The following is a 256,259-nucleotide window of genomic DNA, read 5'->3' on the forward strand; positions in this document are numbered from 1 at the left end:
GTTTCTGTGTTTCTCTTTGGCATTTTTTTTTCTTTTTGTCCTCCTCAGGACCCCTTTTATAACAGCCATTGGCACCTGTTGAGGTCCAATTCTAGGCAAAAAAAAAACGGTTCTCCCTCCGTTTGGAGCCCGGTCCCCGCCGCCCCGGTGCAGGGAGATCACCCATACAGCGCGCAGGGACCCCCTCCCCTTTCATTACATTAAAACGGGTAGACCAGGGTGTTTTCTACAAATGTCTTCTAAATCAGTAGTTCTCACTGTTTCGTGCCAAGGACCCCCCAAAATGATATGTATTTGGCTGCAGACCCCCCATCTCAGTTTTTTTGGGTGCCAGGGACCCCTCCAGAAGAGAGGGTTTGGGTTAAAAAAATACTTTCAAGATTTTTCATTTTTTCCCCTCTAAAATAGCAGATGTACAAGCTTGCAGTGCAACACGAAGTGACGCGCTGTGAGCTTGTAGATCTGCTACTTTTGTAGATCTGCTTTTTGGTAGATTTTTGTAGATCTTGTAGATCTGCTATTTTTCAATAGCCAACGCTAAAATATAAAATTACACGGGTGCTTTCCAGGTTTCAGTGGTTAATTAAATGAAAACAGGTACAACAGAGTTAAAGAGGTTAATTTGGTATGTCAGTTATCTCCATATATAGAGTTATATAGAGGAGAGATTATACTGTATAGCATCAGTCCAGTGGTGGAAAAATTACTCAAATATTTTACTTAAGTAAAAGTATCAATATTGCAATGTGGAAGTACTTTGTTACAAGTACAGTTTTGACACTGACTCCCAAAGTCTGGACTTTTTGTTGTGATCACCAAAACTCTGTCTTAGATTAAAGGAAAAATGTGTATGTAAAAATATTACAAGACTGACATATAAATGTCATTTACATGGTGGCTACCAATATAAAAAGGTGTGCGTGAGTGCGTGTCTGTCTGTCTGTCTGTCTGTCTGTCTGTCTGTCTGTCTGTGTTACCCTTGAAATCTGTACTGGCTTTGACTAAAAGGTCAAAGTCTTCCCTGCGGAGCTTTGCAGCTGAAAATTCTCACAAAGAGAATGGAACGCTCCGCCATTCAAACTGTCACCCGGTCAACCGTCTGACCGTTTTTTATACCATGTGCGGATGAGTCACTTCACAGGATTCCATCTGCAGTTAAAGAATGCCCCTATCCCAGGGCACGTGCGCACATGAAAGGGGGTTTTCAGCCCCTTGCTGCCCTTTTTACCCGTCTGTAAAAAGTGCCCTCTCCCTCTCCAGACCATGCATGCAGCGTTTACCTCGGTGAAAGAAATGCACAATGCCGCCTTTCCATGGCCGTACCTGAAGGCAGCGTTCAAGAGAATTGCCTTTTCAAAACTATCCTGAACTTGAATGCAGCATATCATGTTGAAATAATCGCCCGTTCTGTTGAAACCCATGCATGCCCTATCTCCGGTAAAGGCTTGATTATATCACTTGAGCGCAGTGTTGGGATAGTTACTAAAACATAGTAACATATTACTTATTACATATTACTTGTTTAAAAAGTAATGTAGTTACTTTACTTATTACTCCCTGCCAAAAGTACTTAGTTACTTATTACTTTAGTTACTTTTTTTTTCTCGCCCCCAGTAATTGCATCCTTTCTCCCCAAAAGTCTGACTTTGCATTTTCAACATTAGTAGTTGTTTTTTTTCTCTTTTCTGCAGCCTACATTGTAAAATCCTCATTGTACACTCATTTGAATTATATAAACACTAAGACTTTTACTGTGTATTAATTCATAACTTACAGACTAAATGAAAACCATTTGACGACTATGAATTGAATACTAAGGACCTCAATGGAAACAAGTATTTTAAATGTATTTAAAGGGCAAGACCACTTTGGTAGAGGTTTGGGTTGTGTATTTACCTTGCCATGGTGTAACTCCAAAGGTGGACAACAAATCAAAAATAATTGCTCCATTGCAAAATATTCTCCTCATTGACTTACATTGTACGGTGAAACAGCTCTCAAAGTCACTATTTTAGCACATAAACAAACACAAACAAAGCTGATTCAGAGCATATAGAACATCACCAAACCCAGTACTGATTTTTTTTATTTATAAAAATGTCAACTTCCTGTTGATTTTACTATTTGAAGAACTGGATCCGGATTATATATATATATAGAAAATAGCCGACCTACAAGCTTACGGCGTGTCTTCATCGGTTAACAAGTCGCTTATAATAAGCAGACATGGCAACACTGTTTGATCCGGTTTAAGGGCGGCCCGCCCTTCTGCAGCTGATAATAATTCACACAGACAAGTGCGCAACGTTTCCGTATCCGCTCTAGACCGGATCAGCAAGCAGCCTGCATAGCAACTCGATCCCAACCAGTCTACCATATATCAATGGACCAAAAACAACACAGGATCAAATAAACACACTCAAACCCAGAGTACCACCGAGGCTCGTGAAAAAAAGTAATAAGTTACTTTTTGAAAAAAAGTAAAGGTAATATTATTACTCAAAACGTGAAAGTAATTAGTTACGTTACTAGTTACTGGGAAAAGGTAATAATATTACTTTAAGTTACATATTACTTTAGTTACTTCCCAACACTGCTTGAGCGTGTCTGCGCCCCGAACTTAGACGATCTACACAAGCTGACGTACAGAGAGAGATGTATTTGAGAGAGAGACAGACAGGAGAAGGATGTCTAATGGAATACAACCACCTGACATAAGTCTAATCATTGTGTGTATTCCTTTATACCAAGTGATCATGGTACAAAGTTTCATTACAAACAGAGCAAATACCTTTAAACACATTTGTGGGAACAATACTGCTATTTGTGCGCAATTTCAATCTGCTGCTATTCGTCCCCAAAGTGAATACAACACATTGAACACATTGCTGCCACTCGATTCTAAAATACTTTGAACCACTTTGTCTCCGTTTCTCTCAATGTTCTATTCCAGTGGTTTTCAACCTTTTTCATGCCAAGGACCCCTAAATTTATATGCATTTGGTGGGACCCCCCCCCCCCCCCATCTGAAAATGTTGTGCCAGGGACCCCCAGAAGCAAAGATTTGAGTTAAAATATTCGCTTTAAAAATATTTATATATTCAAAGATATGCATTTTTCAAAAATAGCAGATCTACAAGCTCACAGCGCGGCACTCGGTGCCGCGCTGTGAGCTTGTATATCTGCTATTTTTGAATAGCCAAAGCTAAGTGGTTAAAAATGATAGTGACACTATGTTAACTACTTTTGCTAGGGACCCCCTGGTACCCCCTCAAGGACCACTGGTGGTCCCCGGACCACTGGTTGAGAACCACTGATGGTATTCTATTGGGATGAAATGATTCGGTCTTTCTGCGTTTTATTAGTACTTTTTCAAAAGGTTCAAATCATATTTAATAAAGCTTTGTTTCTTTGTTCTATGAAAAGCATTTTTTTTTACTTTTGATACTGAAGTACCTTAAAGGGCAAGACCACTTTGGTAGAGGTTTGGGTTGTGTAGTTACCTTGCCATGATGTAACTCCAAAGGTAGTCTGGGAGGCATTGCCTCGGAGTTTGGACGGCGGGGGCGCGGCCACTGCGTTGTGATTCAAATCAACAGCCAATGAAGAAAAGGGGGCGGGATCCACATGCAGTGGGTGTTGCATCTAAATAGGATCGACGGGAAGCAATTTCCCCTTGAGAAATTTCGGCCGCCATTGTTGTGTACTGCTGTTTGCCTCTCGTCGGACTTTTTAGACGAGTTGCACAGCTCTCAGACCGGTAAGAGGCGTGTCCGCTCAGATTCAGAGCGTAAATAACATCCCGCCCACAAATCCCAGGGCTCTGGCCCAGAAGTTCCTCGCCGAGCCGGCGAAAACTTCTGGAAACTCAGATTACTCCAAAGGTGGGCAAGAAATCAAAAATAATTGCTCCATTGATTAGAAATTGATCATTCAAAATATGCTCCTCATTGACTTACATTGTACGGTAAAACAGCTCTCAAAGTCACTCTTTTAGCACAAAAACGAACGCAAACAAAGTTGATTCAGACAATATAGAACATCACCAAACCCAGTACTGTTTTTTTTTTTTAATAAAAATGTCAACTTCCTGTTGATTTTGCCATTTTTAATAAGTATAAAACCCGGACTGGATCGGCGGATCCGGATCCAGATCTTCAAATAGTAAAATTTGATTTCGCTATGAGCTTCTCTCTCTCTTCAATCTATTCCGTTTCCATGTCTCTCTCTATTCACTGGCCCCGTATTATCGCTGCTTGCAGCTATATTTTAGGTTTATTTTTGTTTTAATGTTAAAGCTCTTCTTTTGGTCTCCAGGAGCCCGTTTCCCTTCAGCTATAATGTGGGAATAAAGGACTTGTTTTGGGAGGCGAGAGTCAGGCATGCGGATAACACACACACACACACACGCACACACGCACACACACACACACACACACACACACACACACACACACACACACAGTACACACACACACACACACACACACACACACACACACACACACACACACACACACACACACACACACACACACAGTACACACACACACACACACACACACACACACACACACACACACACACACACACACACACACACACACACACACACACACACAGTACACACACACACACACACACACACACACACACACACACACACACACACACACACACACACACACACACACACACACACACACACACACACACACACGTTGCAACCACACACACACACACACACACACACACACACACACACACACACACACACACACACACACACGCAGTCTCTCACCATACTTCCATATATGGACCACTTGGTTCAGCGCTCCGTACTCCACGCTCCAGTAGCCAACCAGCTCTGAGTGGGCGGTTCTGAGATGAATCTTCTCATTGGTCGGCTTGATGAAGGAGGCGTTCTTCTCTGGTGCGGAACTCATAGAAGGTTCCTTGTTGCAGCTGGGACCCGGTTGAGAAGCACACCCGAGACTGTCGCTAAGCAGAGAATACAAAGGACAGAATACTTTAAAAAAAAAATCATTTTGCCTTTATTGATGGCATGTGTATTGTGTTATTCTCACCCTGAATAAGTTAAACATCTATTTTGGAAATGGCATTATGTCAAATAACTTCAGAGTGGGACTCTTTTATCCTTTAATTAGGAACAGCATGCTTCATTATTAAAGTCAAATGGACAGCAAGCAAACCATCATTTGATGTAATTAACATATTAAATACTAGTTTTTAATATTATGTTCTCATATTTCTATTTTATGTTCATTTCTATGGTGGTCAAAGTTGTGATACAGCCATTTGATTTATGGACTGAATAAAAACACAACATATATTAAAGTAGAGTGAAACCCTAACAGAATAAAACCCTTAAATTAAAGCCTAATTGCATAAAATGATACCAATTGTAGGCCTACAAGCGTGTTTTAATCAATACAGACCTACCTGATTAATAATTAAAACAGTTATTAATTTAAAGGCTAATTGCATCACTGCAGGGATTTTAAACGTGTCACCTGACTTCCGCATTGCAAAATAAATCATTCTACAACAGTGGCGTGCACAGACATTTTGAGGGGCAGGTGCTCAAGTAAATTATACTTTTTTTTTGTTGACTTGGTCTGCTCTTTTTTCCCTCTACACATATACCTCTTTGCCAAAAAATAGCCGATCTACAAGCCCACAACGCCTCGCAGCGCAAGGCGTTGTGGGCTTGTAGATCTGCTGTTTTTTGCTAAAGTTCTCCTCAGAAAAGGGATGCTAGGTTTCGAGTGGTTATGGTAAAAAGAAAAATCATATCACATAAAGAATCGGCGGACCCCCTGTAGTAACTCTGAGGACCCCCTAGGGGTCCCGGACCCCCTGTTGAAGACCCCTGCTGTAAACTGAAAAAAACAACAACTTTTTTTTCCTTTTTTTTCAAAAGGGCACTTCTGGTCAAGAGGGCAAAGGGCAGGTGCTCTAGCACCACCTAGAGTCTATCTGTGCACGTCCCTGTTCTACAACATACTGCAGCGAAGAGAAAAATATAACAGTTTGTATGTTCACATGATGAAGGATTATTCTGCTATATACTCGGGTCTCCAGCAGCCTAAAACAGTTGTAGAGAGATCTTCCAGGTAACTGATTAATACCATGTTTCCCATAGTGACTGGACTCTGTCAATTTTAAACTAATATTCTTCCTATGTGCTGCTGTATCACTGCACCATGTGAACTCTGCATGTCCTCCATGTCCAAAGGTCTGTGTTCATACTATCTGACACAGACACACACAGAGATAGTCTAACACAATTATCTTTTATATGTGTCTGCTTTGTTACACTGAATGTGTAGCTGTAATGGTTCATTATAAGCTACTATAATGCACAACCAAGAAGTGGTGTAAAGTAACTAAGTACATTTACTCAAGTACTGTACTACACAATTTTGAGGTACTTTTACTTTACTGGAGTATTTCCAATTTTCAGTACTTTTACTTCTACTCATTACATCTCAGAGGCAAATATTGTATTTTTCCTCCAGTACAATTATTTGAATACTTTAGTTGCTAGTTACTTTGTAGATTTTAATTATTATTACAAAACATGCATTAACCACTTCAGCCCTATTTAATGTTTGGCTATTTGAAAATATTTTAATAAATGTTATACTTATGCGCATAGTGGTGGAATGAACTTCCCACTGATGTCAGGACAGCAGAGTCACTGCCCATCTTTCGCCGCAGGCTGAAAACCCACCTCTTCAGGAAACACTACCCTTCCTCTTTGCCTGGCCTACTTGTTGTTAACTAGTTGTACGAATGCTTGTTTTATTGTTGAATTGTTTATTGGATCTTGTTTAGTCAATACAATTATTTGTTTTTAGCTCCTGCTCATTTGACTACTTTGTCTCATCTGTTTAAGGAAATAGGTAGCTGATATATTGCACTTTTACCTTAGCGCTAGGTATGCTCTTGGTTGCTTGTTATTGCAGAAAATGCACTTATAACCTCTGGTGATTAGTAGCTTTCGTTCCCTACCTTTGTTGATTGCACTTATTGTAAGTCGCTTTGGATAAAAGCGTCTGCTAAATGACTGTAATGTAATGTAATGTAATAGACATTCTGCACAATGAGTATTTTTTTTACTTTCGGCACTTTTAAGTATATGTTGATACTTTTGTACTTTTACTCAAGTACATTTTAATTAACTGACTTTCACTTGTTACAGAGTATTTCTACATTGCAGTATTGATACTTTTACTTAAGAAATGTAGTACTTTTTCCACCACTGCAACCAAGCCATGCCAATATGTTCAGCTAATAGTTGATTGACATGGAATGCAGAACTCCAGCAAGTTATAGAATAAAGCATGAATCAATAGAAGTCTGTGTTGATGGTGGAGTTTGAAGACATAGTAATCAGTTTATATAGTGTTAGTTAGCAGTGCAGCACATATTTCAGCTACTATAATGCAAACTCTAAAACATTACTTTTATAATAATAATACACATTTAGTAAAACTCACCAGCACGTTGCCTGTTGTTTTTGCACAAAAACTCTCCACTATCCTGGCTGTTCTAACACACGTGTTTCTTAGTGAGAACATTGTGGTCAAATAATAATAATAATAATACTAATACTACAATAAAAAGAAGCCGAGGAACACTGTCTGTCTGTCTGTCTGTCTGTCTGTCTGTCTGTCTGTCTGTCTGTCTGTCTGTCTGTCTGTCTGTCTGTCTGTCTGTCTCTCTGACAAGCAGTCAAATGAACTTGGGAAAGAAAAAAACAAAACAAATCTAAACCGTTACGTCAGTCAAACGTAGCCCTGAAACCCTGAAATATGTCATATCATGACAGTCATGGATGAACTTCAACCTGGTCTTTACACTTTCTCCCCTTTTGACCCGTACATCTACATAAACGTTCATATTTCAAATATAAAGTGCTGACCCCATGGCCACAAATGTTACAGTTATGTATGGCTTCTTAGAAGTACCCGTATTTTCCATATTATTCAATGAAAAGCATTTTAATCCGATTGGTGGCCATTTTCTTCATTCCGCTTTCAACGACGCGACCCTATCGGTTGGGAGGTGTATTGCACTCTGATACACTATAACTCTATGAGAAAATGGCCACCGATCGGATTAAAATACCTTTTATTGAACAATACGGACGATACAGGTACTTCTAAGAACCCGTACATAATTATAACATCCGTGGCCATGAGGTAATTCCTTTAAAGTTGAAATTTGAACGTTTATGTAGATGTACGGACTGTAAATTGAAAAATTGAAAAACTTGCAAGCTGGCCCTTGGATGTTTTCATATTTTCTAATTTGGCCCCCTTTGAAAAAAGTTTGGACACCACTGTTTTACAGTTTATGAAAAATATTCATTTCAGATTGTATTATTGTTATATTAACGATGGAAGTCATTCCTGTTTTTGTTAATACAATAAAATAAACGTTCTTCCTTCAAAAACGTGTGGGAAAAAAAAACAACCTCACGTTAGCCTTACGTCATTACGTTGTCAACCCTCAACACGTCATATCCGACCAGGAAACAAGATGGCGGCCCCCTGCAGCGCGTGTGTTTGTTGACATTCTTCTCAATGTTTAACTCAGACAGATTAACACAGTGTTAATTTAAGATGTACTCTTTATTATAAACATTATGTTCACTTTAATACGAGCTCCGCTTGTGGAGCAGCTCTCCTCACTGAGACGCTGTGTGTCTGCCTGGTCTCTGACCCACACACACAGCACACAGCCTCCCCGGCCTCCTGCCTCTGTCCCCGGGCACACTGTCCTCCATTAGGCCGCTCTGGGAGGAGGCTGGAGGAGGAGGACCGGGGGCTCCAGGAGGTGCTACACCACCGTCCGCAGAGCTGTGGACAAGAACAGGAGGTACTGTGTGGGCAATGAACCCAAACATGATGATATCTACAAGCTCCCTGGCTTCTGTGCTGCTTCTCACTGTTCTTGTGGATTTCACCTTGTGTTGTTTACATCAGTGGTTCTCAACATAATTTTTTTTTTTTTGGGGGGGGGGGGGGGGGTCCCCTCATGATGTTGGGGGGTCCCCAGATGACAGTGAAGTGACAATTTAAGGACTTTTAAGACCGTTTTAATACCTAAAAAAAGCAACGACAAAAGTAATCAATAAACTAGTATAAAACATTGGCCAAATTGACAAATAATATAAGAAAGAGACAAAAATTGTGAGAATAGCCGATCTACAAGCTCTGTGAGCTCGTAGATCGGCTGTTTGCACAATATTTATCTGTGGAACGGAGTCAAAGAAAATGGGGGGTCCCCAGTTCAAATATGTTTATTTTGGGGGGTCGTGGCCTGAAAAGGTTGAGAACCATTGATTTACATCATGGATTCTACCGTAAGTCAGGGCTGCCAACATTGTACTGTCAGAATCCAGGAGATTTTGGGGGGGTGTGGCCACTAGCCAGCCCCCAAAAAGCACCCTCACACAACCCACACACCAATACATAACATTGCATTGTCAACATTGCAAAAATAATCATTTTACACTTTCACTGGAAAGGGTTTACAACAAAGCTTACAGTGTTTGTTATTAACTGTTCCACAGAAGTAACAGACTCTGACTGCATTACAATGATCAACAGTAACAAAATATTTAGACTGTAAGAATCAAGGAGTTATTTTTGTTGGCAGAAAACTAAACGTTTTAACAGAGTAGAAGATGTTATTTCATGTGTTTTGGTGACTGAAGCAATAAGACCCATCTTTAATAATAACCATTCATTACTTAAAAGTTAACATCTCTGTATGATGGCATACAAGTCCAGGAGAAATGACAATCCAGGATATTGTCAGGAGACGTGGTTGAAATCCAGGAGACTCCTGTCCTGCAGGATACAGGAGTGTTGGAAGCCCTGCCGTAAATTCTGCGTCAGTCTGTGCCGTTTCTTTGTGTACATAATCTTCTGTCACACTGTCTAGCCACCCTTGTTTTTTCCCCACTCAGTTCTATTATATTCTTTCTTTCCTTTAGACAGTAGTAGCAGTAGACGGTAGTACTCTGTAGTCGCGTTAATCCATGCTTGCTTGTTGTGTTTTGAATGGAGGGAGAAAGCAAAGCCTCCCTCCAGGTCACATTGAGACGCATTCATCGTAATGGAGACACACTTTTGAAAGTAATAGTGATGCTGAGTTGAGGTCATGTCTTGCAGCCCTAACAGCTACACCTCCATGGTGGACCCACAGAGAGAGGAGCAGTTTGTGTTCCTGGACTATGTGGAGGAGGAGGAACATCTGGCTCGACCCAACCCCACCCCCACCATGGCCCCCCAACCAGGACAGGTGGGAAAAGTGTGTTTATCTGAGAAGTCAAGTCATCTTTTATTCATATTTAACCCATTGAGACCTGAAGCCGATTCTACATGTCTCCTAAATCTCAACAGTTTTCTGAAAAACGTATGTTTCTATATATCAGTGGTGCTCAATCTTTTTCATGTCAAGGACCACCCAAAATTATATATATATTTGGCCACGGACCCCCATCAAAATATTTTGTTCCAGGGACCCCCCCAGAAGCAAAGATTTGAGTTAAAAATGTTCGCTTTAAAAATATATATATATTCAAAGATTTGCACACATTTTCACGATTTTTCAAAAATAGCAGATCTACAAGCTTGTAGCGTGGCACTCGGTGCCGCGCTATGAGCTTGTAGATCTGCTATTTTTGAATAGCCCAAAGTGTAAAATAATGCTTTTTAGCTCAAATCTAAAAATGACACAGATCCAGGTCTTAATGGGTTAAAAACAACAGCCGTTAACCTAAAGTGCTGTCCAATCAAGGATGACCAGCAGCAACATGACAGCCATATAAAAGCAACATTAGAAACAAGTAACTCACAGTCAAGTAGATACAACCAAAAACAAAAAAAAGAGTTAAAAACACATTAAACTTCATGTAGTGGAAGGACAGAGTGGACACAAGCCATGGAGCGTCCTCACACAGAACTAAAAGCGAGGGAGAGGAGGTGGGTCCATAGACTTGATTTAATAACGTCTATAATAGTGGGTCATGACTTAATGTGGGACGGGAGACTATTCCAGACAGAGTTTGGGGGGCAGCTACAGAGGAAGCCCAGCGGTCACCCTCTTGTTTAAGCGACTGAGAGGAGCTGTTGAGATGATTACTATTTACAATGACAATGTAGGCATTTAGTAAACGCTCTTAATCCAGAGCGATTTACAGTAAACACATACATCAAATGCAGAGAGACAGTGTTGTGCCACAGTAATCTAGGATCATAGGTAAACCAAGAACCTAGCATCTGTCTAAACATTATAATATAAAATATATATATATATATATAATATATATGGTATGTACATTGAAACTATACAAACTATAGGATGCCAGGTCAACAAATTAACCTATAATCTGTCTAAATAACATGCTATAAAAATGACATTTTAACCTTCGCAAGGACATCAAGGCTAGGGCTACGGTCTACGGTGAAGTCTGAACTCTGAAGAGGTGAGTCTTCAGACGGCGATGATCAGTTCAGTTCAGTTTCAGTTTATTTCCAGCTTTTTGGACAATACATAAGGAACTGCTTTAGTGCAGTAAAACACAGTACAGGCAGTTTACAAGTGTCCTTGATGCTGGAAAAGGGGAAGGGAGAAGCATAGTGCTTATCGAGCCCTACCCCTGGCTCAGTTTACATATAGAAAATTAGACAATCATAGTGATGATAGTAGTAGATAATATAATAGATAACATAATAAAAAAGAAAAAGAGTCAATGTTTTGACACTCCTAGATAGGAAATGTAAACATTTCAGTGTTTAACACTCATCAGAATCATCATCAATAGAAAATCACGAATAATGATGATGATGACCTGAGTGCCCCCTGGGGGCAGAATATGGAGTTAGCAGAGCAGCGACGTACTGAGGAGCTAATCCATTTAGGGCTTTAAAAAACTAAAAGTAGAATTTTTAAATTTCTATATTTCAGTAGTAGCCAGCTCAGATTGACTAGAACAAGGAGTTAATGTGTTGACTTTTCTTTGTCCCAGGTAACGTTAGCAGAGAAGCATCGCAGGACTCTGCAGCAGCAGCTCAAGTCTCTCAGATCAGAGACGGAGGAGCAGGTGAAACCCGACCCGTCAGCCATCGAGTTCGCCGACACCGACTTCCCTCTGGACGAAGACCTGGTGAAGACCGCCAAGAAGAGGTACGCACTAGAACTGCAGACTCACTCCCAATCTTCTGCCGTAATCTGAAGACTCACCTCTTCAGACTCCACCACCTCAGCCCCGTAGCACTTGTCCTAGCCTTGACGACCATGCAGGATTATGCAAAGGCTAAAATGTTACTTAGATAGCATGTTATGTAGACCACTGGTTCTCAAAGTGGGGTCCGGGGACCCCCAGGGGTACTTGAGGGGGTTCCAGGGGGTCCCCAGCTAAATGATGGACAGGAACCAAATGGACCCTTATGGGTCTGTAGCTCTGAGAGTGTACAAATGGAACCAAATGGACCCTAACGGGTCCATTTGGTTCCATTTGTACACTCTCAGAGTTAAATTAACATTGATTATACAATATCAATTGGGGTCCCAGAGGTATAAATGCCATTAAATGGGGGTCTGTAGCCCTAATGCATGTTAAACTGGGAGTCCTTGAAATTAAAATGGTTGAGAATCACTGCTAGAGAACCCTAAAAACCTTCTCTTATTGGGGTCCCTGGCATATCTTTTCAAATGGGGGTCCGTGGGGTAATAAGCGTCAATTTGGGGGTCCTTGACATGAAAAAGTTTGAGAACCACTGATGTAGACAGGTGGTCATTGTTGACCTGGCATCATATAGTGTGTATAGTTTCAATGTAAAGGCTGATGATAGGTTCTTGGTTTACGTATTGTGGGGAACTGATCAAAGCCAAACACAAAATGCAGGGTACAAGCCCACTTAAGGGTATTTATTTGACACCTTTTCAGATATATGACCCGCAGGCCCTTGGTATTACTTTTCATGTAACTTCAAATAATAAAGTCCAACTCAAAATTCACCCCGCGTCGGGGTATTTTCATGCATCACAATGTCTCTTTGTTTGGATCCGTGCGCCACAGCGTCATCGCTCAGTATCCATGCATTGTGCTCAGGTATGTGTGATTAACTCCCACAGGTTGCCTAGGAGTAAACAGAGAGCGTCCTTTAACACTACAATTCATAAACATTCAGTAATGTGCAGGAATAGTGGAGAATTGCCTTACCGCCTGTAGCACCCGTCCATTCACCAGGAGAGCCAATGCCAGACTGAGACAGAGTAGCCACTTTTGTAGATTGGTGCCACACCTAACCTGTCGTCGCAGCTGCGCTCAGTTGGGGCTGATTCATGATGGTGAGTGGCAGGTAACGCCCTTCTATGACGCTGCCCAGGCTGGTGCGCTCCCTGCGAGGTCTCCCTCTGTCTCTGTCCCATGGCCTCTCCCTGGTGTGGTGCTTACCTGACAGGCGGCATTGTGGCGATACTCCACATATCCCCCCCCTAAGCCCGCCGCTTGGTCCGGGGGCTTCCAGCTCCTCTACTTCATACATGCGGGACAGGGCGTCTGCGTGTGGAATGTCCTTCCCGGGCCGGTGCTCCACCTTGAAACAATAGTCTTGTAGCTCCAGGAACCACCGCGTCACTCTGGCGTTCCGGTCCTTGTTGGTGGCCATCCATTTTAGGGGTGCATGATCTGTAATGAGGGTAAAGGTACGGCCCCACAGGTAATAACGTAGGTGGTGAATAGCCCATTTCACCGCTAAACACTCTTTTTCTACTGTTGCATAATTTTTCTCATGGTCTAGTAACTTTCTGCTCACGTAGGTAATTGGATGCTCCTCGCCATCAAATACCTGTGCGAGGACCGCCCCCAACCCGGTGCCCGACGCGTCTGTGTGGAGGACGAAGGGCCGGCTGAAGTCGGGGGCTTTTAACACTGGCTCCTCACAGAGCGCGCTCTTCAAGGTCTGGAACGCGGCCTCCGTCTCGGCCGTCCAGACAATGTGGTTGGGGCGCTTTTGACATGTCAGATCATACAGTGGGGCTGCAATAGTAGAGTAGTTTTTTACAAATTTTTGATAATAAGCCATGAGGCCAAGGAATGATTTTACTTGCTTTTTTGTCCTGGGCTGGGGCCATTCCCGAATCCGCTCCACTTTACGCGTCTGGGGCCGCACACACCCTCGTCCGATCGTGAAACCCAAGTAGTCGGTCTCCGTCAGGCCGATGCGGCACTTTTTGGCGTTGGCCGTCAGCCCGGCTCGTCTGAGCGCCCCGAGGATGGCGTGGAGGTGCTGCAGATGGAGGCTCCAGCTCGGGCTGTGGATCACGATGTCGTCCAGGTAAGCGGCAGCGTAGTCTCGGTGGGGGCGGAGTACACGGTCCATCAGCCGTTGGAAAGTGGCGGGCGCGCCATGGACTCCGAACGGCAGCACCGTGTATTGGAACAGCCCGTCGGGCGTGGAGAACGCTGTCTTCGCCTTGGCCCGGTCCGTCAGCGGCACCTGCCAGTAGCCCTTGGTCAGGTCCAGCGTGCTGACGAACCGGGCCGGGCCCAGGCGCTCGATCAGTTCATCCACTCGGGGCATCGGGTATGCGTCAAAGGCGGAGACGTCATTCAATTTTCGAAAGTCATTACAGAAGCGCAGCGTCCCGTCTGGCTTCGGCACTATCACGATCAGGCTGGACCATGGACTGTAGGACTCCTCGATAACTCCCAACTCTAGCATCTTGGCCACCTCTTCTTTAATGGCAATTCGTCTGGCTTCAGGGATTCGATACGGCCGCTGGCGCACTATTTTCCCAGGGTCCGTGCGTATATCGTGCCTGATGAGCGTGGTTCGGCCGGGGAGTTCGGAGAAGATGTCCCGGTTCCGCCCCAGCAGGTCCTTGATGTCCTGTGTCTGGGCTGGGACGAGGTCTTCTCCTATGGGCACCGGGGGCAACGTCTGCGCGGGCACGGTGGTCATCAGCGCGGGCAGCGGTAGTCGGGGGGCTGAGATCCACTTCTTCAAGATGTTGACATGGTAGATTTGGTAGCCTTTTCGTCTGCCGGGCTGGCTCACCCCCTCACATTTCTTTCCGTCGATGGCGGCCACGTTCCGGCGCGCCATGTCCAGATTCGGGTCGGTCCACTGCGCCGTGGCGAACCCCCCAGCCCGGGGTGGTTCGAGAGCTTCGACGCCGGGGAATTCGGCGAAGGGGTCCGCAACATCAGCGGGGCCCGCGGCCCCCTGGCTTGACGTGGCCTGTGTGCCCTCCACCTCCCGTCTCTGGTCTTTTCCTCTCCTCTCATCTCTCTCGTCTCTCTCGTCTCTCTCGTCTCTCTCACCTCTCTCGTCTCTCTCGTCTCTCTCATCTCTCTCGTCTCTCTCATCTCTCGCGTCTCTCTCGTCTCCCCCATCCCCTGCCGGGGAGCTGTCACTCAGGCCGGCCGGCGTGGCGGCGCGGAACGCGGGGCAGGCGTGGAGCGCGCCTGGAGGCGCCGGGCGCGGGGCGCGTCGGCGACGGTGGCGGGCTGTGCCGCGTAGTAGGCCGGGGTCCCAGTACCGGGCGAAAAGGACGCAGTCGGCGCCGATCAGCAGTGGCACGGGCAGGTTGGGCACGACCCCGGCTGGCACCACTGCGTCCCCCCGGGGCGTCTGGACGCGGAGCTGTGTCACCGGATAGTGACGCACATCGCCATGGACACAGGTTACTGGAACGGTGGTGGAGCTGAGCTTTCCGGCCAGGTCTGCTCGTACGAGAGTCACCGCGCTGCCGGAATCGAGCAGGGCGTGCGTGTCGGTTCGGCCTATCTTCACGGGCAGGCGCGTCTGGCGGTGAGGGCTGGTACCGGTGTGCAGACAGGGCCGCGCGCTGTCGGAGCTGGCTGCTGTCCCCATGGAAACGTCGCGCTCTCTCTCGGGACACGACCAGGATATGTGGTCCGCCTGTCCACATACATAGCAGCGGCGTTGATGTGGGCCTCGGGTGGGCCCTTCGGCCACCGCGGCCTCGGTCCGGGCGGCAGGTGGGTTCGGTGGCGTCGATCTTCGACGGTCGCGGCCGGGCTTCTCCTCTCCAGGGCCCTTGGCGGCTTCGGTGCGCGTGGTCCTCATCATGTCCACGCTCACTTGGTGGTTCTCCAAGAGGGCCACGAGTGCCTCCAGTGAACTCGGACTCACTTGGGAGGCGTATCTGCGGGCGTCAGGCGGCAACGAACGTATGCATCGGTCGATCACTAAGCGGTCGATGATAGGTGGATCTCCCCCGGTGGTAAGCCAGCTATGGGCGCTGCGCAGTAGAGCCGCCACCTGCGGTCGGGGTGGAAAGGCCGAGTTGTAGGCCCAGCTGTGGTAGCGCTGCGCTCGAGCTGGGAGGCTGTAGCCCTGGGTGGCGAGGATGGCGTCCTTCAGTTTCCTGTAATCTCTGGCATCGGCGAGGGTTAAGTCCCGGCACACACGCTGGGCCTCGCCGGTGAGGAATGGGGCCAAGAGTGAGGCCCAGTCTCCGACTGGCCACCTCTCTCGGGCTGCGGTGCGCTCAAACACCTCCAGGTACGCTTCAATATCATCTTCTGGTGTCAATTTAGTGAGTACTTCTCTAGGGGCGCGTGTGCTAGCCACATCACGGCTAATTCTGTCAATTAATTTTTGTACCGCTGTCTGCAAATCTGTTTGGCTCCTCAACAGGGCCGTAAGTGCGTTGGCCTGCTCCATGTTTTTTTTTTTTTTTTTTTTGGGTTTGGCGTGGATCAGAATACCCGTATTCTCCACCAAATGTGGGGAACTGATCAAAGCCAAACACAAAATGCAGGGTACAAGCCCACTTAAGGGTATTTATTTGACACCTTTTCAGATATATGACCTGCAGGCCCTTGGTATTACTTTTCATGTAACTTCAAATAATAAAGTCCAACTCAAAATTCACCCCGCGTCGGGGTATTTTCATGCATCACAATGTCTCTTTGTTTGGATCCGTGCGCCACAGCGTCATCGCTCAGTATCCATGCATTGTGCTCAGGTATGTGTGATTAACTCCCACAGGTTGCCTAGGAGTAAACAGAGAGCGTCCTTTAACACTACAATTCATAAACATTCAGTAATGTGCAGGAATAGTGGAGAATTGCCTTACCGCCTGTAGCACCCGTCCATTCACCAGGAGAGCCAATGCCAGACTGAGACAGAGTAGCCACTTTTGTAGATTGGTGCCACACCTAACCTGTCGTCGCAGCTGCGCTCAGTTGGGGCTGATTCATGATGGTGAGTGGCAGGTAACGCCCTTCTATGACGCTGCCCAGGCTGGTGCGCTCCCTGCGAGGTCTCCCTCTGTCTCTGTCCCATGGCCTCTCCCTGGTGTGGTGCTTACCTGACAGGCGGCATTGTGGCGATACTCCACAGTATGTATTAGTTATTATTAGATTATTGGTTTACTTATGTGTTACTTTATTATTAGATTACTATTACTGTAAACTGTACAGCGAGGATGCTAGGACGCTATCATGGACAACCACTGAAAATCCCCTTCACTTGGAGATTGTGGGAAGGTTTTAGCTGCAGGGTTAATGATAGATTCATCTTCAACCTATCCACACGTTTCCTAGGGCGTTGTGGGCGTCACTTCCTGTCGATTTGATCAGGTATCTAGGGATTAAAGCGAAAACAAGCACTTCCAAACTCTGACCCCTAAAAATAATCACCTGCACGGAATGTATTGACAGAAAGCAGCTCATAATAATGTTTACGGTGGATTTTTATGAAACAAAAACGTTGCAGATAGAAAGAGGATAATTCAAGCTTTCCGTACAGCTGCTATGTTGGTGAGTTTAACGTTGTTTAATACAATCAGAAAGGACTTTTCTGTTTGGATGTATGGGCCGTCAAGGCCAGAAAGTATTTTTTTTTACCACTCAGTAGGCGTTCCAAAACTTGATTGTTGACCACAAAGCAACACATAGGCCCATACAAGGACAGTTTTTCCTGTACCCAGTTCTTTGTGATGGCTCTTTTTACTTGCTGCCAATCTTATCTTCTCTTAACCCATTTAGACCGGGAAAGAATCTGTGTCATTTTTAGATTTCTTTGGCTATTCAAAAATAACAGATATACAAGCTGTTATGCTATTTTGTTCTGCTATTTTTTTTAAATCATGAAAATGTGTGCAAATCTTTGAATATATATATTTTTAAAGCAAACATTTGTAACTCAAATCTTTGCTTCTGGGAAATTTTACATATGTCTTCTAAATCCTAACAGTTTTCTGAAAAACGTATGTTTCTATATCAGTGGTTCTCAAACTCCTCCAGGTCATGGACCACCCAAAATGATATGTATTTGGGCACGGACCCCCATCTCAAAATATGTTGTTCCAGGGACCCCCACCGAGGCACAGATCGGGAGTTAAAAATGTTCGTCTTAAAACGCATATTCAAAGTTTTGCACAAAGTTTCCACGATAAAAAAAGAAAATAGCAGATCTACAAGCTCATAGCGTGGCACTTGGTGCCGCACTACGAGCTTGTAGATCTGCTATTTTTGAATAGCCAAAGAAATAAAAAAAAATGACACAGATCCTTCTTAACACTTGGGGTGCCAGAGTTATATTAAAAAAGTGTACGTTGAGTGCCTGGAGTGCACGGTGATTCCCTCATTACACACATAGTAATCTGAGTTCCCAGAAGTTTTCGCCAGCTCTGGCGAGGAACTTCTGGGCCACAGCCCTGGTATTTGTGGGCGGGATGTACGTCACGCTCTGAATCTGAGCGGACACGCCTCTTACCGGTCTGAGAGCTGTGCAACTCGTCTAAAAAGTCCGACGAGAGGCAAACAGCAGTACACAACAATGGCGGCCGAAATTTCTCAAGGGGAAATTGCTTCCCGTCGATCCTATTTAGATGCATCACCCACTGCATGTGGATCCCGCCCCCTTTTCTTCATTGGCTGTTGATTTGAATCACAACGCAGTGGCCGCGCCCCTGCTGTCCAAGCTCCGACGCTAACCCTCCCAGACTACACACATAGAGGTCTCGTACAATCGGGGGAAAAAAATTAAAAACATTCGGTAATCCGTTCCATAGTTGCAGCCAGTTGAAAATAGTCAAAAATACATTGTAAAAAAAAAAAGTACACAGGAGCCGAGATACAGGCTTTTGAAGTCATAAGTTAACCAGGAAGTGGATTAAAGTCTAAATCTTCGAAGAATCATATCTCCTGGTGCTGTGAAGAAAAAAAAAACATTTTTGTTTCAAAAAACGTATATAAACGGTTTTGGCACTCGACATCAGTTTTTCAAAAGAAGTATATATCCGGTTTTGGCACCCAATGTGTTAAATGTTAAAATGACAGAGATGTGTTCCTGGTCTTAATGGGTTATAATAAGGAGGAAGAACGTGAAGGCCAGAGGAGAGCAGAAGGTGTTCGGCACGCCGGACCTGGACGAGCCGGCCAGCTCTACGTGCTGCTCGGGCTGCGGCGCCGTGCTCCACTGCAGTGACCAGCACACGGCCGGGTACATGCCCTCAGAGAAGTTCAAGCCCCTGGCCCAGGAGGAGGAGGGCGGCGGCCTGAGGAACGCCGTGTGCCAACGCTGCTACCTCCTCACCCACCACAAGAAGGCGCTGGAGGTCAAGATGTCTAAAGAGGACTACAGGTTAGAGTTGTTTTTGTGGTGTAAAGTAACAAAGTACATTTACTTCTGTACTTTAGGTACAATTTTGAGGTATTTTTTACTTTACTGGAGTATTTCCAGTTTTCAGTATTTTTACTTCTACTCCACTACATCTCAGAGGAATATATTGTACTTTTACTCCACTACAATTATTTGAAAACTTTAGTTACTAGTTACTTTTTAGACTTTGATTATTATCGCAAAACACACATTAACCACTTCAGCTCTATACAGGCCATTTGAAAATGGCCGATCTACCAGCTCACAATCGTGACACATTGTGAGCTTGTAGATCTGCCAGTTTCAAATGATTGTTTTATACATCTAGACCCCCCCCCCCCCCTCGAGAACCAGTGTCCCAGATTTGTTCAACGCATTCAATCCGGGAACGGATTTAGATTTTTAGCTATAGCCTATAACCATTATTTTATACTTTGGCTATTAAAAAATAGCAGATATACAAGCTCATAGTTGTAGAAAAAAAATCTTATATATATAATATATTTGAATCTGTGAATATATATATATACTTTTTTAAACTACATTTTTTACTCAAATCTTTGCTTCTGGGGTTAACACATTGCCTGCCAGAGTTTTTTCAGATTTTTAGCTGTTGCCTGCCAGGGTTTTGCCATGTTTTTGGTACCTGTTCGCGTAGCCACAGATTTTTTTCCTCCAGTATGATTGATCCCCAGATGGTTTCTAATCACAGATGAGATTCAGGTGTGGTTTCACAAATGTCAACGAGGTCATTTTGACCTCGTTGACATGTTTGGTTGATGTTTCAATATAGCTCAAAAGCAGTAGTTTTAAACCAAAAAACAAAGTGAATTGTTTGTCCGTTTGAATTTTAACATTGAAGTGAATGGAGCAGCAAATCTTCGAACATTTTTAGCTCCTAATCTGTTCATAATTCGACAAGGGTTGAAATTATAAAAAAATGCAAAAAAAAAAAAAAAATTTTTTTGATAATTAAAAAATTAAAAGACGTATATATACGTCTTTGGCAGCTAATGTGTTAAGGTACAGGGACACCTGGAACAAAACTCTTTCTTGTCAGTACACAAAGATTTTCACCCAAAAAAAAAAAAAAAAAGGCAGATCTACAGTACAAGCTCGCAGCGCTATGAGCTTGTATATCTGCTACTTTTGAACAGCCAAAGTATAAAAATATTGGCTTAAATTACACACTGGTATCGGTTCGTTACACGGTAGTTATGGGTATCGTCAGAATCGGTATCGCAGGAAGGCAAAAATGTTAAAGAGGTGGTGCCATGGTTTTGCACTTTTTCTGTTTTTCATGTGTCTATGAGGTTGATAGAACTTCATTAAGCCCCCTGGTGGTGGTTTTATGGTGTTTTATGTCTTCTCTGACTATTTTGAGTTTCTTCCTGGAGGCTGAAACCTTAAGGGTCAAACGTGCCAATAGAAAAACAGCGCTTTAGTGACACAGTGAAAACATACCCTCCCCCTCATTATCATAACACAACAGGTGTGGGCATGAGGAGGAGGAGGGACTAGGACAGGTGGGTGGTGCTAAGGTGGTGGAGGAGGTGCTAAGGTGAGAACCAGGTATACTTAATGAACTGGAGGCGTGTCCACATAAAAACATAATTTTAACAATTTCTGTATACTTTTTTGAAAAAAATCTTCCTCCTATTATAACCATAATACCTGATGATCATGTTTTAGGGGGAGGGAAATCACGGCACCCCCGTCTTTAATCGGTACGTCTCTATAACTGCAGGAACGTGGTCAGTGGGATCAAGTCCCACAAAGCTCTGGTCCTGTTGATCGTGGACCTCCTGGACCTCCCGGACTCCGTGGTGCCGGACCCGCTGGGCCTGGTGGGCCGGAACAAACACGTGGTGGTCCTGGGCAACAAGGTGGACCTGCTGCCCGCCGACGCCCCCAACTACCTGCAGAGGATCCGCCGCCAGCTGACCCAGTACTGCAGCCAGGCCGGGCTGGGAGACAACGTGAAAGGTATGGATTCAACATGAGGATATTTAACACATTAACACATTCACCGCCAGAGTTTATTCATAAGGTACTCACCCACTGCCAGCGATTTGAGTTTTATAGCTTTTTGAACCGTTCACAAACATTTTATATCCATTAAAATCCGCCATCGGATGGTGTTTATAAACAGCAACGACGGACGTACGAGCCCTCATAATGTTTAGGCTTTTCTTTCTTTTTCTTCTTCTGTGGTATCAGTGGCTAAAACAGGCTGCAAACGTCATATCCATTTTGGCTGTGACGTGATTTCCGGCCTTCCCCACCGGCCATCTTAGATTAGCTGAGCCTCCGATCGGCTATCAGATCGTTTTTAAACACAAAGAGGATAACCGTTCGTCGATCAAAGAAAAGAAAATACAACCGGAGCTTACCATTCGTTTTTTAAACCGTGTGAAAACCATGATCTTTAGCCAAAACCAGGGAAAAAACGTTTTTTCAAGATAAAAAACGAACCGGAAACGGTTGTCGGAAATTTTCTCATAGGATGGGTCGGAAGCGTCATGGGGGGAAAAAAAAATCAAGGATGGTACCAAAAAACATTTTTTCCACATAAAATAAAAAAGACGATCCCGAGATATCTCGGTATCCGCGGGTAACGGGTGGATTTAATGTCCCGAGATATCTCGGGATTGGCAGTAAATGTGTTAAGAATCGCCTCAGGTCTTAATGGATTATTCCATGTGCCCCGCCCCCGCCTTCCCCTCCCTTTTTCTTTTTTTTTAAAGACGTCCACCTGATCAGCGCCAAGACGGGCTACGGCGTGGAGGACCTGATCTCCAGCCTGCAGAGGTCCTGGAAGTACCAGGGGGACGTGTTCCTGGTGGGCACGGCCAACGCAGGGAAGTCCACCCTGTTCAACACGCTGCTGGACTCTGACTACTGCAAAACTAAAGGCTCTGAGGTCATCCACAAGGCCACCATCTCACCCTGGCCTGGTGAGAGAGAGAGAGAGAGAGAGAGACACAGACACAGACACACACACACACACACACACACACACACACACACACACACACACACACACACACACACACACAGACACACACACACACACACACACACACACACACACACACACACACACACACACACACACACACACACACACACACACACACACAGACACACACACACACACACACAGACACACACACACACAGACACACACAGACACACACACACACACACACAGACACACACACACACACACACACACACACACACACAGACACACACAGACACACACACACACACAGACACACACACACACACACACACACAGACACACACACACACACACACACACACACACACACACACACACACACACACACACACACACAGACACACACACACACACACACACACACACACACAGACACACACACACACACACACACACACACACACACACACACACACACAGACACACAGACACACACACACAGACACAGACACAGACACAGACACACAGACACAGACATGCACACGCACACAGTGGTGGAAAGTACATTTACTTAAGTAACATTTTGAGGTATTTGTACTTTACTTGAGTATTTCCAATCACCAAAACTTTTACTTCTACTCCACTGCATCTCAGAGACAAATAGTGTACTTTTACTCCACTACAATTATTTGAAAACTTTAGTTACTAGTTACTTTTCAGATATAAATGATTACATAATGAAACCTACATTAACCACTTTAGCCCTATTTTATACCTAGGCTATTTGAAAATAGACGATCTACAAGCTCACAACGCGTCGCATCGCAAATAACTCTGTCACCGTTGCTCTGATCAGCGCAAATATAGGACTGGATTTGAAGGTGGCCTGAAAATCTAATGCAAACATTGCTTTCCCTTCTCTGTGTTGACCAGGAACCACCCTGAACCTGCTGAAGTTCCCCATCATCAACCCCACTCCATACCGGATGTTCAGGAGACAGGAGAGGCTGCAGACGGCCTCCTCACAGACAGAGGGCGACCTCTCCCCCGAAGAGCTGAAGAGGCTGCAGCACTTCAGCAAACAGGGATACTTAGTGGGTAAGAGAGAGAGAGAGAGAGAGAGAAGCTGAATTCCATTCCCCAAAACTCGGTCACTCGCTCACTCTCCTCGCTTCCTCCACTCGCGCCTAAGCCCCGCCCCTGCGAGGAGCCGAGGATTATTTGAGAGGACGAGTGGTCGAGCGGTTTCCCTCAAAGGATCGGACTGCACTCAGCAGCGTCATTTCAAAGCGACGGCAAATTCCGCGATCACTTATGACATCTCACACAGCTAGACCAGAGCCGTGGATGAAAATATACATGCATAGAATAATATGCAGGTATAGAATTATACAGAATATAAGAATAGACAATTCCTCAATGTGGATGAATGGCCACATCGTTATCTTTATAGTTAACATTGTTGTGCAAGGCCATTTATTCCTGAAATAGTGAATGAAGCGCCAGGATGAGCAAACTTACATTTATGAATTTAATCCTGACCTGTCCCTCTTTTTGCTCGTACAGTCCCCAGAACCCCAGTACAAAAATGTACTCCATGAAGTGTAGATGTGTGTCAAAAAGGAAACGTCGCAGCCGAGGGGCGCGCAGAACGGTGGATGCATATTTATAGCAGGAACAGCTTCACATTTAACTATAGCCATACTCATTCAATTCTGAACCGATTCTTAAAATGTAAAATTCTCTATTTAGCTGTGAAGGGTCTTCTTTCATGTGTATCAGTCATGATTGTTTCACCAACAAACAATATTAAATATCGGCGGGTCCTTCTTCTCCATCGCGCTGTTCGCGCACCTCCCGTTTTCTTTTCTTTTTCTTCGTCCCAGAAGTTAAAAATGTTAACATAATCTTTGTCTCAGTCATTTATAGTAGTCCGTGTACTGCATTGAGGCATGCACGAATAGAAACAGCTTTTGAGACAGAAAGTGTGCACAATATATTACAATGTATAATTGTATTATGCTTTATATCATTCAACAACGCAATAAAGCCAGTGGCTTGTTGCGGTCTTTTCAGTTACTTTACACTGTGTGTGTGTGTGTGTGTGTGTGTGTGTGTGTGTGTGTGTGTGTGTGTGTGTGTGAGATGCGCAACGAGTGAGCGGCGGCGGCGAGGGGGGGGGGGGGGGGTGCGGCCGGTGTTTTCGGCACATGTGGAGGAGGAGGACCATGTAAACGTCACGGGAGAAGGGGAAAAAAACAAAAAAAAGTGTACACGTGATGCGGAAGTCTGCCGCGGAGGAGCTGTTGAGAGTGGTCGAGCATACACTTCATGTACACTCGCTCAATGCGGAAGTGGAGAGCCTCCTCGCCGACTCCACTCGACTCCACTCGCCCCCTCCAAGAAGCACATGAACAATTGGACCGCGACTACTTCCGGTTCGAAGTCGGAGTGACCGAGTGGGAGTGAGCGAGTGGCCGAGATTTTCGGTATTGGAATTTGGCTAGAGAGAGATAGAGAGGGAGAATGTCATCATCTCCATCTGAATGTCCTCATCAGAAAAGTCACATAACGGCCCAGCTAATATATTGGTGGGGCCAGTATTAATTTTAGACAGCAAATATGTATTTAGTTATAGTCATAGTCTTTTGAATAAAATCCATTTAGCTTTAGTCATATTTTTGTCATGACAAAAATATGATTTTTGAAATAATTTGAAAGCGAGGTTTTAGTTTTAGTTGACTAAATATCATACGATTTTAGTAAACTAAAACTACAGTTGAGTTAGTCGACTGAACTGTATTTTGACGGGCCGTGATGGCATAATAATGACTTATTTCAGGGTCCCCACGGTCATGAAATTCCTGGAAATATTTTGAAATAAAAAAAAAAAAAATCCAGTACTGGAAAAGGTTTGAAATTGATCAAACATCATCAAAGGTCCTGGAATTTATCAAGGGTCCTGGAAAAATATTTGGCTATGCATTGTTTTTGGCTATTGATTTTGCTAAAACAAAACATTTTCATAAACATGAATGATATTACACGAAATATGTAACATAAGTAGTTTTTCGCCGAACGGGCTGTGTGACGGCAGCCTAATGTATGTCTCAAACTTTATTTTTGCTACACTGCCTATCTTTGGGCATTCTACATAGGAGTAAGAGACACATTATTGCGCCGAATGATTGTTATATGGGCCTGGAAATTGGGCTAAATATTCTGGAAAGGTTTTGGAAAAGTTTTGGAAATTCATTGCTAAAAATGTGTGGGGACCCTGTTATTTATACATGCCTGCATGCCGCTTGTAGATCAACCCCACTCCATACGGGATGTTCAGGAGACAGGAGAGGCTGCAGACGGCAAGCTCGCTTGTAGATCGGCTATTTTCCGAAGCATAAAATGACTTGTCTTTTAGTTCTACTGGATCTCTTCTCCACTAGTCCCTCACTAACATTTTAGTCTAGCTTGTTTTTTTCTTTTTGTTGATGAAATTGTCAATATATTTAGTCATAGTTTTAGTCATCATACTGAAGCTTAGTTTTTATTTAGTTTAGCTGATGAAATTAGCACTGGGGCTCTACAGATTATGATCAAACTGAGAGAGGGAGAGAGTGTGATGGTGTAGCTATCTATTCAGTAGGGTTGTAACGGTACATAAAATGTTCAGTCTGGTACGTAGAGTGTTGGAGAAGAGTAGTGCTTGTTTTTCTTACATCAACGTCCTTAATAGTGAACAGTGAAAGCCTCTACGATGCTTTTCTTTTAACCCATTAAGACCTGAGGCGATTCTTAAAAATGTTTTCTAAATCTAAAAGAGTTTTAAAAAATATATATACTATGAAATAAATATTTTCAAGATTTTTCAAAAATAGCAGATCTACAAGCTCGTAGCGCGGCACTCGGTGCCGCGCTATGAGCTCGTATATCTGCTATTTTTTAATAGCCAAAGAAATCTAAAGTGACACTGATGCGTTCCCGGTCTTGATGGGTTAACCCACTTTTAAGGAAAGTGCAATGGAAAAGTTCAGCTCTTTAATAATGTTGTTTATGTTCTAGTTTCTATTATTTTATGTATTGAGGAACTTGGGTTTGCAGCGGTACCGGTATACATATATTTTTCACTGCACCATACCATTAAAAAAAGAAGGAACAAATCATGGCTTCAAAACCGGGATACCGAACGTGTAGTGGTGTTGTTGTGAATGGGTATAGTGCGTTGGTTCTCAAATTGGGGTCCGGGGACCCCCAGGGGTCCTTGAGGAAGTTCCAAGGGGTCCCCAGCTAAATGATGGATAGTTAGGAACCAAATGGACCCTTATGGGTCTGTAACTCTGAGAGTCAAATGGACCTAACGGATCCATTTGGTTCCATTTGTACACTCTCAGAGTTAAATTAATATTGATTTTACAATATAAATTGGGGTCCCAGAGATATAAATGGGGGTCCGCAGCCTAATGCATGTCAAACTGGGGGTCTTTGAAATTAAAATGGTTGAGAATCACTGCTAGAGCCGTAAAAATCTTCTCTTATGGGGGTTCCTGCCTGGCATATCTTTTCAAATGGGGGTCCGTGGGCCAATAAGTGTCAAGTTGGGGGTCCTTGACATGAAAAAGTTTGAGAACCACTGGTATAGTGCACCAGCTTAATATTTTGCTATGGAAACTCTGTATTTTAGTTCATTCGGTACGTTTCGGTTCGGTACGGTACGGGCCATTTGGTTCGGCATTGTTACCAGGGCTCCAGACTAACCCTTTTCACCACCGCCCCAAAATACTATTTTAACCGTCCCAAAGTGAAACGGTCCCAGTTTTTTTTTTTTTTTTCTGTCCTCTTAGGACATGTTTGCATGTTTGCAACTAAAGTTGTGCCTGAGGAGGATGATCAGTACTGCCGCCCTGTGGTAACTTTGATTAATCGTTATATAAACATGTCTATGTCTCGTGCAGCGGTCTGCTCTCGTGCCATGAGTTTGTGCACCGTTTGAGCAGTGGCTCAAAAAAATCTTACCCCAGTCTGCGTCCCAGCGGACATACATTTTCGTCCCAAATACATATTTTTGCCTCCCCAGGACGTCAAAATTCCCTTAGTCTCGAACCCTGATTGTTACACCCCTACTAAAAAAAAACGTGTAAAGCACATGCCAGTATTGTGTTGTTGAGCGTGTGTGTGTGTGTGTGTAGGTCGTGTAGGCAGGACGTTTCGGGTGCAGGCTGACCGGAGCAGACGGCTCATAGAGTTTGACCCAGACAGTCTGGCCTACAGCGAGGAGGACAGTGGAGAGGACAGCAGACCAGGTCAGTCCCCGGCCTATAACACCCTGTTAAATACTTTATGAATTATGACAACATAATAACACGCCTGGTTGGTCACATGCAGCGCTGTGTATGTGTGTGTGTGTGTGTGTGTACTGTACTATAGCCCTCATTAACCTCTGTCTGCTGAAACTTTGGTGTCATTTTGACGATAAACACATTTGTTCATGGAAGCCCCGAGCTTGTATCCAATATAAAATAACACTTGCTATTTGCAGTGGTAGTGTTTTCAATTGATGCTAGAGACACGACCATGCAGACCCACCTTGGTCATTTGTTCTTTTGTACTACTTAGTACTTAGGCTTGTTTTTTACTTGACCACATGTTTTAATTTAGATAGCATGTTATTTAATATACATATAGGTTCATTGTTTACCAAGTATCCTGTAGTTTCAATGTACAGATTATTATTTTGATAGTATATTGTTTAGCCTGATGCTAGCTTCTTGGTTTACCTGTGATCCTATAGTTTACTGCAGGGGTCTTCAACACGGGGTCCGGGACCCCTAGGGGGTCCTCAGAGCTACTATAGGGGGTCCGCCAAATCTTTGTGTGATAGGATTTCGTTTTTATACTCTAACCTAGAATACACTTTGAAACCTAGAATTCCTTTTCTGAGGGGAACATTAGCCGAAAATAGCAGATCTACAAGCTCTCAACGCCTCGCGCTGCGAGGCGTTGAGAGCTTGTAGATACAGATCTGTAGATCTGTATTGTCAGGTTCCAGTGGTTTATTGTAGTTTGTATTGTCAGGTTCCAGTGGTTTATTGTAGTTTGTATTGTCAGGTTCCAGTGGTTTATTAATAAACTTTAATAATAAACTTTATTTATATAGCACTTTTCAAAAACAGGTTTACAAAGTGCTTAACAATACAAATACAATACATTTATAGGGAATATAAAAACAATTCAGTGATGGAAAATTTACAAACAAAGGAACCATACAAAAATAATAACATCAAAAATAAGACTGAAAGCAGAGAAATAGCTGACTAATTCCTTCTAGGTAAAGGCCGTTCTAAAGTAATGGGTTTTTAAAAGGTTTTTAAAGGTGGGCACCGAAGTGGCCTGTCTAATATGCAGGGGGAGTTGGTTCCACAGAAATGGAGCCCTCGCAGCAAATGCCCTGTCACCTTCTGTCACAAGGTTTGTCTGGGGGGGGGTCTAATAAAAGTTTGTGTGCAGATCTGAGATTGCGGGTGGGTTTGTGGGGAGACAGGAGGTCAAAAATATAAATAGGAGCAAGTCCGTTCAGAGCTTTAAAAACGAACAATACAATTTTAAAATCAATTCTGAACGCCACTGGTAGCCAGTGCAGTGAAGCAAGAACCGGGGTGATGTGGTCATATCTCCTGGTTCTAGTAAGAACTCTAGCTGCTGTGTTCTGAATTAGTTGGAGGCGATTGATTGACTTTTTGGGGAGTCCAGAAAAAAGTGAATTACAGTAGTCCAAGTGGTTAGTGACAAAGGCGTGAATAAGGGTTTGTGCATCGCTGAATGAGATAAATGATCTGATTTTTGAAATATTCCTAATTTGGAAGATGGCTGTTTTTGAAATGTTAGAAAAATGCTTTGTGAAGTTTAGGTCTGAGTCAAATAGGACATTGTAGTTTGTATTGTCAGGTTCCAGTGGTTTATTGTAGTTTGTATCGTCAGGTTCCAGTGGTTTATTGTAGTTTGTATCGTCAGGTTCCAGTGGTTTATTGTAGTTTGTATTGTCAGGTTCCAGTGGTTTATTGTTGTTTGTATTGTCAGGTTCCAGTGGTTTATTGTTGTTTGTATTGTCAGGTTCCAGTGGTTTATTGTAGTTTGTATCGTCAGGTTCCAGTGGTTTATTGTAGTTTGTATTGTCAGGTTCCAGTGGTTTATTGTAGTTTGTATCGTCAGGTTCCAGTGGTTTATTGTTGTTTGTATTGTCAGGTTCCAGTGGTTTATTGTAGTTTGTATCGTCAGGTTCCAGTGGTTTATTGTTGTTTCTATTGTCAGGTTCCAGTGGTTTATTGTAGTTTGTATCGTCAGGTTCCAGTGGTTTATTGTAGTTTGTATCGTCAGGTTCCAGTGGTTTATTGTTGTTTCTATTGTCAGGTTCCAGTGGTTTATTGTTGTTTCTATTGTCAGGTTCCAGTGATTTATTGTAGTTTGTATTGTCAGGTTCCAGTGGTTTATTGTTGTTTCTATTGTCAGGTTCCAGTGGTTTATTGTAGTTTGTATTGTCAGGTTCCAGTGGTTTATTGTAGTTTGTATTGTCAGGTTCCAGTGCTCCGGTGGTGGAGTTCACTCACAACGAGCTGAAAGACGCTCACTGGCTGTACGACACACCTGGAATCATGAAGGAACTAGACTGAGAGAACGAGAGCAATCCATGGTCTCGAAGGGCGGATCCAAACCCAGGCGCCCGGAGCAGGCGCGTCCTCCGATTGCTTCACCAATCTATGTCCCCGCCCCCCCCCCCCTCCCCCCTCCCCCCCCCCCCGGTCTGTGCACGGAGCAGGCTGACGTCACCAAATTTAGAGCGACGCCCCTCTGCACTCTGAATGGTTAGGAGATAACAAGCTTCAAAGACCATCGTTCCTGCATCGTTCCCCCAGACTTTTTTCTTTTGTAACAAAAAAAATGGCTGGGTTTCCGAGGCTATGAAGGAACAGGATGTGAGTTCAATCAACTTTAATCTATAATCCATCACATTCAATGAATATGGAGAGATGATGTCACAATAAAACCTTCACACAGGCCTGAATAGGAACTGAATAAGAGGCCAAGCAAAAATAACAATATAGAGTGAAACAGAGTCTGTACACACAACACTTCATGTAGTCTGTTGAGTAGGTTTTCATTTCATAGTAGACAGAGATAACATGAATCTTTGTCTGTGGTCTGACTGTTTCTCTGTCTGTCTGCCTGTCTGTCTGTCTTTCTGTCCGTGTGTCTGTGTGTCTGTCTGTCTGTCTGTCTGTCTGTCTGTGTGTGTGTCTGTCTGTCTGTCTGTCTGTCTGTCTGTGTGTCTCAGCTGCTCAGCTTGTTGACAGAGGAGGAGGTGAAGATGGTCGTGGCCACTAAGGCCATCGTTCCCAGGACTTTTGTCTTGAAGCCTGGGATGACTCTGTTCCTGGGAGCTGTGGGGAGGATCGACTACTTAAAGGTCTGTCTGTCTGTCTGTCTGTCTCTTTGCCTCCAGGGCTTTTAACCTGAATTGAACAAGGGAAGGTTTACTGACTAAATAAAGACCGTAGTAATACTCTCTTCTTAATATAAAACTACTCGGTACGGGTAGACAAGTATAGGTAATTGTGGGAGTACTTATAGGACTACTCAATAGAAGCAAAGGAAACCAAAGTGCTGCTTGTGGGTTGTGGTGAAGGCAGACCAGGGAACCCTGTTGAAGACCTAAGTGTGGAAAAAACGCATCGGTCAGCTGCTGCCTTGCTCATCTGCTCAAATAAATCCTTTTTTGTTTCACCTTAACCCATTAAGACCGGGAACTGTGTCATTTTTAGATTTGAGCTAAACAGCATTATTTTACACTTTGGGCTATTCAAAAATAGCAGATCTACAAGCTCGTAGCGTAGATCTGCTATTTTTGAAAAATCGTGAAAATTAGTGCAAATCTTTGAATATATATATTTTTAAAGCGAACATTTTTAACTCAAATCTTTGCTTCTCGGGGGGGTCCCTGGAACAACATATTTTGATGGGGGTCCGTGGCCAAATACATATCATTTTGGGGGTCCTTGACATGAAAAAGATTGAGCACCACTGATATAGAAACATACGTTTTTTCACAAAACTGTTGAGATTTAGGAGACATGTAGAATCGGCATCAGGTCTCAATGGGTGAAGCCGGAGTGCCTCAGTCATTTTTCCCTAGTCTGCCTCAGTCACCACAAGCAGCACTGTGGTTTCCTTTGCTTCTATTACTCTCAGAACTACTTGTGTTGCAGCCTACTAGTCTGTACTTGTGTTCTATATCTACTCGGGTAGAACTACTCTGCAGTTGTAAAGCTCAGCTTACTCCAGTACTTGTAGACCTTTATGGACTAGTTGGACTACTAATTACTTCAGTTTACTGTTTAAGGCAGGGGTTCCCAACCTTTCTGTTACCACGGACCAGCTGACCGTTCAAAAACCTTTCGCAGACCGACATGGTGCCCGGTGCTTGGACCCGGTTCGGTGCCGGGACCGTTTAGTCAACGAGGGGGGGGGGGCAAAGTTGACTGACGGTCAATGACACATCACTGGCTGCTATTTTTATATTATTATATATATTATATTATATACATAATGTATACATAATGTTATATCATTTACCTAAATGGCGATATATCAACAAGGACAGGATGATTAAAAAAAGGATATGTGTCTTATCAGAAATTACTTTGGACAGGTGGAAAACATTAGTTAAATTCTAACTCTATGGTTAAACTTGCAGAGTGACGCATTACTTTACCTGAGTTACATCTTCTGATAGATGTACTTGAATGTTGACATGAAATAATAATCCTGTTTAGTGTTTAATTAGTCTTGCGTCGCGTGGCCAGACTGTTGCCTCCCACAATTTTCAAATGTCTCCGGTCATACAGTCTGGGACTCGGAAGCTGTGATCATGATTAGAATATAAACCGGATATGAAGCCTCCTCAGTCCTCCCCACTTCCGTTTAGTTTTTACAGTCGCGCAAATTTATCCTAATATAAATACAAATCATCTAAGTGTATTTAGCTTGCTGTTTAGCAAAAATGGAAATTAAAAAGTAAAATGTAAATATATTTTCGTGAACGGAAGTGCCAGCTTCCTCTCTCGGATTTGGGGAGTTGTAGTTCCAGACTCTATATAGCATTCAGAGATTGTGGAATAGTTGTCTGGCTACGCGAGACTAATGTTTAATTAGCGCGGTCGATCATCATCGTGACAAAATTGGCTATAGCTTGTAGTCGCACGGCGCATGTCAACACATGTTGAAACAAAGGCAAAGATAAAGATAGCAAGGATTCAACAGTGATGTCACTACAGGAACGGACAAAGCTGTTTATAAGCCTCAGTGACATCACTAACTAATCCTTGGTATCTTCATGTGACCGACTCAACCTTTTTCTCTGCTCTGTGGAAAATCCTGGCGACACAAGGTTATAGATTCACGACGGGGAAAACTTGGACTTCCCGGCCGCGGACCGGTGGTTGGGAACCCCTGGTTTAAGGGACATCAGCTGAATCCCAGTGATGATAAAGGACTGACTGACTGACTGCTGACTGTGAGGTTCAATTCATAAAGGTCTCACATGTAATTTTATTACCTGTGTAGGCCCTATAAAGAGAAGAATGCATTCGCCATCTGTTTTGAATAAGGGGTGTCATGTTTTGCAATTAATTAAGCTTATCTAGACTATTTCTGTTATTAAGGTTTTGTGATTTGGCTCAGACTGTGCAGGGCAGAGGCGTCTAATCTCTGAGTTAGGGTAACCGCATACCCTCGGATTAAAACTATTTCTTAATTCCATTTAAAGATGTGTTTACACTATTTTTTAGGACTATGGGGTAGATGCTGAAAGGATACAGTTTTGGAACCAAGTTAGCATATCCACAGTTCTGATGTTCACACCTCCAATTTGGAAGACAATTAGCTCCCTGTTGATGGTCCAAATGTTGATGGCTCTTGGTATCAATGTGCCTTCATTGATATTCTCATTAACTCAACAATGAGATCTCCCCCTCAACTCTGTGGTTGATGTAGGTGATCAACTCCATTGTTTAGGTTAGTAAGAATATGTGGATAGTTTCAGTTCTGTTGGGCAGTTTAGAAGTTTATACCCTCTGGATATTTTGTGCTAAGTCTTGTAATCCATTCTTTTTCATGGAATCTTCTCTGTCCAATTGTCCAGCGGTCATTGTATTCCAGGCCGCATACTTTTATAGTATCAATCCCATGTGTCATAAAGTGTTGAACAATTAATAAATGGGTATCTTTTTCATTATTAATGTTGTATCTATGTTGGCTTATTCTATTTGCTATGGAGTTGCTTGTCTCTCCTACATACTGTAATCCACACACTTGGCAAGTAATCAGATAAACACAATTTCTGGTGTTGTATGTGATGTTCTGTCTTAGGCTAATAATGTTTTTGTTTGTCCTGTTTTTAACCGATTTGTTTCGGGCTAAAGTAGTTAGGCCTTGCCCGTGCTATTTGGTTCCATGGTCTCAATTTGATGTGGATCAAGTAGTCAAACTGACTGACTGACTGACTGACTGACTGACTGACTGACTGACTGACTGACTGACTGACTGACTGGGACAGAGTCAGAGTGTTGATTTTAATGGGACTCACGTGTCTCTACAGGGTGAGAAGTCGTGTTGGTTGAGTGTTGTTGCTTCCAACATGCTTCCAGTTCACATCACCAGCCTGGAGAGAGCTGACGATGTTTACCTCAAACACAGCGGACACAGTCTGCTGGGGGTGAGAACTCTACATAAGAAACCTCCTAATATCTCCATATTTAAACTGTTTGTGTTCCCCCCCCCCCCCCGTAAATTAACGCCCTACTTCAGGAGATTTCAACGTTTTTCAGGCCAAGGACCCCCTAGCTGAGAGAGAGATGAAGCAGGGACCACCTCTATATTGTATAAAATTGTGTTTCAGACTAAACTTCTCCCTCTACACCTATACCTCTTTGGCAAAAATAGCAGATCTACAAGCTCACAACGCCTCGCAGCGCGAGGCGTTGTGAGCTTGTAGATCGGCTATTTTTTGGCTAAAGTTCTCCTCAGAGTAGAGATGCTACAGTAGGGTTCAAGTGGTTCATGTAAATCATATCACACAAACATTTGGCGGCCCCCCTCTAGTAACTCTGCCCCCTGTTGAAGACCCCTGCCCTGCTTGATCATAATACAGCGTCACACAAAAGCATCAACAGTAGCAGATCTGCAAGCTCGAAACATTGGCGCGAAGTGACGTGTTTTGAGCTTGTAGATCTGCTACTTTTAATGCTTTTGAATTTGAATCCTGAAAAGTAACAGTTTTTGGACATAATTTATGGTGTTTTTAACATCTAGCATGTATTAGCAGCACTTATCAAATGAAATCTTTCTGTTTAATAATCTCTGACCTGTAGTTAGAAACCGTCCCTGAGCAAGGCACTGCCTCCCTACACACGTTCTAACAAAAGCATTGCATGTCTTGTCTTGAATTGAAACAACATCTCTGACATTGCGGATCCCTGATAACTTTGTTTCACTTAAAGTCTGAATTAAGTGTGTTTGTTGTGTGTTGGTGGGGGTTTTAAGGCTTGTTTTTCTTGACCACAATGTTTCTTTTAGATGGCATGTTATTTAAACAGATGCTAAGTTAATAGTTTACCTGGTATCCTATAGTTTGTACAGATTATTTTGATAGTATATTGTTTAGACTGATGATGATCCTATAGTTTACTGAGACACTACATTGTCTCTGTGCATTCTATGTGTGTGTTTACCTTGCTTAAGTCACTCTGGATAGGAGCGCCACCTAAATGCCTAAATCGTTAAGTGTGTGTGTGTGTGTGTGTGTGTGTGTGTGTGTGTGTGTGTGTGTGTGTGTGTGTGTGTGTGTGTGTAGGTGCCGATGGGAGGCGAGGAACGAATGAAGGACTTTCCTCCTCTGGTGTGGGAGGAGTTCACACTGGAGGGACAGGGTCACCTGACTGCCAGCGCTGACCTCACACTGTCCTCCGCAGGTCACACACATGTTAAATACTGTTTATACATGAGCTGTTACACTGATGAGACCATTCAGATGATAGAAACACCTGAACCAGTGTCTTAATGGTGTTATGAATTCAGATGAAACTTTTCCCTGATTCCTTTTATACATGTCAACAGGTTTTTAAAGTTTCAAAAGGCCACCAGATGGTGACGAAGTCAGAAAAACTATATTCAGATTCAGTTTTATTGTGACTTAGAGGCACTCCGGTACAGAGTACTAACAGACAGGTGACAATCTTCAGCTGAGAAGCTCCAGCTAAAATATATTTAAATAAAAAGAGAAAACATAAAATCACACAATTGTAACCACACAATGTGGTTCTGACACTCCGCTGACACTCTTTGCACCTTAATCTCGTGGACAATGCGCTGATCTTCTCTTTGATACTGTACGCCTTATGCACCTTAATGTCAAATATCATGTATAGTGTATACCTGCTGCTATGTTCATGCACCTTATGTCTAACCTCATGTACTGTGTCGGACGGAGATATGCTTTGACGTATATATACTGTATACGTATGCTGTATGTACTGTAGATATCTTTTGCTGATTTGTCTTTCATTCCCCCCTTGCTCCCCCTCTTCTCTTTCTCCTTTCTGGAAACAACAAAAACACTGTTTTACACCTGTCAACCATAGACTGTAAAAAATGAATGGACAAAGCCACTCCCCTGCTTTCTACAGACCGAAAATGAAGCCGATAGTTCAGGAACGTGTATCCTCCCATCTTTAATATATACAGTTGGCCACGCCGGAACTCAAACGCTATCGGTTGAGACCAGACATGTGACCAGGGAACCGGAAAACAACCCCCAAAGAATGCTATTGGTTGGGTAGCTTGTCAATCAAGAGCGGGGCGGGGAATGAATGCTATTGGTTGTGTAGATTGTCAATCAAATCATCCCGCCCCTCCTGGAGCATAGCCTACTTTATCGTCAATTTTAGAATAAATGGGACCATAGTTTAGCAAAACGCATATCCTGATGATTGAAAGGAGACTTTAAACTAGCGACTGGAAGCATATAGAATTTATGACCATTTTTATTACGGTAAGAAAATGTAGTCTAAAGTTTGTCAAAAAACCCATTCACTTGCGTTAAAATAAATTCTTTCTGACACCGCAGGTCGGCGCAGGGTAAAACAGTGCCACACTCTGGCCATTCATAAGCTTCCGTGTCGGTCTCATCATAAATATCCAAGCCTTGCCCCTTGCTGTCAACCTGTGATGTGTCAATGAAGATGATTTCTGATGTCCTCCCTGCAGGCTGGGTTGCAGTGACCGGGGTGGAAGGGGACCAGATGCTGCTCAGGGCCCACCGTCCCCAGGGGACCAGCCTGGGCCTGAGGACCCCTCCTCTGCTCCCCCACATCGTCAACGTGAAGGGGGAGCGCGTCAGGAAGTCCGCGGCCTACAAGACCACCAAGCCCCCCGCGCTGGTGGACTCCACCATGTCCCACAAGGGGGCGCAAAGACTGAACGTCCAGCAGAAGAAGAAGAAGAAGAAGAAAAGTCAGAAGTGAGTAGAGTTGTGAGTAGAGTTGGGATCCGGAAACCTGAAGGAACCGAAGGAACCAACATTTGAGGAACCAGAATCGGTTCCATCACATTTTGGTTTCCGGGAACCGTTTTTTTTGTATCTACACTGTCAGAGCTGGTTATGTGGACTTCACTTCAGCAATTATAAGACCAGTGGTTCTCACACTTTTTAATTTCAACGACCAACCAAATGGACCCGTGAGGTTCTTTGGTTCTACATGTAAAGGTTGGCCGATGGCTCAAGGCTCCAAGAATTAGACAACCGTCGAAGAATGCATTTTGCTGTTTTTTATTTACCAAAACTCTCCAACACCAACGTTCTTGTGCAATAATATACATTGCAGGGCTGTCCAAAAATAGCCAAATGAAAATAGTACTTTCAAGAAACGTACACAGGCAAAAGGCCAAAAGAACAGAAACCTAGGTAACTGCTATATGGGCTACACCCTTCTATGAACGGCCCCAGCAGCTCTCTTCCGCTGGCTGTTCTGTAGCCCGCCCAAAAGCTAACTTTTGCTTTCCATTTACTTTCACTACTACGTGACCCTGTCGGTTGGGAGGTGTACTGCACTCTGATATATTATAACTCTGTGAGAAAATGGGCACCGATCGGATTAATATGCTTGTTATTGAGTCTACGGGTACTTCTGCGGGCCCGAACATAATTGTAACATCCGTGGCCATGGGGTAAGCACTTGACGGCCGTCACTCATCCATGACGGTCGTGACAGACGACCGTCGTGTCGTGTGATCCATGGCTAGTCTTTTGACCACCATTGATTATGGAAACTTTAATGCCTGTTTTCACATGTTGGATAGGTTTATTGTTTGCTTTAGCCATAACGTCGATCAATCACCCACTTAAATACATTTCGGCAATGGTACCTACCTTAAACATGATTTCTGCTGCATGACTGCACGACCGACCAGGTCCAGCGACACGCGTACATGTACATCCAGCCGTCTCAATATCACCATCCTCCGGTACCAACACCCACGGACTGTGTGCGTCGTTATTAATGCACAGGCTCGGTTCAACACTTGCCTTAAAATAACAAAGCCATCCAGTTGATGGAGTAGCACAACACCAACTTTTTTGCTGTGGAGATACTGATATCCCATTGCACATTTCAGAGCGTCCTGTCGGTTACCATCCACTGCCGTTGATTCGGTTAAGTTGAATAACATTTTGGCGAATGTTACATTAGGCCATTTCCTCATATCGTCCTCCCAAGTCTGTACTGTAGACGGGTGTGGGATCGTCACAACTCCGTCATTTGTCAGCTGAGTGGATGAATGTTGCCATTTCAGTTTCATTGTTAATTATCAGTTACAAAGTAAAACAAACACATCTGATCGAGTAAAATGAGAATCGGCCGTGACGACAACAGGAAAACACAGACATTGACGCTCCTGGGCGTTTCAAGCTGTGCTTCTTTTTTGATCCTCCAGGCTGTGTCTGAGAACCCCGTAAATTACGAGCCGGCGTTGAATCGTAACTACATGAGAAGTCCATATTTCAGCAAAGATATTTGTGCTTAATAACGCAGAGCACTTCAATGGCTGATAGGATGGAACAGTGCGGGCATCACGCTGTGTGTGAGCGCTATGGACGTGATGATATTGTCACTGTCGGGCACAAACCTCCCATCTCCTTCATCTTTTTTATTTTCTTTAATAAAATAGTGCTATTGAACGTCTGTGTGTGGGTTTTATATTGAACCAATGAAAAGTATGTAAAAGCGCTTCTGACTAAACCTCCCAACTCCATTGGATCCTCAAATGTTTTTTTCCCTGTCTGACTTCTTCATTCTATTCAATGATGGACAAAACAACTATCTCCACATTAAGGGTCAAAAACCTCCCAACTCCACTTGAGCTGTATTTGGGTAAAGTAATGATAATATAAGGACACATTCAAGTAAATATGACAATGTATAAAGTCACCATACCAACTTTGATGAGGCAGTATTGTGTTGTTTTAAAAGTGTTTTTTTCCTTCTTCTTTTTTTTCATTTCCTGAAAAGTTAATATTTTGGACATAGTTGGTTTCTGCCCGACAGCAGAGATATCCAAAGTGCTCCTCAGCTCAAAAGGGGTTCTCTGTGGACACGGCCCCTTAGAATAGACAAAAGAAAAACAATGTTGTAAAGTAACTATTTGACTATCCGGACTGCGTAAATTCACGTGAGAACTAACGTTCTCACCAAGACAACTTGAGAAGTGGCCTCGTGTCAACAAGACCACACGGAGTCGACATATAGTACTTAAGCCTCTGGAAATGCAAACATGCTGTCAGCATAGACCATAGAAGTAGTGATGTTTATTACTGCCACACCGTCGCCACCTACTGTCCACGTCTCTCCATATTCTAACTTGTTGTTTTCTTTTCGTAAATGAATGCCCTACTTGATCATACTACAGCGTGACACAAAAGCAGCAGATCTGCTAGCTTGAAAAAACGCGACACGTTTTGAGCTTGTAGATCTACTGCTTTTGCTATTTTTGAATTTGAATCCTGAAAGGTTTTTATATTGTTTATTTCCACCATACAAACAATATGTATATCTAGTGTACAGCTTTCAATGCCATTATTAAAACATTTCTGATCACTTGAGATTGTTCACCTGAAAGAATGGATTTGGGATGAAATGATCCAGTCTATCTGCCTTTAATTCAAGTACTTTTTCAAAACGTTCAAATCATAGTTGAATCACTTGGTTGAAGGGGTAGCAGGCCTTTCCCCATAATTGTACAGTTTTTAACCATAATATATTTAAAGGTAGATAGGATGTCATGCTACATATAAGACAATTAAGTTAAACTTAAAGGTAGGGTAAGGGATTTTCTTGTGTTAAATAGCTCTATATTCTGATGCATGTTGCTTTAGAGTGTTTGTTCAGTAACAGCAGTCTCCCATGTCTCTCCAGCTCTTTATTAATCAGAAAATGCATTTTCAGGCCGGGATACCAATCAGGATAGAGAACTCAGTCAGGATACAGATTAAAGTGAAATTGGAAGTGATGACACAAAGAAATGAGCGGACAAAACTGGATTACTATCAAAATGAAGCTGATAAATGGGTACTCTCTCCTGATTGGCTGAAATGTTGTCAACTACTTAAAAGTGTATTTTCTGTTTATTAAAGAGCTGGAGAGACATGGAGACCCCTGTTATTGAACAAACTATGGGAATATAGTGCTTTAACCTTTTAACAAAAAAACAATTTACCCTACCTTTAATAAAGCTTTGTACTATGAAAAGCATTTACGGTAATATTCTTTTTTTTAAACTTTAGATTCTGGAGTACATTAACACCAGATACTACATTTAATGTAGTATGTACTTAAGACGCCACTTAGAAAAAAAACACCAGGGTTCTGGAGTTTGCCAAGCTTTATTTAAAACATGTACAGTGGACAGTGTGATACAAAGTGTTTTGTGTTGTGAAACAAATATGTTTATCGGTTAAAGTACATCAGTAAAAACAACCCTACATTAGTCAGTGGTTCTTTTAATCTATCTTTTTTTGTTACTACTTTACAAACAATGGCAGGTACAAGCTGTTAATCAAGCTAAATGTGTAACAATGGTTAACTTACAACTCTTGTTTGAAAAGTGACATTGATTTTAAATGACGGTGCCCATTGTCTTCCTTTAGATTCAATCAAGACTCAAAGATCAAAGCTGACAAGATGACATTAAAATAACTGAGTGGACATTATTACGGCGGTTTTAATTATTACAGCGGTTTGCACGATTAGGTTCCCCCCCTCACACACTGTAGCAGACGACTGCCCTTTAAGTCATTATGTTTGGGGTGATGATCGGCCTTTCATCCGACAATTTAGTTGTTAATTAGCGATCCTCTCCACATGGACACATGTATTTAAGTGAAATGAAAGTTCTCATGCACTTATAGCATGAACCCATACATTTACAAACACACCAAACAGTTTAAATTCACAACAACACCCTCTTCTAGACACCTGAGAGCCCTTCTGTGCCGTGGTGTAAAGGAGGAGGGGGGAGACGGGGTATAATAACAGCGTTGCTTCCATGTGGATCTTCATGTGGCTAGTCTATGACATCAGTCATTTATGACATCAGTCATCTATGACATCAGTCATTTATGACATATCGTCACTGTGGGGCATAAACCTCTTATCTCCATATTCTAACGTTTTGTGTTTTTCCTTAAAGGGCAACACCACTTTGGTAGAGGTTTGGGTTGTGTAGTTACCTTGCCATGATGTAACTCCAAAGGTGGACAAGAAATAAAAAATAATCGCTCCATTGATTAGAAATTGATAATTCAAAATATGCTCCTCATTTACTTACATTGTACGGTAAAACAGCTCTCAAAGTCACTCTTTTAGCACAGAAACGAACACAAACAAAGTTGATTCAGACAATATAGAACATCACCAAACCCAGTACTGTTTGTTTTTTTAAATAAAAATGTCAACTTCCTGTTGATTTTGCCATTTTTAATAAGTAGAAAACCTGGACTGGATCGGCGGATCCGGATCCGGATCTTCAAATAGTAAAATCAACAGGAAGTTGACATTTTTATTGAAAAAACAAACAGTACTGGGTTTGGTGATGTTCTATATTGTCTGAATCAGCTATGTTTGGGTTCATTTATGTGCTAAAAGAGTGATTTTGAGAGCTGTTTTACCGTACAATGTAAGTCAATGAGGAGCATATTTTGAATTATCAATTTCTAATCAATGGAGCAATTATTTTTGATTTCTTGTCCACCTTTGGAGTTACATCATGGCAAGGTAACTAAACAACCCAAACCTCTACCAAAGTGGTGTTGCCCTTTAAATGAACGCCCTACTTGATCATACTACAGCATCACACAAAGGCATCAAAAGAAGCAGATCCACGAAAAACAAATGTGAGTTTGTAGATCTGCTACATTTGGCTATTTTTCAATTTGCATCCTGAAAAGTAACAGTTGTGGACATTATGAGGTTTCCCACCCGACAGAGACGACATACAGTATGTAAACCAGACCGTCGGGCCTGATAATGGCATCATGTCACGTCTGTACATTTCTGTTGTCCTGTTGATAATCTCTCAAGACCATACGTGGGCAACTTTGATGACGGAGAGGGCCACTATATTTCCACACTCACTCCAGAGGGCCACACTGCATATTGCCATTCTATGTCACACAAAAGTAGCAAAAATAGCCGATCTACAAGCTCAAAGCGCGACGCGTTTTGAGCTTGTAGATCTGCTATTTTTGCTACTTTTCAATTGGAATCCAGAATTAATTTTTGCTATTTTTCAATTGGAATTCTGAAAAGTAACATTTTTATTTAATTTCAAATGCATTTAGTTATACTTATGTTCATTTTATGAACTTAAATACAAATATATTGGACATAAAAAAGACAATAGAATTTTAGTACTAGTCATTAAGCTACTAATATAGACTGAAGTAATGAAAGCGGGTCATGTTTGCATGTTAGGAATTGTAAACAGCTGAAATCAATAATATATCAGTGTTCTGATATTAACCTGCGGGCCGCATTAAGTGAAGGTGGGGGGCCGCATGTGGCCCCTGGGCCGCCAGTTGCCATGTATGCTCAGGACAGATTCAGAGCTCCGCAGCTGAATCTGTCGGCAACTACCGTTACGGGTAGAGTATTTTTCTTTTTAAAACAATATATTTATTGGCATTTTCAATTAGATAACATAACAACAACAATAGTATAGTCTATTAACAAATTATGCAGATTTTGTGTAGCCTGGGATCCAGCCTGCTTCGCTACGTTCGGCGGACTTTTATTTCTCTCTTCGCTACTCAGTCTGGAATGCCTCCTATCTCCAAGGGAGGCGGGACATGCCAAACGTCTCGAATCGTGCCGTGGCTTCTGATTGGTCTGTGGTGCGGGGCGCGACAAAAAAAACAGTGTGATCGTTGTGATTCGTCATTCGTTTGAACAACATCCAATCAGCAACGACGTTGCCTAACGTAACAGATGTAGTTCCAGTGTAGTTCTGCAAAACGAGTCAATGGGGTGCATTCCAGACTGAGTAGCGAAGAGAGAAATAAAAGTCCGCCGAACGTAGCGAAGCAGGCTGGATCCCAGGCTAGATTTTGTGTGTGTGTGCATGCATGCGTGCATGTGTATCTGTCCTTCACGTATCTCGAGAACCGTCTGACCGATTGACTTCAAACTCAGTACATGCATCGCTGAGTCCCAAGCAGGCCTGGAACTTTGTCATTTTTTAAATTTTTTAAAAGATATTTTTTGGGGCCTTTTATGCCTTTATTTGGACAGGACACTAGGCTGACAGGAAATGGGGAGAGAGATGGGGGGGAGACATACAGCAAAGGTCGTCGGGAACGGGAGCCGAACCCGCGACACGCTGTCAAGCTGGATTACCAGCTTATGTGGTATGCGCCTGGACCGCTAGGCCAGCGGACGCCCCGGAACTTTGTCATTTTGACAAATGCCATGCAGGGCGGGAAGGCCATCAAACAAAACAATGATTTTTAATTGACAAAAATGAAAAATGTAATTTAAATTTAACTTAATATATTTACAAATTATATATATTTTTTCAAATATTCACACATGCTCAACCCAGAATTAGAGTCACTGGATTCATTTGAAGATTTGTATGCTGTATGGGGTAAGAATTCAAAAGACACTGGTGTTTAACCCATTAAGACCTGAGACTGTGTAATTTTTAGATTTGAGCTAAAAAGCATTATTTTACACTTTGGGCTATTCAAAAATAGCAGATCAACAAGCTCGTAGCGCGGCACCGAGTGCCGCGCTACGAGCTTGTAGATCTGCTATTTTTGAAAAATCGTGAAAATGTGTGCAAATCTTTGAATATATATATTTTTAAAGCGAACATTTTTAACTCAAATCTTTACTTCTGGGGGGTCCCTGGAACAAAATATTTTGATGGGGGTCTGCGGCCAAATACATGACAATTTGTTCTTTGATCTGTGCCCATGTGACACAACAGATATAGCTAAACTGCCACATAGATGTTTGATTTATGTTAAAGTCAAAGACCATTTATTTGTGTTATTTATTTCAGACCACATATACAGTAACACCTATTATCACCCCCTGAAACTCCTGTATGCTGGACTCATTTCATTTACTAAATAACCCTGTGGTATAAAGGACTCTCTGACAGGAATCATTTACATAGATAGCATACCAACCCATAATTAAGAGGTTGCACTTAAAAAGTTGCATTTTATTTTCTTAGTTTTTTAAGTCGTGGTAAAATCTTCATCCCACATCAAGTACATTAACAGTAAAAGACACAAGTACAAAGTACATACAGAGAGAGAGAGATTTATTGACATTTAGTTCAAACTCAGGACAGATACTGGTACACTGGTCAACGTTAAATTCGCAGTTTTTTCCCTTAAATGTATAAAATAAAGAATAAATGCATGCTTTGGAAAATGGTCATGAATAATTTTAACATGCACACGATCATTATCAGACCTAGTACCCTTCAGCTTCTTGTTTATGACTGGCTAGTGGCTATCACAGGTTTTCTAGCATTTGTAGAAATAGTGGGCCTTAAATGTAATTGAAAAATTATATATGTATTTTCCCCCACATTTGTAAACAAATATTAAGAATAAAATGGTGCCCAGTGTTCTCAGGGGCTCAGTGTTCCAGTTATCCTTCCTTTTTGTTTTGTTTTACTTGTGTCTATTAAGCACCATGTTTGCATTGCAGACAGTGTACAACATGAGCAGAGAGAGAAAAAATTATACATTATACTTTTTTTTTTTAAAGTAAACAAAAAACAATCGAAAAAAGACCATGAACATTAATAGCCATGCTTAGGCAAGTGCTTTTGGGGATCCATAATAAAGTAAAAACATTGTAAATTAAATATGGAAATACATGTCCCCCCCCCCTTTTTTTTTATTCCTCCCTTCTGTAAAGTTATTTTTTTTTCCTACACATTGTTTGGGGCTTTTTTCCTTTTTTTCCCCTTCCCACCCTTCCCAAGGTCTGTCCACCGGTAAGCACAACATGGTAATAGTACTGATATGTTTGGTAATAATATCCACAGTACCCTCAAGTCAGTGACATTGAAAAATGACAGTTGAAAAAAAAAAAAAACATACTGACAGACATTTTAGAACAAAAAAAAAAAAACAGCAAAAACAAACCCTGGCTACATTTTACATGAATAATAAGAAACAAAATAAATGAAGATAAACATAGACATGGTAAGGCTTTCTGAGAGGTTGTTTATGCATTTATTTCCTTTTTGTCCTCCTCCACCCCTTTTCTAACAACTATTGGCACCTGTTGCTAGGCAGAAAAAAAAACTTTTCTAACAACTATTGGCACCTGTTGCTAGGCAGAAAAAAAAAACTTTTCTAACAACTATTGGCACCTGTTGCTAGACAGAAAAAAAAAAACGGGTCTCCCTCCGCCAGGAGCCCGGTCCCCGCCGGCCCGGTGCAGGGACATCACCCATACAGCGCTCAGGGACCCCCTCCCCTTTCATTAAATAAAAACAGGTAGACCAGGGTTTTCTACAAATGTCTTCTAAATCAGTAGTTCTCAAACTGTTCCAGGGACCCCCCCCCCACTTAAAAAAGTGTTTAACACAAACCCTGTTTTTTCTAAAATAGCAGATGTACAAGATCGCAGCGCTGTGAGCTTGTACATCTGCTATTTTTTGTAGATCTGTAGATCTCCTTTTTTGTAGAATTTTTGTCGATTGTTTTTGTAGATTGTAGATTTTTGTAGATCTGCTATTTTTCAATAGCCAACGCTTAGATATAAAATGACACGGATTCTTTCCCGGTTGTAATGGGTTGAAGTGGTTAATTAAATGAAAACAGGTGCACCAGGGTTGAAGAGGTTAATGTGAGATGTTTCTCAGAGGTGCACCTGTCCTGAAAACGGAATTATTAACCATCAAATCTCTTAAAGCAGACTTGAGGGCTGTTTGCAGTGACGATCTCGTCCATCCAGGAAACCATCGCCTTGAGGTTGGTGTACATAGAAGGACCTCCCCTCCAACCAGCAAGGTAGTTACCATACAGCGTCCAGGAGGCATCGTTGTTCTCACACATCAGGGGTGCTCCATAGTCACCCTGAAACAAGAAGCAGTTGTGTTTTTCAATGTGTGTTATTATGTGTAAATATCATGTGATGTGTGTTATTATGTGTAAATATCATGTGATGTGTGTTATTATGTGTAAATATCATGTGATGTGTGTTATTATGTGTAAATATCATGTGATGTTTTCATCTCTGTGTCACTCACCCAGGGATGGGACTTAGAGCGTCCAGTACAGAACGTAGTGCTGGTGATCCATTTGTCGGCGCTGCCGGGGTCAGCATCTGCAGGCCAGTCACGTCTGCACTGATCATTGCTGATGATAGTGACAGAAGTCTCCTGGAGCTTGGGTTGGCCATCTGGGGAAAAACACACAGGATTCAAAGTTGAGGACTTTGTACAGTCATTTATAAATACAGTGGAAAATTGTAATCCATTACAAAATACATATTTAACCACTTTTTAACCCCTATTTTTGGCATGTCGTTATAGGAAAAAATACGTATTTATTTATTGTTCACACATTTTCGAAAATAGTGATCCACAAGCTCACAACATGCTGTGATGTGAGCTTGTAGAGATTATGAATTGCCAGTGAAGTCTCTAAGCAGAAGTACAGGAAGTCCCGCCCTAAAGCCCAAGGAAGTTACGTTAATGCTGTGCAGATCTGTCCCAGGAAATGAATACTGTGCTGTGATTGGTCAATGAAAGAGCGCTTCCAGGGGAAGTACATACAACGTAAGTCCCGCCCCATTATCAGTACATGCTGATAACGTGACCAATCAAATTCCTTGTTGACCTGTATGAATGTGTGTTTATGTTGTTTCCTTACCGCGCCACTGCCATCCAGTGAACTTGCACGTCTTGCCAACAGGGGGGAAGGCACCAGCCTCAGGGACACACACAGGCTTAACATACTTGTTAATCTTCACAGGTTGCCACAGTTTGACCAACTCCATGCCATACTGAGGAAAGTTGGATCCAGTCGCTTTGGGGTGCCTGAAGACCTATCAGAGAAATGACAGACACATGTTTAGATTAACCATATAAGCCCTGTTTCCATAAAAGAAAAAAATTAAAAGCTCAGATTGTAGATCTATTTTCAAAGGAGCTGTTAATCTGTCTAGAGAGATTAGTGTGAACATAGTGTTAGTTATGTAATATGTTCTCACACATGTTTGATGTTCATACTGTACCTTTTCAACCCAGATCTTCTGTCGAGTGGTTTCAGTGGTAGAGGTACGGTCGTGAGCTCCCAGCAGCACATGGTCAAAGCGTGGACTGGAGAAGACAACAGAAACAAATGATTATTTCACTTTAATGTTGAAAGAGATGAAGAGACAGAGTGTGTGATTATAAACTGTGTTTACTTATATATATGTCATGGATATGTATGTTTGTATTACCTGGTCGATAAGCCGGTGGTCGCAACAAGATACGGATTAATCAGTACACCATTACCAAGAAATCCGTATCTATCATTCTGAAAGATAAAAGGTAAAGTGTGAATCAAAGGCAGACATATTGTGAGCTTGTAGTTCGGCTCTTTTTGTCGTGTGACACCGTCGTACAATGGAGCATGAATGAAGCACTTCTCCAAGATATGACCTTGTTCTATTAGCTCAGTGGTTCTCAAAGAGGGGTCCCTGAAGGGGTTCCAGGGGGTCCCCAGCCAAATGCGTTACTATAGTATGTGTCACTTCCTAGTGTCCTTGAGCACGACACTGAACCCCTAACTGTTAGGGAGGGGTTCAGTGTCTTGCTCAAGGACACCCCAAAACTCAGCCAGGAGGAGCTGGGGATTGAACCGGGAACCTTCTGAATCCAAGACGACCGCTGCACCTCCTGAGCCACTGCTGACCTGTTGCATAATGTATATTTATATGTATATGTATATTCATATGTATAATGTATATTTACATAGATAGCCACCATCCAGGGCCAGGAATGTGGAACAGCCTCTTCACCGTTGACGATTAAAGGTAGAACTGCAGGCCGAGTCCCACACTTATCTCTCATCTCTACACATGATAAAACACACCAGGACAGCTCTAAATACATACAATTAAATAGCTTACATTTAATGAGACACACGCACACGCACACACACACACACACACACACACACAGAGCATGCTTCAATGGACATTAAAACATGAACACACCTTCAATGGCAGAGCTGATGAACTTCTTGCTGGATGTCCAGTAGACGGTGGGCGTGTCTGGAACGCCACACACTTCAGGACTCCTAACCATGAAACCCGCCATAAGCCAATCACGGCCTTGTTTCACCATGATGGAACCTCCTCTGTCGGCCTGATGAGACACAAGTAAGCATATTGTTCACTATCCAGCGCTCAGTTTCTGTTAAAGCACGCTGTCAAATATTTACAATGTAAAGTCTTTACAATTTATTTTATTTTTCTACATCTAATTTATTTCCAGCTATTAGCTTGGAATCCCCATCGATGATGTCGTTGGCAGGCAGGCACTGAGCTGTCTACATTAAGATTTGAATGGGATTTGAATGTCATTCTTACTACGCATGCGTCCTGGCCTCCTGTCACGTTTTCCGCACAGATCATGTTGTCATCCAGCCTGCCGCTCCAGATCCGGTTACAACGGTCATGGTCAGTTACCTTAACACTCACTCCTTGCAGAGCTCTGGGGAATGGTAGCGGTTCTATAGATACAAACAAACAAACAAACAAACAAACAGAATCATTATTAGTGTGAGTATAAGGTTCTGAATGCAAGATTAACAACTTAAACCCTGCGTCCCTATTTTGGGCATGTTATCGATCCCCAGGGTGTCATTTTGGGGGTCCCCGTGCTTACCTTCTCCGATGTGGCCCCAGCCGTAGACCATGGCGTCCGTACCAGTGGGAAACACACTGCCGTCGTCTGCCAGGCAAGCAGGTTGGATGTCCTCGGTGAAGTCGACGGGTGAGTCCATTTTCAGCAGAGCTTGGTCGTTACCCCACCGTCCGCTATAGGAAGATCAGAATAATCCAATATTAGTTATTAACCCATTGATACCTGGAACGCATCTGTGTCACTTTAGATGTCTTTGGCTATTCAAAAATAGCATATATACAAGCTCATAGCGCGGCACCGAGTGCCGCGCTATGAGCTTGTAGATCTGCTATTTTTGAAAAATCTTGGGAAAAAAAAAAATAAGATTTTTTTTTCCAAAAACTGTTATGATTTTGTTTGTTTTTAAGAATCGCCTCAGGTCTTAATGGGTGAATAATAACACTAGAATAATCAACGTTGATTTTGGTGTCAGTCATGGACATCCTTACATTGGAGAGCACTTTTGGTTGATCCTGAAATCAATAACGCCTCTCTGCACGCCTCCTGCCTGATCCAGGTTGGTCCGTCCAAGCTGGACTCTCAAGGTCATTGGGTCGATGTTTCTGGAGGAGAGAAATATCCCATTTAGTCATGCTATATTCCTTTGGTTTCGTATTGTTGACTGTTGAAGTTCTCAAAGATGCCTCTCTCTCCCCCCCCCTCTCTCTCCCTTCCCTCTCCCTATATCCCTCTCTCTCTCTCCGCCCCCTCTCTCTCTCTCTGTGCCGCTCGCTCACAAAAAATCGTGCATGTGCACAGAATGACAGGCTAACGACACAAACACAGGGAGGAGGACCCTGAGCCCCCCGATCTCTCAGGGGAGAATCGCCCCCTGGTGTAATAATATGAATTAACTTACTTTAGGCATTGTTTGGGAAGGTAGACATGTTCAGCGTCCACGAGAGTCGCGCTGCAGATGTGTTCAGATTCTCGTTGAATGCTGACAGCAGACGGAAGTTTAGCTGGAGTTCCTCCGAGAATCTGTGAGTCAGGTTCCTGGTGGGTGGGTACACCTGCCATCGCCGCACACACTGGAACAGGGAACAGAGAAATAATAAGACCTACAGTATAGGCTAGGCTATACAAAACATGGCATCTAAAAAAATAATTAGCCTAAAAATAATTAGCAAAAAGAAACAACATTATGAAATGTGTCTTACTGCAGAGAGCAATGATCAGAATGATGTAAGGACGGCACCACCATTTGAACTGGAGGCTTATGTCAGCCATCGTGGCACAGAGGCCGGCAGAGATCTGAAATAAGAAGGACACTTTGATCACAGCAGCGCCAGAACGAAACCTTTGACCTTCATGGAATAAAACATAAAACACAAGACCACGTTTTAGTAATCAAACCTGATTCAAGACTCGCTCTGATGGTATCCAAGCAGGAAGTAGATTCAGATGCTCCTTGGCAGTCTATAGGGGAGGGAGATTCACTGGAAGAACTAATCCGTGGAAAGGATACCTGGGATCTGGTTACTGCTTCTCTCTGAAGAAGTGGTTGAGGTCTCGAGTATCGCCGTTGGACTAGAACGAACTGATGAATTGTGTTGTCTTATATAATATACCCTTGTCTGTACGGTGCTCGTGTCATCAGGGTGATGTCAGTCATATCCATATATGGAGCCCCCGATATCAGTCATGCCCAGAAGATAGGGTCTGTGATGTCAGGCTTGGATGTTTCGGTTAGCTCCATATATGGGGCTCCCAGTGGTGGAAAATAACTAAGTACATTTACTCAAGTACTGTACTTAAGTACAATTTTGAGGTATTTGTACTTTACTTGAGTATTTCCAATTTCCAATACTTTTACTTCTACTCCACTACATCTCAGAGGCAAATATTGTACTTTTACTCCACTACAATTACTTGAAAACTTTAGTTACTAGTTACTTTTCAGATATAAATGATTACATTATAAAACATACATTAACCACTTTAGCCCTGTTTTATACCTAGGCTATTTGAAAATAGCAGATCTACAAGCTCTCAACGCGTCGCATTGCGACGCGTTGTGAGCTTGTAGATCTGCTATTTTCAAATATTTAGTACTTTTACTTTTGGTACTTTAAGTACATTTTGATGCCAATACTTTTGTACTTTTACTGAAGTACATTTTTAATTCTGGACTTTTACTTGTAACAGAGTATTTTTATATTGCAGTATTGGTACTTTTACTTAAGTAAAGAATTTGAGTACTTTTTCCACCACTGATGGGGCTCCAGGAGGGGGTCTATGATGTCAGAGCTTGGTGTGTCAGTTTATCTCCATATATACAACAACGTCGATATGTCGTAGATGACTGACGTCATAGACTAGCCAGATGAAGATCCACATGGAAGCAACGCTGGAATTTTATGCCCATATTTGGAGATCCCTGATGTCGTACATATATGCCTATATATGGGCATATTGGTTGGAGAGATAGATCGGGGCTGAGGCGACGATCGGCTTCTCAATTCTTACCTTTTTCTGTATCGTATCAAAAAACAAGAAAGATAGCCCCGGTATTCTACAGATGTCTGTATAGTTCTGATGGTCTGGAAAAAAGTAATGGATGGGTTGAAACAACCTTTTAAAGCAGTTTTGTTCCTGATCATTCCTGATCAGTAACGTCAACATGGAGGTACATTCCTGATTATGTTTAGCCCGTCTGCTCCACTCAAAGCCAGGCAGAACTAAAAAGAAAGTTTCAATGTTGTTGGGTGCCTCGGGGCTAAAGCACCCAGTAGAAATGACGAGCACCCATCACAAACTAATCACAAAAAAAATGTAAATAAAAAAAACGACATCTGCACTTCATGAAGTATTTTTTGTACCAAATTAACCGCATTAAAGTAACAAAAAAAACACAAAAAGGTAACAAACCCGGCCGCGTTGCGCACGGACATAAATCGGCGCCCCTGGGCATGAGACCAAACTGAGGGGGTGGGCACGGAGGCCATGGCCATCTGCTTTTTTTTCACTCGTTTTTAGAAAATGTTTTTATGTTCTACATATTGCCACAGCTGGCTCTCGGCCTTGACACATATTGGGGAGGAGACCAGGGTAAAAGGTAAAGCAAGATGTGTTTTTTAAATAAGGCCTAATGACAAACAACTAAGGGAAAGGCGAACAGAACATATTACGGATCCTATGAGGTGTGTAGTCAGTAAATCAGTGGTGTAGGTGTGCATGTGTGGAGCATAGTGTGGTGGTGCGAAGTGTGTGGATGGAAAGTAACAGACATAATAATCATAAGGGAATGGGGTGGAGACAGCAGGTTTGTTCTCCTCTGGATCTCAACAGAGACTGGCCTGGCAGGGCTTTCATAGCCTCCTGGAGGCATCGGACCCAGGTGTTCTCCAATGAGCCATCGGCGCAGGAGGCCCCACCCTGCTCACCTATAGGGCAAGAGTTAAATGGCAAGGCATGAACACCCTCTACCACCCAGACTAGACCAGACTAAATTTTGGGGCGTCACAATTTCAATATAGCATTGCATTGATCTTAAAAAGATTTGAGACTCTTAAGGATCGGAACGGGAGAGGACTAGGGTTTCGCCCACGACTTGCGGAGGGACTCCAGGGTGGCGGGCGTAAGGGGAATAAGGTCCTTTGGCGCCCGCGTCGTCCTAGCTCCGCCGATGCCGTCAAGAAGGGAGGCCTGTTGTGGGGCCCTTTCTTCCGGACGGGGCCACACCACGACTGAGCGTACCGTCGCTCGATGAAGCAGCTCGTGTAGGCTAGCGTCGTCGAGCTCCAGGCCAGGCTCCACCGAGGAGTTTTGCCTCATGGTGGACGGCCTTTGTGTGGGTGGCAGGGAGGCCCTTTCGTAGGAGGGGGGACTGACGGCGTCGTCGTCCTCCGCCGGGGAGTCAAGTGAGATGTGGTCGTCCTCGTCTCCTTCCCCCATGGCCTCGTCCTCGAGGTTTTCGTAGACGTGGTCCTCCAGTTTCACATCGTGGGAATTGTTTGGGTGGGAAGGGGTTTGTGAAAGAAATATTGATTTGTTGATCTGTTTGTTTATTTATTTTGTTTGTTAGGGAAAGAGATAGAGACAGAAGTCTATTTAAAGCATTGAGAGTATTATTTATTTACCATGTGATTTGTCAATGATTGATTTTGTGGCTTAATTATATAAAGTAATTCAGTTAAAAACCTGCTGATCCTGTTGTTTTTCCTTTAGTTAATGGTTATCCTTTCAAAGTAAAAGACCAATTGTTACAGTTTTAGTTAACTTTTATACTGGAAATCTACATTATCAAATCCAAACGGATACAGGTCCTAAACCATGAGGGCACCTCAATGTTAAATTCACAGTTTCTTCCCAAATGTTAAAAGAATATATAATACAAAATAAATGTGTGCTTTGGAAAATGGTTTGAAGTATTTGTATGATTTGAACATGCTGGGTAGATCATTATCAGACCTAAACTTCAATTTCTTGTTTATCCGCAAAATGACTGGATGAATTTTGTAGCAATGTGTAGCATTAGTAGAAATATTGGGCCTTACATGTCATTTGAAATTGATTCGGCCCCTCATTTATAAAATATAAATGTAAAATCAAATATGAAATAGAAAATAAATAAATGTAAAAAAGTATGTGTCCCTTTTATGCCCATATATGGAGATCTCTGTATCTGTCAGTCCATGTACCTTATATACCCATATATGGAGATTGGAGATCCCTGATGTCATCAGTATATACCCATATATTGTCATGCCCATATATGGGCATATAGGTTAGATCGTCAGTTCTGGACAACTGGATATCCATAATGCCTATATATGGACATTTCGGGGGCGTGGCAGCTAAACAGAATATCAAATATCTAAATACTAAATACAAGCAACTTAAAAACTGTCTGTGGTTTCACAAAAGCCAGAGTAGACGGTAAAATGACCCAAAACATGTTTGAAAGTGAAATATATATTTGTCACAGTAACTGTATTTTTATCTATAGGCCTACATGTCGTACATTCAATGTAAAATTCAAATTAGTTTTATTGCACAAAAGTAAACTCAGAGTAATGTAATATTTTGCCTTTCAAAAGACCAGAATTCTACAAGTATGTCGTACATTTACCATTTATAATGAGATAAAGTTGCATTAGTTGCATTTACTGTAAATTCAACAACAAAACAATTCTTAACGTACAGCACCCTATTATGCCAAATTAAAGTAAACACAATTAGAATGATGTATAGTGAAACTATCTAAACTAAACTTAAAATGGCATTTCACTTTAAAACACTTTTGTCTGACATTCACTTCCTCATTTTTATCTGCTGGTCAGATCTAAAAATGAGTAACTGAATATGGGCTCAATGTGAACATAGTCAAACAGAACGTACTAGTGTGGCATATATTTGTCATTAAGAATGGGGAATTAGGTGAGAGCGTTGCTCAGTAAATTCATAACATCCCTGTTAAATGCCTTCTACCATTCTGAGGTCCAATAAGATCCATAAATACTGAAGGTAATAAGGAATTGAATACATATTTTAGGATGTTTTAGTAGGTCTCTCTCTAGCAGAGCTGTATTGTATGTGTATGTGACATCCTGAATCTTTGAACCTTGACAGGACAACAGTGAAGCAGGTACACATTGTGATAACATTATATTATACAAATAGATAATAATATTCTAGATAGAGTTACTGTTACCAAATTTCTTGGAGTAATTATAGATGAAAAACTCACCTGGAAAAATCATATAGCACTCATTTCTAATAAAATAGGTAAGAATATTGGAGTCATCAGAAGAATTTTTAGGCAGTATCGGCAGCTTTTCCGATACAAGTATCGGTACAACTCTGCTTACAATTTGACAGGGAGGCAATGCCATAACCAGACTATGTCTTGTTATTGTAAAAGTACAATGTGCGTGCGTGTGTCCGAGGCAGCAGAGGACACCTACATAATCATTTAAGTCAAGTGGTTTATTTTTAAACCACTTGCTTTTTGTGGATAATGGTTATTATGACTATCATGCTGTTGTCAAGTCATTCCTGATTGGAAACCATTTGGGTCAACTGCTGTTGTTTTTAACCCATTAAGACCTGGAACTGTGTCATTTTTTGATTTGAGCTAAAAAGCATTATTTTACACTTTCGGCTATTCAAAAATAGCAGATATACAAGCTCATAGCGCGGCACCGAGTGCCGCGCTATGAGCTTGTAGATCTGCTATTTTTGAAAAATCGTGAAATGTGTGCAAATCTTTGAATATATATTTTTTTAACTCAAATCTTTGCTTCTGGGGGGTCCCTGGAACAACATATTTTGATGGGGGTCCGCAGCCAAATACATATCATTTTGGGGGTCCTTGACATGAAAAAGATTGAGCACCACTGATATAGAAACATACATTTTTCAGAATAATGTTGAGATTTAGGAGACATGTAGAATCGGCTTCAGGTCTCAATGGGTGAAACAGATGTACACATTTTGACTGACCTGACCAAGGCCTCCTTCAGCCTGCCGTTCTGGTACATGGTAGCTGGAGGCCGCGCCGTCTGTACCTGAGGGACAGCATGATGAGAGGAACCCCGGTAGAGGTGGGAGAGAAAGACACACACAGGGAGATAGGGTTGATGGGGTGCACATAACTTTTTAGGTCTGGTACTCAGAAGAGCACCTGGAGATGTGAGTTGGTGCGCATGGTCTCTTCCCGTTTTGTCCCGTTTTTGGGGGGGGGGGGGGGGGGGGGGGGGGGCGAGAAAAAAAGGACGCTCTGTTCGTAAATTCCGCCGATTTTCGCCGTTTTTTTTTCTCACGCTGTTAGGTAAAGCCCCCAAGGTTGGTGGCCTGTGCTGCTGCGCTGATTTTATCCGCCAGATTGGGACGTTCACGGCATATTTTGCACCATTACGGTGCGTTCGTCATCGGTGACGAGTGTCTCTAACAGCCGCTGCTGGCTGCGTGCACGCAGCGAGGCAATGCGAGGCGATGCAAGGCGATGCGAGGCGACGCGAGTCATACAATCACCCCAAGTACATGGGGCCGACGGGTGCTTTAGAGTGATTGTGTGAGTGTGGCTTCAGGAAGTAAATTCCTAGCCTCGATCTCCAAGCTTTTATTTTTTATTTTTGCTAAAAAATAAAAGCTTGGAAATTCCTGTCCCAGCTGTTGGTGTGCAAAAGCGCCTCGCGTCGTCTGATGTGGTGCGCATTTTTTATTTTGGGTGCGCATGCGCACCTGCGCACCAGTTATGTGCACCCCTGTTGATAGAGAGAGTGGCGTAGAGAGAGGAGTCAGAGAGAGAGAAAGAATGAGAGAAACAGCAAGGAACCATTGGGACAGAGAGACAGGGGTGGATGGGAGAGAAAGAGAGACAGATACAAACCATTGAGAAACACGTGTACATAGATTTTTGAGCAGCGATTATCAACCTTTATCATTTTGAGGACCCCCAGTTTGTTTTGCATGAGGTCACATGGACCCCCATTTCATACGATTCTCATCTCTGGGAGCCCAATCTACATGGCAAGGCATCAGTCTAGAGTGTGTAAATGGAACCAAATGGACCACTACGGGTCCATTTGGTTCCCGCTATAGACTCTGAGTTAAAGACCCATTAAGGGTCGATTTGGTTCCTAGCAATCAATCAAGCTGGGGACCCCCTGGAACCCCCCCCCAAGGACCCCTTCAAGTTCCTCAGTCTGGTCCTACAGGCCACTACATTTGGTGGCCAAGTATATTTAAGGAGATTGGAATGGAATTGCTTGCAGAGGGGCTCACTGAATCTAGCAATAATGTTGACATAACAAGTGTGATTAGCAAGAGAGGAATGTTTGTGGCAAGTGTAATGTAAAAAGCTCACATTGGATACGGAAGGATCCACACACCAACACAGTTCTTCCTCAGACACTTTCTCTCTTTTACTTACATTGGGCGTATAGAAACAAAGATCATTTCAAAGTACAAAAATATACCTGTGTGACATTTTAGGTTAGCCAGGACTGTATGGATGAGGCTATAAGGCTCCATGTTGATAAGCGACAGAACTCGCCTTCAGGATTTGGGTCTTGGGGTGAACAAATCTCCAACACACCAAGGTCTGGTTTCTTTATAAAAAAAACTGAAACGCCTCCTCGTCAACTTCAGTGTTCAAGTCATCATAGACTTTTAAGTCTGAGGTACTAGGAATTTCAAATTTCTTGGCAACTGAAGACAAAACAAGATTGCACAAGCTTATTGATACATCTGTTGTGCAATTGATTTAATTTGTATTAATGTGTCATAAAAATGGATTAAAATAGCCACAGAAAATGCAATCATATGAGGAAGATTGACAGCCCTACTGAAGACATTGAATCACTCTATCCTAAATAAAATGGATTGTGCCTTCACTGCCTTGTACTGTACACCCAGCACGTTGTTGCATATGGCAGTGGTTCTCAATTTTTCATGTCAAGGACCCCCCAAATTGACAATTAGCCCACAGACCCCCATTTGAAAAGATATGCCAGGGACCCCCATAATAAGAAGACTTTTACGGCTCTAGCAGTGATTCTCAACCATTTTAATATCAAGGACCCCCATTTAATGGCATGTCTATCTCTGGGACCCCAATTTATATTGTAAAATCAATGTTAAGACCAGTGGCGTACCCACCATAGAGGCAGGGCAGGCGGCCACCTGCCCAACTAAAATCTCGCCACCCCTAGAAAATAAAGTAAAAGACCGTCGGGCCATTAACCCGCCTCCGAGCTCGTCCATTCACGCGGGCAGGCAGCCAATCACTACCGTTCAGCAGAGCGACCCTCGCCTATAGTGATGCAAATGTATGCCTTTGTCTTCATGGGGTGCCAGGAGTGCCAGGAGTGGGGGTCTGGGCCATCACCTGTACTCACCTGGCATAAAAAGTACACACAGAAGTACAATGACAAACTCTCGCCTAAATAGTCTGTGTCTCCTAGCGTTTGAGAGAGATTTAACTGAAGGTCTGAACTATGATTCAGTTATAGATATTTTCAAGTGCAGCAAGCCCCGTCATCTCATGTTGTAGACATCACTACATGCTTGAACACTATTTGATGTTGCTATTATTGTTGCTGTTGTAATCGCAATGTTGAAATTAGTCAATCATTTGCGCAGAACATCATGTTCACCTTTTCTGTAATGCTGTTTTTTTAGCCGCTAGCTGAAAGCGCGGCTCTACAGACAGCACTACTACCACTCAACAGATTTCCGACATGTATTCGACACTTTTTTTGCTATTGGCTGTCCTGGCTGTCCTTCACTACTTCACAGCCAATGGGGAGACACTACTTTAAAGCCAATGGACGGCCGTCCTAGCCAATGGACGGCCGTCGTTTGCAGCACCCGCCTCCCCTCGCGGCGCAGGCACGCGGGGCAGTTGTCCTCCCACCCCCCCTTACCTCTGACTGCAAAGGTCTAATAGCGGCCAAACAACGGATGCACGCTTATACAGTACTTGAGTAAATGTACTTAGTTACTTAGAACATTTATTTTTCGCCGACTTCACATCGCCCGTCCCCGCAGGGGGGTCTTAACAGACGAACATACTGTTGAGGCTCCGAAAAACTCAACGAGCCACAACTCACTATCTCTCGCCCCTAAACACGGTCGCCCCTAATCGCAACGGTCTGGGGTGAGCGACCAGTGCCGTTCTGCCTCGCCCCTAAACACGGTCGCCCCGGATCGCAAAGAACGGTCTGGAGTGAGTGATCTGCTCTGCCCTTCAGTGCATATTTGCATGCACATAATGATATTGTTGTTGTGGTTAAGTTGAAATAAGTTGCACAAGTTGTAACAATAGTGCTGTATCCTTACTTTGTTGCAGTAATCAATTCATTACAATATACGTACAATGACTGACAGAATATATATACATATATATATATATATATATACACATATACATATAAATACATATATATATATATATATATATATATATATATATATATATATATATATATATATATATATATATATATATATAAATACATATTCCAAATATTATTTAACTTTTTCTTTTCAAGATCTTTTTGAAAATAGCCGATCTACAAGCTCAAAAAGCGTTGTGAATGCAACACTTTGCGAGCATGTAGATCTGCTATTTTCAAATAACCAATGTAGTAGTCTGTGCTACTGCTCGTATGTATGTATGTACTGTATGTATGTATGTATGTATGTATGTATGTATGTATGTATGTATGTATGTATGTATGTATGTATGTATGTATGTATGTATGTATGTATGTATGTATGTATGTATGTGTATATATATATGTATGTGTATATATATATATATATATTCCAAATATTCTTTAACTTTTTCTTTTCAAGATCTTTTTGAAAATAGCCGATCTACAAGCTCAAAAAGCGTTGTGAATGCAACACTTTGCGCGCATGTAGATATGCTATTTTCAAATAGCCAATGTACTAGTCTGTGCTACTGCTCATGTAGCCTAGTCGCTTCTTTTGGCTTTGTTTTCATAGAACTGACTGCTTATTTCACTCATGCAAGAGAGCCTAGTCAGCCTACGTGACACATAACATCACACTTTTGCGGATTCCCCTGTATTGCACGTTTAGATGGAGAAGCGAGGCTGCGCCATTTTCACCCTGAAAGGTGGTTTCACTTAGGATTAGAGTTGCACTTAACTTTCATAGCCTAAGCATAAGTAGGCTAGGCTAACTATTTTTGTTGCTGATACAAATTTAATTTACTTCTACTCAACTACATCTCAGAGGCAAATATTGTACATTACATTATAAAACATACATTTAACACTTTAGCCCTATTTTACACCTACAAGTATAATACCTACTTGCAGATCTGCTATTTTCAAACATTTTAGTACTTTCACTTTTGGAACTTTACGTACATTTTGATACCAATACTATTGTACTTTCACACAAGTACATTGCGACACACACGCGCGCGCGCGCACACACACACACACACACACACACACACACACACACACACACACACACACACACACACACACACACACACACACACACACACACACACACACACACACACACACACACACATCCTTTATATTGGTAGCCAACCGATGAACCTCTCTGTCGAGTTATTTTGGTTGCATTGGAATGGCTGAGATTTCATTTTAAAGACCACTTTTACATTTTGTGCTGCAGATTGGGGCAAAAAAAGCCTGCCGCTAGCGGCTATATTATGACTTTAGTCATTTCTTGTTTTAGAATAAAAATACATACATTGAATATACACTTATTATTGTTTTTATTAACGTTTTTCAGTTTTGTAGTCAGTGTAGTGTTGTTGTTAACTTGTTCCCCCGAGTACCCCCCCCTTAGTACCCCCCCCCCCCCTCTTCGAAGGGGGGGGGATCTCGCCTGCCCTAAATGTAATTCCTGGGAACGCCACAGGTTAAGACAGTGTAACAATGGAACCAAATGGACCCCAATCATTTGTACAACATCAATGGCATAGGGCGTGCTGTGGAACAATGTTTCACTCACCACACTCCAGAAATGATGTAAAAGACAGTGGTCCCTCAAAGCAGATGTATTTCTGCCGGTCAAGCTGTTTCACACGTACAGCATGCATGCTTTGATGGAGAAAACATAATAATGTTACTAAGACGATATATAGGGTACAACAACTCATGCAGTATGAGTGTTACAATTAGAAACTATTACAAAAGCACTATCTACAGGCAGGCTATCTAGCAGTGGTGTAAAGTAACAAAGTACATTTACTTAAGGGCCCCTGAGGATAGCCTCCGTCGGGCAGACGGCGTCTGTCATCCCGGTGGTGCTCTTCTTCCATGCGTCTCCAGTACATGTCCTCTTCATAACGCCTGGAAAGTTTCAGCAGTTTGGGGAAGAAAAAAAAAAACAGTGACCTGGGAGTTCAGCATATTAGACATGGAGAATGTCCACTGATGAACCGCAGTGGTTCTCAAACTTTTTCGTGCCAAGGACCCCCAAATAGACACTTATTAGCCCGCGGACCCCCATTTGAAAAGATAAGCCAGGGACCCCCATAATAGAAAATTTGTACGCCTCTCTAGGTATGGACCCGTTATGGTTCCATTTGTACACTCTCAGAGTTACAGACCCATAAGGGTCCATTTGGTCCCTGTCCATCATTTAGCTGGGGACCCCCTGGAACCCCTCAAGTACCCCTGGGGGTCCCCGGACCCCACTTTGAGAACCAATGACTTAAACCCTATATACTTAGTCGACTGGGATCACCCAGCGGTCTATACTTGGTTCCCTCCCGTTTTCCCCTCTACATCAAATCTCCGTGGAAAATACATCTGCACTATTTTCGGCAGATGTTTTCCCCAGAATGGAGACGCAAGTTAAAAAAACAAAAAAAAACATCAGCTGGTCATCAAAGACCTCATCGTACCTCATTTCCATTCTCCAGCGCTCCTCTTCCTCTCTCCTCCTCCAGAACTCTTCTTTCTGCATCTGCTTCCTCGTCTTCTCCTCCTGAATCTTACGGGCACGGATGCTAGGCTTCACCTCCACCTGAAGGTCAGGGTTCACCTTTTTCTAAAAGACCAGGCGAAGAGGAAATGTCAGGACAGATGACGGCATGATCAACTTATGACTTATTGTTTAACCATTCAAAATAGTTCAGTCTAGTGTCCTGGGTCATGTAGATTACTCGCTTCGGTCTAAAAACCTGTCATGCTAAAAATAACGTTGTCCCAGCTAAAACATGACTTGAAGATCAGTTCTTATCAGCAAGCGACATCAGCCAAAGATAATACATTAGGCATAATAACACTTGTGCCTGCACCTATGAAAATGTACCAACCTTGTACTGCAGTCGATGCCTCCTTCCCTTCAGATGCATCTCCTTCGCGTTGGGATGGTTGAAACTGCATTCACACAGCTTGCAGTGGAAGCGGATGACTTTGCCTTCATCGTTGCGGACCTAAGGAGATGGGTAACACAAAATGTTCAATTCCCTCTATAGCAGTGGGTTTTAACTTGAACTCTTATAGGATCCAACAGCATGGCTCCAATGTGGAGTTAATTCTGTGTAGCGTGCATGCAAAGTTTGGCACTGATCGGTCCTGTGGTTTGTGACATACAGACCCTCTCATAGACAGGTAGGGTATGGCCGAGCAACGCCGTAAAAATACAATTGTACGGCAGACTCAGAGCCAGTCTTCATTTTAACTCTTTTATACTTGTGTTTGATGGAGTGCAAATTAATATAGAACGATTACATCCCCACATCCACAGCACTGGCCTTCCCCTCTGGTTCATGGCCAGTGGGGTTTGTTAAACAAAAAACAGCTGTCTCCCTATTTGGGCTGCTGCAGTTGTGCACACTTTTTTGCCTTACTAAAAAAGAGGACAATTTAACAATATCATTTATACTCACAAAACACTGATCTACAAGCTAACAATGTGTCGTGATGCGACGTGTTACGTGTTAGCATGTAGATCAGTTATTTTTGGCAAGCAACACCCAAGTGAACTGTCAGAATACCTCTTCAACGTAGTCGTGTCCAACAGGCTGCACGTCGTTCTGCAGTGCAGCCAGCGCCGCCGCAGACAGCCAATCAGAGACATCGTTCTTGATCTCTGGGGCAGCCATGGAGGGTGTGGCGTTGGCTTGGATATCTCCGCCGCCTTCATCTCATCCGCTTTCGCCGTGGTCTGCAGTTTGTTTCCTCCTGCAAGGGGAGAAGGGGGAGGTAGGGTTCTTTAGTCTCAGACCATTGCTATTGGGCACAAACCCTCTTCCAATATTTCATAAATTGCCTATTTAGTGGCGAAAATAGGCGATGCAAGGTGTTGTGAGTTTGCAGATGGCATTGGATGACGTGAACAGCCAACAAATACGATAAAACCCGAAATCGTGTCTACTAATGACTTCATCCTTACTGCTCCAAAAGACCACAGCTAGAGAAGTTATTATTTGTAGCAGGGCCTTATTTTTTCAATCAAAAGTAAGAATTTGCAAATCAAAATTTTGATCATGCAAAAACAAACAAAACATCACTATTAACACACAATCCCATTCAAAGATTCTTAGTATTGGTTTAGTTAAAACTGTGACATTCCATTTTACATTTTACTGAGGAGTCACTAGTCCACAGATGCTTTGACTAATGCAGTGGTTCTCAAACTTTTTCATGTCAAGGACCCCCAAATTGACACTTATTAGCCCGCGGACCCCCATTTGAATAGATATGCCAGGGACCCCCATAAGAGAAGATTTTTACGGCTCTATAGCAGTGATTCTCAATCATTTTAATTTCAAGGACCCCCAGTTTGACATGCATTAGGCTACGGACCCCCATTTAATGACATTTCTATGGGACCCCAATTCATATTGTAAAATCAATGTTAATCTAACTCTGAGAGTGTACAAATGGAACCAAATGCAATAAATCACAATCATTAAAAAAAAAAGGAAAACAATGACCGTTTCCATTTGCAAGGGCCAGGAGTGAACTATTGGCCATTTGACTGCATGGTTAAACTAGGTTATACACTTGTTATTCTACAAGGCACAGAACTTCAAGAAATGTCAGGTTTGGAAACGCACGCCTGGTCGCCGTCCATCACTACACAAGTTGGCAGAGACTTATCCAGACATTGGCAGGCATGTAGCCTTTGAGTGCAAAGCACGCTCTGTGAAACCAGCTTCACTCTTTATTAGTGATGAGTGTTTGAACCACTTTCAACCTGGTGTCCCTATTTTGGGCACGTCATTATAGGTGCAAATTGTCAACAACAAAAAATGTTTCATTTTTAAAGTGAAAATGGAAGTCGTTTTCTTTATTCATTGTGTGATAAGTACATATAGGGGTTCAATGACTTAAACCCTATATACCGTAATTTTCGCACTATAAGCCGCACCTGAATATAAGCCGCAGCAGCTAAATTGAATGATTTGTACATATATAAGCCGCACTGGACTATAAGCCACGGGTGTAAAATCCCTAGATTTAGGAGGTCCCCTAGTGGCCGTTAGCTATACAAATCCAAAGATAAGCCGCACCGTTATATAAGCCGCAGGGTCGAAAAATGGGAAAAAGGTTGCGGCTTATAGTCCGAAATTTACTGTACTTAGATGGGTGTGCAAGGGGTCTGTAATTGGCCCCGTCCGTTTCTATCACTCATCAATCTCTGCCGATCTACAAGCTCACACAATGCCTCGTGGCGTGTAGTGAGCCGATTTTTGTTTTCACTGAATGTTTGCCTATTACGACAAGCCCCCGAATAGGGACGCTAGGATTCATGTGGTTGAACTGGTTAAATGCAGAGCTATACTAATCAAACAGGAATACAGCAAACACACAGTACAGAGCATAATGGCAACAAGGTGAAGAATGAAGTCATTGTCAAATACCGCCAGGAGAGTTTGTTGTAAAAAGCAGCTGTCCTCCAAACCCTTTTCTAAATCAGTGGTTCTCAAACTATTTAATGTCAAGGACCCCCAAAATGATCAGTGTTGGGCAAGTTACTTTACTTTAAGTAATATATTACTATTACTTATTACCTTCCTTTTAAAGTAATACATTTCGTTACATATTACTGTCTGAGCAAGTGAGCAACAGTAATATATTAATATTACATATTACTTTTTAGTCACTTTTTTTTTTAAAAGCTAAAATTGAACAATTAAATAATCTAGATTTTGTATTATCATTATTAGCCCACAAATTATTTTTGGAAATTGGGACACAGAGATGGCAGATGGGCAGGCATTTAAATTATAATATATGATTATAAATGACATTAATGAATCAATTTACTTACTTAAATTAATCAATTCATAAATAGACATATATCTTCTATAATGTAGCCTATAATGACATGACAAGACAAGCCTCTTTCTATACTTTTTTTTAAATTAAAGTCCACAGAACAAGGACAAGGCATGAGCAGCATAGAATGCAAATGAAGTTTAAAGTGCTTTCTTCAATATGCCTTGAAAAAGAGGTAAATTTCGGTCATATGCATGGAGTTCGGTCACATGGAAAGTAGAAAGACCTAGACATTTGCTATAGGACATGCTAAATAAGTAATGAACAAACACATCATGCTGTATGTTCTGTAATAATAATCCAAATCTACAAAGTAACTTGTAAAACTAAAGTTTTCTAATAATTGTAGTGGAGTAAAAGTATAATATTTGCGTCTGAGATGTAGTAGAGTAGAAGTAAAAGTACTGACATTTGGAAATGCTCCAATAAAGTATTAAACATACCTAAACATTGTACTTAAGTACAGTACTTGAGTAAAAGTACTTAGTTACTTTCCAGTTTCCACCATGATCCACGTCTTGCCTGCAAATGAGCCATGTGCTTCTATGAGAACGTATACACGCACCAGGTCGTCTGTTACGACCGTCATGGATGAACTTCAACCTGGTGTTTGCACTTGCTCACCTTTTGCTCCATAAATCAACATAAACGTTCAGATTTCAAATATAAAGTGCTGACCCCATGGCCACGGATGTTACAATTGTGTACGGGCCCTCAGAAGTACCCGTATCTTCCGTATTGTTCAATAAAACGCATTTTAATCAGATTGGTGGCCATTTTCTCATAGAGTTATAATGTATCAGAGTGCAATACAGCTCCCAACCGATAGGGTCACGTAGTTGAAAGCATATGGAGAAAATACGGGGGAAATGGCCACCAATCGGATTAAAATGCTGTTTATTTAACAATTCAGAATATTCGGGTACTCTTGAGGGAACGTACATAATTGTAACATCCGTGGCCATGAGGTCAGCACTTTATATGTGAAATATGAATGTTTATGTAGATGTACGGACAAAAAGAGAGAAGGTTTAAATACCAGGTTTAAGTTCATCCATGACGGACGGTCACGATATCTGACAGTCATGTTTCAGGCTATAAACTCATGCATGATCTTACCTTATCGGTTTTAACAGGGATTTTGCCGACACGCTTTCTAAAAGCTGGCGACTCCACTGTTGACAGCGGCTTCATGTCTTCCACAATATACTCCGCTACCAGTCTCCTCACTTCTTTGGGTTCAAGCCGTTCAGTACGGGCTGGTCTGGTGAAATCAAGTTTTTGTTGCTTAAGATTGCTGCTCGTGCCAGCGTCATCTGCTTTTCTTTTCCAAGTTAGTTTGAGTTTGGTATTAGGGTGCACTTTTTCCAGGTGTTTTTTCAGGTTGCTTGTGCTTTTCTTTGCCGTAGAGAGCTCCCTCGTCTTCCTCCCTGGCACTGCACAGCATAGATTACATTTGACTGAAATGTTCTTCTCGTCCTTTTCTCTTACAAATTAAAAATAGTGTGAATATATCATTATCCACGCAGAAAACGAAACGCCCGGATCGCTCCCCAAAAGCGGCTCATTTTCCTCAATCTCCTCCTCATTTTCCTCAATCTCCTCCTTATTGTCCTCAACTAATATCTCATTCTCAGCCTCTGCCATTGGGGCCCGTACCACGAAACCTGGATTAGGGATAAACCGGGTTTAACCCGGGTTTAATCGGCTATCCTGGTTTAAATTATCCAGGAAGCGGTTTCACGAAAGCTGAGTTAGCTTGGCAGATTAACTTAGCCAGTAAACCTGGATATGTTTATCCATGATCCAGTTTCACGAAAGAAAATTGAAGCAATCCTGCCTTAGGTACCATGGCAATTTAGCTGTGAAGTTAGCCTGGTCCGGACCAGGCTAACAGCCAAGCTTTATTAATCCAGTGCCTTGTTCTTCAGTTTTTTGTGAAATAGCTGTTAGTCCAATGACTCCAATCGTAAACCAATGAGTTTTTCCACACTTATTCAATTGTTATGCGAAAATCGAAGATCTACAAGCTCGGAAAAAAATTGTCTTATGGCGGCCGGGGGTCCACGGGGGGCCCGTGGCGGCCGGGGGACCACGGGGGTCCCCATGGTGGCCGGGGGTCCACGGGGGTCCCCGTGGCGGCCGGGGGTCCACGGGGGTCCCCATGGTGGCCGGGGGTCCACGGGGGTCCCCGTGGCGGCCGGGGGTCCACGGGGGTCCGGGAGTACACGGGGGGCCGGGTACTCCCGAACCCCCGTTGACCCCCGGCCCCGTGTACCCCTGGACCCCCGTTGACCCCCGTTGACCGGGGACCCCCGGCCGCCAAAAGGGAAGCTTTTCACTTGTAGATCTTCGATTTTAGAAATTAAAAATTAGAAAATTATTCTAAGTGTTTATAATTATAATTCCAATATTCACATAAACTCCTCATGTTTAAGCCTAACTGAATTATATATTTATTATTGACTTGTCACTTGTATATAAATTAGTTGCATATTTTTGGACAACTTTTGCATTTAATTTGCTAATTCGCTTTCTCTGGATCTATATTTATTGCGGCCGTGTTTCCTTTCTTGCTTATTATACATTTTAATTCCTTGTATGATTCCATGAGATGCTGCAGTGCTGCTGTTCAGCCACAGAGAAGAACGCCACTCTGGTTTTGGGCTCCATGATTGGTCAAGTTCAAGGACTCTGCTATCGACTTTCATGGTCTTTTATAGCAATAGGTGAACTCAAATTCAGCCTGGTTTAACGATCCTGGCTTGACAAAGTCACTCCTTCTCAGCCCGGCTTGGCGTTCGTGGAACTGAATAAACCAGGCTGAACAGCGCAGGCTTGTCAAACCTGGATTTTCCTTTTAAACCAGGATAATTTAATTCCGCTTTCGTGGAATAGACCCCTGGTGTCAATGTTGTTGTTGTTTGTTGTGGTGTGCTGGACTGGTGCATCACATTCACAATCGCAAAGCGCGCCGACAGGAAATAATAATGGATCGAACGGGTCAGTGGGTTTTGTAGTTTTCCGGGAATGTAGGCTGCGGCTTTGTGGGTGGATACAAAAAACACATTCACTGGTGGGTAACTGTTATATAGTCACTGGGAATAACCACACGGGTGTTGCACAATAATCCTTTTTACTTCAAACTCCAGCATCAAACAATAACAACACATTCCGCTGGTAGCTGGCAATTCAACTGAGACATCGCATCCGGGTCCTGAACTACGTCATACACCAAGACAGCCCCCAGCCCCCCAGACAGTGTGTGCATGCCCCCTGCTGGACTGGCTGCTTTCCCAAACTAGCAGTATTAATAGTAACTTCACTATATCACATTTCCTCCCCTTTAAGTAAACAGCCAGCAGTATCACCCACTTAACACATTGCAACCAGAAAACAATATTTTTCAAAAAAATCAGCCACTGTGAAAACACAAACATTTCCCTTTTCTCTCTCTTTTTTTTTTTTTTTTAACACAATGCAGAAAAGTGTCCTTTACTTGCAAACAAAAAAGAAAGGCCTAAACTAGGAAGGAACGTCCTTCCAGTGAGATCAGAGCGCATTGTTGCTCTATTTCTGGAACGAATCTCACTCTAAGTAACAAAGTCTTTGAGGTGCTCGGGCACACGCCTCTCCCGCCCCGACCGTCTCACCGTTGTCACTGCAGGGTGGTCTGATGGGACCGGAATCTCCGGCTCCAGCTCCGGCTGAGTGTCTCTCGGTTCACAGCGCCGCCACTAGTGTCCTCTGACTCCCCTGCTTCCGCCTCTGGCATCCCGCTGGGCACAGCGTCCATCAGCCTGGCACGGACCTGATCCACATGCCTCTTTATGATTTGGCCATTTCCAAAAATGACCGTATAGGACACGGGGCCTGATGAGCTATGGATGACGGCAGGGATCCACTTAGGACCATAGGAGTAGTTCTTGATGTACACTTTATCTCCAGGCGCAAAACATCTCAGTCTCTTGGTTGTGTCATGGCACTCTTTCTGTTTCTGCTGCTTTCGCTGCACTTTTGCCGTTACATCTGGCATGAGCAGGTCAAATTGAGAACGGGGCCTCCTGGCCATCATTAACTCCGCTGGTGACACACCGGTTGTGGCATGCGGTGTGATGCGGTAGCTGAATAGGAACCTTGAAACTCTGGTTTGTATAGTCCCTTCTGTGATCTTCTTCATTCCGTTTTTAAAAGTCTGGACGGCCCTCTCGGCCAGCCCATTAGTGGATGGGTGAAACGGGGCTGACCTCACATGCTGAATGCCATTGTTCCTCATGAATGCCTCGAACTCTTCGCTCGTGAAACAACTGCCATTATCCGAAACGCACATTTTTGGTAAGCCAAAAATACTGAAACTCTGGCGCAGCTTCTCTATGGTGGCTTGGGACGTGGATGTTTTCATGGGGTAGACGTCCATCCACTTTGAGTGAGCATCCACTATCACCAGGAACATTGCTCCTAAAAAAGGCCCTGCATAGTCTATGTGGATTCTCGACCACGGTGACTCAGGCCACTCCCAGGGATGTAGCGGTGCACTGGGTGGTGACTTCTGGTGTTTTTGACACTCCTCACACACCCTCACTTCATTCTCCACATCCTGGTCCATGCCAGGCCACCATACATATGATCTCGCCAGGCTTTTCATCCTAGACATGCCTGAGTGGGACTGGTGCAGTAACTTCAGTATCTTAAAGGACGACTTCACCACTTTTCAACATATCTTCATATAATAGGTCCTCACTAATGCTCATGATAAAATTATATATTTTTTTCCTACTTGGTCTGTGTCTCATAGGAGGGCTGTGGACAGTCCAGAAACCCGTCTACCAGTGACATCATCGTTAGGCAGGATTTTATTTTCCAAAAAGATTACCATTTTTTTATTCTGATTTTTATTAAGGCGAGAACAATGGGATCTATTATTGCATTGCAACTTTTCAGGAATACAAAGCCTGCCGTTTCTATTAGCTTGGATTCCCCATCGATGATGTCACTGGTAGACGGGTTTTTGAACTGTCTACAGCCCTCCTCTGAGACACAGACTGATTAGGAAAAAATTGTATCATTTTATCATGAGCATTAGTGAGGACCTATTATATGAAGATATGTTGAAAAGTGGTGAAGTCGTCCTTTAACCCTTCCCTTTGCGGGAATAATCACCCTGGCTCCCCAGACAGTGTGTGCATGCCCCCTGCTGGACTGGCTGCTTTCCCAAACTAGCAGTATTAATAGTAACTTCACTATATCACAGTAACGCACTAAGTAACGTAGTTACGTAGTGTCATCTTACTACTATATTACAGCTTCTCCTTGTAGTAATGTGTCATATTACCCGTTACCGCATTTCGGTAATATATTACGTAACGACGTTACGTTACTAACGCACGTTACCCAACACTGTTGGACTGGGCTGGACTACTATATATTTGTATTACAAGAGAAAAAGAAAAATCAAGATTAGTTCAGAATGGTGAGAAGATGTTTGTCATACAGTAGATTGAACTTATTTCTGAATGTAGAACTGTGTTCCTCTAACCTATAATGTGTCATTGAGTATTGCTATATTTCTCTCAGGGTTACATTTAAGATCAATTTAAAATGTAATATGTATAACCTTTTTTAAGTGTTTTATTTGATCTTTATTTAACTTGAACAAAGTACAGAAAACTCCATACCCCATACATCATCAACACAATAACCATTTTTTGTCCAAGAAGGGACAGAGAGAAGCAAAAGCTGCTGGCAGCAGCAAAATAATTATAATCAAATAATACCTGGCAGTGAATGTGTTAAGAGGTTACACTTAACCTTAGTTTTAGTTTTTTATGTCATGGTGAAATCTTCATCCCACATCAAGTACATTAACAGTAAAAAAGACACAAGTACAAAGTACGTACTGTAGTGTAAAGAGAGAGAGATTTATTGACATTCATTTCAAACTCACCACAGATACTGGTACACTGGACAACGTTAAATTGGCTGTTCCTTAAATGTATAAAACAAATAAAGAATACACGTATGCTTTGATAATTTTAACATGCACGGTACATCATTATCAGACCTAGTACCCTTCAACTTCTTGTTTATGACTGGCTAGTGGCTATCACAGGTTTTGTAGCATCTGTAGAAATATTGGGCCTTAAATGTAACTAAGAAAGTATTTTTCCCCACATTTGTAAACAAATGTTAAAAATAAAATGGTGCCCAGTGTTCTCAGGGGCCCAATGTTCCAGTTACCCTTCCTTTAAAAAAAAAACTTGTTTATTGAGCACCATGTTTGCATTGCAGACAGTGTACAACATGAGCAGATTGAAAACATATTTATATATATTTTTGTTTTGAGTGAACAAGAAACAGACCATGTACATTGTAAATAACATTTAGAAATACGTCCCCCCCCCCCTTTTTTTCTACTTTTTATTTTAATTCCTCCCTTTTGTACAGTCTTTTTCTTTTTAATACATTAGTTTTTTCATGTTTTTTTTTTTCTTTTTTTCCCCTTCTCCTTCCCACCCTTCCCAAGGTCTGTCCACCCGTAGGCACAGAATGGTAATAGTACTGATATTTTTGCCAATAATACCCACAGTGCCCTTAAGTCAGTGACATTGGAAAATGACATTTGAAAAGAAAACAACATGCTGACAGATATTTTAGAACAAAAAAAAAAAACCCTGACTACGTTTTACATGAATAAAAAGAAACAAAATGAATTAGGACATGGCATTTTTTTTCTTTTTGTCCTCCTCTACCCCTTTTCTAACAACCATTGCCACCTGTTGAGGTCCAATTCTAGGCAGAAAAAAAAAACGGGTCTCCCTCCGCCAGGAGCCCGGTCCCCGCCAGACAAATGTCTCCTAAATCAGTAGTTCTCACTGTTTCGTGCCAAGGACCCCCCAAAATGTTATGTATTGATTGATTGATTGATTGATTGATTGATTGGATGATATGACCCCCCATCTCAAAATGTTTTGTGCCAGGGACCCCCCCAGAAGAGAGGGTTTGGGTAAAAAGTTTTTTTTCTTTTTTTCTTTCTAAAATAACAGATGTACAAGCTTGCAGTGCAACACAAAGTGACACGCTGTGAGCTTGTAGATCTGCTACTTTTGTAGATCTGCTATTTTTCAATAGCCAACGGATGCTTTCCCGGTTTCAGTGGTTAATTAAATGAAAACAGGTGCACCAGGGTTGAAGAGGTTAATGTGAGATGTTTCTCAGAGGTGCACCTGTCCTGCAAACTGAAATATTAACCATCAAGTCTCTTAAAGCAGACTTGAGGGCGGCCTGGGTTTTCACTGACGATTTTGTTAATCCAGGGAACCATCGCCGTCACGTTGAAGTTCAAAGAAGGATGCCAACCCAAACTTATGACACCATAGAGCGTCCAGGAGCTGTCGTCATTATCGCACATCAGGGGTCCTCCCCTGTCCCAGGCAATGGGTTGGAGCTCAGAGCCTGCAGTACAGAACGTAGTGCTGGTGATCCATCCGTCGGGGTCAGAACCGGCAGGCCAGTCACGTCTGCACTGATCATTTGTGATGATATTTGCAGAAGTCTCATGGAGCAGGTCAGAGTCGCATGGTGGTGGTCCATCCCATGTGTTCATCCCCCATCCAGTGATCTTGCACGTCTTGCCAACAGGGGGGGAGTCTTCAGCCTCAGGAAGACACACAGGTTTAACGTTCTTGTTAAACGTCGCAGGGCTGGACAGTTTGGCCAACATCACCGCATGCTGAGGAAAGTTGGAGTTGGTGTAGTTGGGGTGCCTGAAGACCTCTTCAATCCTGATCCGCTGAGTGTCTTTGGTGGTAGATAGACTGTGAACTCCTAAATCCACATAGCCTCCTGGTCTGGCCTCGTGGTTAGTCGCAACAATATACTGATTAATCAGTGCACCACCCCCACAAAAGCTTCCATCGGCTTCCCTGATAGCCACCATCCAGGGCCAGGAATGTGGAGCAGCCTCTTTACCGTTGATGATACGTCCAACTGCACGGTTGTCTCGAGTCCCACAATCTTCTTCTCTCATCTCTTCAATGGCAGAGGTGATGAACTTCTTGCTGGATGTCCAGTAAACGGTGGGCCTGTCTGGAACGCCACAAACTTCAGGACCCCGAATGACAAATCCTGCCATTACCCAATCATTGTCATGTTGGATCATGAGCGGACCACCACTGTCCCCATTGCATGCGTCCTGGCCTCCTATCATGTTTCCTGCACAGATCATGTCGTCATCTACCTGATCCCAGATCTTCTTACACTCTTTATGGTCAGTTACCGTAACGTTGACTGCTTGAAGAGCTCTGGGCTCTGGCAGTGGGTCTTCTCCGACGCGACCCCAACCGTAGAGGATAGCTTTCGTACCAGTCGGAAACACACTGCCGTCGTCTGCCAGGCAAACGGGTTGGATGTCTTCAGTGAAGTCGACGGGTGAGTCCATTTTCAGCAGAGCGTTGTCGTGACGCCACCGCTCTCGAGCCCATTTTGGGTTGATCCTGAAATCAATAACGCGTCTCCTCACACCAACACCGCTCTCATCTAGGCGGGTCCGTCCAAATTGGACTCTCAATGTCCTTGGGTTGATGTTGTTGAGGCATTGTGCAGGAAGGTAAACATGCTGGCTGTCCACGATATTTCCATTGCATCTATGAGATTTACTTCCTCCACGGACAATCTGAACGCTGACAGCAGACGGAAGCTTCGCTGGCTTTCCTCCAATAATGTATTCGTCAGGTTGGTCATGGGTAGTTACATCTTCTGCCGGCGCAAACCAAATTGGCAAACCAACGATGGTGATAACCAGGATGATCAGAAGGATGCCAGCAGCCAGGAAGTAATAAGGACGGCGCCACCATTTGAACTGGGCTTCTGCAGTACACACACCTCCATTGTCATCCTTATGTTGGTCTTCATTGAGTGGTTCTAAGCTTATATCAGCCATCCTGGCACAGAGGCCAGCAGAGATCTGATTCAAGACTTCCTGTGTATCCAAGCAGGAAGTAAACCGAGATGGCAGTCTAGGGAGTAGGAGAATCAGTGAAGAACGAATCCTTGGAAGGGCTATAGCTTTCTGGGATCTGTGCTGCTTTCTCTCTTACAGGTTGCTGTCTCAGGTATCCGATTCAACAAGACCACAAACTAGTTGATTGTGTTGTCTTATATACCCTTGGCTTGTGGTGCTAGTGTCATCAGGGTGATGTCAGTCATATCCATATATGGAGCCGCCGATATCAGTCATGCCCGAAGATAGGGTCTGTGATGTCGGGCTTGGATGTTTCGGTTAGCTCCATATATGGGGCTCCAGGAGGGGGTCTATAATGTCTGAGCTTGGTATGTCAGTTTATCTCCATATATACAACAACACATGGAAGCAACACTGGCATTTTATGCCCATATTTGGAGATCCCTGATTTCATAAATATATGCCTATATATGGGCATATTGGTTGGAGATTTCTGCCCGACAGCGACGATATGTCATAGATGACTGACGTCATAGACTAGCCAGATGAAGATCCACATGTAAGCAACGCTGTAATTATATATAATAATAAATATAATATATATATATATATATATATATAACCTGTCTGCTCCACTCAAAGCCAGGCAGAACTAAAAAGAAAGTTTCAATGTTGTTGGGTGCCTCTGGGCTAAAGCACCCAGTAGAAATGACGAGCACCCATCACAAACTCATCACAAAAAAAATTAAAAGAAAAAAACTCTGACATTTTTTTGTACCAAATTAACCGCTTTAAAGTAACAACAAAAAACACAAAAAGGTAACAAAGCCAGCCGCGCATGCGTTGTGCACCCAATAGCACGGACATAAATCGGCGCCCCTGGGCATGTTAGGGATGGTGAGTGTGACCCAAGTGCACAGCAAGGAGGAGGCAAAATGGAGGATTAAAGCCCACCCGGGCGAGTTTATTAACAATAAGCTCAACAACAACGGGGGGGAAGAGGGGTGTAGGCTCCGATGGCTGCTCCAACTCAGCTCGGGATCCCAGGAAACTGGAGAGGAGAGGAGAAGCAGGGTCAGAAATAAATTCACGAGTATCCAAACGGATACAGGTCCTAAACCATGAGGGCACCTCAATGTTAAATTCACAGTTTCTTCCCAAATGTTAAAATAATATATAATACAAAATAAATGTGTGCTTTGGAAAATGGTTTGAAGTATTTGTATGATTTGAACATACTGGGTAGATCATTATCAGACCTAAACTTCAATTTCTTGTTTATCCGCAACATGACTGGATGAATTTTGTAGCAATTTGTATCATTAGTAGAAATATTGGGCCTTACATGTCATTTGAAATTGATTTGGCCCCTCATTTATAAAATATAAATGTAAAATCAAATATGAAATAGAAAAAAAATAAATGTAAAAAGTATGTGTCCCTTTTATGCCCATATATGGAGATCTCTGTATCTGTCAGTCCATTTACCTTTTATACCCATATATGGAGATTGGAGATCCCTGATGTCATCAGTATATACCCATATATTGTCATGCCCATATACGGGCATATAAGTTAGATCGGCAGTTCTGGACAACTGGATATCCATAATGCCTATATCTGGATATTTCAGGGGCGTGGCAGCTAAAATTAATATCACATATCTAAGTTGCATTAGTTGCGTTTACTGTAAATTCAACCACCAAACAATTCTTAATGTATAGCACCCTATTATGCCAAATTAAAGTCAATTAGAATGATGTATAGTGAAACTATCTAAACTAAACTTAAAAGGGCATTTCACTTTAAAACATGACCTACTAAAACAAGATTTTTTAGTAGGTCTCTCTCTAGCAGCTGTATGTGACATCCTGAATCTCTGAACCTTGACAGGACAACAGTGGCGCAGGTACACATTGTGATAACATACCTAGAGTCTAGTGAAATCTAATGTATATTACAGGTGTTCCTTCAGAATCCTCTGCACCACACCACTGGTCACCTTGACTCTGTGCTTTGTGGTGTTTAAAACATGATGACAGCTGAATGGATGTTCTCCTTTACAGAAGAATCTTCATACTGTTGTGTCATCTCTAGTTATAGACCAGAGCCCACGCTTACGTCCCAAGTTCCATGACGATGTCATGTTACCTGGACCTAAACAGACAGACAGACAGAAAGATAAAGAAAGTAAGAAAGAATCAAACAAACAAACAAAAAGATTAACCACTTTCAACCTGGCAGACAAGTTAAGAACAAGTTCCTATTTACAACTGTGGCCTGGGCAAAAGGCAAAGCCTCTTGGTAGAGATGGGCATAGGAGCTAAAATAAATCAAAGAAAATAACATTCAGGTCAAAATACAGTACAAACAAAGCAATATAAAAAAATACAATAATCGCAGTAAGAAGAAGAGAAACAACTAGAAAGCCGCACTGATTTAGATATTCCGCAACAGTCAGTAAAGCAGAATTGTGGCCGCAATTTTAATATTATGAATTAATATGCAGAGTCATTTCTGTCAAGTCTAGATCCCATACCACCAAGGGAAGGCACAATATAATTGGCTAGTTCTGGTTGTCACCGGAGACAGAGGTAGGCTTTTCTGTGTGAGATCTCTAGCTCCACAGTTTATTTATTCATTTAACATGACCTGCCCCTGACCTGACAAAACATACATTAACCACTTATAGTTGGAGTAAATTATCTATATCAATTTTAACCAAAAGATATCACCTACGCACTTATAAGCTCTTATTTTGTACTTCGGCCCTTCGAAAAGTTAAAATATAGGCTTTTTACTTGTAACAGAAAAGAAAGTTTCAATGTTGTTGGGTGCCTCGGGGCTAAAGCACCCAGTAGAAATGACGAGCAAACGCATCACAAAAAAATAAAAATAAAAAAACTCCGACATCTGCACTTCATGAAGTACATTTTTTCATGAAGTTTCAAGTTTTTATTTGAAAACATCATAGCATAACAATATGAATTATGATGTTTCTGACAGTAAAATAATTGAATAAAACAAGAGGACCGCTCTATTAAATACTAAAACTAAAACTAATCATCAATCAGACATCAAACAACAATAAAAATGTCTCTATTTCTTATGATAAAGTGTGTAGGCTCTTGGGAGGAAAGTCATCTGGTGCCTTTGCGTGTTACTCACAGGTTGTGTGAGTGTCCTGCCATTCCTTAAGTTGTAGCGACTTGTATTTGCAGACAGCCTCTGAATCATTGGACTGGTCCCTTCAGTCAGCATTCGGTTGAATTCTCTTAGGGTGGCCTCCTCTCTCCTGGTCTCCAGAGTAGGGAAGGAATTAGTTGGTATCCCGATGATGCGGCAGCACCTTCTCTGTAGACATTCCAGATCCTGGATCAGGTATTTTGGAAGGCCGCCCCAGACAGGTGAAGCATATTCCAACACTGGTCTGATGAAGGTCACGTATACCTGGTTCAGCACATCTGGAGGGAGCTGCGCTCGTTTGGCCACACTCAGATAATGGACCCTTGGTTGAGCCTTCTTTAACATGAACTGAACTTGTGCGTCCCATTTCAGGTCAGAGGAGAGCTGTATTCCAAGGAGCTTGAATGTGTCCACCCTTTCTATTGCCTGGTTGTTCAAAACAATAGGAGGAGGTGTTGGTCTATTTTGAGGCTCCCTGAGACTGATAACCATGTCCTTTGTTTTTCCAGCATTGGCAGCTAGGCAGTAGGTCTGACCCCAGGCTGTAACTGCATCAACAGCTGCTTGCATCTGTCCTGGAAGGGAGCCCATGAGATGTTCAGTGAGAGTCAAATCATCTGCATATTTAATTGGCTCAACACTAGTTGGCAACAGGTGGTCGAGAGAGTTCATACAGAGAACAAAGAGGAGAGGGGATAGTACCCCACCTTGAGGGACGCCAGCTAAAACTGCCTGCGGTTTAGAAAAATGGTTTCCCATTTGACTGTTTGCCTCCTATCCTCTAAATAACTCTGCACTGTTAGCCAAATGTTTTTCGATGCACCAAGCATTTTCAGTGAATGAAGAAGATGACCATGGTTGATTGTGTCAAACGCACGAGTAAAGTCAATGTATGTGACGTGCACATCATATTTTGGCTTTCCATCAACAGCATCATGCCAGCTTTGCAGAATGTGCAGTAAGGCTGACACAGTAGATCTGTTCTTCATGAACCCATGCTGTGAAGCAAGTATAGACGTTTCAGTTTCTTGCAGAAGTTGGTTCTTCAGGATGCCCTCGAACACTTTACCAACACAACTCAAAAGAGAGATCTGCCTGTAGTCCTGTGGGAACCTTGGTTTACTGCATTTAGGAACTGCACAGACTAAAGAGTCTTACCACTGGGTAGGGAAATGTCCTTCTTTGAGACAAGCATTAAAAAGATGAGTAAGCACTGGGGCAAGCTCTTCATTAAAGGTTGTAAGAATCCAGGCAGGGATGCCGTCTTTTCCAGCTGCCTTTTTCCCATCGACTCTACGAAGAAGAGTCTTCACCTGCCCGATGCTATAAGTGACAGTTGTGCTTGGTAGGTTGCTGCCATCATCAACCAGGAGGGGGCGAGGTGTAATATTCTCCCACACAGAGGAGAAGTGGAGACTCAGAGTTTCACATTCCTCCCCGGTCTTTGTGTGTTCCACATGGGATTCTGCAGCGCCCATCAGCTTTTTGATGGACTTGAACCAGTTGCCACTGTCATCGTTCCTCAGATGAGAAACTTCATCCTCATAATACCTCCTCTTTGCATTCTAGATCAAATAGGCCACTTTGGAGCGTAGCCTCTTGAACTCAGTTTTATCCTCAGATTTAAAGGCTCTTTGTCTATCAACTATAAGTTGCTTTATTTGTGATGTCATCCATGGCTTATCCACCGATGTAATTGTACTCCTTTTAATAGGCAGCACTGTATCGAGGATAGGATTGAAAACATCATAAAATATATCAACCTTTTTTTGAGCCAGAGGTGCCTCATAGACTGGACCATAATCAGTGGTGTTCAAGTGAAGGCCTAGCAGCCTCTTGCTTTCTATGGTGCAGCGCCTGCAAAAAACTGGGCTTACTGGTACGTGGGGCCATTGTCCAGCTGTCAGGAGTATAGCTTTTGCCCTGTTGTTTGGTCAAGTGCTTCTGAGAAACATATAAAGAAACTTCAAATAGCTCAGAATAGAGCAGCACGATTAGTTCTTCATTGTTCTTTTCGTGCCAATGTAAGAAAGATGCATAAACAATTATCGTGGTTAACAATTGAGGTTAAATTAAAATAGTCTTTTGTTATTCATGCATAATGTTACTTGGAACAACACACCATACTTCTTTCATGAACAGGTACTATATTCAGGTTTCTGTCATGGACATTTCACTCGTCAAGTGAGCTCAGGTCATCTGGTAGTGCCAAGCCACAACTTAAATAGTATGACGAGAACTGTTCATTATAGAGGTTTTTCAGCTTGGAATATGCTCCCCATAAATGCTAAACAAACCAGAAGTAGATTTTCTTTTAAAAAGTTACTTAAACATAAATTGAGTCCTATATAGTTGTAACTTGTGTTTTTCACAATTTTTGTACAGTAACATTTGTTTTCTGTGTATTTTGCGAACAATCTGTATTGTGACTTGATTGGTTATTGTTGTCTCTGTTTCATATGTAGAGTGACTTATTTTGCTGATAATTATACTTTGTCTGTTTTTTTCTAGTTATATTGCACATTTTTAACTATTGTCTGTTTTTATTGTATACATGTTATGTATGTGAGGACCCCAGGAAGAGTAGCAACCACTTTGTGGAAGCTAATGGGGATCCTAATAAAGAATAAAGAATAAAGAATAAAGCTTGGTGGTCAGAACCACCCACTGGGGGTAAATGAACTGGGTCTGAGTACAGGTAAACAGAACAGAACATATTACGGATCCTATGAGGTGTGTAGTCAGTAAATCAGTGGTGTAGGTGTGCATGTGTGGAGCATAGTGTGGTGGTGCGAAGTCAGTGTGGATGGAGAGTAACAGACATAATAATCATAAGGGAATGGGGGTAGAGCTGGTGGAGACAGCAGGTTTGTTCTCCTCTGGATCTCAACAGAGACTGGCCTGGCAGGGCTTTCATAGCCTCCTGGAGGCATCGGACCCAGGTGTTCTCCAATGAGCCATCAGCGCAGGAGGCCCCACCCTGCTCACCTATAGGGCAAGAGTTAAATGGCAAGGCTTGAACACCCTCTACCACCCAGACTAGACCAGACTAAATTGTGGGGCGTCACAATTTCAATATAGCATTGCATTGATCTTAAAAAGATTTGAGACTCTTGAGGACCGGAATGGGAGAGGAGTAAGGTTTCGCCCACGACTTGCGGAGGGACTCCAGGGTGGCGGGCGGAAGGGGAATAAGGTCCTTGGACCTTTGGCGCCCGCGTCGTCCTAGCTCCGCCGACGCCGTCAAGAAGGGAGGCCTGTTGTGGGGCCCTTTCTTCCGGACGGGGCCACACCACGACTGAGCGTACCGTCGCTCGATGAAGCAGCTCGTGTAGGCTAGTGTCGTCGAGCTCCAGGCCAGGCTCCAGCGAGGAGTTTTGCCTCATGGTGGATGGCCTTTGTGTGGGTGGCAGGGAGGCCCTTTCGTAGGAGGGGGGAATGACGTCGTCGTCGTCCCCCGCCGGGGAGTCAAGTGAGATGTGGTCGTCCTCGTCTCCTTCCTCCATGGCCGTTCGTAGACGTGGTCCTCCAGTTTCAGATCGCGGGAATTGTTTGGGTGGGAAGTGGCTTGTGAAAGAAATATTGATTTGTTGATTTGTTCGTTTATTTCTTTTGTTTGTTAGGGAAAGAGATAGAGACAGAAGTCTATTTAAAGCCTGGAGTGTATTATTTATTTACCATGTGATTTGTCAAAGATTGATTTTGTGGCTTAATTATATAAAGTAATTCAGTTAACACATCGGGTGCCAAACGCGGTCTGAACCGTGTGTTTACCTAGTGGCGGTTCCGAAGCTTCGTGCCGTTCACGGTCTGAACCGTGATTTCGGTGTTTTTCTTTTTTTTTTCGTTTTTCTCCGCGCGGGCGGCGCTAGAGCAGCTCTGGGAGCTCCCATTGTAATCCTGCGAAGGAAGTGCCAGATCGCTCACCGGAAACACTTTTTTTCCCCCCATCCGCTTCCTGTCTATTTCCTACTTTGAAACGCCTATATCTCCGAATCTGTTTCCTGTGGTGAAAACCGGTCATGCGCGATGCGCGATGCGCGATTCCCCCCCCGTTGTAACTCGCCAGGGTAATGTTATGGTTCCAGCCTGTAGCCAGGCTCATGGCAGAACATGAATCGATGCTTTTTTTTGCGTGGATTTGCTCGTCGCGCACGCGGAAGGTTTAAACAGTAAAGCGCAGTCAATGGGGAGAATGCTGGCACCCACGGTAAGTTGTTATGAAAAAATGCTGGCACCCGATGTGTTAAAAACCTGCTGATCCTGTTGTTTTTCCTTAGTTAATGGTTATCCTTTCAAAGTAAAAGGCCAATTGTTACAGGTTTAGCTAACTTTTATGCTTGAAATCTTGAATTATGAAATCAAAACGGATACAGGTCCTAAACCATGAGGGCACCTCAATGTTAGATTCACAGTTTCTTCCCAAATGTTAAAATAATATATAATACAAAATAAATGTGTGCTTTGGAAAATGGTTTGAAGTATTTGTATGCTTTGAACATACTGGGTAGATCATTATCAGACCTAAACTTCAATTTCTTGTTTATCCCCAAAATGTCGAATGATGAATTTTGTAGCGATTTGTATCATTAGTAGAAATATTGGGCCTTACATGTCATTTGAAATTGATTCGGCCCCTCATTTATAACATATAAATGTAAAATCAAATATGAAATAGAAAAAAATAAATGTAAAAAGTATGTGTCCCTTTTATGCCCATATATGGAGATCTCTGTATCTGTCAGTCCATGTACCTTTCATACCCATATATGGAGATTGGAGATCCCTGATGTCATCAGTATATACCCATATATTGTCATGCCCATATACGGGCATATAAGTTAGATCGGCAGTTCTGGACAACTGGATATCCATAATGCCTATATATGGACATCTCGGGGGCGTGGCAGCTAAAATTAACATCAAATATCTAAATACTAAATACAAGCAACTTAAAAACTGTCTGGGGTTTTCACAAAAGACAGAGTAGACGGTAAAATGACCCAAAACATGTTTGAAAGTGAAATATCTATTTGTCACAGTAACTGTATTTTTATCTATAGGCCATAGAACAACATACTGACAGACATTTTAGAACAAAAAAAAAACCCTGACTACGTTTTACATGAATAAAAAGAAACAAAATCAATTAAGACAGACATAAAAATGGTCAGGCTTTCTGAGAGGCTGTTTCTGTGTTTCTCTTTGGCATTTTTTTTTCTTTTTGTCCTCCTCAGGACCCCTTTTATAACAGCCATTGGCACCTGTTGAGGTCCAATTCTAGGCAAAAAAAAACGGTTCTCCCTCCGTTTGGAGCCCGGTCCCCGCCGCCCCGGTGCAGGGAGATCACCCATACAGCGCGCAGGGACCCCCTCCCCTTTCATTACATTAAAACGGGTAGACCAGGGTGTTTTCTACAAATGTCTTCTAAATCAGTAGTTCTCACTGTTTCGTGCCAAGGACCCCCCAAAATGATATGTATTTGGCTGCAGACCCCCCATCTCAGTTTTTTTGGGTGCCAGGGACCCCTCCAGAAGAGAGGGTTTGGGTTAAAAAAATACTTTCAAGATTTTTCATTTTTTCCCCTCTAAAATAGCAGATGTACAAGCTTGCAGTGCAACACGAAGTGACGCGCTGTGAGCTTGTAGATCTGCTACTTTTGTAGATCTGCTTTTTGGTAGATTTTTGTAGATCTTGTAGATCTGCTATTTTTCAATAGCCAACGCTAAAATATAAAATTACACGGGTGCTTTCCAGGTTTCAGTGGTTAATTAAATGAAAACAGGTACAACAGAGTTAAAGAGGTTAATTTGGTATGTCAGTTATCTCCATATATAGAGTTATATAGAGGAGAGATTATACTTTATAGCATCAGTCCAGTGGTGGAAAAATTACTCAAATATTTTACTTAAGTAAAAGTATCAATATTGCAATGTGGAAGTACTTTGTTACAAGTACAGTTTTGACACTGACTCCCAAAGTCTGGACTTTTTGTTGTGATCACCAAAACTCTGTCTTAGATTAAAGGAAAAATGTGTATGTAAAAATATTACAAGACTGACATATAAATGTAATTTACATGGTGGCTACCAATATAAAAAGGTGTGCGTGAGTGCGTGTCTGTCTGTCTGTCTGTCTGTCTGTCTGTCTGTCTGTCTGTGTTACCCTTGAAATCTGTACTGGCTTTGACTAAAAGGTCAAAGTGTTCCCTGCGGAGCTTTGCAGCTGAAAATTCTCACAAAGAGAATGGAACGCTCCGCCATTCAAACTGTCACCCGGTCAACCGTCTGACCGTTTTTTATACCATGTGCGGATGAGTCACTTCACAGGATTCCATCTGCAGTTAAAGAATGCCCCTATCCCAGGGCACGTGCGCACATGAAAGGGGGTTTTCAGCCCCTTGCTGCCCTTTTTACCCGTCTGTAAAAAGTGCCCTCTCCCTCTCCAGACCATGCATGCAGCGTTTACCTCGGTGAAAGAAATGCACAATGCCGCCTTTCCATGGCCGTACCTGAAGGCAGCGTTCAAGAGAATTGCCTTTTCAAAACTATCCTGAACTTGAATGCAGCATATCATGTTGAAATAATCGCCCGTTCTGTTGAAACCCATGCATGCCCTATCTCCGGTAAAGGCTTGATTATATCACTTGAGCGCAGTGTTGGGATAGTTACTAAAACATAGTAACATATTACTTATTACATATTACTTGTTTAAAAAGTAATGTAGTTACTTTACTTATTACTCCCTGCCAAAAGTACTTAGTTACTTATTACTTTAGTTACTTTTTTTTTCTCGCCCCCAGTAATTGCATCCTTTCTCCCCAAAAGTCTGACTTTGCATTTTCAACATTAGTAGTTGTTTTTTTTCTCTTTTCTGCAGCCTACATTGTAAAATCCTCATTGTACACTCATTTGAATTATATAAACACTAAGACTTTTACTGTGTATTAATTCATAACTTACAGACTAAATGAAAACCATTTGACGACTATGAATTGAATACTAAGGACCTCAATGGAAACAAGTATTTTAAATGTATTTAAAGGGCAAGACCACTTTGGTAGAGGTTTGGGTTGTGTATTTACCTTGCCATGGTGTAACTCCAAAGGTGGACAACAAATCAAAAATAATTGCTCCATTGCAAAATATTCTCCTCATTGACTTACATTGTACGGTGAAACAGCTCTCAAAGTCACTATTTTAGCACATAAACAAACACAAACAAAGCTGATTCAGAGCATATAGAACATCACCAAACCCAGTACTGATTTTTTTTATTTATAAAAATGTCAACTTCCTGTTGATTTTACTATTTGAAGAACTGGATCCGGATTATATATATATATAGAAAATAGCCGACCTACAAGCTTACGGCGTGTCTTCATCGGTTAACAAGTCGCTTATAATAAGCAGACATGGCAACACTGTTTGATCCGGTTTAAGGGCGGCCCGCCCTTCTGCAGCTGATAATAATTCACACAGACAAGTGCGCAACGTTTCCGTATCCGCTCTAGACCGGATCAGCAAGCAGCCTGCATAGCAACTCGATCCCAACCAGTCTACCATATATCAATGGACCAAAAACAACACAGGATCAAATAAACACACTCAAACCCAGAGTACCACCGAGGCTCGTGAAAAAAAGTAATAAGTTACTTTTTGAAAAAAAGTAAAGGTAATATTATTACTCAAAACGTGAAAGTAATTAGTTACGTTACTAGTTACTGGGAAAAGGTAATAATATTACTTTAAGTTACATATTACTTTAGTTACTTCCCAACACTGCTTGAGCGTGTCTGCGCCCCGAACTTAGACGATCTACACAAGCTGACGTACAGAGAGAGATGTATTTGAGAGAGAGACAGACAGGAGAAGGATGTCTAATGGAATACAACCACCTGACATAAGTCTAATCATTGTGTGTATTCCTTTATACCAAGTGATCATGGTACAAAGTTTCATTACAAACAGAGCAAATACCTTTAAACACATTTGTGGGAACAATACTGCTATTTGTGCGCAATTTCAATCTGCTGCTATTCGTCCCCAAAGTGAATACAACACATTGAACACATTGCTGCCACTCGATTCTAAAATACTTTGAACCACTTTGTCTCCGTTTCTCTCAATGTTCTATTCCAGTGGTTTTCAACCTTTTTCATGCCAAGGACCCCTAAATTTATATGCATTTGGTGGGACCCCCCCCCCCCCCCCCATCTGAAAATGTTGTGCCAGGGACCCCCAGAAGCAAAGATTTGAGTTAAAATATTCGCTTTAAAAATATTTATATATTCAAAGATATGCATTTTTCAAAAATAGCAGATCTACAAGCTCACAGCGCGGCACTCGGTGCCGCGCTGTGAGCTTGTATATCTGCTATTTTTGAATAGCCAAAGCTAAGTGGTTAAAAATGATAGTGACACTATGTTAACTACTTTTGCTAGGGACCCCCTGGTACCCCCTCAAGGACCACTGGTGGTCCCCGGACCACTGGTTGAGAACCACTGATGGTATTCTATTGGGATGAAATGATTCGGTCTTTCTGCGTTTTATTAGTACTTTTTCAAAAGGTTCAAATCATATTTAATAAAGCTTTGTTTCTTTGTTCTATGAAAAGCATTTTTTTTTACTTTTGATACTGAAGTACCTTAAAGGGCAAGACCACTTTGGTAGAGGTTTGGGTTGTGTAGTTACCTTGCCATGATGTAACTCCAAAGGTAGTCTGGGAGGCATTGCCTCGGAGTTTGGACGGCGGGGGCGCGGCCACTGCGTTGTGATTCAAATCAACAGCCAATGAAGAAAAGGGGGCGGGATCCACATGCAGTGGGTGTTGCATCTAAATAGGATCGACGGGAAGCAATTTCCCCTTGAGAAATTTCGGCCGCCATTGTTGTGTACTGCTGTTTGCCTCTCGTCGGACTTTTTAGACGAGTTGCACAGCTCTCAGACCGGTAAGAGGCGTGTCCGCTCAGATTCAGAGCGTAAATAACATCCCGCCCACAAATCCCAGGGCTCTGGCCCAGAAGTTCCTCGCCGAGCCGGCGAAAACTTCTGGAAACTCAGATTACTCCAAAGGTGGGCAAGAAATCAAAAATAATTGCTCCATTGATTAGAAATTGATCATTCAAAATATGCTCCTCATTGACTTACATTGTACGGTAAAACAGCTCTCAAAGTCACTCTTTTAGCACAAAAACGAACGCAAACAAAGTTGATTCAGACAATATAGAACATCACCAAACCCAGTACTGTTTTTTTTTTTTAATAAAAATGTCAACTTCCTGTTGATTTTGCCATTTTTAATAAGTATAAAACCCGGACTGGATCGGCGGATCCGGATCCAGATCTTCAAATAGTAAAATTTGATTTCGCTATGAGCTTCTCTCTCTCTTCAATCTATTCCGTTTCCATGTCTCTCTCTATTCACTGGCCCCGTATTATCGCTGCTTGCAGCTATATTTTAGGTTTATTTTTGTTTTAATGTTAAAGCTCTTCTTTTGGTCTCCAGGAGCCCGTTTCCCTTCAGCTATAATGTGGGAATAAAGGACTTGTTTTGGGAGGCGAGAGTCAGGCATGCGGATAACACACACACACACACACGCACACACGCACACACACACACACACACACACACACACACACACACACACACACAGTACACACACACACACACACACACACACACACACACACACACACACACACACACACACACACACACACACACAGTACACACACACACACACACACACACACACACACACACACACACACACACACACACACACACACACACACACACACACACAGTACACACACACACACACACACACACACACACACACACACACACACACACACACACACACACACACACACACACACACACACACACACACACACACACACACACACACACACACACACACACACGTTGCAACCACACACACACACACACACACACACACACACACACACACACACACACACACACACACACACACACACGCAGTCTCTCACCATACTTCCATATATGGACCACTTGGTTCAGCGCTCCGTACTCCACGCTCCAGTAGCCAACCAGCTCTGAGTGGGCGGTTCTGAGATGAATCTTCTCATTGGTCGGCTTGATGAAGGAGGCGTTCTTCTCTGGTGCGGAACTCATAGAAGGTTCCTTGTTGCAGCTGGGACCCGGTTGAGAAGCACACCCGAGACTGTCGCTAAGCAGAGAATACAAAGGACAGAATACTTTAAAAAAAAAATCATTTTGCCTTTATTGATGGCATGTGTATTGTGTTATTCTCACCCTGAATAAGTTAAACATCTATTTTGGAAATGGCATTATGTCAAATAACTTCAGAGTGGGACTCTTTTATCCTTTAATTAGGAACAGCATGCTTCATTATTAAAGTCAAATGGACAGCAAGCAAACCATCATTTGATGTAATTAACATATTAAATACTAGTTTTTAATATTATGTTCTCATATTTCTATTTTATGTTCATTTCTATGGTGGTCAAAGTTGTGATACAGCCATTTGATTTATGGACTGAATAAAAACACAACATATATTAAAGTAGAGTGAAACCCTAACAGAATAAAACCCTTAAATTAAAGCCTAATTGCATAAAATGATACCAATTGTAGGCCTACAAGCGTGTTTTAATCAATACAGACCTACCTGATTAATAATTAAAACAGTTATTAATTTAAAGGCTAATTGCATCACTGCAGGGATTTTAAACGTGTCACCTGACTTCCGCATTGCAAAATAAATCATTCTACAACAGTGGCGTGCACAGACATTTTGAGGGGCAGGTGCTCAAGTAAATTATACTTTTTTTTTGTTGACTTGGTCTGCTCTTTTTTCCCTCTACACATATACCTCTTTGCCAAAAAATAGCCGATCTACAAGCCCACAACGCCTCGCAGCGCAAGGCGTTGTGGGCTTGTAGATCTGCTGTTTTTTGCTAAAGTTCTCCTCAGAAAAGGGATGCTAGGTTTCGAGTGGTTATGGTAAAAAGAAAAATCATATCACATAAAGAATCGGCGGACCCCCTGTAGTAACTCTGAGGACCCCCTAGGGGTCCCGGACCCCCTGTTGAAGACCCCTGCTGTAAACTGAAAAAAACAACAACTTTTTTTTCCTTTTTTTTCAAAAGGGCACTTCTGGTCAAGAGGGCAAAGGGCAGGTGCTCTAGCACCACCTAGAGTCTATCTGTGCACGTCCCTGTTCTACAACATACTGCAGCAAAGAGAAAAATATAACAGTTTGTATGTTCACATGATGAAGGATTATTCTGCTATATACTCGGGTCTCCAGCAGCCTAAAACAGTTGTAGAGAGATCTTCCAGGTAACTGATTAATACCATGTTTCCCATAGTGACTGGACTCTGTCAATTTTAAACTAATATTCTTCCTATGTGCTGCTGTATCACTGCACCATGTGAACTCTGCATGTCCTCCATGTCCAAAGGTCTGTGTTCATACTATCTGACACAGACACACACAGAGATAGTCTAACACAATTATCTTTTATATGTGTCTGCTTTGTTACACTGAATGTGTAGCTGTAATGGTTCATTATAAGCTACTATAATGCACAACCAAGAAGTGGTGTAAAGTAACTAAGTACATTTACTCAAGTACTGTACTACACAATTTTGAGGTACTTTTACTTTACTGGAGTATTTCCAATTTTCAGTACTTTTACTTCTACTCATTACATCTCAGAGGCAAATATTGTATTTTTCCTCCAGTACAATTATTTGAATACTTTAGTTGCTAGTTACTTTGTAGATTTTAATTATTATTACAAAACATGCATTAACCACTTCAGCCCTATTTAATGTTTGGCTATTTGAAAATATTTTAATAAATGTTATACTTATGCGCATAGTGGTGGAATGAACTTCCCACTGATGTCAGGACAGCAGAGTCACTGCCCATCTTTCGCCGCAGGCTGAAAACCCACCTCTTCAGGAAACACTACCCTTCCTCTTTGCCTGGCCTACTTGTTGTTAACTAGTTGTACGAATGCTTGTTTTATTGTTGAATTGTTTATTGGATCTTGTTTAGTCAATACAATTATTTGTTTTTAGCTCCTGCTCATTTGACTACTTTGTCTCATCTGTTTAAGGAAATAGGTAGCTGATATATTGCACTTTTACCTTAGCGCTAGGTATGCTCTTGGTTGCTTGTTATTGCAGAAAATGCACTTATAACCTCTGGTGATTAGTAGCTTTCGTTCCCTACCTTTGTTGATTGCACTTATTGTAAGTCGCTTTGGATAAAAGCGTCTGCTAAATGACTGTAATGTAATGTAATGTAATAGACATTCTGCACAATGAGTATTTTTTTTACTTTCGGCACTTTTAAGTATATGTTGATACTTTTGTACTTTTACTCAAGTACATTTTAATTAACTGACTTTCACTTGTTACAGAGTATTTCTACATTGCAGTATTGATACTTTTACTTAAGAAATGTAGTACTTTTTCCACCACTGCAACCAAGCCATGCCAATATGTTCAGCTAATAGTTGATTGACATGGAATGCAGAACTCCAGCAAGTTATAGAATAAAGCATGAATCAATAGAAGTCTGTGTTGATGGTGGAGTTTGAAGACATAGTAATCAGTTTATATAGTGTTAGTTAGCAGTGCAGCACATATTTCAGCTACTATAATGCAAACTCTAAAACATTACTTTTATAATAATAATACACATTTAGTAAAACTCACCAGCACGTTGCCTGTTGTTTTTGCACAAAAACTCTCCACTATCCTGGCTGTTCTAACACACGTGTTTCTTAGTGAGAACATTGTGGTCAAATAATAATAATAATAATACTAATACTACAATAAAAAGAAGCCGAGGAACACTGTCTGTCTGTCTGTCTGTCTGTCTGTCTGTCTGTCTGTCTGTCTGTCTGTCTGTCTGTCTGTCTGTCTGTCTGTCTGTCTGTCTCTCTGACAAGCAGTCAAATGAACTTGGGAAAGAAAAAAACAAAACAAATCTAAACCGTTACGTCAGTCAAACGTAGCCCTGAAACCCTGAAATATGTCATATCATGACAGTCATGGATGAACTTCAACCTGGTCTTTACACTTTCTCCCCTTTTGACCCGTACATCTACATAAACGTTCATATTTCAAATATAAAGTGCTGACCCCATGGCCACAAATGTTACAGTTATGTATGGCTTCTTAGAAGTACCCGTATTTTCCATATTATTCAATGAAAAGCATTTTAATCCGATTGGTGGCCATTTTCTTCATTCCGCTTTCAACGACGCGACCCTATCGGTTGGGAGGTGTATTGCACTCTGATACACTATAACTCTATGAGAAAATGGCCACCGATCGGATTAAAATACCTTTTATTGAACAATACGGACGATACAGGTACTTCTAAGAACCCGTACATAATTATAACATCCGTGGCCATGAGGTAATTCCTTTAAAGTTGAAATTTGAACGTTTATGTAGATGTACGGACTGTAAATTGAAAAATTGAAAAACTTGCAAGCTGGCCCTTGGATGTTTTCATATTTTCTAATTTGGCCCCCTTTGAAAAAAGTTTGGACACCACTGTTTTACAGTTTATGAAAAATATTCATTTCAGATTGTATTATTGTTATATTAACGATGGAAGTCATTCCTGTTTTTGTTAATACAATAAAATAAACGTTCTTCCTTCAAAAACGTGTGGGAAAAAAAAACAACCTCACGTTAGCCTTACGTCATTACGTTGTCAACCCTCAACACGTCATATCCGACCAGGAAACAAGATGGCGGCCCCCTGCAGCGCGTGTGTTTGTTGACATTCTTCTCAATGTTTAACTCAGACAGATTAACACAGTGTTAATTTAAGATGTACTCTTTATTATAAACATTATGTTCACTTTAATACGAGCTCCGCTTGTGGAGCAGCTCTCCTCACTGAGACGCTGTGTGTCTGCCTGGTCTCTGACCCACACACACAGCACACAGCCTCCCCGGCCTCCTGCCTCTGTCCCCGGGCACACTGTCCTCCATTAGGCCGCTCTGGGAGGAGGCTGGAGGAGGAGGACCGGGGGCTCCAGGAGGTGCTACACCACCGTCCGCAGAGCTGTGGACAAGAACAGGAGGTACTGTGTGGGCAATGAACCCAAACATGATGATATCTACAAGCTCCCTGGCTTCTGTGCTGCTTCTCACTGTTCTTGTGGATTTCACCTTGTGTTGTTTACATCAGTGGTTCTCAACATAATTTTTTTTTTTTTTGGGGGGGGGGGGGGGTCCCCTCATGATGTTGGGGGGTCCCCAGATGACAGTGAAGTGACAATTTAAGGACTTTTAAGACCGTTTTAATACCTAAAAAAAGCAACGACAAAAGTAATCAATAAACTAGTATAAAACATTGGCCAAATTGACAAATAATATAAGAAAGAGACAAAAATTGTGAGAATAGCCGATCTACAAGCTCTGTGAGCTCGTAGATCGGCTGTTTGCACAATATTTATCTGTGGAACGGAGTCAAAGAAAATGGGGGGTCCCCAGTTCAAATATGTTTATTTTGGGGGGTCGTGGCCTGAAAAGGTTGAGAACCATTGATTTACATCATGGATTCTACCGTAAGTCAGGGCTGCCAACATTGTACTGTCAGAATCCAGGAGATTTTGGGGGGGTGTGGCCACTAGCCAGCCCCCAAAAAGCACCCTCACACAACCCACACACCAATACATAACATTGCATTGTCAACATTGCAAAAATAATCATTTTACACTTTCACTGGAAAGGGTTTACAACAAAGCTTACAGTGTTTGTTATTAACTGTTCCACAGAAGTAACAGACTCTGACTGCATTACAATGATCAACAGTAACAAAATATTTAGACTGTAAGAATCAAGGAGTTATTTTTGTTGGCAGAAAACTAAACGTTTTAACAGAGTAGAAGATGTTATTTCATGTGTTTTGGTGACTGAAGCAATAAGACCCATCTTTAATAATAACCATTCATTACTTAAAAGTTAACATCTCTGTATGATGGCATACAAGTCCAGGAGAAATGACAATCCAGGATATTGTCAGGAGACGTGGTTGAAATCCAGGAGACTCCTGTCCTGCAGGATACAGGAGTGTTGGAAGCCCTGCCGTAAATTCTGCGTCAGTCTGTGCCGTTTCTTTGTGTACATAATCTTCTGTCACACTGTCTAGCCACCCTTGTTTTTTCCCCACTCAGTTCTATTATATTCTTTCTTTCCTTTAGACAGTAGTAGCAGTAGACGGTAGTACTCTGTAGTCGCGTTAATCCATGCTTGCTTGTTGTGTTTTGAATGGAGGGAGAAAGCAAAGCCTCCCTCCATGTCACATTGAGACGCATTCATCGTAATGGAGACACACTTTTGAAAGTAATAGTGATGCTGAGTTGAGGTCATGTCTTGCAGCCCTAACAGCTACACCTCCATGGTGGACCCACAGAGAGAGGAGCAGTTTGTGTTCCTGGACTATGTGGAGGAGGAGGAACATCTGGCTCGACCCAACCCCACCCCCACCATGGCCCCCCAACCAGGACAGGTGGGAAAAGTGTGTTTATCTGAGAAGTCAAGTCATCTTTTATTCATATTTAACCCATTGAGACCTGAAGCCGATTCTACATGTCTCCTAAATCTCAACAGTTTTCTGAAAAACGTATGTTTCTATATATCAGTGGTGCTCAATCTTTTTCATGTCAAGGACCACCCAAAATTATATATATATTTGGCCACGGACCCCCATCAAAATATTTTGTTCCAGGGACCCCCCCAGAAGCAAAGATTTGAGTTAAAAATGTTCGCTTTAAAAATATATATATATTCAAAGATTTGCACACATTTTCACGATTTTTCAAAAATAGCAGATCTACAAGCTCGTAGCGTGGCACTCGGTGCCGCGCTATGAGCTTGTAGATCTGCTATTTTTGAATAGCCCAAAGTGTAAAATAATGCTTTTTAGCTCAAATCTAAAAATGACACAGATCCAGGTCTTAATGGGTTAAAAACAACAGCCGTTAACCTAAAGTGCTGTCCAATCAAGGATGACCAGCAGCAACATGACAGCCATATAAAAGCAACATTAGAAACAAGTAACTCACAGTCAAGTAGATACAACCAAAAACAAAAAAAAGAGTTAAAAACACATTAAACTTCATGTAGTGGAAGGACAGAGTGGACACAAGCCATGGAGCGTCCTCACACAGAACTAAAAGCGAGGGAGAGGAGGTGGGTCCATAGACTTGATTTAATAACGTCTATAATAGTGGGTCATGACTTAATGTGGGACGGGAGACTATTCCAGACAGAGTTTGGGGGGCAGCTACAGAGGAAGCCCAGCGGTCACCCTCTTGTTTAAGCGACTGAGAGGAGCTGTTGAGATGATTACTATTTACAATGACAATGTAGGCATTTAGTAAACGCTCTTAATCCAGAGCGATTTACAGTAAACACATACATCAAATGCAGAGAGACAGTGTTGTGCCACAGTAATCTAGGATCATAGGTAAACCAAGAACCTAGCATCTGTCTAAACATTATAATATAAAATATATATATATATATATAATATATATGGTATGTACATTGAAACTATACAAACTATAGGATGCCAGGTCAACAAATTAACCTATAATCTGTCTAAATAACATGCTATAAAAATGACATTTTAACCTTCGCAAGGACATCAAGGCTAGGGCTACGGTCTACGGTGAAGTCTGAACTCTGAAGAGGTGAGTCTTCAGACGGCGATGATCAGTTCAGTTCAGTTTCAGTTTATTTCCAGCTTTTTGGACAATACATAAGGAACTGCTTTAGTGCAGTAAAACACAGTACAGGCAGTTTACAAGTGTCCTTGATGCTGGAAAAGGGGAAGGGAGAAGCATAGTGCTTATCGAGCCCTACCCCTGGCTCAGTTTACATATAGAAAATTAGACAATCATAGTGATGATAGTAGTAGATAATATAATAGATAACATAATAAAAAAGAAAAAGAGTCAATGTTTTGACACTCCTAGATAGGAAATGTAAACATTTCAGTGTTTAACACTCATCAGAATCATCATCAATAGAAAATCACGAATAATGATGATGATGACCTGAGTGCCCCCTGGGGGCAGAATATGGAGTTAGCAGAGCAGCGACGTACTGAGGAGCTAATCCATTTAGGGCTTTAAAAAACTAAAAGTAGAATTTTTAAATTTCTATATTTCAGTAGTAGCCAGCTCAGATTGACTAGAACAAGGAGTTAATGTGTTGACTTTTCTTTGTCCCAGGTAACGTTAGCAGAGAAGCATCGCAGGACTCTGCAGCAGCAGCTCAAGTCTCTCAGATCAGAGACGGAGGAGCAGGTGAAACCCGACCCGTCAGCCATCGAGTTCGCCGACACCGACTTCCCTCTGGACGAAGACCTGGTGAAGACCGCCAAGAAGAGGTACGCACTAGAACTGCAGACTCACTCCCAATCTTCTGCCGTAATCTGAAGACTCACCTCTTCAGACTCCACCACCTCAGCCCCGTAGCACTTGTCCTAGCCTTGACGACCATGCAGGATTATGCAAAGGCTAAAATGTTACTTAGATAGCATGTTATGTAGACCACTGGTTCTCAAAGTGGGGTCCGGGGACCCCCAGGGGTACTTGAGGGGGTTCCAGGGGGTCCCCAGCTAAATGATGGACAGGAACCAAATGGACCCTTATGGGTCTGTAGCTCTGAGAGTGTACAAATGGAACCAAATGGACCCTAACGGGTCCATTTGGTTCCATTTGTACACTCTCAGAGTTAAATTAACATTGATTATACAATATCAATTGGGGTCCCAGAGGTATAAATGCCATTAAATGGGGGTCTGTAGCCCTAATGCATGTTAAACTGGGAGTCCTTGAAATTAAAATGGTTGAGAATCACTGCTAGAGAACCCTAAAAACCTTCTCTTATTGGGGTCCCTGGCATATCTTTTCAAATGGGGGTCCGTGGGGTAATAAGCGTCAATTTGGGGGTCCTTGACATGAAAAAGTTTGAGAACCACTGATGTAGACAGGTGGTCATTGTTGACCTGGCATCATATAGTGTGTATAGTTTCAATGTAAAGGCTGATGATAGGTTCTTGGTTTACGTATTGTGGGGAACTGATCAAAGCCAAACACAAAATGCAGGGTACAAGCCCACTTAAGGGTATTTATTTGACACCTTTTCAGATATATGACCCGCAGGCCCTTGGTATTACTTTTCATGTAACTTCAAATAATAAAGTCCAACTCAAAATTCACCCCGCGTCGGGGTATTTTCATGCATCACAATGTCTCTTTGTTTGGATCCGTGCGCCACAGCGTCATCGCTCAGTATCCATGCATTGTGCTCAGGTATGTGTGATTAACTCCCACAGGTTGCCTAGGAGTAAACAGAGAGCGTCCTTTAACACTACAATTCATAAACATTCAGTAATGTGCAGGAATAGTGGAGAATTGCCTTACCGCCTGTAGCACCCGTCCATTCACCAGGAGAGCCAATGCCAGACTGAGACAGAGTAGCCACTTTTGTAGATTGGTGCCACACCTAACCTGTCGTCGCAGCTGCGCTCAGTTGGGGCTGATTCATGATGGTGAGTGGCAGGTAACGCCCTTCTATGACGCTGCCCAGGCTGGTGCGCTCCCTGCGAGGTCTCCCTCTGTCTCTGTCCCATGGCCTCTCCCTGGTGTGGTGCTTACCTGACAGGCGGCATTGTGGCGATACTCCACATATCCCCCCCCTAAGCCCGCCGCTTGGTCCGGGGGCTTCCAGCTCCTCTACTTCATACATGCGGGACAGGGCGTCTGCGTGTGGAATGTCCTTCCCGGGCCGGTGCTCCACCTTGAAACAATAGTCTTGTAGCTCCAGGAACCACCGCGTCACTCTGGCGTTCCGGTCCTTGTTGGTGGCCATCCATTTTAGGGGTGCATGATCTGTAATGAGGGTAAAGGTACGGCCCCACAGGTAATAACGTAGGTGGTGAATAGCCCATTTCACCGCTAAACACTCTTTTTCTACTGTTGCATAATTTTTCTCATGGTCTAGTAACTTTCTGCTCACGTAGGTAATTGGATGCTCCTCGCCATCAAATACCTGTGCGAGGACCGCCCCCAACCCGGTGCCCGACGCGTCTGTGTGGAGGACGAAGGGCCGGCTGAAGTCGGGGGCTTTTAACACTGGCTCCTCACAGAGCGCGCTCTTCAAGGTCTGGAACGCGGCCTCCGTCTCGGCCGTCCAGACAATGTGGTTGGGGCGCTTTTGACATGTCAGATCATACAGTGGGGCTGCAATAGTAGAGTAGTTTTTTACAAATTTTTGATAATAAGCCATGAGGCCAAGGAATGATTTTACTTGCTTTTTTGTCCTGGGCTGGGGCCATTCCCGAATCCGCTCCACTTTACGCGTCTGGGGCCGCACACACCCTCGTCCGATCGTGAAACCCAAGTAGTCGGTCTCCGTCAGGCCGATGCGGCACTTTTTGGCGTTGGCCGTCAGCCCGGCTCGTCTGAGCGCCCCGAGGATGGCGTGGAGGTGCTGCAGATGGAGGCTCCAGCTCGGGCTGTGGATCACGATGTCGTCCAGGTAAGCGGCAGCGTAGTCTCGGTGGGGGCGGAGTACACGGTCCATCAGCCGTTGGAAAGTGGCGGGCGCGCCATGGACTCCGAACGGCAGCACCGTGTATTGGAACAGCCCGTCGGGCGTGGAGAACGCTGTCTTCGCCTTGGCCCGGTCCGTCAGCGGCACCTGCCAGTAGCCCTTGGTCAGGTCCAGCGTGCTGACGAACCGGGCCGGGCCCAGGCGCTCGATCAGTTCATCCACTCGGGGCATCGGGTATGCGTCAAAGGCGGAGACGTCATTCAATTTTCGAAAGTCATTACAGAAGCGCAGCGTCCCGTCTGGCTTCGGCACTATCACGATCAGGCTGGACCATGGACTGTAGGACTCCTCGATAACTCCCAACTCTAGCATCTTGGCCACCTCTTCTTTAATGGCAATTCGTCTGGCTTCAGGGATTCGATACGGCCGCTGGCGCACTATTTTCCCAGGGTCCGTGCGTATATCGTGCCTGATGAGCGTGGTTCGGCCGGGGAGTTCGGAGAAGATGTCCCGGTTCCGCCCCAGCAGGTCCTTGATGTCCTGTGTCTGGGCTGGGACGAGGTCTTCTCCTATGGGCACCGGGGGCAACGTCTGCGCGGGCACGGTGGTCATCAGCGCGGGCAGCGGTAGTCGGGGGGCTGAGATCCACTTCTTCAAGATGTTGACATGGTAGATTTGGTAGCCTTTTCGTCTGCCGGGCTGGCTCACCCCCTCACATTTCTTTCCGTCGATGGCGGCCACGTTCCGGCGCGCCATGTCCAGATTCGGGTCGGTCCACTGCGCCGTGGCGAACCCCCCAGCCCGGGGTGGTTCGAGAGCTTCGACGCCGGGGAATTCGGCGAAGGGGTCCGCAACATCAGCGGGGCCCGCGGCCCCCTGGCTTGACGTGGCCTGTGTGCCCTCCACCTCCCGTCTCTGGTCTTTTCCTCTCCTCTCATCTCTCTCGTCTCTCTCGTCTCTCTCGTCTCTCTCATCTCTCGCGTCTCTCTCGTCTCCCCCATCCCCTGCCGGGGAGCTGTCACTCAGGCCGGCCGGCGTGGCGGCGCGGAACGCGGGGCAGGCGTGGAGCGCGCCTGGAGGCGCCGGGCGCGGGGCGCGTCGGCGACGGTGGCGGGCTGTGCCGCGTAGTAGGCCGGGGTCCCAGTACCGGGCGAAGAGGACGCAGTCGGCGCCGATCAGCAGTGGCACGGGCAGGTTGGGCACGACCCCGGCTGGCACCACTGCGTCCCCCCGGGGCGTCTGGACGCGGAGCTGTGTCACCGGATAGTGACGCACATTGCCATGGACACAGGTTACTGGAACGGTGGTGGAGCTGAGCTTTCCGGCCAGGTCTGCTCGTACGAGAGTCACCGCGCTGCCGGAATCGAGCAGGGCGTGCGTGTCGGTTCGGCCTATCTTCACGGGCAGGCGCGTCTGGCGGTGAGGGCTGGTACCGGTGTGCAGACAGGGCCGCGCGCTGTCGGAGCTGGCTGCTGTCCCCATGGAAACGTCGCGCTCTCTCTCGGGACACGACCAGGATATGTGGTCCGCCTGTCCACATACATAGCAGCGGCGTTGATGTGGGCCTCGGGTGGGCCCTTCGGCCACCGCGGCCTCGGTCCGGGCGGCAGGTGGGTTCGGTGGCGTCGATCTTCGACGGTCGCGGCCGGGCTTCTCCTCTCCAGGGCCCTTGGCGGCTTCGGTGCGCGTGGTCCTCATCATGTCCACGCTCACTTGGTGGTTCTCCAAGAGGGCCACGAGTGCCTCCAGTGAACTCGGACTCACTTGGGAGGCGTATCTGCGGGCGTCAGGCGGCAACGAACGTATGCATCGGTCGATCACTAAGCGGTCGATGATAGGTGGATCTCCCCCGGTGGTAAGCCAGCTATGGGCGCTGCGCAGTAGAGCCGCCACCTGCGGTCGGGGTGGAAAGGCCGAGTTGTAGGCCCAGCTGTGGTAGCGCTGCGCTCGAGCTGGGAGGCTGTAGCCCTGGGTGGCGAGGATGGCGTCCTTCAGTTTCCTGTAATCTCTGGCATCGGCGAGGGTTAAGTCCCGGCACACACGCTGGGCCTCGCCGGTGAGGAATGGGGCCAAGAGTGAGGCCCAGTCTCCGACTGGCCACCTCTCTCGGGCTGCGGTGCGCTCAAACACCTCCAGGTACGCTTCAATATCATCTTCTGGTGTCAATTTAGTGAGTACTTCTCTAGGGGCGCGTGTGCTAGCCACATCACGGCTAATTCTGTCAATTAATTTTTGTACCGCTGTCTGCAAATCTGTTTGGCTCCTCAACAGGGCCGTAAGTGCGTTGGCCTGCTCCATGTTTTTTTTTTTTTTTTTTTTGGGTTTGGCGTGGATCAGAATACCCGTATTCTCCACCAAATGTGGGGAACTGATCAAAGCCAAACACAAAATGCAGGGTACAAGCCCACTTAAGGGTATTTATTTGACACCTTTTCAGATATATGACCTGCAGGCCCTTGGTATTACTTTTCATGTAACTTCAAATAATAAAGTCCAACTCAAAATTCACCCCGCGTCGGGGTATTTTCATGCATCACAATGTCTCTTTGTTTGGATCCGTGCGCCACAGCGTCATCGCTCAGTATCCATGCATTGTGCTCAGGTATGTGTGATTAACTCCCACAGGTTGCCTAGGAGTAAACAGAGAGCGTCCTTTAACACTACAATTCATAAACATTCAGTAATGTGCAGGAATAGTGGAGAATTGCCTTACCGCCTGTAGCACCCGTCCATTCACCAGGAGAGCCAATGCCAGACTGAGACAGAGTAGCCACTTTTGTAGATTGGTGCCACACCTAACCTGTCGTCGCAGCTGCGCTCAGTTGGGGCTGATTCATGATGGTGAGTGGCAGGTAACGCCCTTCTATGACGCTGCCCAGGCTGGTGCGCTCCCTGCGAGGTCTCCCTCTGTCTCTGTCCCATGGCCTCTCCCTGGTGTGGTGCTTACCTGACAGGCGGCATTGTGGCGATACTCCACAGTATGTATTAGTTATTATTAGATTATTGGTTTACTTATGTGTTACTTTATTATTAGATTACTATTACTGTAAACTGTACAGCGAGGATGCTAGGACGCTATCATGGACAACCACTGAAAATCCCCTTCACTTGGAGATTGTGGGAAGGTTTTAGCTGCAGGGTTAATGATAGATTCATCTTCAACCTATCCACACGTTTCCTAGGGCGTTGTGGGCGTCACTTCCTGTCGATTTGATCAGGTATCTAGGGATTAAAGCGAAAACAAGCACTTCCAAACTCTGACCCCTAAAAATAATCACCTGCACGGAATGTATTGACAGAAAGCAGCTCATAATAATGTTTACGGTGGATTTTTATGAAACAAAAACGTTGCAGATAGAAAGAGGATAATTCAAGCTTTCCGTACAGCTGCTATGTTGGTGAGTTTAACGTTGTTTAATACAATCAGAAAGGACTTTTCTGTTTGGATGTATGGGCCGTCAAGGCCAGAAAGTATTTTTTTTTACCACTCAGTAGGCGTTCCAAAACTTGATTGTTGACCACAAAGCAACACATAGGCCCATACACAGTTTTTCCTGTACCCAGTTCTTTGTGATGGCTCTTTTTACTTGCTGCCAATCTTATCTTCTCTTAACCCATTTAGACCGGGAAAGAATCTGTGTCATTTTTAGATTTCTTTGGCTATTCAAAAATAACAGATATACAAGCTGTTATGCTATTTTGTTCTGCTATTTTTTTTAAATCATGAAAATGTGTGCAAATCTTTGAATATATATATTTTTAAAGCAAACATTTGTAACTCAAATCTTTGCTTCTGGGAAATTTTACATATGTCTTCTAAATCCTAACAGTTTTCTGAAAAACGTATGTTTCTATATCAGTGGTTCTCAAACTCCTCCAGGTCATGGACCACCCAAAATGATATGTATTTGGGCACGGACCCCCATCTCAAAATATGTTGTTCCAGGGACCCCCACCGAGGCACAGATCGGGAGTTAAAAATGTTCGTCTTAAAACGCATATTCAAAGTTTTGCACAAAGTTTCCACGATAAAAAAAGAAAATAGCAGATCTACAAGCTCATAGCGTGGCACTTGGTGCCGCACTACGAGCTTGTAGATCTGCTATTTTTGAATAGCCAAAGAAATAAAAAAAAATGACACAGATCCTTCTTAACACTTGGGGTGCCAGAGTTATATTAAAAAAGTGTACGTTGAGTGCCTGGAGTGCACGGTGATTCCCTCATTACACACATAGTAATCTGAGTTCCCAGAAGTTTTCGCCAGCTCTGGCGAGGAACTTCTGGGCCACAGCCCTGGTATTTGTGGGCGGGATGTACGTCACGCTCTGAATCTGAGCGGACACGCCTCTTACCGGTCTGAGAGCTGTGCAACTCGTCTAAAAAGTCCGACGAGAGGCAAACAGCAGTACACAACAATGGCGGCCGAAATTTCTCAAGGGGAAATTGCTTCCCGTCGATCCTATTTAGATGCATCACCCACTGCATGTGGATCCCGCCCCCTTTTCTTCATTGGCTGTTGATTTGAATCACAACGCAGTGGCCGCGCCCCTGCTGTCCAAGCTCCGACGCTAACCCTCCCAGACTACACACATAGAGGTCTCGTACAATCGGGGGAAAAAAATTAAAAACATTCGGTAATCCGTTCCATAGTTGCAGCCAGTTGAAAATAGTCAAAAATACATTGTAAAAAAAAAAAGTACACAGGAGCCGAGATACAGGCTTTTGAAGTCATAAGTTAACCAGGAAGTGGATTAAAGTCTAAATCTTCGAAGAATCATATCTCCTGGTGCTGTGAAGAAAAAAAAAACATTTTTGTTTCAAAAAACGTATATAAACGGTTTTGGCACTCGACATCAGTTTTTCAAAAGAAGTATATATCCGGTTTTGGCACCCAATGTGTTAAATGTTAAAATGACAGAGATGTGTTCCTGGTCTTAATGGGTTATAATAAGGAGGAAGAACGTGAAGGCCAGAGGAGAGCAGAAGGTGTTCGGCACGCCGGACCTGGACGAGCCGGCCAGCTCTACGTGCTGCTCGGGCTGCGGCGCCGTGCTCCACTGCAGTGACCAGCACACGGCCGGGTACATGCCCTCAGAGAAGTTCAAGCCCCTGGCCCAGGAGGAGGAGGGCGGCGGCCTGAGGAACGCCGTGTGCCAACGCTGCTACCTCCTCACCCACCACAAGAAGGCGCTGGAGGTCAAGATGTCTAAAGAGGACTACAGGTTAGAGTTGTTTTTGTGGTGTAAAGTAACAAAGTACATTTACTTCTGTACTTTAGGTACAATTTTGAGGTATTTTTTACTTTACTGGAGTATTTCCAGTTTTCAGTATTTTTACTTCTACTCCACTACATCTCAGAGGAATATATTGTACTTTTACTCCACTACAATTATTTGAAAACTTTAGTTACTAGTTACTTTTTAGACTTTGATTATTATCGCAAAACACACATTAACCACTTCAGCTCTATACAGGCCATTTGAAAATGGCCGATCTACCAGCTCACAATCGTGACACATTGTGAGCTTGTAGATCTGCCAGTTTCAAATGATTGTTTTATACATCTAGACCCCCCCCCCCCCCTCGAGAACCAGTGTCCCAGATTTGTTCAACGCATTCAATCCGGGAACGGATTTAGATTTTTAGCTATAGCCTATAACCATTATTTTATACTTTGGCTATTAACTCATTCCCTGCCTAGAACGACTAAAACGACTTCTGTCCATAAGCCATGCCTGCCTAGAACGACTAAAACGACTTTTTAAAAAATAAAAAAAATAAAAAATATTTCTTTTTTTTTTTTTTTTTTTTTTTAGTTTTTTTTTTTTTTTTTTTGACCCAAAGACCAAGGAGATATGATTTTTCGAAGATATAGACTCCCATCCACTTCCTTGTTAACTTAAAACTTAAAAATTCTGTATCTCGGCTCCTGAGTACTTTTTTTTTTTCAATGAAAAATATGGCAGTGTTCAAACGCGCCAGAAATAATTCTGGCAGTGAATGAGTTAAAAAATAGCAGATATACAAGCTCATAGTTGTAGAAAAAAAATCTTATATATATAATATATTTGAATCTGTGAATATATATATATACTTTTTTAAACTACATTTTTTACTCAAATCTTTGCTTCTGGGGTTAACACATTGCCTGCCAGAGTTTTTTCAGATTTTTAGCTGTTGCCTGCCAGGGTTTTGCCATGTTTTTGGTACCTGTTCGCGTAGCCACAGATTTTTTTCCTCCAGTATGATTGATCCCCAGATGGTTTCTAATCACAGATGAGATTCAGGTGTGGTTTCACAAATGTCAACGAGGTCATTTTGACCTCGTTGACATGTTTGGTTGATGTTTCAATATAGCTCAAAAGCAGTAGTTTTAAACCAAAAAACAAAGTGAATTGTTTGTCCGTTTGAATTTTAACATTGAAGTGAATGGAGCAGCAAATCTTCGAACATTTTTAGCTCCTAATCTGTTCATAATTCGACAAGGGTTGAAATTATAAAAAAATGCAAAAAAAAAAAAAAAATTTTTTTGATAATTAAAAAATTAAAAGACGTATATATACGTCTTTGGCAGCTAATGTGTTAAGGTACAGGGACACCTGGAACAAAACTCTTTCTTGTCAGTACACAAAGATTTTCACCCAAAAAAAAAAAAAAAAAGGCAGATCTACAGTACAAGCTCGCAGCGCTATGAGCTTGTATATCTGCTACTTTTGAACAGCCAAAGTATAAAAATATTGGCTTAAATTACACACTGGTATCGGTTCGTTACACGGTAGTTATGGGTATCGTCAGAATCGGTATCGCAGGAAGGCAAAAATGTTAAAGAGGTGGTGCCATGGTTTTGCACTTTTTCTGTTTTTCATGTGTCTATGAGGTTGATAGAACTTCATTAAGCCCCCTGGTGGTGGTTTTATGGTGTTTTATGTCTTCTCTGACTATTTTGAGTTTCTTCCTGGAGGCTGAAACCTTAAGGGTCAAACGTGCCAATAGAAAAACAGCGCTTTAGTGACACAGTGAAAACATACCCTCCCCCTCATTATCATAACACAACAGGTGTGGGCATGAGGAGGAGGAGGGACTAGGACAGGTGGGTGGTGCTAAGGTGGTGGAGGAGGTGCTAAGGTGAGAACCAGGTATACTTAATGAACTGGAGGCGTGTCCACATAAAAACATAATTTTAACAATTTCTGTATACTTTTTTGAAAAAAATCTTCCTCCTATTATAACCATAATACCTGATGATCATGTTTTAGGGGGAGGGAAATCACGGCACCCCCGTCTTTAATCGGTACGTCTCTATAACTGCAGGAACGTGGTCAGTGGGATCAAGTCCCACAAAGCTCTGGTCCTGTTGATCGTGGACCTCCTGGACCTCCCGGACTCCGTGGTGCCGGACCCGCTGGGCCTGGTGGGCCGGAACAAACACGTGGTGGTCCTGGGCAACAAGGTGGACCTGCTGCCCGCCGACGCCCCCAACTACCTGCAGAGGATCCGCCGCCAGCTGACCCAGTACTGCAGCCAGGCCGGGCTGGGAGACAACGTGAAAGGTATGGATTCAACATGAGGATATTTAACACATTAACACATTCACCGCCAGAGTTTATTCATAAGGTACTCACCCACTGCCAGCGATTTGAGTTTTATAGCTTTTTGAACCGTTCACAAACATTTTATATCCATTAAAATCCGCCATCGGATGGTGTTTATAAACAGCAACGACGGACGTACGAGCCCTCATAATGTTTAGGCTTTTCTTTCTTTTTCTTCTTCTGTGGTATCAGTGGCTAAAACAGGCTGCAAACGTCATATCCATTTTGGCTGTGACGTGATTTCCGGCCTTCCCCACCGGCCATCTTAGATTAGCTGAGCCTCCGATCGGCTATCAGATCGTTTTTAAACACAAAGAGGATAACCGTTCGTCGATCAAAGAAAAGAAAATACAACCGGAGCTTACCATTCGTTTTTTAAACCGTGTGAAAACCATGATCTTTAGCCAAAACCAGGGAAAAAACGTTTTTTCAAGATAAAAAACGAACCGGAAACGGTTGTCGGAAATTTTCTCATAGGATGGGTCGGAAGCGTCATGGGGGGAAAAAAAAATCAAGGATGGTACCAAAAAACATTTTTTCCACATAAAATAAAAAAGACGATCCCGAGATATCTCGGTATCCGCGGGTAACGGGTGGATTTAATGTCCCGAGATATCTCGGGATTGGCAGTAAATGTGTTAAGAATCGCCTCAGGTCTTAATGGATTATTCCATGTGCCCCGCCCCCGCCTTCCCCTCCCTTTTTCTTTTTTTTTAAAGACGTCCACCTGATCAGCGCCAAGACGGGCTACGGCGTGGAGGACCTGATCTCCAGCCTGCAGAGGTCCTGGAAGTACCAGGGGGACGTGTTCCTGGTGGGCACGGCCAACGCAGGGAAGTCCACCCTGTTCAACACGCTGCTGGACTCTGACTACTGCAAAACTAAAGGCTCTGAGGTCATCCACAAGGCCACCATCTCACCCTGGCCTGGTGAGAGAGAGAGAGAGAGAGAGAGACACAGACACAGACACACACACACACACACACACACACACACACACACACACACACACACACACACACACAGACACACACACACACACACACACACACACACACACACACACACACACACACACACACACACACACAGACACACACAGACACACACACACACACACAGACACACACACACACAGACACACACAGACACACACACACACACACACACACAGACACACACACACACACACACACACACACACACAGACACACACAGACACACACACACACAGACACACACACACACACACACACACACACAGACACACACACACACACACACACACACACACACACACACACACACACACACACACAGACACACACACACACACACACACACACACACAGACACACACACACACACACACACACACACACACACACACACACACACACACACACACACACACACACACACACACAGACACACAGACACACACACACAGACACAGACACAGACACAGACACACAGACACAGACATGCACACGCACACAGTGGTGGAAAGTACATTTACTTAAGTAACATTTTGAGGTATTTGTACTTTACTTGAGTATTTCCAATCACCAAAACTTTTACTTCTACTCCACTGCATCTCAGAGACAAATAGTGTACTTTTACTCCACTACAATTATTTGAAAACTTTAGTTACTAGTTACTTTTCAGATATAAATGATTACATAATGAAACCTACATTAACCACTTTAGCCCTATTTTATACCTAGGCTATTTGAAAATAGACGATCTACAAGCTCACAACGCGTCGCATCGCAAATAACTCTGTCACCGTTGCTCTGATCAGCGCAAATATAGGACTGGATTTGAAGGTGGCCTGAAAATCTAATGCAAACATTGCTTTCCCTTCTCTGTGTTGACCAGGAACCACCCTGAACCTGCTGAAGTTCCCCATCATCAACCCCACTCCATACCGGATGTTCAGGAGACAGGAGAGGCTGCAGACGGCCTCCTCACAGACAGAGGGCGACCTCTCCCCCGAAGAGCTGAAGAGGCTGCAGCACTTCAGCAAACAGGGATACTTAGTGGGTAAGAGAGAGAGAGAGAGAGAGAGAAGCTGAATTCCATTCCCCAAAACTCGGTCACTCGCTCACTCTCCTCGCTTCCTCCACTCGCGCCTAAGCCCCGCCCCTGCGAGGAGCCGAGGATTATTTGAGAGGACGAGTGGTCGAGCGGTTTCCCTCAAAGGATCGGACTGCACTCAGCAGCGTCATTTCAAAGCGACGGCAAATTCCGCGATCACTTATGACATCTCACACAGCTAGACCAGAGCCGTGGATGAAAATATACATGCATAGAATAATATGCAGGTATAGAATTATACAGAATATAAGAATAGACAATTCCTCAATGTGGATGAATGGCCACATCGTTATCTTTATAGTTAACATTGTTGTGCAAGGCCATTTATTCCTGAAATAGTGAATGAAGCGCCAGGATGAGCAAACTTACATTTATGAATTTAATCCTGACCTGTCCCTCTTTTTGCTCGTACAGTCCCCAGAACCCCAGTACAAAAATGTACTCCATGAAGTGTAGATGTGTGTCAAAAAGGAAACGTCGCAGCCGAGGGGCGCGCAGAACGGTGGATGCATATTTATAGCAGGAACAGCTTCACATTTAACTATAGCCATACTCATTCAATTCTGAACCGATTCTTAAAATGTAAAATTCTCTATTTAGCTGTGAAGGGTCTTCTTTCATGTGTATCAGTCATGATTGTTTCACCAACAAACAATATTAAATATCGGCGGGTCCTTCTTCTCCATCGCGCTGTTCGCGCACCTCCCGTTTTCTTTTCTTTTTCTTCGTCCCAGAAGTTAAAAATGTTAACATAATCTTTGTCTCAGTCATTTATAGTAGTCCGTGTACTGCATTGAGGCATGCACGAATAGAAACAGCTTTTGAGACAGAAAGTGTGCACAATATATTACAATGTATAATTGTATTATGCTTTATATCATTCAACAACGCAATAAAGCCAGTGGCTTGTTGCGGTCTTTTCAGTTACTTTACACTGTGTGTGTGTGTGTGTGTGTGTGTGTGTGTGTGTGTGTGTGTGTGTGTGTGTGTGAGATGCGCAACGAGTGAGCGGCGGCGGCGAGGGGGGGGGGGGGGTGCGGCCGGTGTTTTCGGCACATGTGGAGGAGGAGGACCATGTAAACGTCACGGGAGAAGGGGAAAAAAACAAAAAAAAGTGTACACGTGATGCGGAAGTCTGCCGCGGAGGAGCTGTTGAGAGTGGTCGAGCATACACTTCATGTACACTCGCTCAATGCGGAAGTGGAGAGCCTCCTCGCCGACTCCACTCGACTCCACTCGCCCCCTCCAAGAAGCACATGAACAATTGGACCGCGACTACTTCCGGTTCGAAGTCGGAGTGACCGAGTGGGAGTGAGCGAGTGGCCGAGATTTTCGGTATTGGAATTTGGCTAGAGAGAGATAGAGAGGGAGAATGTCATCATCTCCATCTGAATGTCCTCATCAGAAAAGTCACATAACGGCCCAGCTAATATATTGGTGGGGCCAGTATTAATTTTAGACAGCAAATATGTATTTAGTTATAGTCATAGTCTTTTGAATAAAATCCATTTAGCTTTAGTCATATTTTTGTCATGACAAAAATATGATTTTTGAAATAATTTGAAAGCGAGGTTTTAGTTTTAGTTGACTAAATATCATACGATTTTAGTAAACTAAAACTACAGTTGAGTTAGTCGACTGAACTGTATTTTGACGGGCCGTGATGGCATAATAATGACTTATTTCAGGGTCCCCACGGTCATGAAATTCCTGGAAATATTTTGAAATAAAAAAAAAAAAAATCCAGTACTGGAAAAGGTTTGAAATTGATCAAACATCATCAAAGGTCCTGGAATTTATCAAGGGTCCTGGAAAAATATTTGGCTATGCATTGTTTTTGGCTATTGATTTTGCTAAAACAAAACATTTTCATAAACATGAATGATATTACACGAAATATGTAACATAAGTAGTTTTTCGCCGAACGGGCTGTGTGACGGCAGCCTAATGTATGTCTCAAACTTTATTTTTGCTACACTGCCTATCTTTGGGCATTCTACATAGGAGTAAGAGACACATTATTGCGCCGAATGATTGTTATATGGGCCTGGAAATTGGGCTAAATATTCTGGAAAGGTTTTGGAAAAGTTTTGGAAATTCATTGCTAAAAATGTGTGGGGACCCTGTTATTTATACATGCCTGCATGCCGCTTGTAGATCAACCCCACTCCATACGGGATGTTCAGGAGACAGGAGAGGCTGCAGACGGCAAGCTCGCTTGTAGATCGGCTATTTTCCGAAGCATAAAATGACTTGTCTTTTAGTTCTACTGGATCTCTTCTCCACTAGTCCCTCACTAACATTTTAGTCTAGCTTGTTTTTTTCTTTTTGTTGATGAAATTGTCAATATATTTAGTCATAGTTTTAGTCATCATACTGAAGCTTAGTTTTTATTTAGTTTAGCTGATGAAATTAGCACTGGGGCTCTACAGATTATGATCAAACTGAGAGAGGGAGAGAGTGTGATGGTGTAGCTATCTATTCAGTAGGGTTGTAACGGTACATAAAATGTTCAGTCTGGTACGTAGAGTGTTGGAGAAGAGTAGCGCTTGTTTTTCTTACATCAACGTCCTTAATAGTGAACAGTGAAAGCCTCTACGATGCTTTTCTTTTAACCCATTAAGACCTGAGGCGATTCTTAAAAATGTTTTCTAAATCTAAAAGAGTTTTAAAAAATATATATACTATGAAATAAATATTTTCAAGATTTTTCAAAAATAGCAGATCTACAAGCTCGTAGCGCGGCACTCGGTGCCGCGCTATGAGCTCGTATATCTGCTATTTTTTAATAGCCAAAGAAATCTAAAGTGACACTGATGCGTTCCCGGTCTTGATGGGTTAACCCACTTTTAAGGAAAGTGCAATGGAAAAGTTCAGCTCTTTAATAATGTTGTTTATGTTCTAGTTTCTATTATTTTATGTATTGAGGAACTTGGGTTTGCAGCGGTACCGGTATACATATATTTTTCACTGCACCATACCATTAAAAAAAGAAGGAACAAATCATGGCTTCAAAACCGGGATACCGAACGTGTAGTGGTGTTGTTGTGAATGGGTATAGTGCGTTGGTTCTCAAATTGGGGTCCGGGGACCCCCAGGGGTCCTTGAGGAAGTTCCAAGGGGTCCCCAGCTAAATGATGGATAGTTAGGAACCAAATGGACCCTTATGGGTCTGTAACTCTGAGAGTCAAATGGACCTAACGGATCCATTTGGTTCCATTTGTACACTCTCAGAGTTAAATTAATATTGATTTTACAATATAAATTGGGGTCCCAGAGATATAAATGGGGGTCCGCAGCCTAATGCATGTCAAACTGGGGGTCTTTGAAATTAAAATGGTTGAGAATCACTGCTAGAGCCGTAAAAATCTTCTCTTATGGGGGTTCCTGCCTGGCATATCTTTTCAAATGGGGGTCCGTGGGCCAATAAGTGTCAAGTTGGGGGTCCTTGACATGAAAAAGTTTGAGAACCACTGGTATAGTGCACCAGCTTAATATTTTGCTATGGAAACTCTGTATTTTAGTTCATTCGGTACGTTTCGGTTCGGTACGGTACGGGCCATTTGGTTCGGCATTGTTACCAGGGCTCCAGACTAACCCTTTTCACCACCGCCCCAAAATACTATTTTAACCGTCCCAAAGTGAAACGGTCCCAGTTTTTTTTTTTTTTTCTGTCCTCTTAGGACATGTTTGCATGTTTGCAACTAAAGTTGTGCCTGAGGAGGATGATCAGTACTGCCGCCCTGTGGTAACTTTGATTAATCGTTATATAAACATGTCTATGTCTCGTGCAGCGGTCTGCTCTCGTGCCATGAGTTTGTGCACCGTTTGAGCAGTGGCTCAAAAAAATCTTACCCCAGTCTGCGTCCCAGCGGACATACATTTTCGTCCCAAATACATATTTTTGCCTCCCCAGGACGTCAAAATTCCCTTAGTCTCGAACCCTGATTGTTACACCCCTACTAAAAAAAAACGTGTAAAGCACATGCCAGTATTGTGTTGTTGAGCGTGTGTGTGTGTGTGTGTAGGTCGTGTAGGCAGGACGTTTCGGGTGCAGGCTGACCGGAGCAGACGGCTCATAGAGTTTGACCCAGACAGTCTGGCCTACAGCGAGGAGGACAGTGGAGAGGACAGCAGACCAGGTCAGTCCCCGGCCTATAACACCCTGTTAAATACTTTATGAATTATGACAACATAATAACACGCCTGGTTGGTCACATGCAGCGCTGTGTATGTGTGTGTGTGTGTGTGTGTACTGTACTATAGCCCTCATTAACCTCTGTCTGCTGAAACTTTGGTGTCATTTTGACGATAAACACATTTGTTCATGGAAGCCCCGAGCTTGTATCCAATATAAAATAACACTTGCTATTTGCAGTGGTAGTGTTTTCAATTGATGCTAGAGACACGACCATGCAGACCCACCTTGGTCATTTGTTCTTTTGTACTACTTAGTACTTAGGCTTGTTTTTTACTTGACCACATGTTTTAATTTAGATAGCATGTTATTTAATATACATATAGGTTCATTGTTTACCAAGTATCCTGTAGTTTCAATGTACAGATTATTATTTTGATAGTATATTGTTTAGCCTGATGCTAGCTTCTTGGTTTACCTGTGATCCTATAGTTTACTGCAGGGGTCTTCAACACGGGGTCCGGGACCCCTAGGGGGTCCTCAGAGCTACTATAGGGGGTCCGCCAAATCTTTGTGTGATAGGATTTCGTTTTTATACTCTAACCTAGAATACACTTTGAAACCTAGAATTCCTTTTCTGAGGGGAACATTAGCCGAAAATAGCAGATCTACAAGCTCTCAACGCCTCGCGCTGCGAGGCGTTGAGAGCTTGTAGATACAGATCTGTAGATCTGTATTGTCAGGTTCCAGTGGTTTATTGTAGTTTGTATTGTCAGGTTCCAGTGGTTTATTGTAGTTTGTATTGTCAGGTTCCAGTGGTTTATTAATAAACTTTAATAATAAACTTTATTTATATAGCACTTTTCAAAAACAGGTTTACAAAGTGCTTAACAATACAAATACAATACATTTATAGGGAATATAAAAACAATTCAGTGATGGAAAATTTACAAACAAAGGAACCATACAAAAATAATAACATCAAAAATAAGACTGAAAGCAGAGAAATAGCTGACTAATTCCTTCTAGGTAAAGGCCGTTCTAAAGTAATGGGTTTTTAAAAGGTTTTTAAAGGTGGGCACCGAAGTGGCCTGTCTAATATGCAGGGGGAGTTGGTTCCACAGAAATGGAGCCCTCGCAGCAAATGCCCTGTCACCTTCTGTCACAAGGTTTGTCTGGGGGGGGGTCTAATAAAAGTTTGTGTGCAGATCTGAGATTGCGGGTGGGTTTGTGGGGAGACAGGAGGTCAAAAATATAAATAGGAGCAAGTCCGTTCAGAGCTTTAAAAACGAACAATACAATTTTAAAATCAATTCTGAACGCCACTGGTAGCCAGTGCAGTGAAGCAAGAACCGGGGTGATGTGGTCATATCTCCTGGTTCTAGTAAGAACTCTAGCTGCTGTGTTCTGAATTAGTTGGAGGCGATTGATTGACTTTTTGGGGAGTCCAGAAAAAAGTGAATTACAGTAGTCCAAGTGGTTAGTGACAAAGGCGTGAATAAGGGTTTGTGCATCGCTGAATGAGATAAATGATCTGATTTTTGAAATATTCCTAATTTGGAAGATGGCTGTTTTTGAAATGTTAGAAAAATGCTTTGTGAAGTTTAGGTCTGAGTCAAATAGGACATTGTAGTTTGTATTGTCAGGTTCCAGTGGTTTATTGTAGTTTGTATCGTCAGGTTCCAGTGGTTTATTGTAGTTTGTATCGTCAGGTTCCAGTGGTTTATTGTAGTTTGTATTGTCAGGTTCCAGTGGTTTATTGTTGTTTGTATTGTCAGGTTCCAGTGGTTTATTGTTGTTTGTATTGTCAGGTTCCAGTGGTTTATTGTAGTTTGTATCGTCAGGTTCCAGTGGTTTATTGTAGTTTGTATTGTCAGGTTCCAGTGGTTTATTGTAGTTTGTATCGTCAGGTTCCAGTGGTTTATTGTTGTTTGTATTGTCAGGTTCCAGTGGTTTATTGTAGTTTGTATCGTCAGGTTCCAGTGGTTTATTGTTGTTTCTATTGTCAGGTTCCAGTGGTTTATTGTAGTTTGTATCGTCAGGTTCCAGTGGTTTATTGTAGTTTGTATCGTCAGGTTCCAGTGGTTTATTGTTGTTTCTATTGTCAGGTTCCAGTGGTTTATTGTTGTTTCTATTGTCAGGTTCCAGTGATTTATTGTAGTTTGTATTGTCAGGTTCCAGTGGTTTATTGTTGTTTCTATTGTCAGGTTCCAGTGGTTTATTGTAGTTTGTATTGTCAGGTTCCAGTGGTTTATTGTAGTTTGTATTGTCAGGTTCCAGTGCTCCGGTGGTGGAGTTCACTCACAACGAGCTGAAAGACGCTCACTGGCTGTACGACACACCTGGAATCATGAAGGAACAGGATGTGAGTTCAATCAACTTTAATCTATAATCCATCACATTCAATGAATATGGAGAGATGATGTCACAATAAAACCTTCACACAGGCCTGAATAGGAACTGAATAAGAGGCCAAGCAAAAATAACAATATAGAGTGAAACAGAGTCTGTACACACAACACTTCATGTAGTCTGTTGAGTAGGTTTTCATTTCATAGTAGACAGAGATAACATGAATCTTTGTCTGTGGTCTGACTGTTTCTCTGTCTGTCTGCCTGTCTGTCTGTCTTTCTGTCCGTGTGTCTGTGTGTCTGTGTGTCTGTGTGTCTGTCTGTCTGTCTGTCTGTCTGTCTGTGTGTGTGTCTGTCTGTCTGTCTGTCTGTCTGTCTGTGTGTCTCAGCTGCTCAGCTTGTTGACAGAGGAGGAGGTGAAGATGGTCGTGGCCACTAAGGCCATCGTTCCCAGGACTTTTGTCTTGAAGCCTGGGATGACTCTGTTCCTGGGAGCTGTGGGGAGGATCGACTACTTAAAGGTCTGTCTGTCTGTCTGTCTGTCTCTTTGCCTCCAGGGCTTTTAACCTGAATTGAACAAGGGAAGGTTTACTGACTAAATAAAGACCGTAGTAATACTCTCTTCTTAATATAAAACTACTCGGTACGGGTAGACAAGTATAGGTAATTGTGGGAGTACTTATAGGACTACTCAATAGAAGCAAAGGAAACCAAAGTGCTGCTTGTGGGTTGTGGTGAAGGCAGACCAGGGAACCCTGTTGAAGACCTAAGTGTGGAAAAAACGCATCGGTCAGCTGCTGCCTTGCTCATCTGCTCAAATAAATCCTTTTTTGTTTCACCTTAACCCATTAAGACCGGGAACTGTGTCATTTTTAGATTTGAGCTAAACAGCATTATTTTACACTTTGGGCTATTCAAAAATAGCAGATCTACAAGCTCGTAGCGTAGATCTGCTATTTTTGAAAAATCGTGAAAATTAGTGCAAATCTTTGAATATATATATTTTTAAAGCGAACATTTTTAACTCAAATCTTTGCTTCTCGGGGGGGTCCCTGGAACAACATATTTTGATGGGGGTCCGTGGCCAAATACATATCATTTTGGGGGTCCTTGACATGAAAAAGATTGAGCACCACTGATATAGAAACATACGTTTTTTCACAAAACTGTTGAGATTTAGGAGACATGTAGAATCGGCATCAGGTCTCAATGGGTGAAGCCGGAGTGCCTCAGTCATTTTTCCCTAGTCTGCCTCAGTCACCACAAGCAGCACTGTGGTTTCCTTTGCTTCTATTACTCTCAGAACTACTTGTGTTGCAGCCTACTAGTCTGTACTTGTGTTCTATATCTACTCGGGTAGAACTACTCTGCAGTTGTAAAGCTCAGCTTACTCCAGTACTTGTAGACCTTTATGGACTAGTTGGACTACTAATTACTTCAGTTTACTGTTTAAGGCAGGGGTTCCCAACCTTTCTGTTACCACGGACCAGCTGACCGTTCAAAAACCTTTCGCAGACCGACATGGTGCCCGGTGCTTGGACCCGGTTCGGTGCCGGGACCGTTTAGTCAACGAGGGGGGGGGGGGCAAAGTTGACTGACGGTCAATGACACATCACTGGCTGCTATTTTTATATTATTATATATATTATATTATATACATAATGTATACATAATGTTATATCATTTACCTAAATGGCGATATATCAACAAGGACAGGATGATTAAAAAAAGGATATGTGTCTTATCAGAAATTACTTTGGACAGGTGGAAAACATTAGTTAAATTCTAACTCTATGGTTAAACTTGCAGAGTGACGCATTACTTTACCTGAGTTACATCTTCTGATAGATGTACTTGAATGTTGACATGAAATAATAATCCTGTTTAGTGTTTAATTAGTCTTGCGTCGCGTGGCCAGACTGTTGCCTCCCACAATTTTCAAATGTCTCCGGTCATACAGTCTGGGACTCGGAAGCTGTGATCATGATTAGAATATAAACCGGATATGAAGCCTCCTCAGTCCTCCCCACTTCCGTTTAGTTTTTACAGTCGCGCAAATTTATCCTAATATAAATACAAATCATCTAAGTGTATTTAGCTTGCTGTTTAGCAAAAATGGAAATTAAAAAGTAAAATGTAAATATATTTTCGTGAACGGAAGTGCCAGCTTCCTCTCTCGGATTTGGGGAGTTGTAGTTCCAGACTCTATATAGCATTCAGAGATTGTGGAATAGTTGTCTGGCTACGCGAGACTAATGTTTAATTAGCGCGGTCGATCATCATCGTGACAAAATTGGCTATAGCTTGTAGTCGCACGGCGCATGTCAACACATGTTGAAACAAAGGCAAAGATAAAGATAGCAAGGATTCAACAGTGATGTCACTACAGGAACGGACAAAGCTGTTTATAAGCCTCAGTGACATCACTAACTAATCCTTGGTATCTTCATGTGACCGACTCAACCTTTTTCTCTGCTCTGTGGAAAATCCTGGCGACACAAGGTTATAGATTCACGACGGGGAAAACTTGGACTTCCCGGCCGCGGACCGGTGGTTGGGAACCCCTGGTTTAAGGGACATCAGCTGAATCCCAGTGATGATAAAGGACTGACTGACTGACTGCTGACTGTGAGGTTCAATTCATAAAGGTCTCACATGTAATTTTATTACCTGTGTAGGCCCTATAAAGAGAAGAATGCATTCGCCATCTGTTTTGAATAAGGGGTGTCATGTTTTGCAATTAATTAAGCTTATCTAGACTATTTCTGTTATTAAGGTTTTGTGATTTGGCTCAGACTGTGCAGGGCAGAGGCGTCTAATCTCTGAGTTAGGGTAACCGCATACCCTCGGATTAAAACTATTTCTTAATTCCATTTAAAGATGTGTTTACACTATTTTTTAGGACTATGGGGTAGATGCTGAAAGGATACAGTTTTGGAACCAAGTTAGCATATCCACAGTTCTGATGTTCACACCTCCAATTTGGAAGACAATTAGCTCCCTGTTGATGGTCCAAATGTTGATGGCTCTTGGTATCAATGTGCCTTCATTGATATTCTCATTAACTCAACAATGAGATCTCCCCCTCAACTCTGTGGTTGATGTAGGTGATCAACTCCATTGTTTAGGTTAGTAAGAATATGTGGATAGTTTCAGTTCTGTTGGGCAGTTTAGAAGTTTAGACCCTCTGGATATTTTGTGCTAAGTCTTGTAATCCATTCTTTTTCATGGAATCTTCTCTGTCCAATTGTCCAGCGGTCATTGTATTCCAGGCCGCATACTTTTATAGTATCAATCCCATGTGTCATAAAGTGTTGAACAATTAATAAATGGGTATCTTTTTCATTATTAATGTTGTATCTATGTTGGCTTATTCTATTTGCTATGGAGTTGCTTGTCTCTCCTACATACTGTAATCCACACACTTGGCAAGTAATCAGATAAACACAATTTCTGGTGTTGTATGTGATGTTCTGTCTTAGGCTAATAATGTTTTTGTTTGTCCTGTTTTTAACCGATTTGTTTCGGGCTAAAGTAGTTAGGCCTTGCCCGTGCTATTTGGTTCCATGGTCTCAATTTGATGTGGATCAAGTAGTCAAACTGACTGACTGACTGACTGACTGACTGACTGACTGACTGACTGACTGACTGACTGACTGACTGGGACAGAGTCAGAGTGTTGATTTTAATGGGACTCACGTGTCTCTACAGGGTGAGAAGTCGTGTTGGTTGAGTGTTGTTGCTTCCAACATGCTTCCAGTTCACATCACCAGCCTGGAGAGAGCTGACGATGTTTACCTCAAACACAGCGGACACAGTCTGCTGGGGGTGAGAACTCTACATAAGAAACCTCCTAATATCTCCATATTTAAACTGTTTGTGTTCCCCCCCCCCCCCGTAAATTAACGCCCTACTTCAGGAGATTTCAACGTTTTTCAGGCCAAGGACCCCCTAGCTGAGAGAGAGATGAAGCAGGGACCACCTCTATATTGTATAAAATTGTGTTTCAGACTAAACTTCTCCCTCTACACCTATACCTCTTTGGCAAAAATAGCAGATCTACAAGCTCACAACGCCTCGCAGCGCGAGGCGTTGTGAGCTTGTAGATCGGCTATTTTTTGGCTAAAGTTCTCCTCAGAGTAGAGATGCTACAGTAGGGTTCAAGTGGTTCATGTAAATCATATCACACAAACATTTGGCGGCCCCCCTCTAGTAACTCTGCCCCCTGTTGAAGACCCCTGCCCTGCTTGATCATAATACAGCGTCACACAAAAGCATCAACAGTAGCAGATCTGCAAGCTCGAAACATTGGCGCGAAGTGACGTGTTTTGAGCTTGTAGATCTGCTACTTTTAATGCTTTTGAATTTGAATCCTGAAAAGTAACAGTTTTTGGACATAATTTATGGTGTTTTTAACATCTAGCATGTATTAGCAGCACTTATCAAATGAAATCTTTCTGTTTAATAATCTCTGACCTGTAGTTAGAAACCGTCCCTGAGCAAGGCACTGCCTCCCTACACACGTTCTAACAAAAGCATTGCATGTCTTGTCTTGAATTGAAACAACATCTCTGACATTGCGGATCCCTGATAACTTTGTTTCACTTAAAGTCTGAATTAAGTGTGTTTGTTGTGTGTTGGTGGGGGTTTTAAGGCTTGTTTTTCTTGACCACAATGTTTCTTTTAGATGGCATGTTATTTAAACAGATGCTAAGTTAATAGTTTACCTGGTATCCTATAGTTTGTACAGATTATTTTGATAGTATATTGTTTAGACTGATGATGATCCTATAGTTTACTGAGACACTACATTGTCTCTGTGCATTCTATGTGTGTGTTTACCTTGCTTAAGTCACTCTGGATAGGAGCGCCACCTAAATGCCTAAATCGTTAAGTGTGTGTGTGTGTGTGTGTGTGTGTGTGTGTGTGTGTGTGTGTGTGTGTGTGTGTGTGTGTGTGTGTAGGTGCCGATGGGAGGCGAGGAACGAATGAAGGACTTTCCTCCTCTGGTGTGGGAGGAGTTCACACTGGAGGGACAGGGTCACCTGACTGCCAGCGCTGACCTCACACTGTCCTCCGCAGGTCACACACATGTTAAATACTGTTTATACATGAGCTGTTACACTGATGAGACCATTCAGATGATAGAAACACCTGAACCAGTGTCTTAATGGTGTTATGAATTCAGATGAAACTTTTCCCTGATTCCTTTTATACATGTCAACAGGTTTTTAAAGTTTCAAAAGGCCACCAGATGGTGACGAAGTCAGAAAAACTATATTCAGATTCAGTTTTATTGTGACTTAGAGGCACTCCGGTACAGAGTACTAACAGACAGGTGACAATCTTCAGCTGAGAAGCTCCAGCTAAAATATATTTAAATAAAAAGAGAAAACATAAAATCACACAATTGTAACCACACTATGTGGTTCTGACACTCCGCTGACACTCTTTGCACCTTAATCTCGTGGACAATGCGCTGATCTTCTCTTTGATACTGTACGCCTTATGCACCTTAATGTCAAATATCATGTATAGTGTATACCTGCTGCTATGTTCATGCACCTTATGTCTAACCTCATGTACTGTGTCGGACGGAGATATGCTTTGACGTATATACTGTATACGTATGCCGTATGTACTGTAGATATCTTTTGTTGATTTGTCTTTCATTCCCCCCTTGCTCCCCCTCTTCTCATTTCTGGAAACAACAAAAACACTGTTTTACACCTGTCAACCATAGACTGTAAAAAATGAATGGACAAAGCCACTCCCCTGCTTTCTACAGACCGAAAATGAAGCCGATAGTTCAGGAACGTGTATCCTCCCATCTTTAATATATACAGTTGGCCACGCCGGAACTCAAACGCTATCGGTTGAGACCAGACACGTGACCAGGGAACCGGAAAACAACCCCCAAAGAATGCTATTGGTTGGGTAGCTTGTCAATCAAGAGCGGGGCGGGGAATGAATGCTATTGGTTGTGTAGATTGTCAATCAAATCATCCCGCCCCTCCTGGAGCATAGCCTACTTTATCGTCAATTTTAGAATAAATGGGACCATAGTTTAGCAAAACGCATAACATGATGATTGAAAGGAGACTTTAAACTAGCGACTGGAAGCATATAGAATTTATGACCATTTTTATTACGGTAAGAAAATCTAGTCTAAAGTTTGTCAAAAAACCCATTCACTTGCGTTAAAATAAATTCTTTCTGACACCGCAGGTCGGCGCAGGGTAAAACAGTGCCACACTCTGGCCATTCATAAGCTTCCGTGTCGGTCTCATCATAAATATCCAAGCCTTGGCCCTTGCTGTCAACCTGTGATGTGTCAATGAAGATGATTTCTGATGTCCTCCCTGCAGGCTGGGTTGCAGTGACCGGGGTGGAAGGGGACCAGATGCTGCTCAGGGCCCACCGTCCCCAGGGGACCAGCCTGGGCCTGAGGACCCCTCCTCTGCTCCCCCACATCGTCAACGTGAAGGGGGAGCGCGTCAGGAAGTCCGCGGCCTACAAGACCACCAAGCCCCCCGCGCTGGTGGACTCCACCATGTCCCACAAGGGGGCGCAAAGACTGAACGTCCAGCAGAAGAAGAAGAAGAAGAAGAAAAGTCAGAAGTGAGTAGAGTTGTGAGTAGAGTTGGGATCCGGAAACCTGAAGGAACCGAAGGAACCAACATTTGAGGAACCAGAATCGGTTCCATCACATTTTGGTTTCCGGGAACCGTTTTTTTTGTATCTACACTGTCAGAGCTGGTTATGTGGACTTCACTTCAGCAATTATAAGACCAGTGGTTCTCACACTTTTTAATTTCAACGACCAACCAAATGGACCCGTGAGGTTCTTTGGTTCTACATGTAAAGGTTGGCCGATGGCTCAAGGCTCCAAGAATTAGACAACCGTCGAAGAATGCATTTTGCTGTTTTTTATTTACCAAAACTCTCCAACACCAACGTTCTTGTGCAATAATATACATTGCAGGGCTGTCCAAAAATAGCCAAATGAAAATAGTACTTTCAAGAAACGTACACAGGCAAAAGGCCAAAAGAACAGAAACCTAGGTAACTGCTATATGGGCTACACCCTTCTATGAACGGCCCCAGCAGCTCTCTTCCGCTGGCTGTTCTGTAGCCCGCCCAAAAGCTAACTTTTGCTTTCCATTTACTTTCACTACTACTAGGGGTGTCACGATTCACTTACCTCACGATTCGATTCAAAATCGATTCCTAGGGTGCCGATTCGATTAAAATTGCGATTCTGCGATTAATTGATATTCGATTCGATTCTGCGATTTATTGCGATTTTCTAGGGTGCCGATTTGATTAAAATTGCGATTCTGCGATTTATTGCGATTTTCTAGGGTGCCGATTCGATTAAAATTGCGATTCTGCGATTAATTGATATTCGATTCTGCGATTTATTGCGATTTTATAAAAAAAAAAAAAAAAAAATTAAAAAAAAAAAAAAAAAAAAAATTAAAAAAAAATTAAAAAAATCGATTTTAATATTTTGATTCGATTTTTAAAATCGTGGCATTAAGAATCGCGATTTATTCATGAATCGATTTTTTTTGACAGCCCTAACTACTACGTGACCCTGTCGGTTGGGAGGTGTACTGCACTCTGATATATTATAACTCTGTGAGAAAATGGGCACCGATCGGATTAATATGCTTGTTATTGAGTCTACGGGTACTTCTGCGGGCCCGAACATAATTGTAACATCCGTGGCCATGGGGTAAGCACTTGACGGCCGTCACTCATCCATGACGGTCGTGACAGACGACCGTCGTGTCGTGTGATCCATGGCTAGTCTTTTGACCACCATTGATTATGGAAACTTTAATGCCTGTTTTCACATGTTGGATAGGTTTATTGTTTGCTTTAGCCATAACGTCGATCAATCACCCACTTAAATACATTTCGGCAATGGTACCTACCTTAAACATGATTTCTGCTGCATGACTGCACGACCGACCAGGTCCAGCGACACGCGTACATGTACATCCAGCCGTCTCAATATCACCATCCTCCGGTACCAACACCCACGGACTGTGTGCGTCGTTATTAATGCACAGGCTCGGTTCAACACTTGCCTTAAAATAACAAAGCCATCCAGTTGATGGAGTAGCACAACACCAACTTTTTTGCTGTGGAGATACTGATATCCCATTGCACATTTCAGAGCGTCCTGTCGGTTACCATCCACTGCCGTTGATTCGGTTAAGTTGAATAACATTTTGGCGAATGTTACATTAGGCCATTTCCTCATATCGTCCTCCCAAGTCTGTACTGTAGACGGGTGTGGGATCGTCACAACTCCGTCATTTGTCAGCTGAGTGGATGAATGTTGCCATTTCAGTTTCATTGTTAATTATCAGTTACAAAGTAAAACAAACACATCTGATCGAGTAAAATGAGAATCGGCCGTGACGACAACAGGAAAACACAGACATTGACGCTCCTGGGCGTTTCAAGCTGTGCTTCTTTTTTGATCCTCCAGGCTGTGTCTGAGAACCCCGTAAATTACGAGCCGGCGTTGAATCGTAACTACATGAGAAGTCCATATTTCAGCAAAGATATTTGTGCTTAATAACGCAGAGCACTTCAATGGCTGATAGGATGGAACAGTGCGGGCATCACGCTGTGTGTGAGCGCTATGGACGTGATGATATTGTCACTGTCGGGCACAAACCTCCCATCTCCTTCATCTTTTTTATTTTCTTTAATAAAATAGTGCTATTGAACGTCTGTGTGTGGGTTTTATATTGAACCAATGAAAAGTATGTAAAAGCGCTTCTGACTAAACCTCCCAACTCCATTGGATCCTCAAATGTTTTTTTCCCTGTCTGACTTCTTCATTCTATTCAATGATGGACAAAACAACTATCTCCACATTAAGGGTCAAAAACCTCCCAACTCCACTTGAGCTGTATTTGGGTAAAGTAATGATAATATAAGGACACATTCAAGTAAATATGACAATGTATAAAGTCACCATACCAACTTTGATGAGGCAGTATTGTGTTGTTTTAAAAGTGTTTTTTTCCTTCTTCTTTTTTTTCATTTCCTGAAAAGTTAATATTTTGGACATAGTTGGTTTCTGCCCGACAGCAGAGATATCCAAAGTGCTCCTCAGCTCAAAAGGGGTTCTCTGTGGACACGGCCCCTTAGAATAGACAAAAGAAAAACAATGTTGTAAAGTAACTATTTGACTATCCGGACTGCGTAAATTCACGTGAGAACTAACGTTCTCACCAAGACAACTTGAGAAGTGGCCTCGTGTCAACAAGACCACACGGAGTCGACATATAGTACTTAAGCCTCTGGAAATGCAAACATGCTGTCAGCATAGACCATAGAAGTAGTGATGTTTATTACTGCCACACCGTCGCCACCTACTGTCCACGTCTCTCCATATTCTAACTTGTTGTTTTCTTTTCGTAAATGAATGCCCTACTTGATCATACTACAGCGTGACACAAAAGCAGCAGATCTGCTAGCTTGAAAAAACGCGACACGTTTTGAGCTTGTAGATCTACTGCTTTTGCTATTTTTGAATTTGAATCCTGAAAGGTTTTTATATTGTTTATTTCCACCATACAAACAATATGTATATCTAGTGTACAGCTTTCAATGCCATTATTAAAACATTTCTGATCACTTGAGATTGTTCACCTGAAAGAATGGATTTGGGATGAAATGATCCAGTCTATCTGCCTTTAATTCAAGTACTTTTTCAAAACGTTCAAATCATAGTTGAATCACTTGGTTGAAGGGGTAGCAGGCCTTTCCCCATAATTGTACAGTTTTTAACCATAATATATTTAAAGGTAGATAGGATGTCATGCTACATATAAGACAATTAAGTTAAACTTAAAGGTAGGGTAAGGGATTTTCTTGTGTTAAATAGCTCTATATTCTGATGCATGTTGCTTTAGAGTGTTTGTTCAGTAACAGCAGTCTCCCATGTCTCTCCAGCTCTTTATTAATCAGAAAATGCATTTTCAGGCCGGGATACCAATCAGGATAGAGAACTCAGTCAGGATACAGATTAAAGTGAAATTGGAAGTGATGACACAAAGAAATGAGCGGACAAAACTGGATTACTATCAAAATGAAGCTGATAAATGGGTACTCTCTCCTGATTGGCTGAAATGTTGTCAACTACTTAAAAGTGTATTTTCTGTTTATTAAAGAGCTGGAGAGACATGGAGACCCCTGTTATTGAACAAACTATGGGAATATAGTGCTTTAACCTTTTAACAAAAAAACAATTTACCCTACCTTTAATAAAGCTTTGTACTATGAAAAGCATTTACGGTAATATTCTTTTTTTTAAACTTTAGATTCTGGAGTACATTAACACCAGATACTACATTTAATGTAGTATGTACTTAAGACGCCACTTAGAAAAAAAACACCAGGGTTCTGGAGTTTGCCAAGCTTTATTTAAAACATGTACAGTGGACAGTGTGATACAAAGTGTTTTGTGTTGTGAAACAAATATGTTTATCGGTTAAAGTACATCAGTAAAAACAACCCTACATTAGTCAGTGGTTCTTTTAATCTATCTTTTTTTGTTACTACTTTACAAACAATGGCAGGTACAAGCTGTTAATCAAGCTAAATGTGTAACAATGGTTAACTTACAACTCTTGTTTGAAAAGTGACATTGATTTTAAATGACGGTGCCCATTGTCTTCCTTAGATTCAATCAAGACTCAAAGATCAAAGCTGACAAGATGACATTAAAATAACTGAGTGGACATTATTACGGCGGTTTTAATTATTACAGCGGTTTGCACGATTAGGTTCCCCCCCTCACACACTGTAGCAGACGACTGCCCTTTAAGTCATTATGTTTGGGGTGATGATCGGCCTTTCATCCGACAATTTAGTTGTTAATTAGCGATCCTCTCCACATGGACACATGTATTTAAGTGAAATGAAAGTTCTCATGCACTTATAGCATGAACCCATACATTTACAAACACACCAAACAGTTTAAATTCACAACAACACCCTCTTCTAGACACCTGAGAGCCCTTCTGTGCCGTGGTGTAAAGGAGGAGGGGGGAGACGGGGTATAATAACAGCGTTGCTTCCATGTGGATCTTCATGTGGCTAGTCTATGACATCAGTCATTTATGACATCAGTCATCTATGACATCAGTCATTTATGACATATCGTCACTGCATAAACCTCTTATCTCCATATTCTAACGTTTTGTGTTTTTCCTTAAAGGGCAACACCACTTTGGTAGAGGTTTGGGTTGTGTAGTTACCTTGCCATGATGTAACTCCAAAGGTGGACAAGAAATAAAAAATAATCGCTCCATTGATTAGAAATTGATAATTCAAAATATGCTCCTCATTTACTTACATTGTACGGTAAAACAGCTCTCAAAGTCACTCTTTTAGCACAGAAACGAACACAAACAAAGTTGATTCAGACAATATAGAACATCACCAAACCCAGTACTGTTTGTTTTTTTAAATAAAAATGTCAACTTCCTGTTGATTTTGCCATTTTTAATAAGTAGAAAACCTGGACTGGATCGGCGGATCCGGATCCGGATCTTCAAATAGTAAAATCAACAGGAAGTTGACATTTTTATTGAAAAAACAAACAGTACTGGGTTTGGTGATGTTCTATATTGTCTGAATCAGCTATGTTTGGGTTCATTTATGTGCTAAAAGAGTGATTTTGAGAGCTGTTTTACCGTACAATGTAAGTCAATGAGGAGCATATTTTGAATTATCAATTTCTAATCAATGGAGCAATTATTTTTGATTTCTTGTCCACCTTTGGAGTTACATCATGGCAAGGTAACTAAACAACCCAAACCTCTACCAAAGTGGTGTTGCCCTTTAAATGAACGCCCTACTTGATCATACTACAGCATCACACAAAGGCATCAAAAGAAGCAGATCCACGAAAAACAAATGTGAGTTTGTAGATCTGCTACATTTGGCTATTTTTCAATTTGCATCCTGAAAAGTAACAGTTGTGGACATTATGAGGTTTTCCACCCGACAGAGACGACATACAGTATGTAAACCAGACCGCCGGGCCTGATAATGGCATCATGTCACGTCTGTACATTTCTGTTGTCGTGTTGATAATCTCTCAAGACCATACGTGGGCAACTTTGATGACGGAGAGGGCCACTATATTTCCACACTCACTCCAGAGGGCCACACTGCATATTGCCATTCTATGTCACACAAAAGTAGCAAAAATAGCCGATCTACAAGCTCAAAGCGCGACGCGTTTTGAGCTTGTAGATCTGCTATTTTTGCTACTTTTCAATTGGAATCCAGAATTAATTTTTGCTATTTTTCAATTGGAATTCTGAAAAGTAACATTTTTATTTAATTTCAAATGCATTTAGTTATACTTATGTTCATTTTATGAACTTAAATACAAATATATTGGACATAAAAAAGACAATAGAATTTTAGTACTAGTCATTAAGCTACTAATATAGACTGAAGTAATGAAAGCGGGTCATGTTTGCATGTTAGGAATTGTAAACAGCTGAAATCAATAATATATCAGTGTTCTGATATTAACCTGCGGGCCGCATTAAGTGAAGGTGGGGGGCCGCATGTGGCCCCTGGGCCGCCAGTTGCCCATGTATGCTCAAGACAGATTCAGAGCTCCGCAGCTGAATCTGTCGGCGCAACTACCGTTACGGGTAGAGTATTTTTCTTTTTAAAACAATATATTTATTGGCATTTTCAATTAGATAACATAACAACAACAATAGTATAGTCTATTAACAAATTATGCAGATTTTGTGTAGCCTGGGATCCAGCCTGCTTCGCTACGTTCGGCGGACTTTTATTTCTCTCTTCGCTACTCAGTCTGGAATGCCTCCTATCTCCAAGGGAGGCGGGACATGCCAAACGTCTCGAATCGTGCCGTGGCTTCTGATTGGTCTGTGGTGCGGGGCGCGACAAAAAAAACAGTGTGATCGTTGTGATTCGTCATTCGTTTGAACAACATCCAATCAGCAACGACGTTGCCTAACGTAACAGATGTAGTTCCAGTGTAGTTCTGCAAAACGAGTCAATGGGGTGCATTCCAGACTGAGTAGCGAAGAGAGAAATAAAAGTCCGCCGAACGTAGCGAAGCAGGCTGGATCCCAGGCTAGATTTTGTGTGTGTGTGCATGCATGCGTGCATGTGTATCTGTCCTTCACGTATCTCGAGAACCGTCTGACCGATTGACTTCAAACTCAGTACATGCATCGCTGAGTCCCAAGCAGGCCTGGAACTTTGTCATTTTTTAAATTTTTTAAAAGATATTTTTTGGGGCCTTTTATGCCTTTATTTGGACAGGACACTAGGCTGACAGGAAATGGTGAGAGAGATGGGGGGGAGACATACAGCATAGGTCGTCGGGAACGGGAGTCGAACCCGCGACACGCTGTCAAGCTGGATTACCAGCTTATGTGGTATGCGCCTGGACCGCTAGGCCAGCGGACGCCCCGGAACTTTGTCATTTTGACAAATGCCATGCAGGGCGGGAAGGCCATCAAACAAAACAATGATTTTTAATTGACACAAATGAAAAATGTAATTTAAATTTAACTTAATATATTTACAAATTATATATATCTTTTCAAATATTCACACATGCTCAACCCAGAATTAGAGTCACTGGATTCATTTGAAGATGTGTATGCTGTGTGGGGTAAGAATTCAAAAGACACTGGTGTTTAACCCATTAAGACCTGAGACTGTGTCATTTTTAGATTTGAGCTAAAAAGCATTATTTTACACTTTGGGCTATTCAAAAATAGCAGATCAACAAGCTCGTAGCGTGGTACTCGGTGCCGCGCTACGAGCTTGTTGATCTGCTATTTTTTTTAAATCGTGAAAATGTGTGCAAATCTTTGAATATATATATTTTTAAAGCGAACATTTTTAACTCAAATCTTTACTTCTGGGGGGTCCCTGGAACAAAATATTTTGATGGGGGTCTGCGGCCATATACATATAATTTTGGGGGTCCTTGACATGAAAAAGATTGAGCACCACTGATATAGAAACATACGTTTTTCAGAAAACTGTTGATTTAGGAGACGTGTAGAATCGGCTTCACGTCTTAAAGGGTTAAAATATATTGACAGGAATGAGGCAAAGGTGAAATGGTAGAATCAGTCGGGTCAGTGTGGGTCACTGTGGACTCGGGGGCAGATATTGTTTTTGAGGGGCAGAAGGCTTTGACATGTTTATTCTCCATGTTGACAATTTGTTCTTTGATCTGTGCCCATGTGACACAACAGATAATAGCTAAACTGCCCCATAGATGTTTGATTTATGTTAAAGTCAAAGACCTTTTATTTGTGTTATTTATTTCAGACCACATTTACAGTAACACCTATTATCACCCCCTGTAACTCCTGTATGCTGGACTCATTTCATTTACGTACTAAATAAACCTCTGCTATAAAGGACTATCTGACAGGAATCATTTACATAGATAGCATACCAACCCATAATTAAGAGGTTGCACTTAAAAAGTTGCATTTTATTTTCTTAGTTTTTTAAGTCGTGGTAAAATCTTCATCCCACATCAAGTACATTAACAGTAAAAGACACAAGTACAAAGTACATACAGAGAGAGAGAGATTTATTGACATTTAGTTCAAACTCAGGACGTTAAATTCGCATTTTTTTCCCTTAAATGTATAAAATAAAGAATAAATGCATGCTTTGGAAAATGGTCATGAATAATTTTAACATGCACACGATCATTATCAGACCTAGTACCCTTCAGCTTCTTGTTTATGACTGGCTAGTGACTATCACAGGTTTTCTAGCATTTGTAGAAATAGTGGGCCTTAAATGTAATTGAAAAATTATATATGTATTTTCCCCCACATTTGTAAACAAATATTAAAAATAAAATGGTGCCCAGTGTTCTCAGGGGCCCAGTGTTCCAGTTATCCTTCCTTTTTTTTGGTTTTACTTGTGTCTATTAAGCACCATGTTTGCATTGCGGACAGTAGTGATGCGCTGGTCGGGTTTTTTCATGACCCGCCCCGCCCCGCGACGGAACCCAACCCGCCTCAACCCGCCCCGCGAACCCATATATAAATCTATGGCTCAACCCGCCCCGCGACCCGCGATTTTTTTTTTATTCTGTAAAATCATGGTTAGAAAATAATCCCCAAGTGTATTCAAACTGTTTTATTGTTATTATTCTTATTCATATTAGGAATAAAGACAAAACAAGAGCATGTGATTTCTTTTTTTTTTTTGCGTGTGAGAGCGGCTGACCCGCTCACCCGCAGCCCGCATAATTTCCTCTGAAATTCTGACTTGACCCACCCGCGCTGCGGGTTGACCCGCGGGTCCCGCGGGTTACGGGTCAACCCGCGCATCACTAGCGGACAGAGTACAACATGAGCAGAGAGAGAAAAAATATATACATTATACTTTTTTTTTTTTTAAGTAAACAAAAAACAATCGAAAAAAGACCATGAACATTAATAGCCATGCTTAGGCAAGTCCTTTTGGGGACCCATAATAAAGTAAAGTAAAAACATTGTAAATGAAATTTGGAAATACATGTCCCCCCCTTTTTTTTATTCCTCCCTTCTGTAAAGTTATTTTTTTTTCCTACACATTGTTTGGTGCTTTTTTCCTTTTTTTCCCTTTCCCACCCTTCCCAAGGTCTGTCCACCGGTAAGCACAACATGGTAATAGTACTGATATGTTTGGCAATAATATCCACAGTACCCTCAAGTCAGTGACATTGAAAAATGACATTTGAAAAAAAAAAACATACTGACAGACATTTTAGAAAAAAAAAAAAAAACACATAGCAAAAACAAACCCTGGCTACATTTTACATGAATAATAAGAAACAAAATAAATGAAGATAAACATAGACATGGTAAGGCTTTCTGAGAGGTTGTTTATGCATTTATTTCCTTTTTGTCCTCCTCCACCCCTTTTCTAACAACTATTGGCACCTGTTGCTAGGCAGAAAAAAAAACTTTTCTAACAACTATTGGCACCTGTTGCTAGGCAGAAAAAAAAAAAACGGGTCTCCCTCCGCCAGGAGCCCGGTCCCCGCCGGCCCGGTGCAGGGACATCACCCATACAGCACTCAGGGACCCCCTCCCCTTTCATTAAATAAAAACAGGTAGACCAGGGTTTTCTACAAATGTCTTCTAAATCAGTAGTTCTCAAACTGTTCCAGGGACCCCCCCCCCCCAGAAGAGAGGGTTTGTGTTAAAAAAGTGTTTAACACAAACCCTGTTTTTTCTAAAATAGCAGATGTACAAGATCGCAGCGCTGTGAGCTTGTACATCTGCTATTTTTTGTAGATCTGTAGATCTCCTTTTTTGTAGAATTTTTGTCGATTGTTTTTGTAGATTGTAGATTTTTGTAGATCTGCTATTTTTCAATAGCCAACGCTTAGATATAAAATGACACAGATTATTTCCCGGTTTTAATGGGTTGAAGTGGTGAATTAAATGAAAACAGGTGCACCAGGGTTGAAGAGGTTAATGTGAGATGTTTCTCAGAGGTGCACCTGTCCTGAAAACGGAATTATTAACCATCAAATCTCTTAAAGCAGACTTGAGGGCTGTTTGCAGTGACGATCTCGTCCATCCAGGAAACCATCGTCTTGAGGTTGGTGTACACAGAAGGACCTCCCCTCCAACCATTAAGGTAGTTACCATACAGCGTCCAGGAGGCATCGTCGTTCTCACACATCAGGGGTGCTCCAAAGTCAGCCTGAAACAAGAAGCAGTTGTGTTTTTCAATGTGTGTTATTCAATGTGTGTTATTATGTGTAAATATCATGTGATGTTTTCATCTCTGTGTCACTCACCCAGGGATGGGACTTAGAGAGTCCAGTACAGAACGTAGTGCTGGTGATCCATTTGTCGGCGGCCATGTGGGGGGAAGCATCTGCAGGCCAGTCACGTCTGCATTGATCATTGCTGATGATAGTGAGAGAAGTCTCCTGGAGCTTGGGATTGTCTCCTGGGGAAAAACACACAGGATTCAAAGTTGAGGACTTTGTACAGTCATTTATAAATACAGTGGAACATTGTCATCCATTACAAAATACATATTTTTAACCCCTATTTTTGGCATGTCGTTATAGGAAAAAATACGTATTTATTTATTGTTCACACATTTTTGAAAATAGTGATCCACAAGCTCACAACATGCTGTGATGTGAGCTTGTAGATCATCTATTTCCACTCTGAATATAATGTTGAGATTATGAATTGCCAGTGAAGACTCTAAGCAGAAGTACAGGAAGTCCCGCCCTAAAGCCCAAGGAAGTTACGTTAATGCTGTGCAGATCTGTCCCAGGAAATGAATACTGTGCTGTGATTGGTCAATGAAAGAGCGCTTCCAGGGGAAGTACATACAACGTAAGTCCCGCCCCATTATCAGTACATGCTGATAACGTGACCAATCAAATTCCTTGTTGACCTGTATGAATGTGTGTTTATGTTGTTTCCTCACCTCCGGTCCGCCCCCATCCAGTGAACTTGCACGTCTTGCCAGCAGGGGGGAAGGCACCAGCCTCAGGGACACACACAGGCTTAACATACTTGTTAATCTTCACAGGTTGCCACAGTTTGATCAACTCCATGCCATACTGAGGAAAGTTGGATCCAGTCGCTTTGGGGTGCCTGAAGACCTATCAGAGAAATGACAGACACATGTTTAGATTAACCATATAAGCCCTGTTTCCATAAAAGAAAAAAATTAAAAGCTCAGATTGTAGATCTATTTTCAAAGGAGCTGTGAATCTGTCTAGAGAGATTAGTGTGAACATAGTGTTAGTTATGTAATATGTTCTGACACATGTTTGATGTTCATACTGTACCTTTTCAACCCAGATCTTCTGTTGAGTGTTTTCAGTAGATTTACGGTCGTGAGCTCCCAGCACCACATGGTCAAAGCGATGACTGGAGAAGACAACAGAAACAAATGATTATTTCACTTTAATGTTGAAAGAGATGAAGAGACAGAGTGTGATAATAAACTGTGTTTACTTATATATATGTCATGGATATGTATGTTTGTATTACCTGGTCCATAAGCCGGTGGTCGCAACAAGATACGGATTAATCAGTACACCATTACCAAGAAATCTGTTTCCATCATCATTCTGAAAGATAAAAGGTAAAGTGTGAATCAAAGGCAGACATATTGTGAGCTTGTAGTTCTTTTTGTCGTGTGACACCGTCGTACAATGGAGCATGAATGAAGCACTTCTCCAAGATATGACCTTGTTCTATTAGCTCAGTGGTTCTCAAAGAGGGGTCCGGGGACCCCCAGGGGTCCCTGAAGGGGTTCCAGGCGGTCCCCAGCCAAATGCGTTACTATAGTAAGTGTCACTTCCTAGTGTCCTTGAGCACGACACTGAACCCCTTCAAAACTCAGCCAGGAGGAGCCGGGGATTGAACCGGGAACCTTCTGATTCCAAGACGACGGCTGTACCTCCTGAGCCACTGCTGACCTGTTGCATAATGTATATTTATAATGTATATTCATATGTATATATGTATATTTACATAGATAGCCACCATCCAGGGCCAGGAATGTGGAGCAGCCTCTTCACCGTTGACGATTAAAGGTAGAACTGCAGGCCGAGTCCCACACCCACTCATCTCTACACATGATAAAACACACAGGACAGCTCTAAATACATACAATTAAATAGCTTACATTTCATGACCCACACACACACACACACACACACACACAGAGCATGCTTCAATGGACATTAAAACATGAACACACCTTTCATGGCAGAGCTGATGAACTTCTTGCTGGATGTCCAGTAGACGGTGGGCGTGTCTGGAACGCCACACACTTCAGGACCTCTTATCAAGAAACCCGCCATCAGCCAACCACGGCCTTGTTTCACCATGATGGAACCTCCTCTGTCGGCCTGATGAGACACAAGTAAGCATATTGTTCACTCTCCAGCGCTCAGTTACTGTTAAAGTACACTGTCAAATATTTACAATGTAAAGTCTTTACAATTTATTTTATTTTTCTACTTCTAATTTATTTCCAGGAAGAGAGACAGGCTATAGTAATTCTCTGTTAGCTTGGAATCACCATCGATGATGTCGTTGGCAGGCAGGTTCCTGAGCTGTGTACATTAAGATTTGAATGGGATTTGAATGGCATTCTTACTACGCATGCGTCCTGGCCTCCTGTCACGTTTTCGGCACAGATCATGTTGTCATCTAACCTGCCGCTCCAGATCCGGTTACAACGGTCATGGTCAGTTACCTTAACGCTCACTCCTTGCAGAGCTCTGGGGAATGGTAGCGGTTCTATAGATACAAACAAACCAACAAACAAACAAACAAACAACAGAATCATTATTAGTGTGAGTATAAGGTTCTGACTGCAAGATTAACAACTTAAACCCTGCGTTCCTATTTTGGGCATGTTATCGATCCCCAGGGTGTCATTTTGGGGGTCCCGTGCTTACCTTCTCCGACGTGACCCCAGCCATAGACCATGGCGTCCGTACCAGTGGGAAACACACTGCCGTCGTCTGCCAGGCAAGCAGGTTGGATGTCTTCAGTGAAGTCGACGGGTGAGTCCATTTTCAGCAGAGCTTGGTCGTTACCCCACCGCCCGCTATAGGAAGATCAGAATAATCCAATATTAGTTATTAACCCATTGATACCTGGAACGCATCTGTGTCACTTTAGATGTCTTTGGCTATTCAAAAATAGCATATATACAAGCTCATAGCGCGGCACCGAGTGCCGCGCTATGAGCTTGCAGATCTGCTATTTTTGAAAAATCTTGGAAAAAAAAAAAAAAAGATTTTTTTTTCCAAAAACTGTTATGATTTTGTTTGTTTTTAAGAATCGCCTCAGGTCTTAATGGGTGAATAACACTAGAATAATCAACGTTGATTTTGGTGTCAGTCATGGACATCCTTACATTGGAGAGCACTTTTGGTTGATCCTGAAATCAATAACGCCTCTCTGCACGCCTCCTGCCTGATCCAGGTTGGTCCGTCCAAGCTGGACTCTCAAGGTCATTGGGTCGATGTTTCTGGAGGAGAGAAATATCCCATTTAGTCATGCTATATTCCTTTGGTTTCGTATTGTTGACTGTTGAAGTTCTCAAAGATGCCTCTCTCTCTCTCCCCCTCTCCCTATATCCCTCTCTCTCTCTCCGCCCCCTCTCTCTCTCTCTCTGTGCCGCTCGCTCACAAAAAATCGTGCATGTGTACAGAATGACAGGCTAACAACACAAACACAGGGAGGAGGACCCTGAGCCCCCCGATCTCTCAGGGGAGAATCGCCCCTGGTGTAATAATATGAATGAACTTACTTTAGGCATTGTTTGGGAAGGTAGACATGTTCAGCGTCCACGAGAGTCGCGCTGCAGATGTGTTCAGAGTCTCGTTGAATGCTGACGGCAGACGGAAGTTTAGCTGGAGTTCCTCCGAGAATCAGTGAGTCAGGTTCCTGGTGGGTGGGTACACCTGCCATCGCCGCACACACTGGAACAGGGAACAGAGAAATAATAAGACCTACAGTATAGGCTAGGCTATACAAAACATGGCATCTAAAAAAATAATTTGCCTAAAAATAATTAGCAAAAAGAAACAACATTATGAAATGTGTCTTACTGCAGAGAGCAATGATCAGAATGATGTAAGGACGGCACCACCATTTGAACTGGAGGCTTATGTCAGCCATCGTGGCACAGAGGCCGGCAGAAATCTGAAATAAGAAGGACACTTTGATCACAGCAGCGCCAGAACGAAACCTTTGACCTTCATGGAATAAAACATAAAACACAAGACCACGTTTTAGTAATCAAACCTGATTCAAGACTCGCTCTGATGGTATCCAAGCAGGAAGTAGATTCAGATGCTCCTTGGCAGTCTATAGGGGAGGGAGATTCACTGGAAGAACTAATCCGTGGAAAAGATACCTGGGATCTGGTTACTGCTTCTCTCTGAAGAAGGGGTTGAGGTCTCGAGTATCGCCGTTGGACTAGAACGAACTGATGGATTGCACTGTCTTATAAACCCTTGTCTGTACGGTGCTCGTGTCATCAGGGTGATGTCAGTCATATCCATATATGGAGCCCCCGATATCAGTCATGCCCAGAAGATAGGGTCTGTGATGTCAGGCTTGGATGTTTCGGTTAGCTCCATATATGGGGCTCCCAGTGGTGGAAAATAACTAAGTACATTTACTCAAGTACTGTACTTAAGTACAATTTTGAGGTATTTGTACTTTACTTGAGTATTTCCAATTTCCAATACTTTTACTTCTACTCCACTACATCTCAGAGGCAAATATTGTACTTTTACTCCACTACAATTACTTGAAAACTTTAGTTACTAGTTACTTTTCAGATATAAATGATTACATTATAAAACATACATTAACCACTTTAGCCCTGTTTTATACCTAGGCTATTTTAAAATAGCAGATCTACAAGCTCTCAACGCGTCGCATTGCGACGCGTTGTGAGCTTGTAGATCTGCTATTTTCAAATATTTAGTACTTTTACTTTTGGTACTTTAAGTACATTTTGATGCCAATACTTTTGTACTTTTACTGAAGTACATTTTTAATTCTGGACTTTTACTTGTAACAGAGTCTTTTTATATTGCAGTATTGGTACTTTTACTTAAGTAAAGAATTTGAGTACTTTTTCCACCACTGATGGGGCTCCAGGAGGGGGTCTATGATGTCAGAGCTTGGTGTGTCAGTTTATCTCCATATATACAACAACGTCGATATGTCGTAGATGACTGACGTCATAGACTAGCCAGATGAAGATCCACATGGAAGCAACACTGGAATGTTATGCCCATATTTGGAGATCCCTGATGTCGTACATATATGCCTATATATGGGCATATTGGTTGGAGAGACAGATCGGGGCTGAGGCGACGATCGGCTTCTCAATTCTTACCTCTTTCTGTATCGTATCAAAAAACAAGAAAGATAGCCCCGGTATTCTACAGATGTCTGTATAGTTCTGATGGTCTGGAAAAAAGTAATGGATGGGTTGAAACAACCTTTTAAAGCAGTTTTGTTCCTGATCATTCCTGATCAGTAACGTCAACATGGAGGTACATTCCTGATTATGTTTAGCCCGTCTGCTCCACTCAAAGCCAGGCAGAACTAAAAAGAAAGTTTCAATGTTGTTGGGTGCCTCGGGGCTAAAGCACCCAGTAGAAATGACGAGCACCCATCACAAACTAATCACAAAAAAAATGTAAATAAAAAAAACGACATCTGCACTTCATGAAGTATTTTTTGTACCAAATTAACCGCATTAAAGTAACAAAAAAAACACAAAAAGGTAACAAACCCGGCCGCGCATGCGTTGCACACCCAATAGCACGGACATAAACCGGCGCCCCTGGGCATGAGACCAAACTGAGGGCGGGGGGCCACGGAGGCCATGGCCATCTGCTTTTTTTTCACTCGTTTTTAGAAAATGTTTTTATGTTCTACATATTGCCACAGCTGGCTCTCGGCCTTGACAGATATTGGGGAGGAGACCAGGGTAAAAGGTAAAACGAGGTGTGTTTATAAATCAGGCCTAATGACAAACAACTAAGGGAAAGGCGAACAGAACATATTACGGATCCTATGAGGTGTGTAGTCAGTAAATCAGTGGTGTAGGCGTGCATGTGTGGAGCATAGTGTGGTGGTGCGAAGTCAGTGTGGATGGAAATTAACAGACATAATAATCATAAGGGAATGGGGGTAGAGCTGGTGGAGACAGCATGTTTGTTCTCCTCTGGATCTCAACAGAGACTGGCCTGGCCTAATTCAGTTAAAAACCTGCTGATCCTGTTGTTTTTCCTTTAGTTAATGGTTATCCTTTCAAAGTAAAAGGCCAATTGTTACAGTTTTAGTTAACTTTTATGCTCGAAATCTACATTATCAAATCCAAACGGATACAGGTCCTAAACCATGAGGGCACCTCAATGTTAAATTCACAGTTTCTTCCCAAATGTTAAAAGAATATATAATACAAAATAAATGTGTGCTTTGGAAAATGGTTTGAAGTATTTGTATGATTTGAACATACTGGGTAGATCATTATCAGACCTAAACTTCAATTTCTTGTTTATCCGCAAAATGACTGGATGAATTTTGTAGCAATGTGTAGCATTAGTAGAAATATCGGGCCTTACATGTCATTTGAAATTGATTTGGCCCCTCATTTATAAAATATAAATGTAAAATCAAATGTGAAATAGAAAATAATAAATGTAAAAAAGTATGTGTGCCTTTTATGCCCATATATGGAGATCTCTGTATCTGTCAGTCCATGTACCTTGTATACCCATATATGGAGATTGGAGATCCCTGATGTCATCAGTATATACCCATATATTGTCATGCCCATATAAGGGCATATAAGTTAGATCGGCAGTTCTGGACAACTGGATATCCATAATGCCTATATATGGACATCTCGGGGGCGTGGCAGCTAAAATTTATATCAAATATAACTAGGAAAAGTGCTCCTCGGAGCACAAGTCTCCGCCAGCAGACTTGTGTTGGGAATGTTGGGAATGTTCTACTTCTTATGTTCCAATTCTTACAAAAAATAGAACATGTTACTGTGTCATAGTAACATGACACAAGTGTCCTATCCGTCTGTATAACTGTCCTATCCCTCCTGTCTGTATAAGTGTCCTATCCGTCCTGTCTGTATAAGTGTCCTATCCGTCCTGTCTGTATAAGTGTCCTATCCGTCCTGTCTGTATAAGTGTCCTATCCGTCCTGTCTATGTAAGTGTCCTATCCGTCCTGTCTGTATAAGTGTCCTATCCGTCCTGTCTGTGTAAGTGTCCTATCTGTCCTGTCTGTGTAAGTGTCCTATCCAATTGTTACAGTATCCGCCATTTCTCAGCCATTTCGTGATTATTCCTGTCTTACCTCACTTTGAAAGAGGCTAAGACTCTTTCAAAGTGACACATGTATTTATAGGCCGCTATACGTCACTAGCCAATAAGATCACACTATTTCACCGTATTGTCACGTGTCACGTGAGGCTTGACCAATGTTAGCTTGACATGTGGAAAGTGAAAACAATGTCTCCTGGCGGAGAGCACAAGTCTCCGCCAGCAGACTTGTGTTGGGAATGTTGGGAATGTTCTAATTCTTACAAAAAATAGAACATGTTACTGTGTCATAGTAACATGACACAAGTGTCCTATCCGTCTGTATAAGTGTCCTATCCGTCCTGTCTGTATAAGTGTCCTATCCCTCCTGTCTGTATAAGTGTCCTATCTGTCCTGTCTGTATAAGTGTCCTATCTGTCCTGTCTGTGTAAGTGTCCTATCCAATTGTTACAGTATCCGCCATTTCTCAGCCATTTCGTGATTTTTCCTGTCTTACCTCACTTTGAAAGAGCCAAAGACTCTTTCAAAGTGACACATGTATTTATAGCCCGTTATATGTCACTAGCCAATCAGATCACACTATTTCACCGTATTGTCAAGTGTCACGTGAGGCTCGACCAATGTTTGCTTGGCTGACGGAAAGTGAAAACAAACTCTCCTGGCGGAGACAATAATTAATATCAAAAGCCAGAGTAGACGGTAAAATCACCCAAAACATGTTTGAAAGTGAAATATCTATTTGTCACAGTAACTGTATTTTTATCTATAGGCCTACATGTCGTACATTCAATGTAAAATTCAAATTAGTTTTATTGCACAAAAGTAAACTCTCAGAGTAATGTAATATTTTGCCTTTCAAAAGACCAGAATTCTAAAAGTATGTCGTACATTTACCATTTATAATGAGGTAAAGTTGCATTAGTTGCATTTAATGTAAATTCAACAACCAAACAATTCTTAATGTATAGCACCCTATTATGCCAAAATAAAGTAAACAAAATTAGAATGATGTATAGTGAAACTATCTAAACTAAACACTTTAAAACACTTCTGTCTGACATTCACTTCCTCTTTTTTAGCTGCTGGTCAGATCTAAAAATGAGTGACTGAATATGGGCTCAATGTGAACATAGTCAAACAGAAAGTACAAGTGTGGCATATATTTGTCATTAAGAATGGGGAATTAGGTGAGAGCGTTGCTCAGTACATTCATAACATCCCTGTTAAATGCCTTCTACCATTCTGAGGTCCAATAAGATCCATAAAGACTGAAGGTAATAAGGAACTGAAAACATATTTTAGCATGTTTTAGTTGGTCTCTCTCTAGCATCAAAGTTTATCATCAAAGTATTGTTTCAGGAATGCGACAAACAAAAAAATATCCATTCATTCATGTCTCCATGGGGTGACTTAATCGATAGAAAAGTAATGTTTTGGGTGAACTATCCCTTTTAAAGGCCAGATACTACATTTAATGTGAGCTGAAAGAAACAAAAAACAACAGGGTTCTGGAGTTTGCCAAGCTTTATTTAAAAAATGTACAGTGGACAGTATGATACAAAAGTGTTTTGTGTTGTGAAACAAACATCTTTTTTTCTATAATGTTTATCGGTTAAAGTACATCAGTAAAAACAACCCTACATTAGTCAGTGGTTCTTTTAATCTATCTTTTTTTTTTTACTACTTTACAAACAATGGCAGGTACAAGCTGTTAATCAAGCTAAATGTGTAACAATGGTTAACTTACAAACAAACTCATTTTGAAAAGTGACATTGATTTTAAATGACGGTGCCCGTTGTCTTCCTTTAGATTCAATCAAGACTCAAAGATCAAAGCTGACGAGATGACATTAAAATAACTGAGTGGACATTATTACTACGGAAACGCAGTATATTCACACAGCAGTTACCATAATGTCTGTATTAACCCATTAAGACGGGGAACGCATCTGTCATTTTAAGATTTCTAGAAAAATACATTTGAATATATACATATATGTTTTAAAGCGAGCATTTTTAACTCCGATCTGTGCTTCTGGCGGGGTCCCTGGAACAACATATTTTGAGATGTTGGAGCACCACTGATACCCCCCCCCCCCCCCCCGCCCGCAGAAGCAAAGATTTGAGTTAAAAATTTGCTTTAAAAATATAAAAGATTTGCACAAACTTTTATACATTTTTCAAAAATAGCAGATCTACAAGCTCATAGCGCGGCACTCGGTGCCGCGCTATGAGCTTGTAGATCTGCTATTTTTGAATAGCCAAAGAAATACAAAAAATGACACGGATTGAATGGGTTGACCAGAACCAGTCATGCTGGGTTGTGCTTTGTTCATTGAACAAAGCACAACCCAGCATGACTGGTTCTGGTGTCACCAACAGCAGTCTCTACAGGCTGGGACTGGTTGGTTTGGTTACTCTTCAAACATTGACCCCGGTGCCAAACAGCACCAGCTCTTTGCCAGTAAAACAGGCCCCAGGACAGAGAGAACAGCTTACTGGCACGTTTGGGGGGAAAAAAAGGAACCACTTGCCCCGCAGAGTTGACATTTTAACAGATTAAACGTATCGTGTTACTTTGTTGTGGGCACTGTCATTTAAACTTTAAACACGTCCCATAAACCACTATACTAACACAAAATACATGACAGTCCTGGCTGTTCGCACTCTGAACACCTAGATGTAGTTCTAGAGCCTCTTTGCTCAACATTAACTTTGGCATCGCAACTTTAAAAAAAAAAAAAGGTAAAATATTGCACAGATTGTTTCTACCAGGGAAGCGGACATTATTTACAACTGATCTCCAACCTCCATGGGACAGGGACGCTCATGTAGATCTGCTATTTGCCACTACTTTCACGGAGGCCTTACAGTAGAGCAGGGGTCTTCAACAGGGGGTCCGGGACCCCTAGGGGGTCCTCAGAGTTACTACAGGGGGTCCGCCAAATCTTTGTTTGTGATATGATTTTTTTTCACCTTAACCCCATCCCTTTTCTGAGGTGAACTTTAGCCCAACATAGCAGATCTACAAGCTCACGTCGTCTCGCGCTGCGAGGCGTTGTGAGCTTGTAGATCGGCTATTTTTGGCAAAGAGGTATAGGGGAAAAAGAGAAGACCAAGTAAACAAAAAAAAGTTTCATCTTAAACACAATTTTATACAATATAGAGGGGGTCCTTGGGCTGAAAACGTTGAAGACCCCTGCAGTGGAGAAGTGATTTGAGCTTGGCCGTCTCAAGGTGTTGCAAACAACTTCTCAACAAGTCTTCTTCTCAACAAGTTCTGACGTTTTGTCCTCCCTAATTCTAGCCCTTTAAGTCAAATCCAACATTTATGTCTTAACTTCAGACACTTAGTCCTAAACATAAGGGAACCTAACAGCTAGAAAACAGTTGAACACGCACACATGAATTTTACATAACCGCAACCACAACAACAACAGAAAAACTGAATAAGTACAAAATGATTGTCAAAGGCACAGAAAATATCAAACATGCTAAGTTGCTTATCGTAGAAAGATATCTTTGGATGTGATATGTAACCGTCTCAAGTCGACACGTGTGACAATCTAACCGACCCTCAAATCACTACTGAGCGAGTCAGTCAGTCTGTCTGACCTGTAAGCGCTTTCACTCAATGTTAGTTGATTGTTATGGAGGCTAAACAGATTAGCTTACTGTACATAGCATGTTACTGGTTAATAGTCTGTTAATACCTCCCACAAACCTTTTAACCCATTAAGACCTGGAACTGTGTCATTTTTAGATTTGAGCTAAAGAAGCATTATTTTACACTTTGGGCTATTCAAAAATAGCAGATCTACAAGCTCATAGCGCGGCACCGAGTGCCGCGCTACGAGCTTGTAGATCTACTATTTTAGAAAATTCGTGAAAATGTGTGCAAATCTTTGAATATTTATATTTTTAAAGCGAACATTTTTAACTCAAATCTTTGCTTCTGGGGGGGTCCCTGGAACAAAATATTTTGATGGGGGTCCGCGGCCAAATACATATAATTTTGGGGGTCCTTGACATGAAAAAGATTGAGCACCCACTGATATAGAAACATGCGTTTTTCAGAATACTGTTGAGATTTAGGAGACATGTAGAATCGGCTTCAGGTCTCAATGGGTTAATGATGAAAAATGTAATGTAACAAAACAATATCCCAAATGGTCCAAGGAAGAAGTCCTAGGTCTGTTAAAGAGTTAGTTTGTTGTTAGTTTATTGTATTTCATAATTCAACACAATGAAAATAAATCACTTTACCAAGTTCAATTGATGCCTTAGTTAAAAGCAAGAAAATCCCAAAGGGGAGGAAACGGTGAAAAACACCTCTATAGATAAGATGCCCCGACATCATTCAATAGGCTTTCTTTGCTAAGGTAAAAAAAAGAAAATAAATCAATATGTTTTATACAAAATCATTACATTGTGGAGTATGTTGATGTATTTCCATCTATTAAAAAAAGGAGAAAGAAAAACCACGTCGTAGACGATCACGAGGAGGAGAACTTGATAGAAAGGAGAAATTATAAAAAGGGCTTAGAGGCTTTAAATGGCCTCAGTGATCATTCAATGAATTAACCCACTCAAACTAACGAGCAGAAGGTTCTTTAAGTGTTTTTCTTTTTAGATGATCCAGGAGCTGAGAGCGTGGACACACTGTGGATATGAGGCCTCAGCTGACTGGAAGCTGATTGGACAGACAGACGTCACCAAACCAACGTCTTCAGGACGGTGACTCAAACCCACTGACCCTGCTAGGGATGGGACCATAGACTAGACTGACCCTGCCAGGGATGGGATGATATTAAACGTTACAAACATCTACAATTATCATGATAATCAAAATATGCTTTAAACTCTTAAAACGTCACTTTTTATGAACCACTTGCACCACAGTAAGCATCCATGTTCTGGCGGGAACGTCAGCCCAAAAATAGCTCGACGCGTTGACGCACTGTGAGCTTGTAGATCTGCTATTTTTGGTGAAGAGATATGGTGTAGCATATACAGTAGATGACAAAAAAAGCTGTCCAATTGCAGAGATGACTCGGGTCCAGTGTAAGGACAAAGGACAATCTCCCGAAAATTTAAATCTCTGTGATATGATTGTGAGCATTTTTATTTGATCACGATTCAAAACTATGATGTTCCCATCCCTAGAGGCTGCCCTAGTGCCATAGTACCATCCTAGTGTGGACTCTATCAGTCTGTCTGTGGACTATTAGTCCACCTGATTCGGATGCTATCAATGCATTGAATGGGACATTATCACGTTTTATCAGACCATTGAATGGGCAAAGTAGGCGACAATACTGACCTACCCGCCATTTATCAGACCATTCATTGGGTGTCATCAGTACTGACCTACCGACAGAGATGACTTATAGTTTCGGTTTAGAGGCGCGCAGTCTCAAGCGAACTGGAGCCACATGAGGGACCACTGAGCGAGCTGAAGCGAGCAAGTTGCCGTGCCGAAACCTTGCGACGTTCCCTTGAGCCGACTCAGCGCCGTCCCAGTTATAACCCATTAAGTCCTGGAACGCATCTGTGTCACTTTAGATTTCTTTGGCTATTCAAAAATAGCAGATCTACAAGCTCATAGCGCGGCACCGAGTGCCGCGCTATGAGCTTATAGATCTGCTATTTTTGAAAAATCTTGAAAACTGTTAGGATTTCGATTTTTTTTAAGAATCGCCTCAGGTCTTAATGGGTAATGTACCGATGGTAAGTCATGTTGTGGGGACTGCTCTGCCTCAGAGTAGGTCCAGTATCTCATGATTACGCCCAATGAATGGTCTGATAAATGGCGGGTAGGTCACTATGTCGCCTACTTGGCCCATTCAATGGTCTGATTCAACGTGATAATGTCCCATTCAGTGCATTGATCGCATTCGAAGCCGGTCATTAGTCAGTCTGTGGCCTGGTGGGTGGTCTGTGGACTCTTATCAGTCAGCCTATGGGCCAGGTGGTAGGAGGTCTGTGAACTCTTATCAGTCAGCCTATGGGCCAGGTGGGTAGGTGGTCTGTGGACTCTTATCAGTCAGCCTATGGGCCTGGTGGTATAGGAGGTCTGTGGACTCTTATCAGTCAGCCTATGGGCCTGGTGGGTAGGAGGTCTGTGGACTCTTATCAGTCAGCCTATGGGCCTGGTGGGTAGGAGGTCTGTGGACTCTTTATCAGTCGGCCTTAAGTCGCCGGGTTGTCCATGTAGTAGACGTTGACCAGGTGGCGGTTCAGGTGCCTGCGGTACTCCACCTCCAGGGGGAAGGTGCGGTCGCAGAAGATGCAGGTGTGGCACTTCATCTCAGTGGGCGTGGGGATCTCCTCCGTCGGGCTCTCCGGGTCGTTGGCCGCCTTTCCCGAGGAGGAGGAGCCACCGCCGGCGGTGGCTTTGCCGTTATGGACTCCGTTCAGCCCGGAGTCGTCGCTGCCCTCCGAGGCGCTGTCGCTGATGTCGCTGCCCGCCTCGTGGCTGCTGTGGATGCCCTCGTCTTCCTCCGCGTCGGCCGCGGCGGGCCGGGCGGCCGCGGTGGAGGAAGAAGAAGAAGAAGGAGGTCGGCCGGGGAGCTTCAGGGAGGGAGATGGAGATTTGAAGGTGGCCGCCGGAGCTAGAGTGCTGGTCTTGTCCTGGCGTGGGGTCGGTGTAGAAGATGCTGGCTCTACGGGGGTCTTCTTCTGGACCGGGGGCGGGGTCTTATTCTTCTGGACCGGGGGGGTCTTCTGCCGGGGTTTGGAGGCTGCTGTCGGGGTGGTGGTCTGCCGGGCCTCTGGGAGGAGGAGCTCTGTGACGGAGGAGGAGGAGGAGATCTTCTTGTTGATCTCAGCAGGAGCTAGAGCTGTCACCATGTGACACATTTAACATGAGCGTTAATTGTCACTCAAATCATTTAGGAATAATAATCAAACATTGCACACAGGGCAGATATGAGAAATAACTGAAATATTCAAAGAAATCATTGACATTAAAGGTAGGGTAAGTGATTTACTTTGGTTAAAATAAGTGTTAAATAGCTCTATATTCTGATTGTACTCATTGTTATAAAGTGTTTGTTCAGTAAGAGGAGTCTCCTTGTCTCTCCAGCTCTTTATTAAACAGAACATGCATTTTCAGTGCTCTCTCCTGATTGGCTTAAATGTTGTCACCTACCTGAAAATGTATTTATATTGTGATTATTAAAGAGCTGGAGAGACCCCTGTGACCGAACACACGCTCTGTAGCAATGATTACTATCACAATATAGTACTTTAACCTTTTTAACAAAAGAATACAAATACAAAATAAAAAAATCCCTTACCCTACCTTTAAATCATTTCATACATAGCAGAAATAGCTCATCTACAAGCTTACAACACGTCACGAAGTAAGCTTGTAGATCAGCTATTTCTGCTGTTTTAAATATTTGAAAATGCGTGAACATTTTTCAACATGGCAACGATTATGCAAAACAAATTGGTGTTATTAGACGATAATGTAATAATTGTGACAGGCTTACCTGGAGCCTCCTTGTTGTTGGGAGGAGCTGCTGCTGCCTCCTCCTGGAGGAGGAGAACGCCTGGGCTTTTCTTGCTGTTCTTCCTGGTCTTCTTCAGTTTGACCGGAGGAGGAGACGATGTCGTCGTCGTCTCCGTGGCGCCGGGCGAACACGACGCTGACGTGGTGTTGTCGGACACACAGACCTCCTCAGACGGTTTGGTGGACAGGGACAGGTCCTCAGACGGTTTGGTGGACAGGGACAGGTCCTCAGACGGTTTGGTGGACAGGGACAGGTCCTCAGACGGTTTGGTGGACAGGGACAGGTCCAGAGCCTCTGCAGCTTTCCTCTTCACGGCCTTGCTCTTCCTCACAGCCTTGGTCTTAGCCGGGGGGGGGCTCTTAGCAGGAGGAACGTCCTCCTCCGCGGTTTCTAGAACTTTCTCCGGTTTCTTCCTGGCCTTTCTGGGGCCTTTGTTGTTCTTCGCACCGTTTTCGTTCTTCGGACATTCTCTCTCCTTCTCCCCGTCCTTCTCTGGTCCCTCCTTCTTCTCCTCTGCTGATTTCTTCATGGCTCCTCTCTCCTCCTGGGCTCTCTCCCTCTCCGCTCCTCCTCCTCGTCTGGCCGGTGGAGAGGTGTTTGTTTTGGTGGGTTGTTCCGTGACGTCGCTCTTGTCCGCCGTGCTTCTCTTGGCCGCGGCGGCGGCGGCCGCTGGCTTCCTGGAGGTCCTCTTCGTCGTCTTCTTGTCCGTCGTGTTTTCCACCGTCTCGGCGTCCTCGTCCTTCGCCGTGACTTCGGCGACCGCCGTCTTCTCCACCGTCTTCTTCTGCCTCACCTTCAGGGGTGGAGAAAAAGTGGTACTCAAATTGTTTACTGAAGTAAAAGTATCAATACTGCAATATAGAAATACCCCGTTACAAGTAAAGAGTCTGAAATTCAAAAATGACTTGAGTAAAAGTACAAAAGTATTGGTATCAAAATGTACTTAAAGTACCAAAATTAGTAAGTACTCATTATCTAGAATGTCCTATTTCAGGTTTTCCAATGTATAACAATCTTTTGAAAATAGCTGATCTACAAGCTCACACTTGTGAGCTTGTAGATCGGCTATTTTCAAATGGACGAAATGTATATAGGGCTGAAGTGGTTAATGTATGTTTTGTAATCATAAACTACAAAGTAACTAAAGTTTTCAAATAATTGTAGTGGATTAAAAGTACAATATTTGCCTCTGAGATGTAGTGGAGTAGAAGTAAAAATACAGAAAATTGGAAATACTCCAGTAAAGGAGTAAAAAATCCTCAATTGTACTCAAGTTTAGTACTTGAGTAAATGTACTTGAGTTACTTCACACCACTGCCTCACCTTTTTCTCCACGCTCTTGTCTTTGGCCTGTTTGGCAGGTTTCTCCTTCTCCGGAGTGAACGCCGTCTGTGTGGTCTGTGAGCTCTGTTCGTCCTTTATGGACAGATCCATGGGCTGTTTCTCAGGAGTCTCCGGCCCATCGTCCTCCTCGTCCACCTCCATCAGGTCGTCCATCATGTCCTCCTCCTCCTCGAAGTTGGAGGACGACTCGTCAGACTTGTTGGACTCTTGGTCCTCGGGCCCGTTGGCCTCCTCGCTCCCGCTGCCAGACTCTTCCTCGTCAGACTTCTTGATCAGCTTCTTCTTCAGCTTGACCTTTTTGACACGTGGTGGAAAAAAAGTACTCGCATATTTTACTAAAAGGTAGGGTAAGTGATTTACTTTGGTTAAAATAAGTGTTAAGGTAGGGTAAGTGATATTTTTTGGTTAAAACAAAAAGTATTTTGTTAAAAAGTTAAAGCACTATATATATATAACCAAAAGAAAATCACTTACCCTACCTTTAAATAGCTATATATTCTGATTACTCATTGCTATAGAGTGTTCGTTCCCATGTCTCTCCAGCTCTTTATTAAACAGAAAATACCTGAAAATGTACTTTATTGTTTTTACTAAAGAGCTGAAGAGACCCCTGTGACCGCACACACGGAATATAGTACTTTAACCTTTTTAACCAAAAAATAATATATATACAGTACTCATTGTTCAGAATGTCCCGTTTCACAAGTTTTCAAATGTATAAAGATCTTTTGAAAATAGCAGATCTACAAGCTCACGATGCGTCGCACCGCGACGCATCGTGAGCTTGTAGATCTGCTATTTTCAAATGGCCGAAATGTATACATGACTAGTAGAGCCGGGGATTCTAGTAACTAAAGTTTTCAAATTATTGTAGTGGAGTAAAAGTACAATATTTGCCTCTGAGATGTAGTGGAGTAGAAGTAAAAAAAAAAGTACTGAAAACTTAAAATACTCCAGCAACGTAAAAGTACCTAAAAATCGTACTTGAGTAAATGTACTCAAGCTACTTTTAACACCACTGACCTTGGACACGTCGATGGCGGCGTTGCATCCGGAGTGGCGGGACTTGATGTGGTACTGCAGGTTGCACTTCTTGGAGGCGGCGTACTTGCAGAGCGGGCAGAGGAACTGGCGCGGGTTGAGGTGCAGCTCCACGTGCTTCTTGAAGTTGGAGCGGTCGGCCGTCTTGTAGCTGCAGTAGGGGCAGCCCAGGGGCTTGGGCCCGTTGTGGACCTGGCGGGCGTGGCGCGTCACCTCGTGCTGGTTGGCCGCCAGGTAGTTGCAGCTCTCACACTTGAACGGTCGCTCGCCTGAAACGGGGGGGGAGGAGGAAACAGGGGGAACGGTTAGCGGAGACGATTCATTGTGATTAACGATGCCCAGTGGCGTGCACAGACATTTTGAGGGGCAGGTGCTCAAGTAAATTATACTTTTTTTTGTTGACTTGGTCTGCTCTTTTTTTCCCCTCTACACCTATACCTCTTTGCCAAAAAATAGCCGATCTACAAGCCCACAGTGTAGATCTGCTATTTTTGGCTACAAGCCAACGACGATCTACAAGCCCACAACGCCTTGCGCGTTGTGGGCTTGTAGATCGGCTATTTTTGGCTAAAGTTCTCCTCAGAAAAGGGATGCTAGGTTTCGAGTGGTTACGGTAAAAAGAAAAATCATATCATATAAAGAATTGGCGGACCCCCTGTAGTAACTCTGAGGACCCCCTAGGGGTCCCGGACGCCCTGTTGAAGACCCCTGCTGTAAACTGGAAAAAAAAGTTTTTTTTTCTTTCTTTCAAAAGGGCACTTCTGGTCAAGAGGGCAAAGGGCAGGGGCTCTAGCACCACCTAGAGTCTATCTGTGCACGTCCCTGGCGATGCCGTTTGTGGTTTTTGGGGGGTTTTGAACATTGGAACATGTTTGGATTTTAGGGATCGTAAATAAACATTGCACAGTATTAGATAAAGACAAATAACTTACTAACTAAATGTACGTACGAATAATCAAAATATACAATATTTAATACATTTAAAATAGGCCATATTTAATACATTTATACTTTCAAAATGTATTAGAAATAGCGGAAATAGCTGATCTAACAGCTCACAAGGCGCCACCTTGTGATCCGCTTCTGAGCTTGTAGATCTGCTATTTTTTGAGACGTTTTAAAATGTATGAACATTTTTCGACATGGAAACAAGCACAAATAATTATCACAACAGAAACACTGAGCCACACATGTGGCCGATCATCACAGCAACACATTAAAGACCTACAGCAGACCACTTTACCACACATAGACCTAACAGACCACTTTACCACACATAGACCTAACAGACCACTTTACCACACATAGACCTAACAGACCACTTTACCACACATAGACCTAACAGACCACTTTACCACACATAGACCTAACAGACCACTTTACCACACATAGACCTAACAGACCACTTTACCACACATAGACCTAACAGACCACTTTACCAGACTGATCCAACAGCAGCTGCTCCCGAGTGCAACAGAGGACACAAGAATGACATGTTTAAGTGAGACGGAAGATTAGGAAACACACAAAGACAGACACACACACACACACACACACACACACACACAAATTATTAATCTAGTTAGCCTAATAGCTAATACTACTGCTGCTCTTACACAGCTACATCGAGTGTTAATTTGGCTCTGAAAGTGTAAACATGAACCCATAGGAGTCCATGTGTACACTTATGAACATTTTACTGTGAACTAGTACTAGTCTAACTACCACCACTACATTGTAGTAAAAAGTCTGTTTGAAAGAATCTCTTGCTCCAAACTTTAACAGCAGCAAAAACAACTACGTTTTGACCTTGCTGTCTTCTTCTTCCTCAGGTTAGTTCAAGTTCAGGTTATGTTCCTATTCTTGAAATAACCTGAAGAAAACCTCAAGGTTGAAATGTTAAGTTTGGAGCATCGAAAGTGAGTTGTGAGCCCTTTCTTTCGCTTCATGATTTGTGCTGCTTTTGCAGGTTGTCTCAGCACTAAGGACGTGCTGGATGGACAAGGATGTGAGTTATTTTAGACCAATCAACAACTACACAGAGGTTGTTCCGTTCTCCTCCTCATACTGACCAGAGTGAGTTCTCATGTGTCGGGTCAGATGTGTCTTCTGGGAACTGGAGTAGTCACAGTAGCCACACTGGAACGGACGCACACCTGCACAACAACACAACAACAACACACACTTACAATGCTGAACACCTGCACTACAACACAACACATTTGCAATGCTGTACAGCTGCTGTATACAACAAAACATAGATACACATTAACACATGTACATTTTTGTATCACAAACAAATTACAAAGGTGAGGTCAGGAAAGAAAGGTTGGAGTGTTTTGGTGCACCCCATTCAGATGCTATCGATGCATTGAATGGGACATTATCACCTTTTATCAGACCATTGAATGGGCGAAGTAGGCGACCTACTTACAGTACCTACCCACGATTTATCAGACCATTCATTGGGTGTTATCAAGACCTACCGACGGAGATGACTTCAAAAATTTCCGTTTCGGTTTGGGACCATGACGGAGACACGCAGTCTCAAGCGAACTGGAGCCACGTGATGGACCACCGAGCGAGCAAGTTGCCGTCCCGTACGTTGTGACGTTCCCTTGAGCCTACTCAGCGCCGTTGGGAGTTATGTACCGATAGGCACAGAATGGTAAATCATGTTGTGGGGGGACTGCTCCGCCTCCAAGTAGGTCAGTATCTTCTGATTACGCCCAATGAATATGATCTGATAAATCGCGGGTAGGTCAGTATGTCGCCTACTCACCCATTCAATGGTCTGATAAAACGTGATAATCTCCCATTCAATGCATTGATAGCATTCGAAGCCGGTGATTTGGTAAACCAGCTGGTTATTTTGTGTGTGTGTGTGTGTGTGTGTGTGTGTGTGTGTAGTGTGTACACATACCGGTGTGCGTGCGTATGTGTTGGATGTAGTTGCTCTTGCGGTCGGTGAAGTAGCTGCACTGGTCACAGGTGTGCAGCTTGGAGGGGAAGTGGTTCCTCAGGTGTTTCCTCCAGTGGTACTGGCTGACCGTGGTGTACGGACACAACGTGCACTTAAACACCCTGCAGACAGAAGAGAGAAGATAAGGGAGGTTATAGTCACTTTATCAAAACCATGCCCAGGTGCAGGACAAACGTATCACCGAGTATCACCAGAAGAAATAAAGTCTGGTTATGCTGCAAAAGCTCTGCTGTATTTTTTATTGCCGTCAATGTTTCCGATCACCAGTCCTGATGAAGATGACGGAGTGATCAAAACGTTAAATAAAATTTTAAAAAATACAGCGTAGCTTTTGCAGCATAACCCAGTGTGCAGACTTTATTTCTTCTTGTGATACTGCCGTTAAAAACCGGGAACGCGCATCTTCTGTGTAACCACTTTAACCATTATTTTATACTTTGGCTATTCAAAAATAGCAGATCTGCTATTTTTGCTATATTTCTGCTATATTTTTTGAAAAATCGTGAAAATTTGTGCAAATCTTTGAATATATAAAAAAAAATCAAGCGAACATTTGTAACTCATAATCTTTGCTTCTGGGGGGGGGGTCCCTGGAACAACACATTTTGAGATGGGGTTCCTCGGCCAAATACATATTTTGGGGGTCCTTGACATGAAAAAGGTTTAAAGAAGTGTTAGCTATGAGCTTGAATATCTGCTATTTTACACACTTATTGTGATGCTAATACATTTTGCTGGGGACGGGGACCCCCCCCCGGGGGTCATCGGTTCCTACTTAGAGAACCAATGCTATAAATAAAACCCGTTACCTGTGGTCCTCCCCCTCCTTGCTGTGGTGCTTGAGGTGGGCGATGTAATGGTCATAGCGGTTGGTGTTGTAGCCACACCTCTGACAGCGGATCATGCCTTTATTCTCCAGGTTGTCCCCTCCTCCTCCTCCTCCTCCTCCTTCTCCCTCTCCTCCTCCTCCCCCCGCCGCCCCCCCCTCCATCTTGGCCTTGTTCCTCATCTCCACGCGGCTGAAGAGCATGAGCTTGTTGGAGCTGTGGGTTCCCAGGTGCTCCACGAAGGTCTGCTCGCTGTGGGCCTGGAAGCCACAGGGCTTGCAGTAGAAGGGCTTCTTCTTCTTGGCCGCCGCGTCCGCCAGCGGGGGTCCGTGGTGGACGGTGCGGACCACCGTCAGTCTCTGCTGCTGCTCCTGTTTTGGTCCCGATGATGCTGTTGATGTTGTTGTTGTTGTTGTTGTTGATGCTGTTACTGCTGCTGCTGCTGCTGAGGAGGCAAATAACTATTATAGTTACAAACTAAAACTAAACCAAATAACAGTGTGTGCTTGTAGATCTGCTATTTTCACTATTTCTGAGCTCTTAGAATCCCGCCCCCTTATATCCCTTATTACAATAAAAAAAACACTAAAACTAATAAAAACTAAAGTAAAAGAAAAAAATGTAAACTAAAGAAGCAAACCCTCTTTAACCCGTTAAATCCGGGATCGCATCTGTCAGTTTAGAGTTCTTTGGCTATTCAAAAATAGCACTATGAGCGTGTAGATCTGCTATTTTTGGAAAAATCGTGAAAATGTGTGTAAATCTTTGAATATATATATTTTTTTAAAGCAAAAAATGTTCACACTTTGCTTCTGGGGCGATTCTACAAATGTCCTAACAGTTTTTTAGAAAATAAAACGTACGTTGCTATAATATCAGTGGTTCTCAAACTTTTTTTCATGTCAAGGACCCCCCAAAATTATATGCACTTAGTACCGTGCTATGAGCTTGTAGATCTGCTATTTTTGAATAGCCAAAGAAATCTTAAAATGACACAGATGCAAACTAAAAGAATAAAACTAATAATAAAATGCAGATCTCTAGCTCCTGACCTTGTTGCCGGGGGACATAGCGTGAGGGTCTGGACAGGTCTTGGGCCCTCAGCTGCTCTTCGTCCTCCTCGTCCTCCTCCTCCTCGTCGTCTCTTGGGTGGGCGTGGTTCTCTGCGGCCGTGAAGCGGCCGGCCGTCTCGTTAGGCGCCGGGGATTCTGGGTACTCCACGATGCACACCTCACGCTGGTTGTGGTCGTCATAGCTGTACCTTTATAACAAGTTATTAAAAGAAAGTTATTATTTATGGAGCTGCTTCTATCTGGAAGAGTTATCTACTTTGTTGTACAATGGTGGTACAAGCTCATAGTGTAGATCTGCTATTTTTTTGAAAAATCATGAAAATGTGTGCAAATCTTTGAATATATATATATTACAGTGAACATTTGTAACTCAAATCTTTGCTTCTGGGGATTCTACAAATGCCTTCTAAATCCTAACAGTTTTTTGAAAAAAACGTAAGTTGCTATAATATCAGTGATTCTCAAACTTTTTCATGTCAAGGACCCCCAAAATTATATGTATTTGGCCGCGGACCCCCATCTCAAAATGTTTAGTCCCAGGGACCCCCAGAAGTAAATATTTGAGTAAAAAAATCTTTGCTTGAAAAAAATAAAATAATAATAATAATAATAATAATAATAATAATAATAATAATAATAAAAAATATATATATATATATATATATATATATATATATATATATATATATATATATATATATATATATATATTCAAAGATTTGCACAAATTCAAGAGTTTTCAAAAATAGCAGATCTACATCCTCATAGCGTAGCACTCGGTGAAAGATTGTTAATTGTTTGATTTGAAGTCACATCGCCCCCCGGCCCTAATTATAACCATCTAACTAATCAACTTCATTTACCTGATGATGCCTTCATCCTCGTCTTCGTCAGAGTAGTCGCAGCCCACCGTCTTCAGCTCCATCATCTCCTTGTCGGCGGACACGCCCCCGCCGTCGAGGGCCCCGCCCTCCGAGCCCGTCACCACGGCGACGTTGGCCAGCATCACCAGCTGGGGGGCGGGCATGTTGTTCTGGGGGTCCTCCATGACGGGCAGCCCCACGGGGAACATGCCCACCGACAGCACGGTCTGAGTGGACATGAGGATGTCCTAAACACACACACACACCACAACACAACAACACACTTTATTATAACACACCACACACTGCAACACAACAACACACTTTATTATAACACACCACACACTGCAACACAACAACACACTTTATTATAACACACCACACACTGCAACACAACAACACAATGTATTATAACACACCACACACTGCAACACAACAACACACTTTATTATAACACACCACACACTGCAACACAACAACACACTTTATTATAACACACCACACACTGCAACACAACAACACAATGTATTATAACACACCACACACTGCAACACAACAACACACTTTATTATAACACACCACACACTGCAACACAACAACACAATGTATTATAACACACCACACACTGCAACACAACAACACACTTTATTATAACACACCACACACTGCAACACAACAACACACTTTATTATAACACACTACACACTGGAACACAACAACACTTTATTAGTATTCATGTTGTACTTGCTTATCGTCAGTGGTGTAAAGTAACTAAGTACATTTACTCAAGTGCACTGTACAAATTTGGGGAATTGTACCTTTACTTCTAACTCCACTACATCTCAGAGGCAAATATTATACTTTTACTCCACTACAATTGTTTGAAAACTTTAGTCACTAGTTACTTTGAAGATTTGGATTACTAATACAAAACATACATTAACCACTTCGGCCCTATACATATATATATATATTATTTTGTTGGGCCATTTGAAAATAGCAGATCTACAAGCTCACAATGCGTCGCAATGCGACATATTGTGAGCTTGTAGATCTGCTATTTTCAAAATATTTGTATACAATACATTTGAACATTTGTGAAATGGGACATTCTGCATAATGAGTACTTATACTTTTGTAATTTACTGTAAGTACATTTTGATACCAATACTTTTGTACTTTTACTCAAGTAACTTGAATTCCGGACTTTTACTTGTAACAAGAGCATTTTTACATTGCAGTATTGAAACTTTTACTTTTTCCCCCACCACTGGTCCTACTTACTTAAGTTACTCATTTTTGGAGGAAAATTATATTTTTTTGCCTAAATCAGCCCTTCATGACACAGGCCACAAACAAATGCCTAAGTCAAAACACAAGTCATTTAATCCTCTTGTATAACATTAATTACTGACAGATGGCGTTATTTGTATGTCAATATTCATACATTGTTATAAAAAATGTGGGTGAATATATGAAAGACATAATATAATTTGTTTTGGTACAGTTCTTTTCTGTTTTCTGACCCCCCCCCCCCCTCTGTTCTTTTCAGACAGACATTTGTGTGTTAATTTGCGTGAGAGGCATTTTGAGTCAGGCCATTTCATTTGCCACCTAAATAATGATGTAACACCTAAGTGGTAGGAGCCAGCTGTGGTGAATTAGAGACAGCTGTCTGATTGTCAGAAGATTTGTTTGTGTTTTTTTTGTCCCTGGACTATTTGTCAGGCTTGCAACTAAATGTAAGTACCTCTGTTTGTGATGCAATATCAGAATGATTTGTGCTGTTAAAGTCATCAAGACCGGGAAAGCTTCTGTGTCATTATTTGATTTCTTTGGCTGTTCAAAAATAGCAGATATACAAGCTCATAGCGCGGCACCGAGTGCCGCGCTATGAGCTTGTAGATCTGCTATTTTTTTTTAATTGTGAAAATGTTGTGCAAATCTTTGAATATATATATATTTTTTTTGACTTTTACTTGTAATAGAGCATTTCTACACTGCAGTACTGATACTTTTACTTGAAGTAAAACATTTGAGTACTTTTTCCTCCACTGGACAGCAGTGGGAGAGTGTCTATTCGGCCATTTTGAAAACAGCACCACAACTCTGTCGACAGCGACCAACACACACACACACACACACACACACACACACACACACACGCGCGACAATAACATTCCACTCAAACAATGACTGTTGTGTTCACCACATAGTACACACTCATAACAGCACACATCACATTAGAATGAAGATGAACAAACAATAGAGACATTCCTCAGTCTGAATAATAAAGGAATTCCTATGTTTAACTTCCTGAAAGTAGATTAATACATAAAAAAAACACGCAATAAACCACATAAAGTCAAATAGTTAGCTTTAGTAAATCATTGTAATTCAAGCTGAATGGATGTTATGATTAAAATGTAAAACTGTTTATTTATATAAAGCTGACTTTGTGTTGGTTGTAATGTAATAAAGTGTCTCTTCATTATCAGTAGTCTACAGTTTAATGATAAAGTAATGATCATTAGATTAAAAGGTAAAAGTTAAACATCCACACAATGCAGAAATAAAGCAAAGATCGGACATCAGTCGCTGTCCAGCACGAGGAGGCCTGGTGTTACACCCACACCGGTGACCTGGAGAGTTCAGCCCTCCGTCCCATCCAGTTCAGTGTCAGGTTACAACGAGGCTTAAAAATGCTTTTTTTCCCCACTTCCTTTTACTTTCAATGCCTCTGATATCTTTATAATTATGTGGCGTGTTTCATGAGAAATGATCTGATTCAACGAGCATAACCTAAGTCTCTACTTCAGAAAGACTCAACATGTTGATAAAGGACGTCATGTTTGTTCGTATTGGCATCAAAAAATACTGAGATGTTTGAAAATAGCCTATGTATAAAATGGGGCTGAAGTGGTTAATGTATGTTTAATAATATAATCATTTATATCTCCAAAGTAACTTGTAACTTAAGTTTTCAAATAGTGGAGTAAAAAGTACTAAAGTATACAATATCTGATATGTAGTGGAGTAGTGGTAAAACTACTGAATATAGGAAATACTCTAGTAAAGTTAAAATACCTAATATTTTATCTTTTGTCTTCCTCAGAAAATGCCACAAAATTCATCATCATCATCATCATCATCATCAAGAGTCGAGGTAAGAACTTGATTCTTGCTAACCCCAACAAAAAAAGCGACATGTGCAGTCGCAGGTTTCGACGGGACACCGAAGTCGGCGTGACGGCCAAACTTGGGGGAGAACTTATTTTCCGGAAGCGCAAAAAGGCCGAATCTAAACTTCTAAACTCGAACAAAAAGGCTAAAAGACGACGACGAAACCCTCCTAAACCTCCTCTCTTCCATCTTAACGTCGTTTAAGCGTCAGATCATAACGATTCACATCATAACGCGGTACATATCGTGTCCCAAAAGAACGTATTTTCCATAGTTTGTTGGTCCGTGGTGCTGAAACATGAAACATCAGGGGCTGGACAGCGCCTTAACCTCACCAACCCCCTCCTTCACCACCAAGACTCCATTTTAATAACTATTCACCATAAAGATCACTTTGTTCCTCTAACCTAACAACTGAACAGCTTTATAACACGGTACATTATGATGTAAAGTATATAAACTACCTTATTACTATAAACTACCTATATAAACCTCCTTCACCACCAAGACTCCATTTTAATAACTTATCACCATAAAGATCACTTTGTTCCTCTGATCTAACAACCTAACAGCTTAATAAAACGGTACATTATGATGTATATAAAGTATATAAAGTATAAAGCAGTCCTCCATGGACGCAGTGCTGTGGACAGCGCCTCATAGCTTCATCACAACCCACCCCCAACCAGCCAGCCTCCATTTTACAAAGTATAAAACTACAAAAAGTTCACTTTGTTCCTCAAATCAAACTAACTTAACAACTTTATAAAACAATACATTTGTTATGTGTGAAATTAAGTTGTTCTTACCGGCCCGATCAGACTTGTTTTAAACCCTTGTTTTTAAAGGAACTCCAGTAGTTTTTCCACAGAGACACAATGTGAAAGAATGTTAGACACAAGTTTCTTCACATTCCAACACACTGCTGTTAAGTTACACTCTGTGTGCAGGAACCTGCGCTTCCGCTGGGGGACTTCACAATAAGAGCTCGGGGTGGTACACGCCCCATTCCTCATCACACAGCTGTGCTCTGGAGTCTGGAAGGAACAGCACTTTCGCTGGGGGACTTCACAATAAAAGCTCAGGTACACACCTTATTTTTAACTGATTGATTGATTGATCGATGTACTTTATTTAGTAAGACATGAGAACAGTACATGACAGTACATAACAGTACATGGAAGTACAAATTCACAATACAAGGTCTACTAAACTGGAAAGCTCATTAAGCACTGAGCTTGTTTAAGATGAGATCCCCATGCACACATATCATGATGACATATAAGAGACAGACAGATATACACACTACTATACAGAATGTCATACAATCAGCTTACAGGTTACTGGTATGAAAAGTGAAAAATATGTACAAAAGAAGAAAGAGATGGGGGGGGGGGGGTAGGTTATTGATTGATTGAATTTTTTATTAGGCAAAAGAATGTAAAACAACACAGTTACATTTATAATGCTTTTGTCTAAAAGGTCCGGCCAAAAAAGTCCTTGCGGGCTTGTTTCCGTTGGGGTCCTTGAATTAATTTCATAGACATAGTAGCAGCCAAACAGTTCAAAAATCAACATAAGAATACAGAGGGGAAAAAAAATACCATTATGTACAAAAAAGGCATGAGAAAATGATAAAATATATACAAAAATAAAACAATAGAAAATAAAATAAAAAGTATGTACAAAAAAGGGGGAGGGGGGGGGTCGTCTGTCTACAGGGAAACTGGTACTAGCTCATCTTTAGGCCTCCAGAAAGATGAGTTTTTAGGGCTGTTTTGAATGAGCCCAGCGAACTGCATTTTTTGAGGGATGGGGTTAGACTATTCCATTCCTTGGTGGCAGTGCTATAGAAGGAGAATTTGCCCATGTTTGTTTTATGGGTGGGTGTTACCAGATTGTTGTTTACGCTCCCTCTAGTTTTGTGACTGTGGGTGTCACTAACATTTTCGAGGTACTTATACAGATATGTGGGTATAGGGGGCATTTCGGGCAAATCTGCATTTACAATTTTGAAGACCAGTCCCATTTTTAGTTGTATAACCCTGTCTTCCACCCTGAGCCAGCCTAGGCTGGCAAAGTGAGTGGGAGAGAGGTGGGTCATGGGCCCCAGTCCGAGAAGTAGGAAGTTAGGACTTGGACAGGGGCCATTTTTGAATTGCAGCCTCCTGAAGGTGTATCTTTAGGGCAGTTTTGAAAGTGAGTAGGGTTTTACACTCCTTTACTCCTTTTGGTAGGGCGTTCCACATTTTTGATGAATAGCATGAGAACGAGTTCATTCCCTTTGTTGAGCCAAATCTGGGTTGAACATGATTTGTGGAGCTGCCTCTGGTGTTATGATCATGGACATTAACATTTTGGAAGTATTTTGACAAATACAGGGGGATCCCAATGTTGTGGTGTATCTTGAAGACCAGGCCCCTCTATGGTACACACCCATTTGCGATGGAGAATTTGATTGATTGATTGAATACTTTATTAGCAGTTTGAGAAAAAAAGCACAGAGAGTACATAATACTAAAAGGATTAAAGGGATAGTTCACCCAAATGGAGCAGTGGCGTCTCTGCCTACCCCCCCCCCCCCCCCCCCCCCCCCCCGCCTCCTTCGGGGAAAAATGTCGGGGGAAACAAGTTAACAACAACACTACACTGACTACAAAACTAAAAAACGTTAATAAAAACAATATGCAAGTATAATCAATCAATCAATTATTCAGCGGTGGTCTCTTCATGTTGTAGTTTAATGGCTCAAGCTGCTCTCAGACTCAGAGCCCCTTTTATGCCAGGTGAGTACAGGTGATGGCCTAGACCCCCACTCCTGCCACTCCTCGCACCCCATGAAGATAAAGGCAACATTTGCATTTGCTTTGATCTTTTTTTACAAGGGCCAGTTCTGAGCCAGTTCTGGTGTTGTGATTGTGGACGTCTTTGACGTTTGTGAAGTAGTTTTACAGGTACATGTGATGGTTGTGTTTGTGGTGTAGTGTATCTTGTAGACCAGGCTCATTGCAAGTTGCTGTACTCTGTCCTCTACCCTGAGCCATCCCACCTTAGCATATAATGAGCAGGGGTTAGATGAGTTGTAGGTGTGAGGCCAAGGCGTAGCCACTGGCCAGACATCCCACAACAGGTTGTTTTGGGATGTCTGGGCCTTGTTTGTAAGGCCTTTGTGGTGCTAGTATCATGAGGTGCATGCATATTCATAGTGACATGACATGGATGAGTGCTCCAGCTACAGTCCTCAATGTATTCCTACTGACCAGTGAGGAGATCCTGTACACAAATCTTGTTCTTTGGTTAACTCTTTTTTTTATCAGGCCTACTTTAGAATAATGTATGAGAATAAAAAATCGGATCCAAGAGTAATAGCATGCAGTGTAAGAAAAAAAAAAAAGAAAAAAAAAAACTTTGTGGTGACCCCTGAATACATTTTATGTGGTCTAATTCTAAAAAATCATTAATATTTAGGCTAGTCATCAAGATAACTATTGTGCACTATTCATTTGAATGTAGAATGCATCCATTTCCTGTGGTTGTGCATCTTTCTGCTCGTGCGCAGAGAACAGTGCGTTTTTAATACTGAACTTTTACTTAATCTGTTTGCAGTTTATTTTAACAGGGCGGGGCTTTTTGTCAGAAACGGATGATTTAACTCTAGCTTATGCCAATAAATTCAACAATTTGGCCACTGACTTTAGTGACTTATGAGCATTATTTTCAAGTGCTTATAACTGTAATTACAGTGTTATAAGCAGATTCCAATGCATATATACTTGACCTTATGAGTAAATATATAATGTTTTAATATGTTTTATGATTATTGTTATAACATGAGCATTTATATAGTGCTCAAATCTGAATTAATACAGTGGTTTAAGTAGATTGTTATGCATTATACAAGTATGTTTATAACGCATTATAAACATGGGATGCACAGCAAGCAGCCTGTTACCAACATAAGATCAAGGTGAATGAAGACAGCTAGCTACCACTAGCAGGAATACTAGAAGACTCCATTCATAAATCATTTATTTAACCAACGTTTCCGCTACAAAGTCTTCAATACACTTACCATACTCTCATATACACATGAACACTTTAAGTTAAGTAAAAGTAAAAGTATGCAATGCAGTAAAAAGTCCTGAATTCAAAATTGACTTGAGTAAAAGTACAAAAGTATTAGTACCAAAATATACTTAAAGTACAAAAGTTAACGTAGTCATTATGCAGAGTGTCCCATTTCACAAGTTTTCAAATGTATTAAAATCTTTTGAAAATAGCAGATCTACAAGATCACAATGCGACGCATCTGCTATTTTCAAATGGCCGAAATGTATATAGGACTGAAGTGGTTAATGTATGTTTTGTAATAATAATCTACAAAGTAACTAGTAACTAAAGTTATCTTTTTCAAATTAATTTCATTTGGTTAAAATAAGTGTTAAACAGCTTTACATTCTGATGGTAATCATTGCTATACACTAGATAGTTTTCAACCCTTTTCATGCCAAGGACCCCCAAATTGATATGTATTTTGCCACGGACCCCCATCAGAAAAGGTTGTGTGCCAGGGACCCCAGAAGAGAAGATTTATGTAAAAAGAATCTAAATGATATCTTTTTTAAAATTAAATAGCAGATCTACAAGCTCACAGTGCAGCACAAAGTGAAGCACTGTGAGCTTGTAGATCTGCTATTTTTGAATAGCCAACAAATAAATGGATGAAGTGGTTTAAATGATTGTGATGGTGTGTTAACTACTTTCGCTGGGGACCCCCTGGAACCCCTTGTTGAAGACCCTTGCATTACAGACTATATAAAGAACTTGGCAGTGTTGGAGCACAACAAACCGGAAGTGGTCTGTGTGTCTCTTTTCACAAAAACATAATTACACACTTATGTTCACACTTATCCTCCAGAACACACACCACGATCAAACTGATCTGTATCAGATTAACCCAGTTAGACCGGGAACGCATCTGTGTCATTTTTAGATTTTTTTTTTGCTATAACCATTATTTTCTATACTATTCAAAAATAGCAGATCTACAACATTTTTTTTTGGAAACATTTGTTTTTTTAATTATTTTTTTAAGCAGATACAAAAGACAGCATATATAAAGACCAATGAAACACAGAGGTCTGCAATTTTCTGACACAAACACAATTGACAGCAGTAAAAAGTAAATAAAGACAAATATACAAACAACAAAACAAATTGAAACAACATTTTTTGCAAAAATCTTTACTTCTGGGGGGGGGGGGGGGGGGGTCCCTGGAACAACATATTTTGATGGGGAACGGCGGCCAAAAACATATAATTTCGAGTGATCCTTGACATGATAAAGGTTTGAGCACCACAAATATAGCAACAATTGTTTTTCAGAAAAATGAAGACATTTGTCGAGACATTTGTCAGTTACAAATGTTGGCTTTAAAAAATATACATATTAAAAGATTTGGTTTTAAAGAACGACACAGGTGCGTTCCCGCTCTTAATGGATTAAACACAGGGGGAAAGCGTTTTGGTAACTAGCCGCGAGACAGGTATAACAATACGCTTCACAGACAGAACTTATTTTTTTATATAATGAAGGCTGAAAAGGCCCTTATAAACGTATTATGCTATAATAGGTTCATTGTGCGTTTTAGCTCCGAGCCCTGGAAAGCAGAACAGTTGAGACCCAGCTCCTGTTACAGCCGGTCCGGTGTCTTCATGCTGGAATGGTGGAGTAACTAACCAGGTATAGTGGTGTTGTGGTCTAGTCGTGTTTTATGTAAAGACTGTCTGTGGGTGCGGCCGCAGTTTATTGTTACCTGAAGTACCCGTACACACTATATATATATACATATATAACCAGTGGTGTAAAGTAACAAAGTACATGAATTTTGAGGTATTTGTACTTTACCTGAGTATTTCCAATTTCCAATACTTTTACTTCTATACTCCACTACATCTCAGAGGCAAATATTGTACTTTCACTCAATTATTTGAAAACTTTAGTTACTTTTCAGATTAAATATAAATTATTATTACATTATGAAACCACTTTAGCCCTATTTTATACCTAGGCTATTTGAAAATGGCCGATCTACAAGCTCACAACGTTGTGAGCTTGTAGATCTGCTATTTTCACATATATACATATATTTAGTACTTTTGGTACTTTAGGTACATTTACCAATACTTCTGTACTTTTACTTAAGTACATTTTTAATTCTGGACTTTTACTTGTAACGGGAGTATTTTTTATATTGCAGTATTGGTACTTTCGCACTTTTAGCCCTCGGCAGAAACGAAAGTGTATCGCAAGCTTCTTCCATTTGACGGTGTCAGGTTAATTATATAGACCTTCATCAGGACAAACATGATGAAGGTCTTTTTTTTTTTTTGCAAGTTCCAGACAGTGTGCATGACCTTGTTCTTTGATCATCTACCATTGATATCAAAGATCCCTTTGTGTGGACACCTGGACCTTCCTTTTTGAGGCGTGCATTGGCCTTCTCTTCAAGAAGTGCTTATACAAAACCTCTGGGTGCTTACTTACTTACTTACTTACTTCCTTATTTAAACACAGTGTATGCAGTGTATCAGGTATAGATTAGGACAGGGGTCTTCAACAGGGGGTCCGGGACCCCTAGGGGGGTCCTCAGAGCTACTATAGGGGGTCCGCCAAATCTTTGTGTGATATGATTTAGTTTTTTTTACATTAACCACTTGAACCATAGAATTCCTTTTCTGAGGGGAACAATAGCCGAAAATAGCAGATCTACAAGCTCTCAACGCCTCGCGCTGCGAGGCGTTGAGAGCTTGTAGATCTGCTATTTTTGGTAAAGAGGCTATAGTTGTAGAGGGAAAAAATAGCAGACTAAGTAAAAAAAACAACTTTAATCTGAAACACAATTTTATACAATATAGAGTAGGGGGTCCCTGCTTCATCTCTCTCTCAGCTAGGGGGTCCTTGGCCTGAAAACGTTGAAGACCCCTGGATTAGGAGATTAGACCATTAGGTGTCCATCCGCCAGGATGATCACCTGTCCTCTACATTAGAAGACCCCCATCCGCTCCTTCGTCTTGCAAACCATTGCTCTGATCTACTCCCATTCATCACCATCCAGAACATCAGCCAGAGTTACTCCTCAAGAAACCAACCCTTGAAACCCTCAGGCGTCAATAACTACAGACTGGTATCACTCCTTTCCTTTGTTTCCAAAAGAACGACTTGTTTTCTAAACAAGCTTTCTCTCCATCTTATCTCTCAGAATAACCTGTTAGGATTCAAGCCAGCCCACTCCACTTAAAAAAAACTACTCCATGCTGCCCAGACTGCCTCCCCACTTCCTCATCCACAATCTAGGGTCTTCAACAGGGGGTCTGGGACCCCTAGGGGGGGTCCTCAGAGTTACTATAGGGGGTCCGCCAAATCTTTGTGTGATAGATTTTTTTTTTACATTAATCACTTGAAACCTAGCATCTCTATTCTGAGGAACATTAGCCGAAAATAGCAGATTTGTGAGCTTGTAGATCGGCTATTTTCGGCAAAGAAATAAAATTGAAACATTTGGGGCAGAGGTTCGGAATCGGCAACCAGGGAGTGTGTGTGCAAAGTTTCTTTGCAATCAGGCCAACGGTGCCGGATATTAGCTGTTCACAGACAGAAGGACGGACGGACAGGGTGCAAAACATAGGTAGTGACACTTTTATGATTTTTGTGAGAGCAGTGGGCTGGATCCCAAAAGGTCAAACCTGGCAAACTGGGAATCTTATAGGAGGTATATGTATATATATATATGCTTAGGAGATAAATGTATTTTTATAAATATGACATTGTAACGGACGGGGTGAAAATGTTATAGATGACGTCATTTCCGGGTGGATCTTCTCTGGAAGTCAAGGCATCATTCATAGGTTGGCGAAGAGCGCCCTCTAGAGTAATCACTAACAATACCATGATGACGTAATATTACGTCCATGGCAGTCAATGTGTTAAAAGCATGCTTAACACCCACCTTTTCATTGTAGAGCAGGGGTTCTCAACCAGTGGTCCGGGGACAATCTTTAAAAGGTTCTGCCTATAATGAAATGTCCATAATTGCTACGTCAGGGTTAATTGTTTTTCTCAGCTTTGTCTTCTTTAATTGGCCGACCCAACTGATCGGCTGTGTGGATTGGCTAAGCTTTGCGTGACACGAGTGCCTCGTGAACCAATATAAGCGATAACACTCTCTCCTTAGGACTCTGTTGTTTCTCAGAGCAAGGCTTTATAAATCAAAGCTAATTTACGGTGAGAGAAATGTTTTGCTGGACGACGGTACATCTGAATGGAGGACCAAAAGAAGGCTGTAATGCTGCTGTTGCCGTCCAGCACAAGGTGTACGTTGTACGATTTGGAGAGATCTGTGACACGGTTCAGATAGATGTTGCCGTTTTCAACACAGTGGCTTTACGCTGGGATAAGTTGCCCCTGGTGACAACAGGAAGAGAACGTTGCAAGAACCACACGGCTGTACTGATAGAAGATATCATCTACATCTGGGGGGGGGGTATCGCTGGGGTATAAGTTTGTCCCAGAACGTGCTTCATGCATTTAATGTAGACACCCAAATATTATTCAAACCTAGGGTTACCGGGACTGTTCCAGAGGAGAGGTACCTCTACTCAGCCTGTGTCTTGGGGAAGGTCATGTTTATCCATGGAGGATGGACCCTGAATGGATGCACTAATGACATGTACAAGTTGGACACCAGCACGATGGTCTGGTCTTTAATTAACACCCGAGGCACTCTGCCACCTGCTTCATCACGTCACTCTGCCACCATCATCGGTGCAAAGATATGTGTATTTGGGGGCTGGTACCACCACCAATACTACAACATCAGAGTGTTTGACACAGAGACTGACAGCTGGCTGAACACACCTTCTGCACAGCCTCTTCCAGAAGGACGTATCGATCATTCAGCCTTTGCCTACAATGGAGAGCTGTACATATGTGGTGGTCACCAATCGAACCAGCAGAGCTTCAGTGATCTGTGGAAATTCAGTCCAGAGACCTTCTCCTGGAAGAAGGTTAAGCCCAAGAGTAAAGGACCGTCTAGGATGGATGATATGTGCTGTTGCATGGTGGGAGATCGTATCATTCTCTTAGGAGGATTAACAACACCCAATGGCCTTTACATTCTAGATCTAAGTCCTACTTTGAAGACGTTATGTAAGCTAGCGGTCATTCAGTACGGTGTGGAGCAGTCTGAACTCCCACACAACATCAGGTGGGAACTGGCAGCCATGACTACCAACAGCAACTGAAAATAAAAAAAACATCAGTCCACTAAAAATATATGAAATAAAATGACTCTCAGACACAGATGAATAAATGCATCACAGGCTGTATGTTATGTCTTATCATATCACATGCATCATGCTGTGTTTTACTGTGTAGTTCTCTGAAACAGTAATGATAATAATCCCCAGTCCTGGTCGACTACAAAAGTTATTTTTATTATCTTTTTTTTTTACCCCCTTTCCTCCTCTAATTAGTCGTTATGCTAATTGATTCGTCCACACACACACACACACACACACACACACACACACACACACACACACACACACACACACACACACACACACACACACACACACACACACACACACACACACACACACACACACACACACACACACACATTTTAACCATTTATTTATGTCCACACAAAGGAGAGTATACAAGGACACAAATATTAAAGGTGCAGTGAGATTACATCACAAAATCATGGAATACGTCTTCATGATACAATAAGCATGTCACTCAGTTTCTCTATGGGTATAAGTAACAGCGTCTCCGCCATATGTGACGGCTGCCAATTATAGCAGAAATAGAACAATACTTTGCCAGCCTTTTTGCCTCCTTTTTGGGCATCCCAAGTTGTTGGAACCCTCTAACAACCAGTCTGTGGGTATGTCCTAGGCTGCCAAATATAAAAACAAATAGTCTGCACCTATAGCCCAGCTCTGAGATGGTATGTAGAAGTGGTTGGTATTTAATGACCTTGGTCATAAAGGCTTCCTCTAGGCTAAGTTCAAAGGTGCATGCTATCTCTAATACAAACACCTCTCTGGACTCTTCATCAACCACAACAACATCTGGTGTATTAGCTGTCAAAGATGTAAATATGTCTGGGTTATCACAGAGATGAAACATGGATGAAATGACACGGGAATGTTTGTACATTCTCACTGAGGGTGCATGATTTTTTGATATGTCCTTTGCGATGAGTTCCACTATTCTATCGTGGCGTGCAATGTACATCCCTTTGTATGCATAACAGCCATTCAAGATGTGTGACAGTGTTTCAGTGATCTGTTCTGTGGTGTGGTGCAGACAATGAGGAGCTTGACTGGTGGGAAACCATATGGAAAGGTTGAGTCTGGTGGGAAGAACTTTGCAAGGCTTTTATAGTGAATGTGATGTCCTCATTGAGTGCAGTGTTCTTAAGGAATGAGTGTGAGACAGAGTGATCAGCATAGGGAAGACAGGCGAGTTTCCCTTGGAGTTTTAGTCCAGTCCAGTGTTGTTGTTGTTGATCCATGAGGACTCGTCTGGCACCTGTAGCTGTTAGCAGGTGACTGTGACCAGCATAGGTGACTATTGATTCTTTCTGCATAGTAGAGTGAAGAGCAGTGGTGGAAGAAGTACTCACATACTTTACTTAAGTAAAAGTAGCGATACCACAATATACAAATACTCTGTAACAAGTTGAAGGCCTGTGTTCAAAATGTTACTTGAGTAAAAGTACAAAACATTGGCATCAACAGTAAATATACTTAGTTAGTTACACCACTGGTGGAGAGTGACAGGAAACAGGGAGAGAGAGACAGGGAGTTGCACGCAGTAAAGGCCGTCGGGCTCCGGAATCGAACCCACGGCTCGCTGTCAGGCTGCATTAGAGCCTATATGGGGTATAAGCCTTAACCACTAGGCCATCAGCGCCCCCCTGCAGTATATATAACACATTGAAAAAAAGGAAGAAAGATGAAAAATTGTCCAAGATATCATTATGACTGTGGCTTCATTAGTGGTTGCACTTACAATGACCTGCCACATCATGGCACTGTTTCATCATTTTTGTTTATGTTCATTCATTGTAGCCCAGGGGTCTTCAACGTTTTCAGGCCAAGGACCCCCTAGCTGAGAGAGAGATGCAGGGACCACCTACTCTATATTGTATAAAATTGTGTTTCAGATTATGTTTTTTTTTTACTTAGTCTGCTCTTTCCCCCTCTACACCTATAGCCTCTTTGCCAAAAATAGCAGATCTACAAGCTCTCAACACCTCGCAGCGCGAGGCGTTGAGAGCTTGTAGATCTGCTATTTTCGGCTAATGTTCCCCTCAGAAAAGGAATTCTAGGGTTCGAGTGGTTAATGTAAAAAAAATAAATCCTATCGCACAAAGATTTGGCGGACCCCCTATAGTAGCTCTGAGGACCCCCTAGGGGTCCCGGACCCCCTGTTGAAGACCCCTGTTGTAGCCAAAGAAGTTAATAATTTATTTGGAAAAAATGTAAGCTGAAGATACCAATTAATGAAAGACTGTATAACAGGGTCATCAATATGCCCGTACACGTCGTACACAGGCAAGACATGTCTGTTATTTAGATTGTTTTTACTGTATCTGAGACTGTATGTATTTTCTTCATTATAATGTAGAAACATATAAAAAATGTGTTTGAATAACTGTGGTGACTCGTAAAGTAACATGCTCATTACATGTGTTGCAGGAGATTTTTAGTAGGCCTATTGCTACCCATTTCAGATGCTGTCAATGCACTGAATGGGACATTTTTTTTCCTAAGACAACAGATTCATGGAGTGTACGTGGTGGTGGTGTGGTCACACAATGAAATAATAAAGTCAACGGAATGCAGAGGAACCACAGTGAAACAATGGTGCAGGAAAAGGGCACAAACAGAAGGCATATCATCTTCACTCACACGTTCATCTACGTTATCAGTCGGGCCACTTCTGGCAGGCTAGGCAAAACAAAACATGCAGGAAGACTTCTTTTTGGGACAAAAAAAACTAAAGGTTAAGACTTTGACAGGGCAGGGGCCTTTAGGGCAGTTTTGAAAGTGAGTAGGGTTTTATACTCCTTTACTCCTTTAGGTAGGGCAGGGGTCTTCAACGTTTTCAGGCCAAGTACCCTCTGAGAGAGAGATGAAGCAGGGACCCCCTACTCTATATTGTATAAAATTGTGTTTCAGACTCAACTTTTTCTTTTTTTACCTGGTCCCTCTACACCAAACCTCTGCGAGGCGTTGTGAGCTTGTAGATTGGCTATTTTTGTCTAAAGTTCTCATCAGAAAAGGAATGCCAGGGACCCTAGCATCCCTTTTCTGAGGAGATTTTTACCTTAGGTATCTTTTACCTTAACCTTACCTCAACCCTAGCCTAGGGTTGAGGTAAGGTTAAGGTAAAATAAAAAAAAATCATATCACACAAAGATTTGGTGGATCCCCTGTAGTAACTCTGAGGACCCCCTAGGGGTCCCGGACCCCCTGTTGAAGACCCCTGGAGTAGGGTTTTACACTCCTTTACTCCCTTAGGTAGGGCATTCCACATTTTTGTTGCAAAGCATGAGAAAGAGTTCATTCCCTTGTTTGTGTCAAATCTCTGTTGGACATGATCAGTGGAGCTGTCATAACTCTATGGTCAAACCCCGTGATGGTTTTTGCCGTTTATTTTGAAGTGCGTGACCGGAAGTGTCGTGTCTCACGGTGTCTATTATGACTCATGCCGCTGGTCTGCAGCCAAGCAGCCAGAGGCAGGGTTGCCATGTCCGCTTATTGTAAGCAACTTTGGGCTTGTTTTTCTTGTAGTTGTAGTAGCCTGGTTCCAAACCATAGACCCCGCCCACTCTCTGAGTGGACTGCTCCAGGCTGATAATCAGGCTAGTAGTGAAGTTGCTTATTTGGGCTTGTTGTTTCCCAAATTCCCATTTTTATTGTTTTATTGTTTAAACCAGTGGTTCTCAAAGGACATGTCAAGGACCCCCAAATTGATATGTTTTTGTCCTGCGGACCCCCATCTGAAAATATGTTTTGTGGCAGGGACCCCTGTACCAACTTTGTCTTGTTATAATAATGTTTTTCACATTTACTTCAAGATTTTTTTGTTGAAAATAGCCGATCTACAAGCTCATAACGGATAACGCGTCACGATGCCGACGCATAGGTTTAACTTGGGCTCATGTGGCTTAAGGGGCGTAGCACCAAATTCTGGGCCCTGGGGACAAAGATTCACTGTGGGCCCCCCTATGATTTTTTTTTCTTTAAAAAAGTATTTAAGAAATATATTTATTTTTATTTTTTAGGCCCCCTTACCTGGGGACCCCCCCCCCGTGATGCCCCTGTTTTATTATAGTCTCTTCTTTTGGGGTTTGTTTCCATTGACCTGGTTGCTTGTTTCTCTCACACAACCTGGCATCACTTGCCAGGCAGCACAGAGAGAAAGAGGACGAACAGAACAGAAGAAACAGGAGTCAGAAAGAAGAACACGAAAACTTTTTAAAGAACCTCTATTTTTCCTCCTCAAGTGAAATGTCAACAGCTTTGAACAATTTTATAAATGTTTTGTTTTTTTACATGTAGTTTACAAACGTGTAACGGCGAGTTTTGAGCCTTTTGGATCCGTTGACTTGATGATTTAGTAGTTTTTTTCTCCACCTTTTTTAAGTAACGCCGTTATTCAGCCGCTCGAGCGGGTCGGGTCTCGCTGGTCGAGTTCCGCATAGCAACAGTTAGCTTCAACATATTAGCTTTAAAAAACTGTGGAAAAAACTACAACAAACTACAAAGAAAAGCAACTAAAGCAACGGAAACAGAGATAATAATAATAATAAATAATTGTAAATAATAATGACCGTTGACTGATGTGGACATTATGGACTGTACTGTCGTCGTTGGGCATTTATTGAATATTATCTGTTGGGAAACGAAGCAAACCAGCATTAAGTTGAAAAACTAACTGACTGTTCAAGAAGAAGAAGAAAGTAACGGTCGTTTATCAGATCTATAAACCTATACAGTTGGGTTGGAACTTGTGTGGATTTATTTCACCGTTTAAGCCACGTTTTGTCGTAGATGTATATGTATACGACACTTAAATATATATTATTATAATATAGATATACATATATAAACGTTACATTGGTGTCAGAAGTAGCATATATTGTATATAAGGTTATATTGACTGAAAACGCAGTTATTTGGGCGTCAACAGCTTTGGAAGATCAGTTATTTGGGAGTCAACAGTATTAGAAGAAAAGCAGTTATTTGGGGGTCTACAGCATTAGCAGATCAGTTATTTGGGGGTCAACAGTATTAGCAGATCAGTTATTTGGGGGTTTACAGTGGAAGATCCGTTATTTGGGGGTCAACAGCATTAGCAGATCAGTTATTTGGGGGTCTACAGCATTAGCAGATCAGTTATTTGGGGGTCTACAGCATTAGCAGATCAGATATTTGGGGGTCAGCAGCATTAGAAGCAGCAGTTATTTGGGGGTCAGCTCAACAACATGGGGGACTCCACTGCGGTGAACTTCAGTGTTCTCCATAGAACCTGTAAGCTGGTGGTCCTGCTGTGTTTCCTCCACATCTCCGTCACCCTGATCTTCTACGTGAAATCCCTGGACATCAGGTTCGCCTTCGTGCAGAACCAGCAGTCTCACACCAGCCCCCCTGGCCCCCCTAACCCTAACCCTGGGCCAGGAGGTCAGAACTTCACCACCAAAGACAGTCTAAACCAACACCAAAGTGTTATTTCAAGCCAAGAAGGAGATACCAAACAGGAGAACACCTCTGGAGAAGACCTGACCAGAGCATCCAAACCTCTGGAGAGATGCCCTGACACGTCTCCTCTGCTGGGTGAGTTTACTACTGTACTCTTTACTGTACACTGTGTTCTATCCTGAGACTGTCTGTCTGACTGTGTCTGACTGTCTGACTGCTGGAGGTGGTGCCTGTTCTTTATTTCAGTGGTTCTCAAAGTGGGGTCCGGGGACCCCAAATGGACCCTAACGGGTCCATTTGGTTCCATTTGTACACTCTCAGAGTTAAATTAACATTGATTTTACAATATAACCTGCGGTCCAAGTGATAGAAATGCCATTAAATGAGGGTCTGTAGCCCTAATGCATGTCAAACTGGGGGTTCTTGAAATTGAAATGGTTGAGAATCACTGCTAGAGCCGTAAAAATCATGTCTTATTATGGGGGTCCCTAGCATATCTTATCAAATGGGGGTCCGCGGGCTATTAAGTGTCAATTTGGGGGTCCTTGACATGAAAAAGTTTGAGAACCCCTGCTTTATTTAATGTGTGTTTGGGTGAGGGTTTAGACTTAAGTATTGATTATGAAGGGTTTAGGTTTTATTTGTCATGTTTATGGTTCAGAAGGTATGTTCAGAATCAGCTTTGTTGTCACATCACACAGGTTTACAGAAGTAAAAAGTGGAATTTGTTTTCGTGCATAGTTCCCCATCTCATCTTTATTTCCATAGAAAAAGGGAAAGAGAAGAAGGGATTCTGTGAAACACACACACACACACACACACACACACACACACACACACACACACACACACACACACACACACACACACACACACACACACACACACACACACACACACACACACACAGCAGTTGAAATGTAACTTTAACTGGTTAAAAAACGATTTAAAAATCAACCATAGAACTCATTTAATGTGTATATATAAGCTAAACAGGCTGATCAGATTTTGTTTTTAAGTGACATTTAACAAGGTTCAAACTTTCTCATTCAGCAATGTACTTTCTATGGGGAAAGTGCAAAGTAAAATCACAGAAAGTTAACTCAACAAATGTAACAATGTTACTTACGGGTCCATTTGGTTACATTTGTAGCTACATAGTGTGTTGGTTACATTTCTAGCTACAGAGTGTGTTGGTTACATTTGTAGCTACAGAGTGTGTTGGATACATTTGTAGCTACAGAGTGTGTTGGTGACATTTGAAATGAATGTTTGTCTGACAAGTTTTTCTCGGGAGAGTATTGATTATGAAGTCAAAGTACGCACTAGTAAAAATCATTAACTCAGAGAGTGTAGGTGTAAATGTAACCAAATGGACCAGTGAGGGAATTAACTCAGTAAATGAGGTAAATACATAGTTTGTTTGTTTGTTTGTTTCTTGCTTTATGTCTTGCTTTCTTTCTTTCTTTCTTTCTTTCCTGGAGTTTCCCTCTGAAAGGGTCATGTGATTAAAATAATGTTAACCTGGTTTGAGGAAACAGTACAGACTAAATGTGGTTAACATATTTGAATCACACTATATATGATGTATTTACTAAATAGAAAGTAAGTTACTAAGTTCCCCACTGGCACTGTTTTATTCATCTGGATGATGAAATAACCGTTAGTGTAAAACCTCAGTCTTCCCAGCAGCCTGGCTGGCAGTGAGTCAGACGTGTAATGGAAAGGACTATGTAACTACGGCTGTGGGCACCGTGAAAGGGTGGCATGTTCTGATGTCATGTCAGCTGTCTAGGCTGCCATGGTTCTCAACCTGAGGACCAGGGCCCGCTGGTGGCCCGTGACGATATCGCAAGTGGGCCGCCCCAAATAATTGTCAAAACAACATCCGTGTCATTTATGTTAAGATTACTTTGGCTATTCAAAAATAGCAGATATACAAGCTCATAGCGTTGTTTTAAAGCAAACATTTTTTAACTCAGATCTGTGCTTCTGGGGGGTCCCTGGAACAACACATGTTGAGATGGGGGGTCCGCAGCCAAATGCATATCATTTGGGCGTGGAAAAGTTTGAGAACCACTGACATAGCAACATAAGTTTTTTTCAAAAAACACAGTTTTCAAAAATAGCAGATCTACAAGCTCATAGCGCAGCACTCGGTGTGCGATATGAGCTTGTAGATCTGCTATTTTTGAATAGCCAAAGACATCTTAAAATGAATGTCTTAATGGGTTAATATAACAAAATAATACGTTCTCTTTTATTTTTTACCATCATTTCCCTCTCTAGCAGCAGTTGTCAGCCGGTACAGTAGTGTGGTGGTGTTTACCTACAAAAACTCTCTCGCTGTATTTTTTTTTTTTTTTTTCACTGCTTGTTTTGGTAGACGGGGATGTTTTTGGCCACACCAAAACAAACCGTATCTTTTGGTGTTTTCACTGTTTGATTTTGACAAACAAAAACATCCCGTCTACCAAAACAAACGGTGAAAACACCAGAATTATTTTCCTATACAAAATGATACTTAATGATACATGTTGTAGTGTTGTTGATTCCATTTGTCATTCAGATGAGATGATGAATCCATCTGAACCTTTCTCTGTCTCTGCATGTCTTCTTCATTAGAGCTGGTTCTCCTAATTATTTTTTTACATATTTATATATAATCCATGTCGGTGGTTCTCAAACGTTTTCATGTCACAGACCCCCAAATGAACCCATTAAGACCTGGAACGCATCTGTGTCACTTTAGATTTCTTTGGCTATTCAAAAATAGCAGATATACAAGCTCATAGCACATGAGCACAAGCTATTTTAGAAAAAAACATTTATTTATATAATTTTTTTTAAAGCGAACATTTGCAACTCAAATCTTTGCTTCTGGGGATTCTACAAATGTCTTATAAATCCTAACAGTTTTTTTTTTTTGAAACGTATGTTGCTATAATATCAGTGGTTCTCAAACTTTTTCACGTCAAGGACCCACAAAATGATATGTATTTGGCCACAGACCCTCATCTGAAAATATAATTTTTATGAGCTTGTATATCTGCTATTTTTTTATATCCCAAAAAAATGCAATGATTGTTAAAGTGGTTGCTTTCCAGGTCCTTTAATGTTTTGACACGTTGTATGAGGCTATGTGCTTTAAAGCAAACATTTGCACAGATTTGATCTTTTTTCTTTTTTTCCTCTTTTCTTTATAGCATTGGTCCACACACATGGGTGTGGCATCATGTCAGGTGGTATGTTCAGAATTCAGATCATGTGTGGACCATGCCATGTGTCAATAAGACATTCTCTGTTTGCAGCTGATAATCAGCACAAGCACTCAGGACAGAATAGCCAATGATACAATACAAGACAAAGGAAGAAAAGAAAAACATGGAAAAATGATACGGTCCACAGTCCACACACACACACACACACACACACACACACACACACACACACACACACACACACACACACACACACACACACACACTATGTATTACTATACTTGTGAGGACATCAACGGTTTAGGACAGCCATTTTATGAATGTCATTTAAAAAAATATATATTATTTTGTCATTTTTAACCGTAAGCCGAAAAATAGCCGATCTATAAGCTCACAACGCGTCGCGCTGCGACGCGTTGTGAGCTTATAGATCGGCTATTTTTCGGTGCATGACACTGGCGCGCAACTAAGCATAAATCATGTTGAACTCTAATTCCAATCCCTAAACCTATAACCTCTAAATGTCTAATCCTGACCTTAATCTTTTTCTTATTGTAAACTTATCTCTAAAAAATATTTTTTAACTATAAAACAGCCATTTGTCTTGTGAGGACCAGGAAAACTGTCCTCACAATGTAGATTTCTTCAAATTCTACTATACTTGGTCCTCGCAAGTATAGTACGGTAATACAAGCACACACGCACACACACACACACACACACACACACACACACACACACACACACACACACACACACACACACACACACACACACCGGCACACTCTGCTTTGTTTACTATTGTGCTCAACTGTGTGTGCGCTACCTTAACCACTTAAACCATTATTTTATACTTAGGCTATTCAAATAATAGCAGATATACAAGCTCATGTGTGGACTAATGCTATTAAGGGAAAGAAATGTGTACTGCTGCATGATGTCTGATAGACCAGGGGGTCTTCAACCTCTTTCAGGCCAAGGACCCCTTAGCTGAGAGAGAGAGAGATGAAGCGGGGGGGAAAAAAAAGTCTTATTTTCTTTCAATTACACACGCCATGAAGCCTTGAATTCAAGGAGATTTTTTTAGTTTTTGTCGCATCATTCCCAAGGCAATAATTTGACGACCGTTAGATCTACAAATTGAAGTTGACGGTTCATTTTCACACTAATAATTGTGATTAACGATGTAATCGTGTTTTTTGGCATTGGACATTGGAACATATGAATAAAACGTACATTTCTGTTTGCCTTTTAGGCTTCGTAATAAAAAAATGTGACGAAAAAAGTGACGCGTTGCAAGCCTGTAGATCAGCTATTTCTGTTTTTTTTAAATGTATGAACATTTTTCAAACTATTATGACGATTATTTCAAATATTTTCGATTATACGGTTATGTAATAATGGTGACGGGCCTAATGCTAGCTACAAAAAAAGGGTTCAGCACACATGGTGACGAATGGCAAGAAGGACTGAAGAGGAAGCCTGTCCCAGGCTTGAGACCTGAAGCCGATTCTACATGTCTCCTAAATCTCAGCAGTATTCTGAAAAATGTACGTTTCTATATCAGTGGTGCTCAATCTTTTTCATGTCAAGGCCGCGGACCCCCATCAAAATATCTTGTTCCAGGGACCCCCCAGAAGCAAAGATTTGAGTTAAAAATGTTCGCTTTAAAAACATATATATTCAGAAGATTTGCACACATTTTCACTGTTTTTTTTTTTTTTTACATTAACCACTTGAACCCTAGCATCCCTTTTCTGAGGAGAACTTTAGCCAAAAATAGCAGATCTACAAGCTCACAACGCCTCGCAGTGTAGATCGGATATTTTTGGCAAAGAGGTGTAGGCAAAATAGGTGTAGAGGGAAAAAAAGAGCAGACCACGTAAACAAAAAATGTTGAATCTGAAACACAATTTTATACGATATATAGAGGGGGTCCCTGCTTCATCTCTCTCTTAGCTAGGGGGTCCTTGGCCTGAAAACGTTGAAGACCCCTGAACCAAGGTGTCCAGATATGTGTTACGAGCTCTTGCAACACTGCCATACAATGAAGTACAAAATAGGGCATTCATTCATTGGGGGGGGGGGGGGTCGGGGGGGGGTTTGGGGCAAACATATAAATATGCATTTATATGGACATCCAAGGTTTCTGCCTGACAGCAACGACATGAAGACGAGAGGGAGACAGAAAAGACTGGTGGGATCTGATCCCAGAACAGTACACTGTCCACAGCAGTGTTGATTTTGACAGCAAATTTTGATTTATTTTTAGTCTTTTGAATTAAATTCCATTTAGTTTTAGTCATATTTTAGTCATCTGAAATGTTTTAGTTTTAGTCTAGTTTTAGTCAACTAAATATCATACGATTATAGTCGACTAAATCTACAGTTGATTTAGTCGACTAAAATGTATTTTTAGCGGTGCCTTGATGGCGTCATAATGGCTGATTTTACACTTGGTTGCATCCTGAAAATAGCCGATCTACAAGCTCACAACGTGTCGGCGCTGCGATACGTTGTGAGCTTGTAGATCTGCTATTTTCACAGCGCGACAGCGCAACCAAATATAAAATGACTTGTCTTTACTGGATCTCTTCTCCACTAGATCCCTCCCTAACATTTTTGTCTAGTTTTTATGTGTTGACGAAATTGTCAATATACTTAGTCTTAGTTTTAGTCATCATAGCTTAGTTTTTATTTCGTCTTTGTTTAGTTTTCGTCAGTGAAAAAAGGTAGTCGACGGACATTTTTGTCATAGTTTTAGTAGAGAAAATCAACACTGACTGACCTGCTCTCTAGGTGTTGGTGGACTTTACATTGTGTCTGGTGGTCTGCTTCTGTCTTCTCAGTCCAACTGGTTGATTTACCCAGAATGGCAGGTGATAATTAGTTTATGACAGACCCCCATATTTATCCTGATTTATTATCAAGAACCACACACACACACACACACACACACACACACACACACACACACACACACACACACACACACACACACACACACACACACACACACACACACACACACACACACACACACACACACACACACACACTGTCAGTATGTAAAGTAACACTGCTGATGAACAGGCTGAAATGTGTACTTGTGTGCTTACAACATCTGAAGAGAACTGAGCTCCTTGACCTCTGTCTAGTTGAGTATAGTAGCATTTTTCTTATTTAGCAAGCTGCTAGTAGAATCAGAATCAGAATCAGGTTTATTGTCACATCACAGGTTTACAAGGTAAAAAAGTGGGTGAAATTCGTTTTTGTACAACACTCCCATAGTTGTACCCTAAGTGCTTTTCTATTAGTACTGTATCATTAGCTTGTGTGTTAGTCTGTAGTTTATAGTTGTATCGTATTTGTGCTTCAAGCAGTAGGCTATTGGCACTCTCTAGTAGTAGTAGTTTCACCCTGAATAGGCCAATTGATTGCCCTGTTAAGTGTCTGGTTTGGCCAGCGCAGCTCAAGGGATAAATAGGCAGGTTGACAGTGTGAATGAACTCCCCACTGATGTCAGGACAGCAGAGTCACTGATGTCAGGACAGCAGAGTCACTGCCCATCTTTCACCTTAGGCTGAAAACCCACCTCTTCAGGAAACACTACCCTTCCTCCTTTCCTTGGCCTATTTGTTGTTAACTAGTTGTACGAACGCTTGTTTTATTGTTTTATTGGATCTTGTTTAGTCAATACACTTATTTGTTTTAGGTCTTGCTCATTTGATTTAGCTATTTTGTCTCATCTGTTTAAGACAGTAGGTAGCTGATATATTGCACTTTTACCTTAGCGCTAGGTATACTCTTAGTTGCTTGTTTTAGAAGAAAATGCACTTAAGACTTCTGGTGATTAGTAGTTTTGTTCCCTATATGTTGAATGCACTTAGTGTAAGTCGCTTTGGATAAAAGCGTCTGCTAAATGACTGTAATGTAATGTAATGTGTACCGACATTTATACGCAAGTAAGAACCTTCTCACAAGCCGGGCGCTCAGGTCTCCGCGGCCTCCATTCATCTCAGCCTTATCTCTGTTATCTCTCTCTGGTTATTGTATGATGGACAATAAATCTTTTTATTGTGCGATTGCCTCTGGCTGTGAGTCATTAGGGCTTCTATAAGATAAGATGGTGGTAACTTTATTGTCCGTTCATACGAGCATGTGATTCAGTAATAACCATTACAAACAATATGAGGTCTGATAAAGAAGCGTAAGAACCATAACTAGAATAAACAGTATATACCGCATGGTAGATTCCACCAATCTCTACATTCTCTCTACCCTCCATCTCCAGGCTTTTATTTTCCTTCGCGTTTTGCTCAATAAAAAAATACAGCCTGGACCAAAGCTGTTGAAATTCCTGGCATATAGGAAGTGGGAGTCGACCTTTCATTTCCCCAACCAACCAGAGTGCAGTGGGTGCGTCGCTCCAAATGTTGTGACGTCGGGGCTCTCAATGCTGTACGTTGGATTTTTGAATCTACTACGGTCTCTCTGACTGTCCTAAACATTATTTATCTCCAGATTAACCCTCCGTCCGATCCATCGACCGTATCTGGTGAATCCTTCATCAGATCCACTTCACACTTGCCGGCTGTATTGCTGGTCATCCTAGGAGGTGTCAGTATGAGTGGTCAGAACTGGTTCTGAATGGCGGCCACGCCCTGAACGGGGGGCCTTTGCACTAAATGTATAATTAAATGATAACATATACGTATGTTTAATATACAGTATAATATACGTATAATAAATAAAAATACAGACGGCAACCCAGTAAAATCAATGAACTGTTATTGCACGACCAGTTCAGGGGACCATATGCTGGCGCTTTGATAGTAAGGTAGGGGTGTGTGTGTGTGTGTGTGTGTGTGTGTGTGTGTGTGTGGGTGAGACATAAATGTATGACGGTGTATGTACAGTATGTGTAGGGGGGGGGGGGGGTGAGAACAGGTATTTGTTCCTGCACCACCTGGCCCCCATGACATGACACGCTGCCCTGAGGGCCGTAGTTTGAGTCTGACGCCCCTTCCTTTAGATGGTTCTCTATATGAGGACTCAGCCTCAGAGCAAGGCTGAGGGTGGTCTTAACCCTTTAAGACCGGGCGGGAACGCATCTCTGGTATTTTAGATTTTAGTCATATTTTATACTTTGGCTGTTCAAAAATAGCAGATATACAGTACAAGCTCAGAGCATCGAGTGCTGCACTACGAGCTTGTAGATCTGCTATTTTTGGAAAATAATCGTGAAAATGTGTGCAACTCTTTGAATATAGGCAATTTCTATGAAGGAAATGGGTTCTGACAGGCACAGCCCTAATACTCATGAAGGCTAATGAAAACTGCTGATATCGTGCATGTTGGCTCACTGGAAACACTCACAAATGGCCCCTTACGGGAGTGTAACTCTGTGCGTGTATAAATGAGTGTGAGAACCAGCGTTGATTTTGTCGACTAAAACTATGATGAAAAATGTTCTTCGACTGCCTTTTTTCACTGACGAAAACGGAATAAAAACTAAATCTATTATGACTAAAACTAAGACTAAATATATTGACAATTTCGCCAACAAATAAAAACTAGACTAAAAATGTTAGTGAGGGATCTAGTGGAGAAGAGATCCAGTAGAACTAAGAGACATGTCATTTCATGTTTGGTTGCGCTCGGGTGTTGCGCTCTGAAAATAGCAGATCTACGAGCTCACAACGCGTCGCGCTGCGACGCGTTGTGAGCTTGTAGATCGGCTATTTTCAGCATGCAACCAAGTGTAAAATCAGCCATTACGACACCATCAAGGCACCGCCAAAACACATTGTAGTCGACTAAATTAACAGTAGATTTAGTCGACTACAATCTTATGATATTTAGTCGACTAAAGCTAGACAATAAAACAAACGTTTCAGATGACTAAAATATCACAAAAACTAAATGGAATTTTATTCAGAAGACTATGACTAAAACAACATCAAAATTTGCTGTCAAAATGAACTGTTGGAAGAGATCCACAATGCTCTGTAAATCCCTAATGCATGTGCTTACCGATGCACAGAGAGAGAGAGAGAGAGAGAGAGAGAGGCTAAGTCCTATAACATATGTATGTTATAATAGACCGGGGGGGGGGGGGGGGGGGGGTCTTTAAAATGTGAGGCCCACCCCCCAACGTGCTGAGTGAGAGACGGGAGGCTGGAAGGAACTACCGGTCAAACTGGAACTTAACTGTAGTTCTGCCTGGAACAAACAAACGGTTATGTTTGGTTTAATCATACAGGGGTCTTCAACAGGTGGTCTGGGAACCGCCTAGGGGGGTCCTCAGAGTTACTATATGGTGAGGGGGGGGGGGGGGGGCAGGCAAATCCTTGTGTGATGGGAACTTTTTTGTTTTGTGCATTAACCACTTGAACACAAACAATATATAACCAATGAGGAGCTGTTACTTATAGAGAACTTTACCATGTAACCGAGTATTTCTACGTTGCAGTATTAATACTTTTACTTAAGAGAAAACATTTGAGTACTTTTTCCACCACTGCCTTTCAGTTTAGTTTTTTATCACCCCTGTGCTCTCTTGTTGCTCATTCATCTGGAATGTGTGTGTGTGTGTGTGTGTGTGTGTGTGTGTGTGTGTGTGTGTGTGTGTGTGTGTGTGTGTGTGTGTGTGTGTGTGTGTGTGTGTGTGTGTGTGAGAGCTTACAGTTGGCAGTGATACAGCTCCTAGTGGCTTTAGTAAACGTGTTCTTTAAAGCAGTGACACGTAGTCTGTTCAGTGCGTTCAGGACAAACACACATTCATCATCTATGACTATATCTACAGTGTGTGATTGATGTGATAATCATTAGTAGCTGTAGACGGATGTTATAACTGTATCTTCCTGTATTTGATTGAGTGTTTACATTAATGTCACATTGTCATGATGTAACAGTGATTTGGCATGAAGCCCATTTAAACACAGTTACTCCTCCTTACTCGCATGTTGTGAAATAGAGGCTGTTATTTCTAGCCAAGATGGTAGCCTAGCAGTAATGTCATCAGTAATGGGTTCTCACACTACTGTACACAAACACCTGTTTTAGGACACAAGCCTGGAAACCACCTACACACTACGCTGGTTTCGAGGAGGAGGGGGGGGGGGGGATTTCAAGTTCCATGTTTGTTGGTCTCTCTGTCTCTCTGCTCTCATTTCATTTTCATTTCTCTGTCTCATTTCAAACCTTTTCATTGAACTTGCACCTTCTTGGTTAACTAATTGATGATTTATGACACTCTATAAGCCAGAGGTCTTCAACAGGGGGTCCGGGACCCCTAGGGGGTCCTCAGAGTTACTACAGGGGGGTCCCCCAAGTCTTGATGTGATATGATTTTTTTTTTTTTTTTTTTTACATTAACCACTTGAACCCTAGCATCCCTTTTCTGAGGGGAACTTTGGCCATAAAATAGCAGATCTACAAGCTCACAACTCCTCGCAGCGCGAGGCGTTGTGAGCTTGTAGATCTGCTATTTTTGGCAAAGAGGTGTTTGGTGTAGAGGGGAAAAAGAGCAGACCAAGTAAACAAAAAAAATACATTTTATACAATATAGAGGGGGTCCCTGCTTCATCTCTCTCTCTCAGCTAGGGGGTCCTTGGCCTGAAAACGTTGAAGACCCCTGTTCTAAGCTGTAGTAGCAGTGAGTCCAGGCCACATGGTCACGGAGCATGTGAGCAGATCTAAATCTCTCTGTGACCTCAAGGACTTTCACCTCTGATCCTGTTCTACATGCTTTCTGCTCACTACAGATCTACTTGTTTGATTGATTGATTGATTGATTGCTGTGTTGGAAGTTTTTAACCTATTAAGACCTGAAGCCGATTCTACAAATGTCTTCTAAATCCCAACAGTTTTCTCTAAAACGTATGTTTCTATATCAGTGGTGCTCAAAGTTATTCATGTCAAGGACCCCCAACATTATATGTATTTGGCTGCCGACCCCCATCTCAAAATATTTAGTTCCAGGGACCCCCCATGAGCAAAGATTTGAGTTACAAATATTAGCAAAAAAAGAAAATCAACGATTTGCACAAACGTTCTTGATTTTTCAAAAATAGCAGATCTACAAGCTCATAGCGCGGCACTCGGTGCCGCGCTATGAGCTTGTATATCTGCTATTTTTTAATAGCCAAAAGTGTAAAATAATGCTTTTTAGCTCAAATCTAAAAATGACACAGATGCGTTCCAGGTCTTAATGGGTTAAACAGAAGTGCATTTTATTTCAGAGGAATTGTAACATAACATAACATAAATAATGGCTGCAATGCCATTAAACGTTTATGACAATCTATAATATGATAGGCCTCAGTCACTATTCTAAATGAATGAATTGTAGTCAATGCAATGCATGCTGGGTCGGCCAGAGCCTACCATTGGCTCGTGATTTAAGCAGTGGTTCTCAAAGTGGGGTCTGAGGACCCCCAGGGGGTCCTTGGGGGGGGATACAGGGAGTCAGTCCCTTCTGTCTCTCCTACACTGTCTCTCTATCAGCTTTCCTACTGTCTGTCTCTCCTACACTGTCTCTCTCTCAGCTGTCCTGCTGTCTGTCTCTCCTACACTGTCTGTCTCTCAGCTGTCCTACTGTCTGTCTCTCCTACACTGTCTGTCTCTCAGCTGTCCTGCTGTCTGTCTCTCCTACACTGTCTGTCTCTCAGCTGTCCTGCTGTCTGTCTCTCCTACACTGTCTGTCTCTCAGCTGTCCTACTGTCTGTCTCTCCTACACTGTCTGTCTGTCTCTCAGCTGTCCTACTGTCTGTCTCTCCTACACTGTCTGTCTCTCCTACACTGTCTGTCTCTCCTACACTGTCTGTCTCTCAGCTTTGCTACTGTCTGTCTCTCAGCTTTGCTACTGTCTGTCTCTCCTAAACTGTGTGTCTCATCTTTCTGTCTTGTGTGTTTGCTTGTTAGTTATCAGCAGAGGGTTAAGACCTCAGGGCTGAAAGTCTGTTGTTTTTATAATGATGTTGTTGTCGTAGCTTATGTTTTGCACATGTCAGTGAGATGCTTGTCTAAAGGTCAGAGACTACAGACATGACATGGTCATCAGTGATTGGACATGATATGATTTGACCCCTAGCAGCTTGACGGGGTCACTATGATTAAAGGTCAAAAGAACTGTGAAAAGATAAATAACTCCACGTTGTGACGTTGTGAGTACAATTGACAGTAAGCTTCCTCCAGACGTGTGTCTGTCCCTCCCTACCCCGGATAGCCCCCTCTGCTTTGATTCTTCTCTCAGGGCACCCTCTTGTCCTATACTAGAGGTGCGGGTCGCTACGCGACCCTTCCGTCTAGTCGCTGGCGCGAGGCTCTCGTGTAGTAGGCTGTAGACGTTTTCGACACGCAAACCAAAAGCGAGAGCAACAGCAGTGTTTGTTTCGAGACGCAAACCGAAAACGAAAGCAAACTGAGAGACGGACACATTTCACCCGTTCATCTATCTATGTATTCACACAGGCTCTTGCAGGAGCAGAATGTGCGGCACAGATTGATGAAGCAGCCCGCTCAGCCCAGCGAGACGGCGTTCGCTGCGTTCAACCCTCCCAAAGAGTCAGACAGACAGTATTTGGATGGGGGGCGGGGTTGCCGGGGTTGCCATGTCCAGGAGTTGTAAGCGTGAAGTGGCGTGTAATTGGTTAGGGAAAGTGCGTCCACGCATGCTCAGTGCGCAGCGTGGTGTTTTTGCATGAAGCTGGTTGCTTGTTGCTCGCGCGCAATCTGGCAACACTGATGCAACCGACGCACGTACAAACATTCTGGCGCATGACTGTAGATTCCAATTGTAAGGTAGATGTATTGCTGTATATATATACTGTATATATAAGGATCAAATCTTTGTTTCATGGTTGTTTGTGCAGTGTGTTTGTGTGTTGCTATTATGTCAAGGTGAACCACAATGGAAACGAGCTAAATCTTTTTTTGTGTATAGTTCACGTTGGCGTTTTCTTAATGAATGTCACTGTTGTGACTTTTTTTTAAACTGCCAATAAAGTATCCTATCGGTTTATCGATCGATCGATCAAATGTTCCTCCAGAGCTAGTACTGTCCAGTGGTGGAAAAAGTACTCGAATGTCTTACTTAAGCAAAAGTATCAATACTGTAATACTCTGTTACAAGTAAAAGTCCGGAATTCCAAATTTACTTGAGTAAAAGTATTGGCATCAAAATGTACTTTAAGTACCAAATGTAAAAGTACTCATCATGCAGAATGTCCCATTTCAAGTTTTCAAATGTATAAACATCTTTTGAAAATAGCAGATCTACAAGCTCACAATGCGTCGCATGTGAGCTTGTAGATCTGCTATTTTCAAATGGCTGAAATGTATATAGGGCTAAAGTTGTTAATGTGTGTTTTGTAATAATAATCAAAATCTACAAAGTAACTAGTAGCTAAAGTTATCAAATAATTGTAGTGGAAATTGGAAAATCTCAAAATGTTACTTAATTACAGTACTTGAGTACATGTACTTAGTTACTTTCCACCACTGGTACTGTCCATAGCAGGTCAGATTTCTACCAATTGTCTTGTTTGTTTGTTTTATTTAGCTTAGAAGATGTTGTTGACCAATGAAGTCAAAAGGGCATGGCTTAGCTCATAAATAGAGCGAAACCAGCCGTTGTTTGTGGCGGATATGGAAACTTTGAAACAGCTGCTCAGTCAAATGCTGGTATCACACAGTGTTCATGTGAGAGAGAGAGTCATAACAAACATGAATATGTTTCACGCTGATCCTTGAGAGCATCGTCCTCCAGAGGAAGGTCCTGTATTACTTTAGATAGATTACTCCTAGGGTGAATAACATGCCTTTGTTAGGTTCATATAAAAGCACAACATGTCAATAACAAGTTAACCCTTGAAGACCTGAAGCCAATTCTACAAATGTCTTCTAAATCCCAACAGTTTTTTTAAAAAGTGCTTTATCAGTGGTTCTCAAACTTTTTCATAATTGTCAAGGACCCCCAAAATGATATGTATTTGACCGCCGCGGACCGCCCATCTCAAAATATATCAAAATATCTCCCCCCCCCCCCCCACAGAAGCAAAGATTTGATTTAAAAATGTTTGCCTTAAAATAATATATAGGTATTATTATTCAAAGATTTGGACACATTTTCACAATTTTGTTTTTGGCTTGAAAAAAATATATATTCAAAGATTTTCACACATTTTCAAGTATAAAAAATAGCAGATCTACAAGCTCGTAACACGGCACTCGGTGCCGCGCTCTGAGCTTGTAGATCTGCTATTTGTGAATAGCCAAAGTGTAAAATAATGCTTTTTTTTTGTTGCTCAAATCAAAAAATGACACAGATGCGTTGCCGGTCTTAATGGGTTAATGGGTTTGTTGTCTCCTTTTTGGGAGTATATTGAAATGAATTGTGAAATAACTAATACCAAGAACATATTTGTGTTCCCCGCCCCCTTAGTCCGTGGTGAAGCTTGGTTTCGGTGGGCATAATGCTTCCAGCACCATCATACAGTACTTTGAGGGTGACAGCCCTTTGAACAAATACATATCCTTTTGGGTGGTCCTTGACGTGAAAAAAGTTTGAGAACCACTGATATTATAGCAACATAATGTAAAAAAAATAAAAATAAAATGTGTTAGGATTTAGAAGACATTTGTAGAATCCCCCAGAAGCAAAGATTTGCATTATAAATGTTGGCTTTAAAAAAACATATACATTCAAAGATTTGCACAGATTTTCACGATACAAAAAAAAAACAAAAAAAAGATCTACAAGCTCATAGCTGTACTATGAGCTTGTAGATCTGCTATTTTTAGACAAAGTATAAAATAATGGTTGAAGTGGTTACACAGATGTGTTCCTGGTTTGAATGGGTTAGCTTCACATCCTAATTTAATGGGTTAATTACAATCTAAAACATACATCTTGGTTGTAAAAAAACAAAGTTGTCCGTTAACTTCACATTCTAATTGAATACGTTTCCCCTCTCTCTCTCTCTCTCTCTCTCTCTCTCTTCTTGTGTGTGATGATGGCTTCCAGTCGGTCCTCTGAGGGTGGAGTTCAGCTTCCCGGTGACGCTGGACCAGACCTCCAAGGAGAACCCCAGTGTGGGGCCGGGCGGCAGGTATCGACCCGGCAACTGCGCGTCCGCCCAGCGGGTGGCGCTCATCATCCCCTTCAGGAACCGGGACGAACACCTGAAGTACTGGCTCTACTACCTCCACCCCATCCTGCAGAGGCAGCAGCTGGACTATGGAGTCTACGTCATCAACCAGGTATTATTATCCTGTTCACTTCATATGCAGTGGGTGCCAAGTAACTAAGTACATTTACTCAAGTGCTGTACTTAAAGTAAAAATATTGAGGTATTTTTTTACTTTACTGGAGTATTTCCAATTTGCAGCACTTTTACTTCTACTCCACTACATCTCAGAGGCAAATATTGTACTTTTACTCGACTACAAAAATGTAAAAAAATAGCAGATCTACAAGCTATGAATAGCCAAAATAAATAAAAAAATCTTACAGATGCGTTCCTGGTCTTAATGGATTAAGGCAGGGGTCTTCAACGTTTTCAGGCCAAGGACCCCCTAGCTGAGAGAGAGATGAAGCAGGGACCCCCTACTCTATATTGTGTTTCAGATTCAAATTTTTTTGTTTACGTGGTCTGCTCTTTTTTCCCTCTACACCTATAACTCTTTGCCAAAAATAGCAGATCTACAAGCTCTGCTAATTTTTGGCTAAAGTTCTCCTCAGAAAAGGGATGCTAGGGTTCAAGTGGTTAAGGTAAAATCAAAAAATCACACAAAGATTTGGCGGACCCCCCTGTAGTAACTCTGAGGACCCCCTAGGGGTCCCGGACCCCCTGTTGAAGACCCCTGGATTAAGGGACGGTGTCACACTTTGGTGGCAGAGTAGTAGAAAGAGAATGTTCCCAACACCTCCCTTATGTCTCTCCTATTCTCATGTCAGGAAAACACTGAACGACTAAATGATGTTGATAATTAGCTGATAATTAGCCGCCGGTCAAGGCTAGTGGTCGGTGCCTTGCTCAAGGACACGCTTGTGCTATCAGCTTGTGTGTTACCTGAGCATACAGTAGTGTGACCTCTATTACCATTAAACCAACACACTGTCAACACAGCAGGAACACACATTTGTAATCTAATGACCACACCATTTTAACCCATTAAGACCTGGAACTGTGTCATTTTTAGATTTTAGCTAAAAAGCATTATTTTACACATTGGCTATTCAAAAATAGCAGATATACAAGCCCATAGCGCGGCACCGAGTGCCGCGCTACGAGCTTGTAGATCTGCTACTTTCGTCATTGAGAGAGAGAGAGAGAGAGAGACAGAGAGACAGAGAGACAGAGAGAATTAATATACTATATTTACTTTACTCGTAACAGAGTAGGCTACTTCTACATTGCAGTATTGATACTTTTACTTAAGTAAACCAGGGGGGGTCCCCGCATGATTTTAAATACATGATTATTTTGTGGGGGTCCCCAGTTCAAATATGATTATTTTGGGGGGTGTCAGAGTTTGGATGCGCTCGTTTTCAATAACTCAACGTCCTGCTGCATCATGTGACATTTAGAAACAGGTGTTTTCGCTCCATCCATGTTGCTCAATGCTTTACCACTCAGTCTAGATGAGGGGGGGGGGGGGCGTGTCCCTGTGTAAAAGTGACTCATGTGCATACTCTCTATTATTTGTTTGACGATCAATCGTCAAGTGAAATGTTTCCATGGGAATGGAAAGATCCTCGAGTGGTTTTAAACAATACGTCCTAATCTGTCACAGTCACCATTCCTCAGCTTTTTCCAGTCCAAAGATGTGTATCTATGAGGACACACATCATCAGTTACCACAAGACAAACCGTTTAGTGTTTCTCTATGTTTGTCTACGTATATATATACACACACAGCTAATGTGAGCGAACACACAATGACACACTGCTGAATACACACCACAGGGGCGTCACGGCCATTCACTGTGCGTACGGCGCGACACCCTCACTCTCACAGATCCGTGATTTCATACCCCCCACTTTTTGAAAAAAAAAGAAAAAGAAATTGATAATAAATCGGTAAAATCAGGAAAAAATGTGAATGAAATAACCTAACCCTAACCCTAAAACCGAAATAAAGTAACCAAAACACGAAAAAAAAAACTAACAAAATCCGCCCAAAAAACGCACAATTTTGAAAATACAAAATGTGTTTACATTTGACAGTTACAAATGTTTTTCACGATTTTTCAAAAATAGCAGATCTACAAGCTCATAGCGCGGCACTCGGTGCCGCGCTATGAGCTTGTATATCTGCTATTTTTGAATAGCCAAAGTGTAAAATAAGGGGTATAGTAATAGTCCACCGAAAGTCCATCCCCCCCCCCACCTTCTGAGAGCCCGTGACGTCCCTGTGCACACCGGTGACACAATGGTCAAACACTTCAGTCCTTCTATAGGCAGGGCTGGGAACGCTCGTATTCTACTCAATAATGTATTCATGCACTAGTCATCCTCCTTCACGTTCCCAACACAAACAAAGACACAAACCTGGGGGTGACGACGGGGGTTTCTCATTGGCTGGCCACTCCCTATGACTTTTCACACAAAAGTAGCAAAAATAGCCGATCTACAAGCTCAAAACGCGTCGCAGAGCTTGTAGATCTGCTATTTTTGAATTGGAATTTTTGTGTTATAATATGATCATTTATTTTTGCAAAGTAACTAAAGTTTTCAAATAATTGTAGTGGAGTAAAAGTAGGCTACAATATTTGCCTCTGAGATGTAGTGGAGTAGAAGTAAAAGTACTGAAAATTGGAAATACTCCAGTAAAGTTAAAGTGACATACTGGAGTAAGAGCCTCACTATCCGGAAATGGGGTAAAAAAAAAAAAGACATTGGAAAAGCTATAGAAAAGTAAAAATGTGTGGGAACCCTGTAGAGCGGATCGTACGCACAGCCAGCAAGGTTCTGCTCTCTCCTGCTCTCTATCTATCTGACAACAATATCCTCAGCCAGCTTAGCCTGCCAGGCCAGCTGTTTAACTAGAAGAGATGTCTCCCAAGTCATTGAAAAGTATGAGAATAATGATAAGAGACCGTTCATGTGAATCACGCAAATATACTAACATTCACGTTTCACCAAAATCGTGTTCTTTTAACCCATTAAGACCTGAAGCCGATTCTACAAATATCTTCTAAATCCTAACATTTTTCTGAAAAAAAACGTATGTTTCTATATCAGTGCTTCTCAATCTTTTTCATGTCAAGGACCCCCGGCCTAAATGATAATGTATTTGGCCGCGGACCCCCATCTCAAAATATTTTGTTCCAGGGACCCCCCAGAAGCAAGGATTTGAGTTGAAAATGTTCGCTTTAAAATAATAAATATAAATATATTAATTTGCACACATTTTCTCGATTTTTCAAAAATAGCAGATCTACAAGCTCGTAGCGCGGCACTCGGTGCCGCGCTACGAGCTTGTAGATCTGCTATTTTTGAATAGCCAAAGTTTAAAATAATGCTTTTTTTTTTTAGCTCAAATCAAAAAGTGACACAGATGCGTCCCAGGTCTCAATGGGTTAAGAATAATGATATCATGCTTTTATTTGCAGAGTTAAATTCTTGCACTATCTAGCATTTCTCTTGTAAACACTACAGATTATGATGCATTCCTGTTTTAGAGTACCAGGAATCACGAGACATAGTTTATTATTGTTCTTTGGCCTCAGCCCAGTGGGAGAGAGGAGGATGTCACTGACACACACAGCCTGGCTGTTGTGAAACACCTTCATCTTTCATTTGCTTATTTATTTCTATCTTAACCATTTCTATCCATCTTTATTTGAATCATTTTGATCATTGATGATTACTGAACCGTCAGGCCAGGTGTGTTAACCAGTGGTGTAAAGTAACTAAGTACATTTACTCAAGTGCTGTACATTTTTAGGTACTTTTACTTAACTGGAGAATTTAAAAATGTCAGTTATTTTACTTCTACTCCACTACACCTCAGAGGCAAATATAGTACTTTTACTCCACTACAACAATTAGACGACTTTAGTTACTTTGTATATTTTAAATATCATTACAAAACATACATTAACCACTTCAGCCCTATATATAGACTTCGGCTATTTGAAAATAGCCGATCTTCAAGCTCACAATGCGTCGCGATGTGACGCATTGTGAGCTTGTAGATCGGCTATTTTCAAAAGATTTGTATACATTTGAAAACTTGTGAAATGGGACATTCTGCATAATGAGTATTTTTACTTTTGGTAGTTTTCAGATCGGGGTCCTTGGCACGAACAGGTTTGAGAAGTGATTTTAGAAGGCGTTGGTAGACACAGAATGGGCCTCCTCAGGTCTTAATGGGTTAATATTACCCAGTCATGTCAACCTGACTGACCCCACCGCTGGAAGCTCGTCTGCTCTGTGTCAACCGTGCACGTGTGTCAACTGTGTGTGCACGTGTGTCAACACTAGACGGCACAGTCAGTTCTCTCCTCAGTCAAAAGCATTTTTGGTTATTTAGTGTTTTTAGATTCCATGGGTTAGCTTGCAGCTGTTGGATTTAAAGGGATTTTTTAAACTTTCAAACATGTTTGGGGTTCATTTTATCATCTAGTCTGGCCTTTGTGAGCTGTAGATAGATTCATTGAAAACACCCGTCCTTGGTTCTGGTGACTGATATTGGACTTCTAATGCATGAGGGGGCCGAGTTTTTTCAATTTCAATTTTATATTTATTTTTTTGGAAAATGAAAAAAAAAAACTATAATAATGTTTTTATTTTTAATAAAATGAATGAAAAACGTAATTGCAAAAACAGGCCCCTCATGTATTAGAAGGACAATACCTGTCACCAGAACCAAGGACGTGTTTTTTTTTTCTCCGATGAATCTATCACGGTTAAAATGGAGTTTGAAGTTACAATGGGTTTATATAGGAAGTCTGATTAAAAAATGAATATCAAATATCTAAATACTGAATCAAGCAACTTAAAAAGTTGTGGGCTGGCGGTGCTCTCAAAAGCCTGAGTTACAGTAGATATCAAAATGACCCCAAACATGTTTGAAAGTGAAATATCCCTTTAACAGTTATATTATTGATTATTATTTTGTTCTTAACCCTGACACTTTCTGATCTGTTAGCATTATCTCGTCACACATACTGTGATCTGTGAATCTGGTGCACCACAGAGTATCATTCTGGCTTAACCCTTTAAGACCGGGAACGCATCTGTGTCACTTTTTCATTTGCGCTAAAAAGCATTATTTTACACTTTGGCATTCAAAAATAGCAGATATACAAGCTCATAGCGCGGCAACGAGTGCCGCGCTACGAGCTTGTAGATCTGCTATTTTTGAAAAATCGTGAAAATGTGTGCAAATCTATGAAAATATACATATTTTTAAAGCGAACATTTTTGACATGACATGAAAAAGATAGAGCACCACTGATCATACATACGTTTTTCAGAATGCTGTTGGGATTTAGGAGACATGTAGAATCGGCTTCAGGTCTTAAAGGGTTAAGGGACATGGGACGATTATTTTAACTACAGCTATGTCCATAATAATAGCATGTATTTAAAAACGAGACAGAGTCCGATGACAGAGTGGATTCCCTCCCTGTCCAATCTGGTACCGTCTACTGTGTTGTTCAGTTTGTAAATTAAGCCAATCACAATAGGCTGTTCTGTGGCGAGGCCACAGCATTCTGATAGTTACATCTTCTCTACTTCTCTTTTTGTTCTCTTTTTACTTTGATATGGTGAGTCTATAGCCCAGCCCTATAGCTGTGTCTAGGCCTTTCACAGACATTACATAATCGTCCTAATCGCAGTTATTTGCTAATGGCAAATCATGACTCTGAGGAAACGTCAGTCATTTATTTTTGTACACCTGAAGAAAAGGCTTAAACGGTCCGAGCTGCTCCAGTGACGATCCCTTCGGCAAATGATTTGCTAATCGCAAATAATCTAACAAGTTGTAAGCTTTGTAGATCAGCCATTTACGCTATTTTTTCATGTATAAGTATAACATTATTTCTTTGTATATTTAACCCATTGAGACCTGAAGCCGATTCTACATGTCTCCTAAATCCCAACAGTTTTCTGAAAAACGTATGTTTCTGTATCAGTGGTGCTCAATCTTTTTCATGTCAAGGACCCCTAAAATGATATGTATTTGGCCGCGGACCCCCATCAAAATATGTTGTTCCAGGGACCCCCCAGAAGCAAAGATTTGAGTTAAAAATATTCACTTTAAAAATATATATATTCAAAGATTTGCACACATTTTCACGAATTTTCAAAAATAGCAGATCTACAAGCTCGTAGCGCGGCACTCGGTGCCGCGCTATGAGCTTGTATATCTGCTATTTTTGAATAGCCCAAAGTGTAAAATAATGCTTTTTAGCTCAAATCTAAAAATGGCACAGTTCCAGGTCTTAATGGGTTAAGTTACTTGTCATATCTGGCCTGTGCAATTGTTTTTATTACAAAGCCTGAAAAGCAAACACATTTAATTTGTATCCATAATGTTGAAATGTTCAATGCCAAAAACAGTTAACACATCACCTGCCAGGTATTAATTCATTAGTTCATCCGCCACCGCCAACGTTTTTGACCTTATTTTGACGACCCACTGAACCCACGATGTGGACACGGATGTAAACAAAACAAAAGCTGTCTGGGGGGAGGACGAGGGTCTCTTCTATTTACCGGATAATAAAAAAGTGTAACTGTGATCTTCCGTTCTTTAGTTATCGGCAGTTAACCCATTAAGACCTGAGGCAGCGTATAAAAAAATTCTAAATCAAAACAATTTTTCGGAAAAAAATATAAAAAAAATTTTTTGGGCGATTTTTCAAAAATAGCAGATCTACAAGCTCATAGCGAGGCACTCGGTGCCGCGCTATGAGCTTGTATATCTGCTATTTTTTAATAGCCCAAAGAAATCTAAAGTGACCAGGTCTTAATGGGTTAAATATAGCTTGTTTTCACCAAAAAACAAAAATGTATTTTTATAAATCTGATAGCAATAACATTGCAGTGGACTGGTGATTCTTTTTCTAAATTATGTCATTTCCGGGTCTATTCCTCTCTGGAATTCATCATAGGTTGGCGAAGAGCAATTATTTGTTTGACAATTAATCATCAACTACATGACCAAACCCAGTGGTGGAAGAAGTACTCACATGTATTACTTAAGTAAAAGTATCAATACCACAATGTAGAAATAGATGTAAAGGTCTGGTATTAAAAATGTATTTGAGTAAAAAAAAGTACAAAAGTATTGCCATCAAAATATAATGTACTAAAAGTAAAAGTACTCATTTTTGCACATTTTTTTTTTCTTTATTTACCCAGGGTAGTAGCTGAGCACAAGTGCTCATTTTCAGCAACACCCTGCACATAGAAACACACACTAAGCAGCTCCACTGGAGCAGTTGGGGTTCAGTGCCTTGCTCAAGAGCACTTCAGTGGTGTTGGGTAAGTGGTGACCATTCACTTCCCCACACAGATTTTTCCTGCCGGTCCAGGGAGTCGAACTGGCAACCTTCCGGCAACGAGGGCGCTCCTCTAACCTTTAGGCCACCACTGCCCACAAAACAATGTCCCATTTCACAAGTTTTCAGATATATAAAAAAATCTTATGGGCCCGGGCGGCTGGCGTAGCCGTCTGGGCACCTAGGTTGATAATCCAGCCTGACAGCCTGTCGCGGGTTCGAGTCCCGATCCCGACGATGCTGCGTGTCACCCCCCCATCTATCTCCCCGTTTCCGGTCAGTCTACTGTTCATCTATCAAGCCCCCCACCCAAAAAAAATATATATTTTGAAAATAGCCAATCTACAAGCTCACAACGTGATGCGTTGTGAGCTTGTACATCTTGTAGATCTTCTATTTTCAAGCAGCCAAACTATATATAGGGCTGAAGTGGTAACTAGTAACTAAAGTTTTCAAATAATTGTAGTGGAGTAAAAGTATAATATTTGCCTCTGAAATGTGTAGAAGTAAAAGTACTGAAAACTGGAAATACTCCAGTAAAGTAAAACAACCCAACAGTTGCTATTTACACTTGAGATTGAATGGTTTAACTTTAGTTTGAAACAGTCTTAGAAGCTCAAACAGACAGGCGTCAGTGTGTTTCCTATGCAAACAAACACTGATCCGCTTGTGTTTTCTGTACAGAAGTAGTCATGGTTCACATGCCGCTCGTCATGGCAGAACTTCAACCTGGTTTTGGCACTTTCTCCATTTACAGCCCGTACATCTACATAAACGTTCACATTTCAAATATAAAGTGCTTACCCCATGGCCACGGATGTTACTAATTGAATCGGGTGGGTCTAAGTACCCGTATCTTCCGTATTGTTCAATAAAAAGCCTTTTAATCCGATCGGTGGCCATTTTCTCATAGAGTTATAGTGTATCAGAGTGCAATACCTCCCAACCGATAGGGTCGCGTAGTTGAAAGTATATGGAGAACATTCTGAGAAAATGACCACGATTGATTTTAAATGCTTTTTATTGAACAATACCGAAGGTACGGGTACTTAGACCCACCCGGTTCAAATTATAACCTCCGTGGCCATGGGGTCAGCACTTCATATCTGAAAGGAGAAAGTGTCAAAACCAGGTTGAAGCTCCGCCATGACTGTCATGATATGACTGTCATGTTTCAGGGTTAGGACAGAAGGTTCTGAGATAAGCTGGTGTTCTAATGATAAAACACATCATTAAAAATACAAAACCGTGGCGTTCCGGGTGACGCTAGTGGTAAAGTGCCTGCCCGCCACCTTGGAGGTTGTGGGTTCGAATCCACCACGGTGCATCCGGCTTTGTCGAGCGTCTATACGAACACAACTGGCCCCGTGTTCAAGGGAGGAGGGGGATACTTGTCACTAATTTGGGGAGAAAAACGAAAAAATAGAATCCTTTTTTTTTTTTTACTGTATGTATGTTAGGTGCATGTTTTATTGACATGATTTAATTCAAGTAATGTTTGTAATATTTTATCACTATAATGACAAAGTTTCTAACCAGGTCTATTCTGCATGTACAGACATGGACTGTCTGACTGTCCAACATTAACTGTCTGTCTTCATGTCCAAAACTGCATGGATTGGAGACACTTGTGTTTTTGTTCACTTTTCCAGCTCAAGCTCACTTCTTGTTTTCTTGTCTGTCCTTCCTTCTCCTTCTCCTCCTCCTCCTCCTCCTCTCCCCTTTCACTTCCTGCTTCCCTCGCTCAAATCGCATGTCTGTCTGTCAGGCCTTTCTCTGACCAATGGCTGTGGTCACCGGAGGAGGTGAGACCCGCCCTCTTTGCTTGTTCTTGACCAATAGCGGGGACTCGTTGGCTGAGAGGGTCCTACTGGTAATGTGAGCTTCTTTCTTTCTTTCTTTCTTTCTTTCTTTCTTCTTTCTACGCTCTGTCTCTCTGTCTGTCTGTCATGTGTCCTCTGTCTGTCTGTTATCTGTCTCTGTCTGTCTGTTATCTGTCTGTCTCCTTTCCTGTTGTGGTGTTCTCTATAATTCATGTTGTTTTTTTGCTCCCTGGTCAAGAAATGAGTGAGACGGTGAATTAGAGTTTTAAAATGTAGTGTGAGCCTGTTTATCTTAACCAAGAATGACCTGTCTGTGTGTTGTTGTGTTGTGTTGTGTTGTGTTGTGTTGTGTTGTGTTGTGTTGTGTTGTGTTGTGTCTGTCTTCTCAAACTGCTAACATGCAGGAAATATGATTCTTGTGATGGAACATAGTTGAATGATGCATCCTAATACTAGTTTGTTACTGCAAGAGTTACTAACCATGTTGTTACAGAACAGTTACAGCACACACACACACACACACACACACACACACACACACACACACACACAGACACACACACACACACACACACACACACACACACACACACACACACACACACACACACACACACACACACACACACACACACACACACACACACACACACACACACACACACACACACACAATCAGCCATAGTTACATTTGAAATAAAATAACATTTTTACTTCTCAGGATTCCATTTGAAAAATAGCTCAAAGAAATCTGGATTTCAATTCAAAAGTATCAAAAATAGCAGATCTACAAGCTCAAAACGTGTCGCAGCGCGACGCGTTTTGAGCTTGTAGATCGGCTATTTTTGATACTTTTGTGTGACATAGAATGGCGAAGTACGGCATTCCTTTACGAAAAAAAGTTAAAATACATCTATAAGAGGTTACTGTACAGTATATGTAATGTGTGTAACATTACAGTATATGTAATGTGTGTAACATTACAGTATATGTAATGTGTGTAACATTACAGTATATGTTACAGTATATGTTACAGTATATGTAATGTGTGTAACATTACAGTATATGTAATGTGTGTAACATTACAGTATATGTAATGTGTGTAACATTACAGTATATGTAATGTGTGTAACATTACAGTATATGTTACAGTATATGTTACAGTATATGTAATGTGTGTAACATTACAGTATATGTAATGTGTGTAACATTACAGTATATGTAATGTGTGTAACATTACAGTATATGTAATGTGTGTAACATTACAGTATATGTAATGTGTGTAACATTACAGTATATGTTACAGTATATGTTACAGTATATGTAATGTGTGTAACATTACAGTATATGTAATGTGTGTAACATTACAGTATATGTAATGTGTGTAACATTACAGTATATGTAATGTGTGTAACATTACAGTATATGTAATGTGTGTAACATTACAGTATATGTTACAGTATATGTTACAGTATATGTAATGTGTGTAACATTACAGTATATGTAATGTGTGTAACATTACAGTATATGTAATGTGTGTAACATTACAGTATATGTAATGTGTGTAACATTACAGTATATGTAATGTGTGTAACATTACAGTATATGTTACAGTATATGTTACAGTATATGTTACAGTATATGTAATGTGTGTAACATTACAGTATATGTAATGTGTGTAACATTACAGTATATGTTACAGTATATGTTACAGTATATGTAATGTGTGTAACATTACAGTATATGTAATGTGTGTAACATTACAGTATATGTAATGTGTGTAACATTACAGTATATGTTACAGTATATGTTACAGTATATGTAATGTGTGTAACATTACAGTATATGTAATGTGTGTAACATTACAGTATATGTTACAGTATATGTTACAGTATATGTAATGTGTGTAACATTACAGTATATGTAATGTGTGTAACATTACAGTATATGTTACAGTATATGTTACAGTATATGTAATGTGTGTAACATTACAGTATATGTAATGTGTGTAACATTACAGTATATGTAATGTGTGTAACATTACAGTATATGTAATGTGTGTAACATTACAGTATATGTAATGTGTGTAACATTACAGTATATGTAATGTGTGTAACATTACAGTATATGTAATGTGTGTAACATTACAGTATATGTAATGTGTGTAACATTACAGTATATGTTACAGTATATGTAATGTGTGTAACATTACAGTATATGTAATGTGTGTAACATTACAGTATATGTAATGTGTGTAACATTACAGTATATGTAATGTGTGTAACATTACAGTATATGTAATGTGTGTAACATTACAGTATATGTAATGTGTGTAACATTACAGTATATGTTACAGTATATGTTACAGTATATGTAATGTGTGTAACATTACAGTATATGTAATGTGTGTAACATTACAGTATATGTAATGTGTGTAACATTACAGTATATGTAATGTGTGTAACATTACAGTATATGTAATGTGTGTAACATTACAGTATATGTTACAGTATATGTTACAGTATATGTAATGTGTGTAACATTACAGTATATGTAATGTGTGTAACATTACAGTATATGTTACAGTATATGTTACAGTATATGTAATGTGTGTAACATTACAGTATATGTAATGTGTGTAACATTACAGTATATGTAATGTGTGTAACATTACAGTATATGTAATGTGTGTAACATTACAGTATATGTAATGTGTGTAACATTACAGTATATGTAATGTGTTCCTCTGGAGTGAGTGTGGAAATATAGTGTTGCATCACCCCTGCTTTTCAGGATTCAAATTGAAGCGTTGTTGGAGCTTGTAGATCGGTTATTTTTGCTACTGTTGTGTGACACTGTAGTATGGTGAAGTAGGGAATTAATTTACGGAAAAAATAAACAAATGAGTGTGTGTGTGTGTGTGTGTGTGTGTGTGTCACAAAAAACAAAACAAATTGTAGATCTGCTATTTTTTTTAAATCATAAATGTGTGCAAATCTTTGAATATATATATATTTTTTTATAGCAAAGATTTTTTTACTCAAATACCACTGATATAGAAACATACGTTTTTCAGAAAACTGTTTTCTGAAAAACGTATTTTTAGAAGACATTTGTACAATCGGCATCAGGTCTTAACCCATTCAAACCGGGAATGCACTTTAACTATTATTTTATACTTTGGCTATCTTTGAATATATATATATATATATATATATTAGGGGTGTGCCGATATATCGTCCCGCGATATATATCGCGATACGTTTTCGCAACGATATGTATCGTTTTGGAAAAAAAAATATCGTTTTTGAAAAAAAAAAAATTTTTTTTTTAACAATCATAATAATCAGGCATGCAAACGGCCCCGAAGTGAAAAGAGTGACAACATGTTTTTTTTTCGGGTCAGGTGTCATACTATTTGGATTCAAAACGGCTATTGTAGCTGAAAAGCTACAAGTTTGCATGTCTGAATAATGCAAAAACAGAATTATTTGTTTGCATTTTCTTTTTTTCTCCTCCATATATTTTCATAATAAAAAAAGTGCGTATCGTATCGAAATCGTATCGAAGTTGTGAGCCAAATATCGTATCGTATCGTTTCGTGAAATTAGTGTATCGGCACACCCCTAATATATATATATATATATATATATTTTTTAAGCAAACATTTTTAACTCATATTTGCTTCTGGGGCGGTCCCTGGAACAACAATTTTTTGAGATGGGGGTCCGCGGCCAAATACATATCATTGTGGATGGTCCTTGACCTGAAAAAGTTTGAAGACATTTGTAGAATCCCCCAGAAGCAAAGATTTGAGTTAAAAAGAAATTCGCTTTAAAAATAATAATATATATATATATTCAAAGATTTACAATAATTGTCACGATTTAAAAACAAATAGCAGATCTACAAGCTCATAGCACTGCACTCGGTGCCGCGCTATGAGCTTGTAGATCTGCTATTTTTTGAATAGCCATGGAAATGAAAAAATGACACAGATGCTTTCCCGGTCTTAATGGGTCATCTATAATCAGGGTTTAATAAGTATTAAGAAGTCATTTAAAACAGGACAGTGACTTAACATGCATCTCCTCAGGCAGGTTGCTCCACAGCCTGGAAGTCCTGAAAGCAGAGGAAGGCGTGGCCCCTCCTGCTCTTTATACTAAACCTCTCATTAACTCTTTTCACGCCATTGACTCGATAACGCGTCAGTTGCGGCTTAATCCACCCACGCCATCGACGCGTTGGACGCGCATTTATTGTTTAATCTCTGATCGCGCTATAATGTTTATTTTTCCACATCATTTTGGCTTCCTGATTCCTTGAGACTCACCCGGAACCGGATGCAGAACGGAGATTTCACTTCCGGGTCAATTTTTTTTCCCTCGGTCATTTTCGGCCAGAATAGGGGAAAACACGTTTTTTCACACGGTGTAACAGACTAACAGAGACCTCCCCTTCTATTTTCTTTGGTCCGGGTGACGATCAGTCATCGTATTAGTGTATCACATCGTTTTAACGGCGATCACGGATCGTCGAAGACGTCACATCCGGTTCATGACGTAATGACTGTTTGTGTCATAGAGGGGGGGGGGGTTTAAACTTGCAGTGAGAGAATTTATTTGAATGGAAAATGACAAAATATAAAAATTAAAAAACACGCAAATCGCTGGCAATGGGGGAGTACTTTATGAAAATACTCTGGCAGTCAAAGAGTTAAGTCATTAACGTCAAACTGTGTTTATTATAATTCATTATGAGAGCTTAGACATTGGCACCTGTTTTTTTTTGTTAAGCTTTGGGGCAAAGGCTAACCTTTTCATTGATTGGGTATGTTTGTCGGAATGTATTTGTTAAGGTGTGTGTGCGCGCGTGTGTGTGTGTGTGTGTGTGTGTGTGTGTGTGTGTGTGTGTGTGTGTGTGTGTGTGTGTGTGTGTGTGCGCACTGACACGGTACACAGTAGTTATACACACCCTCTTCCAGGGAAATGTGAGAAAATAATAATTGAAGGAGGAAGTAAAAAATAAGGGAATTCATAGCGTATGTCGGGCATCTTCCATCTGATAAGGTTGTGGTTTCAGGTTACATTACTGGCAGTGCCTTTGTGTGTGTCACTGTCCGGTCAACACGCTGACTCTACCCACCTCCCAGTTTTGCACTCCAGCGTTGACAGATTTTGTGAGAGAAAAAAGCAACCAGATCTATGAAAACAAGCCTAAAAGAAGCGACTAACACACGAGCGCTCCAAACCAAATGTACGTCGGCTATTTGAGAATAGCAGCATCTACAAGCTCACACAATGCGACACGATGCGACACGTTGTGAGCTTGTAGATCTGCTATTTTCCAAAAGAAAATATTGGGGGAAAAATTGGAAATATTTTTTGAAACATTTTAACACATTGAGTGCCAGGGGTTTTTCAAAACAGGGTACAGTCAGTGCCTGGATTTTTAACCATTTTTTAACCTTTTTCAAGTAGTCACAAAATATTTTCAGTGATCACTGTCCTCACGGTGATCCCCTCATTACGCACACAGGGGTCTCATACAATCCGGGGAAAAACATTAAAAACATTCGGTAATCCGTTCCATTGTTGCAGCCAGTTGAAAATAGTCAAAAATACATTGTAAAAAAGTACACAGGAGCCGAGATACAGGCTTTTGAAGTCATAAGTTAACCAGGAAGTGGATTGGAGTCTAAATCTTCGAAAAATGATATCTCCTAATGCTGTGAAGGGAAAAAAAAAATTATATTATTATTTTTTTTTCATATTTTTTTCCACACCTCGTTTGGATTATGAAAAACGGTCCGGACCGTTTTTGCCACTCAATGTGTTAACGACACAAATCTGGTACAAAATGACACAAAATGTCTTTGTTGGCAACAAAGACCAGTAGCGGTAACTCTCCCATCCATCTGTGTGCGTGTGTGTGTGTGTGTGTGTGTGTGTGTGTGTGTGTGTGTGTGTGTGTGTGTGTGTGTGTGTGTGTGCGCGTGTGCGTGTGCGTGCAGGACGGAGACGAGATCTTCAACAGAGCCAAGCTCCTGAACGTGGGCTACCAGGAGGCTCTGAAGGACTACGACTACAACTGCTTCGTGTTCAGCGACGTGGACCTGATCCCCATGGACGACCGCAACGTCTACGGCTGCTTCAGCCAGCCCAGACACCTGTCTGTGTCCATGGACAAGTTTGGCTTCAGGTCAGCCTCTCTCTCTCTCTCTCTCTCTCTCCTCTTCTCTCCATCTATACCAGGGGGTTTCAACCCTTTTCGTGCCAAGGACCCCTACATTGATGTACATTTGCCCGCGGACCCCCATTTGAAAATGTTTTGTGCCAGGGACCTCCCAGAAGCAAAGATATTAGTTAATTTCTGCTTTAAAAAAATATAAATATTCAAAGATATGCTCACTTTTTCAAGATTTTTCAAAAATAGCAGATCTACAAGATCTATTTTTGAATAGCCCAAAGCTAAGAGGTTAAAAATGATTGTGACGCTATGTTAAGTAATTTCGCTGGGGACCCCCTGGTACTCCTTCAAGGACCACTGGTTGAAAAAGTACTCACATGTGTGATGAAGAACGGTCACTATTGTAACCGCTGGTGGGATTAAACTGGTTAAAAAGTATCAATACTGCAGTGTAGAAATACTCTGTTACAGGTAATGTATAAAAATCTTTCGAAAATAGCAGATCTACAAGCTCACAATGCGTTGAGATGCGACACATTGTGAGCTCGAAATGTAAATAGCCGAAATGTATACGGGGCGGAAGTGGTTAATGTGTGTTTTGTGATAGTAATCTAAATCTGCAAAGTAACTAGTAACTAAAGCTGTCAAATAATTGTACTGGAGTAAAGGTACAATATTTACCTATTGAGATGTAGTGGAGTAGAAGTAAAAGTATTGAAAATGGGAAATACTCCAGTAAAGTGCAATATTTCAGGGTATTTCATGGGGAAAAAAATTGGAAATGGAAATAGTTTTAAATGCAATTCAATAAACATTTTGGAAGCTTATAACTCAGTAAAAGCTTTAGAAAGGTCCTGGGAATCTGGCCACAGTCTAATCAACTCTGCATTAAAGATTCTTTCCTTTTTTTTCCTTCCTTTTTTTTCTTTCTTTTAGTTGTTACGCCATTTAATTCCTACACACACACACACACACACACACACACACACACACACACACACACACACACACACACACACACACACACACACACACACATATATACAGTATGTGTTGTTACCGCTGTTCTGCTATCCTACTGGCTCTACCTGCCAGCGAGGAGCCCCTACCGAGAGGACGTAAAGCCTACCGTCCTGACAGGTTCCAGCCTGTAGGAGTACGTACGTGTGGTGTGACCCCCCCCCCCCCCCCCCCCCCAACAACACGGGCCAATCGTGTTTTGTATAGCTGAGAGAGAGATGAAGCAGGGACCCCTTCTATATCGTATAAAAGTGTGTTTCAGATTCAACATTTTTTGTTTACGTGGTCTGCTCTTTTTTTCCCTCTACACCTATTTTGCCTACACCTCTTTGCCAAAAATAGCCGATCCACAAGCTCACAACGCCTCGCAGCGCGAGGCGTTGTGAGCTTGTAGATCTGCTATTTTTGGCTAAAGTTCTCCTCAGAAAAGGGATGCTAGGGTTCAAGTGGTTAAGGTAAAATAAAAAATCCTATCACACAAAGATTTGGCGGACCCCCTGTAGTAACTCTGAGGACCCCCTAGGGGTCCCTGTTGAAGACCCCTGCTATAGAGCACCGAAGTCTGACGTAATTTACACGTCCTATGTTTGTCTACCTGGTTCGCGGTTTTCCACCCGCATTCTGAATCCCCATAGACGTGTTTAATATCGTGTCAAATAAGAACGTCGTTCCAAAAATAAACTCTTATGGATATGAAGCATCAACTGACGGTGAGAAAACGATAATGTTACTTCCACCGAATTAGTTAGATTTTCGCCAGAAACAAACTGTATCAAATATAAGTGACTGACTATCATAAACGATACAGAGCCTCCTCCCTGACAATATCGCCGAGACAGTCTGTTTATTTTTGGACCCCAATTCTTACATGAGACATTACATTCTAAGATGACCCAATGTTATTCTCCATAGAGAAATGACTTTACGAACCAGGGGATGAACGAGTGACGTCAGGACTTCTGTACTCTTATTACACGACTTGGTTGAATGCTTGATTCTGATTGGTCAATCGCTGAATTCAGCTGTGTGTTTATTTTTGAATAATGACCGCTGAGCTCTATAACAGACCCGCTGTCTGATCAAAGACAGCGGGGTCTTTGATCATAAATTTCAACTGCTCCTAGCGGCTGAAGGGTAAGGCGGACGGAAATAGCGTTGGATGCAGCTCAAAGTGAACTTTACTCAGGTATCTAGTTCGTCGCCGTCCGCCCTTCCTAGCCCGTGTTATCAAAAAACAAAACTGCCGAAAATATCTCTGGAACGGAAGGTCCAATCTGCTCAGTTCAAAGCTTGTTGGATGCGTGACTTTGAGGAAATGAAGCACATAATGACACCTAGTCAGTAATTTTCAGGCCCGTTGAAAATTCTAATCCAGGGGTCCTCAACAGGGGGTCCGGGATCCCTAGGGGGTCCTCAGAGCTACTATAGGGGGTCCACCAAATCTTTGTGTGATATGATTTCGTTTTTTTTACGTTAACCACTTGAAACCTACAATTCCTTTTCTGAGGGGAACATTAGCCGAAAATAGCAGATCTACAAGCTCTCAACACCTCGCAGCGCGAGGCGTTGAGAGCTTGTAGATCTGCTATTTTCGGCAAAGAGGTATAGGTGTAGAGGGAAAAAAGAGCAGACTAAGTAGAAAAAAAACTTTAATCTGAAAGACAATTTTATACAATATAGAGGAGGGGGTCCCTGCTTCCTCTCTCTCTCAGCTAGGGGGTCCTTGGCCTGAAAACGTTGAAGACCCCTGCTCTAATCCAACATGACGGCCATGTAAAGGCACAATGTCATTTACAGCTAAACGTTGCTCTCAAGAATGTTTTTGAAAACATTAGAAACGACAAATAGACAATGCAGTGACCGAACACTGATTCTATTGTATCAACACTTCCCGTTGTTTTCCGAGGCGACGCGTTGCACTAGACGCACCTGGCATAATTATTATTATTATTCATCTAATTAATTAATTTTGTAACCCATTTTTTCACCCAGTGCCAATTGCCTATGTAATCCTGGGCGTTACACTCCCTCTGCCAACCCAAGGGGAACCCCGAACTCATGCTTCCTTCAATGCGTGAGGAGTGAGCAGGCCGCTTCTTATCACCTGACAGGGGGGAGTTTCCCCGGTAGGACGTAGCTTCTTATCACCTGACAGGGGGGAGTTTCCCCGGTAGGACGTAGCTTCTTATCACCTGACAGGGGGGGGGGGGGGTTTCCCCGGTAGGACGCAGCGTGTGGAAGGAACACGTTGTTCCAACCAGTTCCTTTCCCCTCCATCAGGCGCCCCGGCTGACCAGGGGAAGGGTTTTATTTCTCAACAATGAACCGGCTGGCCCGTCAATTATCCCTTTGCTTAATTAAACCTATAACACCTTTTGTGTAAAGGGGAGTGCAGGATGTCTGAGGCCTGTGTCACATTACACAGGCTTATTGTGTTACAACAACATGTTAATTAGTGGATCACCTCTGAGCTGACTGGTTCTGCTCATGTGGAGAGGGACTACTAATAGCTATTAACCCATTAAGCCTGGGAACGCACCATTTCTTGGGCTATTCAAAAAATAGCAGATCTACAAGCTCATAGCACGGAAATGTGTGCAAATCTTTGAATATATATATATATACATTTTTAACTCATATCTTTGCTTCTGGGGGTAGTCCGCGGCCAAATACATATCATTTTGTGTGGTTCTTGACATGAAAAAAGTTTGAGAACCTAGGAAGAAATTTGTAGAATCCTCGGAAGCAAAGATTTGAGTTAAAAATGTTCACGATAAAAAATAAATAAATAGCAGATCTACAAGCTTGTGCTATGAGCTTGTATCTGCAATTTATGAACAAATGTAAAACTTCAATCCGTTCCCGGATTCAATGGAATAAAAGTGAGGGAGTGAAGTGTCATTGAATATCACAGATGAAAGGTGTGTGTGAAGAAAAAAAGGTGCTATTTACTGTGGTTCAAGTGTTGAAGCTTGACATAAGGTGTGTGTGTTTGTCTGCCTTAACTTTGTGTAGTTTCACTTACATATGTACAAACACGCTGTGTGGTTTTAAGTTACACATACACACACACAGGATCTGTGCCTCCAGGAAAACACACATGTCCTACTGTCTGTCTGTCTGTCTGTCTGTCTGTCTCTCACAGCTTTCCTACTGTCTCTCTCTCTCTCACAGCTTTCCTACTGTCTGTCTCTCTCAGCTTTCCTACTGTCCGTCTGTCTGTCTCCTGTCTCCCCTACACTCTCCCTCTCAGCTGTCTTACTGTCAGCTACCTAAGTTGACATTTTTATAAATACAATAAAACAGTAGTGGGTTCGAGTGCCGCGCTATGAGCTTGTAGATCTGCTATTTTTGAAAAATCGATTTAGAAAACACTTTTAAGAATGGCCTCAGGTCTTAATGGGTTAAGTGTGAGCTCACTCTAGTCAGTCTGACTGGACTGTTCAGATAATGAAGGGGTGTGGTCATGATAATGAAGGGGTGTGGTCATGATAATGAAGGGGGGCGGTCAGGTGGTTGCTGACCAGACAGTGAAGCGTCCGCCACATAATCACAAGGTTCTGACCCCTCTGTCCTTCCCCTTCTCTGGCCTTACGTTTCCTGTCCTGTTTCTGCTGTCCTATCTAAATGGAAACAGAAAAACATCCCCCTCCCCCCAAACACCTACTTCTCTAAACCAGGGGTCTTCAACAGGGGGTCCGGGACCCCTAGGGGGTCCTCAGAGTTACTACAGGGGGTCCGCCAAATCTTTGTGTGATGTTTTTTTTTTTACCTTAACCACTTGAACCCTAGCATTCCTTTTTCTGAGGAAATTCAGGAAAACTTTAGCCAAAAAATAGCAGAGCGCGAGGCGTTGTGAGCTTGTAGATCGGCTATTTTTTGGCAAAGAGGTGTTTGGTGTAGAAGGAAAAAAGAGCAGACCAAGTAAACGAAAAAAAGTGTAATATGAAACACAGTTTTATACAAAATAGAGGGGGTCCCTGCTTCATCTCTCTCTCGACTAGGGGGTCCCTGGCCTGAAAACGTTGAAGACCCCTGCTCTAAATGTTCAAATCATGAACGACACAAAACCACATTCATTGACAGATATTATTAACCCGTTAAGACCTGAGGACCAGATTCTACAAATGTCTTCTAAATCCGAACAGTTATAGAAACTGTTGCTATAACATCAGTGGTGCTGAAAACTATGTCATGTCACAGACCCTGAAAAGTATGTTTTTTTTGGCCGCGGACCCCCATCTCAAAATATCATGTTCCAGGGACCCCCCAGAAGCATTTTTTTGTTAAAAATGTTTGAAAATGATGTTCACTTTTTGTTTTATTGCTCTAAATACGATGATATAAGAGACGTATTTGTTATGTCTTCTATTTGTGGTGATTTCCTTGAGTTTTGATGATTATGAAAAACTTGAGATATGTTTTGTTAAAGGAGCTTTTGTTGTGGCAGAGTTTATTTGTCAAGCTTGGGAGAGAATACAGAACACTCTGTATCATTCTGAGATTTAATGCATTATGTGAATATACTGTAAAACATGCTGTAAGCGTAAAACGTCTTATAAACCCATGAGGGTTGAGCACTTTGTGTGCAGGACACAGAAATTAAATTATCTATCTATCTTTGAATACACAGGAATTTTTACTTTGCTGGAGTATATCCAATTTTCAGTACTTTTACTTCTACTCCACTACATCTCAGAGGCAAATATTGTACTTTTTACTCCACTACAAGTATTTGAAGTCTTTAGTTACTAGTTACTTTGCAGATATAAATTATTATAAAACATACATTAACCACCTCAGCCCTATTTTGTACGTAGCTACAAGCTCACAATCTACGATGCGTTGTGAGCTTGTAGATCTGCTATTTTCAAACAGTTTAGTACTTTTGCTTTTGGTACTTTAAGTACATTCTGATGCCAATACTTTTGCACTTTTACTCACGTGACATTTTGAACACAGGCCTTTTGACTTAACAGAGTATTTTTGTATTGTGGTATTGCTACCACAATATTTTACCTGAGTAAAATATCTGAGTACCTTCTTCCACCACTGACCTTACAGCCTGTAAATGTTGTAGAGATCTAGTTTACACTCCACAGCTTCCTGTCTGTCAGTGAGGGGGGGGGGGTGAGGGGGGAGGAAGGGGGGGGGGGGGGGGGAGTGGTTTGACACCACAGAGGAAGTGCTGGACGATCTGCTGTGCTGCTCACTTCCCGTCTCCTCCTCACACGCTGTAGCAACCCGGTGGCATTTTATACACAACAAACCTCTGACCTCCATGTTTTTAACCCGTTGAGACCTGAAGCCGATTCTACATGTCTCCCAAATCTCAACAGTTTTCTGAAAAAACATATGTTTCTATATCAGTGGTGCTCGATCTTTTTCATGTCAAGGACCCCCAGAATTATATGTATTTTTGATGGCGGACCCCCATCAAAATATGTTGTTCCAGGGACCCCCCAGAAGCAAAGATTTGAGTTAAAAATGTTCGCTTTAAAAATACATATATTCAAAGATTTGCACACATTTTCATGAATTTTCAAAAATAGCAGATCTACAAGCTCGTAGCGCGGCACTCGGTGCCGCGCTACGAGCTTGTATATCTGCTATTGTATATCTGCTATTGTATATCTGCTATTTTTGAATAGCCCAAAGTGTAAAATAATGCTTTTTAGCTCAAATCTAAAAATGACACAGTTCCAGGTCTTAATGGGTTAACTTTTAGTGTTTTTCCGTACATTAACGGCCCTTACTTGGTCGTCACACAAAAGCATCAAAAGTAGCAGATCTACAAGCTCGAAACCTTTTTAGTTTTGAGCTTGTAGATCTGCTACCTTTGTGATACTTTTGAATTTGAATCGTGAAAAGTAACAGTTTTGTAACATAATGAGGTTTGCACGCCCACATAAACATACAGTCTACACTAGGCTTGAGTAAATGTACCTTATGTTCTCACACGTACTGCACACACCAGGGCTCTTCAACGTTTTCAGCCCAAGGACCCCCTCTCTGAGAGCGAGATGAAGCAGGGACCCCCCACTATATATTGCATAAAATTGTGTTGCAGATTAAAGCTTTTCATAGATGTTGGATTCATGTTAATGTGTATTGTCAGACATTTAACGACTTAACCCGTCAATACTTAGTAAACTTTCACTCTCACTTTTTCACTTCACTTTGCAGGTTTTTGTTTTTGGTCATTTGTCCACTATGCAAACAATATGCTCAATTTTCTCAAAACATAGCAGCAATAATATATGGCATAGTTGTGACCAAAAAAAGGTATAGGCTGAAGCTACATAGCTTATATTGCCTACCCTTTCAACATAAAATACATCCATGACAATCAAAGAAAAACAAATTCATTCTCACAAAAGTTAAATTAGAAGGAGAAGAAAAAAAGAATACAGAAAAAAACAGGACAAAGGTTTTGGCTTCGTAATACAATACATGTTCACATATACGGTTATACATGTGAATCCATGATTTGTTATTTTTACTTTCTTTTTGTATCTATTTTTATATATATTTTTTGTTTTATTCTCTGTTTTATTTTCATTATTATACAATAATCTTATATAACAATCAAAATAATACATGATCACACTATCTCTTTATACTTGTTTATAATATTTGTTTTATACATTTTAAAAAAATCTGTACTTAGTCTGCTTTTTTCCCCCGTCTCTGCCGAAAATATCCGATCTACAAGCTCACAACGCCTCGCGCTGCGAGGCGTTGTGAGCTTGTAGATCGGCTATTTTCGGCTAAAGTTGTCCTTAGAATAGGGATGCTATTCTACGTCATTATGTGATAGAAACTACGTTTCTATCACATAATGATTTGGTGGACCCCCTGTAGTACCTCTGAAGACCCCCTAGGGGTCCCGGACCCCCTGTTGAAGACCCCTGCTGTACACATACAGTAAATGTACGTTATGTCCACACACACATACTGTACACATAAACGCACATATTTAGTCAGTATACACACCCGATAATAAATGGATTATTATGCCATGTGATGTGAGAGTGCGGTCTAGCCCAGTGGTTCTCAGATGTCAAGGACCCCCAAAATGATGGGTTTTTTTTGCTGCGGACCCCCTGTCTCAAAACAAATTTTTGTGCCAGGATTTTTCAAAAATAGCAGATCTACAAGTATAATAATAATTATACATTTTATTTGTAATGGACTTTTCATTCACAAGGAATCTCCGAGTGTCACATGGTCAAACACATCATCAATCATATAAGGTTAAAGAAAACAGGGTTTAAAAACAGATGTGAGTGAACAACAATTCAACAGGAAAATGCCCTCCGAAACAAAAACGTTTTCAGGCCTATTTTAACCCATTAAGACCTGGAACGCATCTGTGTATTTTTTTAATTTGAGCTAAAAAGCATTATTTTACACTTTGGGCTGTTCAAAAATAGCAGATCTACAAGCTCATTGCGCGGCACCGAGTGCCGCGCTACGAGCTTGTAGATCTGCTATTTTTGAAAACTCGTGAAAATGTGTGCAAATCTTTGAATATATATTATTTTAAAGCGAGCATTTTTAACTCAAATCTTTGCTTCTGGGGGGGTCCCTGGAACAAAACTATTTTGAGATGGGGGGTCCGCGGCCAAGTACATATCATCTTGGGGGTCCTTGACATGAAAAAGTTTGAGAACCGCTGATATAGAAACATAGGTTTTTCAGAATACTGTTGGGATTTAGGAGACATGTAGAATCGGCTTCAGGTCTTAAAGGGTTAAAAGAGTCCAGGGTCTGTGGTGCTCTCAGGTCAATAGGAAGGCTGTTCCACAGGCGTGGCGGCGCTGCCGAGCGGAAGGCCCGGCCCCCCCATAGTACGTAGGGTTTGTACCAGGGACATGGAGGAGGAATCTGCCCGTAGATCTGAGGGTGCGGGTGGAAGTTTGTGGAGGCTTAATTCATTTCTGTAGGTAGGGAGGGGCGTGTCCATTTATGCAGTTGTGAGTGATGAGGAGGACCACTGATATTATAGCAACATACGTTTTTTTCAAAAAAAAAAATGTTATAGGACATTTGTAGAATCCCTCAGAAGCAAAGATTTGAGTTAAAAATGTTCGTTGTTATATATTCAAAGATATCTATTCTGTCTGATATGGGGATCATTTTTGTTGATGTGTCGCTCTAAATCATGTTTTTGTGGTGTTGTATTGTAGCGTTGTTTGAAAGAACTAATGTAGCAAACATTATTATGAATAAATGAGCTAAACATCTAAAATCTCTCTCTCTCTCTCTCTCTCTCTCTCTCTCTCTCTCTCTCTCTCTCTCTCTCTCTCTCTCTCTGTGTCTCTCTGTCTCTCTCTCTCCAGGTTGCCATATAACCAGTATTTTGGAGGCGTGTCATCGATGAGTAAAGAACAGTTTTTGAAGATCAATGGATTCCCAAACAACTACTGGGGCTGGGGAGGAGAGGACGACGACATCTATAACAGGTACACACACACTACTGTAGTTTCTGTTAATATTGGCTTTGTGTTAATGTGTATTTTCAGACATTTAACCACTTAACCACTCAATACTTAGTAAAACACCTTCGCCGAAACTATTCAATCTACAAGCTATTCGCGTAGCTCGCACGCACGCACGCACGCACGCACGCACACACACACACACACACACACACACACACACACACACAATAACATGCACACAAACAAGCTTGTACTCACAGCAGGTGTGGTGTATTCGATGTGTTTCTACTCAAATATTAATGACTCCCCAGTCAGACACCTGAGACCTACATTATTAACAAAGATGCAGCCAATCTAGATGCTCTCTGCATCTAGGATGCAACACCCTCCATTGACAGGCGGCCCATTCATGAAACAGGAAAGTCCTGAATAATCCCATTGCATTAATCCATTAAGGCCGGGAACGCATCTGTGTCATTTTAAGATTTCTTTGGCTATTCAAAAACAGCAGATATACAAGCTCATACAATATCATTGTTGTTGTTGTTTGGTTGCTATATCAGTGGTGCTCCAACCTTTTCCATGTCAAGGACCCCCCAAAATGATATGTATTTGGCCGCGGACCCCCATCTCAAAATGTGTTGTTCCAGGGACCCCCAGAAGCACATATTGGAGTAAAAAAATATATATATATATATATATATAGCTCATAGCACGGCACTCAGTGCCACGCTATGAGCTTGTAGATCTGCTATTTTTGAAAAAAGAATTGTGAAAATGTGTGCAAATCTTTTAATTTATACATACATTTTGAACTCAAATCTTTGCTTTTCGGGGGTCCCTGGAACAAAACATTGTGAGATGGGGGGGAGGGGGGGGGCATGAAAAAGTTTGAGAACCACTGATAGCAACATACTTTTTTTTTTAACAGTTAGGATTTAGAAGACATTTGTAGAATCCCCCAGAAGCAAAGATTTGAGTTAAAAAGTTTAAAGTATAAAATCATGGTTAAAGCTAAAAATCCAAAATGACACAAATATGCGTTACTTGAATGGATTAAGAGAAATGTTCTCATAAGATGACAGCGGTGGATTCTTTTTTTTCTTTTTTTTAAGAAAGTCTTGACAGATACAAAGAGGATAAAGGTCTTTACAGCTGCAATGTTGGTTGGTTTATGGTGGTTTAATTCAATCAAATAAGACTTTTCTGTTTCATGTCAATGGAGGATGTTGCAACTTCGGATGCAGATAGCATCTAAAGTTGCGTGCGGATAGATCTACGGTACTGAGAACCTCCTACCAGTTTGGTTTAACCCATTAAGACCTGAGGCAATTCTTAAAAATGTTTTCTAAGTCTAAGTTTTTTGAAAAAAAAAAAGTTTTACGATTTTTCCAAAATAACAGATCTACAAGCTCATAGCACGGCACTCGGTGCCGCACTATGAGCTTGTATATCTGCTGTTTTTGAATAGCCAAAGAAATCTAAAGTGACACACAGATGCGTTCCCGGTCTTAATTGGTTAATTAGCTACAGATAGACGTTGTTGTTACCACCGCGCTCTGACTCCTCTGCTGCGATATCACCTTCGTCCAGTGGTTTTCAACCCTTTTCATATCAAGGTCCATTATTTATTCGGCGTTTACGCCACAGAACCCCCGTTTGATGAGATTTAGACTCTCGGACCCAAAAGAATATTTTGTTATCGTTGGATAAGATTTTGTCCACAATTCCATCCATGCTGTATTAATGTTGGTACCAATAGGAGAGATAACAGGCACACGTTGATCAAAGTAACATTCCTTTAATTATGTAACGCAGATGTTTAACAATCATTTAACTCTTGAGAGCGTAAAATTAAACCAAATGGTTTCATTTAACGCTCTCAAGAGTTAAAGATCTAATAAGGGTCCATTTGGTTACCAACTCTCCATCATTTAGCTGGGGACCACCTGGAACCCCCTCAAGGACCACTGGTTGAGAACCACTGTCTCAGATTCCAATAAGTAATGGGTGGGTCGCACTCAGAATGACAGGAGTGAGTTCATGTCCTTTATTTCTTCTCCGTGTCAATAAGGGACAAACGTCTCGGCCAACCAGCCTTTGTCAGTGTGGAAGGCTGTGGACACTTAGCCTGGTAAACCCTCCCTCCGGAAATCTCATTTCCATTTGATTTCAGGAGAGAGTCTGGGCTGAACCGCCTTTCTGCAATAATCGCTCTGTTCTCCGAACCGACGAGCCTATCAGCGTCGTCGGCTCGTCGCACATCGTTCTGTGATTGACAGCGACAGTTGGCCAATCAGGTGGCGAGTTCGAGTGAGCCCGAATGAAGCTCAGTGCAGCCTGACTGGGGCCGACAAAAGACGAACGGCAGCCATTGTTGTTGTCCGAGTGCCTTCACTGTTTACTTTAGTTTTTAAAACGGTCTCAAACTTATTTTTTGAGGCACGGAATTTACTATTAAGATATCGTTTGGATAGAATTTAGTTGTTTAACTTCATATATGTGGTCAATTAATCATGACAGAGCCTATTGAAAAATATAAATTTAGAGAACCGGCAGGGGCGGGGAGTGACACGCATGTATCCCAATAAGGCAACCTATTTTCGGCATGGCCGTCCCAAAAGTCCCGTTGCGTCACATAGTCTGGAGCTCGTCAACATGAACTGCTGATTGGCTGAAGGGGAAAAACGATCATTGGTTGAAGGGGTTGTCAGTCAACGGTATTACTCCCGCCCAACTCCAGCCCACAGCGATTATTGCAGAAAGGCGGTTCAGGCCAGACTCTCTCCTGAAATCAAATGGAAATGAGATTTCCGGAGGGAGGGTTTACCAGGCTAGTGGACACTGGGGGCGTGTCCTCTCCTCCACATCGTCAGTGCCCATAGGTACCCTAGGTGGGGTTGGTGAAAGGGCCTTTCTGTGTGGAGTTTGCATGTTCTCCCCGTGTCTCCTAGAGTAGTTAACGGGACTGCACCATGAATTTTAACTTTTCCTTCTTCTTGTTCTCCCCTACCTCTCTTCTATCCCCAAAAATACCCCAGTTTGAGCACTCAGGCTTTCACAGCAAATCTGGGGTTTTCTGTAAGTTGGTCTCAAAACAGACCAAACTGATTTGGTCCCTGACGTGACGTCACGTCAGGGTACAATCCCTCCCGTTTTTCAGTTACTTTTTTTTTTCTTATTTAAAAAAAAAAAACTTTTTCCACACAGAACCAGGAGATAACATGCATACAAACTGGCTCAATAGCGCCCCGTATCAAACAGGACAATGTGGTATTGCAGGTGAAAGTGCTTTATAAGCCAGAGAGAAGTTAGTCAGAATGAGTATATCTGAGGCTTGATTTAGGCTCAAACCTGTTGAAAAACGTTTGAGGGACATAAACAATATGATATTAAATATTATTATTTTTTAAATTCATGGTGTAGATCCTTTAATACCCTCACACAAAACATGCAGTAATCTGATGGAGGGGAAAGGAACTGGTTGGAATAACGTGTTCCTTCCACAAGCTACGTCCTACCGGGGAAACTCCCCCCTGTCAGGTGATAAGAAGCGGTCTGCTAGCTCCTCATGCATTGAAGGAGGCATGAGCTCAGTTCTGGGCTCTCCCTAGGCTGTTAGAGGGAGAGTAGAGCCCAGGATTACATAGGCAATTGGCACTGGGTGAAAAAATGGGTTAAAACATGGTGGGATAAAATAAATAGTGATGTGGGAGTGGAGGCAGGAAGGAAGGAAGGCACGGTGTCAGGCCTGTTGTGTTGTAACTGTTGGCATGGTGACAGACGTGGTTGTGTGTTGGAGCAGAGCTTTGTGGCTTCATGTTACCCATCCACCCATCCATCCACCCATCCATCCATCCATCCATCCATCCATCCATCCACCCATCCACCCATCCATCCATCCATCCATCCATCCATCCATCCATCCATCCAACGTATCAAATAACACATCCTGACAGTAATGCTGGTTAAACTGTCCACAACCACTACAGACAGTTTGACCAGATTGTTTTTAATCCATTCAATCCGGGAACACATCTGTGTCATTTTAAGATGTCTTTGGCTGTTCAAAAATAGCAGATCTACAAGCTCATAGCGCGGCACTTTGCTGCCCCTGGAGTTGGTTGACCGGCGGCGCCCCTGTTCTGTTTTTTGCTCTACGTTTAATATCGTCGCTGCAAATAGCCGATCTACAAGCTCACCATAGAAAAAATAGCCTATGAAATAATCTATTAAATCTATAATCTATCTCACCGAGTGCCGCGCTACGAGCTTGTAGATCTGCTATTTTTGAAAAATTGTGAAAATGTGCGCACATTTTGTAATAGATTATTTTAAAACTCAAATCTTTGCTCATGGGGGGTCCCTGGAACAACATATTTTGAGATGGGGGTCGGCGGCCAAAATACATGTCATTTTGGAGGTCCTTGACCATGAAAAAGTTTGAGCACCACTGATATAGAAACATACGTTTTTTTTCGGAATACTGTTGGGATGTAGAAGACATTTGTAGAATCGGCTTCAGGTCTTAATGGGTTAAATATCACTTAGCAGCACCGTAGCCTTGACGACCTTGCAGGATTATGCAAAGGCTAAAATGTAACTTAGATAACATGTTGTGTAGACAGACCTGGCATCCTATAGTGCAGGGGTGTCAAACTCAATTTGATGTCCGGGCAAGATTGGTCAAATTGTGACTTGAGGTGGGCAGGAACCAGTTGCGGACACACATGCGCGCTCACGCATTCAGTTATACAGCATTGTTTTTCAATCTGTTGTCTGAACTTGTCTCAGAAAACAAACAATGCAATTTGTAACAATAATAATAATTATAATAATTATAATTATTATTATAAACCATTTTAAGTAGAATAATTCAATTTGAAGTTAAACAATACCTGGTAATTTGTGTGGGTTGTTAAATAATTACATTTATAGAACAGTGGTGTAAAGTAACTAATTACATTTACTCAACCTGTCAACATCAGGGACCAGGTTCTGAGCAGTATTAACTTTCATGCCTTGCCTATTGTTCTTTACAGAAGGAGTTTCACTGCAGCAAGAGGGGAGGGGGGAGCGTTCTCATGTCTCATATATATATATATATATATATATATATATATAATATATAGACATAAAAAAGTTAGAGAACCACATTATAGCAACATAAGTGTTTCAGAAAACTGTTAGCATTTAGGAGACATTTGTAAAGATTTCCATGATTTTTCAAAAATAGCAGATCCACAAGCAGATCCACAATAGCAGATCTACTTTATATCTGCTATTTTTGAATAGCCAAATAAATCTTAAAATGACACAGATGCTTTCCCCAGATAGAATGTTAAATCCACTCGGAGTTCAATTAACACTGAGGATTTCACTGGGCAAGCTCCTGAGAAATAAAAGAAGCAGCTTTGATACATTTATTTTTTAACACATATATGATTAATGCTTCTAACTACCTATTATATATATAAATATATATATAATATAGACATAAAAAAGTTAGAGAACCACATTATAGCAACATAAGTGTTTCAGAAAACTGTTAGCATTTAGGAGACATTTGTAAAGATTTCCATGATTTTTGTGTACAAATGGAACCAAATGGACCCTAACGGGTCCATTTGGTTCCATTTGTACACTCTCAGAGTTACATTAACATTGATTTTACAATATGAATTGGGGTCCCAGAGATACAAATGCCATTAAATGGGGTAAAGTGGTTGAGAATCACTGCTAGAGAGCCGTAAAAACCTTCTCATATTGGGGTCCCTGGCTTATCTTTTCAAATGGGGGTCCGCGGGCTAATAAGTGTCTATTTGGGGGTCCTTGGCACGAAAAAGTTTGAGAACCACTGTATTAGTTATTATTAGATTATTTGTTTACTTACGTATTACTTTATCATTAGATTACTATGTTTATGCATTTGAATGTGTATTATGTGTATTATGATGTTTTATCTTGTGTCCTTGCTTACTGTAAGTCACTCTGGATTAAGAGCGTCTGCTAAATACCTGAACTGTGTCAGTTGGACGTTAAGATTGTGTTTCCATCCTGTGTGTGTGTGTGTGTGTGTGTGTGTGTGTGTGTGTGTGTGTGTGTGTGTGCGTGTGTGTGCGTGTGCGTGCGTGTGTGTGTGCAGGGTGGTGTCCAGAGGCATGTCTATATCGCGGCCTAGTGGTGTGGTGGGGAAGTGCAGGATGATCCGTCACGACAGAGACAAACAGAACGAACCAAACCCCCAGAGGTATGACATGCAGTGGTGGAAAGTACATTTACTCAAGTACTGTACTTAAGTGCAATTTTGAGGTATTTTTTTTATTTGCTGGAGTATTTAAAATTGTCAGTACTATATTGTACTTTTACTCCACTACAATTATTTGAAAACTTTAGATACTATAGTTACTTTGCAGATATAAATTATTATATTATAAAACATACTTTAACCACTTCAGCCCCGTTTTATACAAAGGCTATTTGAAAATAGCAGATCTACAAGCTCACAACGCGTCGCGAGCTTGTAGATTGGCTATTTTCAAACATTTTTGTACTTTTACTTTTGATACTTTAAGTATATTTTGATGCCAATACTTTTGTACTTTTACTCAAGTAACATTTTGACACACGGGCCTTTTACTCCTAACAGAGTATTTTCTACATTGTGTGGTATTGCTACTTTTACCTAAGTAAATATATCTTGAGTACTTTCTCCCCGCCACTGCGCTGCAGGTTCGACCGCATCTCTCACACCAGAGAGACCATGAACAGGGACGGCATCAGGTCTCTGTCCTACCGGGTGGTGAGGACGGACAGAGAGGCTCTCTACACCATGGTGACGGCGGACATCGGCAAGCCCTGAGGGACGCCGCCCCCCCACACACACCAAAGACATGGACATGAGAAACCAGGAGAGAGAGAGAGAGAGAGCGGGGAGAAACTCTGTGTTCTCATTGGCTAATAATGTTCTCCAAAATGTAGAAAAGAATGGTCTCCAGTAATATGTAAAGCAGTGGTTCTCAAACTTTTTCGTGTTAAGGACCCCCAAATGGACATTTATTAGCCCGCGGACCCCCATTTGAAAAGATAAGCCAGGGACCCCCATAAGAGAAGAATTTTACGTCTCTAGCAGTGATTCTCAACCATTTTAATTTCAAGGACCCCCAGTTTAACATGCATTAAGGCTACGGACCCCCATTTAATGGCATTTCTATCTCTGGGACCCCAATTCATATTGTAAAATCAATGTTAACTTAACTCTGAGAGTGTACAAATGGAACCAAATGATCCATTTGGTTGCATTTGTACACTCTCAGAGTTACAGACCCATAAGGGTCCATTTGGTTCCTATCCATCATTTAGCTGGGGACCCCCTGGAACCCCCTCAAGGACCCCTGGGGGTCCCCGGACCCCACTTTGAGAACCAATGATGTAAAGTATACATGATTAGAACATTGATTCATTGATTCATTGTCACTCAAATAATCACGATTAATGATTTAATTGTGTGTTTGGCATTGAACACAAATTCCATTTTCTGTTGGCCTTATAGGCTTCATAATCCAAAATTGCTCAGGGCAGATTATGACTAAACTTAAATATACAAAGAAATTGTTGACATATTTAATAATAGTATACGTGTAAAAAATAACAGAAATATCTGATCTACAAGCTTACAAAGTGTCACAAAGTGACGTTGTAAGCTTGCAGATCTGCTATTTCGCCTTTTTTTTAAAAATATTTGACATTTTTGGATTTTTCTTTTTTTTTGTACATTCTGGAAGAACTAGCCAATGTAACAATGATCTCTCTTCCTGTCTCCAAATGGACGAGTGGAGGAGCACAGCGCCTCCTTGTGGAGGAGCCGGAGATGGAGCGTGAACTGAAAAACAAAAACAAAAATGTGCCTTTAAGACGTTCACACATCAGAGACTTGTGTGTCTGTCTGTGTGTGAGTGAGTGTGTGTATGTACGTTTGAGTGTGCGGGCGTACGTGTGTGTCCGTCTGTGTGTGTGTGTGTGTGTGTGTGTGTGTGTGTATGTCTGTGTGTGCGGGCGTACGTGTGTGTGTCCGTGCGTGTTTGTTTGTGTGTATGTGTGTGTGTGTGTGTTATTTTTCCTTGCTGGACCATCAGAAAAGGGGGGAGTTCTGTGGAAGGGACCTTTGACCCTAGCTGTGACCTTTCTATTTTGTTGTTGTGTATTTGCACCCGCAACCCCAGTGGTCAGCCCGCTGAACCCATGAGCCTTCTTCTTCTTCTTCTTCCTTCCTCCTTCTCACAGGAAGTCAGATCAGAACCATCAACCCAACGCTGTTCCATTTCTCACAAATTAGCTTTCTCTTCGTACTGACAATGGTGGGGAGATGTGTGTGTGTGTGTGTGTGTGTACGTGTGTGTGTGTGTGTGTGTGTGTGTGTCGGCAGACTTGGGTCAAAACGTTACTGCATATCGTTGTTGTCGGGCAGAAACCTTGTATCTCCATATCTCGACTTTTTAATGATTGGTTCATAGATTCATGCCGTACTTCGTACTTCCTCATACAAAAGTGTCGGTTCACACAAAAGCAGGGGAAAACTAGCCGATCTACAAGCTTGCAGATCATCGGCTAGTTTCATTATTTTAACCCATTAAGACCTGAGGCCATTATTAGTTTTCTAAATCCTAAAAGTGTTTTGAAAAAAATCCCAACATTTTTTTTCCAAGATTTTTCAAAAATAGCAGATCTACAAGCTCATAGCGCGGCACTCGGTGCCGCGCTATGAGCTTGTAGATCTGCTATTTTTGAATAGCCCAAAGAAATCTAAAGTGACACAGATGCGTTCCAGGTCTTAAAGGAGGAGTTCACCCAAAAAAGGACTTATTTTCTATCAATTACACACCCCATGAAGCCTTGATTTCATGGATTAATTTTTGTTTTTGTGGCATTCCTAAGACAATAATTTCATGACCGTGTGTATTTCCGGTAGGAGACACAAATAATCTACTTTGTGTCTCCTACCGGATACATTAGCCGGTAGGAGACGGGAATCAAATTAGTGGCTTAGGAATGCCACAAAAACAAAAAATAATCCATGGATTCAAGGCTTCGTAGGGTGTGCAATTGATAGAAAATAAGTCATTTTTTGGGTGAACTCCTCCTTTAACATCGAGTGCCAGAGGGTCTTTTAAAAACAGGGTACATCCCAGTGCCAGCGCTTCTTACCGTTAACCCCCGATCGTTTTAAGAGCTGTAGACGCCTCCACGAGAGCCCGGGTGTGAACAAAGGGTGTCTGGGCGATGGCCGAGGGTCCCGCCTAACGACTGGAACGAAAATATTTCTACCGCGATCCGCCATTGCTGAGTGATCGCCCGTCGAAAATGGCTTGTTTTCTCACCACTGTAAAAAAAGTATGGAGATATGGACCTTTTTTTTTTTTACCAAATCCTATCATTGGGGGGGGGGGGGGGGTGGAAGTGACGTTTTTTGGGATGACGTCACATCTGTCCATCCCATTTTAACCCATTAAGACCTGAAGCCGATTCTACGCGATTCTCCTAAATCCCAACAGTTTTCTGAAAAAAACGTATGTTTCTGTATCAGTGGTGCTCAATCTTTTTCATGTCAAGGACCCCCAAAATTACATGTATTTGGCCGCGGACCCCCATCAAAATATGTTGTTACAGGGACCCCCAGAACAAAGATTTGAGTTAAAAATGACACATTTTCATGATTTTTCAAAAATAGCAGATCTACAAGCTTGTATATCTGCTATTTTTGAATAGCCCAAAGTGTAAAATAAAGCTTTTTAGCTCAAATCTAAAAATGACACAGTTCCAGGTCTTAATGGGTTAAAGGGTCCTCGGATCATTCCTAAGTTGTGTTAGAGCGCCCCTTGTGGAGAGAGAAGGGGAAAAAAAGGAAATTGAAAAAAATAAAAATCTCGTTTATGTTTCACTCAACGGGTGTATTTGCAAACACGAAGAATCTCGTGTTTTTTGGCACTCAATGTGTTTTTCAAATAATTGGGTTTTGGACATACAAGGTTTCCCCCCCGACGGTAATTAAATCATTGTTTGTATGTTTTTGTCTTTGCTTTGATGTTCACAAGGTAGCCAGCTTGTGATGCTTTGTTTCAGACAGTCGTTTTATCCTGTGATTGTATTAATGCTTTAGTCCAAAGCCCACCAGCAAGGCACATGAGGAGGAGGATCAAAACCAACTAGTAACAGTATTCTCTGTTTGTTTTTTTCTCTGAACGGTCCAGACCGTTTTCCTTTCGTCGCCCGGTTTAACAGAGCAAAGAGTTTTCTAGAAAACATCTGAAATGCAAAGAAAAGACGTTTGGATTATATCGTCGGATCGTTTGTGGATCCGTCAGCCTTGAATCAACAGTGTGACTGCGTTTTTTTTTTTTATACTTTGGCTGTTCAAAAAATAGCAGATCTACAAGCTCATAGCGCGCGCTACGAACTTGTAGATCTGCTATTTTTTGAAAGATCTTGAACATTTTGTGCAAATCTTTTTTTAACGCAAATCTTTGCTTCTGGGGGGGGGGGGGGTATTGATGGGCATCGGCGGCCAAGAAGGTTTGGGTGAAAATGTTTATGGAGTTTATAGAAACAATATTCAAACATTTCTGGAAAAATTATGACAATCGTTGAGACATTTGACAGTTGCAATTGTTTGCTTTAAAAAAAGATATATAATATATAAAATAATATATATATATATATTTATATTTGCACACATTTTCAATATTCTTTAAAAAAAATTGCAGATCTACAAGCTCATAGCGCGGCACAGAGTGCCGCGCTATGAGCTTGTACATCTGCTATTTTTGAATAGCCAAAGAAATCTAAAATGACAGAGATGCGTTCCCGGACACCGTGTCCATAGCGTGGACACCGTGTCCATAGTGTGGACACCGTGTCCATAGCGTGGACACGGTGTCCATAGTGTGGAGTCTGTGGACATCGTGTCCACAGCGTGGACATCGTGTCCACAGCGCTCATGTTCATTATTAGCACAAATATCTTATCTGAAACGATGTGAACATGGACGTCTCATGGCTGTGGTAATGATTCAACATCAGGCTGTAGATTACCGGGTCGTCAGACACAATCAGGAGGATCAGAAGAGCAGCTTCTTTCCAGCTCGAAGCGTCCAGGAGGCTGCACCCCAAACAATGGCAGCGCGATGCTCTGCGCTTTACCATAGAAATGCATGGAAGACTGGCGCTGCCGACTCTAAATGCATTCTATGTTGACACGTGCTCCTTAATTAAAGATCCTAGAATGTCCCCAAAGTGTCCCAATGTCCCCTTGTCGTAAAATGTCCCCCAAAGTGCCCTTAATTTCCCCAGTGTCCCTATGTCCCCTTGTCCTAAAAATGTCCCCAAAGTGCCCTTAATGTCCCCAAAGTGTCCTTATAATAAGTGCGTTGAGGCAACTATAGTTGAGAAGGACTGTGGAAAAAAAATATTCCCTGGGTCCAAAATATATTATTTTAAAATGTATATTTTGTGTTTAAGAGATTGTAGCGTCATGATGATACACAATGTTACGCCAGCAGTCAAAATGTCATTGAACGGATGGACTTGTAATATTTATATTATTGTAAAAACAAAAAAAAAGCATATGATTGGCCATGTGTTAATATAAATGTAATTATTTTTGGGTTATCAGTAGGGCTGTACAATGTGGACAAAATCAATCAATATTTTTGATCAAATACCTTGATATCGATATTTTGACGGTGATGGTCATTTTTCAAATAATTATTCAAATTTATTATTTATTATAAATAGATATTTTTTGCTATTTTTGAAGATTTCTGGCAATGTTAAGGTTTAATACATAAAAACAAAAAGGAAATTTCATATCACAACAATACGATATCCCAAATCCCAGACGATTTCTACGATATATTTCCAAGTTCTAGCTACTTTTCTCAGACCAGATTGTTGTTGCAGTTTGTCCAACAAACCAAAACAAATGGACTTCATGTGTGTACAAAAAAAAGAATCAGTCCTTGACATGAAACATTTTGAGAACCACGTCTAGACATTTCATAACCCTTTAAGACCGGGAACGCATCTGTGTCATTCTTTGATTTATTTGGCTATTCAAAAATAGCAGATCTACAAGCTCATAGCACGGCACCAAGTGCTGCTCTACGAGCTTGTAGATGTGCTATTTTTTTTTAAATTGTGACAATTCGTGCAAATCTTTGAATATGTATATATATTATTTTTTAAAGCGAACATTTTTTACTCCAATCGCTTCTGGGGGGTCCCTGGAACAACATATTCTGGCGGCCAAATACATATCATTTTGGGTGGTCCTTAACATGAAAGAAGTTTGAGAACCACTGATATTATAGCAGGTTTAAAAAAAACTGTTAGGATTTAGAAGATATTTTGTAGAATCCCCCAGAAGCAAAGATTTGAATTACAAATGTTCGCTTTAAAAATATACATATATTCAAAGATTTGCACAAGTTGCCGCGCTACGAGCTTGTAGATCTGCTATTTTTGAAAAATCGTGACCGGTCTTAATGGGTAAGTTACTACAAACATTACCACTAGTTGGACTGTTGTGTCAGCTCACCTGAATGTATTCACCATGCTGTTCAACCATGCTGTTAATTAGGTCTGTGTGTGTGTGTGTGTGTGTGTGTGTGTGTGTGTGTGTGTGTGTGTGTGTGTGTGTGTGTGTGTGTGTGTGAGAGTGTGTGAGTGAGTTCAAGTTGTGTTTAATTTGTGTAGTTGTTTTGTGAAAAAGAATTCAATCAAACCCATGGCCTTAAAAAAGAAAAATGTTATTGTCCATTTTGTACCGTTTTTATTCTATTCTGTTCTATCCCGCACAGTGAAATCCTCAGCGTTCAAATTTAACTCTGAGCTAAATTAACGCTGAGATTTTTTTTGCCGTGTCACCCTGTTATGTTTTCTGAAAGCGACAGACAATTCATGGAAATGTGTTTTTCTATTATAAATATGTTGAATCAAATTAACTAAAATATATTCAACTCAACAAGCTGTGATTGGTTGCTTCTCTTTCTTTAATTCACTGGTCATACAATGTATGCATACTATGTTTTACATTTCATTATTCCATTTTCAGTTCATCATATTCTATCATATTAAAAATACTGGCCCAGTGGTGTAAAGTAACTAAGTACATTTACTCAAGTACTGTACTTGAGTATGTCCAATGTTCAGAACTTTTACTTCTACTCCACTACATCTCGGGGGCAAAATATTGTACTTTTACTCAATTATTTGAAAACTTTAGTTACTAGTTACTTTGTAGATTTTGATTATTATTACAAATCATACATTAACCACTTCAACCCTATATACATTTCGGCCATATGAAAATAGGAGATCTACAAGCTCACAGTGCGTCGCGATGTGACGCACTGTGAGCTTGTAGATCTCCTATTTTCAAACGGATTTCATACATTTGAAAACTTGTGAAACGGGACATACATACTGCATAATGAGTGCTTTCTACTTTTGTACTTTAAGTACATTTTGATACCAATACTTTTCTACTTTTACTCAAGTACATTTTGAATTCCAGCCTCTTTGAAGAAAGTGACACTGAAAAACAAGCGTGGATACCTTTGCGACCACTGCAAACAGACATGTTTTGGTTACGTATTCTTTTCCCCATCTTTTGTTTCAAGTTAAAGCTCTATATTGTTAATTTGTGGTAGTAATCATTGCTATGTGTAACCCAGGACTACTAGAAATGTGATTTAGAGCATTGGTTCTCAAAGTGGGGTCCGGAGACCCCCAGGGGTACTTGAGGGGGTTCCAGGGGGTCCCCAGCTAAATGATGGACAGGAACCAAATGGACCCTTATGGGTGTGTAACTCTGAGAGATCGGCTATTTTCAAATATTTAGTAGTTTTACTTTTGGTACCTTAAGTACATTTTGATGCCAATACTTTTGTACTTTTACTCAAGTACATTTTTAATTCTGGACTTTTACTTGTAACAGAGTATTTTTATATTGCAGTATTGGTACTTTTACTTAAGTAAAGAATGTGAGTACTTTTTCCACCACTGCAGACGGTTGATTCAACCTTTAGGCCTAATGTATCACTTTTTTTTGTTATTAACCTGCTGTAGCCTAGGCCTAGGGAATATTGTGTATGTTATTTTAACAGGCCTAAAAACCCATTACGCAGGAAAATAAGCAAAGAGACATAGGCTACAACAGAAAGCCGGTTAGGCTTTATTGCTGCATTTTGAACAGTTGCTTTCAAAACAAGCTTGTAAATGAATTGTGTTCTTACTTTATTCGGTACTTGAACTTTATTCCCTGTCCGACTGGCAAATGTACTGTAGGCCATAGGTTGATTGTCAACCTGAAGGGGGATCGGCGCATCCGCTCAGAGTTGGTGGAACAGGCGTTCAGGGCCGTGGACAGGGCTCACTACTACCCGGAGGAGTTCAGGAGAAGTGCCTACGATAACCAGGCCTGGCGTCATGGTAACATCCACCTGTCATCTCCTCTATGGTGAGGTGATGGAGGCCTTGGACCTCCGTCCTGGACTCTCCTTCCTCAACCTGGGCAGTGGGACTGGCTACCTCAGCACCATGGTGGGCCACATACTAGGTGAGTGGTCCGCCACACTTGCAAAGTTAGAAGAGCCTAAATGTGAAGGATCCTCCTAACATTTAAATTCAAATTCAATTCATACGATTATTGTGCCAATTTAATCACTTTTATCCCGATAAAATAGCTCTATAAAATAGCAGAACTGACAGCTCACGAAGCAATGTGATGCGATGCTCAACGCGTGACAACGTGACATGAGAGCTTGTAGATCTGACCTTTTCACTGTTTTAGCTATTTTTGATTATCCGTGTTTTAAAGCCATTTTGCAGGAGCAGCTTCCAGAGGCTATGTCTTTTTGAGTCATTGGCATGGAAACGTTTGGGAAGGCTTGTATTAATAAAGTCATTTTTATTCTATTTCTTATTATAGGTCCATTTGGAGTGAACCATGGGGTTGAGCTGCATGCTGACGTGGTTAAATATGCACATCAGAAACTGGACTCGTTCATTAAGAACAGCGACCACAGGTATCAGGTTATTTCATAGTTTATAACCAAAAGTAGACATTAGGGGAATTGAGAGTACTAGACACAATTACATTAAATGATCAATAATCTTTTTGCTGTGAATGGATATCCATTCTGCCCCGTTACAAAATCAAATCCTGAGTGAAAATTTAACTCTGAGTGTCCATCAGTGCAAAATGATCATTTTGCTGTGCACTGTCCAGGGAGATAACCTATGTAACCCCGGATGGTTTTATGCTAAGCATACATTTGATAATAAACCAGATATTATGTTATACTATTTTAGCTTCAAGTTAACTCAGGAGCAGATTTGCACAACTATAAGCACTTTCTCAGGCTCACACTTTTTTGTAGACCGCTTCACCTTTTGACCTATGACTCTTGAACGGTAGAGCATATGATCCCAAAACAAAGTCTCATTTGGCCATGTTTTTGTATATTTATAATGTTCGTTTGTGTCTTGAAGACGTCCACCAGGCATGCAGATGTAAATTAATAAATATATTTAGCATTTTGCCAAATAGACAAATATAATTTATTTTTAAAGCAACAACTTTGAATCGGATGTTGAGGGGCCACTATATAGCGTGTTCAGAAGTGGGTTGCGCACGTCCTGTTTGTTGCTGGTGCTGGACACAGGGTAACAGTTCAAAAGAACAAAAGTCCACACAGCATTGCTCTTAAAAGTGTTTTTACTTAACCTGATGATGCCATGTGTGGCCGAATCGTTGTACCATTTTCCACTATATAGTGTAGCCTACCTCAAAAAATGCTTTCTAAATAAATTCTGTTACTGTAGTATCCCCCATGGGAGAATATATCTACAAAACCAAATTGATGAAATGCATTGTCATCTGGGAGATTGTATCTAGAAAACCAAATGGCATAAAGGACCATCAGTATGACAGGGTGTATGTGGGTGCCGGGGTGAAGCAGGAGTACGAGGACTACATGAAGAACCTGCTTAACGTGGGAGGAATCCTGGTTCTGCCACTGGAGAATAAGTCGCAGAAACAAGTGGTAAATAATAATTTATAGGACATGTATCCTGTGTGTGTGTGTGTGTGTGTGTGTGTGTGTGTGTGTGTGTGTGTGTGTGTGTGTGTGTGTGTGTGTGTGTGTGTGTGTGTGGGGGTTATTGTCTGATTGATTCTCTTTATCAGACAAGTCACGTGACTACTTTTTTTTGCTGCGAAAAATAAAACTATATTTTACAAAAGTTCCTGCATTATATCCTGTTCTGATTACTTTCCTAGTGAGAATGTATTTTATGTCTTCAGTCCTCTTTCTGTAAATGTATAATGATGTTTAGATCGTCAGGTCGTTATTATTTTATTAGTATTATTAGTACGTTGTGCAGGTTGCTGTTAGCAACACTCCCATGTTCCGCAGGGGCCTCATGATCCCCTTGTTCAGCAGGATGTCTTTACAAAACCAGCAATCAGGCCCCAAATGGTATCGCTACACAATGAATATTAATGTGAATATAACATGAAGACACACAGTTATATCTCATTTATATATCTAAATACTGTAAGTTTGACGCAAGCTTTACCGCTTTAGTTCCCATAGTAACAAGCTGATGATTGTAATTGGTCAACAGCTTTCTGCAGTACCCTTGGAAAGCCTAGTTCTTAATTTACGGACCCCGTCTACTGCATCCGTCCCTTTACACGCACACATACGTTGGTATACACAGACTGTTCCCGTTTCCGTTCTAGACAGGATCGTCTAGAACAGTTTAACAATATTTTACCAAAGTTCCTGCATTACATCTTGTTCTGATTACTTTCCTAGTGAGAATGTATTGTATTTCTTTCAATTAGCTATGTGCTTGCATTGTGGTTAAATGTTTTACATTAATACATCAAATTACAGAATTGATAGACGTTTGAAATTGTTTGATTGAGTCCAAGAAATGTAATTAAAATATGATCAAATGGGTATCTGGCTCATTTCACAGTCAGTTATGGGGGGTCCGTGGTTTTGCTATACTTTAACTCTATTTTATTCTTCAGCTATTAAAAATGCAAATGTGAAACCTTGTAAGTGTGTGCAGCAGTCTTTTTTTTTTTAATTATTATTATTATTGCTGTTATATATTTCGCTAACTTCTTCTCTTTAACTTTTAAATTAGTGAAATAACGTTTGCATTGAAAACAAATGTATCTATTTTTACGGAAATGGTTTACCTGCGTGCGTGTTTGTGTGTGTACGTCATAGAGTTGTTTGGGTGCGTGCGCGTGTGTGTGTGTGTGTGCGTGTGTGTGTGCGTGAGCGGGCGGGGGGGGGGGGGGGGGCTGAGTTTGCTCGAGAGGGCATGGCCGGGCATGTACGTATGTCTGCTTGTCAGACCAATCACAGCCCTTGGTGACTTTGTCCCTCCCCTTAAATCCCTCCCTCCAACCTGCCTCGTCTCACTTCTCACGTTTTTCAGCGGATGCTATGTCGCTCCGTCCGGCGTCCGATGAGAGATTACTAAACTGTTCTACTTGATTTCGCTTCATATTATATCACTGATCTACTTTCATTTCGTCGTCTTTTGTCTGAGGTGAGTAATATTACTTTATATATATATATTTCCCCGCCTTTTTTGGAGTAATTCCCGCCTTTTTTGGACCCGTACATCTACATGAACGTTCAGATTCCAAACACTGTTTTTACCCCATGGCCACGGATGTTATAGTTATGTACGGGCCCTCAGAAGTAGCCGTATCTTCCGTATTGTTCAACAAAAACGCATCTTAATCCGATCGGTGGCCATTTGCTCATAGTTAGGACACTCTATCAGAGTGCAGTACACCTACCAACCGATGGGTAATGCAGTTGAAAGCATGGCGGACATGCTGAGAAAATGGCCACCGATCGGATTAAAATGCTTTTTATTGAACAATACTGAATATACGGTTACTTCTGAGGGCTCGAACAGAATTATCACATCCGTGGCCATGAGTTAAGAACTTTATATTTGAAATTTGAACGTTTATGTACATGTACGGGCCTTAAATGAATTAAGTTCAATCGCCAAGTTGCGTTTGTTTCAGACTACTGTTACGTGTGTGTGTGTGTGTGTGTGTGTGTGTGTGTGTGTGTGTGTGTGTGTGTGTGTGTTGTGGCTGCTCTTAGCCTGGGCAGCATTCCATTTTCGGGTATATGATCCGGTCGGGAGCGGAAGTAAAAAAAAGAAAAAGTGGCCGGATGGGCAGAACCGGAAAGACGTCTCACCCCAAAATAGGTCCGTGCTAATAAAATCCTTGATGCGGCATTGTTTAGCTTATTTTTTAAATGTAAATGTGCGTGCACTATCCGGAGACTATTTAGCGTCGGTATTATCCCACGGGGAAATTCTATTCCATTTAAATAGGGATTGGGGAACCAAAACAAAGCGGCACCGCAAAACCGGATGGGCAGAATCCGGAAAGAGGATTATTATTATTATTATTTTTTCAGTAGGCGTGGTCTAGACCGGATCATATGTTGTCTTCTGGAACGCAGACCAGGCTTTCCTCCGAGGTGGAAAGACCATATTATACCTCTATGGGAAAGACTGGTGATGCGAGGGTAGGCTGCTCTCAGCGCAGTCCAGAGTCCAGTGTTGCCAAATCTGTAATTATAAGCGACTTTGGGCTTCCTTTTTTCTGTAAAGTAGCTTGTAAATCTTGGGGGCCCATGGCATAAAGTTTGACTGACCTGCCCCCTATATTTGCTTATTTTGGGCTTCTTTGTATAGACTTGCTGCTTCTTTCTTAAGCTCGATCTGGCAACACCGACTTACGCTAATGTTTAGCGGCTAGCTGGCTCCGTCGTGTTTCTGTGATCATGGTTATAATATATAGTCTGTGATCCATGCTCTGTGGCTGCTATCCACAGTCCTGGCTGGAACGTGTCTGCTACAGTAAGATCCATCTAAACGTGACGCAACACACTCTCGCATCGAAGCAGCGCGCATTTGTGTTGAAAATATAGCCACTGCATGATTCATTAGATAGGCTCTTATCTAAAATCGTCTAAGAAAATAGCAGATCTACAAGCTCACAACGCCTCACAATATTTATCTGTGGAACCAAGTCAAACTAAACGTAATGCCACAACCCCTAAAGTGCTTGTGGGGGGGGGGGGGGGGGGGGGGGGCTTCAAATATGATTATTTTGGGGGATCCCCGGTTCAAATATGATTATTTTGGGGGATCCCCGGTTCAAATATGATTATTTTGGGGGTCGCAGCCTGAAAAGGTTGAGAACCAGTGTATTAGGATATAATGTCCTCTCCTCTTCTCTCCTCTCCTCCCCTCCCCTCCTCTCCCCTTCTCTCCTTCTCTCCATATCTACAAGCTCACTGTGAGTTTAATGTTTGGAAAAGAATAGATCTACAAGCTCACTGTAAACTTGTTGCCTTATTTTAAATAGCCGATCGACAAGCTCACTTGTCAACTTGTAGATAACTTGTGAGCTTGTAGATCTGCTATTGTCACTATATTTATATAGTGACATATATATATATATTTGTATATAAAATACAGTATTTTTGCTTGAAATTTTCAGCTGTGGCGTGGCTGTACACCGGATCTGATATCTTGGCCGACACAGCTGTGGCCTGAGGGGACCGTCCCAGACTGCACTACTGCAAGGTTTGTTTAACATAACATGACACATGTGCAAATCAAAACCTTTTAGATCTAACTATTTAATGTTAGCATATGGACATTTTCTTGGGAGAGACTCAAGCGATTTCATTCAGGTTCTACAAACTATAGAAACTGTGACAAACGACTCACTATTAGTCACACTCGATGTAGAGAGTCTATTGATTTTTTTCTTAACCAGAGGACAGAGTGCATACCGAGTACTACATGTATCAAAGAGCTCACTGAAGTAGTACTCACAAAAAAACTTTTCTTGTTTGAGAACGAGTTTTATTTACAAAAATGTGGCACAGCTATGGGAAGTAAAATGGCCCCAAATTATGCCAACCTCTATGTTGGGCTACTTGAAGCCAATCTCATTTTGAATCCGAATTGCAATCCGTTCCTGCCACACATACAGTTATGGAAGCGCTACATTGATGATGTTTTTCTGATTTGGACTGGGTCCCCTACTGAGCTGACAGCCTTTCATGTTTTCCTAATAACTACAGTAGTCAGTTTTTGAAATTTACCATATCCTCTGATCAGAATAGTATGAATTTCCTTGACATCCTGGTCATCAAAGAAAACAACACTTTAAATATGAATTTGTACAGAAAGCCCACTGATCGTAATGCCCTACTACATGGTGACAGTTATCATCCCACACCCTTAAAAAAAGGTATCCCCATGGGCCAATTCAAAAGAATCCGCAGGATTTGTAGTCAAGATGACTCTTTCCAGGTACATTCTAAAGACCTAGAGTGTCGTTTTAAACAGCGTGGCTATCCAGTACAATGGATTCAACCTGCTGCAGATCAATTCAACAGTTGTACTCAACTGGAATGTTTAAAACCCAAAGAGAGAACAGACAGAACTGAAAAACACATCAAGTGTTTTGTTCAATATTCTCCTCTGGGTCACCATTTTGAAAAACTGATCAGGAGGCATTGGTACATTTTGAACTCTGACCCAATTCTTGGCAAGTCTTTTGCAGTCCCTCCCCGTATTGTGTACAAAAGACCACCAAATTTGAGGAACCTACTGGTTAGGTCACACTTACGTCAGGCAACTCCCACACATTTTCTTAGTAACATTCCAGATGGCAATTACAAATGCGGCAGATGCGCTCAATGCAGTTTTACTTATAAATGTCACACTTTTAATCGCCCTGTTACAGGTAAATGTTTTAAGATCAGAGGCGTCATCAGTTGCACCACACCCAATATCATCTACATGATCAAATGTGTGTGGGCTTGCTTATATTGGCAAAACATTAAGACCCCTGAAAACAAGGATCTCAGAACACAGGAGTGACATTAGAAATAAGGATTTTAGGAATCCTGTGGCAGCACATTTTCATCAAGCCCAACACTGCATTTCTTCACTGAAATATATAGGCATTGAGCGTGACACATTGCCACCCAGAGGGGGAGACATTGATTGTTTGCTCCTCAAAAGGGAAGCTTTTTGGATTTCCACTCTGGACACAGTAAAAAGAGGTTTAAATGAATCTACAAGCTCACTGTGAGTTTAATGTTTGGAAAATAATAGATCTACAAGCTCACTGTAAACTTGTTGCCTTATTTTAAATAGCCGATCGACAAGCTCACTTGTCAGCTTGTAGATAACTTGTGAGCTTGTAGATCTGCTATTGTCACTATATTTATATAGTGACATATATGTATTTATATCTAAAATACAGTATTTTTGCTTGAAATTTTCAGCTGTGGCGTGGCTGTACACCGGATCTGATATCTTGGCCAACACAGCTGTGGCCTGAGGGGACCGTCCCAGACTGCACTACTGCAAGGTTTGTTTAACATAACATGACACATGTGCAAATCAAAACCTTTTAGATCTAACTATCTAATGTTAGCATATGGACATTTTCTTGGGAGAGACTCAAGCGATTTCATTCAGGTTCTACAAACTATAGAAACTGTAACAAACGACTCACTATTAGTCACACTCGATGTAGAGAGTCTATTGATTTTGTTCTTAACCAGAGGACAGAGTGCATACCGAGTACTACATGTATCAAAGAGCTCACTGAAGTAGTACTCACAAAAAACGTCTTCTTGTTTGAGAACGAGTTTTATTTACAAAAATGTGGCACAGCTATGGGAAGTTGAAAAAGAAGAAGGAAGCAAGCACTCATGAGACGAGTTTTCGACGTTTCAAAGTACAGGGTGCACGGTTCGAGTAGACAATGTTCATAGAAAGGAATACCAGCACTCACTTAAGTCCTTTTAGGCTCTTATTTATTTAGGTCATAGCTCCCCAGCAAGCAGCGTCAAACCGGACGTTTCGGCCCAGAGGCCTTCCTCAGCGTATAGTGACAACATCCTGTTTCTGTGTCATTTATAAAGGGGACCTTGGTGCCACGCACAGAGCGGTCCGGGTAACAACACAATAGGACAGTCATTTTTTAACACAACTTTTTAACACTTTTTAACAAGCTAGGTCACCATTAAATAGTAAATACATATACTCACACAAGAAGAAAAAGAAGAAAATTACATAGATCATTTTTTTAGCAGTAAGGCACCAGTTTTTAAACCTTTGTCTGTGCGAGTCCCTCAGTACTCCTTTATAAAGACACTCAGATTTCAGTCAAGATTTACACATTTGTAGAAAACTGCATAAACATTTTTTAAAACATTTTTTAAAATACCGTAGTATACACTGTGTCACTCGAAAAGGCATTCAACTCATTAGTACCATTAATTCATTACTCAAACATATAATCATAGCTCATTTCACTCTGAAGTGGTCTGCTCTGTCTATTTTTCACCACAATAAATCCTATAAGAAACAACCTAGTAAGAGTTCTTCATTTAAACCTTTAGGGTGTTATGCTATGGGAAGTAAAATGGCCCCAAATTATGCCAACCTCTATGTTGGGCTACTTGAAGCCAATCTCATTTTGAATCCGAATTGCAATCCGTTCCTGCCACACATACAGTTATGGAAGCGCTACATTGATGATGTTTTTCTGATTTGGACTGGGTCCCCTACTGAGCTGACAGCCTTTCATGTTTTCCTTAACTACAGTAGTCAGTTTTTGAAATGTACCATATCCTCTGATCAGAATAGTATGAATTTCCTTGACATCCTGGTCATCAAAGAAAACAACACTTTAAATATGAATTTGTACAGAAAGCCCACTGATCGTAATGCCCTACTACATGGTGACAGTTATCATCCCACACCCTTAAAAAAGGTATCCCCATGGGCCAATTCAAAAGAATCCGCAGGATTTGTAGTCAAGATGACTCTTTCCAGGTACATTCTAAAGACCTAGAGTGTCGTTTTAAACAGCGTGGCTATCCAGTACAATGGATTCAACCTGCTGCAGATCAATTCAACAGTTGTACTCAACTGGAATGTTTAAAACCCAAAGAGAGAACAGACAGAACTGAAAAACACATCAAGTGTTTTGTTCAATATTCTCCTCTGGGTCACCATTTTGAAAAACTGATCAGGAGGCATTGGTACATTTTAAACTCTGACCCAATTCTTGGCAAGTCTTTTGCAGTCCCTCCCCGTATTGTGTACAAAAGACCACCAAATTTGAGGAACCTACTGGTTAGGTCACACTTACGTCAGGCAACTCCCACACATTTTCTTAGTAACATTCCAGATGGCAATTACAAATGTGGCAGATGCGCTCAATGCAGTTTTACTTATAAATGTCACACTTTTAATCACCCTGTTACAGGTAAATGTTTTAAGATCAGAGGCGTCATCAGTTGCACCACACCCAATATCATCTACATGATCAAATGAGTGTGGGCTTGCTTATATTGGCAAAACATTAAGACCCCTGAAAACAAGGATCTCAGAACACAGGAGTGACATATAAGGATTTTAGGAATCCTGTGGCAGCACATTTTCATCAAGCCCAACACTGCATTTCTTCACTACAACCAAATGTATCAATCTTGGGAAACTTTAAATGTATTGTTGTTTATTGCTATTCTTGGATCTTGGGATGGGTACACACTGTTTATCTCCAGACATTCTTGACTTTATGCATTAGCCAACCTCCTGATTGAGTTGACTGCATGTGACCTCACTTGCCCTATTGGGGTGAGCCTATCATTGCATAGTAGTACCTATATAAACCTCTGTGTATGCCCTTTTCCACTATATATGTCCTGATGAAGGCCTGAACAGGCCCAAACGTTGACCAGGAATAAATTCTGGAGCTTTTTTGCAACCACCAGTGTGCAGACTTTATTCTTTTTCATTATTACTTTGTTTGTCTAAGCACCTGGACCTAACGGATGTGCGTGCACTACCTTCTTCATACATTAACCACTTCAGCCCCATTTAAACTTTGGCTATTTGAAAATGGCAGATCTACAAGCTCACAATGCAACATGTTCTGAGCTTGTAGGCTTACAAGCTCACTTGTCAGCTTGTAGGCCACTTGTGAGCTTGCAGATCTGCTATTGTCTGTTGATATGCATGTACTTTCATAGCTTTGTGTCTAAAATATTGTATTTCTTTTTTTTACAGCTCCTGCTGCGGACCCAGGTGACAGACACCATCCCAGACCTACTGCAAGGTGCGTAACTATCTAATGTTGGCTTATTGACATTGTCTTGAGGTCAAATACTAGGTCAACTATGTCCTGCTTTTGGAGTGATAACAAAGGTCAGCCTCTGGGCACCCTCTGGTGGCCATCCAGAAATATTGCAGGTTATGTTCTTTGTAAGTCCCTTGTTTTGTCCACTGTCCATTATCTATGAATATGATGCTGATTATTGTGTCGTCAGACATCACTGTGCCACAGAACATAGACTTCCTAAGTTCCTCCACAGGTTCTGATCCAGCAAGCACAGTTGGATTGGCTGGCCAGCAGTCGGTATCCATCAAGAGGAATGGAGGGCCTTCACTCCATCTGTGTGGCTGAGAAAGCTCAAGGAGGGTTTTGCCCCGTGTTAGGTCATCAGCTGGATTACTCTTTGAGTCGACATATCTCCAGCTCTTTGTGTCAGTCAGTGTCTGAATCTCAGCTACTCTTGTGCCAACAAATACCTTGTAGCGACATGAGTCAGATGTTAGCCATGATACGACAGTTGTGGAGTCTGTCCAAAGTGTCACCGACTGTAGTGGGATAGTGAGTTCAGAACTGAGGAGGTTAGCCAGTTGTGCACCTGATAGGGCTGCACCTGATAGGGACAAGATGGTGTCCCGTCTAATATGTCTCTATCCACTAATATGTCTCTATCCACAACGTCAGGCCTATGTCAGTGAGTCGTTCATCCCAGAAGAGAAGGTCCAGGAGCTGGGGCCTGCGTCACGCAACGCCACTACTGATGACATCAGCACGTGGAACATCACACAGATTGACACACTGTGTTCTTTAATGGACTCTTCAGATGGGGAGTGGGATTCAGCTCTGAATGAATGAATGAATGAATGAACTTTATTTGTCATTGTTACAGTTAAGAACAATAAAATTGTAGCAAACCCCTTAAAGTGCATTATACAACAACCATATATATTAAAATACAGAAAACTAGACCAGTCGATTTTTTAAAAAGTGTCCTATATCGCAATAAAGTGCATGTTATTTCTCATTTAGTTCTACAGTGAGAGCCACTGCTGCTCTTGGGTAGTAACTGTACTCTGGTAAGTATACAAATGATCTTTGATTGGTTGATGGTGTTATTGACAAATATACATGGTTTGTCTGTCTGTCTGGCTGGCAGGCAGTGTAATCAGTGTAAAAGTGAGAAAACATAATGCGTTGTGGTTATATTTACACGTTTTTGCATGTGTGTTCGTAAATGTGTGCAGTACATGTGTATGGCACTAACACATTTTTTGTCACCATCAAGGCCAAGGCCATCATTTCCAAGTATCTGACTAAGGCGGCCAACAGTCTTGGCAGTGCAGAGCTCAGTTGTGTCAAGGGACCCAACCTGTGTTCCCTGGATACCAGTGTCCTACAGACCATCTCAGAGGACACCCTCAGGTGAGGGGTGTTGGGGAGGGAGCCAGTAGTATCTTAAATCAAACTCGCGACACTCTGTCAGACTGTATTAGAGCCTATATATGGTATGCGCCTGGACCGCTAGGCCAACGGGCGCCCCACCCAAAACTATTTTTAACCTAATTAACCCTGGCATCCGTATTTTGGGCTGGCAAAAATAAGAATCAATTATTATTTTATAGAAATAAAAGTCCTAATAATAATAATTCACGCATTTTCACAAATAGAAAAGAAAGTAGTAAAATTAGCATACATTTCTACAAGCAACATTGTACAACAAATTATAAAAGAGTGATGTGTGTGATTCCATGACATATTAGCCAAAAGGTAAATAAGATATGTAAGGGACTGAATTTTAGAGACTGAATAAATTACATTTGTGGTTGAAAATGTGGTAGCACTCTTTTGAGATGTGTGCTGTGTGTCTCCTGGTGTTTCCAGTAATTCCAGTTTGCTGGTAGTGTCCAGCTGTACGCTGGAGAAGAAGAAAGTGCTCTTTAACATCGCAGAAAAAGCCTTCTCTGGACTCAGCCGCACTACAGCTATCAGCACTACCAGCTTCCAGAATACAGAGCCATTTTTGGGTAAGCAAGCATTCATTCACATGTACATGCGTACAAACACATACTGTATATTGCAGTGGTTCTCAAACATTTCCATGTCAAGGACCCCAAGTTCATACACAACTGTCTCTACTGTACTGTATACCAGTGGTAATAACTCAAACATCCTCACAATGTCTCAAATTTCTCACACACACACACACACACACACACACACACACACACACACACACACACACACACACACACACACACACACACACACACACACACACACACACACACACACACACACACACACACACACACACACACACACATTGCAGTGGAGTAACAGTACAATATTTGCTTCTGAGATGTAAGTAAAAGTATAGACAATTGGAAATACTCCAGTAAAGTAAAAGTACCTTCTAATAGTACTTACAACATTAGCAGCCCCTCACCCTATTCTGTTGTAGCCAACCACAGCAAGTCGCCTTTGTTTTCAAATGAGGCTCATTTGCAATCGGGGAATAGAGGGTATGCACATGCTTAAAGTGAATGGCACATGGAGTGGCAAAGCAGCATGCAAAGTGAGCTTAACATTGTTTAATGTTGTTTAATGCAATCACATATGACTTTTCTGTTTGGATGCATGGGCTGTCAAGGCCAGAAAGTATTTTTTTGACACTCAGTAGGCATTCCTGCATAACTTCGGGGTTTGATAAAACCTGTGATCAGTGTTGCCATGTCTGCTTATTATAAGTGACTTTGGGCTTGTTTGTGGTGGCTTATAAATAGTGGTGGTTGTCGTTTTCTGGGCTTGTTTCTAAACTGTAGTTGCTTATTTGGGCTTCCTTTCTAAATGTTATTTAAACCAGTGGTTCTCAAACATTTTCATATCAAAGACCCCCAAATTAATATTAATATGTATTTGACCACGGGCCCCCATCTGATAGCAGTATTTGATATCCCTTTGAGATTTATTTTAAAATGGCAGACTTTTTTAAGGTATAAATTGTCACTTTAGAATTAAAACAATGAGCAGATAGTCTGTCTACAGACTTAACACTATATTCAACCTGTAAATAAGTCAAGAAGCAAGTCAAGACGCTGGTATGGAACTCCTGGTTTACTAGGACGGGGTTCAATTCCCTGCGATGTCTGCTGATTGCAGGTTGCTGTAGTCTGTTACGTTCCTTATGAAACTACTGTATCAAACTGCCATAACAAACTACCGTAACAAACTAATGGTCTAAAAAAAAAACATTACTTACTCTGGACATGACTAATTCCTGGAACTCGGATTTAACTTTCGTTTCGGTAGTGACCCAATGGTGAAAAGAGCTCGATGAATGTTAGGGACGAAAAAAAAAGTCACTACAAAGTACTACCATTCAACTCTAAATTGCCTGAAACGTACTCCTAACAGGTTTTTGGGGGGACAATTTACCGAAACTTTCGTTTCGGTAAAAAGAAAATCGTTTCGGTAAAAAGAAAATTTACTAAGTCCAGAGCTCGATGAATGTTAGGGACGGAAAAAAAGTCACTACAAAGTACTACCATTCAACTCTAAATTGCTTGAAACGTACTCCTAACAGGTTTTTGGGAGGACAATTTTGGCCTCCACACTTAGTGATTTTTTCGGATTTAACTTTCGTTTCGGTAGTGACCAACTTTCGTTTCGGTAGGGACCCAATGGTGTCACTACCGAAACGAAAAAAAAATGACTAAGTCCAGAGCTCGATGAATGTTAGGGACCAAAAAAAAGGTCACTACAAAGTACTACCATTCAACTCAATTGCTTGAAACGTACTCCTACATGCTTAGCAGTTTAGCTTAGCAGCTAAAGCTAACTTGCACTGGGAGGTGGTGACTGCAGAGGCTCCAAGCTGCTACTCTGTGATTCTGTTGTGATTAATTTCTTTGTTTAAATGTCAGTGTGTGTGCTGTGGCCAAGAGTTGCTACATTTTATATCTTAATAAATTGTTGTATACTTGTATACTATATAACGTTACTTTTGCCACTTTTTGATGTCACATGTTTTACTAATCACTGTTAAACATGAAATAATAATGCATAGTCTTCACTTTACAACAAGGCCCATGATAACGTTAGCAAATGGTCAACACACTCTTTACGAATGTCTTACGAATCATGTATTAAACATGAAAGATAATTCTAGTAATTGTTTGGCATCTGCATTCATGAAAGCCAGGTAGTTTGCAACAGGTAAGGAGAAAGTCACATTAACAGACAGTTGTAAATGATGAACTGTCTTCACTTTACTATAGGGCACATAATAACATGTACTAAGGATGTATAGATATTTTACTCTACTCAGAGTCATAAGTTTACAAAATGTACTAAAGTACAGTGAACGTCTGTGCGGTTTGTCTTCATCACTGAAAATAACGTACATGTAAACTGATATAAAACTGCTGTCATGTGCAGTTGGGGTGAAGAAACACAACCATTTCACTCCTAATAATACCTATTTGATTTGACATCCTGACTTGCTGCTGTAGCTGAGGCTTGAACCTGTTACCTGCGGCTCACTAGTCAGTGACTCTATCCATTCACCTACAGCTGTTTCCTTGGAATCTGTGGTTCTGAAACGTTTTGTTGTCAACCCCCCAAATTGACATGTATTTGGGAAGTGGACCCCAATGTGAAAAGATGTAGTGTCAGGACCCCCCATGAAAAAGATTTATATTTATGCTGTAACACATTTTTTTAAAGTTATTTGTCTTGTTTGTTGTTCAAGTCAAAGCACCAGGAAGGCTGTACTTGTCAGCCATCTGTTAGCTCAATGGGTTGAGACGCAGTATTCATGATCCAGAGGCCATGAGTTCAAATCCCATTGATGTCTTTCCTATGATTCTTTCCTTTGCAGACTGGCTTCCAGAAGATCAACTGAAAACTACCAGGAAGGCTATATTTGTCATCCAACTGTTAGCTCAATGGGTTGAGACGCAGTATACATGATCCAGAGGCCATGAGTTCAAATCCCATTGATGTCTTTCCTATGATTCTTTCCTTTGCAGACTGGCTTCCAGAAGATCAACTGAAAACTACCAGGAAGGCTGTACTTGTCAGCCATCTGTTAGCTCAATGGGTTGAGACGCAGTATTCAAGATCCAGAGGCCATGAGTTCAAATCCCATTGATGTCTTTCCTATGATGCTTCCCTTTGCAGACTAACTTCTAGAAAAACAAGTTAAAACCACCAGAAAACCTGTAACTCTCAGCCAACAGCATAAATTGACTGATATCCGTAGAATAACTTGTAGGAGTGTGCACACTCCTGTTGCCCCAAGTTACCTGGGACACTTGACTCGAGTGGGAATCGAACCCACTCAAGTCAAGTCAAGTCATGTTATTACATGACTTGACTTGACTTGAGTGGGTTCGATTCCCACTCGAGTCAAGTGTTGGGGCAACGGATAAATTGACTGATATCCGTAGAATAACTTGTAGGAGTGTGCACACTCCTACAAGTTATTCTACGCATATCAGTCAATTTATCCGTTGCCCCAAGTTACCTGGGACACTTGACTCGAGTGGGAATCGAACCCACTCAAGTCAAGTCAAGTCATGTTATTGGACAGACGCTCTACCAGTTGAGCTATGCTGTTGGCTGAGAGTTACAGGTTTTCTGGTGGTTTTAACTTGTTTTTCTAGAAGTTAGTCTGCAAAAGGAAGCATCACTAAGGATATCAGTCAATTTATCCGTTGCCCCAAGTTACCGGGGACACATGACTCGGAGTGGGAATCGAACCCACTCAAGTCAGGTCAAGTCATGTTATTGGACAGACGCTCTACCAGTTGAGCTAAGCTGTTGGCTGAGAGTTACAGGTTTCCTGGTGGTTTTAACTTTTTTTTCTAGAAGTTAGTCTGCAAAGGAAAGCATCACAGTAAAGACACCAGTGGGATTTGAACTCATGGCCTCTGGATCATGTATACTGCGTCTCAACCCATTGAGCTAACAGAGGGCTGACAAGTACAGCCTTCCTGGTAGTTTTCAGTTGATCTTCTGGAAGCCAGTCTGCAAAGGAAAGACATCAATGGGATTTGAACTCATGGCCTCTGGATCATGAATACTGCATCTCAACCCATTGAGCTAACAGATGGCTGACAAGTACAGCCTTCCTGGTAGTTTTCACTTGATCTTCTAGAAGCCAGTCTGCAAAGGAAAGAATCATAGGAAAGACATCAATGGGATTTGAACTCATGGCCTCTGGATCATGTATACTGCGTCTCAACCCATTGAGCTAACAGTTGGATGACAAATATAGCCTTCCTGGTAGTTCTCAGTTGATCTTCTGGAAGCCAGTCTGCAAAGGAAAGAATCATAGGAAAGACATCAATGGGATTTGAACTCATGGCCTCTGGATCATGAATACTGCGTCTCAACCCATTGAGCTAACAGATGGCTGACAAGTACAGCCTTCCTGGTGCTTTGACTTGAACAACAAACAAGACAAATAACTTTAAAAAAATGTGTTACAGCATAAATATAAATCTTTTTCATGGGGGGTCCTGACACTACATCTTTTCACATTGGGGTCCACTTCCCAAATACATGTCAATTTGGGGGGTTGACAACAAAACGTTTCAGAACCACAGATTCCAAGGAAACAGCTGTAGGTGAATGGATAGAGTCACTGACTAGTGAGCCGCAGGTAACAGGTTCAAGCCTCAGCTACAGCAGCAAGTCAGGATGTCAAATCAAATAGGTATTATTAGGAGTGAAATGGTTGTGTTTCTTCACCCCAACTGCACATGACAGCAGTTTTATATCAGTTTACATGTACGTGATGAAGACAAACCGCACAGACGTTCACTGTACTTTAGTACATTTTGTAAACTTATGACTCTGAGTAGAGTAAAATGTCTATAAATCCTTAGTACATAGGGGTGTGCCGATAAACTAATTTCACGAAACGATACGATATTTGGCTCACAACTTCGATGCGATTTTGATACGATACGCACTTTTTTTATTATGAAAACATATGGAGGAGAAAAAAAGAAAATGCAAACAAATAATTCTGTTTTTGCATTATTCAGACATGCAAACTTGTAGCTTTTCAGCTACAATAGCCGTTTTGAATCCAAATAGTATGACACCTGACCCGAAAAAATAACATGTTGTCACTCTTTTCACTTCGGGGCCGTTTGCATGCCTGATTATTATGATTGTAAAAAAAAAAAAAAAAAAAAAAGGTTTTTTTTCAAAAACGATATTTTTTCCCCCAAAACGATACATATCGTCGCGAAAACGTATCGCGATATATCGCGGGACGATATATCGGCACACCCCTATTAGTACATGTTATTATGTGCCCTATAGTAAAGTGAAGACAGTTCATCATTTACAACTGTCTGTTAATGTGACTTTCTCCTTACCTGTTGCAAACTACCTGGCTTTCATGAATGCAGATGCCAAACAATTACTAGAATTATCTTTCATGTTTAATATATGATTCGTAAGACATTCGTAAAGAGTGTGTTGACCATTTGCTAACGTTATCATGGGCCTTGTTGTAAAGTGAAGACTATGCATTATTATTTCATGTTTAACAGTGATTAGTAAAACATGTGACATCAAAAAGTGGCAAAAGTAACGTTATATAGTATACAAGTATACAACAATTTATTAAGATATAAAATGTAGCAACTCTTGGCCACAGCACACACACTGACATTTAAACAAAGAAATTAATCACAACAGAATCACAGAGTACCAGCTTGGAGCCTCTGCAGTCACCACCTCCCAGTGCAAGTTAGCTTTAGCTGCTAAGCTAAACTGCTAAGCATGGAGGACATTACTAGCCTACACATCAAAACAAACATTGTGGATACAAACAGCCACCATCAAAATACCCCCTAGTCATAATGCTACTTCATGTGTGTAAGATTAGCCATTTTATGTTACCTCGATCACCTGCAACAAGACAGTTAAAACACATAAAACATGAATTAGACATATTTCTGTCCAGTCTGCAACTGCATCACTGTTCACTTCCTCCCTAGTAGGCTACTGCAGGTGTAATGCAGGTAATCAGTGTGTTGCCAGATTTTGCAAAAGAAACAAGCGGACAGGTCTATGAAAACAAGCCCAAAAGAAGCAACTAGGCTCAGGCTCATGATAACGTCTGCAAATGGTTTACATACTCTTTACGAATGTCTTACGCATCATTTGCTTAACATGAATGATAATACTAGTAATTGTTTGGTGTCTGTCTTCATGAAAGCCAGGTAGTTTGCAACAGGTAAGGAGAAGGTCCACATTAACAGACAGTCATAAATGATGAACTGTCTTCACTTTACTATAGGGCACATAATAACATGTACTAAGGATTTATAGATACTTTAGGAATGTTTAACAAAGCATATGTTAAACATGAACAAGCTACCAATAGCTTGTATATATTATGTAACATCAGTTACAAATGATTTAATAATCATTTACAGATGTATTATACATGGCTTATTCATGAATAGTTACTAATACCTTTATAGATGATTTGTAACCGTAGTTATAAAGGTTTTAATAATCATTTACGAATGTCAATAAAAAGGTTGTTAATGATTTGTTAATAGTCTAAAAACTACTTATAAACGTTTATAAATGCTTTATAACGGGTCATTATTGTAAAGTGCTACCAAAAAGTCACTACAAAGTACTACCAATCAACTTTAAATTGCCTGTAACGTACTCCTAACAGGTTTTTGGGGGAACAATTTTTTTTTCGTTTCGGTAGTGTCACTACCGAAACGGAAAAAAAAAATCACAAAAAAAGTCACTACCAATCCACTTGAAATTGGCTGAAACGTACTCCTAACAGGTTTTTGGGGGAACAATTTTTTTTGTCACTACCGAAACGGAAAAAAAAATTCACAAAAAAAGTCACTACCAATCAACTTTAAATTGCCTGAAACGTACTCCTAACAGGTTTTTGGGGGAACAATTTTTTTTTCGTCACTACCAATTTTTTTTTCGTCACCAATTTTTTTCGTCACCAATTTTTTTTTCGTCACTACCGAAACGGAAAAAAAAATTCACAAAAAAAGTCACTACCAATCCACTTGAAATTGCCTGAAACGTACTCCTAACAGGTTTTTGGGGGAACAATTTTTTTTTAGTCACTATCAATTTTTTTTGTCACCAATTTTTTCGTCACCAAATTTTTTTTCGTCACTACCGAAACGGAAAAAAAAAATCACAAAAAAAGTCACTACCAATCCACTTGAAATTGCCTGAAACGTACTCCTAACAGGTTTTTGGGGGAACAATTTTTTTTAGTCACTATCAATTTTTTTTGTCACCAATTTTTTCGTCACCAATTTTTTTTTCTTCACTACCAAACGGTCACTACCAATTTTTTTTGTCACCAATTTTTTCGTCACCAATTTTTTTTTCTTCACTACCAAACGGTCACTACCAATTTTTTTTGTCACCAATTTTTTCGTCACCAATTTTTTTTTCGTCACTACCGAAACGGAAAAACAAAATCACAAAAAAAGTCACTACCAATCCACTTGAAATTGCCTGAAACGTACTCCTAACAGGTTTTTGGGGGAACATTTTTTTTTTCGTCACTACCAATTTTTTTTTCGTCACCAATTTTTTTCGTCACCAATTTTTTTTTCGTCACTACCGAAACGGAAAAAAAAATTCACAAAAAAAGTCACTACCAATCCACTTGAAATTGCCTGAAACGTACTCCTAACAGGTTTTTGGGGGAACAATTTTTTTTTTAGTCACTATCAATTTTTTTTGTCACCAATTTTTACAAATTTTTTTTCGTCACTACCGAAACGGGGAAAAAAAAATCACAAAAAAAGTCACTACCAATCCACTTGAAATTGTCTGAAACGTACTCCTAACAGGTTTTTGGGGGAACAATTTTTTTTTAGTCACTATCAATTTTTTTTGTCACCAATTTTTTCGTCACCAATTTTTTTTTCTTCACTACCAAACGGTCACTACCAATTTTTTTTGTCACCAATTTTTTCGTCACCAATTTTTTTTTCGTCACTACCAAACGGTCACTACCAATTTTTTTTGTCACCAATTTTTTCGTCACCATTTTTTTTTTCGTCACTACCGAAACGGAAAAAAAAAGTCACTACCAATCCACTTGAAATTGCCTGAAACGTACTCCTAACAGGTTTTTGGGGGAACAATTTTTTTTTCGTCACTACCAATTTTTTTTTCGTCACAAATTTTTTCGTCACCAATTTTTTTTTCGTCACTACCGAAACGGAAAAAAAATTTCACAAAAAAAGTCACTACCAATCCACTTGAAATTGCCTGAAACGTACTCCTAACAGGTTTTTGGGGGAACAATTTTTTTTTAGTCACTATCAATTTTTTTTGTCACCAATTTTTTCGTCACCAAATTTTTTTTCGTCACTACCGAAACGGAAAAAAAAAATCACAAAAAAAGTCACTACCAATCCACTTGAAATTGCCTGAAACGTACTCCTAACAGGTTTTTGGGGGAACAATTTTTTTTTAGTCACTATCAATTTTTTTTGTCACCAATTTTTTCGTCACCAATTTTTTTTTCTTCATTACCAAACGGTCACTACCAATTTTTTTTGTCACCAATTTTTTCGTCACCAATTTTTTTTTCGTCACTACCAAACGGTCACTACCAATTTTTTTTGTCACCAATTTTTTCGTCACCAATTTTTTTTTCGTCACTACCGAAACGGAAAAAAAAAATCACAAAAAAAGTCACTACCAATCCACTTGAAATTGCCTGAAACGTACTCCTAACAGGTTTTTGGGGGAATAATTTTTTTTTCGTCACCAATTTTTTCGTCACCAATTTTTTTTTCGTCACTACCGAAACGGAAAAAAAAATTCACAAAAAAAGTCACTACCAATCCACTTGAAATTGCCTGAAACGTACTCCTAACAGGTTTTTGGGGGAACATTTTTTTTTTCATTTCGGTAGTGTCACTACCGAAACGGAAAAAAAAAAATCACAAAAAAAGTCACTACCAATCCACTTGAAATTGCCTGAAACGTACTCCTAACAGGTTTTTGGGGGAACATTTTTTTTTCGTCACTACCAATTTTTTTTGTCACCAATTTTTTCGTCACCAATTTTTTTTCGTCACTACCAAACGGTCACTACCAATTTTTTTTTCGTCACCAATTTTTTCGTCACCGATTTTTTTTCCGTCACTACCGAAACGGAAAAAAAATGCACAAAAAAAGTCACTACCAATCCACTTGAAATTGCCTGAAACGTACTCCTAACAGGTTTTTGGGGGACAATTTTTTTTTAGTCACTATCAATTGTTTTTTGTCACCAATTTTTTCGTCACCAATTTTTTTTCTTCACTACCAAACGGTCACTACCAATTTTTTTTGTCACCAATTTTTTCGTCACTGTTGCGTGTGGCCATGACATGTACTGTATCATTCATTCAATCACTGACTCAACCATTCACTAAACACCACTGTCTCTCCTCTCACTCAGGCTGGCACACCTGCAGCTGATCTGTAATTGTTGCCGCCCCAATCAAGGCACTATAAAACCAGCCAGCTTCAGTCCTTCTACAGACACAGACCCAGCAACACACCAGTTCCCATGCTCTCCTTTGTTTGGCTATAAAGCCTTTTCTTTAAGTTAGTTTGTTAACTTTAGTTTGGCCTGGAGATGGCCGGCAGTTCCCTGTTTTCGTTTAGGTTTTAGTTTAGTATTGCTATTTTGTTAGGTAGGGAGGGGGGAGCAGCTTCGGCGTCCCTATAGGGGGTGGCCTGGTCCCCCCTCCATTCTATTTAGTTTTGCCGGCATCTCCAGGCCTCCTTTTGGTTCATTCATTCAGTTTGGTAAAGTATTTCTTATATTGTTTGTTTCCTTATTTCCTCTGTGGGAAGTAATAAAGAACATTTAAATCTTTGCAAATTGTTTGGTGTCCATTTTATGTTGGGGTCTCCACCTCGAGCCATTGGTTTATTATATTACTTTGTGGAGACCGTAACATAATGGGGGCTCGTCAAAACTATTTTTTTTCTTTTCTCCATAATTGATTAAGATCAGTTGATCTTTGTTGGTGTGCACATTAAGTTGAAGGTTTGGATTTATTTTTTCCACCTTCATTAAATTCATTGAATTAGTTTGGGCTATATTTTGTTTGCAAAGTATATCAGTTGCATCAGCATTAAGTTAATTTGACTTAAGACTACTGAGTTTCGGATACATTTGTTTGCTAAGTATATCAGTTGCATCAGCATTAAGTTAATTTAGCTTATGACTACTGAGTTTCGGATACATTTGTTTGCAAAGTATATCAGTTGCATCAGCATTAAGTTAATTTGGCTTATGACTACTGAGTTTCTGATAGATTTGTTATTTGCATTGGTAGACCCAAGTTTGTACACACCACTTTGTTAAGACACCATTTTTGCTGAGTGTTGTCTTGGGCAGTGTTTTTCACTTGCTGGTTCTGTGTCTCATCAAGAATTGGCTTTTTGCCTAATTTGTATTTTGTTTCAAGCGTTTTGTGGTTTAGGCCAATATTGCTTTTTTGCAATTTTTCCGCTTGTTTATTGTCGCTTTGCGATAAAGTTTCAATACAGAAAGGTTAAAAGTAAGTTTCAAAATGGAGTTTAAGCTGGAAGATTTTGTGAAACAGCCTTCCCTGGAAGCATTCAGAAAATGTACCAAGGATAATTTAATTTCTATTGCTGATCACTACAAGGTCACAGTCTCAACGACTCAAGCAAAGAAAACTGTAAAGCATGAAGTGCATACTGCATTGTTTCAGCAAGGCATGTTGCCAGATCCTGGTATAGCCGCTTCACCAGCAAAACAGGCTGCTCCTGATCAGAGTATTAGGAAATTGGAATTGGAGTTAGAGATGCGCCGAATAGAATTGCAGGACAAGGAGAATGAGAGGGCAGCGACAGCCAAGCTTAAAGAGCAGGAGTTGAGATTTAAGCAGATGGAGTTGGAAGAGCAGACTAAGAGGGAAATCCGCCTAAAAGAGTTAGAGCTAAACCAGCCCTCTCCACAACATTCAAGTGGTACCAAATCTGATTTTGATGTTAACAAATGCATTCGAATGATTCCTCCATTTAATGTTAAAAATGTGGATAATTACTTTGGTCTGTTTGAGCGCACGGCTGATGCCTTGAAATGGCCCATAAAGTTTTGGCCATTATTACTGCAATGCGTGTTAACTGGGAAAGCCCAGGAGGCATATGCATCTTTGTCACCAGGTGACAGTCTAGATTATGACAAAGTCAAGGCTGCAGTGCTCAGAGCATTTGAATTGGTTCCTGAAGCCTATAGGCAAAAGTTTCGCCGGTACAAGAAGTCAGACAGTCACACATTTGCAGAGTTTGGTCGGGAGAAGGAAGCTTTGTTTGACCGCTGGTGTCAGTCATCAAAAGTAACAGAGTTCAATCAGTTGCGTGAGCTCCTCCTACTAGAGGAGTTTAGGAATTGCTTACCAGATAGGATTGCAACCTATGTTAATGAGCAAAAGGCTTCTACTCTCTCAAATGCAACTGTCCTTGCGGACGAGTATGTGCTCACCCACAAGGACAGTTTTGATAAGACTAATTTGTCCTCGGATCGAAGTTCTTATTCTTCCTCATGGCGTAAACCTAACTTTTCTCACTCGGACAATGTTTCCCCAAAAACTTCTGTCCCATTTGCTAAACGGGAGGTTGAGGAGAAGCCAGATAAGTCAGATAGTGGGGAGGGGGCTAAGGAAAGACCAACTTGTAGCTATTGCAAAAAACTTGGTCATACCATAAATAAATGCTACACTCTCAAAAACAAGTCTCAACCACCTAAAGCGGTTGTGTTGATTAAAAGTGAGTCTCCGTTGCCTTCTGTTTCAGAAGAGCCGGTGCGCGTTCCTGACCCTGACTTTCAGCCATTTCTAATGAAAGGTTTTGTCTCTCTGGCAGAGGGAGACCCAAAGGTACCTGTTAGTATCATCAGGGACACTGCGTCCAATCAGTCTGTAATTCTAGAGCATGTGTTGCCATTTTCAGAAAAGTCTGCAGCTAAATCAGATGTGTTGGTGAGGGGGTTTGATATGCAGTATGTAGGCCTGCCACTCCATAACATTTATCTTGACTCTGATTTGGTCAAGGGGTGTGTTAAGGTGGGGCTACGTGCGCAACTCCCAATCGAGGGGGTGACTCTGCTCTTGGGCAATGATTTGGCTGGTGGGAAATTGCTCATTAATCCAGAGGTAATTGCTGTTCCTCTGCCAGAAAACTCAGACGATTTGGCGTTAAGATTTCCAAAAGTGTTTTCAGTCTGTGCTGTGACGCGGGCAATGGCCGAGCGTCAGAAACTGGATGCTGAGGTGGAACTGTCTGACAGTTTTCTGGTTGACTGTTCAGCTTCTCCACCTGCCTCTCCGGAGGCCCCTGCCAATTCTTTTGTTTTGCCTAAACTTGACTCGAAGATATGCATGTCACGTGAACAGCTAGTTGGCGATCAAAAACGGGATGCGACACTAGCTCCTCTCTTTGAATGTGTTATTTCAGGAGAGGAGTTAGAGGATTTGTCAACAGGGGTTTTCCTCAAAAGTGACGTGCTCATGCGTAAGTGGACACCTCCGCAGCTGTCTGCCCATGATGGTTGGGGGGTGGTGGAGCAGATCGTTATTCCTCAAACATACCGAAGTGAAATCTTGAAACTAGCTCACGATAACCCACTTTCTGGTCACCTTGGAATTAATAAGACTTTTGATCGTATCTTGCGGTACTTTTTCTGGCCAGGGCTTAAAGGTGACGTGCGTCACCATTGCAAAACATGTCATGTATGCCAGGTTGCTAAGAGTCAATTCATCTCTCCATATCCACTTTACCCGATTCCAGTTATTGGTGAACCGTTCGAGCGTGTGCAAATTGATTGTGTTGGGCCTTTGCCTCGCACCAAAAGTGGTAACAAATTCCTCTTAACTATCATGTGCACGGCGACTCGTTTTCCAGAGGCCATTCCTTTGCGTTCAATTACGGCTCCAGCTGTTGTTAAGGCCTTGGTCAAGTTTTTCTCTGTGTTCGGCCTACCCAAAATTGTACAATCTGATCAAGGAACTAACTTCATGTCACGTGTTTTTGCGCAAGTTATGAAACAACTTAACATCACCCATGTGTGTTCAAGCGCTTACCACCCAGAGAGTCAGGGAGCCATCGAACGTTTCCATAGGACATTGAAGTCTATGTTGCGTACCTACTGCTTTGAGTTTGACAGGGACTGGGATGAGGGTGTCCATCTCCTCCTCTTTGCCGCTCGTGAGGTGGTACAGGAGTCCCTCGGCTTTAGTCCCGCCGAGTTGGTCTTTGCACACACAGTGAGAGGGCCCCTTAGACTTTTGCAGGAAAAGTGGCTGGGTGATAGCAAGCCTCAAAATCTACTTGACTATGTCTCAAAATTTCGTTTCAAACTTCTCCGCGCTTGTGAATTGGCAAAACAAAACATGACTGTTGCACAGGGTAAAATGAAGAGATGGTTTGATAAAGATGCAAAAAGCAGGAGTTTTAATCCTAGTGATAAGGTTCTGGTTTTACTGCCCATTCCCGGCTCTGCTTTGCAGGCACGATATAGTGGCCCTTATCTAGTCAAAAAGAAGGTGGGCGATCGAGACTACATCATTGACACCCCTGAACGTCGGCGGCATAGTCGGCTGTGTCATATTAACATGTTGAAGCCTTATTTTGACAGGGAGTCTCAGTCTGTTTCCATCCCCACTGACGGTGCAGAGGTCAGTGTGGCACCGGAGCTGTCCAGTGGTGATAAGGTAACTCTGGCACTGTCTAGCGACGCCAGTGTTCCTCTTCCTGAATCTCAGGACGATCAAGATGATATTGTAGGTATATCCAGTGATGTCGTTCATGGGCGACTTAAAAACTCAGAAATGCTTGCTAACCTTGATGATTGTCTTCCGCATTTGGTTCAGTGTCAGCGTGAGGATGTGATCGGTTTAATTGGCTCTAATTTAACTCTATTCTCAGATGTGCCGACTCGCACACATGTGTTGCAGCATGATATTGATGTTAATGATTCTCCGCCAATTAAACAACACGCATATCGCGTTAATCCTGAAAAAAGGCTTCGTCTCCAAAAACAGGTGAACTACATGTTGGAAAACGGCATAGCTGTACCTAGCACGAGTGCTTGGAGTTCACCCTGTCTTTTGGCTATGAAATCTGATGGCTCGGATCGGTTTTGCACCGACTATCGAAAGGTGAACGGGGTCACAAAACCTGACTGTTATCCTCTACCTAGGATAGATGACTGTGTAGATAATGTTGGCCGTGCCAAGTACGTTACAAAACTCGACGTACTAAAAGGTTATTGGCAGGTGCCGTTAACACCTAGGGCTCAAGCTATATCTGCCTTGGTGACCCCTGACGCTTTTCTAGAGTACACCGTAATGCCATTTGGTGTTCGAAACGCTCCAGCAACGTTTCAGCGTTTAGTCAACACAGTTCTGTCGGGTTTATCGGGCTGCGGGGCTTATTTGGACGACATTGTCGTTTATTCCAAAACGTGGGAGGAACACATTGAACAGCTTCGTACAGTCTTTGGCAGGTTGAGTGAGGCCAATCTCACTTTAAATCTAGCTAAGTGTGAGTTTGGGCAGGCTACAGTGACATACCTCGGCAAAATTGTGGGTCGTGGTCAAGTTAAGCCTGTCCATTCTAAAGTAGAAGCAATCCTCTCGTTTCCTCCTCCTGTCACTCGCCGTGGTCTAATGCGGTATTTAGGAATGGCAGGATACTATAGAAGTTTCTGTAAGAGCTTTTCTGCCGTCGCACCCCCATTAACCGACTTGTTGAGCCCAAAAGTACAAATGGTCTCCGAGCTGTCAGCATTCCTTTGATAGTGTAAAAGCCTTGTTAACTAATGCTCCAGTTCTTGCTGCACCCATGTTCGAGCGGCCATTTAAACTTGCAGTGGATGCGAGTGATGCGGGGGCGGGTGCGGTCCTACTCCAGGATGGAGATGATGGGCTTGAGCACCCGGTCTCGTATTACTCAAAGAAATTCAATCGCCATCAACGTGTGTATTCCACAATTGAGAAGGAAGCGCTCGCGCTTATTTTGGCACTAAAGCATTTAGAGGTTTATGGCTCTTCTAGCGAGCCTACGCTCGTGTATACTGATCACAACCCTCTCGTTTTCCTGAACCAGATGCGGAACACAAACAGAAGGTTAATGAGGTGGTCTATTTTCATGCAGTATTTCAATGTGGAGGTTAGGCATATCCGTGGCAAGGATAATGTCCTGGCCGACACATTGTCACGGTGTTTTTCTGATTGCTGAATGACCTCACGTTGCACTCCCGGTATTCGCCATCATAGGGTGGGGGTGTTGCGTGTGGCCATGACATGTACTGTATCATTCATTCAATCACTGACTCAACCATTCACTAAACACCACTGTCTCTCCTCTCACTCAGGCTGGCACACCTGCAGCTGATCTGTAATTGTTGCCGCCCCAATCAAGGCACTATAAAACCAGCCAGCTTCAGTCCTTCTACAGACACAGACCCAGCAACACACCAGTTCCCATGCTCTCCTTTGTTTGGCTATAAAGCCTTTTCTTTAAGTTAGTTTGTTAACTTTAGTTTGGCCTGGAGATGGCCGGCAGTTCCCTGTTTTCGTTTAGGTTTTAGTTTAGTATTGCTATTTTGTTAGGTAGGGAGGGGGGAGCAGCTTCGGCGTCCCTATAGGGGGTGGCCTGGTCCCCCCTCCATTCTATTTAGTTTTGCCGGCATCTCCAGGCCTCCTTTTGGTTCATTCATTCAGTTTGGTAAAGTTTTTCTTATATTGTTTGTTTCCTTATTTCCTCTGTGGGAAGTAATAAAGAACATTTAAATCTTTGCAAATTGTTTGGTGTCCATTTTATGTTGGGGTCTCCACCTCGAGCCATTGGTTTATTATATTACTTTGTGGAGACCGTAACAGTCACCAATTTTTTTTTCGTCACTACCAAACGGTCTCTACCAATTTTTTTTGTCACCAATTTTTTCGTCACCATTTTTTTTTTCTTCACTACCAAACGGTCACTACCAATTTTTTTTGTCACCAATTTTTTCGTCACCAATTTTTTTTTCGTCACTACCAAACGGTCACTACCAATTTTTTTTGTCACCAATTTTTTCGTCACCAATTTTTTTTCCGTCACTACCGAAACGGAAAAAAAAAATCACAAAAAAAGTCACTACCAATCCACTTGAAATTGCCTGAAACGTACTCCTAACAGGTTTTTGGGGGAACAATTTTTTTTTCGTCACTACCATTTTTTTTTTCGTCACCAATTTTTTCGTCACCAATTTTTTTTTCGTCACTACCGAAACGGAAAAAAAAATTCACAAAAAAAGTCACTACCAATCCACTTGAAATTGCCTGAAACGTACTCCTAACAGGTTTTTGGGGGAACTTTTTTTTTTTCATTTCGGTAGTGTCACTACCGAAACGGAAAAAAAAAAATCACAAAAAAAGTCACTACCAATCCACTTGAAATTGCCTGAAACGTACTCCTAACAGGTTTTTGGGGGAACATTTTTTTTTCGTCACTACCAATTTTTTTTGTCACCAATTTTTTTTCGTCACTACCGAAACGGGAAAAAAAAAATCACAAAAAATTGCCTTAAACGTACTCCTAACAGGTTTTTGGGGGAACAATTATTTTTTCGTCACTACCAATTTTTTTTTTTACCAATTTTTTCGTCACCAATTTCTTTTTTCGTCACTACCGAAACGGAAAAAAATAATCACAAAAAGTCACTACCAATCCACTTGAAATTGCCTGAAACATACTCCTAACAGGTTTTTGGGGGACCATTTTTTTTTTTGTCACTACCAATTTTTTTTGTCACCAATTTTTTCGTCACCAATTTTTTTTTCGTCACTACCAAACGGACACTACCAATTTTTTTTTCGTCACCAATTTTTTCGTCACCGATTTTTTTTCCGTCACTACCGAAACAGAAAAAAAAATGCACAAAAAAAGTCACTACCAATCCACTTGAAATTGCCTGAAACGTACTCCTAACAGGTTTTTGGGGGAACATTTTTTTTTCCGTCACTACCATTTTTTTTTTCGTCACCAATTTTTTCGTCACCATTTTTTTTTTCGTCACTACCGAAACGGAAAAAAAATTCACAAAAGAAGTCACTACCAATCCACTTGAAATTGCCTGAAACGTACTCCTAACAGGTTTTTGGGGGACAATTTTTTTTTAGTCACTATCAATTTTTTTTGTCACCAATTTTTTCGTCACCAATTTTTTTTTCTTCACTACCAAACGGTCACTACCAATTTTTTTCGTCACCAATTTTTTCGTCACCAATTTTTTTTTCGTCACTACCGAAACGGAAAAAAAAAATCACAAAAAAAGTCACTACCAATCCACTTGAAATTGTCTGAAACGTACTCCTAACAGGTTTTTGGGGGAACATTTTTTTTTTCATTTCGGTAGTGTCACTACCAAAACGGAAAAAAAAAAATCACAAAAAAAGTCACTACCAATCCACTTGAAATTTTCTGAAACGTACTCCTAACAGGTTTTTGGGGGAACATTTTTTTTTCGTCACTACCAATTTTTTTGGTCACCAATTTTTTCGTCACCAATTTTTTTTCGTCACTACCGAAACGGGGAAAAAAAATTCACAAAAAATTGCCTTAAACGTACTCCTAACAGGTTTTTGGGGGAACAATTATTTTTTCGTCACTACCAATTTTTTTTTTTACCAATTTTTTCGTCACCAATTTCTTTTTTCGTCACTACCGAAACGGAAAAAAATAATCACAAAAAGTCACTACCAATCCACTTGAAATTGCCTGAAACATACTCCTAACAGGTTTTTGGGGGACCATTTTGTTTTTTAGTCACTACCAATTTTTTTTGTCACCAATTTTTTCGTCACCAATTTTTTTTTCGTCACTACCAAACGGTCACTACCAATTTTTTTTTCGTCACCAATTTTTTCGTCACCGATTTTTTTTCCGTCACTACCGAAACAGAAAAAAAAATGCACAAAAAAAGTCACTACCAATCCACTTGAAATTGCCTGAAACGTACTCCTAACAGGTTTTTGGGGGAACATTTTTTTTTTCATTTCGGTAGTGTCACTACCGAAAAAAAAAAAAATCACAAAAAAAGTCACTACCAATCCACTTGAAATTTTCTGAAACGTACTCCTAACAGGTTTTTGGGGGAACATTTTTTTTTCGTCACTACCAATTTTTTTTGTCACCAATTTTTTCGTCACCAATTTTTTTTCGTCACTACCGAAACGGGGAAAAAAAAATCACAAAAAATTGCCTTAAACGTACTCCTAACAGGTTTTTGGGGGAACAATTATTTTTTTCGTCACTACCAATTTTTTTTTTTACCAATTTTTTCGTCACCAATTTCTTTTTTCGTCACTACCGAAACGGAAAAAAATAATCACAAAAAGTCACTACCAATCCACTTGAAATTGCCTGAAACATACTCCTAACAGGTTTTTGGGGGACCATTTTTTTTTTAGTCACTACCAATTTTTTTTGTCACCAATTTTTTCGTCACCAATTTTTTTTTCGTCACTACCAAACGGTCACTACCAATTTTTTTTTCGTCACCAATTTTTTCGTCACCGATTTTTTTTCCGTCACTACCGAAACAGAAAATAAAATGCACAAAAAAAGTCACTACCAATCCACTTGAAATTGCCTGAAACGTACTCCTAACAGGTTTTTGGGGGAACATTTTTTTTTTCGTCACTACCAATTTTTTCGTCACCATTTTTTTTTTCGTCACTACCGAAACGGGAAAAAAATTCACAAAAGAAGTCACTACCAATCCACTTGAAATTGCCTGAAACGTACTCCTAACAGGTTTTTGGGGGACCATTTTTTTTTAGTCACTATCAATTTTTTTTGTCACCAATTTTTTCGTCACCAATTTTTTTTTCTTCACTACCAAACGGTCTCTACCAATTTTTTTTTCGTCACCAATTTTTTCGTCACCGATTTTTTTTTCGTCACTACCGAAACAGAAAAAAAAATGCACAAAAAAAGTCACTACCAATCCACTTGAAATTGCCTGAAACGTACTCCTAACAGGTTTTTGGGGGGAATTTTTTTTTTCGTCACTACCAATTTTTTTTTCGTCACCAATTTTTTCGTCAACATTTTTTTTTTCGTCACTACCGAAACGGAAAAAAAAATCACAAAAGAAGTCACTACCAATCCACTTGAAATTGCCTGAAACGTACTCCTAACAGGTTTTTGGGGGACAATTTTTTTTTAGTCACTATCAATTTTTTTTGTCACCAATTTTTTCGTCACCA

The 256,259-nt window shown here is 41.6% G+C and overlaps 5 protein-coding genes across 6 annotated transcripts; 4 read left to right on the forward strand and 1 right to left on the reverse strand.

Annotated features, from left to right (window-relative positions):
- The first annotated feature begins 8,574 nt into the window (after window positions 1–8,574).
- LOC311034109 (nitric oxide-associated protein 1-like) lies at window positions 8,575–40,911 on the forward strand. The gene is made up of 14 exons (XM_084041853.1): window positions 8,575–8,910; window positions 10,212–10,350; window positions 12,071–12,228; window positions 19,401–19,670; window positions 21,436–21,674; window positions 22,436–22,645; window positions 23,590–23,754; window positions 27,840–27,953; window positions 30,223–30,269; window positions 30,531–30,620; window positions 30,980–31,111; window positions 34,301–34,417; window positions 35,555–35,672; window positions 36,967–40,911. The coding sequence occupies exons 2-14, from the start codon at window positions 10,231–10,233 to the stop codon at window positions 37,221–37,223; spliced, it is 2,037 nt and encodes a 678-aa protein (XP_083897979.1). The 5' UTR covers window positions 8,575–8,910; window positions 10,212–10,230; the 3' UTR covers window positions 37,224–40,911.
- Window positions 40,912–90,884: 49,973 nt separating this feature from the next.
- Window positions 90,885–123,614, forward strand: LOC311033916 (nitric oxide-associated protein 1-like). Of its 2 annotated transcripts, none has more exons than XM_084041647.1 (13): window positions 90,885–91,220; window positions 92,521–92,659; window positions 94,380–94,537; window positions 101,661–101,930; window positions 104,020–104,258; window positions 105,020–105,229; window positions 106,182–106,346; window positions 110,429–110,542; window positions 112,812–112,903; window positions 113,279–113,410; window positions 116,601–116,717; window positions 117,854–117,971; window positions 119,258–123,614. In XM_084041647.1, exons 2-13 carry the CDS (start codon window positions 92,540–92,542, stop codon window positions 119,512–119,514), a joined length of 1,992 nt encoding a protein of 663 aa, XP_083897773.1. In that variant the 5' UTR covers window positions 90,885–91,220; window positions 92,521–92,539; the 3' UTR covers window positions 119,515–123,614. The 2 variants fall into 2 exon arrangements, with proteins under 2 accessions (XP_083897773.1, XP_083897774.1); XM_084041648.1 differs by having other exon boundaries at window positions 92,521–92,650.
- A 19,274-nt stretch (window positions 123,615–142,888) lies between these two features.
- Window positions 142,889–152,757, reverse strand: rest (RE1-silencing transcription factor). Its single transcript, XM_084041282.1, has 9 exons — window positions 152,469–152,757; window positions 151,585–151,793; window positions 150,515–150,977; window positions 149,646–149,806; window positions 148,795–148,878; window positions 146,705–146,991; window positions 145,661–145,975; window positions 144,317–145,130; window positions 142,889–143,659 (listed from the first exon to the last, which is right to left on the reverse strand). Exons 1-9 carry the CDS (start codon window positions 152,705–152,707, stop codon window positions 143,010–143,012), a joined length of 3,222 nt encoding a protein of 1,073 aa, XP_083897408.1. The 5' UTR covers window positions 152,708–152,757; the 3' UTR covers window positions 142,889–143,009.
- Window positions 152,758–169,158: 16,401 nt separating this feature from the next.
- On the forward strand, window positions 169,159–217,829 carry b4galt1l (DP-Gal:betaGlcNAc beta 1,4- galactosyltransferase, polypeptide 1, like). The gene is made up of 6 exons (XM_084085681.1): window positions 169,159–170,570; window positions 185,688–185,923; window positions 201,021–201,208; window positions 210,562–210,684; window positions 216,809–216,913; window positions 217,396–217,829. Exons 1-6 carry the CDS (start codon window positions 170,222–170,224, stop codon window positions 217,523–217,525), a joined length of 1,131 nt encoding a protein of 376 aa, XP_083941807.1. The 5' UTR covers window positions 169,159–170,221; the 3' UTR covers window positions 217,526–217,829.
- Window positions 217,830–224,379: 6,550 nt separating this feature from the next.
- LOC311034110 (protein-L-isoaspartate O-methyltransferase domain-containing protein 2-like) lies at window positions 224,380–226,645 on the forward strand (the record flags this gene model as incomplete). The annotated part of the gene is given in 4 exon segments (XM_084041854.1): window positions 224,380–224,383; window positions 225,006–225,171; window positions 225,173–225,276; window positions 225,649–226,645. Coding segments are annotated over 4 exon segments (390 nt in total). The 3' UTR covers window positions 225,765–226,645.
- Window positions 226,646–256,259: the final 29,614 nt, after the last annotated feature.

This window comes from Gymnoscopelus microlampas (assembly GCF_963454915.1).
Source record: "Gymnoscopelus microlampas genome assembly, chromosome: 18".
NCBI lineage: Eukaryota > Metazoa > Chordata > Actinopteri > Myctophiformes > Myctophidae > Gymnoscopelus > Gymnoscopelus microlampas.

Coding starts and splice junctions, on each gene's coding strand:
- rest (XM_084041282.1), bottom strand. CDS start 152,707: ATGTCCACTCAGACCGTGCTGTCGGTGGGCATGTTCCCCGTGGGGCTG. Junction 150,978..151,584: donor CTATGTCCCCCGGCAACAAG/GTCAGGAGCTAG, acceptor TTGCCTCCTCAG/CAGCAGCAGCAGCAGTAACA. Junction 145,976..146,704: donor CCGCCATCGACGTGTCCAAG/GTCAGTGGTGTT, acceptor CGTGTCAAAAAG/GTCAAGCTGAAGAAGAAGCT.
- LOC311034109 (XM_084041853.1), top strand. CDS start 10,231: ATGGTGGACCCACAGAGAGAGGAGCAGTTTGTGTTCCTGGACTATGTG. Junction 12,229..19,400: donor GTGAAGACCGCCAAGAAGAG/GTACGCACTAGA, acceptor GGTTATAATAAG/GAGGAAGAACGTGAAGGCCA. Junction 22,646..23,589: donor CACCATCTCACCCTGGCCTG/GTGAGAGAGAGA, acceptor TGTGTTGACCAG/GAACCACCCTGAACCTGCTG.
- LOC311033916 (XM_084041647.1), top strand. CDS start 92,540: ATGGTGGACCCACAGAGAGAGGAGCAGTTTGTGTTCCTGGACTATGTG. Junction 104,259..105,019: donor GCTGGGAGACAACGTGAAAG/GTATGGATTCAA, acceptor TTTTTTTTAAAG/ACGTCCACCTGATCAGCGCC. Junction 116,718..117,853: donor GCGGACACAGTCTGCTGGGG/GTGAGAACTCTA, acceptor GTGTGTGTGTAG/GTGCCGATGGGAGGCGAGGA.
- b4galt1l (XM_084085681.1), top strand. CDS start 170,222: ATGGGGGACTCCACTGCGGTGAACTTCAGTGTTCTCCATAGAACCTGT. Junction 185,924..201,020: donor GAGTCTACGTCATCAACCAG/GTATTATTATCC, acceptor GTGTGCGTGCAG/GACGGAGACGAGATCTTCAA. Junction 216,914..217,395: donor AACGAACCAAACCCCCAGAG/GTATGACATGCA, acceptor ACTGCGCTGCAG/GTTCGACCGCATCTCTCACA.